At 46.2% G+C, this 280,057-nt stretch overlaps 20 protein-coding genes and 2 long non-coding RNA genes across 46 annotated transcripts in view; 11 read left to right on the top strand and 11 right to left on the bottom strand.

The window, feature by feature from the left end:
• NOP9 (NOP9 nucleolar protein) overlaps nt 1–3,952 on the top strand; it is a 30,595-nt gene extending 26,643 nt beyond the window's left edge. For both annotated transcript variants that reach the window (XM_083472537.1, XM_083472538.1), the window contains exons 10-11: nt 211–316; nt 3,544–3,952. In XM_083472537.1, the coding sequence (XP_083328663.1) occupies nt 211–316; nt 3,544–3,701 (264 nt within the window). In that variant the 3' untranslated portion in view covers nt 3,702–3,952. The remainder of the gene's footprint in view (nt 1–210; nt 317–3,543) is intronic.
• Nucleotides 3,953–5,541: 1,589 nt separating this feature from the next.
• On the bottom strand, nt 5,542–13,212 carry CIDEB (cell death inducing DFFA like effector b). The gene is made up of 5 exons (XM_083472881.1): nt 13,018–13,212; nt 8,598–8,742; nt 8,268–8,417; nt 7,183–7,373; nt 5,542–5,825 (listed from the first exon to the last, which is right to left on the bottom strand). The coding sequence occupies exons 1-5, from the start codon at nt 13,056–13,058 to the stop codon at nt 5,690–5,692; spliced, it is 663 nt and encodes a 220-aa protein (XP_083329007.1). The 5' UTR covers nt 13,059–13,212; the 3' UTR covers nt 5,542–5,689.
• Nucleotides 13,213–14,105: 893 nt separating this feature from the next.
• On the bottom strand, nt 14,106–40,433 carry LOC310692077 (immunoglobulin superfamily member 1-like). 7 transcript variants are annotated; one of them, XM_083472581.1, is made up of 14 exons: nt 39,934–40,433; nt 33,696–33,734; nt 32,700–33,008; nt 31,189–31,485; nt 30,262–30,558; nt 28,633–28,929; nt 25,179–25,475; nt 24,528–24,839; nt 23,765–23,866; nt 21,014–21,035; nt 19,710–19,754; nt 16,989–17,017; nt 15,733–15,890; nt 14,106–14,937 (listed from the first exon to the last, which is right to left on the bottom strand). In XM_083472581.1, the coding sequence occupies exons 2-14, from the start codon at nt 33,709–33,711 to the stop codon at nt 14,809–14,811; spliced, it is 2,310 nt and encodes a 769-aa protein (XP_083328707.1). In that variant the 5' UTR covers nt 33,712–33,734; nt 39,934–40,433; the 3' UTR covers nt 14,106–14,808. The 7 variants fall into 7 exon arrangements, 5 of the variants coding, with proteins under 5 accessions (XP_083328707.1, XP_083328706.1, XP_083328704.1 ...); XM_083472580.1 differs by lacking the exon at nt 39,934–40,433 and adding an exon at nt 36,657–38,083; XM_083472578.1 differs by lacking the exon at nt 39,934–40,433 and adding an exon at nt 34,389–34,939.
• Nucleotides 17,011–18,321, top strand: LOC310692275. The gene is made up of 2 exons (XR_014518705.1): nt 17,011–17,635; nt 18,087–18,321. It is a non-coding gene; the product is annotated as an uncharacterized lncRNA (long non-coding RNA).
• Nucleotides 40,434–41,981: 1,548 nt separating the features above from the next.
• On the bottom strand, nt 41,982–117,570 carry LOC310692132 (Fc receptor-like protein 5). Of its 2 annotated transcripts, XM_083472731.1 has the most exons (9): nt 117,367–117,570; nt 116,719–116,866; nt 116,592–116,630; nt 115,762–116,058; nt 113,863–114,189; nt 112,265–112,600; nt 111,558–111,665; nt 44,397–44,478; nt 41,982–42,463 (listed from the first exon to the last, which is right to left on the bottom strand). In XM_083472731.1, exons 2-9 carry the CDS (start codon nt 116,741–116,743, stop codon nt 42,286–42,288), a joined length of 1,392 nt encoding a protein of 463 aa, XP_083328857.1. In that variant the 5' UTR covers nt 116,744–116,866; nt 117,367–117,570; the 3' UTR covers nt 41,982–42,285. The 2 variants fall into 2 exon arrangements, with proteins under 2 accessions (XP_083328857.1, XP_083328856.1); XM_083472730.1 differs by lacking the exons at nt 41,982–42,463; nt 44,397–44,478; nt 117,367–117,570 and adding exons at nt 109,175–109,587; nt 110,805–110,886 and having other exon boundaries at nt 116,719–117,005.
• On the bottom strand, nt 54,118–72,672 carry LOC310692151 (uncharacterized protein; the record flags this gene model as incomplete). Of its 10 annotated transcripts, none has more annotated exons than XM_083472769.1 (9): nt 72,474–72,672; nt 69,620–69,827; nt 67,917–67,976; nt 63,437–63,475; nt 61,174–61,482; nt 58,914–59,213; nt 57,019–57,126; nt 56,342–56,436; nt 54,118–55,339 (listed from the first exon to the last, which is right to left on the bottom strand). In XM_083472769.1, the coding sequence occupies exons 2-9, from the start codon at nt 69,687–69,689 to the stop codon at nt 55,190–55,192; spliced, it is 1,131 nt and encodes a 376-aa protein (XP_083328895.1). In that variant the 5' UTR covers nt 69,690–69,827; nt 72,474–72,672. The 10 variants fall into 10 exon arrangements, with proteins under 10 accessions (XP_083328895.1, XP_083328899.1, XP_083328900.1 ...); XM_083472773.1 differs by lacking the exon at nt 72,474–72,672 and adding an exon at nt 67,638–67,767 and having other exon boundaries at nt 69,505–69,922; XM_083472774.1 differs by lacking the exon at nt 72,474–72,672 and adding an exon at nt 67,638–67,759 and having other exon boundaries at nt 69,505–69,922.
• LOC310692100 (alpha-1B-glycoprotein-like) lies at nt 74,895–105,903 on the top strand. 5 transcript variants are annotated; one of them, XM_083472631.1, is made up of 9 exons: nt 74,895–77,024; nt 77,449–77,487; nt 89,666–89,962; nt 91,482–91,778; nt 94,173–94,499; nt 96,510–96,806; nt 97,136–97,243; nt 103,197–103,294; nt 105,113–105,903. In XM_083472631.1, exons 1-9 carry the CDS (start codon nt 76,991–76,993, stop codon nt 105,308–105,310), a joined length of 1,695 nt encoding a protein of 564 aa, XP_083328757.1. In that variant the 5' UTR covers nt 74,895–76,990; the 3' UTR covers nt 105,311–105,903. The 5 variants fall into 5 exon arrangements, 4 of the variants coding, with proteins under 4 accessions (XP_083328757.1, XP_083328758.1, XP_083328759.1 ...); XM_083472632.1 differs by lacking the exons at nt 89,666–89,962; nt 91,482–91,778; nt 94,173–94,499; ... (2 more) ...; nt 103,197–103,294; nt 105,113–105,903 and adding exons at nt 78,194–78,502; nt 79,139–79,435; nt 79,756–80,067; ... (1 more) ...; nt 83,028–83,049; nt 87,395–88,283 and having other exon boundaries at nt 74,909–75,664; XM_083472633.1 differs by lacking the exons at nt 89,666–89,962; nt 91,482–91,778; nt 94,173–94,499; ... (2 more) ...; nt 103,197–103,294; nt 105,113–105,903 and adding exons at nt 78,194–78,502; nt 79,139–79,435; nt 79,756–80,067; ... (1 more) ...; nt 83,028–83,049; nt 86,162–86,955 and having other exon boundaries at nt 74,913–75,664.
• Nucleotides 117,571–124,028: 6,458 nt separating the features above from the next.
• KIF4A (kinesin family member 4A) lies at nt 124,029–226,589 on the top strand. Of its 3 annotated transcripts, XM_083472496.1 has the most exons (32): nt 191,737–192,066; nt 192,177–192,203; nt 194,409–194,545; nt 197,001–197,115; nt 198,463–198,653; nt 200,211–200,303; nt 201,066–201,232; nt 202,146–202,240; nt 203,020–203,139; nt 203,628–203,803; nt 203,995–204,056; nt 205,632–205,764; nt 206,956–207,014; nt 207,672–207,777; nt 208,054–208,110; nt 209,329–209,514; nt 209,712–209,815; nt 209,895–210,039; nt 211,131–211,241; nt 213,317–213,400; nt 214,752–214,865; nt 215,027–215,182; nt 215,750–215,835; nt 216,518–216,647; nt 217,228–217,398; nt 218,642–218,749; nt 219,863–219,940; nt 220,037–220,141; nt 221,847–221,996; nt 223,234–223,353; nt 224,751–224,873; nt 226,306–226,589. In XM_083472496.1, the coding sequence occupies exons 3-32, from the start codon at nt 194,423–194,425 to the stop codon at nt 226,471–226,473; spliced, it is 3,636 nt and encodes a 1,211-aa protein (XP_083328622.1). In that variant the 5' UTR covers nt 191,737–192,066; nt 192,177–192,203; nt 194,409–194,422; the 3' UTR covers nt 226,474–226,589. The 3 variants fall into 3 exon arrangements, with proteins under 3 accessions (XP_083328624.1, XP_083328623.1, XP_083328622.1); XM_083472498.1 differs by lacking the exons at nt 191,737–192,066; nt 192,177–192,203 and adding an exon at nt 124,029–124,042; XM_083472497.1 differs by lacking the exon at nt 192,177–192,203 and having other exon boundaries at nt 191,576–191,781.
• Nucleotides 133,032–145,488, bottom strand: LOC310692143 (uncharacterized protein). Its single transcript, XM_083472753.1, has 8 exons — nt 145,395–145,488; nt 142,961–143,219; nt 142,819–142,857; nt 139,072–139,368; nt 136,000–136,350; nt 135,037–135,141; nt 134,798–134,937; nt 133,032–134,105 (listed from the first exon to the last, which is right to left on the bottom strand). The coding sequence occupies exons 2-8, from the start codon at nt 143,136–143,138 to the stop codon at nt 133,968–133,970; spliced, it is 1,248 nt and encodes a 415-aa protein (XP_083328879.1). The 5' UTR covers nt 143,139–143,219; nt 145,395–145,488; the 3' UTR covers nt 133,032–133,967.
• Nucleotides 146,598–147,074, top strand: LOC310691288 (histone H2B 7-like). Its single transcript, XM_083471013.1, has one exon. It carries the CDS (start codon nt 146,615–146,617, stop codon nt 146,993–146,995), a length of 381 nt encoding a protein of 126 aa, XP_083327139.1. The 5' UTR covers nt 146,598–146,614; the 3' UTR covers nt 146,996–147,074.
• LOC310692461 (histone H4) lies at nt 148,857–149,652 on the top strand. The gene has a single exon (XM_083473405.1). The coding sequence runs from the start codon at nt 149,268–149,270 to the stop codon at nt 149,577–149,579; it is 312 nt and encodes a 103-aa protein (XP_083329531.1). The 5' UTR covers nt 148,857–149,267; the 3' UTR covers nt 149,580–149,652.
• On the top strand, nt 150,803–151,493 carry LOC310692457 (histone H2B 7-like). Its single transcript, XM_083473401.1, has one exon. It carries the CDS (start codon nt 151,036–151,038, stop codon nt 151,414–151,416), a length of 381 nt encoding a protein of 126 aa, XP_083329527.1. The 5' UTR covers nt 150,803–151,035; the 3' UTR covers nt 151,417–151,493.
• Nucleotides 152,232–153,009, bottom strand: LOC310691997 (histone H3.2). The gene has a single exon (XM_083472343.1). It carries the CDS (start codon nt 152,746–152,748, stop codon nt 152,338–152,340), a length of 411 nt encoding a protein of 136 aa, XP_083328469.1. The 5' UTR covers nt 152,749–153,009; the 3' UTR covers nt 152,232–152,337.
• LOC310691992 (histone H1.5-like) lies at nt 156,714–157,486 on the top strand. The gene has a single exon (XM_083472339.1). It carries the CDS (start codon nt 156,753–156,755, stop codon nt 157,353–157,355), a length of 603 nt encoding a protein of 200 aa, XP_083328465.1. The 5' UTR covers nt 156,714–156,752; the 3' UTR covers nt 157,356–157,486.
• Nucleotides 180,519–189,851, bottom strand: PDZD11 (PDZ domain containing 11). 2 transcript variants are annotated; one of them, XM_083472918.1, is made up of 7 exons: nt 189,635–189,851; nt 186,704–186,870; nt 185,191–185,274; nt 184,389–184,445; nt 183,367–183,465; nt 182,292–182,352; nt 180,519–181,311 (listed from the first exon to the last, which is right to left on the bottom strand). In XM_083472918.1, the coding sequence occupies exons 2-7, from the start codon at nt 186,806–186,808 to the stop codon at nt 181,277–181,279; spliced, it is 441 nt and encodes a 146-aa protein (XP_083329044.1). In that variant the 5' UTR covers nt 186,809–186,870; nt 189,635–189,851; the 3' UTR covers nt 180,519–181,276. The 2 variants fall into 2 exon arrangements, with proteins under 2 accessions (XP_083329044.1, XP_083329045.1); XM_083472919.1 differs by having other exon boundaries at nt 189,671–189,851.
• A 1,475-nt stretch (nt 226,590–228,064) lies between the features above and the next one.
• On the top strand, nt 228,065–229,585 carry LOC310692266. Its single transcript, XR_014518696.1, has 2 exons — nt 228,065–229,130; nt 229,393–229,585. It is a non-coding gene; the product is annotated as an uncharacterized lncRNA (long non-coding RNA).
• A 41-nt stretch (nt 229,586–229,626) lies between these two features.
• Nucleotides 229,627–243,368, bottom strand: LOC310692241 (transcription initiation factor TFIID subunit 9-like). The gene is made up of 7 exons (XM_083472943.1): nt 243,255–243,368; nt 242,991–243,072; nt 240,874–241,010; nt 238,580–238,714; nt 237,693–237,774; nt 236,196–236,309; nt 229,627–230,093 (listed from the first exon to the last, which is right to left on the bottom strand). The coding sequence occupies exons 1-7, from the start codon at nt 243,312–243,314 to the stop codon at nt 229,927–229,929; spliced, it is 777 nt and encodes a 258-aa protein (XP_083329069.1). The 5' UTR covers nt 243,315–243,368; the 3' UTR covers nt 229,627–229,926.
• A 30,364-nt stretch (nt 243,369–273,732) lies between these two features.
• Nucleotides 273,733–277,701, bottom strand: LOC310691538 (histone H4). Its single transcript, XM_083471400.1, has 2 exons — nt 277,636–277,701; nt 273,733–274,916 (listed from the first exon to the last, which is right to left on the bottom strand). The coding sequence occupies exon 2, from the start codon at nt 274,896–274,898 to the stop codon at nt 274,587–274,589; it is 312 nt and encodes a 103-aa protein (XP_083327526.1). The 5' UTR covers nt 274,899–274,916; nt 277,636–277,701; the 3' UTR covers nt 273,733–274,586.
• LOC310691536 (histone H2A-like) lies at nt 276,131–276,475 on the top strand (the record flags this gene model as incomplete). The annotated part of the gene is made up of 1 exon (XM_083471398.1): nt 276,131–276,475. One exon carries the CDS (start codon nt 276,131–276,133, stop codon nt 276,473–276,475), a length of 345 nt encoding a protein of 114 aa, XP_083327524.1.
• On the bottom strand, nt 277,213–277,524 carry LOC310691537 (histone H4; the record flags this gene model as incomplete). The annotated part of the gene is made up of 1 exon (XM_083471399.1): nt 277,213–277,524. The coding sequence occupies one exon, from the start codon at nt 277,522–277,524 to the stop codon at nt 277,213–277,215; it is 312 nt and encodes a 103-aa protein (XP_083327525.1).
• A 222-nt stretch (nt 277,702–277,923) lies between the features above and the next one.
• The window catches only part of LOC310691535 (histone H3.2), a 2,648-nt gene continuing 514 nt past the window's right edge, over nt 277,924–280,057 (top strand). Inside the window, exon 1 of the mRNA XM_083471397.1 lies at nt 277,924–280,057. This exon is cut by the window's right edge and continues 514 nt beyond it. Coding sequence (XP_083327523.1) covers nt 277,926–278,336 — 411 coding nt within the window. The 5' untranslated portion in view covers nt 277,924–277,925 and the 3' untranslated portion in view covers nt 278,337–280,057.
• LOC310691534 (histone H1.2-like) lies at nt 278,960–279,732 on the bottom strand (the record flags this gene model as incomplete). Its single annotated transcript, XM_083471396.1, has 1 exon — nt 278,960–279,732. One exon carries the CDS (start codon nt 279,730–279,732, stop codon nt 279,067–279,069), a length of 666 nt encoding a protein of 221 aa, XP_083327522.1. The 3' UTR covers nt 278,960–279,066.

Here is a 280,057-nt window from a genome sequence, read left to right as displayed (position 1 = left end):
ACCAACACACTAGACTTCCTGTCTATCCCATTGTATATTTTTGTTTTAAGGTTCTAGTCCTCAAGAGACAGAAGGGCGAGGCCTCGGTGACCTGGGACAAACCGGGGCAAATGGAATTGGGCAGAATCTGTAAATCTCTCTCTCTCTCTCTCTCTCTCTCTCTCTCTCTCTCTCTCTCTCTCTCTCCTCCCTCCCTCTTTATATCCCCAGGGCTGCTACATGTCTCTGGCTTGCAGCAAGCACGGGAGTCGTGTCCTGGACGCCATTTGGAACAGGGCCACCCTGCCAGCCAAGCGAGAGATGGCGCAGGAACTGGGTATGACTCTTGACTCCTCTCCCGCAAGAAAAACGTCTGAAATGCAACAGCTTTATTCATGAGCGGCTGTAAATTTTTGCAGTTTGCTCTGTGGGCGATTTCTCTCCCTCTCTCAAGCTGTCTCTGGTGGAAATGCCCCCCATTCTTCCCTGTTCCCTGCCTGCCCTGCCCCTGAAAGGGCTGCATCCTGGCCCAGAGACTCATAGTACAAAGGGTGCCAGTCTCTCCTTGCATTCACACCCACCCACCCTGGCAGAATTACTTTTTCGGACAGTGCAGGGAACAAGGGTGTACAGTCATACCTCGGGTTACAGCCGCTTCAGGTTGCGTTTTTTCGGGTTGCGGATCGCCGAAACCTGGAAGTACAGGTTACTTCTGGGTTTCGGCGGTTGCCCATGCGCAGAAGTGCTAAATCCTGCACGGATCACGTTCACAACCCGAGCATCCACTGTACAGTGGTACCTCGGGTTAAGAACTTAATTCATTCCGGAAGTCCGTTCTTAACCTGAAACTGTTCTTAACCTGAAGCACCACTTTAGTTAATGGGGCCTCCTGCTGCTGCCGCGCCGCCGGAGCACCATTTCTGTTCTCATCCTGATGCAAAGTTCTTAACCTGAAGCACTATTTCTGGGTTAGCGGAGCCTGTAACCTGAAGCGTCTGTAACCTGAGGTGCCACTGTACTTGGCGCCTGTTTTTCGGATATTTGAAGTGGCCCCTGGCCTTAGACAAAGTTCCTCCCCCAGTTGCCTTCTTGCCTAGGCTGTTGATCCTCCTGTGATTAGCTGTGATTGCAGAGGGTTGGGCTAGATGAACGCTGGGGTGTCCCTTCCAACTCTACATTTCTATGAATCTGTGATCGCTGCCAGTATTATCCTGGGGACCCCAGTGTGGCATCCATGTGCAACAAAGCATTCTCCGATACCCACCAGGGCACCCACCAAGGTCTCCTACCCGCCCTGGTTTTTTATTTGATCTTTCTTTTCAGAGAGGGGCCCTGAGTGTTGCCAGTTTTTCTTCTGCGAAATGGGCACCACTGATTTGCATTGACACCAGACCTCTGCGTAGCTTGGGGAGAAAAAAAACACACGGGGGGAATTGTTGCTTTGATGTGAATGGATTTTGGACTAGGGGGAAAGTTGGAAGTTTGGTTTATTTTTGTTCATTTGATCATTAACGGGTCTGATTATTGCTTTGTTTATTACTTGAGTATGCTCTTTTTAAATTAATATTATGTGTCAGGGCTGCCGCCCAGTCCCAGCTCACATAGGACCAAGTCAGCCAGCGTTCAGTTTCAAAGAGTCTTTATTGGATTACAGGTTCCATTTCCAAACTGCAACGTGCAGCCCTACTTCTTCTAGGTCAGAACGACGAAGACCCGTCTGAGTCTCCGCCTCTAGCACACCAGCTTAATACCCTAGCCTTGCTCCACCTCCTGCGCCTTTCCTTCCGTCTCTGGGTCCTCCTGCCCCCCTGGGTCTCTCCCTTCCTACTCTCTTCTGACGCGGACCCCCCTGACCCTTCCGCCTCCTTGCGGCGGGCTTTGGGACCCGGTTCACTCTCTGGGCTGCTGACTGCGCCAGCTTCCGTTACATTTGAACTTGGCGCGCGCGCCCAACTCTCCACTTTCCTCTTGATCGTTTCCTCGCTCCCCGAGGTGGGCGTGACTACTCCTGACTCATGCCCTCCCTCCTTCTGAAAGTCTCCGGAGCCCGATATCTGGTCCCCTTTCTCCCCGCTGCTCCCGGCTGGGAACGTGGGTCCCGATCTCCAACTGCTGCTTTCTGATCCCTCTCTGGACCCTTCTTCCTGGGGTGTCCCCCTGCTCTCCCCCCTTGCTCTGGCTGCTGGCGCTCCCTTCTGGGAATCCTCGGACTCGCTAGACAGGCTCGGTGATCTCGGGTCGTCATCCCCACTCATCCTTCCTTCGTATTCCTCCCCCTCGCTCTCTGTCTCCTCCCTTCTCTGCGTCTCTGCTCCTGAACCCCTGACATTATGTTATATGAAATATTCTCTCCCCCCAAGGTATTCTGTATTATACAGTGCTACCTCGGTTTTCGAACACCGGAAACCCGGAAGAATTTGCTTCCGTTTTCGAATGCTTTTCGGAGGTTGAATGGCTTCCGCTGGGTCCCCCCCCCCTTTTCCCCATTGAAAATGCAGGCTGCTCTTTGCGCCTCGGTTGTCATCAGAAAGCATTCCAGACCCTCCATCTCCCAGAACCTGGCGAGCCTTAAAAGTAGGAGAGCAAAGAGCTCAAAGGCAGAGGATATGATGACAAATGTGGAAGTGGGAGAGACGGGGGTGGAGATTCACAAGCGACACCACCATTCTCCATTATGCATTACTGTATTTTAATACAGTGGTACCTCGGGTTAAGTATTTAATTCGTTCCGGAGGTCTTTTCTTAAACCTGAAACTGTTCTTAACCTGAAGCACCACTTTAGCTAACGGCGCCTCCCACTGCCACCGTGTGATTTCTGTTCTCATCCTGAAGCAAAGTTCTTAACCCGAGGTAATATTTCTGGGTTAGCGGAGTATGTAACCTGAAGCGTCTGTAACCCGAGGTACCGCTGTATATTTTTCTTTGCTGTGAATCGCTTAGATACCTTTGGGTGACAAACGATTAACAAGCCTAATACACAAAATGAAATGAATTCCATACATTTCTCAACACAGAATACAATAGAATAGAATAGAATAGAATAGAATAGAATAGAATAGAATAGAATTTATTATTTATACCCCGCCCATCTGGCTGGGTTTCCCCAGCCACTCTGGGTGGCTTCCAACAGAGTATTAAAATACAGTGGTCTGTTAAACATTAAAAGCTTCCCTAAACAGGGCTGCCTTCAGATGTCTTCTAAGAGTCTGGTAGTCTTTGACATCTGGTGGGAGGGCGTTCCACAGGGCAGGTGCCACTACCGAGAAGGCCCTCTGCCTGCTTCCCTGTAACTTGGCTTCTCGCAATAAGGGAACTGCCAGAAGGCCCTCGGAGCTGGACCTCGGTGTCCTGTAAAAGCGATGGGGGTGGAGACGCTCCTTCAGGTCTACCGGACCGAAGCCATTTAGGCACCTCCCTGCCTCCCCCTAACTTCCAGGCAGATGTTCTTCAGGGTTTTAGGCTTTTCACGAAACCCTAACCCTGGAGATCCCCCCCCCCCCACTGTACTCTTTAGGTCTTAAAGACTGCTTCTTCTTCTCTCTCCCCCCCACCCCCAATTTCCAGCGGAGCATGAATCACGGCTGCAGAACGACCCCTTTGGGCACTTCGTGGTCCGCAACTTCTCCCTGACCCACTTCCTCAAGCGCCGCCAAGACTGGGAGCGCCACCACAAGGCGAAGAAGAAACGGCGGGAGCTGTTCTCCGAGATCCTGGAGGACTGAATCGGGAAGATGCCGTTGGCGGGTGGTTGGGGCTGAATGAAAACAGGAGGCTGGTGCCCTCTAGGGGGCGCTGTGAGCCTCTCCCAAACCACAGAGAACCCGGAGGATTGTTCAGAGCAGGGGAAATGCCGCCACTCTGCACTTTCCTCCTCTTGTCTGCTCCCAAATGGATCTTTGGTTGTTATGCATTTTGTTGTTTTTAAACATTTGTGGGGACAATTCAATAAAGTTTACTCTATTTTCTTGCTTAATAGATATATTAAGAGAATCATTTCTTTCTTGGCACTGCTGTGCCCTTCCCTTTTGAGCGTCAATGAAAGGCCAGCCTTGCAATGCAAGATAAGGTTCGTGGGTTTGAGCCCCATGTTGGGCAAAAGGGGGTTGGACTAGATGACCCTTGTTTTTTCTTACAACTTCCAATTCTATGATTTCTAAGGTCTCTTTTCAGCCTCTCTAAGACCTTTTATTTGTGTAAATGCATTTTTTAAAAAGAGATTTTCATTCATTTGTTTGCTGCAATCAGTTCCAGCGCTCACGTTGTGAGTCGCTTTGGGTCGGTTTTGCGAGGGAAGCACTGGAGAAATAATAACAATAACCAGCAATGGGTAAACCAGGAGTCTTCCGGATTCTGAACTCTCCAGACGGTGCTCAGGGATGATGGGAATTGTAGTCCTGCAACATCTAGCAGGCAACAGATTTTCTTATCCCTGCTTCATGTTGCATCTCTGTTAAGCTAGCAGAACCTGCCACACGGCGGCTATTCGCCACCTCCCCAACCATCTCCTCTGTGCCGAAAGGAAGGTCTGGTTCAAGGTTTCCTGTGTGTTTGGTTATTAAATACAGTGGTACCTTGGTTCTCAAACGCCTTGGTTCCCAAACGCCAGAAACCCGGAAGTAAGTGTTCTGGTTTTTGAACGTTTTTTGGAAGCCGAACGTCTGATTCTGCTGTTGTCTATTGTTTCTGGGGCGCCTACACCAATCAGAAGCTGCACCTTGGTTTCCAAACATTTCAGAAGTCAAACAGACTTCCGGAACGGATTAAGTTTGGCGCTTTTGTTTTTGCTATTTATTTTGCGTTTTTGTTTCTGAGGCTTTTTCGGTTCGTTTGTTTTTGTGACTGCGTGGAACCCAGTTCAGCTACTGATTGATTGATTGTGTGACTGCGGAAATGGATAAAAGCTGACTATCAACAGTGCAGGTAAGAAGGAAAAAAACAATTTAAATTTTTATCACCTACAATACTATTATTTATTTTATAGTACAGTACATTGATTCTGATGGGACGCGGGTGGCGCTGTAGGTAAAACCTCAGTGCCTAGGACTTGCCGATCGTATGGTCGGCGGTTCGAATCCCCGCGGCGGGGTGAGCTCCCGTCTTTCGGTCCCAGCTCCTGCCCACCTAGCAGTTCGAAAGCACCTCCGGGTGCAAGTAGATAAATAGGTACCGCTTTATAGCGGGAAGGTAAACGGCGTTTCCATGTGCTGCGCTGGTGCTGGCTCGCCAGAGCAGCTTCGTCACGCTGGCCACGTGACCCGGAAGTGTCTCCGGACAGCAGTGGCCCCCGGCCTCTTAAGTTAGATGGGCGCACAACCCTAGAGTCGGACACGACTGGCCCATACGGGCAGGGGTACCTTTACCTTTTACCTTTTACATTGATTCTTGCTTTCGTTTTATGGACCAGAGGTCTCGTTAGACAGTAAAATTCATGTTATATTGTTGTTTTAGGGGTTGTTTTTAAAAGTCTGGAATGGATGAATCCGTTTTTCATTACTTTCTATGGGAAAAGCGTGCCTTGGTTTTGGAACGCGCTTTGGTTTTGGAACGGACTTCCGGAACGGATTAAGTTTGAGAACCAAGGTACCACTGTACCCTTTTTAATTAACATCCCCAACCGAAACAGAGATCTGGGATTTCTTTGGAGCCGAAAGAGCAGGTGCTGGGAAGGAATCTTGTCTCAGGAGAGGGAGGAAGAGGAGGGTGGCAGCTTTCAGCGTTCGTAGCTCACGCGGGCATGCGAGTGCCAGTTCTCGCCTCCGTCCAGGATCCGGCGGATGTAGTGGGATGCCCCAAGAAGAATGTGCCCGATGCCATGCATGACGGTGGATGCCACACGCAAGATCTCCCTTGGGAGGAAAGGAGAACAAATTATATTAGTGCTGGGTTGTTGTTGTTTTGCATTATTATAAATTATTAAATTTGTATGTCGCACCTCATCCGTAGATCTCAGAGCAGCTCAGAAGACAAAATTAATTTAATTTTATTATTTTATTTATGGAATTTACCGTATTTTTTGCTCCATAAGATGCACTTTTTTCCTCCTAAAAAGTAAGGGGAAATGTCTGTGCGTCTTATGGAGCGAATGTGTGGTCGATCGCTGGCTCCCTTTCCGGCCCCTTACCCCCTTGCCCAGGCCTCCATTGTTGAATGTTCTGCAGATGGAGGCTGTTTGTTCCCCCAGCAACATGTGATGGCTGATTAGATTATCTGTCTGGAAACTGTAGAAATGGCTCCCTTTCCTTTCCTAAAGAAGCTGCAGAACTGTGAGTTGAACCCCATAAAAGCAGGATTTTTACCCTTTGCAAAGTAAGCTCAACAACTTTGAGCTGATCCTCAAAAAACAACAACAACGGGGGCGTTTCCCCTTTGCAAAAGAAGCTGCACAACTGTGAGCTAATCCCCTCCCAAAAATGGAGGCAGTGAGAGATTTTACTTTCTTGGGCTCCATGATCACTGCAGATGGTGACAGCAGCCACTAAATTAAAAGACGCCTGCTTCTTGCGAGAAAAGCAATGACAAACCTTAAAAAGCAGAGACATCACCTTGCGGACAAAGGTCTGTATAGTTAAAGCTATGGTTTTCCCCGTAGTGATGTATGGAAGTGAGAGCTGGACCATAAAGAAGGCTGATTGCCTTAGAATGGATGCTTTTGAATTCTGGTGCTGGAGGAGACTCTTGAGAGTCCTATGGACTGCAAGAAGATCAAACCTCTCCATTCTGAAGGAAATCAGCCCTGAGTGCTCACTGGAAGGACAGATCCTGAAGCTGAGGCTCCAAGACTTTGGCCACCTCATGAGAAGAGAAGACTCCCTGGAAAAGACCCTGATGTTGGGAAAGATGGAGGGCACAAGGAGAAGGGACGACAGAGGACGAGATGGTGGGACAGTGTTCTCGAAGCCACAAATATGAGTTTGACCAAACTGTGGGAGGCAGTGGAAGATAGGAGTGCCCGGTGTGCTCTGGTCCAGGGGGTCATGAAGAGTCGGACACGACTAAATAACTAATGTTTCCTCCTGCTCTGGTGGGTAAGACCTGAATCCATGGTTTCAAGCTTACAAGGAGGGAGATTCTGAATAAACACCAGGAAGAACTTTCTGACAATGGAGGTGAGGTGGTGGACTCTCCTTCCTCGGAGGGTTTTAAGCAGAGATTGGATGGCCGTCTGTCAGGGGAGATGTGGGGGAAGCTGGTTCCCAGACCCACCTTAGCACCTTCTTGGGCCCCAGACACTTGAAGTCGCAGCTCATGGAGTAGAGTCCGTAGAAAGTGGCCGAGATGTTCAGGCTGCCAAAGAGGTCGCGGGGGTTGAGCTTGTAGACGTCAAAGGTGATGCGGGCAATGTCACGGCTGTTCCTCGGTTTCTCCCCGCTGAGCGCATAGGACCGGCTGCTGCCCTGTACAACACAGACAGAATCATAGAATCGTTGGACTCACCGCTGTCCATGGAGGCGCAGGTCAATTCTGTGTCCAGGGCAGCTGTCTACCAGCTCCATCTGGTACGCCGGCTGAGAGAGTCTCGCCAGAGTGCCGCATGCTCTGGTTATCTCCCGCTTGGACTACTGCCATGCGCTCTACGTGGGGCTACCTTTGAAGGTGACCCAGAAACTGCAACTAATCCAGAATGCGGCAGCTAGACTGGTGACTGGGAGTGGCTGCCAAGACCATATTACAGCAGTCCTGAAAGACCTACATTGGCTCCCAGTATGTTTCCGAGCACAATTCAAAGTGTTGGTGCTGACCTTGAAAGCCCTAAACGGCCCTGTATACCTGAAGGAGCATCTCCACCCCCATCGTTCAGCCCGGACACTGAGGTCCAGCTCTGAGGGCCTTCTGGCGGTTCCCTCCCTGCGAGAAGCGAGGTTGCAGGGAACCAGGCAGAGGGCCTTCTCAGTGGCGCCCGCCCTGTGGAACGCCCTCCCATCAGATGTCAAGGCGATAAACAACTATCTGACTTTTAGAAGACATCTGAAGGCAGTCCTGTTTAGGGAAGTTTTTAACGTTTGATGTTTCATCATGCTTTTAATATTCTGTTGGGAGCCGCCCAGAGTGGCTGGGGAAACTCAGCCAGATGGGAGGGGAATGAATGAATGAATGAATAAAATTATTATTAAGAGTCAAAGTGGCTTCAGGATTGCTCTCCTGTACTCTTTCTGACATGCAGTACTTACCTATATGTATTTATCTTGTGAACTTAGGAACATTCATTTTATTTATGAAGCCTTAGAATTCTTATGGAAATGAAGCCTGTCATTTTCCGCTGGCCTTCCATTCAACACCCTTTTGCTTACCCTGGCGTGGCTCCATTTCTGCCCTTTCTCCAGCGCCATCAAGGCCGTGTTATCATCTAGGACGTCAAAGAATTCCTCTGTTTCCACAACGGTGCCATCTTCTTCCAGCACCAAGGAAACGATGCTGGAGATCAGCAGGGTCTCCCTTGCCTGGCGAAACAAGAAAACACACAAGCAGAGACCTTCATGTCAAGCAAAGCACGGCCACTGCTTCCATTTCGCAGATGATAAAAGGGAGGGTGAAGAGGAGTAGCTTTACCCAAGGGCTTGCCAGCCAAGTGTGGAGCCAAGTGGAGGCTGGAAAATTGGCGGGAGGGAAGGGGTGCTCACCTTCATCAACAGCTCCTGCAAGGTCCCTGCAGTCAGACCTTTGCGGACGTTGCGCTTGTGGTCACAAACCCGGAATGGCCTCTGGGTTGGGGGACTCGGAGCCCAAACACGGCGGGTGAGTTCTGAACTCGCACTCGACACTGACCTGTGAGAAAGAGAGAGAGAGAGAGAGAGGTTGCTCAGAAGGTCCCGACCTGGCTGTCATAGCGTGCCTCTGAGCATGTGCAAAGTGTCCAGGGGGAACATCAGCACCCTAACAGAGAAACTGAACTTTTGGTAATGATCTGGGTTCGTCCAGGTGCCCTTTCGGTTGTGATGATTTGCACTCATGATGTTATCAGGACAGTTATACACAACCCAATGCTGTTTCTGCCTGCAAATGCTGTTTCTGCTAGTTTTCTTTACTTTTTTTGGTGTGTGTACAGTGGTACCTCGCGTTACAAACACCTTTGGATTACAGACTCCGTTAACCCGGAAGTAGTACTTCGGGTTAAGAACTTTGCTTCAGGATGAGAACAGAAATCGTGCGTCGGCGGCACAGCGGCAGTGGGAGGCCCCATTAGCTAAAGTGGTACCTCAAGTTAAGAACAGTTTCAGGTTAAGAACGGACCTCCAGAACAAATTAAGTTCTTAACCAGAGGTACCACTGTATAATTTTTATTAAATTTTCTGTTTTACAATTTAGAATATTCATTTAAAGAACCTTAAAATGCCAATGACTTCCCTTCTTCTCTTTCCATGGTCCATTTTACATATCATAAATCCCTGCATATTTTACATAAACGAAACCATTCAGTAATCCATTATTACATCCATCAAAACTTCTTTACACTGTTGAATTTATCTTAATGCTGCCAACTTTTTCAAGTGTGCACAATTCCCCCCCCCCCCATATATTCAATAAGCATTTTCCAGTCTTCTTTAAATGTATGTTCTTCTTGTTCTCTTATTCTACAGGGTGAATACAGAGTACACATGTTCCACTGGGCCTCTTTTAAAAGACTCACCCTATATATGTTAGGTCTGCAAGCTGCGTATATACCATCAGTTGAAGTTGCCATTCTTCTTTAGTTGGGACCTCGCTCGTTTTCCATTTTGGGGCTAACAAAACATGGGCTGCAATAGTGGCATACATAGAATCATAGAATCAAAGAATCCTAGAGTTGGAAGAGACCACAAGGGCCATCGAGTCCAACCCCCTGCCAAGCAGGAAGCACCATCAGAGCACTCCTAACATATGGTTGTCAAGCCTCTGCTTGAAGACCTCCAAAGGAGGAGACTCCACCACACTCCTTGGCAGCAAATTCCACTGTCGAACAGCTCTTACTGTCAGGAAGTTCTTCCTAATGTTTAGGTGGAATCTTCTTTCTTGTAGTTTGGATCCATTGCTCCGTGTCCGCTTCTCTGGAGCAGCAGAAAACAACCTTTCTCCCTCCTCTATGTGACATCCTTTTCTATATTTGAATCATATCACCCCTTAACCTCCTCTTCTCCAGGCTAAACATGCCCAGCTCCTTTAGCCGTTCCTCATAAGGCATCGTTTCCAGGCCTTTGACCATTTTGGTTTTCCTCCTCTGGACGCGTTCCAGTTTGTCAGTGTCCTTCTTGAACTGTGGTGCCCATAAACAACCTTTCTTGACACCTGGGCATTTCCATCTGACTTATCCCCAACAGAAAGGACTCTGTTTTTTGGGGATTTTTTTTAACTTTGGGGAATCAGCCTGGAACTGAAGAGATAGCTCGGATGGTGGAGCATGAGACTCTTCGTCTAAGGGCTGTGGGTTTCGAGCCCCACATCGGGCAAAAGATTCCTGCATTGCTGGGGTTGAGCTAGATGACCCTCAGGGTCCCTTCCAACTCTATGATTCTGTGAAATGAAACTCGTAAAGTGGACTGATCCAGGAGAAATGCCGCGCTTATGCACTATGATTGCATCAATGACACTGGTATGGAGGGCCCTCTGTATCCTGCCTCTATCTACTGCATTCAAATTCCTTAATCCATAGGGTTATAGAACTGTAGGATTGTTTTACCAACTGCACTGGCTCCCGGTGGAGTACAGGGTCAGGTTTAAGGTGCTGGTTTTGCCCTTTAAAGCCCTATGCGGCCTAGGACCCACGTACCTATGGGACCACCTCTCCTGGTATGCCCCGCGGAGAGGTCCACAAATTACAACATTTTGGGGGTCCCAGGCCGCAAGGTGGTTAGACTGGTCTCCACTAGGGCCAGGGCCTTTTCAGTACTGGCCCCGACTTGGTGGAACGCTCTGTCCCAAGAGACCAGGGCCCTGCGGGACTTGACATCTTTCCGCAGGGCCTGCAAGACAGAGCTGTTCCGCCTGGCCTTTGGTTTGGACGCAGTCTGACCCTTATGTTTCCCTCCCCTTATGCTTTTGATCTATGGGCTACTTTTAAAATGAGGCGGCATTTTAAATTGCATTTTAACCTGTATTTTAAACTGGTCCCCCTCCTATTATGTTTTTACTGTGATTTTATTGGGTGTTAGCCGCCCTGAGCCTGACTCTGGCCCGGGAGGGCGGGGTATAAATAAAATTTATTCTTCTTCTTCTTATTATTATTAAAGTTGGAAGGGACCCTGCGAATCATCTTGCAGGAATATGCAGCTGCCCCAAACAGAGGGATCAAACCTATAACCTTGGCATTATCAGCACCACGCTCTAATCAGCTGAGCTATCTAGCTGTTATTGGCCCCTTATGCAGCTTGCAACCAGAGTACACGAAAAGACGCAATTTATTAGGTCTACGTGGAAATGCTTATCACGGTCACTTCTGGTCCCTGGAATTTTGATGCCAAAGTCCAAATTCCAGGAGGAGGAAGAAGCGAAGGAGGTGCTAGCGGATTTGGGCTCTGAGGCCAGCCCACAGGACAGCTAGCTCTTTAAATAAAGCAAAACCCCTTATTTCTTGGGCAGAACGTCAGATAAAAGACCGGGAATCAGGGAATTTTGCTCATTCGTGTTCTGTGGACAACGCCGTTGTTTGCTTGGGTTTAATGGGAGACCTGCAGCAAAATGTTGCAGCATGGCATGGTCTTATTCATTTCCTCCCTCTCTCTCCCTCACCTCTAATTTTCTGCTCCTCTCAGTCAGGGTTTGGGGGCCACTGAGCCTGCTGAGTCCTCAGTGACCGGCATTTTTCATAAAATTGTAGAGTTGGAAGCGAGTCCAAGAGTCATTTAGTCCAACCCCCGGCAACGGACTGTCGTCATCTTAGGTCCCCGCTAAGCACCGAGCCTCTTGGGCTTGCTGATCATAAGGTCGGCGGTTTGAATCCCCACAACGGGGTGATCTCCCGTTGCTCTGTCCCAGCTCCTGTCAACCTAGCAGTTCAAAAGCATACCAGCGCAAGTAGATAAGTAGGGACCTCTGTGGCAGGAAAATAAATTGTGTTTTCATGTGCTCTAGTTTCTGTCATGGTGTCCCGTTGCGCCAGAAGCCGTTTAGTCCTGCTGGCCCGGAAAGCTGTCTGTGGACAAACGCCGGCTCCCTCAGCCTGAAGCGAAATGAGCGGCACAACCCCATAGTCAAATTCGACTGGACTTAACCATCCAGGGGTCCTTTACCTTTACCGTAGGTCCCTCCAAAGATGTTTTGTACTCGTACAAAGCTTGGGGTTCCCCCAAGCATTCCAATCACCCCCCACATGTTTCCCATTGGCTCCATATTGGCTATATCTGCTCTCACAAGCTGAGCTTGCTGTTAGAAGGCGGAAGATCCTTCAGACCTCAGCAGACGGGTTTGGCTAAAGGATTGTAAGGAAAGGGGTAAAGGGTGGTAGGAAGTACTGCATGCCCGAGGTATAAACCCACAAACCTCCATCCAGCCCCCCCCCAATGCATCCTTTCCAAGTGTCCCTATTTTCTAGGGGCAATCTCAGATTTACAGAAGCCGCCCTGGTTTTTTATTTGATCCCGGAATGCCCCGCTTTTTCTTAGGACATCCCTATTTTCATGGGAGAAATGCTGGAGGGTCTGGAGTTATGCGACCCCCATGCCAAGGAGATAAGTAACCATACAACCTTTAGAAGACATCTGAAGGCAGCCCCGTATAGGGAAGGTTGTTTTTTTTTAAAAAAAAAAGTTTAATGTTTTATTACTTATTTATATATGTTGGAAATGGCCCAGTATGGCTGGGGCAACCCATTCAGATGGGTGGGGGTATAAATAATACAATTATTATTATTATTATTATTATTGAATTGGACAACCATATTTTCATCAGAGAAATGTTGGTGGGTATGCCAATGGCCTGTGGCGGTTAAGAGTCTTGGACTCTCAGACTAACTTACATCACAGGGTCGTTTTCGCTGGGATTACATGAGGAGGGAGGGAACCATGTACACCCCCCCCCCCGAGGTCCTTGGAGAAGGAAGGTAGGATAGATAAATAAATCTGTACTCACTTTAACAATGTCGATGGCACCAGGGCGTTTATGTACTCCATTTTGTCCAAGGAGGGCGTTGTGTGGATCTGTAGTGAATAGTGGCCCTCTTGCCAGTAGCTCAGCTGTGAAGGGGGAATCCGAGTTGTTTTTGTCTGCCTGGACTCTGGACTATGTGGCTCATGTGCTGTGAGTTGTCGGCCGGCGGGAGCAAACTCCAAGTGAGCGATTGGAGGCACAGCCAGGGAGCGCCAGTGAATAACTTCAAGGGTTGTCGCAGGTGAACTGTGCTGCTCGTAGCTGATTTGATTTTGCGAAGGGACAGCAGGAGGGCTGAAGAAGCTTACAGAAGACCTTTTGTTTTATTGACGACGGTGTTCATTAATTCACAAGCTGGCTTTTCTACGGAAAAAGATTGCCCAAACAGGTACAGTCGTACCTTGGATATCAAACGCCTTGGTTCCCGAACAAAGCGGCTCCCGAACGATCGAAACCCGGGAGTGAGTGTTCCGGTTTTTGAACGGTTTTCGGAAGCTGAACGTCCGACGGGACCTCCTCAGCTTCCAATTGGCCGCAGGAGCTTCTTGCAGCCAATCGGAAGCCGCGCTTTGGTTTCTGAACGTTTTGGAAGTCGAATGGACTTCCTGAATGGATTCTGTTTGACTTCCGAGGTACGACTGTATTGGGAGGGGGAGGGGTGGGGGGAAGGAAGAAGGCTGACAACACATTTTAAGCATCACATGAGAAATGATAACAGGAGAAGGGTCAGTTTTTATACATCCCATTCCTTCCGTATGTGCAGATTTAATAATTGCAATGGGGGGGGGGACACACTCCCAGATTCATTCAGAAGTGGAACATGTAAGAAAAACAGTTCACATATTTTAGTTTTATGGGCTTATGTGTCATAGACTACCTACAGAGCATATGGAAGGCATAAATACCAGCACACTGTCGGACTAGATACCCAAGTCCTGACAATGTTCCTCGTTCCCTAATCTGATCCCATCTGGACCCATAATCCAAGGTATTTTGGTTTTGAGGCAGAATAATTAAAAGAGAGCACCGTCCACCATGCAAGCCCCATAGACATGAACAGGTGCTGGTAATAATAATATAATAATAAATTTATTATTTATACCCCACCCATCTGGCTGGGTTGCCACAGCCACTCTGGGCGGCTTCCAAAAGACATAAAAATAATAATAAAACATCAAAAAATTAATAGTAACATACAGATCCTATATAAAAAGCCACAATAGCTTTAAAATAAACAACGTATATCAAATAAAGCAATACTCAACAATCCATTAGGATCCAACACTAAACAGTAAAATTAAACATCAGCAAATAATCTAGCAGTTCACACTTATCAATTACAATAAGGAATTACTAATCTATAAACAATAAAATAACGGCAGATCACAATGCACAAATACCACAAAACGTACAAAATCATGTAAAAGGGTCAAGCTGAGCAACAAGGACACACAACTTATAAATTTATTTTTAAAAATGAACGAAAGTCAAGAGCTCTTTATCTGTAAGATGGGGATTCTCCTAACTGAGGTCCAGTAACTTGATATAGCAACCCAGCTGGAATTTCCTTTACCTGGTTGAACTGTGTGTGCCCCACACCCACTCATTTCAATGGAGGAGAAAAACATTTGTGGGCTGGGCTGCAAGGCTCCCCATTCATTTCAATGGAACTTGTGAAAGAGGCTTTTCGTCAGTGGATCAGGCCTTCGTGGTTCACAACTCCACTGGGGAACTCTCCTGTCCTTTTGGGCTTCTAAAAATGGCCACCTTGTTTCATTTCACAGTGAAGGTTTGGGTTTTCAGAATCTGGGATGCGTCTGGCTCCTCCGAGGGTCTGTCGTTTTCTTCCAGGAAGAATGTGGAGCAGGGGAAGCTGAGAAGCGAGTACGTTGCATCAATTTCCTGGAAATAAACAACAACAACAGTAAACCGCCGATCTGATCAGGTTGCGCCAGCCACTCTGGAAATGCAAGGAAAGAGCTATAAGGGAGAAGGATGAAAAGCCCATGGAGACAGAGTGTGGATTTGAACTTCTTGGATCATTCTTTGTCTAGCTCCTTCCCTTTGACCTTACCGCCTTGGGTGACCCTGCTGGGAGTATGAGATTCCCGATGGCTTCGCTCACAAGGGTCATAGGAATGTGCAAGCCCACTCACCACAATAAGGTGACGATCCAGCGAGTGAGTGTTGAAGCAATGATTCTTCAACATCAACTTCGCTGGACTGGTCATGTTGTGCGGATGCCTGATTATCGTCTTCCAAAGCAACTACTCTATTCCAAACTTAAAAATGGAAGGCGTAATGCTGGTGGTCAACAAAAGAGGTTTAAAGACTCTCTCAAGGAAAATATTTAGGCAAATAAAAAAAAAATGTAATATAAACACCGACAACTGGAAAACACTGGCCTGCGAGCGCTCCAGTTGGAGAACAGCCTTTACCAAAGATGTCATGGACTTTGAAGACACTCGAACTCAGGACGCAAGGGAGAAACGTGCTAAGAGGAAGGCACACTTGGCAAATCCACACTGTAATCAACTCCCGCCCAGGAACCAATGTCCCCACTGTGGAATGACGTGTGGGTCCAGAATTGGCCTCCACAATCACTTATGGACTCATTGTTAAAACCGTGTTTATGGAAGACAATCTTACTCTGCTACGAGTGATTGCCAGAGAAGAAGAAGTGGGTTTGAAACTTACGGGGAATTCAAAATTGGCTCCAGAATTGGTGTCTTCATCTGCCTTCTTCATTTCTAATGGATGCCTGGCTTTTGGCATGGGGCTTTTGGCTTTTGGCAGGATCCCCCAGTCTTCGCTTGCTGGCTGCATCCAGCCAGGCACATTCCTTTCTTCGAGATCTAAGCATTAAAACCAAGGTGGTTAACACCTACATCCTCCCATCTTTAACCCAACACAACTTCCTTTTACCTGCAAGTCCTTGGTTGGCCTGTAGGCAGAGCTCCTTTTCGCAAAGTGAAGGTGATTTTTTTCAGCAGTTTTTTGCTTCACCCACGTTTTGAGGCACGTGTCCGAGTGCTTCCCCCCTTTTTTTGCTCCTTTCCCAGGGAAAACCCTCTCTTCCACTCTAAATCAGAGCAAACGTCAATCCAGAGAAAACCTGAATTGCTGTTTGCGCCAATTAAGCACTAAAGAGCAGTTTTCCCTGGTGGCGGTGGGGAGCAGCAGGACAATAGAAGGTGTGGATAAGCTCTCCTCAGCAGTAAACAACGGATTTTCCTCATTTTAAAAAATAAATGTTATTAAGGTTTATAGAGAAAAATAAAAAACTTAATATCGTTCCCCTTTTTTAAACCAAATCAAAACTTTTATCTAGATACAGTGGTACCTCGGGTTACATACGCTTCAGGTTACAGACGCTTCAGGTTACAGACGCCGCTAACCCAGAAATAGTGCTTCAGGTTAAGAACTTTGCTTCAGGATGAGAACAGAAATCGTGCTCCGGCAGCGCGGCAGCAGCAGGAGGCCCCATTAGCTAAAGTGGTGCTTCAGGTTAAGAACAGTTTCAGGTTAAGTACGGACCTCCGGAACGAATTAAGTACTTAACCTGAGGTACCACTGTACAATGGAAACACAGAAAAGCGAGGGGAGGGGAAGAACTAAATAAATAGAGAAAGAAAAAGAAAGAAATAACAAAAGAATATTAAGAAGTCCCAGATGCTGCAACTGTTCCTCATTGGGGAGTTGCAATTCACCTGGTGCATCCTGGGCCACAGGTATAGTGGCAGGAGTGCCACCTTTTCCTTCAATAGCTGGAAGACAGGCAGAAATTCAACAGGTGTGTTTCCTCCCAACATGGAAGAGTTGCAGGAAATGCTTCACTGCTTTAATGTCTGCCTGTCCCATGGCTCTTAAAGACACAGGGGACCTGTCAGAAAAAAAGCCTTGATCCTTCTCTGGAACCCTAATAAGGATAGAAAGTTTAATGTCTTACTTACTTGTAGAGACTCCAATGGGGTCTTTGCATCTGCAAGACAGAACAAAGGTTTTAGCAGGGGGTAGAAGCTGCAGGAAATCCCAAAGAGGTGGGAGCTACTGGGACCGCCAACCTTAAAAACTGGCCCTGCTCCTCTGCCTTCAGGAGCAGGAGGAGGTTAAGCAAACTGAAGGACGTTGTCCTCTTTCTATGCTTTTCCTGATGGAAACATGCAGGTGGGGACAGATATACCCCTGGTTTAAGTCATTCACATACTGTCTTCTGTTTTATATTATTTACTACAAAGCCTGATGACTAAACTCTTTAGTGATGAAATGTCGGATTACCGGAATAACGTCTGAGCACTGAACCACTTGTGGTATATCACAAGTGGACTCTTTATTACTGCGTTTGCAATAGTTCAATATAAAATCTACTTTGGGAAGAGAAGAAATGAGCACTGAACCACTGATATATTGCAAGTGAACTCCTTATTTACGGTGTTTGCTGTTGTTTAAGATAACATCTATCTGGGAAAGAAACTACTTTTTGCCATTTTTAGGGACGTTTATTGTTTGTTTACAGACAGTTGCCTTTTTGGTTTCAGGAGCGGCCTGGCATGCAAAGTTTAGCAACGGAAACTTTGTCCTGGGTTACCCCACTGTGGAGGTATGTTATTGGAAAACTTGCTTAAGTTCTCTATGCTGCACTGCTGCTCAAAGCACGGGAGCAGCGCTAGTGCAAAAGTGGCGACCTATTTGTTGTGGGACGTAATCCATTGGAGTAGTCAAGTACAACATTCCTTGTTTTCCTAGAGTGGACACAGACAGGAGGACGTTACTCCAGCCAGGAAGACTTCCTGTCACACCTGGTCTGGAGCATCCTTCCTTTGCGTGTGACCAGGTGGATGGGCGTGGCCCTAGGAGACCCTGTAAAAGGGCCAGCCACGCAGCCATCTTCCTCTTTTGATGCCATTTCTTCTCTTGGACTGCACTGCTGGCTCTCTGCCACACTGTATCTGTTACTGCAAGCTAAAGCTTTCCTTCAGGGATCATACTGTGAACTGAATGTGAGTCAACTTTTCATTACTTATAAGACTCTTGTGTCTTCATTCTTTTAGGAAGGAATCAAAGGGGTTTTACCAGGAACATACTCCAATCTGGGCATGCCAGATTGGATTGCTTAAGCAAAGAGATTCAAATGATAACAGTGTGGAATGAAAAGGGGGCCTCTGAGGGGGACTGCGCGGAAAACAAGAGACGAATGACAACAGGAAGAATAAAATTTCTCTTGCATGTTAACATACATATGGATTTGTTAAATACGATTGAAAGTTTCATACCAGTGACTGAGATGACAAGATAACAGATTAAGATCGGAATTATGATATTGGGAACAAACAAGAGGGGAGAAAGTGGGAACAAGAAATAAAAAATTTCTCCTGACCAGTCAGAACATGGGAGGTCTCTTTAAATTATTTAATTCGGAATGTATAATTGGCTTTATTATTTGTGTTATGATGTGGCAAGATTTGATATGTTATTAATTGGAATGCTATTAATGAATAATAAAAACTGTTTTTTAAAAAGAGAGATTCAAATGAATCTGCAACTAGCTTCTTGCTGTATAGAAGGGGAATGAGCTCTGCTATATATATAAAACTCACTAGCCTGAATTAGGAAGGATAATGCCGTATTTAATCAATAGATCCTCTCTGACTCCCCACAACCTTCCCACATTTGTAACAAGCACAAAGGAATTTGCTGGATTGAGCCAAAGACTCATCCTGTCTGGCATTCTGTTCTCACAGTGGCCAACAGCCATGCTCTCCCCACTGCCTCTGACACAGCTGTTGCGTCTGAAGCCATTGGCAGCATGTTCCCCATAATTTTTTCTGAACATCTTTCAAAGCCTTCTGTGCTTGTGACATTACTGTATCTTGTGGGAACAAGTTTGTTTATATAGCTATGTGGGTCTGAATGAAGCACATTTAGGAGAACGTGCCTGTATCTCTTTTAAGCAGAGGTCTACTATTACATTTTGAAGTCCATCATGACATCTGCCACAACTGCACCCACAGAGGAGTCCAGAAATGTTGGCAACTTTCTTACCCCATTAGTGTGTGTGTGTGTGTGTGTGTGTGTGTGTGTGTGTGTGTGTGTGTCTCGCATACAGAACAACAACACACAGATTTTTAAAAGGATTACTATATAGTTCTGTGTGTAGTTTTAGCTTATAAAACAGACTGAGCTGAAATGCAGCCTTTGAATTAAAACTACCTTGCAAAGAAGTGTTACCATATTCAAACTCCTGGCTTTGAATGACAAACACCGTCAAAGAAAAGGAAAGAATCATCCTCTTTAATCAAATATTCTGGCACTCCAGCAAATGATTTAATTGTTCCTGCTTGGGGGGGGGGAGGCTTGAAACTGTGCCCTCCCTCCACTGATGTTGAGCTTTGCTGAATGTTTTGGGATTAGAGATGCCAAGGCCTGGAAACAAACAAACAAATAACCCCCCCCCCTCTATTTGTTTCCCAAACATTAAAATCCAAAAAACAATCAGGGGAAAAAGCTGGGTGTCCCTGCAGTTTATCCAGTCCCCCCACCAAGTCTACCCAAGTCTAGTTGAGATTTTGGTCTGCCGTCCAGGTTAGCTGTGCCTACCCTCTCTGTCCTCCCCCCTGCAAGATGATGGAAGATAAGAGAGGCACGCTAGAGGGGAACGCTCTGCTCCTTCCTACCGTCTTTTCAGGGACTGCCGAATGTCCAGTGTTTGCCAGTAGCTGCTGGAAAGGAATGGGGAGAGGAACTAAACACACAAAAAGCAGCTGAAAATGAAGAGGATGCTGGGGGCGGGGAGGACTAATAGGGTAATATACTGTCTTATCTCAAAGCAAATCCATTTGGAGACAGACCATGGCTTAGTGACAGAGCACGTGCCTTGCACAGCAAAGGTCCCAGGTTCTAGTCCCGGCATCTCCCGGTAAAAAGATCCAGGACACAGGACTGGAGAAGAGAGAAAGGCCCCTGAGAGCCTGCGGTCAGTCAAAACAGGTAACGGTAGAACAGGTGGCTTTCTTTATCTTTACTGGGAATTTGCTTGGAATTTGAACACGTGAAGCTTGATAAGGAACAAGAATTTCTGTCCTGTTAAAAGCCCACCAGGAAAGAAAAGCGTCAGCTCTCGTGGGATGGCCAGGCGAGACACTGGACAAGGCTTTTGTAGTTGCGGAGAAGAGGGCAGACTAAAGGAACAGCTTCTCTACTTAGCACATCGACTGACTTGCGGGTCTTGCTGTCACAGGATGTGGGGCTGCTGCTTATACAAAATCACAGGAGAGGTGAATCAGCGGCTGTTAAGGATCATGGCAGCAAATGGAAACCTCCAAGGTCAGAGGCAGTATGGATAGCTCAGTTGGTTAGAGCGTGGTGCTGATGATGCCAAGGTTGCAGGTTCGATCTCCGTATGGGGCAGCTGCATATTCCTGCATTGCAGGGGGTTGGACTACATCAGGCACCCCCAAACTCGGCCCTCCAGATGTTTTGGGACTACAATTCCCACCATCCCTGACCACTGGTCCTGCTAGCTAGGGATGATGGGAGTTGTAGTCCAAAAACATCAGGAGGGCCGAGTTTGGGGATACCTGAACTAGATGATCCTCAGGGTCGCTTCCAACTCTAGAATTCTATGATTCTACCTCTGAAAACCAGGGGAACAGGAATTAGGAATGGCCTTCTGGTGGGCTTCCCAGAGGCATCTGGCTGGCTACAGTTGGAAAATGGAGGCTGGGCCAAATGGATCCCCTTTGCCTTGTGCTAAAAAGCTCTTTTTATCTTCTTGCAAAAAGGTGGCTTTTTTTAGCAGCCACACCCTTGCAGCCTCTTGTCACTCCTGACTGCATGTCCCTGCTTCTGTTTTTAAACACACAGCAGCCCCGACTCCTCCGATGACCGGGGGGGGGGGGCACACAAACTGCAGCGTCATGTCCAACAGCTTGGAGGAAGCTGCTTCTGACAGCTGCCCCAAGTTTTCGTACTCACTCACCTTGCTGTGATCGCTCTCTTATCTGGGAAAAGAAAAAAAAGTTTGTGAATGTGTGTGACTCTTAAGCGAAGGAGACACAAAGACAGGGCAGTAGAGTTCCCACATTTAGAGCATGTGAGGCGCAATATCCTCTAGAATGCTGCACTTTACATTGCTTGGCTGGGGAACAGTGCTGCAACACTCAGAGAAGTGGGTGAAATTTCAAGGATGGCTGTTGTTTAGGGCTCTGAAGGCCAAGAGGCCACCATTTTGAATCGGAAACAATCTGAGAGTCTGCAAAGGTCTTACAAAGGCTGACAGGATGTGCTCTTTATAAGCCACTGTCTTTTAAAACCACAGAAGGTTTGAACCGTTTTCAATGGCAGCCCCATGAAGAGGGCATTGCAAACAATTTCAGATCTCTGTCCTGGACAAATAGATGGGGCTGCTCCCTTTTATAACCCTGCTTCTGTGCTTCTAACTGCAACCTGACACACAGAAACGGAACAGGCGAGGTTTCTCCTGATAAAAAATACTGATGGAAATAGCTTCTCCTGCAAATGCAGGTTTTGGTGTGTCTGGCTGTTGTTGAAGAGATGAGGACAAACATGAAGAAGGCAGAAGCAAAGAACAAATAAGAGGAGTTCTAACAGGAAGTAAAATAACTTGGTTTAACTGTATACAACTGGAGCGACGCACAAAGAAGGGGTTAAGGGAAAACAAGAACTGCAAAGAATATACAAAAAAATGGGGGGGGGTTATAAAAAGGAGAGATAGAGAAGAAAATACAGTTATAAAAAGGGGAACCAGTGAAATTTATAAAATATTAGTAGAAATGGAGGATGAAGAAGTGAGGCATCTGATCAAGACCTGCATGTTAAAATGAGCTTAAAAAAATATTTGCAAATGTTTGTATGTTTTATGCCAGGCATAAAGCAGCTGGCTGGGTGCTTTGGCAGATGTTTATCTTCCTAAACAGGGCCCCTCTGATCTATAGCAGTACTTCAGGGTTGTAAAAGGAAATTACAGGCTGGGAGCAAAAGGTCACACTGACCATACAAATTACAGAATACAATCAAGCTGCAAAACAAACAAACAAAAAAAACCACACTAATTAAGAGTTGGTAAATAGTGAAATTTATTGTTTATACCATGTGCCTCCCATTAGATTTGAGCCACATCTTCCTAAAGTTAAAGGGCAAGAGCTAATAGAAACAGCAGCTGGCTAGGAAAAGGAGTTGTAAACTAAAGAGGCTGCTTTCGAAACTGTTTTTATTAAAGTTCCTTTTTTACTTTGAAAAGGCCTTTCCTTCTAAAAATCTATCTATGTTATGTATGAAATATATTGGCTTAAATGTAATTATGCAAAGGATTTAGAAAGTAAGAAATGTTAGATTCTTATGTTAGATTCTTATTTCATTGATGGTGTGTGAGAAGGTGAACCCAAGATCTCTGTTTAAGATAAAAATTAAAACCATTAGCCATCTGTTCTGGAGTGAAAGGGCAATAGGGCAAAGATGATCTGATAATTAAGGTGCCTGGTCGAGGCAAATGTAAGATATATGGCTACTTGGTCTGCCATTTATGGATAGAAGGAAATATAGCTCTTTGTCTCCCATAAAAGGTAATAGGAAATGGGTGTATCTTTTATGATTGGTTCTAGCAAACAGCCAATAGGAATTTCAACCAGGCTGATTGGACAGAGGCAGCCAAAGGAGGAGCAAGGGGGCTGGGCTGAGGGAATATAAGTGCTGGCCATCAGGGCTGGAGTGGGCAGAGCTTTGGTATCCATATAGCACTGTGTCTCTCATTTATTTGTCTGACAATTAAATTATTACTTTAATTTCTCTATTGCTGCGTTGAATATTTCATTCCAGCTAAGCGTTAACCACAAGCAGGGTGCTACAGAAGATCAATTAAAAGAGGTGTGGGAAAAGGAGACAGCATGGCAGATAGTCACAGCTGGGGGGCGTATGGGAGAAACATTGAAAATGTTGTCATAAGAATAAAAGAAAATTATTATAAATTAGTTTGGAGATGGTATTTAGCATCAGTCAAATTAAATCAAATAAACAAGGAATATTCGGTGCTATGTTGGAGGGGATGCCAGGAAACCGGGAATTATGTTCACGTGTGGTGGGGATGTAAATATGTACAATTTTTCTGGCAAAGGGCATTTAAGGAGATAACAGAAATCACTGGGTTAAAGCTGACTGAAAGTCCAGACGTAGCATTATTATCAATTTACGATGGGCTGGAAGGTTCGCAGGCTAGGAAGAACTTGCTCACAAATTTATTGACAGCTACACAAATTATTATAGCTAGGAAATGCAAGGGGAAAGCAGAATATAAAATGGAAGAATGGGATAAAGAGGTGTGGGATATAGTTATGAATGATAAATTAACATGTGTCATTAAGGTAAGACGGGGAATATGCAGGAGAAATTATTTTGAGGAGATATGGAGGGTGTTTGTAGAATTTGTACTGTTAAAACGGAAAGGGGTCAAACCATCGCAAGAGGTGTTGAAATTTTGGAAGGTTGGATAGTTGCAATGGAATTATCTCGGTGGTGGGGTGCACATTTCCATTGTTATTTATTTATGATTATTACTTTGTCAAAATAAAAAAAAATGAAGAAGGCATGCTCTGCATAAGCAGTTAGTGATATTTCTGGCTGTGACAATTCCACCAGGTGTTATTTCCCCCCACATCTGCATTCCTCCTGGGATGTCCACCTCCCCAGGCTCAGCTTCCCCTGCCTTGCCAAATACCTTTGTGCTTCCTCCTATAAATACAGACAACAAACACCAGGAGGAGGAGACATCCGCCGGTGCCACATCCAATGGCCAGTGGGAGAAGAAAAGGATATGAACCTGCAAGAGAATTGCTGTTGATCAGAACGGGTTATTGATCAGAGAACTAGTCAATTGTTACAAAACGAAGACTTGGCTAGTATCTATGAACTTTGCTGCTCCACATATTCCCCTCCTTGGCCATTCTATCTTCCACCCTTCCTCTTCCCTCCCTGGTCTCTGAAGGTCCATTGATTGTCCCTTTCTAAATATTATTCTTTCCAACCATCCATATTCTGTAGTTATAGGCTGCCTTTCAGGTCGGCCCTCTCAAGCGGAAGCATGGCAACATCATAAAATTCCTATTTTATCACCTAAAACACAGCCACGCATGATAAAATAACAGTACAGTACCATAAGATTAAAAGCAATACCACCAGACAAAAAAAATAATGGTACAAAAGCAAACAAATCAGGCAGCAGTAGCACTGCTTCCATTTATTTTTGTAGGGTAAAAATAATATTCCGCACTGAGCTGAATCAGGTGGGTTATTTACAGTGCAACCCTTATTTGTTTATTTATTTGGATATTTTGCTTCCTTCTAGTGCAACTGCAGCACTCAGGGTGGCTTATAACAAATATAAAACAATGAAAGAGGAAGGAAGGAAGGAAGGAAGGAAGGAAGGAAGGAAGGAAGGAAGGCCCTTTCTTAAAAATAACAGTCTCATGAGAGGGGCGTACCTTTTTCTGAATCGTCCTTCTTTTGGTCTGTGGTTGATTTGGGATCACAGCAGGAGGGGGATTTCCTGCTCTCCTGAGCATAGGTGCTGCTGGTTGAGGTTCTATAATGCAGACTCATCTGCGAAGAGCTGGACCAGGAGGTGCTTGATGCAAGGAGCTTTGTGTGTGTTGAGGGTGTTCTTGTGATGTAGCGAGAAGAGCTGGTTGATGAAGTTGCCAGTGTTGACTTTCTAGGTGGCCTGGTTGTGGCGGCAAAACTCAGAACAGCCTGGTCAGGGGTGGAATAGGTAGGCATTGTGGAAAATGGTTCATCTGCAGAGAGAATCAAAGAGAATCCCAAGGTCAGAAGGGGTCCCCATGCGACAACATCCCTTGTATGCTCCTTGGGGCAGGCACCCTGCCTTTGTTTCCTCCAATGTTGTTCTGGCAATGCATTTCAAAGGCAGACTAGAAACAAGCAAGCTGATAAATAATAGAAGAAAAGAGGAGTTTGGAAGGACTATGAAATTATGGGTGATCTTCGAATTCTGTACATATTCTACTAACAAAATTATTCCCCCTATTCCTCGCCTGTCTAACCTCTCCCAAACTCAGCCCACCTTCCCATTTCCCCCTCCAAGAGACCCATATTGCAAAGAAAGGCCTCCTCACCCAATACCAAAATCCTGATGGAGTTGCTCTCTCTGGATGGGAACTCTCGCCCTGATACCACAATGTGGTACTTGCAGGAGTAATCGCCACCATCTTGAGGAAGAAGCAGTTGTATATGTGTGAAGGTGTTCAGAGAGGAGGGGACATTGATGAGTTGCAGTTGTCTCTTGTCCTTGAAAAACTGGATCTTTGATACATCACGGCTTTCATAAGCTGAACATCTAAGCTTTATGGACTCTTCTCTTCTGTAGCTATCCTTTTCTGGCGAAACAGTTAAGACTGGGGGACGAGGGTGTTCTGAGAAGGAAGTAGAAGGAGCACAGAGAAAGGAAGAACAATCTTTGTTAAACACCTCTGTTCCAGGAATTTGGAGCATAACCATCCTACAGTTTAATTATTTTAACAAAACAGTGGTACCTTTGTTTAAGAACTTAATTTTTTCTGGAGATCCATTCTTAACCTGAAACTGTTCTTCTTCTTTTTTTGATAAATTTTTTATTGGTTTTTCACATTTTATAAAGACATAACACACACATAAAAGACAAAGACAAAAACATGTATAATTTCAAAGATCTTACTTTCTTAACTTTGGTCCTTGACCTCCCCCCACCCCCCTTCATACATCCCAATTCCCATAATTGTGTCAGCAAGTTATTATTTTCCCTTCTTATCATGTTAGTATTACATCTTTTATAAAAAATTAAATTCTTTTCCTAAGTTGGACTCAGATTCCCTTCCATCGATTTCCCAATTTTTATGAAATATAAACATATTGACTGAACCCAAAAGACATAAGTGGTTTTTTTTGTTTTTTGTTTTAAAGTTCTGTTTCCCCCCCCCCTCCCATCCCCGGTTTCCGTCCCTTCCAACTATATGTCCAAAAATAACAGTTCTTAGCCTGGATTCCTCACATCCGAGGCCTTCAAGTCTCTTTCAGTCCCTCTCCACCGGTTTTGTTGGTAGTCCTTCATGTTGGTCTTCAGATCTCGAAGGAGTTCTGTCCCAATCAAGCCAAATTTTCTTCCCACAAGAAAACTTAAAGACAACTGCTGCAAAAGTTCCACCAATCCTTCATATTCGAAGTCAGAATGGAGGCCCCAATCATATTTCTTCTTTCTTTTAAGTTCTTGAATTCCAAGTATTCCAGGGGCCTCCTCCTTCATCTTTCACTTCTTTTGCAGATTTATAATCCATGTAATCCAAGGGTCTTCTTGTTTATAATCCACTTGTGTAGGCTTCTGGTTGGTACTTTCCATCTGTGCTCTCTCCTTTGCTTGTTTTGTCTCTTTCACTTCTTGCGATATCTCTTCCAGTTCGGCTGCAGGTTTTTTCTCATTCAATTCCTCAGTACATTCAGCAGAGCTGCTTATTCCAGAAGTCAAGGTCATAAGTTGTTTATTCATTGCAAGACTCTGCTCTTGTAAGATTCCCACAAGGTAAAATGTTCTTTCTATCTCAGCTAGTAAATTTCCATCCGCAGCCATTGTAATGTCTCAGAGTTCCCCCTAGGGGGAATCTAGTTACTTAGTAGTCTTTTCCCAACAGTCCTTTACCTCGTTTTTTGTTTCTTTGTTTCCAACCACTTAAGTTCAATTGTATCACATTTAGTCCAGAGAGGTCTTAAATAACAAGCTTTTTCACTTTAAGTTGTCCGTTTGACAGCTTTTGGCAGCTGTCAAACTCCTTTCCTTTTCAACAGGCTCGAAGACAGGGCGCTCCCGGGCGCGCGCGGGGGGGGGGGGTTGCATGCAACGAAAGAGAAACTTCTGAAAATCCACTCTTACACTCCAGCTCAAAACTTCTTTTGTCAAATCGTGAAAGTTAATGTCTTTTTAACTCACCCCAAAAGGGTAGGCTCTCCAACTTAGTTCTCCTGCTATTGCTTCAGATCGTCTGCAGGAGGGGGGGTGCGGACTTCCCTTTAACACATCCCCCGGTCGTACCAAATTCGTAGAAATATATTTTAAAGTCCGAATTCCAATCTACTCACGGGTTGCTTCTTTTTCGGGTCCGAATTTAAGGAAGAAAGTCAGCGCTCTTCAGCCATGGCACACGGCTCCGCTCCGCTGGGATAGCGGTCTACTCTCAGCACCACGCCGCTCTCCGTACCCTCTCCATAGCCTTTAAAAAGGCTCTTCGTGGGTCGGAGGGGGCGCTTAAGGTGCCCACCGAGTCACCAGGTCCGCAGGCATCCGCGCCTGCGGTTTTTAAGGGTCTCCGCGTCGCCGTCGCGGCAAGACCCGTCCCCAGCGGAGCCGATTCCCTCCGGAGCTCGGAGGGAATCCGCCATTAGCTGTTCGCGCCAACCCGGAAGTCCTAACCTGAAACTGTTCTTAACCTGAGGTACCACTTTAGCTAATGGGGCCTCCTGCTGCTGCCATGCCGCAGCCGCGCGATTTGTGTTCCCATCTTGAGGTAAAGTTCTTAACCCAATGTACTACTTCCGGGTTAGTCTGTAACCTGAAGTGTCTGTAACCTGAGGTACCACTGTAGTCCCTCCAGTAAACCTTGGGATCTGTGGCTCTGGGTGGGGTCTTGGAATCTCTAACAGAGAATTCCTGTCAAGCTTCAGGGAATCAGCTTCCTCCCCCCCCCTGGCAGAAGATAAGCAGGACAAAGGGAAAGGAGTCTTCTTACCAGTTATAAGCTTTAATGATCACAGAGAGAGAACAAACAACACATCTCTCCTGGAAATGGAGGTGCTCCCAAATAAGGATCACACCCCCTTCCGTCACTCCTATGTCTTGTAATCTGAGCTTGTACCCTCTGTGCTTTCTGTTCTGACACTTTCTGAGCTCATCTTGACCTTGGGCTGAGCAGAGGAATGCTGTCCAGAGACTGTGAATCTGTTAACCCTCTCTCTCCCAGTGTTTCTTCTTCTAGCTGTTCCCCATCCAGTATTTCCCAGCTCCTGCCTTCTGAACTATGTCCCTCTGCAAACCATGCTTCCACATTTATGTCTTCCGAGTTCAGTTTGCACGTCAGGATGCGCAGAGGAAAAACCTCTTCCTTCTCTGAGTAACTACAGCTGCCCATTCCCCACTAATGAGATGAGAGCTTCCAAGTTCAATACAGTTTGAGATTTTAAGGCACTTCTTCTTATACAGTGGTACCTTGGTTCTTGAACTTAATCCGTTCCGGAAGTCCATTTGATTCCCAAAATCATTCGAAAAGCAAGATGTGGCTTCCTGCACTCAAGTGGAAGCTGCGTCAGATTTTTGGCTTTTGAAAAACGTTTGAAAACCGGAAGATTTATTCCGGGGTTTTCGGCATTCGGGAGCCGATTTGTTTGGGAGCCAAGCCGTTCGACAACCAGGGTACCACTGTAAATCATAAACACTTGATTGTCACCTTGGAAAATAACCAGGCTGACATTTCCCATGTTCCCCACACCCTGCTAGACACGGAGACCTTTTGGATCTCCTCCATCAGCATGCAGAAGAAACTCTCTCACCTGTCACGATTACAGAGACTGGGGAGCTCATTGGGGACTGGATCATCTGTCGTGAATTCTGCACCCAGTATAGGCACCTGTATACTCCAGCAGTATTTTTATTCACAGGGAACGCTGCATAGGGGCCGCTTCCTTGATCTGGCAACACCTTGTAGTTCTGATCGTGTTGTTTCTTGTAGAAGCTGAATCCTGCCACGTTCATTTCCTCAGGAGCTGAACAGGTCAAGGTAACCCGTTCTCCTGGACTGTAAACAGGTTCCTGTGGTTGCTGAAAAAGATCAGCAGGTGGGAAGGACGCTGGGTTCCACAGGAAGCAGAGGGAGAGAAGCATCCAAAGATTTAGGGAACAACGTAAAAGGGAAAGGTTTTCTGTTTTCTCACAATTTCCTTTCTAAGACTGACACATACTGTATGTTTCCTTCCACTTCATTAAAGGATTTCTACCCCGCTTTTCATTTGCAGAAAGTAGTCTACATAATAACAAATAATTGGAGAGAATAAATCTGTGAAAAATAATAAATAATCACAACGGCTAGTATAATATTAAGGTCAGAGAAGGCCGAAGGGGTAGGTATTCAGTTCACCCCACGGTTTCTGCCCGCCTGATCTCAGCAGGGAGAGCATTCGGTAGGTAGGAATGGAAAAGGATCTCTGCAGCCCCCAACCAGATGGAGCTTTGCAGGCAATATGGTTAAGAGGAGAATCACATCCTCAGAATGCAGAGACTTGGATGGTCTATAAATGGGAGAAGTCAGGCAGTCCGTCAGATTACCTGCTCCTGAGCTGCTGAGAGCTTTATAGGCCACAATTGTCCCAGGTGTCAGGTACCCCCCTGAGCATCCTTGCTGCTGCATTCTTCACTAGCTGCTGCTTCTGAACCAATGCCGAGGGCAGAACATTAGAGCAATCCACTTTTTAGGTTACCTGTGCATGGATCATAGTGAATAGGCTGTGAAAGAGCAGGTGGACCTGGTAATATTATTACCCTTGTCACTCAGATGACTGAGCCTCCAAAACCAGGCTTGAACCCAGACTAGAAATAGTATCTTCCAATCTTCCATGATTAAACACCTTTAATAGACATTAATTCTTTTAGGACTCTCATTAATGGAGTGGAACAGCGGGTCAAGTTCAGCAAAAACATTTTCTTTTGAAATCCTTCCTAGAGAGCTGGACATCCTAATGATATCACACAACCTTCAGGGGATTAAAAAACAACACACAGTTTAAATAGCATAGATCCTCCCTGAAGAACGCAGGGAATTTAAGTTTTGCGAGAATGCAGAGAAACATCTTTGGCAATCTCTATAATCTCCATAAAATCAATATTGCCAAGATTTCTTGTGAGAAAACAGTGGCAGCCAACTGGCTTAAGTTTAGAAACAGACAGAAACCCTTTCTCCTCATTAATATAAAAAACAGTTTTATCTGTGTTTTATTGTTAACTTTACTATCTACATTGCTTAGATTTTGTTGGGAATAAGTGGTATATGATTTCTTTCCACAAGTAAAAAGAAAAAGAAAAAGGTAGCAACCCACATAAATATGCCAGATTTTCTGGATTGCCCTTAGTAAGATGAAAACAACTTATTGAGTCTTCAGTTAATGAACCAGCAGAACTTTCCTCACCCGTGATAGAAAACTCAATGCGGTTACTCTGTGCAGACAGTTGTCCTGCACTGCTTTCTTCCATGTAGGCACAAACAAATGATTTCTTTGTTTCCTGAAATTCTGCAGTGATTTCCAGGGTATTATTGAAGTCTTCTTGGAGTTTAGTCCACCCACGTTCTGCCTTCATTTCATAAAATAAGAACTTGGCTGCCAGCTGCCCTTCCGGGTGGGAGCATTTCAACGTGATCTGTTGTCCCTGGAGAAAGGACTGTCTTGGAGGGATGATGGACAGCTCTGGAGCTGGTGGAGGCAGAACTGCATTGGGGAAAGGGAAGAAGTGCAAGGGGAAAATGCCATTCAGCCCCTTCCCTCTTGTAGACCCTCATCCACAATTTTTTTTAATGAGTTGTTGGTTCAAGGTATGCTTGTTTAGTGCCAAGAATGCCTTGGACCTTCTTAGTTCTGCATTAAACAAATGCTACACACAGATTTCCACAATCTACTTCCTTGGGGTCACTATCATAATCACCTGAACAGCATTCCAATAATTCTATTCCATTAACTGGTGGAACTTTTCAGCAAAACCAATCAATTTTTGACAAACATAATTTCTTGAGAAAAGCTCACCTAAACAAGCATGTTTGAACCATGGGTTGCCAGATGTTGTTGGACTGCAATACCCATCAAGCTGCTTGGTGGATGACTGATGGGAGTTGTAGACCAATAATCTCTCTCCCCCTCAATAAGCAAGCAGATTAGTGAGAAAAGGAAATAGGACTTTGGGAGGACTACAGAATTTCTGATGATATTTGAATTTTGTACATATTCAAATTCTATTAAGAAAATTCCCCTCCTGTTCCTTTGACCAGCCAAACTCCTCAGTTTCAATCCAGCTTCCCACTTCAACTTCCAAGAGATCTGTATTGCAAAGAAAGACCTCCTCACCCAAAATCCTGATGGAGTTGCTCTCTCTGGATGCGATCTCTCGCCCGGATTCCACAGTGTGGTACCTGCAGGAGTAATCTCCATCTTCTTGAATAGCAAGGCGCAGGGTGTGTGTGACGTTGCTCAGAGAGGAGGGGGAGGAGGGCTTGACTGAATGCAGATCCTGATGGTCTCTGAAAAACTGGGTCCTTGATACATGACGGGTTTCGGAAGATGAGCACTTGAGTTCCACAGATTCCCCTCTTGTATAGACATCCTTCTTCGGCGAAACAGAGAAAACTGGAGCACGAGGAAGGTCTGAAAGGGAAGTTGAAGTTGTCTTTGTTTGTGATATATGTTTATAAAAATTTGTGAAGCCCTAATAAAAATTTATATAAAAAAGAAAGAAAGGGAAGTTGAAGGAGCAGAGAGAAAGGAAGATAAGTTTTTGTGGCTAGCTTGTTAAGCACTTCTGTCTCCCTGGAATTCAGAGCATAGCAATGCTACAGGCTTACATGGAGTAAGACTAGTTCCTATTCTCAGCTAACAGTTGGGATTTGTGTTCTGGATGGGGTCTAGGAATTTTTGATAGAGAATTCACTATATATAAGATTAGGGCTACAATCTGAGACTGTGCGACTTCCAGACCAATCCCTCCAGCACCTCTCCTTAATATACAGCTATATTAGAAACATAAACCAATGTTATAACACCTGTGCTCTCTCGCCTCCCCTAAGGAACCAGGAGGATGTCGACTTTGTGACTGTATTCAGGGACCTTGCTTTGTGTTCCTTGCACCTGGCAAAAACAACAGAATGGCTTGGGCAGAATCACCCAGATGGTTTAGACTTTGTGTGTATCATTCATTCACAAAGAGAATGTTCCTCACCAGCGATCGACAGCACCAGCTTGGTGAAGACAAGAATATTCCTCAAGCGCTGTTTCCCGCCATGTAAGCAAAGCCTTACACAGTTCTTCAACACTGGGTCACCAGATGTTGTTGAACTACAGCTGCCATCAAGCAGGCAGGGGCAGTGGCGTAGCGTGGGTTGTCAGCACCCGGGACAAGGCAAGTAATTTGCGTCCTCTAACCCGTGGATTTGTGCCCCCTAACACATGGATTTGCGCCCCCTAACCCTAACCCCCAGATGTTGCGCCCGGTGCGGCCGGCCCCCCTTGCACCCCCCACGCTACACCACTGGGCAGGGGAAGATGGGAGTTGTAGAGCAGCAACAGAATCTGTGCCCCCCAAGACTGAAGAACTGCTTAAAATAACCCTGCCCCTTTGCTACATCACATTACAGCTCATTTTCACGACAGACTTGAATCTTCAGTATTGTACTCTGTGGGCTTCCCCTAGCAACTATGATGGTGGCAGTTTTGTGACTATGCTGAGAGATCTTGGCCAGAGCTCCTTTGTTCTCTCTCACAGTTACAACTACCAAAATGGCTTGGGCGGAGTAGTAGCTATGATCCCCAAGCTGGCTTAGCTTTCGTGCATGCAATTCTGTCACAAAGAGTACGTTTCTCACCAGTGATGGACAGCACAACCTCGTTACTCAGCGAAGACAGGGAGAGTCCTCCTGAGCTCTTTCCCCCCAGGTAAGCACAGAGAAATGTTTTGTTTGTTTCCAGGTATTCTGTGGAAACCTCCATGATATTTTCCGCCTGTCGTCCATACATGACTGGTTCACCTCCTCTCTTTTCATAGAAATAGAACCCCGTTGCCCTCTGTCCTTCTGGCAGGGAGCATATCAATGAAGCCAGTTCTCCTCGAGCAAAAGTGTTGTGTGGAGGTGAAAGAGACAGCCAAAGGCCTGATGGACGTGCAGTCACAGTATCTGTGGAAATAGAGGGAGATACAATAAAAATACAGTTTGGCCAGTCCCTTAGGATCTCCCCATTGCATTAGAAGATTCATGAATCCCTATAACCTTCCACGATACTTCAATTGCTGCTTCGGATTGACAGTCCCAACCCATCCCATTCCACCCTTTATTCTAATGCCTCTTAAACTCAAAATCAGATTTTGAAAATCTCTCTCCTCTCTTCTCCCCTCCAAAAAACCCCATTTGGACCTGGAAATCCCAGACCTGTGCTTAGAAAGCAGAGCATGAAGGGAAGTGTGGGGGATCCCTTTAACTCACCATTCACACCCTTCAGGTCTGGGACTTCAAGATAAGGGACAAGATACAGAACAAATAGCCACAACAATATATCCACATCTAAATTTTGTGATGTGTTCACACTGACAGTACAGTGGTACCTCGGGTTATATATGCTTCAGGTTACATACGCTTCAGGTTACAGACCCCGCTAACCCAGAAATAGTGCTTCAGGTTAAGAACTTTGCTTCAGGATGAGAAAAGAAATCGTGCTCCGGCAGCGTGGCGGCAGCAGGAGGCCCCATTAGCTAGAGTGGTGCTTCAGGTTAAGAACAGTTTCAGGTTAAGTACAGACCTCCGGAACGAATTAAGTACTTAACCTGAGGTACCACTGAGTACTTGAAGTTACATTAATTGGATTACCTGCAAGGGCCGTCATCCAGGAAAGAGCAAAAAATGAGGCTGAAAGAGAACAGAGGAGAAAAATGTGATGCTTAGAAATATATATATATATATATAACGTTTTTGGCATCATTTCAAGTTTCATAATCTGGACTCCTAAATAGCCTCATACACATTTTTTCTCTCCCAAAGCAATATCCCTTAATCTGATGCATTTCTGGGGGTTATGTTCACAAATATATGGATTTATAAGCACACTTTACCCCCAGAATATTCTTTATTTTAAAATAATAAAAGTATCGACAACAACAGCAGTAATGATGATGTAAAAAGAACTGTACAAACTGCTTTGATCCATGGTCATGGTGGAAATGAAAACCCCCATAAAAATTGTGAACCATGCAAGGGTTAAGATGTGTCAATCAGTCCTTCACAGATTGTGAACAAGCTACCAGCAACAGGTTTTTATTAGATTTTATTTTGGTATTTTTGCAGGAAAGGTAAAGGTTAAAAACAGCCAACTTTCCCATGCCAGTGACATTGTGTGGATGCTGTGAAAGATTTGCCTGAGACATGCTCATCCCTCCCTAAAGACCCACAGAGGCAGAAGATTTGAGTAAACACAGACAGTGGAAACTGGGAAGGGAAGTGTAGATAGGTGGCTCCAGAAGAAGGAAAAGTGTGGGGTTGGAGGGGAGAAGAAAAGAGTCTTACCCAGGAGGACAAAGAGACGGCTAATTTGCTCCATGCTTCAAAGATGGGGTTTAGAAGAAGCAGCTTCAGCAGCAACACTGAGCTGATGCATCTGCAACAGTAATCTTCTTTCCAAACACACTGAGAAGAAACACAGTGGCGCTGCTGAGTATTCTGGGTGCGCCACTGGTGTCAAACGGGGCTGACCACCAGGGTGGCCTCAAGAAGAGTTCCCAGCATGCCTTGCAGCACTGAGCTGCTCTGCAGAAGCTGTCATGGCCACTCTCAAATGCAGATGTGGAAGCTGAGAGAAATTGGGTAACTGATAAAATGCTGAGCATGTTAGCACCTACCATAGGGAACATAGGGAAGCTGGGGCTTTTTAAAGTCAATGGGGGATGACAAAAGATCTTTGAAAAACACAAACACTCATTTACAGTTATCAAGCACAATATACACAGCGTCACACCGGATGGAGGCGCAGCTATTTCGCACAGGATGAAACAGTCCTCATGCTGGCTTGTGGTCCTCGCTTTCTCTTTTGTGCTTATTTTTGGAAACTGGTTTTTTTGGGGCAGCTCTGTGCAGTGACGTGGAGGAGAAGCAGAGGAAGGGCTTGAAAAAAGTGTCCTTGAAGCCAATGCCTTTTACACGGGAAAAGAGGCAAGGTTGGCAATCTTTCTCCACTTCCTAATTTCACTTCTCATTTCATTCCTCTCTTCCCATTAACCATGGCTTGCATGTCCCCGACTGAGAAATCTCGGACAATCTGCCTCAAATTATCCCCTTCCCCTCTCACAGAGTCACAAACCTGAGGAAACCCTTAGCAAATTACAGCGCCCTGAATTCTTGGAAGGAAGGAATGTTCTTCAGATGTGATTTATAAGTTATTCCAGACTAAGTTCCTGGAATAAGAAAGCTTCAAACATTTGCCTCTGACAATGTGATTTTTTATCTATATATATATATATACACAAGTCTGTAAGCAAGTCCTCCACCCTCTTCACACCCCCAAATGTCAGCTTATTTGATGCAAAGCATGTTGTAAATGCTTGTGGTCTGGCCTGTGGCCAACAGCTCTTGACCACCGTCACATGTCTTGTCTTATTCATAGCCTTTCTCCCACTTCCTCTGGCTCTGGGGCTGTGAAAAGTAGATTTTATACATGCACCTCTGCTACACCCAGTCACCGAATGCTCAGCCTGTTTAGTGTGGCCCATAGAATCCAAATTTCTAGAATTTTCCACCCCAGTAGGGCAGAAGGTTCACGGGGCATGAAGGACTTGCTCACAAATTTACTGAGAAAATTATTCTAGCTAGGAAGTGGAAGGGGCAAGCAGGATATAAAATGGAAGAACGGTATAAAGAGGTGTGGACTATAGCTATGAATGATAAATTAACATGTGCTATTAAGGTAAGACAGGGAATATAAGAAATGATTTTGAGGCGGTATGGAGGGTGTTTGTAGAATTTGTATTGTTTAAATGGAAAGGGGTCAAACTATCGCAAGAAGTGTTGAATTTTTGGGAGGTTGGATAGTTACAGTGGAATGATCTCGGTGGTGGGGTTGCACATTTTTATTCTGATTTATTTATGATTATTACTTTGTCAAAAGAAGAATAAGAAAAGAATTCTAGAACTTGAGAGTTGGAAGGGACTCTGAGTCCAGCCCCCTGCAATATAGGACTTTTAACAAAAGGATCCATGACAGACACCCATCCAACCTCTGCTGAAAAACCTCAAGAATGGAAAGCAAAATACAAAAGAGATCTTTAAAGACTCTCTCAAGGCAAACATTTTTAAAATGTAGTATAAACACTGACAACTGGGAAACACTGGCCTGCGAGGGCTCCAGTTGGAGAACAGCCTTGACCAAAGGTGTCCTGGGCTTTGAAGACACTCGAACTCAGGACACAAAGGAGAAACGCGCTAAGAGGAAGGCACGCTTGGCAAATCCACACCATGATCAACTCCCGCCTGGAGACCTATGTCCCCACTGTGGAAGGACGTGTGGGTCCAGAATTGGCCTCCACAGTCACTTACGGACTCATTGTTAAGATCATGTTCATGGGAGACAATCTTACTATGAGGGATCAGCAAAGAAGAAGAGGATGACCCTCTGTCCTGGATGCTTTAGTTGAGATTCCAGCATTGCAGGGCCTTCCAACGCTACAGTTTTCTGGTTATATGAGATTGTACAGAAAATGGACAAAAAGAACGTATTCCTGTACGCAACAGCAGCGGCTAGAATAGTAGGGGCAAACAAAATTGGAAATCAGAAAAAAATACCTGAATTACTAGAATGGTGAGCTAAAAATTGTGAATTTGCGGAGATGGCAAAACTAGAGGCTGCTCTAATCAAAAAACTTACAAAGAATGGGAATGCATACAGGGATATATTGGTTTGGTTTCAGAGCTTAAATTTAACATGCAAGAGCCTGAAGGACGCAAGGATACAAGAGAACATTACAATACAAGCTGGAAAACGAATTTAATAGCTGTTAACACAACAGTATGCAGAGAAGACCGCACATGGGTGAAGGGAAGTAACGGGTATAGAGGGAGGAAAGTATAAGGCAATAATTGGAAAACTGTAGAGGACAAATACGCGATTTAGGAGGTCAAGAACAAGGAATTAAAAGAAGATTTAAGTCAATGAATAGTAAAATAAGGAAATTTGAGAAGAATTTAGTACAAATGAAAACATGAGAGTCGTGTTATTGCTTCGGTCTGGGTTTCTTTTGGTTGTAAAGTTTTCTGTTGTAAAGGTTTATTTTGGTTGTAAAGTCCTTTGTTGTAAAGACTGTACATTAAACAAATTACTAAACAAACAAGCAAGCAAAAAAGAAGAAGAGATTGTACAGAAAATTAAACTCTGCTGAGCGTATTTCAGGGGCTCCTTAGGCCAATGAATTGGGAAACTGAGGGGAAAGAGAGGCAAATGTGACTTCTTCCACGCTGAGGGAGAAGACCAGGAAAACCGGAAGAAGCCCCCGAATCTTCTGTTTGAGGCAGGAGGGGAACCCCAAGCCATCCTCTGGCCAGGGACTCCCCTAAAACCCCTCATGGGCGCCTGAGGGAATTACAGGAATTAATGGATTTCAGATTGTGGCTGCTTAGGAGGCCTCCGGATATGAGGACCAACCCTTCTTTTTCCAGACTGCTTCCTTCCACCCACACAATCAAGAGCCTATAAATTTTATGAAATAAATCAGTTGCCCCTGGGAAGAGGACAAGAAAGAACTTTTTGAATCCCCACGAAAGAAAGAAAAGGCTCATGAGGGAGCAAGCGATGGCCGCCTTCCCTGCCTTGCCAAGGCTCCCCTGAGGAGAGAGGGGGAGGGGCGGCTCTTCCAGCACTTTCTAGGGCCTCAACCTCGGCCCTCCAGATGTCTCGAGACTACAATTCCCATCATCCCTGACCACTGCTCCTGCTAGCTAGGGATCATGGGAGTTGTAGGCCTAAAACATCTGGAGGGCCACAGAGGCTGAGGAAGCCTGTTCTAGGGGGAGGAAAAAGGCGGGAAAAGGCCTCAGGCTTCTGCTCAGTTTCTTCATATCCCGGCCTGTTCTGAGGAGAAAAAGGGTCCCCTTTCTGAGGAAAGTGTCTCATTTCGGAGGAGAAAAAGCATCTCCTCAGGAACAACCCATTTATTTTATTCATTTATATCTATACTCCTCTTGTTTGAAAAAAAAGAAGATGCCTCAAAGCAGTTTACAAAGGAGAAAGCAGTAAAACTGAGAAAGATTCGCAGGTGTACTTTGAAACATACAAAAGTTGGAATGCTCAAATAGATTAAGATTTCCTCAGCTTTCCGTCATTGCGTTCCTTAGGTTTACTCTTACTCCATTGTTTTGTTTTTGTTTTTTTAAAAATAATATTTATTGATAGTTTCAGAATAATAGAAAAAAGAGAAAAAATAAAAAACACTAAAATACACTACATAAAGAAGAAGAAAAACACACAAAACTGCTCAGTTTCTTCATATCCCGGCCTGTTCTGAGGAGAAAAAGGGTCCCCTTTCTGAGGAAAGTGTCTCATTTCGGAGGAGAAAAAGCATCTCCTCAGGAACAACCCATTTATTTTATTCATTTATATCTATACTCCTCTTGTTTGCAAAAAAAGAAGAAGCCTCAAAGCAGTTTACAAAGGAGAAAGCAGTAAAACTGAGAAAGATTCGCAGGTGTACTTTGAAACATACAAAAGCTAGAATGCTGAAATAGATTAAGATTTCCTCAGCTTTCCGTCACGGCGCTCCTTAGGTTTACTCTTATTCCATTGTTTTGAGGATGGGTTATAATAATGGACAGAAGCCATAACATAAATTGGTAATTGTGCAGGCGATGGGCAGTGAGAAGGGATGAGTGAATTTTGAAACCAAAGTTGGAAAAGTTATTGTACTGAGAGCAGCGAAGGAGGGAGGAAAAAAAAGGAACGTCTGAGGGGTGGGAAGTCAGCTTTTAAATCAGTATTAAATTATTATTATTATTATTATTATTATTATTATTATTATTATTATTTGTGCCACGCCCACCTGACTAGGTTTCCCCAGCCACTCTGGGCAGCTTCCAGCATATATAAAAACACAGTAAAGTTTTAAACCTTAAAAAGCTTCCCTATACAGGGCTGCTTTCAGATGTTTTCCAAATGTTATATAATTGCTCATCTCCTTAACATCTGATGGAAGGGTTCACAGGGAATGAAGGACTTGCTCACAAATTTTAATGACAGCTGCACAAAGTATTATAGCTAGGAAGTGCAAGGGGCAAGCAGAATATAAAATGGAAGAATGGGATAAAGAGGAGTGGGATATAGCTATGAATGATAAATTAACATGTGCTATTAAGGTAAGGCAGGGAATATGCAGGAGAAATGATTTTGAGGAGATATGGAAGGTGTTTGCGGAATTTGTACTGCTTAAACGGAAAGGGGTCAAAGCATCACAAGAGGTGTTGAAATTTTGGGAGTCTGGATAGTTGCAATGGAATGATCTTGGTGGTGGGGTGCACATTTTTATTCTGATTTATTTATGATTATTACTTTGCCCCCAAAAAGAAAAGAATTTTAGAACTGAGTCCAGCCCCCGGAAATACAGGAATCTTAGCTAAAGCATCCATGACAGACGGCCATCCAACCTCTACTTAAAAACTGTTGTGTATTGAGTTAAAGGATTTTATATCTGTATTATTATTGTCTGTATTTGCATTAGGGTAAAGTAACTGCCTTTTGGTTCCAGAGGGTACAGCTACTATTGGTTCATTTAAGCTGCTGTATTTGGATCCTCTGTCTTATTGGTTTCCTCCAAAAGGCAGGACTGTGATTGCCTGATATTGTTCCCTCCAAAATGTATCCTTTCTAGCTAGTTCCCTGTCCTTATAAATGTAGCTTTCCCCTCCTCAGTCTTGAGTCTTGTTTGCTTTAATAAAGAAGTGTTACTAGAGAACTGTCTCCAGCATATTATGTCAAGAGAGCTGAAATCAAACCCCATGTCACAACAAAAACCACCAGTGAAGGAGAATCCACCACCGCCCAAGGGTGTCCATTCTACTGTCAAACAGCTCTTACCCTCAAAAAGTTATTCCTGATGTTGAGTCAGAATCTCCTTTCTTGTAACTTGAAGCAGTTGCTTTGGGTCCTACCCTCCAGAGCAGGAGAAAACAAGCTTGCTCCATCTCCCAGCACTTTAGATATTTGAAGATCATCTCCCTTCTCAGTCTCCTCTTTTCCAGCCTAAACATACCCAATTCCCTCAAAATGATTTCTCCTAAGCCTTGGTTCCCAGACCCTTGATCATCTTGGTTGCCCTCCTTTGCCCACTTTCCAGCTTCTTGATATCCTTCTTAAATTGTGGTGCCCAGAACTGGACACAATACTTCAGGTGGAGTTTGACCCGGGCAGAAGAGGGTGATACTATGAGCTCCCTTGATATGGACACTGTACTTCTGTTGATGCAGCCTAGAATAGCATTGAGGGATGTGGGTGGCGCTGTGAGTTAAACCACAGAGCCTAGGACGTGCTGATCAGAAGGTCGGCGGTTCGAATCCCTGCGACGGGGTGAGCTCCCGTTGCTCGGTCCCTGCTTCTGCCAACCTAGCAGTTTGAAAGAACGTCAAAGTGCAAGTAGATAAATAGGTACCACTTCCGTGCGCTGCTCTGGTTCGCCAGAAGTGGCTTAGTCATGCTGCCCACATGACCCGGAAGCTGTATGCCGGCTCCCTCGGCCAATAAAGCGAGATGAGCGCCGCAACCCCAGAGTTGGTCACGACTGGACCTAATGGTCAGGGGTCCCTTTACCTTTTTTTTAGAATAGCATTAGCTTTTCTTCTTTTTCTTTTTCTGCCGTATGAGCCCGTTAACTCATGTTATGCCTGTGGTCTACTAAGACCCCTAGATCCTTTTCACATGTACCCCCGGCAAGCCAGATTCCCCCAGCTTATACAGTGGTACCTCGGGTTACATACGTTTCAGGTTACATACACTTCAGGTTAGACTCCGCTAACCCAGAAATAGTGCTTCAGGTTAAGAATTTGCTTCAGGATGAGAACAGAAATCGTGCTCCGGCGGTGCGGCAGCAGCAGGAGGCCCCACTAGCTAAAGTGGTGCTTCAGGTTAAGAACAGTTTCAGGTTAAGAACGGACCTCCGGAACGAATTAAGTACGGTACTTAACCCGAGGTACCACTGTACTGATGCAGCTGCCCAAGTCAGAACTTGACATTTGTCCTTATTCAAATTCTAGCAGAGCACACAGCCACACCCACAACCAAACTCACAAATAAGGCTCTAAACAGCTCAGAGAAGCAACCAGCCTTAATCCAAAAGACACAGGCTCACTCTCTTCAGTCTCCTCCGCCAATCCCTCGCAAATGCCCTTGTTTAAAAGTCCTCCATGCTGCTTAGGTTTCTGACTAGCTGATGCTTCAGACACCAGAAGGATCTATTGGAGACGCTTTTGCTTTCACCTGCTGGTTGGCTGAGGTATTGAGAGTCTATTTTAAATTTGTCGCTGCTGCCACCTGTTGCAGAGTTTATGTTGCAACACTCTCACAATTTGGCATCTATGTTGGAACAGGCAATCTCTCAGATTGTATCCTTGGATTAACCTTGAGCAAGGCCAGAGGACATAAGCTTCCAATGGCACATCTAGCTATTGCAATTCCTTTTCTAATAAAATAATAATAATAATAATAATAATAATAATAATAATAATAATAATAATAATTTTATTATTTATATCCCGCCCATCTGGGCAGTTTACAGCATATCTAAAAACATCGTCTTTAAAACTTTCCTAAACAGGGCTGCCTTCAGATGTCCTCCAAAAGTCAGATAGGTGTTTATTTCCTTGACATCTGAAGGGAGGGCATTCCACAGGGAGGGTGCCACTACCAAGAAGGCCCTCTGTCCTCTACCTAGAACAAGGCTGGGGGAACCTGTAGCCTTCCAGTTGTTGTTGGACCAAAATGTATCTGTCCAAGCCACCATGGTCAATGGTCAGGGGATGATTGGGTGGGCTGTACTTGGATATGTCAGTAGATTAAAATGAGAATGGAAAAGGCCCAATTGCCTTCTAAATCCGGCCTGCGGACGGTCCGGAATTCTGTGTGTTTTTACATGAGTAGAATGTGTGCTTTTATTTAAAATGCATCTCTGGGTTATTTGTGGGGCATAGGAATTCGTTCATAATTTTTCCTTCAACATATAGTCTGGCCCCTCACAAGGTCTGAGGGACAGTGGACCGGCCCCCTGCTGAAAGAGTGTGCTGACCCCTGCTCTTGAGGAAAGTGCTGCAGAAAGTGAGCCAAGCCGTATGCTGGAATAGGCAGGGGAAGGCATAACACTGCCCTCTTCCCTGACCCCTTTCACCCCATCTCCCTGGTCGTAAATCCCCATCTGAATATTTTAATCTCCCCGATGGCTCATTCGTCCTCAGAATCTCTGTATCGTTCTGCTCTCTTCTTGCCCTGAAGGGGAATGTTGTTGTAGAGACCTTCCTCCTGGTCTTCGGCCAGTTTGGCTCCACTCTCCATCCATGATTGCGATATAGGGGGCTGAGGCAGAGCAGGGGGTGGCAAGGCAGTAAAAGGCGTCTGAGTCCTGAAAAGGAGAAGGAAATTGAGGGACATGTTCAAAGAATGATGATCCCCCCCAAGGCTTTGGGGAGCAAATTGAAGGTTCGCATCATCCAGTTTTGACAGCAACCAGCTGGACACTCCTGGGCAACTCACAAACAGGCCACCATCCTCTTTTCCTTATCTCCAGTGCACAGCAATTCAGAGGTAGACTGCTTCTGCACAATGAAGATCTACTTAGCTGTCATGACTAAAATGTTTTGGCAGAATATTCTTCACGAATGTACCTCTTTTCAAAAGGCATCTAAACCACATCCTGTAGCAGCCAATTCCATAGCTCAGTTTCTATTTCTTTAAATAGAAATTGGGGGGGGGGAGGCAGTTATTGTATTGTCAAAGGTTTCATGGAGGAAGTGATGGTTTCAATATGAAAGACAGGAAGAATCTCCCAATCCCAGCCATGAATGGAGGGGGAAATAACCTCGCTAAACTATTTTATTTTATTTTTAAATGTTTCCACAGTTTCCGTCCCAGTTCTTACACAGAGAATACACACAGCAGCTCACGGCAAAGGTGAACGGCCAAGTAACTCAAGGAATCCCCCTCTTGTGAGAAGTCCAAACAGCCATCAAAGCATCTGTCTGAGGACAGAACCATGTAGCAGGAGCTGCCTGCCCTCCTGGGTCCAGAATAGACATTAGAATCATAGAATCAAAGAATTAAAGGGAACCCCCAAGGGTCATCTAGCCCAGCCTCCGGCAACCTGGAATCCTGCTCTGCTCCCTTCGCCACTTCTGCCCCCAACTTTCCCTGTCCACTGGCTCTGTCCCTGTCCCAGCCACCCCATCCCTTACAGACATCTTTCCTTCTCTCCAATATGCCAGTCATTTCCCCCTCCTGAATCAGGTAGGTAGCGGTGTTGGTCTGACGCAGTAGAAATATATATATATATATTTAAAAATTGTCCAGTAGCACCTTGGAGACCAACTAAGTTTGTTCTTGGTATGAGCTTTCGTGAGCATGCACACTTCTTCAGATACACTGAAACAGAAGTCACCAGACCCTTATATGTAGTGAGACAGGGAGGGGTATTACTCAGAAGGGTGGTGGGAATGAGTGATTGGCTGATAGTGGTAAACAGTCAGTTTACCACACCTATCAGCCAATCACCAATTCCCACCACCCTTCTAAGTAATATCCCTCCCCACCCTCTTACTATATATAAAGGTTTGGTGACTTCTGTTTCAGTGTATCTGAAGAAGTGTGCATGCACACGAAAGCTCATACCAAGAACAAACTTAGTTGGTCTCTAAGGTGCTACTGGACAATTTTTAAAAAAAAGTTTTTAAAATGTATTTTCCCCTCCTTATCTGTCACTTGTCCTATCAGTCCTTCTTCCTGGATAGCTCAGTTGGCTAGAGCGTGGCGCTGATTATGCCAAAGTTGCAGGTTTGATCCCCAAAAGGGGCAGCTGCATTTCCCTGCATTGCAGGGGGGTTTGACTAGATGATCCACTGGGTCCCTTCCAATTCTACAATTCTATGATTCTTCCTGTGGGGTCTCTTTGCTCCTTTTTCTGCCTGGGACACCCCCCGCTGCCTGTTCCTCCAGTCACCTTTCATCCTTTTATCTCCCAGCCAACAGGACGTTGTCCCTCTCTTGACTGATAAGTCTCTCCTGCATTTCCAGGTTGCCAGGCTCTGGGTTCAAGTTTTCCTCCCCTCTGGAAACTCCTTGCATAGTTTGTGGGTGCTCTTCGCCTCCAACTATGTTCAAAACTTTAAGAACTGAACTGCTGCCTGAGCTGGCTCTTTCGCTCCTCCCTTCTTGTTTGCCACCACCATTGTTATTTTGGTTGGCCAGTCTAGGAACACTTTTTGGAAGAAATGCTTTAAATAAATAAGAAATTATGAAGACACACATCACATCAGTATTATACCAGCATTAGTTGCCGTTACCTCTGAGGCTTCCTAGTGGCGCTGAACATTTCAAGGTACTCAGAATTTGCCTCTTCCCTGTTTTCCTGTTCGGATTTCAACGCTTCCAAAATGGAAATGGAGAGAGAAAAGAGAAGAAAGATGGTGAGACAGGGCTGGTCCTGAAAATAAACCTCTTGTGGCTGGGAGTTCCACAGGACAGACACAGGCAAGGCTCCCTCCCACACCCTAACCACATCCAATATGAAGGAAGACAAAATAAATGCTTGGTTTTAACCAACACTGCTTCCATGACCACCACTCTCGTGACGCAGAGAAGAGCACCAACCCCTAATAGGAAATGACAGGAGAGGGCCACAGTTCTCAGCATCACCTACCTCTATTCCTTCTCGTGCAGTAAAAAGCAAGAGGGACCATCAGGATCGCCAGTGGAATTGCCAGACATGCATATAGCAGGGGTGGAGAAGAGGAATTTGGTGCCCAAACTGCAGAAAGGGAAGAAGGGGATTCAGCTGTTAGTATGAATAATTGGGGGGGGGGGACTCCATTGTAGCCATTGCTGTTGAAGACACAATAACAGTAATTCACTGAAGTTAAAAACACAGTGATCATACAAGCTAATATCACCATCTGTTTATAATGCCTGTTTTGATATAAAATAGGATTTGTTTTGCAAATTAAAGTGCATGTGAAGACAGGCTCCAAATAGTGGGTCCGACAGTCAAGAAGGCGGTTTCTGCATATTATTATTATTATTATTATTATTAGTAGTAGTAGTAGTAGTAGTAGTATTGAAATTATATGCCACCCTATACCCAGAGGTCTGAGGGTGGTTCACAGAAAAGATCACAACATACATAATCAGAATTAACACCCCCCCCCCCCCAGAAAAGAGCTACATCTTAAAGGGTATGGGATGTCAAACAGATCAACCAAAGGTCTGGTTAAAAAGGAACGTTTTTGCCTGGTGCCAAAAGGTGTATAATGAAGGCACCAGGCGAACTTACCTGGGGAGAGCATTCCACAGATGGGAACCACTGCGCATGCTGTAGAGAGAAGTGAGGGGAAGGTGGGGCTTGGGAAGGGGACTCCGACCCTCAACCTTCATTGCCTTGCGGGATATCTTGGGGAGAAGAAAAGGCTCAAGAGGAAACCCTAAAAAGTCCCTAAGGCGGTTGGACGGGGCCTTGTACTCCTTCTGGCAACTCCTGCAGCCAAGCTGGTGCCAAACGTCTTGCTTTGCTTTCCTTTGGACCCCATCAGCTGTGGGAATGTTCAGGTGGCAGGAGAGGATATATTGTTTATTAATATCCTTCCTAACTTATGCTAGCAAGTTCCTTTACTTAGCAGAGTTACATTCCCCCTTTTTACATGCACAGCAGATAGCTGGTTGCAGGCTCGTGCGAGCCTCTCGCTATTATACAATTCGTTCTGTCTTCGGATTGAATTATACGTTCCTGGTAAATTCCCTTGAATCCCTCTTAAAAGAATAAAGACGCCACAATCTTCTTCAAAGTCAATAAAAGAAGTTTACTCACATCAGTTCACAGCTGGATTCCTGAAGGCAGACTTAGTTACAAATATGTACATGTGGAATCTACCCCATAAGGAGGAATAATCCCAGTGCTTCTGCTAGCAGAGCAGTCTTAGCTACAAGCTGGTCAAAAGAGGAAGGAAGTCCAAAAAGGGAAAGGTTGCTGCGTGACTTGTCCTTTTGTTACCTGGACAGGTTAGGTCACACCCACCTTCTATCACATGTGAAAGGAAGGATGCTCCAGCCACAAGGAACAGGAAGTTTCGACTGGCTGGAGCAAACATCCCCTCGCATGTCTTCTCTAGCATTTCAATGAATGTTGTACTTGACTACCTTTCATGGATCACATCCCACAAAGGCTATGGGGGGCTTTGAACTCAAACATCAAAGGGGGGAGGGTCCCAAAGCTAAAGCAGACCCTAACCCCCAACTATTGCCACCAGTTGGAAACCACTCACCTGTGAGGTACACTTTCTGACTCCACGGAGAGACGATCCACCCCTTGCTCGTTTTTTCCTCATACCTGCAGGCAAATTCCCCGGTGTGGTTGAGCTTAGCCTTCAGGATGTTGACAGACACACCTGCGGAGGCACCCCCATGTTCTCTGGAGAACCGCAGGGACCCACCGCTGTCGGAGATCATCTCAACACCATCCCTGAAGAAATGGAATCTTTTCTCCACGCCGCCCCCTTTGGCCAAGCAAGTGAGGAGCAAGGGGTCTCCTTCGTTCACCACTCTGGACGGAGGGTCCGTTTTCAGTACTGGAGGAGGAAGAGGATCTGGAGGAGCCAGCCACAAAGGAGAGGGGGTTAGGAGGGACCACAAGATGAGGAAAAGCTGTGGCTCAGTGGCAGATCATCTATCTGCTTGTCCTAGATTCAATCCCTCGCATTTCCAGGTAGGGCTGGGAATTCCCCTCAGCCAGCACCATGTGGGATGAGTTCCCATATGGGACGAACTCAAACCCTCATCTGTAACTCTTAAGCTAAATCCTGCCTTCAGGGACCCAATTGTGAACTGAATGTGAGTAAACTTCTCGTTGCTTTAAAAAGAAGACTGTTGTGTTTTTATTCTATTAGGAGGGAATCCAAGGGGTCTTACCAGGAATAATAGAACTTAAGAGATTCTAACGAATCTGCAAGTCGCTTCCTGTTCTGTAAAGAGGGGGATGCACTCTGCTATATGAATAAACTAACCAGCATGAGTTAGGAAGGATAATATTTAATCAAAAAAATCCTTTCCTGCTACCCACAACATTCCCACATGATTCAGTATAAGGGAACTTCCTGTCTTCCTGAATCAAAATGATTGAGGCCAAGGTCCACATAGATGGACTGGGGCAGTCCAGTATTTTGCCCAAGTTGAGGGACAGAGTTTGTGGGTTTGGGGCCAGTACGAATCATTATTGCATGGAATGATGGGGGCTGAACTGGAGGAGATGGGGAACATGGAAGTACTGACACGAAAGCTTCCAGGAAGATGTAGAGAAGCCTCACCCCTCCGCTGATGCAACGGAAAGGTCTTACAGTAGGAAGGCTGAGAACATCACACCTCGGGAGTAGGAAATGAGAAGGGACCTCTTTCACAGGTCATGAACTGTTGTGTCCTTACATCCCTCTAAAAGAGTGTTTCTCAACCTGTGGATCCCCAGGTATAGTTGGACTACAACTCCCATCATTCCTAGCCAGCATGACCAGTGGTCAGGGATGATGGGAGTTGTAGTCCAACAACATCTGGGGCCCCACAGGTTGAGATCCACTGCTCTAAAACATCTCCCTGAATTCCTACTCATGAGTAATTTTTTAACTTCCCTTCCTCTCCCTTTGTTATTTCTCTCACACCCATGGGGGCAGGGACATGTTTTACCAATATTATATATTTGATGTTAGCCGCCCTGAGCCTGACTTCGGCTAGGAAGGGCAGGATATAAATAAAAGTTTATTCTTCTTCTTCTTCTTCTTCTTCTTCTTCTTCTTCTTCTTCTTCTTATTATTACATATACTGATGGTGTTGCAGAAACAAAACACTGAAGAAAAGAGGGGTGTTTTCTTCATATAAAAAGATCGAATGGGAAAGATGTACCCCAAAAAAGGAGGCCTCACCCATCACTGCAATATGGATGGAGTTGCTTCCCTGCGATTGCTCTCTCGATTGTATAACACTGTAGGTACAGGAATACTCGCTGCTGTCTTGGGGAGACAGGCGCAGGGCATGTGTGAACGCCCCCCCAGAGGGCGGAGGCTTCTGGAAATACAGTATCCATTGGTGACTGAAAAAGGTGACTCCGGATATGTTACGGTGGTCAGGAGCGGCGCACGTGAAGTTTATCAGTTCGCCAGTTCTGTAGATGTCTTGTTTGGGGGACACAGAGAATCTGGGGGGAGGAGGGTAGCCTGAGAACAAAGGGGAGGAACACAGAGAAAGTTGGAGGAATGGATCAGGAAATACACAAAGGAAACTGTCAGGCCTAAGGATAGACGGATTTGTCAGATTCAGTTTTACTTTCTTTCTCATTATTCTAGTTTTCTACATTTCTACAGGAATTCACAGTGCGGTTTTTAAGAAACGTCATGAAAATCCATCAGCATTTATGTATGCCACTACTGGAGCCCGTGTTTTGTTAGCCCCAAAATGGAAAACGAGCGAGGTCCCAACCAAAGAAAAATGGTAACTTCGGTTGACAGAATACAGTGGTACCTTGGTTCTCAAACACCTTGGTACTCAAACAACTTGGAACCCAAGCACTGCAAACCTGGAAGTAAGTGTTCCGGTTTGCGAACTTTTCTCGGAAGCCAAACGTGCTCCGTTTTGAGTGTTACGCTGAGGTCTGTCTGTTTTTGCTATTTCTTTTGCCTTTTTTGTTTTTGTGGCTCTTTTTGTTTTGTTTTTGAGACTGTGTGGAACCCAGTTCAGCTACTGATTGATTGATTGATTGATTGATTGTGTGACTGCAGTACATTGTTTATTGCTTTCATTTTATGGATCGGTGGTCTTGTTAGATAGTGAAATTCATGTTAAATTGCTGTCTTAGGGGTTGTTTATAAAGGCTGGAATGGATTAATCCATTTTGTAATACTTTCTATGGCAAAGCGCACCTTGGTTTTGGAACACTTTGGTTTTGGAACAGATTTTTGGAAGGCATTAAGTTTGAGAACCAAGGTACCACTGTATGCACAACTTGCAGACTTCACATATAGAATAAGAGAACAAGAAGAGCATACGCTTAAAGAAGACTGGAAAATGTTTATTTAATATATGGGAAATAACTGTGTACACCTGAAAACATTAGCAGCATTAAGATAAATTCAACAGTGTAATTAAGTTTTGATGGATGCAATAATGGAAGACTGAATGGCATAGTTTTTGTAAAATATGCAGGGATTTGTGATATGTAAAATGAACCATGGTAAGAGAAGAAGGGAAGTCGTTGATATCTTAAGGATGCAAAATGAGTATTTTAAATTGTAAAACAGAAATTTTAATAAAATTATATAAAAACATAGAAAATTCATCTTCGTGCAATTTTCTCCCCAAAAAACACATTTTTGTATGCCGTTTGGACTAAAATACCAATTTTGGCAAGCAATTTCTGCTAACGTTAGGCACTTTTGTATCAAGGCCACAGCCTGCCCAATCTGCAATCACTCAGCCAGCGATCAAACGGTAACCCATACTGTGAACAGCACAAACACTCTTACTTGCAGCCAGGTATTCCAAAGGTCAAACAAACTGTTGCAGCACAAAGCACACACACCTGCCAGCTGGGAGGGCAGAACAGGCAAGGACCAGGATGGTGCCAAGCCAGCCCCTCCCTGTTTCTCTGTGGGTCTGAATTAGGGAACCTCTCGTTAAAATCCAAGTGAAATGGAGTTTCTCCCTGGTTAGGCCATTGGTCCACCTTGATCAGTGTTGTCTACATGAACTGGGTGTGACTCTCTAAGATTTCAGGCAGGGGCCTTCTCCATCCCTACCTAAAGGTGTCACTGCACCCATGAGTCAAAATGTTCCCATAAGTCAGACCCTGGGTTGAGGCTTACAGTCGAATAGAAAAGGGAACACAAGGAAACCGACTTTACCAGCTGAACTATTAAGAGACTCCATCGCTCAGGAGCCACACCAGCCACACTCTTCAAACCAGACCAACACTATTGTGGTGTGTGTGGTTTCTACAATCACCCAAAACGTAGCCTCAACCTATTGCCGTGCTTCTGTTCTTTCTATTGTTATAAGAATTCGAAGGTCTCAGATATAAACAAACGTTCACAAATGTACAAGGCAAACACATATAACCCACGTGTCTGAAATAATATGGGGGAGCAATCCTGAAGCCATTTTACTCTCCCAATGACTTCAGATGTTCCTCTGCCGTAAGGGAGGCAAATGGGGAAAGCCTTCCAATTCTCTTTTCGCTTACAAATCCTGTCTTAAAAGGCTCATAGGGTGAGCCTGTGACCTGGATTCAGGAATTAAAGCATTAAACGCCACGAAAGAATGGCCAGGCTGCCCAGGTAATGCAATCAGTGACCAGTAACAGATATCCTGGCAAACAGGATTTCTGCTGTAGACAGCCTCCTTCTGTGATGTATGCATGGTATTTTGGGAGTGGTCTCTGGCTACAGGGTGGGCAGTTTCAAAAGTCTATATAAGGGCTTGCATACCATTGTTCTGGGTCCCTTCTGCATGTGGTGAGTGGGGACACTATTGCAACAGTTTTAATAAAGATCAGTCTTACTAGCCGCTTTGTTTCTCAATATACTCTGGTTGGCCTCTGTAATTTTCTCCTACCAAGAGGGAACCCACGTAAGGACTCTATACGGGCTCTTGGATACCCCATAAGGGAAAAGGAGCAGTTTCCCCCCTTATAACACTATCTTTGAACAATGCCTAGAGAGAACTAGACAGGGGGAATGTGTCCCTGTTGGTTCTGCTGGACTTCTTGGGGGCTTTTGATACCATCAACCATGGTACCCTCCTGGGCTGCCTTGCTGGGGTGGGACTGGAGGCCCTGTTTTACAGCTGCTCTGTTCCTTCCTTCCTTCATGTCCTCCATGCTATTTAACATTTACATGAAACTGCTGGAAGAGGTTGTCCAGAGTTTGAGGGTTCGGTGTCACCAGTATGCTGATGACACCCGGTATATATATTATGAAAACAGCATACAAAAATGCATTATATCGGAGAAGATTCATCTGCAGAAATGTGTATGTTAGGCAAAATTGTATAAGAATGGGTATATCATGAGAAATTCGCACTTTAAAGCTGATGAATTTTCACGAGGACTTAAAAACATCAGAAGCCGGATGTGAAAACATGGGGGATTTGAGATTGGTAAAATGAAAAAAACAGCTGAAAATGGCAGATTGCCTGTCTCTCATACAACTTTAGGAGACATTTGGAAATGAAATTAGATGTTTATGCTAATTATTTACTCCAATCGTTAAAAAAGACTAACCCAACCTTGGGCAGTTGGGTTTCTCCACCACCATATATAATTTCTGTAATGGGCCAGTTTTATCGAGTTTATGCATCAAAACAAAATTCCACTACCAGCCTTTCAAATAAAGGCCTCTTTGTGTGAAAAAGACTTTTCCATTCACCTCCCCAACCCATTTTTCAGTTTTACTTCATTCCCACCCACACCCTCATTTCCACCTCCCAGATTCTGGGTTTAAATGTTCTTTTTGGTGTGGCAAGTTGAAAATTGTCATTTTGCAAGCAATTTTGGATTTAGTTATTTCACATTCAATTTCTGGATTATTCTTCCCCTTCTATTTATAGACTTCTTACACAAGGATTTAAGAGTAGGGGGCTACTTATGAACAACTGTTAGTTAAAGAAGGGGGGAAGTGGAAAATGAAACCGTATGATCAGGTCAAAGGGAAGGTCTATGATTGGCTACACTATCTCCAAATAAATGAAATGTTTAGGAAAGACATCAAAGATAAAGGGTACGCTGATAAGGACTCCAGATTTCAGACTGAGATAATAAATAACAATCAGAAAACTCTATCTAAAATGTATAGCCAGTTGTTAGAGTGGAACCTAATAGATGAGGAAGTAAAGTCGGTGATGACACATTGGGCTAGGGATATCGGTCATAACATATATTTCAAAGAGTGGGAAAAACTCTGGAAAAAGCACCTTAAATTTACAGCTTGTATAACGCTAAAGGAGAACCTAATGAAGATGTTTTATCGATGGTATATGACTCCTGCAAAATTGGCAAAAATGTATAAAACTTGTAATAAATGCTGGAAATGCAAGGAAAGGGAGGGGTCCTTCTACCACATGTGGTGGGAATGCCAAAAAGTAAAAGGTTTTTGGGAGAATATATACAATGAAATGAAGAAAATCTTAAGATACACTTTTGTAAAAAAACCTGAGGCTTTTTTGTTAGGACTAGTAGGAAGGGAGATAAAGAAGAAAGACCATAAATTGTTCCAGTATGCAACAACGGCAGCAAGAGTCTTACTAGCTCAAAATTGGAAACAGGGGGGTCTGCCGACAATTGAGGAATGGAGATCCAAATTGTTAGACTACGCGGAGTTGGATAGGATGACAGGGAAAATTAGATATTTAAAAGACCAGAGGTTCATTGATGACTGGGGGAGATTTACGGATTACCTGGAAAATCTAAGTGAAGGACAGATAACGCTAGTGGGTTTTAAAGGAGCTCTGTGAAAAGAAAGGAGTATTGTCTAAAGAGAAATGGAAGAATTGAGGTAATTAATGGCAATACAAAATAGGAAATGCGTAATCTTATAAAAGATGGTTACGGATGATTTGTGGAGAGGCTGAAGGAAGTCAAACTTAAAAATCTGTGAAAATAAGATGTTGAATTTTTGTATTCTGTTCCTATATAAATTAATAAAAAATTATGCATGAAAAAAAAAGGATTTAAGAGTAGAGAGTGGGTGCAATTAGTGCATTACTTGCCTTAATTATACAGCAATAGAAATGAGCTTTTTAATCAGCCATTGGAATGGGAAAAAATCAGAGATAACATCCCCCATCTACCCCATGATTCATTCCATCCTATTTAAACTCATTCCACCATTCTCCAAGTTGACATTGCTAAGTACAGGATCTGTTTCGTTATTTTATTTTTCCTTTTCTTTACACACAAGGCGAGTACCTTATCAAATTAAGATAGAGTGTACAAGTTTTTAAATCTCAATTCAGCTGTCTCAAAGAACTTGTAATCTCTATTATATTTGCAGAAAAGCAATGGGGAAATGCAAATATGAAACTCCGCCTTCTGACACCTTTTTCATACAGAATAAAGAAAGCTGGTTCTGATTTATGGTATAATAATTTATGGTATAATGATAACCATAAATTATATGCCAGTAACTTCTTTCTTTTGAATTATGGTGCTGGAGGAGACTTGAGAGTCCCATGGAGTGCAAGAAGATCAAACTCTCCGTTCTGAAGGAAATCAGCCCTGAGTGCTCACTGGAAGGACAGATCCTGAAGCTGAGGCTCCAAGACTTTGGCCACCTCATGAGAAGAGAAGACTCCCTGGAAAAGACCCTGATTTTGGGAAAGATGGAGGGCCCAAGGAGAAGGGGACGACAGAGCACGAGATGGTGGGACAGTGTTCTTGAAGCTACCAGCATGAGTTTGACCAAACTGCGGGAGGCAGTGGAAGACAGGAGTGCCGGGCGTGCTCTGGTCCAGGGGGTCATGAAGAGTCGGACACGACTAAACAACTAAACAACAACAACAACTTCTTTTAGTTTGCTCTGTGTTAATTTGAGTTAATGGGTTGTCTCCAATCTTAGTCACACGTCGAGAAGACCCACTGAAGGCAGTGGCTTGCAGCCTTGAATTTGCTGCCGCTATCGAGAGTCCCACCTTATTCCTGCAAAGTTCCTTTCTCTGCTTTTAGCAACTGATGAACAGGCAGAAATCCAAAAGGGGAAGATAGGCTAATCAACATGCTCTGGAAAGCTCCACCTGTTGATTTCTACCTGTTTCAGAGCTGCTAAATGAGCAAGAGTTATCTCCAATCGTTTAAAGTGTGATTCCTAACTGCACCACCTATCCAAGACGGGCTGAAATTGTCATAGCAGGAACCAGAAGTCAACATTACCTGCACAGGCCGATCCCCAGAGGTGGGTCAGGAGAGAGACTGGCAGGAAAGAAGAGAAGAGAAAAGACATGAGGAACTGGAGAGGGGAGATATCGACAGGTGGGGAGTTTTCCATCTGAGAGAGAGAAGGGAGGTCTCAAACCTGTCACCAATGTCACAGATGCCATGCTCGTTCAGTGTTTCTTGAAAGCTGGTTCCTCAGCTGATTGCTGTCTTCTGCCCCAAAAGAGGTTACAAACTAGACATACCCGATTCTATTATTTCCCAACCCAAAAGACCAAGCCAGGAAATGTATGGGCAGGTACACACCCACACGGCGCTACCGGCCCCTGCGCAGAACTCAGCTCGGGGGCCTTGGAGACAGCCTAGATGTTGTTTAACACTGTCAACAGCAGCTAACCACATCCAAGCCTCTTGTGGCTTCACCTCCCTCACCCACAAAAGCTTCTTCAGAATTGACAGCAGCGTGGGCCTGGAAGTAAGGAAGAAACTGCATGCAGCTGACTTGAAAAATTGAAAACCAACTTTTCACCTCGCATCATGCCGAGACATTGTGTGTGGGGTGTGTGTGTGGGGTGTCTTGTACTAGGCCTTGTTAACAGAGACATAGAAAAAATAGGGGTGGTTGGCTTTTGCTGCCCAACTCCCCCAAGGGACTGAGTCCCCTAAGTCCCTGATCAGTCAGAGGTGAATGGATGGAGGCAGGAGGCAGTGAAAGCAAGGTAGATCTTTATCTTTTGGTTGCAACAGAGTTCCTTCCCCTCCTTGCAAGGCAAGAGAGACCCCGAACCAGGAAGAAACATCTCTTTTAAGAGTTTTACCAAACTGCGGGAGGCAGTGGAAGACAGGAGTGCCTGGGGTGCTCGGGTTCATGGGGTCACAAAGAGTCGGACATGACTAAACGACTAAACAACAACAAAAATTTTGGTGTGAAGGAGGACATCCGCTCTACAAACAGTCAGAAATTATTATATCACACCTAAGGTGGGGTTACTGTGGCTCAGGCAGGCCAAGGTGTAATATTCCTGAGAATTTAGCAAGTTTTGCATAGTTCCAGACACAGTTTACACAAAACATTCGCATTTGATATGACAATCAAGATGCCTGTCAGACATCCCTCAGTGCAATCCACCAATTGGCTAGCAATGTAGGACCCAACTTGACCAGAAATCTCCACAATTGTCTTCAATTTCTTCTTCTGTTGTTAGGTGGAAAGACAATCTCACTGTACAACAGCCCCTCCTCTTCAACCGGCTGGAGCTCATTCTCCATCACTGGTCCTGAGGAAGTTGCAGCAGAACAAAAGGGGAGGAGAGCATAGGTGGCACCTGAGCCCTGTGAAAACAGAAGAAACTCAAATCTGCCGTTGCTCACCAATTAAACCAAAAAGGGCCCGTTGAAAATGAAGCTTTTCTCCCACTTTTTTGAGCTTGTTTACAAATGCAAAGGGATTCCGTCTTAAAGATATAAATGTGAATAAAAGGTAATGTTTACATGGTTCTTGGCCTATGTTAAGGACTTAAAGAAGACAGGAACACATTGCTAGTTTGTTTAGAGCAATGCGTTACTTTGTATTTGTTGACATTTTATTTTGTAACTAGTTTAAGACAGTTCTGCAGTAAAACATTCTTGTGGTAAAGCTTATTTGTTTCTACTCTGCATAAGGTTCAGATCAGGAAATTTCACTCAGATAGCAAACATTCAGCTCTCAGGAAATGTCTTCAAGGAACCCAGGGAATTGGCGGGCCAAACAATGGCCAGCACCTTTTGATAATCAATAACTGCCCTGCTAAGTCAGCTCAAGGGCTGATCTAGCTCAGTTTTGTGTATTTTGCTTAACACCAGGTCACAATCTATATTCATATCCAATTACTCATAACCTTGGATGAGCAGTGAGTGTGCACTGGCAAATATCCCCTTACAACAGGAATAGGCAAACTCAGCCCTCCAGATGTTTTGGGACTACAACTCCCGTCATCCCTAGCTAACAGGACTAGTGGTCAGGGATGATGGGAATTGTAGTCCCATAACATCTGGAGGGCCAGGTTTGCCTATGCCTACCTTACAAACATGCACCATTTAACACCAGGTAGTCAAATGCCCCCTGGGACGCTCACAAGCAGCTCTGAAGAGGACAAACTTATATCTTGGATTGGACACAGAACTGCCAGCTGGTTCCCAATGTTAATAACTATTCATGGACATCTCTGTCCATGAAATCGGCTAATATTCTGTCCATAATAATTGCCACTATCATATCCTGTGGCGGCAGCATGTTCCACAAAGGTTGTTGTGCCGTTTTCTAAGGATGGAATGGTTATTAATCTCACCTCTTACCTGACTGGGTGTTGTCTGGGGCTCCAGTGTTCCAAGATCACCTGGTCCCTCCTCCTCCTGTTCTTCTAGCTCAGATTTCCCCCAACATTTCACTGCTTCCAAAGAAACAGAGCAAAAGAGTAAAAATGTATAATATTGTCACCCCTGCTGGCCGTTGCCTTGAAAACTCACATCCATCCAGAACAGAGGACCAGACAGCCTCTGCAAATCTCTCTCTCTCTCTCTCTCTCTCTCTCTCTCTCTCTCTCTCTCTCTCCCCCCCCCCTCTCTCTCCCTCTCTCTCCCTCTCTCTCCCTCTCTCTCCCTCTCTCCCCCCATCAAAACAAGATTATCCACATTTACTGTCCAGGAACAGGTCCACGCTTAAAATCTCTGTGTCCAGGTTTGTGTGTTTTTGTTCCAGAGCTTTCCCTGTGAAAACTTGCTCTTTAGCACTCAATTGGAACAAACATCCGTTTGAGTTTTCTGCAGATAGCCATTTGCTCTGATTGAGATTTAAAGAGCAGATTTCTGCAGGGAAAGCTCTGGGGCAAAGGGGGAAAAAGGGCTTAGACATAGATCTTTTAAGCACAGACCAGTGTCCAGAAAGAGCAGGACAGAGAGTGGGGAAGTGTGGAAAAGCCCCCAATTTCAGGCTATGAAATGCAAAGAGATAACCTCCAACCCCCATCACTTACCACCAGTCTTTTTCCATCTGCAGTAAAAAGCGAGCGAAATCATCAGGATCACAAATGGGACAGCCAAACATGCATAGAGCAGTAATGGACCTGGTGATGGAGAGGAATCTGAGAAAAGAAAATCAGAAAGGATAAGGGTTTATTTGAAAAAGCATCAGTCTTGTTCTTGAAGGCCCAAGTCAGGTAGGAAATATCACTTCCAGAAAATCATTAAGTTCCATAGCTGTCAACTTACAGATTTGAAAATAAGGGACCAGCAGCCTTGAAAATAAGGGACCAGCAGCCAAAATAAGGGACCTGCAGCCTCACCTGTCCCAGGCACTCCAGTCTTCCTGTCCTCCCCATGGTCAAACTCATGCTGGTAGCTTCAAGAACACTGTCCACCCAGCTTTGTAACCAGAGGTTCAACTGAATAGAATCTGAATCACATGCACCACAAGGCCTATGCAGCTTCAACTTAAGATGGCTCCCCAGCCTGGCTTTGCACTGCAAAGTTTGCAGCAGCACGTGCAACAAAATGGCATCCAGCATTCAAAAACCCCATCAGCTTGCATTGACTAGCCACACACAAGGCATGCAAGCTCCACCCCCCAGTCGTTCTTAGACTCCTTATTGGCGAGCAGCGCAACCAAGCAACACAGTTGGAGCCTCCCTCCTCCCTGGCCAGCGGGGAGGGAGGGAGAGGAGCTGCTTTCTTTGAAATTTAAGGGACATAATTTAAGGGACATTTAAGGGACATCCATCAATAAGGGACAGCAGCGGGACATGGCGCTGGAATAAGGGACTGTCCCTTCAAATAAGGGACACTTGACAGCTTTGTTAAGTTCTGAAAAGTCCTTTAAAATATCCCTCGCGGGAAAACAGTATAAGCACACCCTCAGCTTCTCAATGCTTGACCAAATGAAAAGGGTCTCTTGGACAGTAACCGGGGTCAGTCTTTTCCACGCTGTCCCCCTATGAACTTTTCACAGTTCCTGTTGTCTGAGCGAGTAAAGTGCAGGAAATCTTCTGATAGACTCACCCACAAAGAAGTACAGAAGCTTAAAACAAATACAGTGGTACCTCAGGTTGCAGATGCTTCAGGTTACAGACGCTTCAGGTTACAGACTCCGTTAACCCAGAAATAGTACCTTGGGTTAAGGACTTTGCTTCAGGATGAGAACAGAAATCGTGCGGTGCTGGCACAGCAGCAGCAGGAGGCCCCATTAGCTAAAGTGGTGCTTCAGGTTAAGAACAGTTTCAGGTTAAGAAACGGAACTCCCGGAACGAATTAAGTTCTTAACCCGAGGCACCACTGTAATAGACTGTGGTCTACTTGGTTTTTAACAGGAAGTCATATAACTGGGTCAAACAGCTATATGAGAGTCATGGGTCTGAGATTAGTATCCTGATTTCTTGACTGCCAGTCCTGTGGTCAATTATGTTTCCTGAATTTTTTTTTAATGAATCTAGATTCAGCCAGAGAACAATCTTCCCCCTGTCCCCCAAAAAAACTGGAGCTTGAGACCCTACAATATTGGGGGTGATTCTCACATCCCCCCTGCAGTGACCATCTTTTGCTCACTCATTCATATATTTATGGAAAATCCAGATGGAGTTGTTGCTAAATTGTTATACAGTGGTACCTCAGGTTAAGTACTTAATTCGTTCCGGAGGTCCATTCTTAACTTGAAACTGTTCTTAACCTGAAGCACCACTTTAGCTAATGGGGCCTCCTACTGCCGCTGCGTGATTTCTGTTCTCATCCTGAAGCAAAGTTCTTAACCCAAGGTACTATTTCTGGGTTAGCAAAGTCTGTAACCTGAAGCGTATGTAACCTAAGGTACCATTGTATTGCAGTGATTAAAAAAAAAAAAGATTTTAAAAATAATGGGGAAAATACAGAACTTGCTCACCTTCCATTACTACAGAGATGATGTTGCTACGTGGAGACTGGATTTCCTTATTTTCTAATCTGATGGAATATGCACAGCTGTAGTTCCCGGCCGTATCTTCACCAACACGCAAAGCTTTATGGGGAATCATCAACTCATTACGGGGAAGCGCCTCAGATGCCTGACCTTGTAGCTCCTTGTAAAATGTGTATCCTGCCGCTTCCCGCCCATCAGGAACTGAGCAGAGCAGGGTAATCTGTTCTCCATGGGTGTAAACAGGATTCAGGGGGTTCAGGGAAAGGGTGGCAGGGAGTGGGAAATCTGGGATTGGAAGGAAGAGAAGAAACAAACCAGTCAGATGGGGGAATAAATGGATGAAATGCTGCTTCCATAACCTCCGTCATGGAGCTTCAATATGCTGATGACAACGTAGTGTGTGCACACTCAGAGGATGACCTCCAAACCATCCTAGATATCTTCACAGAAGCTTACGAAAAGCTTGGCCTATCGCTCACCATCCAAAAAACCAAAGTGCTGCACCAACAAGCACAAAACAACCCCTCTGCAGCACCACAAATCCAACTTAACGGTGTAACGTTGGAAAATGTCGATCACTTTTCTCACCTGGGTAGTTATAGTTCCACAAGGGCCGACACTGATGCTGAAATCCAGCTTTGCCTTAGCTCTGCAAGCACAGCTTTCTCCCGACTGAAGTGCAGAGTGTTTGAGGACTGGGACATTCGCAGGTAAACCAAAATGTTTGTTTACAAAGCTACTGTACTACCAACCTTGCTGTATGCTTGTGAAACATGGACCACTTATAAACTCCATCTCCAACTCCTCAAAAGATTCCATCAATGGTATTGCCGAAAAAATTTACATATCACTTGGGAAGACAGGCAAACTAATGTCAGTGTACTGGAAGAAGCAAAGATCACCCGTGTTGAAACAATGATTCTTCAATATCAACTTTGTTGGACTGGTCATGTTGTTCAAATGCCTGATTATCGTCTTCCAAAGCAACTACTCTATTCCGAACTTTAAAAGGGGAAGTGTAATGCTGGTGGTCAACAAAAGAGGTTTAAAGACTCTCTCAAGGAAAATCTTTAAAAATGTAGTATAAACACCAACAATTGGGAAACACTGGCCTGCGAGCGCTCCAATTGGAGAACAGCCTTTACCAAAGGTGTCTTGGGCTTTGAAGACACTCAAACTCAGGACAAAAGGGAGAAATGAGCTAAGAGGAAGGCATGTTTGGCAAACCCTCACCATGATCAACTCCCATCCAGAAACCAATGTCCTCACATCTGAATTCTGGTGCTGGTGGAGACTCTTGAGAGTCCCATGGACTGCAAGAAGATAAAACTTATCCATTCTTAAGGAAATCAGCCCGGAGTGCTCACTGGAAGGACAGATCCTGAAGCTGAGACTCCAATACATTGGCCACCTCATGAGAAGAGAAGACTCCCTGGAAAAGACCCTGATGTTGGGAAAGATGGAGGGCACAAGGAGAAGGGGACGTCAGAGGACAAGATGGTTGGACAGTGTTCTTGAAGCTACCAGCATGAGTTTGACCAAACTGCGGGAGGCAGTGGAAGACAGGAGTGCCTGGCGTGCTCTGGTCCATGAGGTCACGAAGAGTCGGACACGACTAAACGACTAAACGACTAAACAACAACAAATACAAATAATTTTGAAACTTTCTCCACTTTGAAATCTAAGTCTTATGGCCTGTGTTTTCTTACTGCTGTATGGAAAAGCACATGAACCTGACCTTCAAAGAGTTTGTAAGTAAACCATTTTTAACTAGCCAAGTCTGTGGCCTCTTTTTATGCTAAGCAAAATGGATAACTTTGGAAGCATCTTAGAAAGGGAGCCTATATTTTCAGGCTTTACTTTGCTACATATTTTGTGGTTTTAAATCTCTGCTGGGGCTCTCTCACCAAAGAGTGTTTGCCCTAAACCTGGATCTAGGCATCCAGGGAATTCTCCTTTTGTTTTAGCTAGTATTTTTTCCTTCAAACCAAATACAAAAAAACCAACACAAAGTTTACATTTATAATTGTTTACATGCCACAGAAACCCCACATTTCATAGAGGAGAACTTAACATGGCATCTGGGATGCCAAACTCCCAGCTTTCTCCAGGTGTGACTCCCTGAGCTGCTAGGAAGCTACAACATTCTGGTTTGTCTCCTTTCCACACTTTCATCACATCCAGATGGGGCTGGCCTTTGGCGCTGGGGAGAGAGTAATTCATTCACAAGAAGAAAGCTTCTTACCAGCAACAGAGAGCACAACCTGGTTGCTCTTTGCAGACTCCCTTCCTTCCCTGTTTTTCCTCCAGTAAGAACACACAAACCTTTCCCTTGACTCCAGATTCATTGTGGAGACATCCAAGATACTGCGGTTTATTATTCTATATTCGGACCACTGACCATGTCTGGTGGCCTTAAAGAAATAGAACCACTCTCCCTTATGCCCTTCTGGTCGGTGGCATATAAACTGGACTTTCTCTCCTCTGACAAAGGTGGTGTTTGCAGGAGAAGTGGTCAGCCTGGGCGCTGGTGGAGGTGGAACCGTCAGATAACCTGAGGAAGGAAAGGAGAGGCCAAATTACATCTTTCCCTTGGACCTCCTCCTCCAGCCAATTTTTCATTGACCTCTTTCCTGAACTCTAAACCCCAAATATTTGCAGCTGAGCACCAAACCTAGCTGTGTGCGGTTTTTAGTTCTGGTATCAGAGAGAAGCAGAGAAGTATTCTGGGTCAGAATGCAGCACAAGGCATTGTCAGTGATAGGATATTTGGAGCCTAGGTGGGAAAGTGGGTTTGGGAGAGATCCTTGATATGGGGATCTTCAGTCACATCCTGGTTTAATCTGTTGACCCTCATTTCCCCCTGTTGTCCATTGTTTGTATTCTCTCTCTGCAATAGATTTGTACGGAGCCTGGAAATACCTGCATTTTAGAAAGGACGAGTTAAGGTGCTTACAGTGTAACAGTGCCTTGCTTATATTTCATAGAGCATTTATATCTTCCCCCATCCCATAAATGCAGATCTTCCCCATCCTCTATCTGTCATGGTTTGCTTTTGGACACATTTTGCTCTCTAAAACATGTGCAGAGACAGAAGTTGCTTCTCCTCTCCTCCCCTCTCTGCAAGGAAGCAAGACTCATTCTTTGACGGGCAGTCATGCCATGAATTTAATTCTTTTGTGTAGTCTGATCACTACCCTTGGTCTTTGTAATAATCATCATCATAATTTATTATTTATACCCTGCCCATCTGGCTGGGTTTCCCCAGCCACTCTGAGCAGCTCCCAGCAGAATATTAAAAGCACGATAAAACACCAAACATTAAAAGCTTCCCTAAACAGGGCTGCCTTCAGATGTCTTCTAAAAGTCAGATAGTTGTTTATTTCCTTGGCTTCTGATGAGAGGGTGTTCCACAAGGTGGGCACCACTACCAAGAAGGCCCTCTGCCTGGTTCCCTGTAACCTCACATCTCGCAGGGAGGGAACTGCCAGAAGGCCCTCAGAGCTGGATCTCAGTGTCTGGGCTGAACGATGGAGGTGGAGACGCTCTTTCAGGTATACTGGGCCGAGGCCATTTAGGGCTTTCAAGGTCAGCACCAACTTTGAATTGTGCTCGGAAATGTACTGGGAGCCAATGTAGGTCTTTCAGGACTGGTGCTATGTGGTCTCGGCAGCAACTCCCAGTGACCAGTCTGACTGCCGCATTCTGGATTAGTTGTAGTTTCCGGGTCACCTTCAAAGGTAGCCCCACGTAGAGTGCATTGCAGTAGTCCAAGCGGGAGATAACCAGAGCATGCACCACTCTGGCCTGCTTCCCCGATGGAGCTGGTAGACAGCTGCCCTAGACACAGAATTGACCTGCGCCTCCATGGACAGCTGTGAGTCGAAAATGACTCCCAGGCTGCACACCTGGTCCTTCAGGGGCACAGTTACCCCATTCAGGACCAGGGAGTCCCCCACACCTGCCCGCCATCTGTCCCCCAAAACAGTAGGTTTCAACATACAGGTTAATTCTACTGAATCTGATTTTCACCTAGGGAAAGTCAGTGAGGGCGTGTGTTTTCTCAGTGTGGTGTAGTGGTTAAGAGCGGTAGTCTCGTAATCTGGGGAACCGGGTTCGCGTCTCCGCTCCTCCACATGCAGCTGCTGGGTGACCTTGGGCCAGTCACACTTCTTTGAAGTCTCTCAGCCCCACTCACCTCACAGAGTGTTTGTTGTGGGGGAGGAAGGGAAAGGAGAATAGTAGCCGCTTTGAGACTCCTTAAAGGGAGTGAAAGGCGGGATATCAAATCCAAACACCTCTTCTTCTTCTTCTTCTTCTTCTTCTTCTTCTTCTTCTTCTTCTTCTTCTTCTTCTTCTTCTGTCTTGAGGTGAGGGCATTTACGTTATAGGGAAAGAAGTAACCAGAAATGGTGGCAGCTACTGCACTCACAAGAATCCAAATGTGCCCATGGGGCTTTGAAAAGTTAGTGACGCCGGCTGCAAGGAGGAATTGATTTTCTTCTTACCTCCAGTGGGCACCATCCAGGAAAGAACCAAGAATGAGACTGAAATCGAAAAGGAAAGAGATTGAGGATGATGAGAATATATCCCAGATAAAAGCTCAGATGCCTGTAAAAGATGGTCAAAGCAGTTTCACCCACAGGCTGACAGACATGAAAATTAATGGAAAGGCCTTAAATGAATGAGACTAAACAGCAAAACACATGGAGGCAGAGAGAAAGACTGGATGAGCAAAGGAAAGTAATGAAGAATGAAGAAGATGCAATGAAGCAAGGAGAAGGGGAGCAGGGGGAGCAAATGCTGTGCACTGCCTTCTGGGTTCCTTAGCCTGCAGCCCCAATCTATTGCTGTGTTACTCCTGGTGCCTGCCAGGGTAGAAAAAAGCCCGATTGTTGTGTGCGCAGAAGGTGGAGAGTACAAGCCCCTAAGCCGCCAGTTAGCTGTGGGGCAGAGGATGAGCCTGTCCTAGGAAAAGGGCGCTTTGATTTACAAAAATGCTCCCCCAAAGAAAAACATGGCTTAGCAAATAGGTAAAGGGACCCCTGACCATTAGGTCCAGTCGTGGCCGACTCTGGGATTGCGGCGCTCATCTCGCTTTATTGGCTGAGGGAGCCAGCGTACAGCTTCCGGGTCATGTGGCCAGCATGACGAAGCTGCTTCTGGTGAACCAGAGCAGCGCACGGAAACGCTGTTTACCTTCCCGCCGGAGTGGTACCTATTTATCTACTTGCACTTTGATGTGCTTTCGAACTGCTAGGTTGGCAGGAGCAGGGACTGAACAACGGGAGCTCACCTTGTCGCGGGGATTCGAACCGCTGACCTTCTGATCAGCAAGTTCCTAGGCTCTGTGGTTTAACCCACAGCTCAACCCGCATCCCTGGCTTAGCAAATAACCTGCTATAAACCCACTTGAAGACAGAGCCTCTAGTGGCAGAGAGACAGATCAACAAAATACAGGGCTGGAAAACTGTAAAAGTCTCTCCACACCCATGTCAAAATCTCCTCTTTGCTGGAAACAGGGAGACAGGAACATAATTACATATGTGGTGGGACTGTCTCAATATTAAACCATTCTGGAGGGGAAAAAATATTTGGAGAAGCTGGTCAATAACATCCCAAGATATCCCAATGCAACCTCAGATTGTACTACTTTCCATTTTTAATTATGAATGTCATTATGAAGTTTATGAGGAACTACTTCTATTTATATTTATAACTGCGAGATTGGCTATTACAATGTTTTGGAAAACTTGTGCTGCTGCTATGTGTGAAATTTGGTAGCAACAGCTTTGGTTTCTAACACTAGTGGAAAGTTTGACTGCAAAGGAGAAAGAACACATCAACAACAGTGGGACCAACAACTTTGATGTGGAATGGAACATTTAAATTTTGTATACAGCTACAAAAGAACAAAGCTATCAACCGCCAGATGCACATCAAGCATTATGGCAAGATAGCTTGAGATAACTAAAATATTGAAAACTCAACCAGAGGCCTTTCTCCTGGGCATAGTCGGCCAATTGGTGCCAAAGAAGGATAGAACTTTCTTTATGTATGCAACAACAGCAGCAAGACTACTGATTGCAAAGTATTGGAAGACACCAAAGCTACCCACACTGGAAGAATGGCAGATGAAAGTGATGGACTACATGGAATTGGCAGAAATGACTGGCAGAATTCGTGACCAGGGAGAAGAGTCGGTGGAGGAAGACTGGAAGAAATTTAAAGACTACTTGCAGAAGTACTGTAAAATTGAGGAATGTTAAAACGATGTCTGATGGAAAATAAGTGGTATTGGTAAAAAGATTTCTAAGAAAATGTAAATAGGGATTGACAATTGGAAAATTGATATTTATAATAGGTTAATATCTTGAGTGAGGATAAATGCTAGAGGGTAAGGACTTGCTGAATTAAATATTTGAACTGGAATACAAAATGGGAGGTGCGAGGAGGTCAAGAAACTAGTGAATGAAGTATAAGATATGAAAATACTAATCTATTTTTTGTTTTGTTTTTTGGTTTTTCTTTTCTTTCCTTTTTTCCTTCCCTTCTTTTGTTAACTGTTTTCTATTGTGTATTTTTTATGTGTTTTGTTTTTGTATTTTTCCATTTTTGTAGTTTTTCTTATGTTTAAATTTTGAAACTTTTTATTGTTTGTGAAACTTTAATAAACATTATTTTAAAAAAATAAAATAAAATATTGAAAACTCTATGGCATATTATCACTAGAAATAGACTTTCCTTGAACAGACTTCACCCCCAATAGGGCTGGGAGTTCTTTGTTGTTCATTGTACCTTCTTTGCTGAAACCCTATTATTATTATTATTATTATTTCATTTCTATACCACTTTATATTTTTAAGAAAAATCTCAAAGTGGTTTACAGAATATTAAAACATCAATAAAACATCAATAAAACAATCTGAAGAAAAACAAATATAGAGTATACAGTCAAAGCAACATAATTAACAGAAAACTAAAATATTATCTTAAAGATTTCAAAATAAAACATTACAAAGAAGGTCAACTACAGGATACATATTTAACACAAAGTTAACAAAAAAAATCTTAAACATTTCAAAAAAAACCACCCCTACAACATTGCTAAGTGAAGTCAAATATAAAATGCACATTTAAAACAGCACAATTAACAAGAGAATAAAATATTATCATAAGCATGACACGGCAGTTTGGCAGGCACAAAAAGATGGGGCAAAAGAATCCAGTAGTTAAAGTTTGTTTTCAGGCATAACAACTACCCGATTTTAAGAACTAGCACTCTTAACAACTGCCACATAATGTTCATTCCACGCTGGCAAGGAATCAATCCTTTGGTGCAGCAGCAGCTAAACTCTGGAATTTACCTGACCATTGATGTTATGCAAGACTGTTTAGCTTCTTTTCAACACCTGCTAAACACCCTTTTGTTTAGGCAAGCCTACCCAGACATGTATTTTCACAACTAATTTCATTTGATTAGGTGATTTGCTTTTCAAACTACTGGCTATATTTGTATTTTGAAATTTTGATAAACAGAACCTTAAAGTTATACCCAAACATCCTTGTAACACTGTATTTGCTTTGCAACATTTAAATGCTGAGATTATCAGTATTTTTAATGTACATTTTATGCTGTTTTATGTAAACTGCTTAAGAGGCTTCGGTGGCTAAGCAGCATATAAATCCTGTTAAATAAATAAATATTAGGAGTACAGTGGTACCTCGGGTTAAGTACTTAATTCGTTCCGGAGGTCTGTTCTTAACCTGAAACTGTTCTTAACCTGAAGCACCACTTTAGCTAATGGGGCCTCCTCCTGCTGCTGCGCTGCCAGAGCACGATTTCTGTTCTTATCCTGAAGCAAAGTTCTTAACCTGAAGCCCTATTTCTGGGTTAGCGGAGTGTGTAACCAGAAGCGTATGTAACCTGAAGCATATGTAACCCGAGGTACCGCTGTAGTATTTAACAGGGCAAAAATGAAAAGGGAGTTTATGTGTTCTATGAAAGTGCAGTTACAATTTGGCACTTCATCTCCTCATGAGTAACTCAGCTAGAGGGATGAGGAGGGACAAAGGAACATGGGCAACATTTTAAGGGTTGGTCCCTGTCTTCATCTTCAGCAGCTGAAAAGCAAACCGAAACCGAGGAAGGGAAGGTTACTGAGCTGCAGAAAGATTCACCCTTCCCATTTTTGCCTCTTATCCAAGGGCTATTTGGGGAAGAGTTGCGGCAAATAATGCTTTTAAAAGCAACACCCTTTCTTGGTTGTACTCCAGAGGAGGCCGGTCCAAGCCACTTTGGCAAGGACAGAAGCCAAGCTGATTTTGCACAAACTGATTGTGGGAAAAAGCTCTGGAGAGAGACTAGAGGAAGAAGAAAAAATATACAGTGGTACCTCAGGTTAAGTGCTTAATTCATTCCGGAGGTCCGTACTTAACCTGAAACTGTTCTTAACCTGAAGCACCACTTTAGCTAATGGGGCCTCCTGCTGCTGCCGCACCGCCAGAGCACAATTTCTGTTCTCATCCTGAAACAAAGTTCTTAACCTGAAGCACTATTTCTGGGTTAGCGGAGTCTGTAACCTGAAGCGTATGTAACCTGAGGTTCCACTGTATAGGGAAGAAACGCAGTGACAAAGGAAGGACATGAGACAATACGGATGTTGGAATTCAGTTTTGAGGTGGGCAGAAAGAGAAGAGGTCCCAAACCTGTCACTAAAGCAGCAGACTCCATCCTCCGTCAGCTTCTCTTGAGTCCTCTGTTGAACTACTGTCCTGCCTCTTCCCCTCCAAACTAGGGTGAACTGCCCCTCACTGACTTCACCGCTTCTCTGTATGACTCAAAAGAGCAAAGTAGGAATGATGTCATTGTCACCACCTTCTCCCACCCCAAGCATTGCAGCCATACCCCCAGCCAGGCGTGCAGCTCAGCTCATAGGCCTTGGAAACACCAAAGGCTTTATTATAACGCTATATAGGGCAGCTTACCACATCCGTCCTGGCTGTGCTTTCGCCTGGCCTCTATTGCAAGCAAACAGCTTGAAGAACCTATAAAGGAGCAACACGGGGCTTAGAAGTGAGAAAGCGGAAGCAGGCAGCGGTTGCCAGCAGCAAACTCAAAAGAGAAAGCAGGGGCACGCGAATTAAAAAGAGTCCCGTTGGATCAGGCCGGGGAGTTCATCTCGTCCAGTGTCCTGCTCTTGTTGTGGCCAACCAGACACCCCTATGGGAATCCCAGAGGCTGACATTGTCACACACGGGGGTCTTATTCTCATTCAAAATGCCATGAGTAGAAGCCCCCTCTGGACTCAATAAGGAAGGAAGATGTTATGTACTGAAGTTCTCACCCTGGGCCAGCAGGGGGATACTGTAGATAGTTATGCAAATAAGGGATCGAAAGTGACGTTCAGTGATTGGATAGTCTTAGAAAGTTGCTACAGTTACGTTGTACTGGAGCTCTATATAAGCAGGCTGACTGAACCCTTCAGTTCAGTTCTGTCCTGGCCTGTGAATAAACAAGAGCTGTTTGAAGAATCGCTGCATCGTCTGATATGTTCACCCACAACCTAACAGAAAAGGCTGGTTGGGTGATGCAGCCTTGCAAAGGGATGTCTGGCAGCGAGCACTGGGCTGGCAGGCATGCCCTTGCTCCTGTTCCCTATTTTATTATTTATTAAATATATTTTATTGAAGCCTGTTCCCTATTTTAATCTGAAGTGTGTGTCTGCTAGGAGCAAAACCAAGCTTGCAAAAGGAGCAAAAGGCAGTGAGAAGGAGGGGGGGGAGGGAGCTCTTTTGTGACTGGCAGGTCTAACTTCTAATGAGATGGAGGGATATTGGTGGGACTCTCCAATCACGGCACCGGGGAGGAGGGATGTTGTATTCATGTGTCATATTCTGCTTCTCTGCTCTGTGCCGTGTACATGGATGGCACTGTAGAAATAAATAAGAGCAGTAATAATAATAATAATAATAATAATAATAATAATAATAATCACAGAATTAAGGCAGGACCTAAAAATACACACCTCAAGTGTCAAAAGCAAGGCAAAGAAGGTGTGTCTTTAGCATATACCGGAAGCTGCATATTAAAGGCCCCAGATGCACTTCCAGGGGAAGGGAGCTGCCACATGGCTATGTTTACTGTCCAGGATTTTGGGTAGTTGAAGAGTCTATCATTCTTCAGGACTAAGGTGTGTATATGTATGGAATGATTATTTGCTGCCCACGTAGTCATAACCTCAGTGTCTAAAGCAGTACCCATATAATCTTCCTCTTTCATTTCCATGTAATAAACCAATCTTTGTTCCACTTCCTGCTGCGACAAGTTATTAGAGACCTAAGGGTTAAGGGTATATATGCATTTTTTTAACAAAGGTTCTGTTCTTCTCAAGAGTGCACAATGGATCTACACAATGGTGTACACATGTGTGGGTTCAGGTGTACGTCTTGTAACTGTAGGAATTAACAAGGAGCCAACAGAGCCCACAGAACTACTTGTCTGAAGTTCTCCATTCTTCAGACAGGTAGGGAAGCTTTGCCCCCCCCCCAGGTGTTACTGAATTCTCATAATTACCACCCAGGAGAGTCATTGTCCAGCAATGATGGCCTTTGTGGTCCTTCAACATCTGGTAGGTCCAGCCTTGATAGAAGGGCTCAGTTCAAGCTAGGGATGTGTGGGGCAAAGTTGCCTGCTCCCTTGGCTCTGTCCAAGGTTCTGAAGTTCTTGTCTCTTACTGTTCTCCTTCTCTGCCTCACCATCTTAGCTTGGGATGTGGAACCGGAGTCTGTTCAATGAATAAATCAGCTCAAAACCACTTCCTGCACCAGCTTCCTCTCAACCTCTCCCTGCACTCCAAAGTTTAGCCACTTAAAAATCCTATTGCCATGCCTGATAAGCTAAAAGTAATTTTAAAAAAAGTATTATTTAACAGAGGTCTATACCATTTTTCGTTTAGAAAGAACCTACCAAAACTGTTCGCTTTGCAAGAACATAGTAAAGGTAAAGGGACCCCCGACCATTAGGTCCAGTTGTGGCCGACTCTGGGGTTTTGGCACTCATCTCACTTTACTGGCCGAGGAAGCCGATGTACAGCTTCCGGGTCATGTGGCCAGCATGACTAAGCCACTTCTGGAGAACCAGAGCAGCACATGGAAAAGCTGTTTACCTTCCTGCCAGAGTGCCTATTTATCTACTTGCACTTCGACGTGCTTTCAAACTGCTAGGTTGGCAGGAGCAGGGACTGAGCAATGGGAGCTCACCCCATTGCGGGGATTTGAACCGTCAACCTTCTAATCGGCAAGTCCTAGGCTCTGTGGTTTAACCCACAGCGCCACCCATGTCCCACTTTGCAAGAACATAGCAATACTGAATAAACGTTAACCAGCACCCACAAAAACTTCCACCATTATTATTATTATTTACTTAAAGAAAAGGAATTGCAATAGCTAGATGTAACACTGCAAGTTTATGTCCTCTGGCCTTGCTTGAGGTTAATCCAAGGATACAATCTGAGAAATTGTGTTTTCCAACATAGATGCCAAATTGTAAGAGTGTTGCAACATAAACTCTGCAACAGGTGGCAGCAGCGACAAATTTAAAATACGCTCTCAATACTTCAGCCAACCAGCAGGTGAAAGCAAAGCGTCTCCACTAGATCCTTCTGGTGTCTGAAGCATCAGCTAGTCAGAAACCCAAGCAGGATGGAGGACTTTTAAACAAGGGCATTTGCGAGGGATTGGCGGAGGAGACTGAAGAGAGTGAACTTGTGTCTTTTGGATTAAGGCTGGTTGCTTCTCTGAGCTGTTTGGAGCCTTATTTGTGAGTTTGGTTCTGGGTGTGGCTGTGTGCTCTGCTAGAATTTCAATAGGGACAAATGTCAGGTTCTGACTTGGGCAGAAGTAACCAGCTGCATCAGTATAAGATGGGGGGCACCTGGCTTGCCGGGGGAACATGTGAAAAGGATCTAGGGGTCTTAGTATACCACAGGCTTAACATGAGTCAACAGGGTCATACGGCAGAAAAAGAAGAAAAGCTGATGCTATTCTAGGCTGCATCAACAGAAGTACAGTGTCCATATCAAGGGAGCTCATAGTAGCACCCTCTTCTGCCTGGGTCAAACTCTACCTGAAGTTTCAAAATTCACTCATCCTCTCTCCCTGCACATCACCTGTACAATTACCAATTTATGCTGTGGCTTCTGTCCATTATTATAGCCCATCCTCAAAACAATGAAGTAAGAGAAGATGGATTTGATGAATGAGAAAATGGACTTGATGACTGTTGTGGTTAACAACTCTGGACAAATAGGGAACACTGATACAGAAACTATTCAGGGACCAACTCATGAACCTGTACTGACTGGGCAAGTGCAGAAAATAATGGAGGAGGATGCGGTTGCACCTCAAATAATACAAATAATACAAATGGAGAAACCCGAGGCCCTACAGGAGCATAAGCCGCTGCCATTGAAGATGGAAGTTGGATTGGACCAGGGGGAGTCTGGAGCTGAGGAGGCTCCTAATTTTCGAGAGACTTTGAAATATGTTTTTAAATGCTTTTTGGATTACACTGATGACTGTGGGGAGTGGGACTCTGGGGAATGGGTGGGTTTGATGAAAGGAGATGGAGACAATTTTGGGTTGGAACCCCCCAGAGACCTACTCCTCAATGAGAAAGGAAAGAAATTAAGAAAGAGACCAACAAATGACAAGGAAAAGGGCAAGTATAAACAACAAGAAGAAGATCTGCAGAAGGGACATGGAAGAGACTTAAGGGCCTCGGACATAAGACTTCCAGGTTGATGGACTAGATGGAATGGACAGTAAGGACTGACACGACCTGAGACCAGGAAGAAGAGACGTTGGATGAAGACTGGAAGAAAATCTATAAAGAAATTTTTTATTTGGGGAATTAGCCTAAAATAAATGAATATTAGGGAAAATGTTGGAATGAAACTATATGACTCTAGCAGAAATGATATCAGGAGCTATGTATATCTGAGCATTAAGATTCAAGCTTTAAGGTATTTTAGGGTAAGATAAGGTTAAATAAATCAAGGTAATTTAAATAACAAAATATGGGGAAAGATGGGAAGGATTTGTTGAGTTAACTATTAGGTTAAAATGTTAAGATAAATTATTTAACAAAAATTGAGAAAGATGGAAAGAATTTGCTGAAATAACTAATTAAACTAGAATACAAAAAGGGAGGTGCAAGGAGGTCAATGAAACAAGCAAATGGAAGTTAAAGATATGTAATTTGGGATTTGTGTTTTTTTCCTTTTTCTTTGTTTTTTTGTTGCATTGCTGTATTGGTTTTTATGTTTTGTGTTTTTTTCTTCTTCTTTATGTAGTGTATTGTAGTGGTTTTTTTTCTTTCTCTTTTTTCTATTATTCTGAAACTATCAATAAATATTATTTTAAAAAAACCAAAAACAAAACAAAACAATGGAGTAAGAGTAAACCTGAGGAGCGCAATGACGGAAAGCTGAGGAAATCTTAATCTATTTCAGCATTCCAACTTTTGTATGTTTCAAAGTACACCTGCGAATCTTTCTCAGTTTTACTGCTTTCTCCTTTGTAAACTGCTTTGAGGGTTTGGGGGGTTTTTTTGCAAGAGGAGTATAGATATAAATGAATAAAATAAATGGGTTGCTCCTGAGGAGATGCTTTTTCTCCTCCGAAATGAGACACTTCCCTCAGAAAGGGGACCCTTTTTCTCCTCAGAACAGGCCGGGATATGAAGAAGCCGAGGAGCAGGCCTCCCTCTGCCTGAGGCCTTTTCCTGCCTTTTTCCTCCCCTGAGAACAGGCTTCCTCAGCCTCGGCCCTCCAGATGTTTTAGGCCTACAACTCCCATGATCCCTAGCTAGCAGGAGCAGTGGTCAGGGATGATGGGAATTGTAGTCTCGAGACATCTGGAGGGCCGAGGTTGATGCCCTAGAAAGTGCTGGAAGAGCCGCCCCTCCCCCTCTCTCCTCAGGGGAGCCTTGGCAAGGCAGGGAAGGTGGCCATTGCTTGCTCCCTCATGTGCCTTTTCTTTCTTTCGTGGGGATTCAAAAAGTTCTTTCTTGTCCTCTTCCCAGGGGCAACTGATTTATTTCATAAAATTTATAGGCTCTTGAGCGTGAGGGTGGAGGGAAGCAGTCTGGAAAAAGAAGAGTTGGTCCTCATATCCGGAGGCCTCCTAAGCAGCCACAGTCTGAAATCCATTAATTCATGTAATTCCCTCAGGCGCCCATGAGGGGCTTTAGGGGGGTCCCTGGCCAGAGGATGGATTGGGGTTCCCCTCCTGCCTCAAGCAGAAGAGTCGGGGGCTTCTTCCGGTTTTCCTGGTCTTCTCCCTCAGCGTGGAAGAAGTCACATTTGCCTCTCTTTCCCCTCACTTTCCCAATTCATCGGCCTAAGGAGCCCCTGAAATACGCTCAGCAGAGTTTAATTTTCTGTACAATCTCTTCTTCTTTTTTGCTTGCTTGTTTGCTTTGTTTTTTTAGTCATTTGTTTTATTGGTTTTATGTACAATCTTTACAACAGAGGACTTTACAACCAAAATAAACCTTTACAACAGAAAACTTTACAACCAAAAGAAACCAATAACATGACTCTCATGTTTTCATTTGTACTAAACCCTTCTCAAATTTCCTTATTTTACTATTTATTAACTTAAATCTTCTTTTAATTCCTTTTTCTTGACCTCCTAAATCGCGTATTTGTCCTCTACAGTTTTCCAATTATTGCCTTATACTTTCCTCCCTCTATACCCGTTACTTCCCTTCACCCATGTGCGATCTTCTCTGCATACTGTTGTGTTAACAGCTATTAAATTCGTTTTCCAGTTTGTATTGTAATGTTCTCTTGTGTCCTTCAGGCTCTTGCATGTTAAATTTAAGCTGTGAAACCAAACCAATATATCCCTGTATGCATTCCCATTCTTTGTAAGTTTTTTGATTAGAGCAGCCTCTCGTTTTGCCATCTCCGCAAATTCACAATTTTTAGCTGGCCATTCTAGTAATTCAGGTATTTTTCTGATTTCATTTTTTTTTTTTGCCCCTACTATTCTAGCCACTGCTGTTGCGTACAGGAATATGTTCTTTTTGTCCATTTTCTGTACAATCTCATGCAACTAGAAAACTGTAGCGTTGGAAGGCCCTGCAATGCTGGAATCTCAACTAAAGCATCCAGGACAGAGGGTCATCCTCTTCTTCTTTGCTGATCCCTCATAGTAAGATTGTCTTCCATGAACACGGTCTTAACAATGAGTCCGTAAGTGACTGTGGAGGCCAATTCTGGACCCACACGTCCTTCCACAGTGGGGACATTGGTTTCCAGGCAGGAGTTGATCACGGTGTGGATTTGGCAAGTGTGCCTTCCTCTTAGCGCGTTTCTCCTTTGTGTCCTGAGTTTGAGTGTCTTCAAAGCCCAGGACACCTTTGGTCAAGGCTGTTCTCCAACTGGAGCACTCACAGGCCAGTGTTTCCCAGTTGTCAGTATTTATACTACATTTTAAAAATATTTGCCTTAAGAGAGTCTGTAAAGATCTCTTTTGTATTTTGCTTTCCATTCTTGAGTTGGGAATAGAGTAGTTGCTTTGAGAGGTTGTAGGCTCTCCTTCCTTGGAGGTTTTTCAGCAGAGGTTGGATGGCTGTCTGTCATGGATCCTTTTGTTAAAAGTCCTGTATTGCAGGGGGCTGGACTCAGAGTCCCTTCCAACTCTCAAGTTCTAGAATTCTTTTCTTCTTCTTTTGAGAAAGTAGTAATCATAAATAAATCAGAATGAAAGTGTGCACCCCCACCACCGAGATCATTCCACTGTAACTATCCAACCTCCCAAAAATTCAACACTTCCTGCAATGGTTTGACACCTTTCCATTTAAACAATACAAATTCTACAAACACCCTCCATACCGCCTCAAAATCATAGCCCACACCTCTTTATACCATTCTTTCATTTTATATCCTTTCACAGCCCCAGAGTCAGAGGAAGTGGGAGAAAAGCTATGAATAAGAGGTGACAGTTGTCAAGAGCTGTTGGCCACAGGCCAGATCACAAGTATTTACAACATGCTTTGCATCAAATAAGCTGACATTTGGGAGTGTGAAGAGGGTGGAGGATTTGCTTACAGACTTTTGTTGTATATAGAGAGATATAAAATCACATTGTCAGAGGCAAATTGAATTGAAATACTTTATTGTCACTTGTACAACTTGTATACAGTGAGATTACACGAGCACCCCCCACTCAGCTCTCTTAGTCTTAATTCCCCTCGTTTACTGACGCACACCCACCAAACCCGAAAGTCAGTTGCCCTGTTGTTATATTATCATTCAGCAGCCTAACAGCCCACGGATAGAAGCTGTTCTTTACCCTGTTGGTGCGACTAATCATGCTCCTATATCTTCTGCCTGAGGGCAGGAGATCAAGAAAGTGCCGGCCAGGGTGTGAATCATCCCTGAGAATTTTCCTCACTCTCCTGAGGCAACGTACTCCCACTATTTCATCCAGTGGATTCACGGGACAGCCCATAATATCTTGTGCTGTGTTCACCACCCTCTGTAGGCACTTCCTATCAGATGATGTCAAACCAGCATACCACACCGTGATGCAGTATGAAAGGACACCTTCTATTGTAGAAGGAGATAATCAGTTGTTGATTGACTTTGTTCTTCTGCAAGACTCTGAGGAGATGGAGTCTCTGTTGGGCTTTCTTAATCACCTGGGTTGTATTTATTTTCCAGGTAAGGTCTTCACTGAGATAAACTCCTAGGAATTTAAAGGAAGAGACTCTCTCCACACAGCCCGCCCCGATGTACAGCGGGGCTAGTTCTCCTCTCTTCCTCTGAAAGTCCAACACCATCTCCTTTGTCTTGCTGATATTAAGGTGCAAGTTGTTCCCTAGGCACCATGTAGATATTTTTTGGACCTCCCTTCTATATGTTGATTCGTCTCCACCTCTTATTAAACCCATTATGGTGGTGTCATCTGCAAACTTAATAATTGCAGTAGATGGGTCAGATGATACACAATCGTATGTATACAATGAATACAGGTAGGGACTTAGCACACATCCCTGTGGTATGCCAGTCCTGATTTTTAAGGAATTAGATGTTACACGTCCAATCCTCACTGTTTGTGTCCGATCTATCAGAAAGAATGTTTGAAGCTTTCTTTTTCCAGGAACTTAGGCTGGGTACAGACTTATACCTTCAAATCACATTTGAAGAACATTCCTTCCTTCCAAGAATTCAAGGCGCTGTAGTTTGCTAAGGGTTTCCTCAGGTTTGTGACTCTGTGAGAGGGGAAAGGAATAATTTGAGGCAGATTGTCTGGGATTTCTCAGTCAGGGACATGCAAGCCATGATTAATGGGAAGAGAGGAATTAAATGAGAAATGAAATTAGGAAGTGCAGAAAGATTGCCAGCCTTGCCTCTTTTCCCGTGTAAAAGGCATTGGCTTCAAGGACACTTTTTTCAAGCCCTCCCTCTGTTTCTCCTCCACCTCACCACTTCTTGCTCTTTACGTGTCACAGAGCTGCCCCCAAAAAACCAGTTTCCAAAAATAAGCACAAAAGAGAAAGCGAGGACCACAAGCCAGTATGAGGACTGTTTCATCCTGTGTGATGCTGTGAAAAATAGCTGCGCCTCCATCCGGTGTGATGCTGTGTGTATTGTGCTTGATAACTGTAAATGAGCATTTGTGTTTTTCAAAGATCTTTTGTCATCCCCCACTGACTTTAAAAAGCCCCAGCTTCCCTATGTTCCCTATGGTAGGTGCTAACGTGCTCAGCATTTTATCAGTTACCCAATTTCTCTCAGCTTCCCCATCTGCATTTGAGAGTGGCCATGACAGCTTCTGCAGAGCAGCTCCGTGCTGCAAGGCATGCTGGGAACTCTTCTTGAGGCCACCCTGGTGGTCAGCCCCGTTTGACACCAATGGTGCACCCAGAATGCTCAGCAATGCCACTGTGTTTCTTCTCAGTGTGTTTGGAAAGAAGATTACTTTTGCAGATGCATCAGCTCTGTGTTGCTGCTACAGTTGCTTCTTCTAAACTCAGACTTTGAAGCATGGAGCAAATTGGCCATCTCTTTGTCCTCCTGGGTAAGACCCTTTTCTTCTCCCCCTCCATCCCCACTCTTTTCCTTCTTCTGGAGCCTCCTATCTACACTTCCCTTCCCAGTTTCCACTGTCTGTCTTTACTCAAATCTCCTGCCTCTGTTCTCCGTTTCCAGGTGGGTCTTTAGGGAGGGATGAGCACGTTTCAGGCAAATCTTTCACAGCATCCACACAATGTCACTGGCTTGGGAATGTTGGCTGCTTTTAACCTTTACCTTTCCTGCAAAAAACCCAAAATAAAACCTCCAGAAATGCATCAGATTAAGGGATATTGTTTGGGAGGGGAAAAATGTGTATGAGGTTATTTAGGAGTCCAGATTATGAAACTTGATACAATGCCAAAAATGTTTTATCTCTCTCTCTCTCTCTCTCTCTCAGCATCACATTTTTCTCCTCTGTTCTTTTTCAGCCTCATTTTTGGCTCTTTCCTGGATGACGGCCCTTGCAGGTAATCCAGTTAATATAACTTCAAATACTGAGTGGTAGGCAGATACAGTGGTACCTCAGGTTAAGTACTTAATTCGTTCCGGAGGTCTGTACTTAACCTGAAACTGTTCTTAACCTGAAGCACCACTTTAGCTAATGGGGCCTCCTGCTGCCACCACGCTGCCGGAGCACGTTTTCTTTTCTCATCCTGAAGCAAAGTTCTTAACCTGAAGCACTATTTCTGGGTTAGCGGGGTCTGTAACCTGAAGCGTATGTAACCTGAAGCATATATAACCCGAGGTACCACTGTACTGTCAGTGTGAACACATCTTAAAATTTAGATGTGGATATATTGTTGTGGCTATTTGTTCCTTATTCTGTCCCTTATCTTGAAGTCCCAGACCTGAAGGGTGTGAATGGTGAGTCAAAGGGATCCCCCACACTTCCCTTCATACTCTGCTTTCTAAGCACAGGTCTGGGATTTCCAGGTCCAAATGGATTTTTTTTGGGGGGGGGGAGAAGAGAGGAGAGGAGAGAGAGATTTTCAAAACCTGATTGAGTTTAAGAGGCAATAAAGAGTGGAGTGGGATGGGTTGGGACTGTCAATCCGAAGCAGTAATTGAAGTATTGTGGAAGGTTATAGGGATTCATGAATCTTCTAATGCAATGGGGACATCCTAAGGGACTGGCCAAACTGTATTTTTATTGTATCCCCCTCTGTTTCTCAGATACTGTGACTGCACGTCCATCAGGCCTTTGGCTGTCTCTTTCACCTCCACACAACACTTTTGCCCGAGGAGAACTGGCTTCATTGATATGCTCCCTGCCAGAAGGACAGAGGGCAACGGGGTTCTATTTCTATGAAAAGAGAGGAGGTGAACCAGTCATGTATGGACGACAGGCGGAAAATATCTTGGAGGTTTCCACAGAATACCTGGAAACAAACAAAACATTTCTCTGTGCTTACCTGGGGGAAAAGAGTTCAGGAGGACTCTTCCTGTCTTCGCTGAGTAACGAGGTTGTGCTGTCCATCACTGGTGAGAAACGTACTCTTTGTGACAGAATTGCATGCACGAAAGCTAAGCCAGCTTGGGGATCATAGCTCCTACTCCGCCCAAGCCATTTTGGTAGTTGTAACTGTGAGAGAGATCAAAGGAGCTCTGGCCAAGATCTCTCAGCATAGTCACAAAACTGCCACCATCATAGTTGCTAGGGGAAGCCCACAGAGTACAATACTGAAGATTCAAGTCTGTCGTGAAGATGAGCTTTAATGTGATGTAGCAAAGGGGCAGGGTTATTTTAAGCAGTTCTTCAGTCTTGGGGGGCACAGATATTGTTGCTGCTCTACAACTCCCATCATCCCCTGCCTGCTTGATGGCAGCTGTAGTTCAACAACATCTGGTGACCCAGGGTTGAAGAATCGTGAAAGCCTTTGCTTACGTGGAGGGAAACCAATATTCACAGGAAGAAGCCAATCTCCTAAGCCTGACATGAATGGTTTGTTAGAGATTCCAGGATGCCTCCAGAGCCACAGATTTCAAGGTTTACTGGAGGGATTATTGTTAAAATAATTTAACCTGTAATATGGGTATGCACCAAATTCCTGGAACAGAGGTGTTTAACAAACAAAGATTGTTCTTCCTTTCTCTGTGCTCCTTCTACTTCCTTCTCAGAGCACCCTCGTCCCCCAGTCTTAACTGTTTTGCCCGAAAAGGATAGCTACAGAAGAGAGGAGTCCATAAAACTTAGATGTTCAGCTTATGAAAGCCGTGATGTATCAAAGATCCAGTTTTTCAAGGACAAGAGACAACTGCAACTCATCAATGTCCCCTCCTCTCTGAACACCTTCACACATATACAACTGCTTCTTCCTCAAGATGGTGGCGATTACTCCTGCAAGTACTACATTGTGGTATCAGGGCGAGAGTTCCCATCCAGAGAGAGCAACTCCATCAGAATTTTGGTATTGGGTGAGGAGGCCTTTCTTTGCAATATGGGTCTGTTGGAGGGGGAAATGGGAAGGTGGACTGAGTTTGGGGGAGGTTAGGCAGGCGAGGAATTGGGCCAATAATTTTGTTAGTAGAATATGTACAGAATTCAAAGATCACCTGTAATTTCATAGCCCTTCCAAACTCCTCTTTTCTTCTTGTCTGCCTTTGAAACGCATTGCCCCTTCCAGAACAACATCGTAGAAAACAAAGGCAGGGTGCCTGCCCCGAGGAGCATACAAGGGATGTTGTCACATGGGGATCCCTTCTGACCTTGGGATTCTCTTTGATTCTCTCTGCAGATGAACCACTTTCCACAATGCCTACCTTTTCCACCCCTGACCAGGCTGTTCTGAGTTTTGCCGCCACAACCAGGCCACCTAGAAAGTCAACACTGGCAACTTCATCAACCAGCTCTTCTCGCTACATCACAGGAACACCCTCAACACGTGCAAAGCTCCTTGCATCAAGCACCTCCTGGTCCAGCTCTTCGCAGATGAGTCTGCATTATAGCACCTCAACCAGCAGCACCAATGCTCAGGAGAGCAGGAAATCCTCCTCCTGCTGTGATCCCAAATCAACCACAGACCAAAAGAAGGACGATTCAGAAAAAGGTACGCCCCTCTCATGAGACTTATTTTTAAGAAAGGGACTTCCTTCCTTCCTTCCTTCCTTCCTTCCTTCCTTCCTTCCTTCCTTCCTTCCTTCCTTCCTTCCTTCCTTTCTCTTTCATTGTTTTATATTTGTATAAAATTTTGATTGTATAGGTTATAAGCCACCCTGAGTGCTGCAGTTGCAGTAGAAGGGAGCAAAATGTCCAAATAAAGAATTAAATAAATAAATAAATAAATAAATAAATAAATAAATAGGGGTTGCACTATAAATAACCCACCTGATTCAGCTCAGTGCGGAATATTATTTTCACCCTACGAAAATAAATGGAAGCAGTGCTACTGCTGCCCGATTTGTTTGCTTTTGTACCGTTATTATTTTTGTCTGGTGGTATTGTTTTTAACCAAACTGCGGGAGGCAGTGGAAGACAGGAGTGCCTGGCATGCTCTGGTCCATGGGGTCATGAAGAGTCGGACACGACTAAACGACTAAACAACAACAACAATTGTTTTTAATCTGATGGTACTGTACTGTTATTTTATCATGTGTGGCTGTGTTTTAGGTGATAAAATAGGAATTTTATGATGTTGCCATGCTTCTGTTTGAGATGGCCGACCTGAAAGGCAGCCTATAACTACAGAATATGGATGTTTGGAAAGAATAATATTTAGAAAGGGACAATCAATGGACCTTCAGAGACCAGGGAGGGAAGAGGAAGGGTGGAAGATAGAATGGCCAAAGAGGTGAATATGTGGAGCAGCAAAGTTCATAGATACTAGCCAAGTCTTTGTTTTGTAAAAATTGACTACCGTATTTTTCGCTCTATAAGACGCACCAGACCACAAGACGCACCTAGTTTTTGGAGGAGGAAAACAAGAAAAAAAATATTCTGAATCTCAGAAGCCAGAACAGCAAGAGGGGTCGCTGCGCAGTGAAACCAGCAATCCCTCTTGCTGTTCTGGCTTCTGGGATAGCTGCGCAGCCTGCATTCGCTCCATAAGACGCACACACATTTCCCCTTACTCTTTAGGAGGAAAAAAGTGAGTCTTATAGAGCAAAAAATACGGTAGTTCTCTGATCAATAACCCGTTCTGATCAACAGCAATTCTCTTGCAGGTTCATATCCTTTTCTTCTGGCCATTAGATGTGGCACTGGTGGATGTCTCCTCCTCCTGGTGTTTGTTGTCTGCATTTATAGGAGGAAGCGCAAAGGTATTTGGCAAGGCAGGGGAAGCTGGGCCTGGGGAGGTGGACATCCCAGGAAGAATGCAGATGTGGGTGGAAGTAACCCCTGGTGGATTCATCACAGCCAGAATTATCACTAACTGCTTATGCACAGCTTGTCTTCTTCATTTTTTTTATTTTGACAAAGTAATATTCATAAATAAATAAGAATGAAAATGTGCACCCCACCACCGAGATAATTCCATTGAAACTATCCAACCTTCCAAAATTTCAACACCTCTTGCGATGGTTTGAACCCTTTCCGTTTTAACAGTACAAATTCTACAAACACCCTCCATATCTCCTCAAAATCACTTCTCCTGCATATTCCCTGTCTTACCTTAATGGCACATGCTAATTTATCATTCATAACTATATCCCACACCTCTTTATCCCATTCTTCCATTTTATATTCTGCTTGCCCCTTCTATAGCTATAATAATTCTAGCTATAATAATTCGTGCAGAAAGCTCGCCTGTTCCATTTCTGTGTGTCAGGTTGCAGTTAGAACGACAGAAGCAGAGTAATAAAAGGTAGCAGCCCCATCTATTTGTCCAGGACAGAGATCTGAAATTCTTCGCAAGGCCCTCTCCATGGGGCTGCCATTGAAGACTGTTCAAACCTGCTGTGGTTTCAAAAGACAGCAACTTATAAAGAGCACATCCTGTCAGTCTTTATAAGACCTTTGCAGACTCTCTGTGTCAGATTCAAAATGATGGCCTCTTGGCCCTCAAAGCCCTAAACAACAACCATCCTTTAATTCCCCCCTTTATTTACCCATTAAGAATTACACATAATGAACTACATTGTTCTGTTGTAAAAGAAAAAATCTTCACACTAAGAGGCTAGAAAAGGAGAAAAAAGAAAAAGAAGAAAAGAAAAATAAAGAAAAAATTAAACGAAAAATCTTATGAAAAACGTACAAGAAATGCAAACCATCATCGACATTATTATAAACATATATTTCCAGTAAGAAATCCTTTTATCTTCAGCTTATCGATTTCTCCTTGCCATTCTTACTTTCTTATCTATACCTGATCTCTGGTTTTATTCCTTGATTTATTTGATGACTTCCTTCTACCACTATGCCTTTTCTAATTTCTCATATCTTAAAATTTGTGCATCCATTTTTACTCAGTGGAGAACTTATCTCTGTGGAACTTAGTCTACTCTCAGCCAAGTGTCATCACTGGAACCGTTTTGCATCATGTAATTTTTAAAAACATCCCATTCTTTTTTTAAATCCTATCTCCTGAATAGTTTCTTATGAATTCTGTTAATTTCGTTAATTCAAGATATTCACATATCTTTAGGTGCCATTCTTCTTTTGTCGGTATTACATTACTTTTCCAATACTTTGCTATAAGAATCCTGGCAGCCGTAGTAGCATAAAGAAAAACTCTTTTGGGATGTTTGTTGTAAAAATATCTAATAAAAATAATTCTGTTTTTTAAGGAAATGTATATTTTAACATTTTCTTCAATTCTTCATATATCGTGTCCCAAAATAATACGTTGGTGGTACAGAGGTGAGCATAGCTGCCTTCCATCCTTGAAATTTCACCCACTTCTCTGAGTGTTGCAGCACTGTTCCCCAGCCAAGCAATGTAAAGTGCAGCATTCTAGAGGATATTGTGCCTTACGTGCTCTAAATGTGGGAACCCCTGGTGCCCTGTCTTTGTGTCTCCTTCTTCGCTTAAGAGTCACACACATTCACAAACTTTTTTTTCTTTTCTCAGATAAGAGAGCGATCACAGCAAGGTGAGTGAGTACGAAAACTTGGGGCAGCTGTCAGAAGCAGCTTCCTCCAGGCTGTTGGACATGACGCTGCGTTTTGTGTGGCCTGATCATCGGAGGAGTCGGGGCTGCTTTGTGCTTAAAAACAGAAGCAGGGACATGCAGTCAGGAGTGACAAGAGGCTGCAAGGGTGTGGCTGCTAAAAAAGCCACCTTTTTGCAAGAAGATAAAAAGAACTTTTTAGCACAAGGCAAAGGGGAGTCATTTGGCCCATCCTCCATTTTCCAACTGTAGCCAGCCAGATGCCTCTGGGAAGCCCACCAGAAGGCCATTCCTAATTCCTACTCCCCTGGTTTTCAGAGATAGAATCAAAGAATTCTAGAGTTGGAAGGGACCCTGAAGATCATCTAGTTCAGGCACCCCCAAACTCGGCCCTCCCAATGTTTTGGGACTACAGCTCCCATCATCCCTAGCTAACAGGACCAGTGGTCAGGGATGGTGGGAATTGTAGTCCCAAAACATCTGGAGGGCTGAGTTTGGGGGTGCCTGATGTCGTCCAACCCCCTGCAACGCAGGAATATGCAGCTGCCCCATACGGAGATCAAACCTGCAACCTTGGCATCATCAGCACCACGCTCTAACCAACTGAGCTACCCAGGAAGAAGGACCAAAAGGACAAGTTTTGGGGTTGCAGATAAGGAGGGGAAATACATTTTAAAAATAATAAAAATTGTCCAGTAGCACCTTAGAGACCAACTAAGTTTGTTCTTGGTATGAGCTTTTGTGCGCACGCACACTTCTTCAGATACACTGAAACAGAAGTCACCAGACCCTTATATATAGTGTGAGGGTGGGGAGGGGTATTACTCAGAAGGGTGGTGGGAATGGGTGATTGGCTGATAGATGTGGTAAACCTGTTCACGACTGTTTACCACCATCAGCCAATCACCCATTCCCACCACTCTTCTGAGTAATAGCCCTCCCCACCCTCTGGTATGGTAACTTCTGTTTCAGTGTATCTGAAAAAGTGTGCATGCACACGAAAGCTCATACCAAGAACAAACTTAGTTGGTCTCCAAGGTGCTACTGGACAATTTTTTAATTTTTCTAAAATATATTTCTACTGTGTCAGACCAACACCACTACTTACCTGAATCAGGAGGCGGAAATGATTGGCATGTTGGAGAGAAGGAAAGATGTCTGTAAGGGATGGGGTGGCTGGGACAGGGACAGAGCCAGTGGACAGGGAAAGGTGGGGGCAGAAGGGGCGAAGGGAGCAGAGCAGGATTCCAGGTTGCCGGAGGCTGGGCTAGATGACCCTTGGGGTTTCCCTTTAATTCTTTGATTCTATGATTCTAATGTCTATTCTGGACCCAGGAGGGCAGGCAGCTCCTGCTACATGGTTCTGTCCTCAGACAGATGCTTTGATGGCAGTTTGGACTTCTCACAAGGGGGGGATTAATCATTGAGTTACTTGGCCCTTCACCTTTGCTGTGAGATGCTATGTGTTTTCTCTGTGTAAGAAACTGGGACGGAAACTGTGGAAACATTTAAAAATAGAATAAAATAGTTTAGCGAGGTTATTTCCCCCTCCATTCATTGCTGGGATTGGGAGATTCTTCCTGTCTTTCATATTGAAACCATCACTTCCTCCATGAAACCTTTGACAATACAATAACTGCCCCCCCCCCCAGTTTCTATTTAAGGAAATAGAAACTGAGCTATGGGATTGGCTGCTACAGGATGTGGTTTAGATGCCTTTTGAAAAGAGGTACATTTGTGAAGAATATTCTGCCAAAACATTTTAGTCATGACAGCTAAGTAGATCTTCATTGTGCAGAAGCAGTCTACCTCTGAATTGCTGTGCACTGGAGATAAGCAAAAGAGGAGGGTGGCCTGTTTGTGAGTTGCGCAGGAGTGTCCAGCTGGCTGCTGTCAAAACTGGATGATGCGAACCCTCAATTTGCTCCCAACAGGCTTGGGGGGATCATCATTCTTTGAACATGTCCCTCAATTTCCTTCTCCTTTTCAGGACTCAGACGCCTTTTACTGCCTTGCCACCCCCTGCTCTGCCTCAGCCCCCACTATCGCAATCATGGATGGAGAGTGGAGCCAAACTGGCCGAAGACCAGGAGGAAGGTCTCTACAACAACATTCCCCTTCAGGGTAAGAAGAGAGCAGAACGATACAGAGATTCTGAAGAAGAATGAGCCATCAGGGAGATTAAAATATTCAGATGGGGATTTACAACCAGGGAGATGGGGTGGAAGGGGTTAGGGAAGAGGGCAGTGTTCTGCCTTCCCCTGCCTATTCCAGCATACGACTGGGCTCACTTTCTGCAGCACTTTCCTCAAGAGCAGGGGTCAGCAAACTTTTTCAGCAGGGGGCCGGTCCACTGTCCCTCAGACCATAGCTATCAAGCGTCCCTTATTTGGCGGGACAGTCCCTTATCCCAGCGCCATGTCCCGCTGCTGTCCCTTATTGACGATGTCCCTTAAATAAGCTACTGAAGGTAATGGGGCCCTTTCTATGTCCAGCTGTCCTTTGTCAACAACAAATTGTTGCTGTTTTTTTGTGTTGAATATATGCTATATGGTAATTTATGGACCTAATAGGTATCTAAAGCCATTTGCATGCAACAAAATATGTATTTTATCAAAGTAATTGTTGATCCCTTATTTTGGCTGCTGATCCCTTATTTTTGAGGCTGCTAGTCCCTTATTTTCAAATCCTTATTTTCAACCCTAACCTGACTATATTTTGAAGGAAAAAATATGAACGAATTCCTATGTCCCACAAATAACCCAGAGATGCATTTTAAACAAAAGCACACATTCTACTCATGTAAAAACACGCTGATTCCCGGATTGTCCACGGGCCAGGTTTAGAAGGTAATTGGGCCGGATCTGGCCCCCGGGCCTTAGTTTGCCTACCCATGCTCAAGAGTTAGTCTGTCTAAAATACTTTGCCCCGTTGTCCAGTCTCAATATTTTGATCTTGGATTGTTTTGTGTTGTATGTTTATATTTTTAAAAATCAAATAAAAAATTTATATAATGTAACCTGTTTGGGTATTCTTTGTAATTAAAGAAATCTTTCAAATAAATAAGTAAATCAATTTTGTTTGTTTGTTTCAGTCTCATTTTCTCTTCTTTCCTGTATGGTGTCCTTTGGAGGTAAGATGAAAACGGATGCATCCCTGAAGCCAAGCTTTTCCCCTGAAAGTAATCCCTCAAGAGACAGAAAGACAGCATGCACACATGGGCGTAGCCAGGATTTTTGTTAGGAGCGGGGAGGGACTATGTTGGGGGGGCAACATAGTTCAGTATTTCTATTGTTTTACTTGATCGAGTGTCAAACAGTTCATTAAATAGCTCTGCATCACCCAGCTTTGTCTTGATCCATTCAGAAGATCATGCAAGATCTTAATGCAAAACTAAGTTCCATTCAGGACCGGTCCTTTACACAGTGAACAGTATTGTTCACTCGATAAAAATAAAAGTTAAAGTAAAAGGCAGTAAGGACTTGCAAACTGAAAAGGAAAGCATAATGATAAAAGGAAAAACTGATAATGAATGCCCCCCACCCAAACCCTCCAATTGACAATTGTAGGCAATGAATCATTGCTTTGTGAACTGAAATCATCACAAGCAGTACACTCTCAATTACAGTCCCAGAAACCCTTTAAACCATGGGTAGGCTAACTAAGGCCCGGGGGCCTGATCCAGCCCAATCGCCTTCTAAACCCGGCCCGTGGACGGTCCGGTAATCAGCGTGTTTTTACATGAGTAGAATGTGTGCTTTAATTTAAAATGCACCCCTGGGTTATTTGTGGGGCATAGGAATTCGTTCATATTTTTTCCTTCAAAATATAGTCAGGTTAGGTAATTCTGTCTCTATAATTCCCAAAAGAAAAGCCTCTGTTTTTTTTTTAACAAAGGTTATTTTAAACACCCTGTTCATGTCATTATATATCATTTTCCTTTTCTATGTACTAGAATGGGAAAATCCCAATTTCTCTGTCTGTCTGTCTGTCTGTCTGTCTGTCTGTCTGTCTCCTTTCTTCTTTCCTTCCAATCTCCCTATCATCTTTTGGCTATCCCTCTATGCAGGTAAAGTTGACTTCTGCTCTTCCCTTCTCCCATCCTGCTGCACATTGTCCCATTTGGGTTGCTTCAAGAAGTTTGACCGCAGAGAAAAACAGGTGATGGCACAGCAAGATCAGATGTGGTTAGCAGTTCCCAGATGGAGCTGGATAAAGCTTGTGGTTATGGCTAAAGCCTATAGGCCGAGTTCCACACACAGCTCAGGGTGTGTGTCTACACAATGTTCAGGAGTCGAGGGTGTGATGTTGTGCTTCCTGTCTTTAGTCTTTGCTTTGAGAAGACAGACTTTGGCAAGGCCGGTTCATTGTCTCTCTTGGGACAGAAACCAGAGAGAAGGTGGATTTGGGGCTCCAGCCGTGGTTGTTCTTCCAGGGATACTGGCTGAGCATGAAGTCTGCTGCTTTGGTGACAGGTTGGTGACCTCTCTGCTCAACTCAGATTGGAAATTTGCCATCTATCTCACATTCACACTGCATCTCTCCTTTGCTCTTCACTTCCAGCCTGTCTCCAGATCCTTCTCGGGAGATCAGTCCATGCAGGTAAAGCAGATTTCCATTCTTCTTTCAACTTTTGTGATAGGAGACAGAAGCTCTATGGGATGTAGGAGTGTCAGATTTTGCATGATTGGGTGGATGGCAGCTAGCAGATTGAGGCCGAATCCTGACAAGACAGAAATACTGTTTTGGGGGACAGAGGGCAGGCAGATGTGGAGGACTCCCTGGTCCTGAATGGGGTAACTGTGCCCCTGAAGGACCAGGTGTCCAGCCTGGGAGTCATTTTGGACTCACTGCTGTCCATGGAGGCTCAGGTCAATTCTGTGTCCAGGGCAGCTGTCTACCAGCTCCATCTGGTATGCAGGATGAGACCCTCCCTGCCCACAGACTGTCTGGCCAGAGTGATCCATGCTCTGGTTATCTCCCAATTAGACTTCACTGCACTTTACGTGGGGCTACCTTTGAAGGTGACCTGGAAACTAAAACTAATCCAGAATGTGGCAGCCAGACTGGTCACTGGGAGTGGCCACTGAGACCATGTAACACTGGTCCCAAAAGACCTACATTGGCTCCCAGTACATTTCCGAGCACAATTCAAAGTATTGGTGCTGACCTTCAAAGCCCTAAAGGGCCTCTGTCCAGTATACCTGAAGGAGCGTCTCCACCCCCACCATTCAGCCTAGACACTGGGTCCAGTTCTGAGGGCCTTCTGGCAGTTCCCTCCCTGCGAGAAGTGAGGTTACAGGGAACCAGGCAGAGGGCCTTCTCGGTAGTGACCCCCGCCCTGTGGAACGCCCTCCCATCAGATGTCAAGAAAATAAACAACTATCTGACTTTTAGAAGACATCTGAAGGCAGCCCTGTTTAGGGAATTTTTTAATGCTGTGACATCACATTGGTGGGGAAGGGGAGAAGGGAGGAGAGAGAGATTTTCAAAATCTGATTTTGAGTTTAAGAGGCATTGAAGTAAAGGATGGAATGGGCTAGTCAATCCCAAGCAGTAATCAAAGTTGAGCCATTTTGGTAGCTGTAACTGTGAGAGAGATCAAAGGAGCTCTGGCCAAGATCTCTCAGCATAGTCATAAAACTGCCACATCATAGTTCCTAGGGGAAGCCAACAGAGTACAATACTGAAGATTTAAGTCTGTCGTGAAGATGAGCTTTAATGTGATGTAGCAAAGGGGCAGGGTTATTTTAAGCAGTTCTTCAGTCTTGGGGGGCACAGATTCTGTTGCTGCTCTACAACTCCTATCTTCCCCTGCCTGCTTGATGGCAGCTGTAGTTCAACAACATCTGGTGACCCAGGGTTGAAGAACTGTGTAAGCCTTTGCTTACGTGGCTGGAAACATTGTGGAATCTGGGCGAGAGATCGCATCCAGAGAGAGCAACTCCATCAGGATTTCGCTATTGGGTGAGGAGGCCTTTCTTTGCAGTACGGATCTATTGGAAGTTGAATTGGGAAGCTGGATTGAGCCTGAGCTGTTTGGCTGGTCAAAGGAACAGGAGGGGAATTTTATTAATAGAATTAGAATATGTACAAAATTCAAATATCATCAGAAATTCTGTAGTCCTCCCAAAGTCCTATTTCCTTTTCTCATTAATCTGCTTGCTTATTGAGGGGGAGAGAGATTATAGGTCTACAACTCCCATCAGTCATCCACCAAGCAGCTTGATGGGTGTCGCAGTTCAACAACATCTGGCAACCCATGGTTCAAACATGCTTGTTTAGGTGAGCTTTTCTCAAGAAATTATGTTTGTCAAAAATCAAAAGGTTTTGTTGAAATGTTCCTCCAGCTAATGACATGGAATTATTAGAATGCTGTTTTGATAGTGACCCCAAGTAAGTAGATTGTGGAAATCTGTGTGTAGCATTTGTTTAATGCAGGACTAAGAAGGACCAAGACATTCTTGGCACTAAACAAGCATACCTTGAACCAACAACTCATTTAAAGAATTTGTGGATGAGGGACTACAGGAGAATAGCTTAAGGAAGAGGCTGAATGGCATTTCCCCCCTGCACTTCTTCCCTTTCCCCAATGCAGTTCTGCCTCCACCAGCTCCAGAGCTGTCCATCATCCCTCCAAGACAGTCCTTTCTCCAGGGACAACGGATCACGTTGAAATGCTCCCACCCAGGAGGGCAGCTGGAAGCCAAGTTCTTATTTTATGAAATTAAAGCAGATGGTAATTACACTAGACCCCAAGAACAGTTCAATAATACCCTGGAAATCACTGCAGGATTTCAGGAAACAAAGAAATCATTTGTCTGTGCCTACATGGAAGAAAGCAGTGCAGGACAACTGTCTGAACGGAGTAACCTCATTGAGGTTTCCATTATAGGTGAGTTAAGTTTGGCTAGTTCATATCATCAGAAGGCAGAGGGCCTTCTTGGTAGTGGCACCTACTAGGAAATAAACAACTACCTGACTTCTAGAAGACACCTGAAGGCGCCTTCCTTAAGAATTTTTTTAATATTTGATGTCTTATCATATTTATAATATTATATTGTGAGCCGCCCAGAGTGGCTGGGGAGACCCAGCCAGATGGGTGGGGTATAGATGATAATTAACTACAGGAGTATAACTCAAGGAAGGGGCTGAATGGCATTTCCCCCTTGCACTTCTTCCCTTTCCCCAATGCAGTTCTGCCTCCACCAGCTCCAGAGCTGTCCATCATCCCTCCAAGACAGACCTTTCTCCAGGGACAACCGATCACGTTGAAATGCTCTCACCCAGGAGGGCAGCTGGCAGCCAAGTTCTTATTTTATGAAATGAAGGCAGAACATGGGTGGACTAAACTCCAAGAAGACTTCAATAATACCCTGGAAATCACTGCAGGATTTCAGGAAATAAATAAATCATTTGTCTGTGCCTACATGGAAGAAAGCAATGCAGGACAACTGTCTGAACGGAGTAACCGCATTGAAGTTTCCATTAGAAGTGAGTTAAGTTTGGCTAGTTCATATCATCAAAAGGCAGAGGGCCTTCTTGGTAGTGGCTCCCGCCCTGTGGAATGCCCTCCCATCAGATGTCTAGGAAATAAACAACTACCTGACTTTTAAAAGACACCTGAAGGCCGCCCTGCTTAGGAAAGTTTTTAATATTTGATGTCTTATCATGTTTATAATATTATATTGTGAACTGCCCAGAGTGGCTGGGGAAACCTAGCCAGATGGGCAGGGTACATAATAATAATAATAATAATAATAATAATAATAATAATAATAATATCCCTTAACTGTGGCAAAGAGTACAGGAGAACCCCCTGGGAGAAAGAGGCACTGGCATGAACTATGGGGATGCTTTGGGCTGGATTAAGAGGACAATTTCAGACCCACATTACGGTCCTTGGAGAGACCTCCTATAGGCATTGTAGCAGCAGTAACACTGGTGAGCTGCAGTTTCGGGAGAAAAATAAATCAATCCATATCTCATGTATACTGTTCCAAAGCTTCTCCTGCAGGGGAGGTGAATTTATTTTGAAATCACCCCTTGAAATGAACCTGGAGCTGTTTCAGAGGGGTCCCTGAACACATGGGGCCCTGAACACACCACTAGGCTGGCTGCCCCTTGTCTCCTAGCACTATAGGAGAAGGAGAAGGTCGGGGGGACATTTTATCCTTTCCCCCACCCTGAAACTCCCCCCTTCTCTACAAATCCTGAACAGGACGAGGAGGCTCCTGTTGCAAGAACAACACAGCTATTAACTGCTAGACATACACTGCAACATTTTTCGCAGGCCACCCTGGTCTCCTGCCCTGCCAAACTTGGGCGGTCTTACATTTTGCAGTTTGAAGGGAAATAGGGCATCGCCAAACAAGGCTCGCTTCTTATTCTTTATCTGTTTATTTGCTTCTCAGGCCATCTTCATCCTCCGTTCTTCTCTGTGTCCCCGAAGCTTGACACCTACAGCAGTGGGGAGATTGTGAACCTCACATGCTCTGCTCCTGAAAACCTTCTCATGTCAAGGGTTCTCTTTAAGAAGGACCAATGGCTGTTGTTTGACTACAGGCCCCCTTCTCCTCTGGCCTCCTATACATACACGAGGCGCTTGTCTCCTCAAGACAGCGGGGAGCATCTTTGCACGTACCGAGCTGCAGAATCGAGCCGGAACATCTCATCCCCAGAAAGCAGAAGGATCAGGATTTCAGTGATGGGTGAGGCCTTAAAAAACGCATAATTCCCTTGGAAGATGAAGGGGGAAGGCTGCCCTAGAATGTCCCAGGTTCAATCCCCGTTGTCTCCTGGTAGGTCTGGGAAACTCTCCTGCCTGAGGACCTAGAGAGAGATGCTGCCAGTCAGTGTATACAATGCTAGCAGGACCACTGGTCTGGCGTGGTTATAAGGCAGCGGGTGACGTTCTTAGATGCCAGGGTGACCTCGGAAATGAGAACCTTCTTGATATCAGCTCAGACTGCAATGTGGGTCTGTCTTTGTTTCTTGGACGATAGCGCTATAACCCTTAGTCAAGCATTATTACTACTCATGAGTAAGAAACCATGCAAGGGGCCTGGGGGCAAGCTGGAAAGCTCTGACACATCCCCCTCATACCATTTACTTTTTCATAATAATTTTTATTGGTTTTACAATTTGGTTTTACATTCACAGAAAAAATCCAATAAAAAAATACAGAATTCTCGGACTTCCACCCTCCCTTTTGTGGAGTCCACAAATAACCCTTTTCATTGCAAATCATATTATCCTCCATTTATCCACAAAACTCTATTTTCTCTTGTAGTCCTTTTCACATTGCAAGTGTTACTTCAATCTTGATAATGTTTTTAACCGTTTACAGGGTTCTGTCAGATATATTACAAATGTTTCCCAGTCCTTATTTAAAAAATTATCACCCAGAAAAAATATGGAATGCTTCACAAATTTGCGTATTATCCTTGTGCAGGGGCCATGCTAATTTTCCCTGTATCATTCCAATTTTAGTACATGTGCTGCCGAAGGGATCACCACCCTCATACCATTGACAGATTGTGAAGGTCTGAAGTGGGGAGACCCCTATATTGTACCAGTGGAGACTCCTAGGGCAATTTAGGGGATGTGATGGCTTACACATGACATGAGTAGTAAGGTAAAGGTAAAGGGACCCCTGACCATTAGGTCCAGTCGTGACTGACTCTGGGGTTGCGGCGCTCATCTCGCTTTATTGGCCGAGGGAGCCGGCGTACAGCTTCTGGGTCATGTGGCCAGCATGACTAAGCTGCTTCTGGCGAACCAGAGCAGTGCACGGAAACGCCGTTGACCTTCCCGCTGGAGTGGTACCTATTTATCTACTTGCACTTTGACGTGCTTTCGAACTGCTAGGTTGGCAGGATCAGGGACCGAGCAACGGGAGCTCACCCCGTCATGGGGATTCGAACCTCCGACCTTCTGACCGGCAAGTCCTAGGCTCTGTGGTTTAACCCACAGCGCCACCCACGTCCCTTGACACGAGGGGTACAGGTCCCCAAATGGGGATTAAGAGTTTAGCCAGCTAACATTTACCTTCCCGGACACTGCACATTTCCCCTGAATATTGTACAACACATGCTCCTGATCTTCTCTCCTCTCCCCTCCTGAAGTCCAAGTGGGGAATTCATGAACCCACGACTCTCTGATGACAAACCTGCCTGGATGAACCTGATGTAGTTGGGTGTCAAGGTCCCCAAGGCACCCCCCCCCAAAAAAAATAAAACACAATTGACCCTTGATTTTAGTTTAAGGTTTTGGCATAATTTTGACCACAACTTTATTAAAATACAAGAAATGTGAGTGGCTGCTTAGGCATTGGTTGCGACTATCTGACCCCGCACGGGGACAGACTGACATTCGCATGCCCGGGAAGTCAGTAAGGGAAAACATTTGGGAGAGAGACAGAGCTGGGTACCATGCCCTCACCTCTCCCCAGAATGCTCCCAGGGGTTCTTGCATGGCCCTAGCCCTTTGACAGGGGTTCGGACAAAAGCATGGCAAGCCCCTGGATTCCTTTAATGGAATACCCTTGCAGCAGCAGCATTTGGAGGGGCAGGCACAGCCAATCCATACCCCTCCACCAACCAATTCATAAAACCAATGCCTAACTGCAACCTTACAAGTTGTGATGATTTGCTACGCAGTAGGCAGAAACCAAACGGCACCAGCCACCAGCCAAATGGACAAAATTCCTACCTGGCCCTTGTCCCAAAAGCAGACGACCCCATGACAGCCATAGCAAGGTCAAGTGAACAACTCTGAAAATAGGGAGGGTGGGCGAGTGATCCGATGCGCGCAGCGAAAAGAGGAAGCTCAACGCTGCATGCAGGGTATTTAAAGGCTATGGCTGCCAATCACAAAATGGCAACGTATGAATCTCCCCAGAAACAAGAAGAGCTGAATGATAATGGTGGCCAACTTCTTTTCCCACCCAGCAACAGTGGGGTGCCTTGTTAGCCCCCAACACAACACGTGCTCTCCATGAAGAAGAACACGCTTTGTGGCTTGCTGCTTAAAACCTCCGTGAGCCACAGACTCCTAATCATTTAGCCATTGTACTCATTTTCCTTTATGAACTGCTCCTGTAGCTCCTCCTCCTGCCCCGGTGCTGACAGTGGACCCTCCATCTGGAGTGGTGAAGGAAGGGGGATTCCTGCGCCTCACCTGCTTGGCCATTGGCAGCAACACAGAGCAAAGGTTCCATTTCTACCAGGATGGGGTCAAGATTTCCTCCAGCAGTGAAGAGTCTCTGGTGGACTCCGGAGAACCCAGGAATGCCTTATCGAACGCCTCTGCAAAGATCCTGGTCCAAGTCACAGCCAGCAACCACACTGGGGGATTTGCTTGCAGGTATGAGCAGAAACTGAGCAGCCGATGGATCATGTCTCCCTGGAGCCAAAGGGTGAATGTCACAGGTGAGCCATGCGCCACTGGGAACACAGAGCCCACATTAGAAGTGGGACAGTCCTCTTGTGGGTTTTGTGATTGAACTCCAAGACTCAAGGATGGAGGGAAAAGAACAAGGGGTGGGAACAATGCCGTTCTTTGCTGCGACTTCCAGCCTCCTCCTTCCTTCCTTCCTTCCTTCCTTCCTTCCTTCCTTCCTTCCTTCCTTCCTTAGATTTTGACACAGTAATAATCATAGATAAATAAGAACAAAAATGTGCACCCCTCCACTGTGACCATTCCATTGCAACTATCAAATCTCCCAAAATTTCAGTGCCACTTGTGATGGTTTGACCCCTTTCCGTTTTACCAGTACAAATTCTACAAACACCCTCCATAGCTCCTCAAAATCATTTCTCCTGCATATTCCCCGTCTTACCTTAATAGCACATGTTAATTTATCATTCATAGCTATATCCCACACCTCTTTATCCCATTCTTCCATTTTATATTCTTCTTGCCCCTTCCACTTCCTAGCTATAATAATTCATGCAGCTATCAATAAATTTGTGAGCAAGTTCTTCCTAGCCTGTGAACCTTCCACCCCACCATAAATTGATAATAATGCTACCTCTGGAATTTTGGTCAGCTTTAACCCAGTGATTTCTGTTATCTCCTTAAACACCCTTTGCCGTTTTTAAAAACATATTTCATTATTGGAAATATGTGAAATATTACATATTGGACTACTGCAATGTGCTCTACATGGGGCTAACTTTGAAGGTGACCTGGAAACTGCAACTAATCCAGAATGCGGCAGCTAGACTGGTGACTGGGAGCGGCCACGAAAACCATATAACACTGGTCTTGAAAGACCTACATTGGCTCCCAGTACGTTTCCGCGCATAGTTCAAAGTGTTGGTGTTGACCTTGAAAGCCCTAAACGGCCTCGGTCCAGTATACCTGAAGGAGCGTCTCCACCTCCATCGTTCAGCCCGGACACAGAGGTCCAGGTCTGAGGGCCTTCTGGCAGTTCCCTCCCTGTGAGGAGTGAGGTTACAGGGAACCAGGCAGAGGGCCTTCTCAGTGGTGGCGCCCGCCCTGTGGAACGCCCTCCCATCAGATGTCAAGGAAATAAACAACTATCTGACTTTTAGAAGACATCTGAAGGCAACCCTGTTTAGGGAATTTTTTAGTGCTGTGACATCACATTGGTGGGGAAGGGGTGAAGGGAGGAGAGAGAGATTTCCAAAATCTGATTCTGAGTTTAAGAGGCATTGAAGTAAAGGATGGAATGGGCTAGTCAATCCCAAGCAGTAATCGAAGTTGAGCCATTTTGGTAGTTGTAACTGTGATAGAGATCAAAGGAGCTCTGGCCAAGATCTCTCAGCATAGTCACAAAACTGCCACCCTCATAGTTCCTAGGGGAAGCCAACAGAGTACAATACTGAAGATTCAAGTCTGTCGTGAAGATGAGCTTTAATGTGATGTAGCAAAGGGGCAGGGTTATTTTAAGAAGTTCTTCAGTCTTGGGGGGCACAGATATTGTTGCTGCTCTACAACTCCCATCATCCCCTGCCAACTTAGCAGAAGTTGTAGTTCAACAACATCTGGGGGCCCAAGGTTGAAGAACTGTGTAAGCCTTTGCTTACGTAGCTGGAAACAGAGCTTGAGGAATATTCTGGTCTTCACCAAGGTGAGGAACATTCTCTTTGTGAATGAATGATACACACAAAGTCTAAACCATCTGGGTGATTCTGCCCAAACCATTCTGTTGTTTTTGCCAGGTCCAAGGAAGACAAAGCAAGGTCCCTGAATATTGTCACAAAGTCAACATCCTCCTGGTCCCTTAGGGGAGGCGAGAGAGCACTATTGCTATAACATTGCTTCATGTTTTCAATATAGCTGAATGTTAAGGAGAGGTGCTGGGGGGATTGGTCTGGAAGTTGCACGGTCTCATATTGTAGCCCTAATCTCATATATGGGGAATTCTCTGAATGGCATTTCCCCCTTGCACTTCTTCCCTTTCCCCAATGCAGTTCTGCCTCCACCAGCTCCAGAGCTGTCCATCATCCCTCCAAGACAGTCCTTTCTCCAGGGACAACGGATCAAGTTGAAATGTTCCCCTCCGGAAGGGCAGCCAGCAGCCAAGTTCTTCTTTTATGAAATTAAAGCAGGTGGTAATTACACTAGACCCCAAGAACAGTTCGATAATACCCTGGAAATCACTGCAGGATTTCAGGAAATAAAGAAAACATTTGTCTGTGCCTACTTGGAAGAAAGCAGTGCAGGACAACTGTCTGAACGGAGTAACAGCATTGAGGTTTCCATTATAGGTGAGTTAAGTTTGGCTAGTTCATATCATCAAAAGGCAGAGGGCCTTCTTGGTAGTGGCACCCACTAGGAAATAAACAACTACCTGACTTTTAGAAGACACCTGAAGGCGCCCTGCTTAGGAATTTTTTTAATATTTGATGTCTTATCATGTTTATAATATAATATTGCGAGCTGCCCAGTGTGTGTGTGTGTATGTATGTATAAATAATTTATTTCTTTAAAGACTTGCTTTCAACATTGTGTTATGTACTTGTCTTGAATTTTCAAGAGGAAGCCTGTTAGTGTGTTTCTAAGCACATCCCCGCTCCTTTATTTTTTATCTTCACAGCTCAGTTGCCAGATTCCTCTGCTCCATCAATGGGGCATGCATGGTGGGCTAGTCTACTTCTGATCCCGGCAGTCGTGTTCGCTTACTATTGTTGGAGAAAGAAAGGCAGTAAGTGATGGGAACTTGGGACCATCCAGCTCAAACCCCAGAAGAAGAGCCTGCCTCCCTTTGGGCCTAGTTCCATAGATTAACTATGCACTGCTATTATATAATCCCATAATAACACAATCTGTAAGTGGAAACCAGCCCACTTTGTTAAGTTAATGACTTGGGCTGGCTAGTTAAGTACCACAATTTAGCATAACGAAAAAAAGATGCTCTGTGCCATAGAATAGATGGGTTGGCCTTTCTTCCAGCTCCTCACCTACCTACATAGGAGAACAATAGGCAGAGTTGTGTGAAAGGCCTGGGGGGGGGGAGCAGAAAAATGGGGGGGGACAGGTTTCTTTCCAGTTTTTCTGGGTTTTTTCCAGGCCTTCCAATCTCTAAGAGAGAGACATGTTTGCTCTGGGTTTGGGGGCTGTCCTGGAAAGCTAATGGGGAAGCAAGATCTATGGGGATGTCAGTGCTATGATACCTTCCATCCTATGCTCTGGTTGTTTATGTGTGTAAATAAAACCATATACCCTAGAGCAGGGGTGTCAAACTCAAATTCATCGGGGGCCGCATCAGCAGTTTGGTCACCCTCAAAGGGCCGGTTGTAAACGGAAGTGGTTTCCTGAATGCATGTAAAGTGGAGGTTTCCTGTGTAGAACGGCCGGCACCTCTCTGGCTTGTAGGCTGCCGCGCATGCGCTGAAGAGGCGGCTGTTATGTAGTGTAGTTTCACCCTGGGCCAACAGGGGGATACTGTATATAGTTTTCACTCAGGTCTGTAGATAGTTTTCACTCAGGTCCGCGTCTGTTATTTTAGGCGGGAACTCTGGGCTGTGGTGGTTACAATGTTGACAGCCGGCTGCCTATAAATACAGGCCGGCTGAGCTGTTCGCGGGCAGTTCTATTCCAGTTTACCTTAATAAAGAGCTACTTGAAGAAATCGCTGTGCCGGCTGCTATGTCAACCCACGACTTAACACTGGCGACGAGGATGGGATCGATGGACATCAGAGCACAGCCAGATGCGGCCAGCCTCTGAACTGAGCTGAATCACTGAGCTGAATCACAGAGCGAAATCACTGAGCGAAATCACTGGGCAGAACCAATTCAGAGCTGACTGTTCTGGCTAGAGCACTGTGTTCCATCCCTCGCCCTTCACGCCGGCATCGGAATCATGGCTTCACTTGTGCCTCTACCGCCTTTTGCGCCAGCCTCTGAATCATGGGACTCCTACCTCGCTCGGTTCGACTGCTACCTCCAAGCCAACGAGCTGACAGAAGTATCACAGGATCGGAAGCGGGGCCTATTCCTCAGCCTCTGTGGGCCTGAGGTGTTTGAGACGGCCCGAGCATTGGTTGCGCCTGAAGCAGTCCAGGCAACACCATGGGACACGATCCAAGAGAAGCTCCGCAACCACTACGCACCAAAGCCGTCCAAGATTGCTGCCCGCCATGCGTTCTACCACCGGAACCAGGCAGAGGGGGAGTCAATCAACAACTACACCACCGCCCTGCGACAGGCTGCAATGCACTGTGAGTTCCGAGACTTAGACGATGCCCTGATGGATCGAATCGTCTGCGGGGTCCGGGACATCCATCTGCAACGGCGTCTCCTAGCCAAGCCAGACCTCACGCTACAGAAAGCCATTGAGGAGGCTGTGGCCTCAGAAGCTGCTGAACGCTCCGCCCAGGAGATCCGCAAGTCCAGCAGCCCGCGTCTTGCTAGGGAGCCAGTTCCGGTGCATCATGAAGAGGCCAGCAGTGAGGAGGCATCCTCCAGTGAAGACGATGACGTGCACCAGACAAAGCGGGAGCGCAGGAAGTTCCAACAGAAGTCCAAGGGCCAACCGGAATGTGCTGGCTGCGGAGGCAACCATTCCCGTGCCAAGTGTCGATTCAGAGACGCCATCTGTAGGAAGTGTTCCAGAAGGGGCCACATCGCTAAGGTCTGCCGATCGGCTCCGTCTGACACCCCCCCTTCATCGACTCGCAAGTCCAAGTCTTCACTCCAGTCTGCCAAGGAAAGTTGTTTCGCTCTCACCAACTGCCGCTGCCCGTCTGGAACCACGATTGGCCAAACCGACTCGCCTACGCGACGCAAGCTGAACGTCACGGTGCTCATTGAAGGAGCTCCATGTGACATGGAGATCGACACCGGGTCTGCCCTGTCCATCGTGTCATGGAGCACCATCAAAAGACTGGTACCCAGAGTGTCCAAAAGGCAACTCGACTCTCACCGCGTACACCTGAGAGACTACCAGGGAAACGACATTCCCGTGGTAGGCGTTGGCCGGTTCCGGATCGCCTTCAAGGATTTTTCGGGCCTGCTCCGGTTGGTGGTGGTCGAAGGTCAGCGGCCAAGCCTCCTAGGGCTAGACTGGTTTGATGCCCTCGGCCTGGAAGTCACCGGCATCAACTGCATCTCTAACGCAGAGACTGAGGGTCTGGTCAAAGACTTTGCCGAGGTTTTTGACGGCACCTTGGGCCAATATACAGGTACGCCCATCTCCTTTAGCCTTGATCCACAAGTCGCCCCCATCAAGCTAAAGCCACGCCGGGTTCCCTTTGCTCTCAAGGCTAAGGTGGACGAACAACTGGACAAACTGATCGCCCAAGGAGTTTTGGAGCCGGTTGACCACGCAAAGTGGGAAACCCCCATCGTCACGCCTGTCAAGCCAGATGGGTCGGTGAGAATCTGCGCTGACTACAAGTGCACGATCAACAAGGCACTTCAGCAGCACGCTTATCCGGTTCCTGTTGTCCAACACCTGCTGCATTCCCTGGGTGAGGGTAAGGTCTTCGCTAAGCTGGACCTTGCCCAAGCCTATCAACAACTGCCAGTCGATGATGCCACTGCTGAAGCCCAGACGATCGTCACCCACCGGGGGGCTTTCCGTTGCCGCCGGTTGCAGTTCGGGGTGAGTGTGGCTCCTGGCATCTTCCAAAGCCTTATGGAGCGTCTCCTGCAAGGGCTTCCGGGCGTGGTACCATATTTTGATGACGTCTTGGTGTCTGCAGACTCACACCAGCAGCTGTTCGAGCGCCTCCGTGCCGTGCTGACCAGGTTCCAGGAGGCCGGGCTCAAGGTAAAGAGGGACAAGTGCCAGATCGCCGTTCCACAGGTAGAGTTCCTGGGCTATCTTATCGATGCCTCCGGTCTTCATCCAACCACATCCAAGACTCGCGCTATCCAGCAGGCCCCCACCCCAAAGAACAAAACGGAGTTGCAGGCATTCCTGGGGCTGCTGAACTTTTATAACATGTTCCTGCCCCACAAAGCCACAGTGGCTGAGCCTCTTCACCGACTCCTTAGCACTAAGACGCCTTGGGCCTGGGGTCATCGGGAGACGGCGGCCTTCAACGCGGTCAAGGCTCTCCTTTCTTCAGACAGTGTGCTGGTACAGTACAGTGAATCCAGGCCGCTGGTCCTTGCCTGCGACGCCTCACCTTTTGGCATCGGTGCTGTCCTTAGTCACCGTTTTCCAGATGGAAGAGAAGCACCGCTCGCCTACTTTTCCAGGACACTATCTCCGACGGAACGGAATTACAGCCAGCTCGACAAGGAGGCATTGGCACTTGTGGCTGGAGTGAAGAGGTTCCATGAATACCTCTATGGCAGGACTTTTGACCTCATCACTGACCACAAGCCACTCCTGGGCCTCCTCGCCGGTGATCGTCCAACTCCACCGGTCCTCTCACCACGCATGCTGCGATGGACTGTTTTCCTGGCTGCCTACCACTACCGGCTCATCCATCGCCCGGGGAAATCGATGGGCCATGCCGACGCCCTCAGCCGTTGCCCTCTTCCAGCATTTGTGGAAGACCCGGCTCCAGCTTCATCGCTCCTTCTGATTGAGGATCTTCCGGCAGCGCCTGTATCGGCTGCCACTGTGGCCTCCGCATCTGCCCAGGATCGCACCATCAGCCGGGTGCTCAACTGGGTGTGGAGGGGGTGGCCACAAGGGCCTTTTGCATCGGAGTTTCAGCCCTTCGCAACCAGACAACATGAACTCTCAGCTCATCGCGGCTGCCTGCTGTGGGGAGACCGCGTCGTGATTCCCCAGGGACTCCGTCAGCGCGTCCTGGAGGCTCTGCACGTTGGCCACCCGGGAATTGTCAAAATGAAGGCGTTGGCTCGGTGTTACGTCTGGTGGCCTAAGATGGACGATGCCATCACTGCCTGGGTGTCCGCCTGTCAAGCGTGCCAGGAGTCGAGGCCTGCACCACCGGCAGCTAAGGGACACACCTGGGAGACGCCAAAGACACCCTGGTCGAGGGTGCACATCGATCTGGCTGGCCCCTTTCACGGCCGGACCTTTATGGTAGTGGTGGACGCCTATTCCAAATGGCTAGAGGTCGCCCTGATGCCCTCCACCACTACCGAAGCTGTCATCCGGGTGCTGCGAGGCCTGTTTGCAACGCATGGGTGTCCTGATGTCCTTGTCTCTGACAACGGACCGCAGTTCACGTCAGGCACGTTTGAGCGGTATCTTTTGGGACTGGGCATCCGCCATGCCCTAACGGCACCCTTTCATCCATCCAGCAACGGGCAAGCGGAAAGAATGGTGCGCTCAACAAAAGAGGCACTGGCGCGCCTGGACCGGGGAGACTGGCATGAGCGGGTCGCCGAATACTTGTTCGTGCAACACATCACCCCTCATGCGGCCACAGGGAGGAGTCCTGCTGAACTGCTTATGGGCCGCCGCCTCAGGTCACCGCTCGACCGGCTACACCCAGACTTTGCCGTGGCTGAACCCCCAGGCTGTGCCAACGCACCACGGTCATTTGTCCCAGGAAACCAGGTCTTTGCCCGGAACTATGTGGGGGACATCCCTTGGGTGCCAGCCACAGTAGTGGGAGTCACTGGACCTCGCTCGTACCAGGTGGCACTCGAAGACGGACGCTTGTGGCGACGGCACATAGACCAGCTTAGGCGCAGGGTTGAGGACTTGGACACTACCGAGGTGCCCCCAACTGCGCTTGCGGCTCCAGAAGAGACACGTACAGATGGCGAGGCCCCACCTACACCTCCCTCGCAAACTGCCAGCGTGGAGCCGAACCAAGCCGTTTCAGAACAGACTCAGACCACTCCACTTGCGGAGGCTCCACCCACAGCAGCGGATCCAGGGGAGTTGGTTCCAACGCCACCTAGGGTCGCACCACAGCCTCAGCGAGAACTGTGTGGCCCTCCGGACTTGGCTACCAGTCCCCGGCGGTCTGGCAGAGTTTCCAAGCGCCCAACTTATTTAAAGGACTATGTTGTTGGACAGGTATCACTGTTGGTCTAAGTATGGGAAATGTAACCGATATGCTTTTGTGCTTAATTGAACCATTACGCGTAGTGCTGTATATAAGGAAACCATTACGATTGTAACTAACGCCTTATCTCGGTGGGGAGGGGTGTTATGTAGTGTAGTTTCACCCTGGGCCAACAGGGGGATACTGTATATAGTTTTCACTCAGGTCTGTAGATAGTTTTCACTCAGGTCCGCGTCTGTTATTTTAGGCGGGAACTCTGGGCTGTGGTGGTTACAATGTTGACAGCCGGCTGCCTATAAATACAGGCCGGCTGAGCTGTTCGCGGGCAGTTCTATTCCAGTTTACCTTAATAAAGAGCTACTTGAAGAAATCGCTGTGCCGGCTGCTATGTCAACCCACGACTTAACAGCGGCTTTCTTGTGTCAAAAAAAAAAAAAGCGAGAATAAAAGGTGAAGGCTGGCGGCCGGTGGCGGCTACACGGGCCACATGACGAGGTCTGGCGGCCCGGATTCGGCCTGCAGGCCTTGTGTTTGACACCCGTGCCCTAGAGAAACCACAGTCTCTGCTGACCTTCGTTCCAAGGAAACTGACTCCTTGATCAGTGCAGGAATTTGTGGAGTCTCTCACAGATCAGAGAATAGAATGGTGCATAACCTTACTTTTCACTTTTCACTCCCTTTCTCTCTCTTTTTGCCCGGGGCACATCAGAATATCAGCTAGCATCTGAGACAAAGGAAAGCAAGGAGGAAACAAGTCAATACATGTTTGGATTGTCGGTACCCCAAATGACAGACTTTCAGGTCAAAGTAAGTAGAAAGGTTTAGGTTCGCATTTTGCTTCCATCTGAGCTCGGGAAATGAGTCCACCCTCTTATTGAAACCAGTTTTATGGGTCAGGATTGCTTTCAAAGATGCTTAGGAATTGTAATGATTGGTCTTCCGTCCAGGTGACAGAGACAAGTAAACAAGTGTGTAGCTGTCCTTACAGAATTGGCTATCGCCAGGAATGGGGATGGCCACCTGAATGGAAACCAAAACCAAAAAAAGAACTCATGAACCTCTTGTGGCTATAACTGCTAAATTGGCCATCCACGGACAAAGGAACACAAGAAGCTCCTTTATACTGAGTCAGGCGATTGGTCAGCCTAGCTTAGTATTACAGTGGTACCCCGCAAGACGAACGCCTCGCGAGACGAAAAACTCGCAAAACGAAAGGTTTTTTCGTTTTCGAGTTGCCTCGCAAGACGAATTTCCCTATGGGCTTGCTTCGCAAAACGAAGCTTGCCCCGGGGACAGCGGATCTTCTCTTTGAAGCAAGGGGCCGCGGGGAGATAGCGATCTCCCCGCAGCCCCTTGCAGCAAAAGATGTCGGGGGAAGCGGGAAGCGAAGCGCTTCGCTTCCCGCTTCCCCCGCACCTCTTCTAAAGCAAGGGGCTGGGGGGAGATAGCGATCTCCCCGCAGCCCCTTGCAGCGAAAGATGTCGGGGGAAGCGGGAAGCGAAGCGCTTCGCTTCCCGCTTCCCCCGCACCTCTTCTAAAGCAAGGGGCTGGGGGGAGATAGCGATCTCCCCCCAGCCCCTTGCAGCGAAAGATGTCGGGGGAAGCGGGAAGCGAAGCGCTTCGCTTCCCGCTTCCCCCGCACCTCTTCTAAAGCAAGGGGCTGGGGGGAGATAGCGATCTCCCCCCAGCCCCTTGCAGCGAAAGATGTCGGGGGAAGCGGGAAGCGAAGCGCTTCGCTTCCCGCTTCCCCCGCACCTCTTCTAAAGCAAGGGGCTGGGGGGAGATAGCGATCTCCCCCCAGCCCCTTGCAGCGAAAGATGTCGGGGGAAGCGGGAAGCGAAGCGCTTCGCTTCGCCGCTTCCCCCGACGTCTTTTGCTGCAAGGGGCTGGGGGGAGATCGCTATCTCCCCCCAGCCCCTTGCTTTAGAAGAGGTGCGGGGGAAGCGGGAAGCGAAGCGCTTCGCTTCCCGCTTCCCCCGACGTCTTTTGCTGCAAGGGGCTGGGGGGAGATCGCTATCTCCCCCCAGCCCCTTGCTTTAGAAGAGGTGCGGGGGAAGCGGGAAGCGAAGCGCTTCGCTTCGCCGCTTCCCCCGACGTCTTTTGCTGCAAGGGGCTGGGGGGAGATCGCTTCTCCCGGTGCTCCGAAGCCGGGCGGGGGGCATGGGACACCTCCCGCCGCAGCGGGGACACCTTTTGAAGGCAGGCGGGGGGGGGGGGCAAAGACTTTGGCCCCCCGCCCGCCTTCAGAAGAGGTCCAGTCGGTTTCCCTAGGAACGCATTAATTGATTTTCAATGCATTCCTATGGGAAACCGTGCATCGCAAGACGAAAAAACCGCAAGACGAAGAGAATTGCGGAACGAATTAATTTCGTCTTGCGAGGCACCACTGTATCTGCATTGACTGGTAGTGGCTCTTGAGGGTTCCAGACTAGAGTCTACCTGAAGATACCACCAGGGATCAAACCTGGGAGCTGTTGCATGCAGTGCAGATACCTTGCCACTCAGCTATAGCCCTTATCCCCCACCCCACAAACTAAGGTAAGGGGGGGGGAAGGTAAAGGACCCCTGGACGGTTATGTCCAGTCAAAGCCGTGGGTCACCCTCGGTTTCCCTCTCTGTCCTCAGAGCTCAGACGTCACCTACGCCACCATTGCCTCCCCACCGACTGTGACTCCCTCCGAACCAACGCTGAAGGACAATCCCATCTCGGCAAAAGACGAAGAGGTCCTCTACAGCGATCTTCTCTTCCATCCTCAACAACGCCACCACGAGGCTGTGCAGGAAAGAGATGGTCCAGAAGTGGAGAAGGCAGGTCCTGTGTGAAGCAATGGATGGATTTGTCCCTTTCAATCTCTCCTTTTCCCATTCTCAGTTCTCCACACTGACACATCAGTTTGTGATTTATTTATTTTTTAATTCTCATAAAAACTCCGCAGCATCTTAGAGGGAATATCTCCTAGCAGACATACTTGCCTGTGCAATTTTGCTTTTTCTGCACATCCTTTCAAAGCAATTTCCCCTGATTGTAACGTGTCCCTGCATGCTATTTTCACCAATATATGCACACTTTACCCTAAGTGTGCATTTTTGCACACGTTGCTCAGCTGGAGAACTGCAAAATTAGTGTGAATCTCTAAGGCTGTCACTTTCTCTTTTCTTTTTTGTATATCATTTTTATCACGTTTTCTGTTTTACAATTTAAAATGCTCATTTTACATCCTTAAGATATCAGTGACTTCCCTTCTTCTCTTTCCACCGTTCATTTTACATATCATAAATCCCTGCAAATTTTGCAAAAATTATGCCATTCAGAATTCCATTATTGCATCCATCAAAACTTGTTTGCACTGTTGAATTTATCTTAATGCTGCCAGCGTTTTCAGCTGTACATAATTATTTCCTATACTGTACATTCAATAAACATTTTCCAGTCTTCTCTAAACATATGTTCTTCTCGTTCTCTCATTTTATATGCTAAGTCTGCAAGTTGTGCATATTCTGTCAACTTAAGTTGCCATTCTTCTTTAGCTGGGACCTTGCTTGTTTTCTATTTTGGGGCTAACAAAACATGGGCTGCAGTAGTGGCATACATAAATAACCTTTTTTGAAACCTGGGAATTTTCGTCTGAATTATCCTCAACAGAAAGAATTCTGGTTTTTGGGGGGAAGTAATTTTAATTTTAATTTTTTTCAATTCATTATGGATCATTTCCCAATACTCTTTTACAAGTCCATCACATATGAAAGAACGTTCCCTCCACCTCTTTGCATCTTCAGCCCTTACCCGATTCTGTCTTATACATCTTAGCAACCCTACTCAGAGTTAAATGCCACCCGTGAATCGTTTTCAGGTAGTTCTCCTTCAAAGAAGAACATGTTGTGAAATTCAAATCACTTTTCCAGAGTTTTCCCCAGAGGTTAAAATCTATATTGTGACCTAGTATCTACTGCCAGTGCGTCATTGAGGCTTTAACAAGTTCGTCTTTTTCCCCAGTCTAATAACAAATTATACATTTTAGACAAAAGATTCTCTTTGTTTTGTAGAAGTTATTTTTTGAATTGTGAGCTTTGGTCCGTAAAAGCAATTTTTCTATCTAATTTAAACATTTCATGTAACTGATGGTATTGTAACCAGTTCGTAACGTGGCTCCTTACATTTTCCATTGAGTTCAGTTTGCCCCCTCCCCCAAGTACAGCAATTCCCTGTAGGTTGCCCACTGTCTATCCATATTAACTCTCTTAATAGTAATAGCCTCAATAGGAGATAGCCATAAAGGTATTTTCCTTTCCAGCAGATTTCTATGTAACTCCCAAACTCTATATAGATTCTTCCTAAGAATATCTAAAGTATATAATTCGGTATTTGAACGATTGGTGTTAATAATTGTATTATAAATTGGGTGTTGCTATAATGAGGCTATTATTGGATTGTAATTGTAAACGAATAAAAATTACTATATATACCGTATTTTTTGCTCTATAAGACTCACTATTTCCCTCCTAAAAAGTAAGGGGAAATGTGTGTGCGTCTTATGGAGCGAATACAGGCTGCGCAGCTATCCCAGAAGCCAGAACAGCAAGGGGGATCGCTGCTTTTGCTGCGCAGCAATCCCTCTTGCTGTTCTGGCTTCTGAGATTCAGAATCCCCCCCCCTTGTTTTACTCCTTCAAAAACTATGTGCGTCTTGTGGTCTGGTGCGTCTTATAGAGCGAAAAATACAGTGTATATATATATATATATATATGACAGGAATTCCTTTGAATGATGACGTGTCAGGGAAGTACAGTGGTACCTTGGGCTAAGAACTTAATTTGTTCCAGAGGTCTGTTCTTAACCTGAAACTGTTCTTAACCTGAAGCACCACTTTAGCTAATGGGGCCTCCTGCTGCCGCTGCGCCGCCGCTGCACGATTTCTGTTCTCATCCTGAAGGAAAGTTCTTAACCCAAGGCACTATTTCTGGGTTAGCGGATTCTGTAACCTGAAGCGTATGTAACCTGAAGCGTCTGTAACCCGAGGTACCACTGTACTGTGTATATTGGGTGTCACTGTCGAGCATAGCTGTCAACCGTCCCTTATTTGGCGGGAAACTCCCTAATCCCAGCGCCATGTCCCGCTGCTGTCCCTTTTTGATGATGTCCCTTAAATTTCCCGGGTTTCAAAGGAAGCAGCTCCTTTCCCTCCCTCGCTGCCAGCCAGGGAGGAGGGAGGCTCCAACTGTGTTGCTTGGCTGCGTTGCTCACCCAATAAGGAGTCTAAGAACGACTGGGGGGTGGAGCTTGCATTCCTTGTGCCGATCAAATCGGCTGCGTTGCCTGGGGACTCGCCTTTGCTCAGCGCTTCCCAGCAGAGAGGCGACGGTGGTTTCCCTTGCTGCATCCGCTTTGCCGGGTTGCTGCGCTGTGGGAACCACCGCTTGAGGCTTCGTTTGGCTGCTGGCTGGGCTTTCTGCCTTTGGCTCGGAGGGGCTCAGAAGTTGAACATAGCTGTGCTTGGAAAATCCCTTATTTTGGCTGCTGATCCCTTATTTTCGAGGCTGCTGGTCCCTTATTTTCAAATCTGTAAGTGGACAGCTATGCTGCCAAGGCAGGCTGCCCAGAAGCAGCCTTTTCTCCATAGCTGATGGGCAAAACCCCAATCGTCCCTTTGAAATATGATGCAAGAGGCAGGGCGGGCAGCAGACTAATATTACTAGCGGGGAGCTGTGGTTTTGTTTTGTTCTTCTGAGAAGAGAGGAATCTGGGGACGTGGCCAGTGTGGTCTACCGAGAGAGGAAGTGCTGTTTTTATTCTGCACAGCCACACAGGTTCAAGACCTGCCATTCTCTCCAGTTTAAACCAAACCTCACACACAGCGAGGGGAGAATCTGTCCGTGTTGACGGACTTTGGGAGAAGTGATGTGCGTTGGGCATGCTTTATTTTTTTCTATTTTTTATTGGAAATTTTATTTACAACATAACATAAACCCCCACCCCCCAATACAGAAATCCACCCTCATTAAACTTGAACATAACATACAATAAGCATAACATACAACAATACAAATAAAAGACTTCCTTTATCCTGTATCTGGCCTCCTTATTTACTTCTTATAAGCTGTTTCCTTTATGAATAATTATTAAGATTTTTCTAATTGTAACTTAAATATCCACAAAGTCTCCTGCAGACATTAATCCAAACAAGTCCAGGCATGTCTTTTAGGGCACTATTTTGTGAAGTATTCTCTGCATTTTCCCCATGCTTTTTGAAACTGTGATCTCTAATTGCCTCTGTTAATCTAGCCTGTTCAATATACTCTAACAGTTTGTCTTGCCATTCCCTGTAATCGGACTCTGGTGCAACCAGACCAGGACTGAGGCAATATGTTCAAACCCTCTTGTTCCAGTGAGCAACCTGGCCACTGAATTCTGCACCAGCTGAAGTTTCCAAACCGTCTTCAAAGGCAGCCCTACATATAACGCATTGCAGTAATCTAACCTTGAGGATACAAGAGCATAGACAACAACTTCAACCATTCCTATCACAGATAGGTAGCCGTGTTGGTCTGCCATAGTCAAAATAAAAAAATTCCTTCCAGTAGCACCTTAAAGACCAACTAAGTTGGTCTTTAAGGTGCTACTCGAAGGATTTTTTTTATTTTAACCATTCCCATCATCCCTCAAGCACAGACCATGTTGGCTGGGCCTGATCTAGGGAGAGGAACAGCAGCTAACTGGGCAAATCCTGCTGCTTAGAGGCACCCTTGGGCAACAGGGCAAAGTATTTTAGACAGACAAACTCTTGAGGAAAGTGCTGCAGAAAGTGAGCCAAGCCGTATGCTGGACTAGGCAGGGGAAGGCAGAACACTGCCCTCTTCCCTGACCCCTTCCACCCCATCTCCCTGGTTGTAAATCCCCATCTGAATATTTTAATCTCCCCGATGGCTCATTCTTCTTCAGAATCTCTGTATTGTTCTGCTCTCTTCTTGCCCTGAAGGGGAATGTAGTTGTAGAGACCTTCCTCCTGGTCTTCCTCCGGTTTGGCTCCACTCTCCATCCATGATTGCGATATTGGGGGCTGAGGCAGAGCAGGGGGTGGCAAGGCAGTAAAAGGCGTTTGAGTCCTGAAAAGGAGAAGGAAATTGAGGGACATGTTCAAAGAATGATGATCCCCCCCAAGCCTGTTGGGAGCAAATTGAGGGTTTGCATCATCCACTTTTGAGAGCAACCAGTTGGACACTCCTGGGCAACTCACAAACAGGCCACCATCCTCTTTTGCTTATCTCCAGTGCACAGCAATTCAGAGGTAGACTGCTTCTGCACAATGAAGATCTACTTAGCTGTCATGACTAAAATGTTTTGGCAGAATATTCTTCACGAATGAACCTCTTTTCAAAACGCATCTAAACCACATCCTGTAGCAGCCAACTCCATAGCTCAGTTTCTATTTCCTTAAATAGAGATTGTGGGGGGGAGGGAGCCAGTTATTGTATTACCAAAGGTTCGTTTTTAAATGGTTTCACAATTTCTGTCCCAGTTTTTTTACACAGAGAATACACACAGCAGTTCATGGCAAAGGTGAATGGTCAAGCAACTCAACGAATCTGCTCCCTTCTCCCCTTCTGCCTCCACCTTTCCCTGCCCCATCGTTCTATCCCTGTCCCAGCCACCCCATCTCTTTCAGACATCTTCCCTTCTCTCCAACATGCCAATCATTTCCCCCTCCTTATCTGCCATCCCCAAACATGTCCTATTGGTCCTTCTTCCTGAATAGCTGAGTTGGCTATAGCGTGGCGCTGATTATGCCAAGGTTGCAGGTTTGATCCCCGCAAGGGGCAGCTGCATTTCCCTGCATTGCAGGGGGGTTGGACTAGACTAGATATTCCACCGGGTCCCTTCCAATTCTACAATTCTATGATTCTTCCTGTGGGGTCTCTTTGCTCCTTTTTCTGCCTGGGACACCCCCCGCTGCCTGTTCCTCCAGTCGCCTTTTATCCTTTTATCTCCCAGCCAACAAGACACTGCCCCTCTCTTGACTGATAAGTCTCTCCTGCATTTGCAAGTTGCCAGGCTCTGGGTTCAAGTTTTCCTCCCCTCTGGAAACTCCTTGCATAGTTTGTGGGTGCTCTTCGCCTCCAACTATGTTCAAAACTTTAAGAACTGAACTGCTGCCTGAGCTGGCTCTTTCGCTCCTCCCTTCTTGTGTGCCACGACCATTGTTATTTTGGTCGGCCAGTCTAGGAACACTTTTTGGAAGAAATGCTTTAAATAAATAAGAAATCATGAAGATAACACACACATCACATCACATCAGTGTTATACCAGCATTAGTTGCCGTTACCTCTGAGGCTTCCAAGTGGCGCTGAACATTTCAACATACTCAGAATTTGCTTCTTCCTTGTTTTCCTGCTCAGATTTCAACGCTTCCAAAGTGGAAATGAAAAGAGAAAAGAGGAGAAATATGGTGAGACAGGGCTGGTCCTGAAAACAAACCTCTTGTGGCTGGGAGTTCCACAGGACAGACACAGGCAAGGCTCCCTCCGACATCCTAACCACATCCAATACGAAGGAAGACAAAACAAATGCTTGGTTTTGTTGCTTTTAACCAACACTGCTCTCACGGCCACCACTCTCACGACACAGAGAGGAGCATCATCCCCTAAAGATCTTAAGCAGGCTTCTACATACATAGGTAGTAGTAGTAGTAGTAGTAGTAGTAGTAGTAATAATTTATTTATACCCTGCCCACCTTTTGGGTTACCCAGCTACTCTGGGCGGCTCCCAACAGAATATTAAAAACATGATCAAACATCAACAACTTCCCTAAACAGGACTGCCTTCAGATGCCTTCTAAAATTCAGATAGTAGTTTATTTCCTTGACATCTGATGGGAGGATGTTCCACAGGGAGAGTGCCACCACCGAGAAGGCCCTCTGTCTGGTTCCCTGTAACCTCACTTTTCGCAGGGAGGGAACCGCCAGAAGGCCCTCAGAGCTGGACCTCAGTGTCCGGGCAGAACGATGGGGGTGGAGATGCTCCTTCAGGTATACTGGGCCAATGATATGAGAGGCCCACAGTCTCCAGCATCACCTACCTCTCTTCCTTCTCGTGCAGTAAAAAGCAAGAGGGACCATCAGGATCACCAGTGGAATTGCCCAGCCTGCATATAGCAGGGGTGACGAAGAGCAATTTGGTGCCCAAGCTGCAGAGAGGAAAGAAGGGGATTTGGCTGTTGGTATGAATAAGGAGAGGGGGGACTCCATTGCAGCCGTTGTTGTTGAAGACACAGTAACAGTAATTCAGTGAAGTTAAAAACATATCAGTATATCGGTATACCGATATACCAAAGGAACAGAAAAGACATTATATGTATGCGACAAGAGCCACATGGATGCTGCTAGCTTAGAGATGGAAAGAAAATTATGTCCCTACCAGAGAAGAAAGGCAAATAAAACTGTTGGACTATGCTGAAATGGCAAAACTGACTGGAAGACTCAGGAACCAAGGAGACCTAAACTTCAATAAAGAAAGGGGAAAATTTATAATTTATCTAGGTGATCACTGTAAACAGGTGAAAACCCTAGCAGGATTGTAATAACACTTGCAATGTAACTAATATTATGGACAAGATGGGAAGATATAAAATACAGATTGTGGAAAAATATGCAGTTAAGAGGGTGTACAATAGGACCCACGGAGGGGAAGATGGAAAATCCAGAGATTTGGAGAAGTCTCTAATTATGGGTATGTAATTTGGTTTGTTATGAATTAATATTTGTAAAATATTAGGGCATGGCTCACCTGTGAGATTCACCGTTTGGCTCCAGGGAGACATGATCCATCGGCTGCTCAGTTTCTGCTCATACCTGCAAGCAAATCCCCCAGTGTGGATGCCGGCTGTGACTTGGACCAGGATGTCTGCAGAGGCGTTCGAGAAGGCATTCCTGGGTTCTCTGGAGTCCGCCAGAGACTCTTCACCGCTGCAGGAAATCTTGACCCCATCGCGGTAGAAATGGAACCTTTGCTCTGTGTTGCTGCCAATGGCCAAGCAAGTGAGGCGCAGGAATCCCCCTTCCTTCACCACTCCAGACGGAGGGTCCACTGTCAGCACCGGGGCAGGAGGAGGAGCTACAGGAGCTGTCCGTAAAGGGAAATGAGTACAATGGCTAAGTGATTAGGAGTCTGTGGCTCATGGAGGTTTAAGGGGCAAGCCATAACTAAATCGGGTTCATCCAGGCAGGGTTGTCAGCAGAGAGTCACAGGTTCATGAATTCCCCACTTGGACTTCAGGAGGGGAGAGGAGAGGAGAAGATCAGGAGCATGTGTTGCACAGCATTCAGGGGAAATGTGCAGTGTCCGGGAAGGTAAATGTTAGCTGGCTAAACTCTTGATCACAGTTTGGGGATCTGTACTACTCATGTCATGTGTAAGCCATCACATCCCCTAAATTGCCCTAAGAGTCTCCACTGGTACCATAGAGGGGTCTCCCCACTTCAGACCTTCACCATCTGTCAATGGTATGAGGGTGGTGACCCCTTCGGCAGCACATGTACTAAAATTGGAATGATACAGGAAAGATTAGCATCGCCCCAGCTCAAGGATGACATGTAAATTCGTGAAGAGTTCCATATTTTTTCAGGGCTATATTTTTTTTAATAAGGATTCGGGGAAAATTGTAATATATTTGACAGAACACTGTAAAATGTTAAAAACATTACCAAGATTGAAAAAACACTTGCAATGTGAAAAGAAATATAGGAGAAAATAGAGTTTTATGGAGGATAATATGATTTGCAGTAAAAAAGGGTTATATGTGGACCCCACAAAAGGGAGGGTGGAAGTCTGAGAATTCTGTATTTTTATTGGATTTTTTCTGTGAATGTAAAACCAAATTGTAAAACCAATAAAAATAGTTATAAAAGAAGTACCAACTGGTATGAGGGTGATGTGTCAGTACTTTCCAGCATGCCCCAGGCCCCTTGCATGGTTTCCTACTCATGAGTAGTATTAATGCTTGACTATGTGTGGGTTAAACCACAGAGCCTAGGGCTTGCCGATCAGAAGGTCGGCGGTTTGAATCCCCACGACGGGGTGAGCTCCTGTTGCTCAGTCCCTGCTCCTGCCAACCTAGCAGTTCAAAAGCATATCAAAGTGCAAGTAGATAAATAGGTACCGCTCTGGCGGGAAGGTAAACGGCGTTTCTGTGCGCTGCTCTGGTTCGCCAGAAGCGGCTCAGTCATGCTGGCCACATGACCCGGAAGCTGTACGCCGGCTCCCTCGGCCAATAAAGCAAGATGAGCACCGCAACCCCAGAGTCGGCCATGACTGGACCTAATGGTCAGGGGTCCCATTTGGATTGTTATGAATTAATATTTGTAAAATATTAGGGCATGGCTCACCTGTGAGATTCACCGTTTGGCTCCAGGGAGACATGATCCATCGGCTGCTCAGTTTCTGCTCATACCTGCAAGCAAATCCCCCAGTGTGGATGCCGGCTGTGACTTGGACCAGGATGTCTGCAGAGGCGTTCGAGAAGGCATTCCTGGGTTCTCCGGAGTCCGCCAGAGACTCTTCACTGCTGGAGGAAATCTTGACCCCATCGCGGTAGAAATGGAACCTTTGCTCTGTGTTGCTGCCAATGGCCAAGCAAGTGAGGCGCAGGAATCCCCCTTCCTTCACCACTCCAGACGGAGGGTCCACTGTCAGCACCGGGGCAGGAGGAGCTGCTACAGGAGCCGTCCGTAAAGGAAAATGAGTACAATGGCTAAGTGATTAGGAGTCTGTGGCTCATGGAGGTTTAAGGGGCAAGCCATAACTAAATTGGGTTCATCCAGGCAGGGTTGTCATCAGAGAGTTGTGGGTTCATGAGTTCCCCACTTGGACTTCAGGAGGGGAGAGGAGAGGAGAAGATCAGGAGCATGTGTTGCACAACATTCAGGGGAAATGTGCAGTGTCCGGGAAGGTAAACGGTAGCTGGCTAAACTCTTAATCCCCATTTGGGGATCTGTACTACTCATGTCAAGGGACGCGGGTGGCGCTGTGGGTTAAACCACAGAGCCTAGGACTTGCTGATGAGAAGGTCGGCAGTTCGAATCCCCGCAACGGAGTGAGCTCCCGTTGCTCGGTCCATGCTCCTGCCAACCTAGCAGTTCGAAAGCACGTCAAAGTGCAAGTAGATAAATGGGTACGGCTCCAGTGGGAAGGTAAACGGCGTTTCCGTGCACTGCTCTGGTTCGCCAGAAGCGGCTTAGTCCTGCTGGCCACATGACCCGGAAGCTGTACGCCGGCTCCCTCGGCCAATAAAGCGAGATGAGCGCCGCAACCCCAGAGTCGGTCACGCCTGGACCTAAGGGTCAGGGGTCCCTTTACCTTTACCTTACTACTCATGTCATGTGTAAGCCATCACATCCCCTAAATTGCCCTAAGAGTCTCCACTGGTACCATAGAGGGGTCTACCCACTTCAGACCTTCTCCATATGTCAATGGTATGAGGGTGGTGATCCCTTCGGAAGCACATGTACTAAAATTGGAATGATACAGGGAAAATTAGCATGGCCCCTGCACAAGGATGACACGCAAATTCGTGAAGCGTTCCATATTTTTTCAGTGCTATATATTTTTTAATAAGGACTGGGGGGGGAGATTGTAATATATTTGACAGAACACTGTAAACGGTTAAAAACATTACCAAGATTGAAATAACACTTGCAATGTGAAAAGAACTATAGGAGAAAATAGAGTTTTTTGGAGGATAATATTTACAGATTTACAGTGAAAAGGGTTATTTGTGGACTCCACAAAAGGGAGGGTGGCAGTCCGAGAATTCTGTATTTTTTATTGGATTTTTTCTGTGAATTTAAAACCAGATTGTAAAACCAACAAAAATTATTATAAAAGAAGTAACTGGTATGAGGGGGATGTGTCGGAGCTTTCCAGCTTGCCCCCAGGCCCCTTGCCTGGTTTCTTACTCATGAGTAGTATTCATGTTTGACTAAGGGTTACAGCGCTATCGTCCAAGAAAAAAAGACCCACATTGCAGTCTGAGCAGATATCAAGAAGGTTCTCATTTCCGAGGTAACCCTGGCATCTAAGAACATCACCCACTGCCTTATAACCACGCCAGACCAGTGGTCCTGCTAGCATTGTATACACTGACTGGCAGCATCTCTCTCCCGGTCTTCAGGCAGGAGAGTTTCCCAGACCTACCAGGAGACAACGGGGATTGAACCTGGGACATTCTAGGGCAGCCTTCCCCTTCATCTTCCAAGGGAATTATGCGTGTTTTTTTAAGGCCTCACCCATCACTGAAATCCTGATCCTTCTGCTTTTGGGGGATGAGATGTTCCAGCTCGATTCCGCAGCTTGGTACGTGCAAAAATGATCCCCGCTGTGTCGAGGAAACAAGCGCTTCATGTGCGTTAAGGAGGCCAGAGGAGAAGGGGGCCTGTAGCCATACAACAGCAATCGGTCCTTCCGAAAGAGAACCCTTGACATGAGAAGGTTTTCAGGAGCAGAGCATGTGAAGTTCACAATCTCCCCACTGCTATAGGTGTCAAGCTTCGGGGACACAGAGAAGAACGGAGGACGAAGGGGGTCTGAGAAGCAAATAAACAGATAAGGAATAAGAAGCAAGCCTTGTTTGGCGATGCCCCATTTCCCTTCAAAATGCAAAACGTAAGACCGCCCAAGTGTGGCAGGGCAGGAGACCAGGGTGGCCTGCAACAAAATGTTGCCATGTATGTCAAGTGGGAGATAACCAGAGCATGCCCCACTCTGGTGAGACAGTCCGCAGGCAGGGAGGGTCTCATCCTGCATACCAGATGGAGCTGGTAGACAGCTGCCCTGGACACAGAATTGACCTGCGCCTCCATGGACAGCAGTGAGTCCAAAATGACTCCCAGGCTGGACACCTGGTCCTTCAGGGGCACAGTTGCCCCATTCAGGACCAGGGAGTCCTCCACATCTGCCCGCCCTCTGTCCCCCAAAACAGTACTTCGGTCTTGTCAGGATTCGGCCTCAATCTGCTAGCCGCCATCCACCCAATCATGCAAAATGTGACACTCCTACATCCCATAGAGCTTCTGTCTCCTATCACAAAAGTTGAAAGAAGAACGGAAATCCGCTTTACCTGCATGGACTGATCTCCCGAGAAGGATCTGGAGACAGACTGGAAGTGAAGAGCAAAGGAGAGATGCAGTGTGAATGTGAGATAGACGGCAAATTTCCAATCTGAGTTGGGCAGAGAGGTCACCAACCTGTCACCAAAGCAGCAGACTTCATGCTCAGTCAGTATCCCTGGAAGAACAACCACGGCTGGAGCCCCAAATCCACCTTCTCTCTGGTTTCTGTCCCAAGAGAGACAATGAACCGGCCTTGCCGGAGTCTGTCTTCTCAAAGCAAAGACTAAAGACAGGAAGCACAACATCACACCCTTGATTCCTGTGCATTGTGGACACACACACACACCCTGAGCTGTGTGCGGAACGCGGCCTATAGGCTTTAGCCATAACCACAAGCTTTATCCAGCTCCATCTAGGAACTGCTAACTGTTGTGTATTGAGTCAAAAGATTTTATATCTGTATTATTATTGTCTGTATTTGCGGTTCCCGAGGGTACAGCTACTATTGGTTCATTTAAGCTGCTGTATTTGGATCCTCTGTCTTATTGGTTTCCTCCAAAAGGCAGGACTGTGATTGCCTGATATTGTTCCCTCCAAAATATATCCTTTCTAGCTAGTCCCCTGTCCCTATAAATGTAGCTTTCCTCTCCCCAGTCTTTAGTCTTGTTGCTTTAATAAAGAAGTGTTACTAGAGAACTGTCTCCAGCATATTATGTCAAGAGAGCTGAAATCACAAACCCCACGTCACAACACTAACCACATCTGATCTTGCTGTGCCATCACCTGTTATTCTCTGTGGTCAAACTTCTTGAAGCATCCCAAATGGAACAATGTGCAGCAGGATGGGAGAAGGGAAGAGCAGAAGTCAACTTTACCTGTGTAGACAGATCGCCAAAGGAAGATCGGGAGATTGGAAGGAAAGCTCCTGCTCTGGGAAACTGGTATTAGTTGCTTCCAGCCTGCCAAACTCCTTTGAGAAGCTTCTGCCCCCTCTTTCCCAAGTTCAGTTAAAGAAGTCACGTTAGAATTCAACTTGGAAATGTGAAAACACACGCATTGAGAAGCGGATTTCAGTGCAACATGCTGAGTACCTCAGCTGAAACATAAATGTATTTACAATATAAATACATTCAAGTACAGTGGTGCCTCGCAAGACGAAAAGAATCCGTTCTGTGATTCTCTTCGTCTAGCGGTTTTTTCGTCTTGCGAAGCAAGCCCATTGACAGATTAGCGGATTAGCGCTATTAGCGGCTTTTAGCGGCTTATCTGCTGATCGGATCAGCTGATAAGTGGTTTAGCGGCTTAGAAAAAAGGGGGGAGGAAAAAAACCCCGCAGGAACTCGCAAGGCATTGTCGTCTTGCGAAGCAAGCCCATAGGAGATTCGTTTTGCGAAGCACCTCCAAAACGGAAAACCCTTTCGTCTAGCGGGTTTTCCGTCTTGCGAGGCATTCGTCTTGCAGGGCACCACTGTAAAAAAAAAGGCGAAAGATTTATACGATCTGAAGAGAAACCAGAGTATAACGTTTGAAACCAGAGATAACGTTTGCAAGTTTTAAGGAAGTTTTGTGATAATATCGATCAGAAATATTGTTAAAAAATAAGGTTAACAGCAAAATAATACTGTAGTGTAATATTAATTTAAGAAATGTGAAAGAAGTGAGTAAAATGAAGGATTATCAGACAAGCTGAGGGAAGTCAAAAAGGAGAAATTTGTGATAAAATGAAACGATGTTTGGATTGTATAATTTTTGTATTGGAAAATGAATAAAAAATATTTACATATTAAAAAAAGAAACTTAAATGTATTTACAGTGGTACCTCAGGTTAAGTACTTAATTCGTTCCGGAGGTCCGTTAACCTGAAACTGTTCTTAACCTGAAGCACCACTCTAGGTAATGGGGCCTCCCACTGCTACCGTGCCACCGGAGCACGATTTCTGTTCTCATCCTGAAGCAAAGTTCTTAACCTAAAGCACTATTTCTGGGTTAGCGGAGTCTGTAACCTGAAGCGTATGTAATCTGAGGTACCACTGTATTTGCATTTAGATCCCACCCCTTTCTTCTGTTGGCAAACATATATTTCTTCGGTTAGTTAAGAAAATTTCTCTAGTGCTGGACTGCAGTAAAAGCTTGACTGTAGCTTAAAGGAAATATCAAAATTATCAACAATGAGTACAGTGGTGCCCCACAAGATGAATGCCTCGCAAGACGGAAAACTCGCTAGACGAAAGAGTTTTCCGTTTTGGAGGTGCTTCGCAAAACGAATCTCCTATGGGCTTGCTTCGCAAGACGAAAATGTCTTGCGAGTTCCTGCGGGGTTTTTTTCCTCCCCCCCCCCTTTTTCCAAGCCGCTAAGCCACTTATCAGCTGATCTGATCAGCAGATAAGCCGCTAAAAGCCGCTAATAGCGCTAATCCGCTAATCCTTCAATGGGCTTGCTTCGCAAGACGAAAAAACCGCTAGACGAAGAGAATCACAGAACGGATTCCTTTCGTCTTGCGAGGCACCACTGTACGTAGTTAAGAACAATGTGAAACATTAATTGTAGTTCCCTGGCAGCCACACAGCCAGGCATTGACCAGATCCAAAGATGTATAGCTTCAGCAAGGTGGTAGTTTTATTTGCCTTCAGGCCAAACCCTGATGGGAACCAAGCCGCCAACAGAGTTGCCATGTAGGGCCCAGGGCCAGATTTGGGTTTGATGAGGCCCTCAGCTACTGAAGGTAATGGGGCCCTTTAGATGTCCAGCTGTCCTTTGTCAACAGCAATTTGTCACTGTTTTTGTGTGAATATATGCTATATGGTAATTTATGAACCTAATAGGTATTAGCCGCTCTGAGCCTGGCTTCAGCTGGGGAGGGTGGGATATAAATAAATTATTATTATTATTATTATTATTATTATTATTATTATTATTATTATTACTATTGCTATTGCTATTATTATTATTGCCATTTGCACATAATATGTATTTTATCAAAATAATTGTTGAACTGAAATACAATTAAGAAGAAGTATATTAATAGTGAAATACCTCACTTACGTGAAAAGTTTGCGGACTGGCTGGAACAGGAGCACATCCTAAAGGAAGCCCAGGCTGGTTTCAGGGCACATAGATCAACTCTAGACCAAGGATTGGTATTGCAACATCTAGTGGAGAAATACACCTCAAAGAAAGGAGGCTCTCTCTATGTAGCCTTTATAGATTTCAAATCAGCCTTCGACTCGATACCCCGGCACAGACTTTGGGAAAAACTAAATGTCACAAACATCGATAGACGTCTTTTGCTTCTTATCCGTAGACTACATGAAAATACTCGGATCCGTGTTAGATGCGACCGTTATGGGAACCTATCAAAGGAAATCCAAAGTTCCCATGGTGTCAAGCAAGGCTGTGTTCTTGCCCCTATTCTTTTTAACTTCTATATAAACTCCTTAGTCGGAAAGATGGAGGAAGCAAGCACTCATTCCCCAAATCTAAATAATACACCAATCCCGGTCCTTTTGTACGCGGATGATGCGGCACTTATTTCCTTCTCTTGTGTGGGTCTAAGAAAACTTTTACGAGCTCTTACAGAGTATTGCGAAGCTGAACACCTAATAATAAATTACACTAAATCAAAAATTATGGTGTTCTCCAAGAGAAAACTCCGACATAAATGGAAAATTAATAACCAACCTATTGAGCAAGTAACATCTTTTAGATATCTTGGAATAATTTTTGATGAGAAGGGATCTTGGTGCCATCAGATTAAGAATTCCATTGTAAATGCGCAAAGATCTTCCAGAGCTATCATAAGATTCTTTTACAGAAAAGGAGGTCAATATGTTCCTGCTGCCTCCCAGGTCTTTCTTGCAAAAATACTTCCACAATTGACGTATGGCACCCAGATATTTAATTGTCAAAAACTCAAGTCCCTGGAATCTGTACAAACTAAATTTTATCGTTCCCTACTAGGGTTACCTACCTGTGTCTCTAACACTGCCATTAGGCTGGAGGTTGGCCAACTCCCTATTAATGCCAGGATATGGATCTTGAAGATTCACTTCTGGCTGAAACTCATATTTTTCCCAGTGGGAGTGGCTCCATTGACTCTACTAGACCCGTTCCAGTCTAAATGGAGATTGTCGCTTTATGAAAAATTGAGGGGCCTGGGGCTTTCCTCACAAGAACTCATAGCCTTAGGCTTTGAGAAGGCTAAAATGATGGTGAGCCAGCGAATTGGAGATGTAGAGCTTCAGGACCATATGAGTAAGATAGATAAATATCCAGCTATCCAAGATTATGGAAAAGGGTTTAATCTAACCCCATATTTGCTGGACCTACAAATCGCAAAATATAGGCGGGCGTTTACCCTTACCAGATTTGATGTATTGCCATCTGCCTTACTGAGGGCAGATACGAGGGCACACCCTATGCTGAACGAGTTTGCCCATGTGGTCTGAAGGAGGTGGAAACGGCTTCACATGTGCTGTTACACTGCGACCTTTATGGGGATATCAGGTTACTGTTTATCTCCCCTATTGTTCAGAAATTTCCAGGTCGATCTGAATCTCAGCGGCTGAAAATCCTACTAGGAGATAAAAACCCAGAAGTAACACTGAAAGTGGCCAAGTTTTCTGCGGCCGCGATCAAGCGGAGGGCATTAGCTGTAAAAAAGTAAAAGATCTGACCCCTGGATAAGCCCCCCCCCTTTTTAAGCCCATACATATACTGTAGTGTATATATGAGTATGTATATGTGTGTGTGGGTGTGTGTGTGTGTATATGTGTATTGTCTTTATGTATAATTTTACAACTTTTAATTGACACCATCATTCCCTTGTAAACTATCGCTGCCTTTTATGTTTTTTTCTTTTCTTCTGGTCTATGACCGTAATAAATTCATTCATTCATTCATAGTGAAATACAATTAAGAAGAGGTGTATCAATAGTGAAATATTAATTAAGCTCTAACTTAAAATGATTTTTTATTCATAACAAAATTAATAATGCAATCACATTGGCATTTGGCAATAACAAAAGTTCCTTTAGAAACACCATTTACAAAGACTCATAATCTAGGTTTTAATGTTATATTTTTGAAACGTACATCCAGTTTTTTCCCTTTAATTTTTTTTGGGGGGCCCAAGAGAGCGGGGCCCTAAACTATAGCTTGTTTAGCTTATACGTAAATCCGGCACTGGTAGAGTCCTACCCTGTCCAGAAACCTACACAGTTTCGTTTGTTTAAGACTGAAACAAAAGAAGTTTTGCTTTACTTATTTATTTGAAAGAGTCCTTTAATGACAAAGAAAAAACCCAGACAGGTCATATTGTAAATGCAAAGCTCCATGAAAACCAAGCAATCGTTTTCTGAGGGCAGGAGACCCCATGCCCTGACCCCCCCATTGCAGCCACCAGAATGGAGAAGGCCTTCTTCTGGAACACTCCCCCCCCCAATGATAGACAGGGCTGACATAGACTTTGGGCCCATCCTGGAAACTGTCCCCGCTGCATGTCGGAAACCGTCTTCCAGGTCATGCACAGAACGGAAGGGGACACCTGAAAGCCCCAACGTTATCTATCGCTCCTCTTTCTCCTTCAACAGAAAGCGAGCGGGACCATGAGGATCAGGAGCGTAGGAGCCAAGCGCAAATATCCCAGTGACAGGGATGGATTTGGTGTGGGTGATGGTGGTGCCGACGAATGTGGCCCTTGACCTGAAAGGAATAAAGAGGAATCCGTTATTTGTTCGTTGTGTTTCGCTTGGGTCTTTCGTCCTGAAGGCGTGATGTCATTTGAAAAAGGTCCCAAGAATTCTGAATGTTGATTTTTATCTCTTTAATGACGGCACAGTGGTACCTCTGGTTGCGGACGGGATCCGTTCCAGAAACCCGTTCACAACATGAGCAGAACGTAATAATAATAATAATAATAATAATAATAATAATAATAATAATAATAATAATAATAATAATTTATACCTCGCCCATCTGGCTGGGTTTCCCCAGCCACTCTGGGTGGCTCCCAATCAATTGTTAAAAACAATACAGTGGTACCTCGGGTTAAGTACTTAATTTGTTCCGGAGGTCCGTTCTTAACCTGAAACTGTTCTTAACCTGAAGCACCACTTTAGCTAATGGGGCCTCCTGCTGCCGTCGGGCCGCCGGAGCACGATTTCTGTTCTCACCCTGAAGCAAGGTTCTTAACGTGAGGTAATTTTTCTGGGTTAGTGGAGTCTGTAACCTGAAGTGTCTGTAACTTGAAGCGTGTGTAACCCAAGGTACCACTGTACAGCATTAAATATTAAAAACTTCTCTAAACATAGGATAAAATGTGAGCAGACCTCTCCATCTCCATCCCTCCCCCTCCATTCCCCCCAAGCATGAAGGTTGAGACGCAGCGTATGAAATAAAGAAGGTGACATTCATTGTGTCTCTTGCGGAAGACCAGACATATGGATAGCCTCATTTCACACAACACATTAAAATGGATTGTGCTACTGCTAAAGATGGCTCTCACTTCCCCAAAATGACTCACCTGGGACATTCACCACGACCTTCCCTGTCTTGCTCCATGGAGACATAACCCATCGGCCACCAATCACTTCCTCATAACTGCAAGCAAATTCTCCACTGTGGTTGACCGTAGCTTGTAAGATGCTCACAGAGGCGTTTGGTGAGGTATTCGCAGGTTCTCTGGATCCTTCATGACTGGTGTCCATCTCAGCACCATCCTTGAAGAAATGGAATCTCTTCTCAGTCATGGTCCCATGGGCCAAGCAAGTGAGGCGCAGGGAGCTCCCTTCGTTCACCACTCCAGATGGAGGATCCACTTTGAGCACCGGAAAAGGAGGGGGATCTGCAGGAATCATCCACAAAGGAGAAGTTATGAGCAGGTGACCTAGACATGGCTTAGTAGTTAAGAGCCTGTGGTCCACTTGGCCTGTTAGCCACCATCCATCCTCCAACTGCCTCCAGACACACACAGGACCTTCACCGCCTTCACTGGTTCTGATTTAAAAGAGAGGTAGAGCTGGGTATCATCCACATACTGATGAACACCCAGTCCAATCATAGAATTGTTGAGTTGGAAGGGATCCCAAGAGTCATAGAGTCCATACAATGCAGGAATCCTGTCCACAACTGCCCCTGGGTGGGCGTGAACCACCAGCCTTCTGGATAATAGCTAGATGCACTGACCCACTTTGTCTACTCCTCAAAAGATTCCATCTTGTCTCTGAAAAATTGTACACATCACTTGGGAACACAGGCGAACTAATGGCCATGTACTTGAAGAAGAAAAGATCACCAGCGTTGAAGCAATGATACTTCAGCATAAATTTTGTTGGACTGGTCATGTTGTGCGAATGCCTGATTATCATCTTCCAAAGCAACTACTCTATTCCCAACTTAAAAATGGAAAGCGTAATGCTGGTGGTCAACATTTGAAGACTGAGATTTGAAGACTGTCTCAAGGCAAATTTAAAAAACTGTAGTATAAACAATGACAACTGGGAAACACTGGCTTGCAAATGCTCCAGTTGGAGAACAGCCTTTATCAAAGGTGTCCTGGGCTTTGAAGACACTCGAACTCAGGACACAAAGGAGAAACGTGCTAAGAGAAAGGCACGCTTGGCAAATCCACACCGTGATCAACTCCCGCCCGGAAACCAATGTCCCCACTGTGGAAGGACGTGTGGATCCAGAATTGGCCTCCACAGTCACTTATGGACTCATTGTTAAAACCGTGTTTATGGAAGACAATCTTACTTGGCTACGAGGGATCGCCAAAGAAGAAGAAAGAAGAAGCACTGACCCGTTGTGCCATGTGCAAATTTGGCAAGGAAGACTCTTCACCCAGATTACACCACTGCCACTCTCCCAAAAAAATCTGTACCTTGAGACCTGAGAATAGGTTGCTGGCCAGTAAGTCCTACTCAGCAGACTCAGTGAAATTAATGGGCTTAAGTTAGAGCCACCTGACATTTAATAACTCAACAAGGAACATTCATACATGCAAGTTCCTACACTATGATTACTCTGAAGGAAGTTTCATTCAGTAAATCAACGCTGATCCTTTCCTTATCACTGCCCGCTCACCTTATAAACCTTCCAGGCAGTCTGAAATCCTTCTTTCAGGGCACCTTTAATCATATGTGGTGGAAATGCAAGATAGTAAAAGAATTTTGGGAAATGATATACAATGAGTTGAAAAAAATGTTTAAAATAACCTTTTCTTTAAACCCCCCCCCCCCTGAAGCCTTCCTTTTAGGAATTCTAGGTGCCAAAATCTGAAGGGAGCAGAAAATACTATTTATGTATGCGACCATGACAGCACAGATGTTATTGGCCCTGAGATGGAAAGAAGATAAAGTCCCCAACAGAGAAAAATGGCAGATCAAGTTGATGGATTACTCTGAAATGGCTAAAATGACCGGAACAATCAGAAATCAGGAAGACCAACATTTTAATAAGAAATGGGGAAAAATTATAATTTATCTTAAAAACCATTGTAAACAGTTAAAATCGTTAGTAGGCTTGGAATAACACTTTAGTTTAATGGCAAATTTTGGACACAATGGAGAGGTAAAAGATTTGGATTATCATAAAAGATGCAGGAGGAAATGATCAACAATAGGATTAACAAAAGACCGACCTGGAACCATTTTGATTCCCAAACTGACCAAATGTTTTCTCTGCAAGGTCAAGTGGGAAACCTCCCCATTGTCTTTTCCCTGTCTTAAGGGTATGTCTCTGTTTGAATAGGGTGTGAGCCTGTGACCTGGCCCATGAACTAAGTATTTATCTTTTTTTTTATTAAAAAAAATAATCTTTATTAAAGTTTCAAAAGGTTACAGAAAACAAAACAGAAAACAAAAGAAAACACAAAAAGCAACAAAAAAGATTCCACCTTTTAGATCTCATTTTCAATAACTTCTTTTCATGACTTCCCCACGCCTCCCCTTATTGTATTCCAACTCCAGTTGTTTGTTCAAACAAGTTTTTGTCCTTAATGTCCTAATCATAAATTGTTAATTTACTTAACCCTAATTTGTTAATATGATTCTGCAATAAGTTTATGCCTTATCATTATTATCCTTATCCTTAGTTTAGTTTATTCAACAATTTTTTAAAATATATACCTTAATCATATATGAAAGAAAAAACAAGAAATATAAAAACAGGAAAAAAGATACCTTTCCTAAGATTGTCCTTAATTCCCATCCACGGATTCCCCATTCTTATAATAATAAAAAACATAAATTTTACACTGCAAAGTGAGAATCAGGCCGCCTTTGGACTTCCAAACCCCCACCCTTCTCTCCCCGGTTTCAGTCCCAAACCAAAGTCCAGTTAGTCCATCTTTTTAGCCTGGTGACCTTATGTCTGAGGCTCTCAAATCTCTCTCAGTCCCTTTCAGCCGGCTTCTTCGAAAGTTTCTCATGCTAAACATCCAGGGTCGAAAAGGTACCTTCTCAGTGTTGACCATGCTTCTTCCAGCCATGCCTACTTGTTTAAAGATGGAGCTCCAACTCTGCTTCTTGAATTTGTAAATCCCAAATGGTCTAACTTTCACCTTGGTCGAGTTAGAGTTCATCTTAGCAGGTCTCCGGCTCTCTTTTATCTTTTGTGGCGTTTCAGCCACCCCTTCTTTCTGTTCCTTCTGTTCAGCAGGTGTCTTTTCCTCCTCTTCAATTTTTGGTTCCTTTTCTTGACCAGCTGCCTGTGTTTTGAGCATCAAGTCCCTTTCCAACTCAATAGGTGTATTTTCTGTAGACTTCGGTTTTGTGGGGCTTGTAGACAAAACGTGGCCTCGCTCGCTCGTCTCTCGCAGCTTTCCCACGAGAAAAATAAGCTCTTGCAAGTCAGCTCGTATTTCCCGACCTAGTTCCATTCTTGTAATGTCCAAGAATCCCCTCTAGAGGGATTCTGGTTACTTTGTGTTCTTTTCCCTTCCGATCCAAAAGTCAGATTTATTTGTATCAATCTTTCTTTACTTTCAATATTTTGTAACAATATAACCGGTTAAAATTTAAGCTTTCAGTTTTTCCCAACTTTGACAGCTAGTTTGACAGCTGTCAAAAGTTTTCTGTAAATCCTCAGCAGGCTCTTTTCACGGGTTACTCCCGGGCTTGAGAAAGGTGGTACTTGATCCAAACAAATAAACTCTTTTCCTCCAGCACACTAGCTTAGTCCTTTAAATCCGAAGAAATTATTTTTTATCCAATCACAACAATTCTTCTCGCAACCTTAGATGACAGATCCTTGCTTTAAGCTGTTTACAATAGGGGGGAGACGGACTTCCTTTTTTCCCCACCTCCCCCGCTCGTGCCAAATCCAAAACCGAATAATTTATAGTCCAATTTCCAAGTTACTCACGGGTTGTTGCTCTTGATTTTAAGTCCAAATTTTAGCAGGAAGAAGTCAGCACTCTCCGACAAATGGCATGTGGCTACGCTCGGCAGGGGAAGCAGAAGACTCACAGCACCACGCCTCTCCCCGGCACCTGTTCCGTAGCCTTTAAAAAGGCTCCTTCACGAGTCGGGAGGGCGCTAACGGTGCCAGCCGAGTCACCATGTCCATGGGCTCCGTGCCCGTGGTTTTTTAGGGTCCCCGTGTCGCCGGCACGGCAAGACCCAGCCCCCTGTCAAGCCGATTCCCTCCGGAGCTCGGAGGGAATCCGCCATTAGTTGATCGCGCTAACCCGGAAGTCCGCGCTAACCCGGAAGTCCTAAGTATTTATCACTACAAAAGACTGGCCATGCTCCCCAGGCAATCCAATCAAGTAACCTGCCAGACAGGAGATAAACAACATTCAAATTTCTGTCTTAAGACTGCCTTTTCTGTGATGTAGGTGTGATGTATCTGAGGGGTGGTCTTAGATTACACCCCTTCCGTGATGTATGTATGATGTTTCTGGGGGTGGCCTTGATCTACAGGGTGGCAATTTCAAAAGTCTTTATAAGGCCTTGCACGCCATTTTTCTGGGTCCCTCCTCCCTCCTGTGGGTGAGGGGAGCACCCTGTTGCAACAGATCAATAAAGATCAGGCTTACTAGCTGCTTTGCTTCTCAATATTCTCTGGTTGGCCTCTGTTATTCTCTCCTACCGATAAGGAACCTATGTAAGGACTCTATATGGGCTCTTGGATACCCCATAAGGGGAAAGGGCAATTTTTGTTTACAACAACCTGAGCTGTGAATTTAATCATATACAAAATTGACACCCCGGCCATCCCTTGCAACTGCTTTCTAAAATCAGTAACAATTAAACAAAAATGTAAACCAACTTTACCTGCATGGACTGATCTCCAAAGGAGGATCCGCAGACAGGCTAGAAGTGAAGAGCAAAGGAAAGATGTCATGAGTGAAAAATGGAGAGATCCCCTTGTGTGGAGATCTGAAGACCTAAGGATTACAAATTTGATGGTGGAGGTTGGAGCCATGGGTATAAACGGACTTGAAAGGAATATGAAACAAGATTTGGAACACCCCCTAGGCTTCACCTTTTGGACGGAAGAAATATGGATCGTGTTGGGCCGGAGCTTCTCTGAGATTTGGTGTTTAACATTATGGACTATCAAAAAAACCGGCAGAGAGGAAGTGAGAGAGAATTAAGAGCCTCGGACGTTAGATCTCCAGGCTGACTGTATATTGAGATTGATAGACATTTGTTGGGGACTGAAACCGGGAAGGGGGTATGGGTGGAATAGAAATTGGGAATTTAAAGTGTATATAATTATAATTTGTTTTCTTTTTTTTGCATTATTATTTGTATGAAAATTGGGAAATTCGTGGAAGGGAATTATGGTCGACCTTAGAAAATGTTTTAAGAATAAGTATCGATGAACAAGTTTGGATGAGAGCTAAGATTAGATAAAGTAAAATTGGTTTCTAAGGTGAATTAAATCAGGTGAGGACTTGCTGAGCTAATAATTTGAATTGGAATACAGAGAGGGGAGATGTGAGGAGGTCTGAGAAATAAGTTAATAGAAAAGTAAGTAATGGAAATTCTATGGTTTTTTTTAATTCATTTTAAGTTTTGTATTTTTGTATTTTTGTCATTTTTGTTTTGTTTTTGTTTTTGTACTTTGTATTATTTTGGAAATGCTAATAAATATTCATTAAAAAAAAGGAAAGATGTCATGACAAATGGTGTGGTTTGTGAGATAGAGGGTGAGTTTCTATAAACTCATCCTCTATCTCACAATCACACCATTATTAAATTTTCTGTTTTACAATTGAAAATACTCATTAAAATACCAGTGACTTCCCTTCTTCCCTTTCCATATATGATATCTTTATTGTCATTGTCCCATGCAGAACAATGAAATTGAACTACATAAAACATTCAAAACCCCCTAAAAACTCTGAAACCCCATTTTAAAATACAATATACTATAGAGACTCCTTATGCTGCGTTTAGAACCAGAATTGCATTTGCATGGAAACTGTTTCTCAGGCAGCTAGTCCTAGTCTTTATATCCCTGTCCCTTCTTCCAGAAGGCAGAAGCTGAAAGAGATCATTTCCGGGGTGCGCACTATCCTGCGCTATCTCTGCAGCTTTCTTATGGCACCTGACAGCATAGATTTGTTCCAAGGTGGGAAGAGTGCACCCAATTATTCTCTCTGCAGTCTTTACAACCCTGGACAGTATTGTTTTTTCCCTGACCGTGCAGCTCCCAAACCACACACATAGACCATAAGTTAATATACTCTCCAAAGTGCAATGGTAAAATGCCATCAACAGGTCCTTTGAGAGATTGTTTTTCCGGAGGATTCTCAGAAAATATAACCTCTGCTTTGCTCTCTTCACCAGGTCTTTGCTGTTTTCTCCCCAGGTTAGGTCGTCTCTCAACTCCATTCCCAGAAATCGAAACACCGAGACCTGTTCCACGCACTTCCCCTCAATAATAAGTGGCTGAATATTCAATTTACATTTCCTAAAGTCCACAATGATCTCTTTGGTTTTCTTTAAGTTAAGGAGTAAGTTGTTTTTCCTGAACCACTCCCCCAACTGCTCAACTTCCTTCCTATAGGCCGCCTCCCCCTCTCCAGCCGTGATTAAACCAACCACCCTTGTATCATCTGCGAACTTTCTGTGGTTCATTTTGCATATCATAAATCCCGGCATATTTTACAAAAACTGAACCATTCAGCATTCCGTTATTGCATCTGTCAAAACCTATTTACACTGTTGAATTTATCTCAATGCTGCCAATGTTTTCAGCTACGAGTGATCGCCAAAGGAAAAGAATATCAAGACTGCCTAGTGGTTAGGGCAGACTTGTGGCAGCTGACCCGGAAATCAGAAAAGTGGGTAGAGCTCAGATTCCTCGGTGTCAGATTGACAGGAACGAGCACCCAGGGGTGGATTTCCCCTTGCTTTTGACGTCTTACTTCAGGGTGGCTGGAATCCGTGGCCCTCTCAGGCTTGGTCTCCTTGCTCTTGGCCTTTGCCAATGTGGCTGAGTCCAAGCCTGTCAGTTGTAAGATGCAGATGATGATAATAATAATAATTATTATTTATTTATACCCCGCGCATCTGGCTGGGTTTCCCCAGCCACTCTGGGCAGCTTCCAACAAAATATTAAAATACAATAACCTATTAAACATAAGGTAAAGGTAAAGGGACCCCTGACCAATATGTCCAGTCGTGGCTGACTCTGGGGTTGCGGTGCTCATCTCGCTTTATTGACCGAGGGAGCCGGCGTACAGCTTCCGGGTCATGTGGCCAGCATCACTAAGCTGCTTCTGGCGAACCAGAGCAGCGCACGGAAACGCCGTTTACCTTCCCGCCGGTGCGGTACCTCTTTATCTACTTGCACTCTGACGTGCTTTTGAACTGCTAGGTTGGCAGGAGCAGGGACTGAGCAACGGGAGGTCACCCCGTTGTGGAGATTCAAACTGCCAACCTTCTGATCAGCAAGTCCTAGGCTCTGTGGTTTAATCCACAGCGCCACCCGCATCCCACTATTAAACATTAACAGCTTCCCTAAACAGGGCTACCTTCAGATGTGTTCTAAAAGTCTGGTAGCTGTTTTTCTCTTTGACATCTGGTGGGAGGGCGTTCCACAGGGTGGGTGCCACCACCGAGAAGGCCCTCTGCCTGGTTCCCTGTAACTTGGCTTCTCACAGGGAGGGAACCACCAGAAGGATAAGGAGTGAGTTTTTGGTTACCGAGGTGTTGCCTCCATCCATTCATCTATGACCAATCATGGGCTTAGGCGACCTTGGCAAGTAGGGCAGCAAAAGCCAACCCCCCTATTTTGTCTATAACAAGAGAGAGGCCCCAAACCTGTTATCAAAGCAGCAAATTTCATGCTCGGCCGGCGTCCCTCGAAGGCCAATGGCTGTGTCCTCTGCTTCACCACTGTCTCTCTGCTTTCAAAGAGAGGATGGGCTGTCTCTCCCTGACTCAACCAGACTGTCAGACGCAAAGACAAGAGCAGGAACTGAACAGTCATCGCCTCCTTTCCTCCCAGCCACCACAAAGCATTGCACCTGCGCCCCCAGTGCAGCTCATAGGCCTTGAGGACACCAAAAGCTGCTGGGTGGAACAACCGATGTTCCAACCAGCTCACCACATCTCTCCTTGCAGCGCCTATGCCCAGCCTCCTTTGTAACCAAAACGCTTGAGAAGGCGGTAGAACGAGGCTAGAAATGAGAAAGCGGAAGGACGCAGCAATCACAGGTGGCCGACTCAAAAAGGGGCCTCAAGAAGAAGATCAAATCTATCCATTCTGAAGGAAATCAGCCCTGAGTGCTCACTGGAAGGACAGATCCTGAAGCTGAGGCTCCAAGACTTTGGCCACCTCATGAGAAGAGAAGACTCCCTGGAAAAGACCCTGATGTTGGGAAAGATGGAGGGCACAAGGAGAAGGGGACGACAGAGGACGAGATGGGTGGATAGTGTTCTCGAAGCTACCAGCATGAGTTTGACCAAACTGCGGGAGGCAGTGGAAGACAGGAGGGCCTGGCGTGCTCTGCTTCATGGGGGTCTCGAAGAGTCGGACACGACTAAATGACTAAACAACAACAACAAAATCTTAGAAGAGTCCTGGTAATCTGGCCAAAGTGGCTTCTAGTCCAGCATCTTCTTCTGACAGTGGCCAACTAGGCACCCCTTTTGGGGAAAGAAGAGACCAGGATCAGCAGAATGGGAACTCCAGCACCAGGGAGCAGGAATAAGATCCTCAACGACCGCCTCTCCCTACATGAAGGGATCCAGACCCTGCGATCATCACCCAAGGCCCTTCTTTGTGTCCCTCCTCCACAAGAGGTCTGGAGGGTGTCAGCACGAGAACGGGCCTTTTCTGTTAGGCGTAATGGTTTGATTCACACAGAAATGAAAAAGGTACACGTATTAAAGAAGGTTTAAAATGGAACATGGCTAAATGTGTATTGGTAACACTGAAGTTTCCCCCAATGCTGTTTTCTAAAGCTGTAATTAGTTTTCTGAGCTGCAATTAGCTAATGATGACCTGCTGTTTGTTTCTCTACTCTGTACTGAGAGTGAACCTTTGATCATGTGATGAAGGTATTGAGTTGCAAATCTGCCGTTTTGAACAGAGCTGCCTTTGAGTCTTTGCCTTCCAAACCCAATAGAGTGAAGATGCAAATGGAGTCTTTCTCTGAACGCAAGAGAACAATCCATGTGATAATGGTTTGGCAAGAGTTGGAAAGCTAGTAGGAGAGAGAGAGAGAGAGAGAGAGAGAGAGAGAGAGAGAGAGAGAGCACTCTGCTTATAGGTCTATTTTGACTATTTCGTACAGCGGTACCTTGGGTTACATACGCTTCAGGTTACATACGTTTCAGGTTACAGACTCTGCTAACCCAGAAATAGTCCCTGGGGTTAAGAACTTTGCTTCAGGATGAAATTGTGCTCTGGCGGCGCGGTGGTAGCAGGAGGCCCCATTAGCTAAAGTGGTGCTTCAAGTTAAGAACAGTTTCAGGTTAAGAACAGACCTCTGGAATGAATTAAGTACTTAACCCAAGATACCACTGTATTTTGTAAGATGCTGAGCCTATGCTGGTCAACACAATATATTGTATGGGTGTTTTAATTATTTTGAATAAAGTTCTGCCAGGAAAAGTTTAAGCAATATTTTCATGGGTCTGGACAAAGTTTCATTTCCAAAGGAGTCAGTTCTTAAGCTACCACTTGCTTCAAAGAGCACAAAATTTTATATCTGCAACATTTTCTGCAGTGGCTCCCCAATTGTGGGACGCTCTCCCCACAGAGGCTCCTTCTGGTGCCTTCATTATACATTTTTAGGTGCCAGGCAATTATTTAAATGTGTTTTTGGGAAGGGGGTTATTGTTTTGCTTTGTTCTTGTTCTTATTATGACCTTTGCGGTTTTATTCTGTGAACCACGCTGAGAACTTCGGTTGAGGGGTAGCATACAAATTAAATTAAATTAAAAAATAAATATTCATGAGAACCATATTACTATGCAGGAAGCACAACAATTATAATAATTTTATTATTCGTACCCCGCCCATCTGACTGGCTTGCCCCAGCCACTCTGGGCGGCTTCCAACAACTATAAAAGCATAATGAAACATCAAACATTAAAAACTTCCCTGAACAGGGCTGCCTTCAGATATCTTCTAAGAGTAATATAGTTCTTTATTTTCTCAACATCTGAAAAGAGGACGTTCCATAGGGTGGGTGCCACTACCGAGAAGGCCCTCTGCCTGGTTCCCTGTAACTTGGCTTCTCGCAGGGAGGGAACCGCCAGAAGGCCCTCGGCGCTGGACCTCAGTGTCTGTGTTGGACGACGGGGGGGTGGAGACGCTCCTTCAGGTCTACTGGGCCTTTGAGGCCATTTAGGGATTTCAAGGTCAGCACCAACACTTTGAATTCTGCCCAGAAACGTACTGGGAGCCAATGCAGGTCTTTCAGGTTTTATATGGTCTTGGTGGCCACTCCCAATCACCAGTCTGGCAGCTGCATTCTGGATTAGTTGTCATTTTGAGATGTTTCTGCCCTCTTCTCTTTCCCAACCATGTTTGTAAATGACACTGTAAATCTTTAATCACATCAGAATTCAACTTGTAAGAATCGAATTGTCTTTATTGAATAGAAGCTGCGTTGATTTCTGTGGAACGTGAGGAGGACCTCAACCAACACGTATTTGTCTGTTTTCTTTTCTTAAATTTACATCCCATCCTTTCTTCCATCACTGGACACCATCATAGCAGCACATCTGTGGTTTCCAGCTAGTCACCCACCCAGACACTGACCAGACCCGGACCTGCTTAGCTTCCGCAAGATGGGCACCTCCCGTGCCTTCAGCCATGCCCTGGCTGAGAGCAATAAACCAACTGGCAGGCGATGTAGAATCCTTTGGCAGCCACTCAGAACTCCACAATCTCTTTCCTTTCCACAATCTCTTCACTTTCTTCCTCTGTTAATAGGTGGAAATAGAACCTCGCTGTACATCACCTTCTCCTCTTCCACCAGTCGGAGCCCATTTCCTAAGCAAGACTTAGCAGAGCAGAATTTGATGGTGGCGTAGGTGATGGTTGAGCCCTGTGGGAACAGAAGGAATGTGAGGGTGCCATTGGTCAGCACTGAAAGCAGGAGGGGCCTGGCAAATAACCTCCCTGGGTACCTTATCTGGTATTGTGGACACTGGTTGGCAGCAGCTTTCTAAGTCCTTCACAGCCTTACCTGAAGAGGCCGGTGGGATTGATCCTCAGACCTTCTACATGCAGAGCATATGTCCTACTGTTGGCCTACAACCCTACATAGCCGGAGCTCAGAGAAGGAAGCTTTTTCCCCACTTCCTAGTGCTTGATCATAGGCTCCCAGTATGTTTCCGAGCACAATTCAAAGTGTTGGTGCTGACCTTGAAATCCCTAAATGGCCTCAAAGGCCCAGTAGGCCTGAAGGAGCGCCTCCACTCCCATCGTTCAGTCTGGACACTGAGGTCCCGCTCCGAGGGCCTTCTGGTGGTTCCCTACCTGCGAGAAGCAAAGTTACAGGGAACCAGGTAGAGGGCCTTCTCTGTGGTGGCGCCCGCCCAGCAGATGTCAAGGAAATAAACAACTATCTGACTTTTAGAAGGTATCTAAAGGCAGTACACAATAGAGATCTCTGTCCACGAGCTTGGTCATTTGTAGGCTATCATTGCATCTTGCAGTAGCACCACATTCCATAAAGGTACTTAGGCAGTTTTTCCATGGATGTAACTAATATTACACATGAATCTCTGTGCTTACTTGGTCGTGTTCCTGCAAAACTGCTGTTTGGGGCTCCCCTGTTTCAAGATCACCCCGTTCCTTCTCCTCCTCCTCCTCCTCCTCCTCCTCCTCCTCCGCCTGCTGTTCTTCTGGCTCAGAATCCTGCTGGCATTTCCCTGCTTCCAAAAAGGAGAGAAAGAGAGACAAAGGCGGAAAAGGTACACACAATATTATTCACATAAGCATCACAGTATCCTCAAAACCCATCACATAACTACCAGTCTTTTTCTGTCCAAAGTAGAGAACGAGGAGAATCATCAGAATCACAAACGGGACTGCCAGATATGCAAATGCCAGCGATGGACCTGTTGATGATGAAGGATCTGAGAAAAGAAAGGAAAAATGGTTAGGTTATTGCATTTTTAATAAGGCTTCCTTGTCCTTGGATGCGAGACAGGCAGCAAATGTCATGCAAAATAAATATTCAAGTTCTGAACTTTCAGGACAAGTAACTAGTGCCAGACTTTTCTAGACAAGTTGAAGAGGGAAAATGTTTGAGCCCTGCAAATAACACTTCTCTCTCTACCTCTCTCTCTCTCTCCTTTCAATCCTTTCAAATATGAACTGCTCACTCTTACTCAACAATAAGGCTGAGGTGATGTATGGAAGTGAGAGCTGGACCATAAAGAAGGCTGATCGCCGAAGAATGGATGCTTTTGAATTCTGGTGCTGGAGGAGATTCTTGAGAGTCCTATGGACTGCAAGAAGATTAAACCTCTCCATTCTGAAGGAAATCAGCCCTGAGTGCTCACTGGAAGGACAGATCCTGAAGCTGAGGCTCCAAGACTTTGGCCACCTCAGAAGAAGAGAAGACTCCCTGGAAAAGACCCTGGTGTTGGGAAAGATGGAGGGCACAAGGAGAAGGGGACAATGGAGGACAAGATGGTGGGACAGTGTTCTCGAAGCTCCCAGCATGAGTTTGACCAAACTGCGGGAGGCAGTGGAAGACAGGAGTGCCTGGCGTGCTCTGGTCCATGGGGTCACGAAGAGTCAGACATGACTAAACGACTAAACAACAACAAAAGGCATAGGAAATAAAATAGATGACATTTACAGGTTACAGGGAATGACAGACATTTTGCTCAATCTCCCCCCTTTTTCTGGCCCATCCAGTGGCGCCCCCTTAATACTTCAATCAACACAGAAAAATGGAATATCCTTCTGCTAAATTGAGCTCTAACTTTCCCCAAATGACTCGCCTGGGACTTTCACCATGATTTTCACCGTCTGGCTCCAGGAAGAGGTCACCCACCGGCCACCAACCTCTTCCTCATAGCTGCAAGCAAATTCTCCACTATGGTTGAGCTTGGCTTTCAAGATGCTAACAGAGGCATTTGAGAAGTTAGTTCCAGGTTCTCTGAAGCTCCACACAGATCCTTCATCGCTGAAGGTTATCGCAAGTCCATCCCTGTAGAAAGCGAATCTTTTCTCAGTCTCTCCCTCGTTGGCCAGGCAAGTGAGGTTTAGGGAGTCCCCTTCGTTCACCGCTCCAGGTGGAGGATTCACTTTCAGCGTTGGAGAGGCAGGGTGATCTGGAGTGATCGTTCACAAAGGAGAAGCAATCAGCTGAGGACAAGGCTCAATGGTTAAGAGACTGTGATCCACTTGGCTTTTAAAGAGAAGGCATGTATTTTGGTTGGACAGCTCTATGAAAAGTCATGGCTCTGACGCTGGCATTCTGCTTCGTCAATTGCCAGCTCTGTGGCTGCAAGATTGTCACAGGAGCGCCTGGACTAAAATTGCCCATCAAAACCTTCACTCTTGTGGTTTATCACCACAACAGCTAATCACTTTGGGTTTTAGTAAAGCAAGCGGTCTAATTTGTCAGCGCCTGAATGAGACTGACACGGGACGTGTGTGGCGCTGTGGGTTAAACCACAGAGCCTAGGACTTGCCGATCAGAAGGTTGGCGGTTCGAATCCCTGTGACGGGGTGAGCTCCCGTTGCTCGGTCCCTGCTCCTGCCAACCTAGCAGTTCGAAAGCACGTCAAAGTGCAAGTAGATAAATAGGTACCACTCCAGTGGGAAGGTTAACGGTGTTCCCGTGCACTGCTCTGGTTCCCCAGAAGTGGCTTAGTCATGCTGGCCACATGACCCGGAAGCTGTATGCCGGCTCCCTCGGCCAATAAAGCGAGATGAGCACCGCAACCCCAGAGTCAGTCACGACTGGACCTAATGGTCAGGGGTCCCTTTACCTTTACCTTAAATGAGACCTAGCGCCAGAACAACTTGGCCACAATAAGAAACTTTTGCCAATGGTATGACTACTTTCTACCTTCCCATTTCAACTCTCTGGCACCCTATCTGCATAACCTAGCAATTCTAAAATATAGACGTGCTTTTAATCTCGCGAGATTGAATGTACTGCCCTCGGCTGTACTTGAGGGACGATTCCAACAGATTCCACATGAAAAACACTTATGTCCCTGCGGAGATGGCAGTACTGAATCAGCGGCACACGCCCTTCTGGCTTGCACTCTTTATAAAGACTTGAGGAATGAGATTATCACCCCTTTTTATTGTCCATTCTGGGTCGCCCAGCCACTGCCACAGCGTCCTTTCTCTTGGCAGATCAAGATGAGCAGGGGACAGCAAAGGTTGCAAGGTTTTTAGCTGGGGCAATCAGAACTAGATCCACTATTTGACTCTTGATTCAAAACCCGAAAATGTATTTTATATAATTGACTTTTTATTTCTATTCTTTGTATATCATATTGTTGTTTTATTGCTATGGCGGATGGTTGACGCAAATAAAGATTCATTTATTCAGCTCTGTGGACAACTATGACACCCAAAGAAGTTTGTGTTACGAATCTGGGGTTCAGCAGGGAACAATTTCCCCAGAAATTTCAACCCCCCCTTGGAAAAAACATTCAGACCTGATGATGTGTTGCAACCAGATAAGTCCTACTCAGAGGAGACCCATTGAAATTAATGGCCTTCAGTTAGCCGTGCCCCATTACCTTCAATGCATCTACTCTGAGTAGGACTAGCTTTGAATATAATCTAATCTCACCTAAGGCGTTGCTCCTTTGCAATATATACGCCATCAGTAGGAAATGAAATTACCTAGTAGACAGATTCTCATGGCATTTAATAACTCAACAATAAACATTCCCACATGCTAGCACCCACAGTATGTTTACTCTGAAGGAAGTTGCATGCAGTAAATTAAAGCAGTCCCTCCAAGTATCCCAATTTTCCAGGGACAGTCCCTGGATTGACAGAAGCCATCTCACCTTCTGATTTGATCCCGGAATGTCCTGCTTTTCCTTAGGATGTCCCTATTTTCATCAGGGAAATGTTGGAGGGGATGTGAATGCTGCTCCTTTCATTATTAGTACAGTGGTACCTCAGGTTAAGTACTTACCGTATTTTTCGCACCATAGGGCGCACCGGACCATAGGGCGCACCCAGTTTTTTGGGGGGGAAATAAAGGGGAAAAAATTATTTCCCCCCCAGGCGCGGGGCTGGGGTGGGGGAAGCTCGAGCTTCCCCAGCCCCCAAACAGGCAGCTCTCTGCAAGCCGTGGGAGCGCTCCCGCTGCTTGCGGAGAGGTCCACGAAGCCTGGAGAGCGAGAGGGGTCGGTGCGCACCGACCCCTCTCACTCTCCAGGCTTCAGTGAAAGCCTGCATTCACACCATAGGACGCACACACATTTCCCCTTCATTTTTGGAGGGGAAAAAGTGCGTCCTATGGTGCGAAAAATACGGTAATTCGTTCCAGAGGTCCGTTCTTAACCTGAAGCACCACTTTAGCTAATGGGGCCTCCTGCTGCCGCCGTACCTCCAGAGCGCGATTTCTGTTCTCATCCTGAAGCAAAGTTCTTAACCTGAGGTACTATTTCTGGGTTAGTGGAGTTTGTAACCTGAAGCGTCTGTAACCCGAAGTACCACTGTACAGTGGTACCTTGGTTCTCGAACGGCTTAGTCGACGAACAAATCAGCTCCTGAGCGCTGCAAATCCAGTAAGTGTTCCAGTTTTTGAACGTTTTTCGGAAGCCGAACATCCGACGCAGATTCAGATTGAGTGCAGGATGCTCCCGCAGCCAATCAGAAGCCATGCCTTGGGTTTAAAACGGTTTCGGTAGTCGAACGGACTTCTGGAACGGATTAAGTTTGAGTACCAAGGTTCCACTGTACCTTATTACCTTCAAGGCAGTCTGAAATCCTTTCGGAACACAGTGCTCCTCTCCCTCTTGTGTTGCAAATTAACAAGATAATGTCAAGCAGTAAAATTCAAAGATGCTCACCTGCCATGGCTACAAAGACAAGGTTGCTCTGTGGGGACCATATTTGCTGTCTTGAGGGCATGATAAAGTACAAACAGCTGTAATTCCCAACAGTATCTTCGTTGACACGGAAAATCTCATAAGGCCCCATTCCACTATTGGGCAACTCCTTGAAGGTCCGATCTTGCTGTTCTTTGAGGAATGTGTATCCTGCCACCTCCAAACCATCAGGAGCCGAACAAGTGAGAATCACCTTTTCACCTTTGATGTAGACGGGGTGCTGGGGATCCAAGGAAAGAATTGCTGCAGGTGGGATCTCTGGAGAAGGAGAGGAAACCCAGCCAGTCAGGAAACAAACAAATGAAAACCAGAGGACGAAGACACTCTGAGAAGGAAACTGAAGGCACACACTATGAAAAGCGCTTCCTATGTACTACTTGTCTCTAATTTTAAAAAGCAGAGACATCACCTTGCCAACAAAGGTCCATATAGTAAAAGCTCTGGTTTTCCCAGCAGTGATGTATGGAAGTGAGAGCTGGACCATAAAGAAGGCTGATCGCCGAAGAATGGATGCTTTTGAATTCTGGTGCTGGAGGAGACTCTGGAGAGTCCCATGGGCTGCAAGAAGATCAAACCTCTCCATTCTGAAGGAAATCAGCCCTGAGTGCTCACTGGAAGGACAGATCCTGAAGCTGAGGCTCCAAGACTTTGGCCACCTCATGAGAAGAGAAGACTCCCTGGAAAAGACCCTGATGTTGGGAAAGATGGAGGGCCCAAGGAGAAGGGGACGACAGAGGACGAGATGGTTGGACAGTGTTCTCGAAGCTACCAGCATGAGTTTGACCAAACTGCAGGAGGCAGTGGAAGACAGGAGTGCCTGGCGTGCTCTGGTCCAGGGGGTCACAAAGAGTCGGACATGACTAAACAACTCAACATCATCAACAACAACATGTATTACTTGTGGGATCTGGAAAGAGAAGCTGCTGAATTGCAACTCATTACCAAACTTAAAACCATGGAGAGACCTGGTCTCAACAGAGACATTGGATTCTTATCTCATGATACACGACTAAGCCATTTCTCACCTTCTCACCCCTTGCCTTTTCCTGTAAGACCTATTACAGTCGTTAAGAGTCGTCAACAGGCTCATCTCAGCTATCTGCCAATCTCCCATTCCCACCACCCTTCTAAGTAATACCCCTCCCCACCTTCTCACTATATAGAAGGATCTGGCAACTTCTGTTTCAGTGTATCTGAAGAAGTGTGCATGCACACGATAGCTCATACCTAGAACTAACTTAGTTGGTCTTTAAGGTGCTACTGGAAGGAATTTTTTTATTTTTACTTGTGGGATGTGAGACATAAGTAGCAGTCAAGTACCGGAGTGTCTCTGGCGCCATCTGGTGGCCAAACGGGAAAAGGTAAACCGTGGAAAATAGAAAGGAACATAGAAAGGAGAAGAAATATAAGGATGAATAATAAAATTCACGGAGTAACAGTGGGCCAGCAAAATTACAAAATAAAAGCGTTCACGGATGACATTGTATTAACCTTAGAGCAACCAAGAGTGAGCATACCAGGCGTGACAAAAGAGATAAATAGATCTGGAAAATTGGTTGGCTTTAAATTAAAGAAAGGGGAAACCAAGATGCTGGTAAAAAATATGGATAATCAAACAAAAAAAGACATTGAATCAGAATGTGGGTGGAAAATAGAGGATGTACATCTCCAAAACAAAAAACAAAAAACGAATAAAATAAAACCTACATACAGCAACAGTGTTTTGTGTCGCGTAGGCTCCTATTTGTTATGTGTAAAAGACATTAGATACCTATGAGGTCCATAAATTATCATATAGCATATATTCAACAAAAACAACTTGTTGTTGGCAAAGGACAGCTGGACATCTAAAGGGCCCCATTACCTTCAGTAGCTGAGGGCCACATCAAACCTAAATGCGGCCCTGAATCTGCGACTTGAGGAAGTTCTCTCAAAATTGTGCATGGATGGTATTTAACACTGAGGTGCCTCCCTTAAAACCCAATAGCCCTCTGTTATGTTGCAGAGGGTGCAAATTATACGCACATACCAACATATGTGGTAGGAATGTCCACAAATAGAACTACTTTGGAAAGAAGTTTTTAAAGAGATCTCTCAGACAACCCCAGCGACCACTTAATTTATATACTTCAGATATGGACCAATGAAGAAGGAATTGATAACACATTTATTAACGGCAGCTAGAATGGTAATAGCAAGTACTTAGAGAAACTTGCAATTAATGAATATTGATCACTGGTGTAACACAGTCAGACAAACAGCTGTAATGAAGAAGCTGTCACAAAAACGGAAAAGGAGGGAAACAAACAGTATAATTTTTACACTTCATGGTGTGATTTTATTAAGTATACATATGAGACAACACATGGATGAGAAATACAACATATATTGCAGTATGGTGCAGATAAGCAAGCACAACTCATTAGCTAGCTCCTCCAACTCAAGTTGATTTGCTGAAGAATTCATTATACTAGTTTACTGTAACCACCAGATTATTGTGTACTGAAAAATAATGTGTTTAGTATTTTACCCATTCTTTGTCAGCCATGTACGGTAAGTCTAACTATTTAATTTTGTAACAAGGGGTGTGTGTGACATTTTTTAAATAAAAAAGTAACACCCTTACATCCCTTGGAACTGTGGCAAGTTCTTAAAGAAATGGGAGTGCCTGATCTCCTCATCCGTTTCCTGAGAAATCTCTATGTGGGACAAGAAGCTACAGTTAGAACTGGATATGGAACACCTGACTGGTTCAAAATTGGGAAAGGAGTACGGCAAGGCTGCATATTGTCTCCCTGCTTATTTAACTTATATGCAGAATTCATCATGCGAAAGGCTGGGCTAGATGAATCCCTAGCCGGAATTAAGATTGCCGGAAGAAATATCAACAACCTCAGATATGCAGATAACACAACCTTGATGGCAGAAAGTGAGGAGGAATTAAAGAACTTTTTAATGAGGGTGAAAGAGGAGAGCGCAAAATATGGTCTGAAGCTCAACATCAAAAAAACGAAGATCATGGCCACTGGGCCCATCACCTCCTGGCAAATAGATGGGGAAGAAATGGAGGCAGTGAGAGATTTTACTTTCTTGGGCTCCATGATCAGTGCAGATGGTGACAGCAGTCACGAAATTAAAAGACGCCTGCTCCTTGGGAGAAAGGCGATGGCAAACCTAGACAACATCTTAAAAAGCAGAGACGTCACCTTGCCAACAAAGGTCCGTATAGTTAAAGCTCTGGTTTTCCCAGTAGTGATGTATGGAAGTGAGAGCTGGACCATAAAGAAGGCTGATCGCCGAAGAATTGATGCTTTTGAATTATGGTGCTGGAGGAGACTCTTGAGAGTCCCATGGACTGCAAGAAGATCAAACCTCTCCATTCTTAAGGAAATCAGCCCTGAGTGCTCACTGGAAGGACAGATCCTGAAGCTGAGGCTCCAATACTTTGGCCACCTCATGAGAAGAGAAGAAGACTCCCTGGAAAAGACCCTGATGTTGGGAAAGATGGAGGGCACAAGGAGAAGGGGATGACAGAGGACGAGATGGCTGGATAGTGTTCTCGAAGCTACCAGCATGAGATTGACCAAACTGCGGGAGGCAGTGGAAGACAGGAGTGCCTGGTGTGCTCTGGTCCAGGGGGTCACAAAGAGTCGGACACGACTAAACGACTAAACAACAACAACAAACAAGAATGGAAGTCAACTTTACCTGGGTGGGTTGATTTCACAAGAAGGATCTGGAGACAGGCTGGAAGTGCAGAACAAAGGAGAGATGCAATAAAAATGGCGTGAATGTGAATGTGATAGAAAGCAAATTTCCCCCATCTGAGGAGGGCAGAGAGGTCACCAACCTGTCACAAAAGCGGCAGACTTCATGCTCTGTCCGTATCCTTCAAAGATCACCCACGGCTGGGGGACCCAACTCCCTCCTTGCCCTGCTCTCTCTCTCAAGACAGACAAGAAGCTGGTGCTGCTGAAACAAACCCCTGAGACAGGAACTGCAACACCACACCTTTCCCTCCAGCACATTGCCAGTTAGCATTTCTTGATCTGATGTGTAGAAATCTTTCCTATTCTGCTTAATTCGAGAGGGTTACTGGGAGCTTTTCTCTGTGTGAAAGAAACAAGCAGAAGGTTCATGATGTTTGAGTTGTTCCTTCAGAGAAGCTGAATACAGCTGACTTAAACTGATTCCCTTATTTCAGGGGTGGCCAACTCCCAAGAGACCGCGATCTACTCACACAGTTAAAAACTGGCAGTGATCTACCCCTGGTGATCTATCACAGACGTCCAGTGATCTGCCGGCAGATCACAATCTACCTGTTCAACATGCCTGCCTTATTTCTTCTGTCAAAGTCATGCTGACTACGGATAATAATACGGCTGAGAGGAGCCTAGGTTTCACTTTATCTTTCTGTCTCTCTTCCTTCTGGTGTGGTGTTCTATATATAGCGTTTTAGTCTTATTATAAGTTATTGTAAGTTTAAGTTAAGACTGCTGCAACTGGATTTCCTATGGACGGTGCCAATCCTGAATGTATTGGATCTGTGACCATTATGCTCATTTGCCTTCAGTAAAGCTCTCTGCTGGATGAAATATCAATTTGCCTTTATAATATTTAAATAAATCATTATTGTTACCTTAACTCTTTGCTCATATGAGCTAATTGACTTCCCTCCCTCCCGCCTCATGGTTTTCATAATTCACTTCTATATCCTAGCATTTGTACCTCTTCCAATTTACATTTCACTTGTTCCAATTATCACAAATTTTGAGTAAATATAAAAAGGCAGTAATCATCGTTACAGGTCTTTTCATAACAACCCTGCTAGTGTTGTTAATTGTTTACAATTATCCTTCAAATATTGTACAAATTTACTCCAGTCTTTTTGGAAAGCTCTATCACACTGGTTTTTGATTCTCCCAATCAGCTCCGCCAATTCTGTATATAGTGTTAAGGTTTAGTCTTATTATAAGTTATTGTAAGTTTAAGTTAAGTCTGTTGTAACTGGATTTCTTATGGACGGTGCCAATCCTGAATACATTGGATTTGTGACCATTATGCTCATTAGCCTTCAGTAAAGCTCTCTGCTGGATGAAATATCAATTGCCTTTGGTCTACTTTTTGGGAATCCTGCAATGTGTTTAAGTTTTTGCTCTGCTAACGATACGCTGGAGTTCTCCTCTGGATCAATACTGAGCAGAATTTCAATGACATGAACCCTGAGCTCGGTGCAGAACTGAGCCTATAGGCCATAAGCTTTACTCAGCCCCATCAAAGGGCTGCTAACCACATCTGATCTAGCTGTGACAACGCCATCACTTGTTTTTATCTGTGTTCAAATAGATAGTGCAGATAGATAGCGTTCAGTTCAGCCTCGGTTGGTTAGACTAGAGCATGGGACTGATAATGCCAAGTTTGCAAGTTCGATTCCCATATGGGACAGCTGCATATCCCTGCATTGCAAGGAGTTGGACTAGGGCAGGGGTCTGCAACCCGCGGCTCCGGAGCCGCATGTGGCTCTTTTACACCTTTGCTGTGGCTCCGGGGCGGATACTAGCAAGGGGAGGAGGCGCATTGTGCGCCCCGACACTCCCCACTGTGGCGGGCGCTGTACTGGCTGTGACGTCGCATGGGGGCGGTGCGTGTGTCACACACCGTCCCGACGTCACCTTCCCGCCCGCTGTCGGATCGCGGCTCCGGAGATATATTTGTTTTAAATGCCGCAATGGTTTTGCGGCTCCCAGGTTGTTTTCCTTCGGAAACGGGTCCAAGTGGCTCTTTTTGTCTTAAAGGTTGCAGACCCCTGGACTAGGGTTATAACCAGTGGCGTAGCGTGGGTTGTCAGCACCCGGGGCAAGGCAAGTAATTTGCACCCCCTAACCCGTGGATTTGCGCCCCCTAACCCTAACCCCCAGATGTTGCGCCCGGTGCGGCCGGCCCCCCCTGCACCCCCCACGCTACGCCACTGGTTATAACTCTACAATTATGTGATTTTCAAAGTAGCCAGAATGCAACAATGTGGAGAGGGGGGGGCATGAGAAAGCACCCGTCCCCACCCCTGCAAATTCAAGAGCACAGTGCATGGCTTCTTGGTGTGTACACCATCAAAACAAATATGCAACATAAAGGCCAGGAAACTGTAATAGAAAAGCAGATAAAAACCTGGATTATTGAATTAGAATGTAATAAGAACAGTTCCTTGCCAGGGACCTAGGTGCCGGCCTGCCTCAACATTCTGCCTGTCCCCAAAGCTGACCACAGGAGTAAAGAGCAGAGCTCACCACATCCGTCCTTGCTGTGCTTTTGCCTGTTAACCAAAGCGCTTGAGAAAAAGACAGAGCAGCAGAGTGGGGCTGGAGGTGAGAAAGAGGAAGGATGCTGCCGGCTCAGAAAGGGGTCATGCAAACTTGAGAAGTTGATTGGGCCAAAGTGGCCTCTCTTAGCTCAGCATCCTCTTCTTAGAGTGGGCAAGGAGATGCCCCTCGTGGGAAGCAGCAGTAGAGCAGAAACTGAAACCCCAAGGAGCAGGGTGAGACACTTTGTTAGGATCGTTGTCAGAACATCCTCCTCCATTGCAGATGCCACAATGATAAACATCAAGCTAAGCCGGGTCCTGCTTTGGAAATCGCCTTATACCGAGTCAGAACACTGGCCCATTTAGCTCACAGATGAACGTGGGGTAAAACCTCCTCTTCCCCCAAAAAGTTGCCCACTTTCCGAGCCAGCCAGGAGTCGAACCTAGAATCTTCTGATCCGTAGTCAGACGCGTTATCCATTGCGCCACTGGCCCTTGGGCACGTGTTACTCTGGCTGGTTTGGCTGAAGACAGAGCTGACTTAACATACATTCAGCATCCTGACTTCCCTCAGCTGGGAGAACTAGGAGACAAAGAGGGGCAGGGCAGCCTCCCGATGTGTTTATCTTTCCCCTTTCCCAACCTATAAAGGCAAATAGCAGGAGGGGCTTGATTATTTTCCTGATCATCATGATCAAATGCAGCAGCGTATAGCAAACGGCAGGCTCCAGAGAGCTCATTGTCTGGTTTGCATGCATCTAATCCGAAAAGGAAGCAAAGCAGGGATACTGGTCGGTCCTCTGAGATCCCTTCCATTATCCTAAAAACTCATCGCTGTCAAACGACGCCCAATGAGAATCCCATAAGCCGCGAGCAAAACTTCAAAATTCCCGCGCGGCTTCTCATTTGCCTAGTTCGTTTCTCGGATTGTAAACGAGCACTTCTGATTGGATGGCGGGGGAAACTGAACCAATGAGAGCGAACTCTCGATTTAACCAATAGGAAATGGACTCCCTTTGGCGCTAAAGTGAAGGAGCCTTGGCTATCCAATGATAAACAAACGCTTCCATGCTATTTGCATACTACATTGCCGACCAATAGAAATTTGAGGGTTTGAAGTGCTAATTTGCATGAGACTCGTATAAATACAAGCGGCGGCGAAGAGCACTTCATTTCTCTCTCGGCGGTTGCTGGAATCGTTTCGAGATGCCTGAGCCTGCGAAGTCGGTTCCCGTGCCTAAGAAAGGGTCGAAGAAGGCCATTACTAAGACCCAGAAGAAGGGCGACAAGAAGCGCAAGAAGAGCAGGAAGGAGAGCTACTCCATCTATGTCTACAAGGTGCTCAAGCAGGTCCACCCGGACACGGGCATCTCCTCCAAGGCCATGAGCATCATGAACTCCTTCGTCAGTGACATCTTCGAGCGCATCGCGGCCGAGTCTTCCCGCCTGGCCCATTACAACAAGCGATCCACTATCACTTCCCGGGAGATCCAGACTGCTGTGCGCCTGCTGCTGCCCGGGGAGTTGGCCAAGCACGCTGTGTCTGAGGGCACCAAGGCCGTCACCAAGTACACCAGCTCCAAGTAAACTTGGGGGGGAAACTCCTCCACTTAAACCAAAAGGCTCTTTTAAGAGCCACACAAATTATTTTAAAAGATGAAATCACTACTGAGTTATTTCTTAGGGCTTCCAACTTGTACCCAAAATATCTACTACAATCTGGCCACCACTTTCAAAAGTAATAGTTTAAAACTTATTAAATTGGTTCAACAGTTACTAGCATTTAAGCTGGGGGTTTCATTGGTGTAATAAGCATTAAGAACTTTACCAATCCAGTACAGGAAAAGGCAAGTTACTGTTTTCTGGGAGACAACATTGTTCTGTTGTAATAACTGGTAACATATCAACCTACCACTAATCCTTTGCATAAGCACACACATTGAATAGCTAAATACACATTTTCTAATTGGTAATTAACCATTTTCTTTTGTGCAGCTTTGGGATCTGATAATATAGTTAGTTTTATGTGGTTCTATGGTGTAATGTTTAGCACTTTGAACTCTGATTCCAGCGTTTTTAAGTTCAAATCTCAATAGAACCTACAACTTACATTGAGCAAACGTTCATCAAGAATTACGAAGTCCTATCACTTCCCCAACTTTATACTTCTCTCAAAAATGTTGCCTGGTCACTTCCTCCCCCCCACTCTGCACTTTGTACCATATATTAATTCTGATTTCAGATCTGTGAAACTAGAAACTGAATCCATTTCTTTATTGTATTAAATCTGAATAGTAAAATATTGGTATGTAGTTGTGTTCCTCTACAACCTTTTCAATAAAATAAATATTGGACGCAGGAAAAGCAGTTTTGAGTTTCATCCAGTCTTTTCCCAGGGACTATTTAGTGACTTTTTTAGTGTCTAATCAAGGCAAGAATACCTGTGAGATCTGAAAACTCATGTTTTGAAGGAATTCGACCCTCCCCAAACTTATTTTCTCCCTATCTGGGGTTCAAACTACTTTTCCGCTTGAGGTTCTCCCAATTCTCTCCCGCAACAGCCTCCAAATATATTATCGGTCAATGTGTTCTGGTAGCATGAAGATAGGTGACAGCTGCAGTTCTGATTCCTATTACCTAGGAGTCATTGTCTTCGTGTTTGGCAATCACTCGTCGCCAAGTTAGATTGTCTTCCACGAACACGGTCTTAACAGTGAGTCTGTAAGTGACTGTGGAGGCCAATTCTGGATCCACACATCCTTCCACAGTAGGGACATAGGTTTCCAGGTGGGAGTTGATCATGGTGAGGGTTTGCCAAGCGTGCCTTCCTCTTAGCGCGTTTCTCCCTTGCATCCTGAGTTTTAGTGTCTTCAAATCCCATGATACCTTTGGTAAAGGCTGTTCTCCAATTGGAGCACTCGCAGGCCAGCGTTTCACAATTGTTGGTGTTTATACTACATTTTTCCAGATTTGCCTTGAGAGTCTTTAAACCTCTTTTGCTGACCACCAGCATTACGCTTTCCATTTTTAAGTATCGAATACAGTAGTTCCTTTGGAAGACGATAATCAGGCGTCCGCACAACATGACCAGTCAAGCTGATGTTGAAGAATCATTTCTTCGACAGTGGTGATCTTTGCTTCTTCCAGTACGCTGGCATTAGTTTGGCCTTCAAAACAAGGTTCTTCCTGCTGCAGCTTGTACACTTTACAGAGGTTTTTTTTTTAATTAGTTCTAGAACACTTATCAGTTTTAGGATCTAAACCTTTGGCTAATTAAGCAATCTGTGTTGTGGCCTTTTAAAGTGTGTGTGAGGGGTTATTATTATTTTCGCTATGTATTTTTGTATTGTAAACCGCCCTGTAATCCTGATGAAACGTACAGTAGTATAGAAACTTAATAATAAAATATTCAGTTTTTACCAAGGGGCGCTAAAGCTAAATTAACTCTGGTCTCTTCTCCATTCCCTTAGTTCACAGTTAAAATTAGCGGATAGATTTAAGTGAAGTGGAATTTCTGTCTCGTGCCGTGCTTTTCCCAGCCCAGCCATTTATTTGTCAAAAAAACAACAACAAATCACCAGCAATTCGATTTCCAAGAATCTAGGACGGGTGTTATCAAAAGCGCCGAAGTTGTAATTCATGTACGCTGACAGAACAGTTTATCTTCACTAGGAAAAACGTCATTCGGCAGGTTGAATTGTATGAAGACCCGCGGCATATTTTTACTGGTTGAGAGGCGTGGGTGGAGCAAACGTTGAAGTTTTCCCTCTGGTCGGATCCGATACTATAAAAGAACAACTGCAGAGGCTTACGCTACATTGGTTTCTCGTGAGACTGTAACCGATTGTGATTTAGCAAGATGTCTGGCCGTGGCAAAGGTGGCAAGGGCTTGGGCAAAGGGGGTGCCAAAAGGCACAGGAAGGTTCTTCGTGATAACATCCAGGGAATCACTAAGCCCGCTATTCGCCGGCTGGCTCGCCGCGGAGGAGTGAAGCGTATTTCTGGGCTGATCTACGAGGAGACTCGAGGTGTCCTAAAGGTGTTCCTGGAGAACGTGATCCGCGATGCCGTAACTTACACCGAGCACGCGAAAAGGAAGACCGTGACAGCTATGGATGTGGTGTACGCCTTGAAGCGCCAGGGTCGTACTCTGTATGGATTTGGCGGCTAAATTCTTGATTTCGTATTCGCAACTCAAACGGCCCTTTTAAGGGCCACCACTTGCCCGTAAGAGAGCTGTTAAATGCGCTAAAATAGTTCTGTTTTTTAAAAGGCTTTCTGCATCTGCATTAGTGAATTGGGAATTCTCGAGAGTTCGGCTTGACTTCATAGTAGAGCTGACTGAAGGGACGGAAGGCTTGAAGTAAAAAGTTTTATCGTTCCTGTTGGGGGTTTTTTTCAAGGTTACAAGCACCTAATGTAGCCTTGAACGAGCATGGGCAGTTTAGATACGGGTTTTCTTTGGTTGCACAATAACTATGCCTTTTCAATATATATTTCCAGAGCGTTCATGGCGGGCGGGGATGTAGCTCAGTGGTAGAGCGCATGCTTTGCATGTATGAGGCCCCGGGTTCGATCCCCGGCATCTCCATTAAACGTTTTGCACACGAAATTTTACGTTTTAATTTTTTAAAATAGGATTGATTTCCTGATTAGATATCGTCCTAGCCTACAGAAGATACCCACACCTGAAGATTTTATTAATGCCTTCGATACATGTTGAAAAAGGGGCATAACGAGTCCCCATAGGGCAATTGCCAAAACTACGCAATGCACGTGATTGCTCGAAGCCGTTTAATCCGATTATCAATGGCGCCCCCCCCCCGGGGATTTAAGGGAATCGATTATCATGAGAACACGTTGGAATCTGATTTGGGAAAGCTTCATATCAAAAAGGGAGGTGGCGTTTTTTTAGAAGCGCAACCGTGCTTGAAAAATTGGTCGACACTTCCGTCCCTGAACCTTGAGAAAGAGAACGGAAGGGAAGGTTTGGGGAGATTATCGGGGGTTTGGGGGTTGGGAGGGAAACTACGGGGGAAATCAAAATAGTGCAGTAATCAAACGGTTTCCTACAGGAACTTGCAAGCCTCCGTTTTGAATGCTAAAGAGTAAAAGACAAAGCAACAGGGCTTTCTTTAAAAAATAATTCGGCGAAGAAGTTGGCAATCATGAGAGTGCTCAGCAATTTTATTGCGAATTTACAGTACTATATTCCGTTTCTCAAAAGGAAATTTGGTGTTTGTCTGATTTTTAATGGGAACAGATAGTCTGACTCTAAAATTAACCCTTTTTGATCTAATAATTGTATTATCTTTTTTAAAAGGATTTGCCCGAAACGTTTTGCTCAATTTGGCCTGTGGCTTCGAATCGCATTTTTGATTGGATAGCAATGCAAGCTTTCCAGTCAGCGACCAATACCATATTGAGCTTGTAATTCAAACTCTAGGGAGCGTTGTTCTTGAACCAATGGGAAACACGTATTTTCTGCCTATAGAAACGCAGTATTTGAAACAGTCTCCCGACCAGCCAATCAGAAAACGAGTGCTTCAAGCCCTTCATTTGCATGAAGCTGGCATAAAAGGCGTTAGTTTCTCCCTGCGCTACAGAAGTAGCGGCCGATTTTGAAAATGCCTGAGCCTGCGAAGTCGGTTCCCGTGCCTAAGAAGGGGTCGAAGAAGGCCATCACTAAGACCCAGAAGAAGGGCGACAAGAAGCGCAAGAAGAGCAGGAAGGAGAGCTACTCTATCTATGTCTACAAGGTGCTCAAACAGGTCCACCCGGACACGGGCATCTCCTCCAAGGCCATGAGCATCATGAACTCCTTCGTCAACGACATCTTCGAGCGCATCGCGGCCGAGTCTTCCCGCCTGGCCCATTACAACAAGCGATCCACTATCACATCCCGGGAGATCCAGACTGCTGTGCGCCTGCTGCTGCCTGGGGAGTTGGCCAAGCACGCTGTGTCTGAGGGCACCAAGGCCGTAACCAAGTACACCAGCTCCAAGTAAACTAAAACCCAACACTCCACTTAAACCCAAAGGCTCTTTTAAGAGCCCTCCACCTTTTCTTTAGAAGAGCTGTACTTGCTTTTCACTTAGGGAAAAAAAAGTGCTAGATGCTTGCAGCAGATTCAAACGTAAAATTAACCCAAGCAATTTAAGGTTGGCGTATTGGATAACCACCACATGTGCTTCAATTTGCTATTAAATCAAGAACTAAACCAAGCTATTGCAGTTTCCTACCTAGTTGTAGCTGATAGTACAGTGTTTCACAAAGACGCAGCATTCTTTCCAGTATGCTGTTGAAATCCAAAGTTGTGAACTGTATACCAGGTGTCTTAAGCATGAAACAGCAAAGCTGGATTTTTAAACTGCAGGTTAGATCAGCTGCAATATATATATATTAGCGGCATGAATCAAATGTGTAGGACCCTTTTGATACTAGTAGAAAGTTCTAGGTTAAGGGAAGCAATTAGAATGAGGCAGGGAACTGTTCCTTTACGGAAATGGCTGTAAAAATTTCTCATAGATAGGCCAAGCTTTCTACCCTGTTGGTCCTATACATAGACCCACTGAAAGTGTATGAAGATCAAATATGGGCCTACTGTAGGTATTTATTTTAAGCAGCGTCTCAAGGTTGAAAAGACTCCTAAAGCAGCGAAGTGGTCAAAAATATTTGCATTTTTCCACACTATCATGAAGGACATATGCATCCTGTAAAAGGGATCTACCACCACCCCGACCTAAGAGCGCTTAATATTTATATCTGAAGAAGTTATATGCAGAAAATGTTAACAGCATTTTCGGGCGCAGCTTTCGCATTTTGCCCTACCGAAGGGGACACCGAAAGCAAGAGCAATTTCCAGCCATTTTGAGAGTATGTAGTGGCTCTTAAAAGAGCCTTTTGTTCTTTGAGCGAGAGGTGCCGATTTAAGCCCTTTCTCCGCGGATGCGGCGAGCCAGCTGGATGTCTTTGGGCATGATGGTGACCCGCTTGGCGTGGATGGCGCACAGGTTGGTATCTTCGAAAAGACCCACCAGGTAAGCCTCGCTCGCCTCCTGAAGGGCCATCACCGCAGAGCTCTGGAAGCGCAGGTCGGTCTTGAAATCCTGCGCGATCTCTCGCACCAGACGCTGGAAGGGCAGCTTGCGAATCAGCAGCTCCGTCGACTTCTGGTAGCGACGGATCTCTCGCAGGGCGACAGTCCCAGGGCGGTAGCGGTGAGGCTTCTTCACGCCCCCGGTGGCCGGGGCGCTCTTCCGGGCGGCTTTGGTCGCCAGCTGCTTCCGAGGCGCCTTCCCGCCGGTGGACTTGCGAGCGGTCTGCTTAGTACGAGCCATTAGAGAGCTACAAGGCGAAAAGAATAGAAAATTAGCACCTTCTCTCACGGCTGACACCAACGATATGTTGAAAGCGGCTTTTGGCGGGCTATTTATACTGTAATTCCTCTGCTTGGATTGGCTAACAGCGTTGACCAATCACTTGCCGGATTTGAATCTCCCGCGCTTTGCAGGGATTGGACGTGATTTGAAGCCGCAACGTCTCCCTCCTTTTCTCTTTTTACCTTCCCTAGCTTGCCTCGCTCACAATATATTTGTTGTTTCCAGGATTCTTTTAATAAAATGAAGGCGAGGACACAACATATGTGGACTTAATTTCATGAAGAACATACATTTCTGGGCTGTGCTCCCTCAATCTGAGTTTCAATTTCTTAGGGATTACCCGGTAGCGAGCGAAAACTAAATATTTTTATTTAAATATCCCGCGCGGCGACACGAATGGACAAAAACGGAAGTTAGCCATTGACCAATCAGAACGAAGCAAATGGTAGCGCAGCGTGAGACTTAAATACTGCTGGAATTGTACAGAGAATTGCAGAAAGTGCCGGTTTACATGCTTGCAGCTGATTAGACGAGTAGACAGAACACAAAAGAACAAAAGAAAATTTAGTCTTGCAAACTAAAATGAGAGAGAAAAAGAACTCCTTTCGTAAGGTAGCGTGGCCGAGCGGTCTAAGGCGCTGGATTAAGGCTCCAGTCTCTTCGGGGGCGTGGGTTCGAATCCCACCGCTGCCAGTATCTATTTTCCTGTTAACTGAATGCTGACCACATGGAAGATTGTTTTTTTCTGCTACTGTCTGAGTTTTGGAACCCGCAAGCGATTTTATGTTCCCTTTCATACGACTGAGATTGTATCGTATATTAAATATTAGTATTGTGTTCAGTGCTGATCAGTGGAGTATAGCATTCTTAATCTAACACTTTAAACTGTTAATGGGTATTAATAATATAGAATAATAGTAAGAATACATATACAGCTATTGTTTTTGCGATCACCATTTCCGCGCCTCCCCGGCAAAATGTGCGCTTCTCCCCGTCGGGGAATCGAACCCCGGTCTCCCGCGTGACAGGCGGGGATACTTACCACTATACTAACGAGGACTTCGCTGATCCGCAGTTTTCCTGATTTGATGTTATCCTAATAGTATTCGAGTCTGCCTAAGGGCTGAGACCTCCCAAAAAGCAGGTGTGACTAATTATGTACGAGGATGCTGCAGCCCTGGTTTTCTTTTTTAATGCAATGTTTCTCACATTTACCTGGGACGAAGGCCCATTGCATATAATGAGGCTTCCTTTCGGATAAACACGCATAGGTTTGCACTGTTAAGCAGCTTAGAAAGTGATTTCTGACCTTTCCTTGATTTTTTTGAAGTGATTCATTTTCATAAGAGTTTCCTAAGAATTTTCACTGATGAAGGAGAAAAGATATTGTGCCATTGTGCCACTGTATGTCACTGGGTTGATGGGTTTTTGTGTGTGCTGGGGAAAGAAATTGCTGAATTAACTAATTGAATTGGAATACAAAAAAGGGAGGTATGAGGAGGTCAGGGAAACAAGGATATGAATGTAAGGCATGGAAAGATTGATTCATTTTTTTCTTTTTTCTTTTCCTTTGTAAGTGTTTTTATTTTTTTATTTTGTATTTTATATTTTTCTTGTATTTTTATTTTTGTTTTTTATTTTTGCATTTCTTGTTTTTATGTAATTCTTTTCTCTGAAATCTTAATAAATATCATTTTGTGTGTGCTGTTTCCACGATATTGTCTGTTACTATGACATTCCATTGAATTGTTGTAGCCACTGCTGTGTGGCATTATCTGTTTCTATTAATTTCTTTAAATATCTATCAAACATTTTGTATATTCAGTTCAAGGGGTCCAGAAGCAGTGTTGTATCAATTTCAGTTTTATACATTTCACCTTTTTCAGAGAAGCAGGAACAATTTATCTTCGCCTGATTTTCTACCTCACAACAAGCTTGTGAAGTTGGCAAGACTGAGAGGGAGTGACTGGCTTCAGATCACCTAATGAGTGACTTTTAGGTCATTTTATCACGAGTAGACAATTTAACTGCCAGTCTTCCCGGGTCTGATGTAGCACTCACCAGTCATAGATGTCAGCCAATGGATCCCAGAGACTACATTGCCACCATAGCCAGGGATAAAAGGATAAAATTTCAGGGTGTTACAATATAGTTAGGTGACTCATTACTGACAGTGAAGTCTTAATAATAATAAAAACAATAATAATAATAACAATAATTTATTATTTATACTCTGCCCATCTGGCTGGGTTTCCCCAGCCACTCTGGGCAGCTTCCAACAGAATATTAAAATACAAAAATCTATTAAACATAAAAAACTTCCCTAAACACAGCTGCCTTCAGAAACTCAGATAGCTGCTTATTTCCTTGACATCTGGTGGGAGGGCGTTCCACAGAGCGGGTGCCACCACCGAGAAGGCCCTCTGCCTGGTTCCCTGTAAATTTGCTTCTTGCAGTGAGGGAACCGCCAGAAGGCCCTCGGAGCTGGACCTCAGTGTCCGGGCTGAACGATGGGGGTGGAGACGCTCCTTCAGCTAAACTGAGCAGTTTAGGGCTTTCAAGGTCAGCACCAACACTTTGAATTGAGCTTGGAAACATACTGGGGGCCAATGTAGGTCTTTCAGGACCGGTGTTATATGGTCTCGGCAGCCGCTCCCAGTCACCAGTCTGGCTGCCGCATTCTGGATTAGTTGTAGTTTCTAGGTCACCTTCAAAGGCAGCCCCACGTAGAGCACATTGCAGTAGTCCAAGCAGGAAATAACTAGAGCATGCACCACTCTGACGAGACAGTCTGCGGGCAGGAAGGGTCTCAGCCTACGTACCAGATGGAGCTGGTAAACAGCTGCCCTGGACACAGAATTGACCTGCGCCTCCATGGACAGCAGTGAGTCCAAAATGACTCCCAGGCTGTGCACCTGGTCCTTCAGGGGCACAGTTACCCCATTCAGGACCAGAGAATCCCCCACACCCACCCACCTCCTGTCCCCCCAAAATAGCACTTCTGTCTTGTCAGGATTCAACCTCAGTCTATTAGCCGCCATCCATCCTCCAACCGCCTTCAGACACTCACTTTCAGACACTTGCAAAAACCAAAGGCACCCAGATCCTGTCTGCTGTGGGACATCCACAAGGATCTATTCTTTGTAAACTTCAGTTTGGAGTGGAGTAGGAGAAACTGTCAGTTTCCTAAGGCAGAAAGTCTGCATCTGTTGTTATTGTTGTTGCAGACTCCCTTTATATCCGTGATATATCTATTCTCAGGCGACACAGCGGACAAACCTTCTTAACCATTATTTCAGGGGAAAGCCGATCAGTTTCTGTGCAGCAGTGGTTTAGACTTTCAATAAATTCCCACGGATATCTTGGAAGCTTGGTTCAAAAACAACTATACGATACCACTTTCCTTTCACTGAAGTCCAGAAAACAGCACCTCATAAGACAAGCCTGATGTGCTACTTGGCTCAATTAAATAAGCAATAGTCTTGAAATAATCCGCCGAAACACGTTCCTTTCTTGGTTACTGAAAAGGAAACCCTCTAAAGTATCCTATTAAATACTTTCCACAAGTGTCCGTCCAAAGAAACATTTGCTATTTTGACTTAAAAGCAAATGTTTACATATTTGAAGGCTTAAGAACTAGCCAAGGGTTGAGTTCCCCTCTGTTTTCCAGGCTTGCCTTGCATCCCCCGAACGCGAAAACCAGATCCTTAAAATCGCACATATCCTCCCCATCGATCCCTCCCGGAACCGAAATTATCCGTGCAGCTAATTTCGATTAATTGACATTTTAAGCGGATAAAGAAGCACAATGCGGCAAAGGCCCCGAGCCAGGTATTGGCATGCACGCGCCGTCCCCGAAACGCACCAATCAGAGCGCGGCTCATCCCCTATAAATACGGAGCTCCGAGCCGCTGCTCGCGCTCAGATTTCGGAGTGGAGGAAGAAGAAGGTTCACTGCGATAATGGCTGAAGTTGCTCCTGTCGCCGCTGCTGCTGCGGCCCCCAAAGGCACCACGAAGAAGGCGGCCTCGAAGCCCCGCAAGGCCTCGGGCCCCAGCGTGACGGAGCTGCTGACCCAGGCGGTGACGGCGTCCAAGGAGCGCGGCGGCATCTCCCTGGCCGCGCTGAAGAAGTCGCTGGCGGCCGCCGGCTACGACGTGGAGAAGAACAACAGCCGCATCAAGCTGGGCCTGAAGAGCCTGGTGACCCGGGGGATCCTGCTGCAGACCAAGGGCACGGGCGCCTCTGGGTCCTTCAAGCTCAATAAGAAGCAGGCGGACAACAAGGACAAGGGGCCCAAGAAGCCGGCGGCAGCGGTGAAGAGCAAGAAGCCTGCCGCGGCCAAGGTGAAGAAGGCTGTAGGAGGTGCTGGGGCCAAGAAAACCGTCAAGAAAGTGGCCAAGAAACCGGGGGCAGGAGGTGCCAAGAAGGCAGCCAAGAGCCCTAAGAAGTCCAAAGTCACCAAGCCCAAGAAGACAACGAAGAGCCCCGCCAAAGCTCTGAAGCCGAAGGCTAAAGCCAAGCCGAAGGCATCCAAGCCCAAACTCGCCCCTAAGAAAAAGTGAATTGACATTCCACTGGGGGGCGTCATTTAACACAAACGGCTCTTTTAAGAGCCACCCACAATTTCTGTGAAAGACTGAAATCACTGCCCTGATCGGCTTCTCTCCCAAGTTGTCGAAATCGATTGCTTTTATGATTAAACGAATTGTGGCAGCGTGAGCGAGCGGTCGTAAAACGCTGCATTAAGAGGAAAAAGGTAAAATGCGGATCTACACGGATCCTCGTGAATTCATATGATTTTTTCATTCAAATTAAATAAAACCACCATGATATTGTAGACCATGTCTTACTCTGTAGAAAGCATAAAAAAAATCACGCACCCACTGTTTCGGGGGGGGCGCAGGGGCGCAAAAACATGGTTAAAAAACACGGATCCTCATGGATCCTCATGATTTTTCCACTAGATCAGCCCAAAGTCACCATCAGATCCAACATCATGGCCATGGGCACAGCATCCACCACAAAAATCACAGATCCACGACTTCCTGGCGAAACCGTGGCCCAAAAAAGTGGTTTTGAAGCACGGATCCTCATGGATCCTCACGCTTTTTGCATCGGGCCACCCCAAACTCACCATCAAATCACACATCATGTCCAGGGGCACTGCCTGCACCACAAAAATCACGGATCCACGGCTTCCTGACCATACCGTGGACCAAAAACGTGGTTTTGAAGCACGGATCCTCATGGATCCTCACGCTTTTTGCATCGGGCCACCCCAAACTCACCATCAAATCACACATCATGTCCAGGGGCACTGCTTGCACCACAAAAAACTCGGACCCACGGCTTCCTGGCCACTCCATGGCCCAAAAACGTGGTTTTGATGCACGGATCCTCATGGATCCTCACGCTTTTTGCATTGGGCCACCCCAAACTCACCGTCAAATCACACATCATGTCCAGGAGCACTGCCTGCACCACAAAAAACTCGGATCCACGGCTTCCTGGCCACTCCATGGCCCAAAAACTTGGTTCCGAAGCACGGATCCTCATGGATCCTCACGCTTTTTGCACTAGATCAGCCCAAACTCACCGTCAAATCACACATCATGTCCAGAGGCACAGCCTGCACCACAAAAATCACGGATCCACGGCTTCCTGACCATACCGTGGCCCAAAAACGTGGTTTTGAAGCACGGATCCTCATGGATCCACACGCTTTTTGCATCGGGCCACCCCAAACTCACCATCAAATCACACATCATGTCCAGGGGCACAGCCTGCACCACAAAAATCACGGATCCACGGCTTCCTGACCATACCTTGGACCAAAAACGTGGTTTTGAAGCACGGATCCTCATGGATCCTCACACTTTTTGCATTGGGCCACCCCAAACCTACCGTCAAATCACACATCATGTCCAGGGGCACTGCCTGCACCACAAAAAACTCGGATCCACGGCTTCCTGGCCACTCCATGGCCCAAAAACTTGGTTCCGAAGCACGGATCCTCATGGATCCTCACGCTTTTTGCACTAGATCAGCCCAAACTCACTGTCAAATCACACATCATGTCCAGAGGCACAGCCTGCACCACAAAAATCACGGATCCACGGCTTCCTGACCATACCGTGGCCCAAAAACGTGGTTTTGAAGCACGGATCCTCATGGATCCACACGCTTTTTGCATCGGGCCACCCCAAACTCACCGTCAAATCACACATCATGTCCAGAGGCACTGCCTGCACCACAAAAATCACGGATCCACGGCTTCCTGACCATACCGTGGCCCAAAAACGTGGTTTTGAAGCACGGATCCTCATGGATCCTCACGCTTTTTGCATCGGGCCACCCCAAACTCACCATCCAATCACACATCATGTCCAGGGGCACTGCTTGCACCACAAAAAACTCGGACCCACGGCTTCCTGGCCACTCCATGGCCCAAAAACGTGGTTTTGATGCACGGATCCTCATGGATCCTCACGCTTTTTGCATTGGGCCACCCCAAACTCACCGTCAAATCACACATCATGTCCAGGAGCACTGCCTGCACCACAAAAAACTCGGATCCATGGCTTCCTGGCCACTCCATGGCCCAAAAACTTGGTTCCGAAGCACGGATCCTCATGGATCCTCACGCTTTTTGCACTAGATCAGCCCAAACTCACCGTCAAATCACACATCATGTCCAGAGGCACAGCCTGCACCACAAAAATCACGGATCCACGGCTTCCTGACCATACCGTGGCCCAAAAACGTGGTTTTGAAGCACGGATCCTCATGGATCCACACGCTTTTTGCATCGGGCCACCCCAAACTCACCATCAAATCACACATCATGTCCAGGGGCACAGCCTGCACCACAAAAAACTCGGATCCACGGCTTCCTGACCATACCTTGGACCAAAAACGTGGTTTTGAAGCACGGATCCTCATGGATCCTCACACTTTTTGCATTGGGCCACCCCAAACCTACCGTCAAATCACACATCATGTCCAGGGGCACTGCCTGCACCACAAAAAACTCGGATCCACGGCTTCCTGGCCACTCCATGGCCCAAAAACGTGGTTCCGAAGCACAGATCCTCATGGATCCTCACGCTTTTTGCATTGGGCCAACCCAAACTCCCTGTCAAATCACATATCATGGCCAGGGGCACAACATCCACCACAAAAAACTCGGATGCATGCCTGCCTGGCCATACCGTGGCCCAAAAACGTGGTTTTGAAGCATGGATTCCCATGGATCTTCGTGATTTTTGCACAAGATCAGCCCAAAGTCATCATCAGATCAAACTTCATGGCCAGGGGCACAGCATCCACCACAAAAATCACGGATCCACGGCTTCCTGGCCACTCCATGGCCCAAAAACGTGGTTCCAAACCACGGATCCTCATGCATCTTCACGCTTTTTGCATTGGGCCACCCCAAACTCACTGTCAAATCACACGTCATAGCCAGGAGCAGAGCCTGCACCATAAAAATTATGGATCCACGGCTTCCTGGCAACGCCATGGCCCAAAAAGGTAGTTTTGAAGCACAGATCCTCAAGGATCCTCACTCTTTTCGCATTGGGGCTCCCCAAACTCACCATCAAATCACACATCATAGCCACGGGCACAACTCACAAATCATGAGTTGCACTACAAAAATCACAAAAATCCCCTTACCTGCACTGTCAATGTCACCACTGCAATATTATTATTAGAGCCGATAGGAGAATATATGACTACCGTATTTTTCGCTCTATAGGACACACTTTTTACCCTCCAAAAATCAAGGGGAAATGTGTGTGCGTCCTATGGAGTGAATGCAGGCTCCTTGGCTTCAGCGATAGCAACACGAAGCCTCCGATGCGCAGAGGGAGCGCTCCCTCCACGCTCCAGAGGCTACGCGTTGCTTTCGCTGAAGCCTGGAGAGCGAGAGGGGTCGGTGCTCACGGACCCCTCTCGCTGTCCAGACTTCAGGGATAGCCGCCTGAAGCCTTTGGAGCACAGCGCAAGTTCCTGCTGATCTCCGAAGGCTTGTGGTAAGCCGCCTGAAGCCTGGAGAACGAGAGGGATCGGTGCACACCGATCCCTCTTGCTCTCCAGGCTTTGCTTCGCTGGAGAGGCACTGCACAATGTTTCCTCTCTGCGCAGCGCCCCTTCAGTGAAGCAGGAGGAGAAATGGAAGGGGCTCCGTTTCTCATCCCGCTTCGCTGAAGGGGCGCTGAGCGGAGAGGGGGAGAATTTTTTTCTCCTTGTTCTCCCCCTCCTTTGGTTCGGTGCGTCCTATGGTTCGGTGCGTCCTATAGAGTGAAAAATACGGTATATATTGTACCAAGATATGGTTCATCTTCAAGAACAGATCAAATACATGCCAAAGTATTAAAGAGGAGAAAAAATATGAAACTGCTTACATACTGTCAACTAATATCCAGATTCAAGAAAGACTGTATGGCAAACATTTAAATCAGTGAAAAGATAGAATCTGAGTCCATCATAACAGAGTTCTACCTTCTGAGTAAAATTTATAAACTATTACTCAAATATGACACCAAGCCCGAACAAGCAAAACCTTATATGACAAAATGGATGCAAAAATTTTAAGAGCAGTTCACAGTAGAACAGTGAGAACAATTATGAATAAAGGAATAAAATTTACTGCAAATTAAGCCCTAAAACAAAATTGGTACAGTGGAACCTCGGGTTGCAGACATAACCCGTGACTGAGGCACGTCCGCAACCCACAGCATTCGCATCCTGAAGCGCCACGTCTGCACAGGCACTGGTGCAATTTGGCGCTTCTGCGCATATGAAAGACCCAGTTCTCTGAGTGCATGTTCTGGAAGCTGGGCAATAGGGGCAGTACAGGATTCCTTTTGGTGTACTGACCTCCCCGCTGCACCAAGGATTCCCTGCCCGAGCTGCTTCAGGTCATCGCGGATGTTCTCCTGGAGATACCTAGTTTGGTTGTCCTAGGGGATTTTAACATCCATGCCAACATGACCTTACAAGGGGCTGCTTGGGACTTCGTGGAAAGCATGGCCTCCATGGAGCTGTCCCTGAATAGGTTTGGCCCAACTCATAGTCACGGACATGCCTTAGACCTAGTGCTCACCAATAGTGACATGGGTGATATGACACTAGGTAAAAGTGAAACAAAAGAAGTGCCATGGTCAGATCACTTCCTGGTGCAACTGGACTTCTCCGTGACCCTTCTCCTCTGCAGGGAGGTGGGACCAATGCGGATGGTCTGCCCCCGCCACTTAATGAATCCAAACGGTTTCCAGAGAGTGGTAGGGCATGCTTTATCCCATGTTGATGGCCTTTCAGCTGATTCCCTGGTGGCCCGCTGGAATGTGGAGTTGACCAGGGCTACCGACTGTCTGGCTCCGAAGCGCCCTCTCCGACTGCATGGAGCCCTGACAGCCCCGTGGTTTTCTTTGGAGCTGCGGGTGAGGAAACAATCGCTGAGACGGCTCGAGTGCCAGTGGCAGAAAACTCATTCTGAATTGGACCGGACACAGGTTAGAGCTCAATGTCGAGCCTACCAAGTGGCGATAGCAATGGCGAAGAAGACTTTCTTCACCGCCTCTATAGCATCTACAGAAAATAGTAGCAGGAGACTCTTTCAGGTGGTTTGCAATTTAACGGAACAACCTTTACCACCGGGGCCTTGTAAAGACCCCAAGACCTCCTGCAACGATTTTTCAAATTTTTATGCAGATAAAGTTGCTCATATTCGGAAGGAGGTAGACACCACCGTGGGAGCAGGGTCGGGGCGAGAGAGTGCTAGAGCCCAGTCTGGTCAAGTTGCATGGAATCAATTTCAATCTGTTACCCCCGAGAATGTGGACAGGCTGCTTGGATGCGTGAAACCAACCACCTGTCTCCTTGATCCTTGACCATCCTGGCTAATAAAAGCAAGCCGGGAAGGGCTGGGCAATGGGCTCTGAGGGGTGGTAAATGCTTCCCTCTGTGAGGGGGCATTCCCAGACCAGCTGAAAGAGGCGGTCATTAAACCGCTTCTTAAAAAAAACATCTTCAGACCCGGCCAGTATGGCCAACTATCGCCCAGCCTCAAATCTTCCATTCTTGGGCAAGGTGATTGAGCGGGTGGTTGCTGAACAACTCCAGGCACGCCTGGAGGATGCAGACCATTTGGATCCCTTCCAATTGGGATTCAGGTCTCCTCATGGGACTGAAACTGCCTTGGTCGCAACAATCGATCATAACATCCTTCTGGACCGTCTAGAGGAGCTGGGAGCTGAGGGCACTGTTATACAGTGGTTCTGCTCCTTCCTCCTGGGCTGTGTCCAGAAAGTTGTGGTGGGGGATGAGTGTTCAGACTTACTTGTGGGGTGCCTCGGGGTTCCGTCCTCCCCTCCATGCTTTTTAACATCTACAGGAAGCTGCTGGGAGAGATCATCAGGGGGTTTGGGCTTGGTGTCCATCAATATGCGGATGATACCCAGCTCTACCTCTCTTTCAACTCAGAACCAGTGAAGGTGGTGAAGGTCCTGTGTGAGTGCTTGGAGGCGGTTGGAGGATGGATGGCAGCTAGTGGATTGAGGTTGAATCCTGACAATAATGAAGTTCTGTTCTTGGGGGACAGGGGGTGGGCTGGTGTGAAGGACTCCCTGGTCCAGAATGGGGTAACTGTGCTCCTGAAGGACCAGGTGCACAGCCTGGGAGTCATTTTGGACTCACAGCTGTCCATGGACGCACAGGTCAATTCTGTATCCAGGGCAGCTGTCTACCAGCTCCATCTGGTATGCAGGCTGAGACCCTACCTGCCCGGAGACTGCCTCACTAGAGTGGTGCATGCTCTTGTTATCTTCTGCTTGGACTACTGCAATGTCCTCTACGTGGGGCTACCTTTGAAGGTGACCCAGAAACTACAACTAATCCAGAACGCAGCAGCTAGTCTGGTGACTGGGAGTGGCCACCAAGACCATATAACACATGTCCTGAAAGACTTACATTGGCTCCCAGTACATTTCTGAGCACAATTCAAAGTGTTGGTGCTGACCTTTAAAGCCCTAAATGGCCTCAATGCAGTATACCTGAAGGAGCATCTCCACGCCCATCATTCTGCCCAGACACTGATGTCCAGCACCAAGGGCCTTCTGGTGGTTCCCTCACTGTGAGAAGCAAAGTGACAAGGAACCAGGCAGAGGACCTTCTTGCTTGTGGCGCCCGCCCTGTGGAATGTCCTCCCATTAGATGTCAAAGAGATAAACAACTACCTGACATTTAGAAGACATCTGACGACAGCCCTGTTTAGGGACGTTTTTAATGTGTGACTTTTTAATGTATTTTTATTTCATTTTTTGGGAAGCCACCCAGAGTGGCTGGGGAAACCCAGCCAGATGGGCAGGGTACAAATATATTTGTTGTTGTTGTAGTAGTAGTAGTAGTAGTAGTAGTAGTAGTACTTTGTAGGATTTGATAATCTTTATAGGTCTTTTAAATTTCTAATCTATCTATCTATCTATCTATCTATCTATCTATCTATCTATCCCCTCCCCCGTTTCCCTTTCTGTACTTCCTTATCCTTATAAAATTGAATATATATATTTTAAAAATATATATATATATTCAATTTTTATATATATATACAAAATATATATACAGTTTTCTGGGTAGCCCCATATTCATTACCCAACCACCTATACTGCTCATGGCCAGATCACTTTGGGGCACTGCCATGCTGTAAAAAGATTCTCATGAAGCACAGATCCCCATGGATCCTTAGGTTTTTTTATGTTTGGTCACCCTGAAATCACTATCAAATCACACATGATGTATATGACCACAGAATGAACCACAAAAACCACAGAGCACAGCCAAGGAACAAACACTATATTAAATACTTTAATCCTCATGGATCGGCATGATTGTTAAATGGACTCCACCAAATTATATTGTAAGATCACACCAATGTCCATGGAATGACCAAAATACAAACGCTATCTGAAATGGTTCTGCATTAGCAAGAACATTGAAATAAAATGACATTCATATTCATAGCTTCCACTGTGAAGAACTGCACCTGGAAATTTTTGACACTGCTAAACCTCAAGAATGTCCAAGGCAGAGATTGTGATGATCTTACCTGTGAATGTAAATTATCAAACCAACTAGATGGAGACCACCAAAGTAACCATTAAAATCAATCACCTGTCTTGCGTCAATTCAGCTACAAATGGTTTTGGGACAAAAGTTGGTTGCTTTGCAGGGGTAGTAATTATAAATGGAGGTTTAACTGCAAGTTTTTTTGAGAACAGATTTTGTCAGTGCAAACTTTGAAATAGGGGGTTTCCAACGTGGTGCCCATGGGAATCATGTTGCCTGCTGAGAGCTTTCCTGGAGTCCACCACGTGTTTTTAGAAAAAGAACAGGATTAGTGGTGAATTGTGCCCAGCATGACTTCAGATTGTTCATAGTACATTTGATTGACTACAGGGGCATATGAAGGGGCAGCGGGGTGATGGTGCCCCAGGGTGCCATGCTGGGGGGAGAGTGACAGTAAAGTTGCTGTACTGGCTGCCGCTCTTGCGGCAACTGTACAGGCAGCCCCTCTCGCAGCGACCGTATGGGCCATACGGGCAGCTGCTCTCGCGGCGACTGTACAGGTTGCTGCTCGCGTAGCGTCCGTACAGGCAGCTTCTCTCACGGTGGCCGTACAGGCTGTATGGGCAGCCACTCTCCTGGCGACCATACGGGCAGCCATGCATGCACAGTCCGTACAGGACATCATCCAGGACTTGTTACCATATTATAGCTGCCACAAAATCTATCGGCATGCCACCAGAACCAGGGAGGCCTTGCCAGTTGCAGCTCACACAGTTGAAGTGAAATAAAAGACAGAAGAGTAGATCGGGAAGAAAGTTCCCCAGACTGCAGGAAAAGATAACAGTAGCTCCAGCATCTGATTCAGTGCAGGCTGCTGAGGGGTTTGACTCCTTAAGATCACCAACTGACTATGAGACACCTGGAAAGCACTCAGCCTCAGATGACCTCCACTCCAAAAGGTGGGAAAGAGGTTTTTATAGTGACCAATATGGTAGGATACACTAACCTATTGCTCAGATATCCTTGTTTGAAGACTGCTGGTCACTATGTTTCTTGAAGGAAGGGTGCAGGAGGCCCAGTGGTGACCTAACTATGGCTTACTGTGAAGGAAACTGCAAGGACTGGTACCACTGCTTTCGCATAGGCATTGATTCAAAAGATCTTCCAGAGGTTTTTGTGTGTCCAGACTGTCAATCCACTGTGGCCAAATAGATTTTGAAACTGCAGACTGTCATATTCCACAGGTTGGTATAATACAGCAAAATCCAAACATATAGTTTTCATCATCATGGCAGGGATGGTCCTTTTCCATAGATTTCTTATTTATGGAGTTAGTTTTTATATCCTGCTTTTCTCTACTTGAAGGAGTCTCAAAGTGGCTAAAAATCTTCTTTCCCTTCCACCCCCACAACAGACACCTTGTGAGGTAGGTGGGGCTGAGAGAGTTCAGAGAGAAGTGTGACTGGCCCAAGGTCACCCAGCAGCTGCATGTGGAGGAGCGGGGAAGCGAACCCAGCTCACCAGATTAGAGTCCACCGCTCTTAACCACTACACCACAGAAATGTATCTCTTAAAACTTTGGAGCAAGCTGTTCAGTTCAGCCTCATAGTGATACTGATTTGTGGAGGGAAGGTTGGTGATGAGCAAGATCTGTTCCCATTTCCCAACACAGAGACCATAGAGCAGTTTCTTTTGGGGGCTGAACCTGCAGAGTGTTTCTGTTCAGAATTTCCGTGGCAGAAATTGGCTAAGTGCCTTTATAAACATTCAGCTTCTCAAATCGAACCCCATCATGAAACTTTCAGGTGTAGCTGTTGGAGGTGGAGGGCAGAGAAGGTGCTAGTCCTTACCTCCCTCCTCCCAGCCTATCATTGCCCAATGGGCTGAATTTCAGGGCTTTTGCATGTAGAGGGCAAGCTTGTTCTTTACTTGTTTAGACTCTTTAAACTTGGAAACAGATATTTGGCTCCATGACCAAAATGACCAAAAGGGTCAGCTTCTAGAGGACTGGAAAGATCATAATTGTACTTCCCCTACCCTCAGCCCTAACTCCGTTGAGTATTTTTTGTTATGAGACTGAGTGTTTGGGGCTGATGCTGTAGCATTCTTGTCTGGGGGCTTGATGGAAAAACAGAAAAGTGACCCTCACCTAACTCTCCAATGCCCTTCAACAAGAATGCTGTAGGAAATATTGCTAAGCCCAAAGGGAGGCAAGAATTTGCTTCAGCTCACCTTGTTAATGGCAGAGCAAAAGCTATGCGTGTGTCATTCTCAATCAGTCTACTTTCAGGACTGATTTTAGAACCCTCTTATATCAGGCCACATGGTCACTGGAGGTGGCCCCATCATGCAAACATGACTATCCACACAGGGACCATCTATTTTTGTTTTTTCCCCTGATACTGGATTTTAAGTTACAGTTACATCTTTTAAAACAGCTGTCAGTATATCACACTGTATTCCACTTGCCTTCCAAAGGAACACGTGGCTCTCCCCACATAGCAGGTTAGGTTGAGACTGCTGATCCAAAGTGATCAGTAATTTTTACGGTAATTACAATCCTGCTTTCCCTTGTACCAGCTTACCTTGACTTCAGTAAGGCCTTTGAAAAGGTCCCCCATGATATTATTGCAAAACAACTAGTAAAATGTGGGCTAGACAAAGCTACTGTTAGGTGGATTTGTAATTGGTTGATGGGCTGAACCCAAAGAGTGCTCATCAGTGGCTCACCTTCATCCTGGAAAAAAATGACTACTGAGGTTCCACAAGGTTCTGTCCTGGGCCTGGTGCTATTCAATATTTTTATAAATGATTTGGATGATGGAATAGAGGGTGTGCTAATCAAATTTGCAAATGACTGCAAACTGGGAGGGGTTGCTAATACACCAGAGGACAGGGTCAGAATTCAAAATGACCTGAATAGCCTAGAGAGCTGGGCCAAAACCAACAATATGGAGTTCGATAGGGAGAAATGTAAGGTACTGCACCTGGATAGAAAAAATGAAATGCACAGGTGGGGGACACTTGGCTTGACAACAGTACCTGTGAAAGGGATTTGGGAGTCTTAGTCGACCACAAGCTGAATATGTGTCAACAGTGTGATGTGGCAGCTAAGAATGCCAATGCAATTCTGGGCTGCATCAATAGGAGTACAGTGTCTAGATCAAGTGAAGGAATGCTACCACACTATTCTGGTTGGTTGGTCAGACCACACCTGAAATACTGTGTCCAGTTGAAGAAGGATATTGTCAAGTTGGAGCATGTCCAGAGGAGGGTGACCAAAATGTAAAAGGTCTGGAATTCAAGCCCTATGAGGAGAGACTTAGGGAGCTGGATTTGTTTAATTTAGAGAAGAGAAGATTAAGGAGTGACATGATAGCCATGTTTAAATATTTGAAGGGATGTCATGTTGAAGAGGGAGCAAGCTTGTTTTCTGCTGTTCTAGAGACTAGGATGCAGAATAATGGATTCAAACTATGGGAAAAGAGATTCCACCTGGGCGTGGTAATCCAGTCAGGGAAAAAGGGAGGCATTCTATGTTTAGGGCACCGTTTCCAGCCCCTTCCCCTTTTCGGGGTGAGCATAGTGGATCCTAAAAAGGGCTGCTCAGTCATGGATACAGCTGCTGAGCTGCTCAACGGCCTCATTCCTTGAGTCAGAATGACTGACCGCCCATGTGTCGGTTCATGACTAGGGGCTTCACATTCCTGCCACAGTAGCCATTTAGTGATGGCCATGGGGGGAGGGTTTGGGGAGGTTGGGTTTGGTTTTTGGAAGACACCTGTGCGTGAATTTGTTTTATGTGTGTAGATTAGTGCACGCTGACCAACGCACAGTATTCGCAGTAGGGCTCTGTTCTGATGGCATGAGTAGTCACGACAAACTGGTGGATCCTATCTGCTGCAGCCTTCATCCGCCTTCAGAGCCGTTGTAACACACTGCTTGTTATCACCCCCCTGTTCTGCCGTTGAGGACTTCTTGGATCATTCTTTGTCTAACTCCTTCCCTGTTATGTACTAAGCTTGGATCCTAGAACAATAGGCAAGTAGGATCCTAGAATGCAAGAACTGATTGGCTTGCAGGAAAAGACCAATCAGGCTCCAGGAGGGAAGCAGAATCAGCTAGTCAGACGGGACTCATTGTGTAAATAATGTATATAAAAGCCTGAGGTTTGGGGGGAAATTCAATCACTGTTTTACAAGCTGCAATAAAGAGCATGAAATCACTACAGGACTCTGAGCATATTTAATTTTCTTTGACCTTACCACCTTGGGTGACCCTGCTGGGAGTACGAGATTCCCAATGGCTTCACTCACAAGGGTCATAGGAATGTGCAAGCCCACTCACCATGACAAGTGAGAGAACTGAGATAGATTGCACTGAGCCCTGGTTCTCATTAGACAAAGCGTTCCACCAAAAAGGCTCTGGCTGAGGACAGCTGGATATGTTTTGGGCCAGGGACCACCAGTAGGTTGCCGTCAGATGAGCGTCACACTCATGGGGGGTGTATTGGAAGATAATTCCCACAGATAAGAAAGGTCATAGACTGTTTAGGGCTTTAAAGATTAGCATCAAAACATTGAACCTGATTTGATACTCCACCTGGAGCCAATCCAGCTGATGAACAACCAACTGAATGTGGGCTCTCCACAAAGTCCAAGTAAGAACTCATGCATCTGATCTGCATTTTAGACCATTTGGAGTTTCTGGAGCAGTCTCAAGGGTAGCCCTGCATATCTCTCTCTCTCTCTCTCTCTCTCTCTCTCTCTCTCTCTCTCTCTCTCTCTCTCACACACACACACACACACACACACACACACACATTTATACCCTGCACTCCCCGGCTCAGGTGTACAGCAAGTTAAAGTAGTCTAGTCTGCAGCTGACTACTGCATGGATCACCATGGCTAGGTTGGGAAGGGACAGGTACGGTACCGATCTCCTAACCTGACATAGATTCAAAAATTCCAGTTTGGCTCCATTTGTGGCCAATGCCTCCATAGAGACAGAAGCATCCCGGATCACACTCCTGATAGCGGCTACAGGTGACTATTGCGCCCCATTAAGAGCTGGGAGCTGGCAAACCGAACTGAAATTATTCTGGCCCAGCCATTGGACGCCCATCTTTAATGGATTGAGATTCAGCCGACTCAGTTTCCTCCATCCCAGCACACCCACCTAAAAATTGGCCAATATATCCAGGGTAGCATCTGGCAGTAGATCCATGATGTTTGTGGTCAGATCTGTGGTTATGTACAAGATATTTGAACAAAGGGTGAATTTGGGGTTCCCCAATGCAAAAAGTGTGATGATCCATGAGGACCCGTGCTTCAAAACCACGTTATTGGGCCACGGTATGGCCAGGAACCCGTGGATCCAAGTTTTTTGTGCTGCAAACTGTGTCCCATGGCATGAAGTGTGATTTGACAGTGATTTAGGGGTGGCCCAGTGCAAAAAGTGTGAGGATCCACGAGGATCCGTGCTTCAAAACTACATTTTTGGGCTACAGTGTCGCCAGGAAGCCATGGATCCGTGATTTTTGTGGTGCAAGCAGTGCCCCTGGACATGATGTGTGATTTGATGGTGAGTTTGGGCTGATCTAGTGCAAAAAGCGTGAGGATCCATGAGGATCCGTGCTTCAAAACCACATTTTTGGGCCACAGTATGACGAGGAAGCCATGGATCCATGATTTTTGTGGTGCAGGCTGTGCCTCTGGACATGATGTGTGATTTGACGGTGCGTTTGGGGTGGCCCAATGCAAAAAGCGTGAGGATCCACGAGGATCCGTGCTTCAAAACCACGTTTTTGGGCCATGGAGTGGCCAGGAAGCCGTGGATCCGTGATTTATGTGGTGCAGGCTGTGCCTCTGGACATGATGTGTGATTTGACAGTGAGTTTGGGGTGGCCCAATGCAAAAAGCGTGAGGATCCATGAGGATCCGTGCTTCGGAACCACGTTTTTGGGCCATGGTGTGGCCAGGAAGCCGTGGATCCTAGTTTTTTGTGGTGCAGGCTGTGCCCCTGGACATGATGTGTGATTTGACGGTGAGTTTGGGCTGATCTAGTGCAAAAAGCGTGAGGATCCATGAGGATCCGTGCTTTAAAACCACGTTTTTGGGCCATGGAGCGGCCAGGAAGCTGTGGATCCGAGTTTTTTGTGGTGCAGGCTTCGCCCCTGGGAATGATGTGTGATTTGACGGTGAGTTTGGGCTGATCTAGTGCAAAAAGCGTGAGGATCCATGAGGATCCGTGCTTTAAAACCACGTTTTTGGGCCATGGAGTGGCCAGGAAGCTGTGGATCCGAGTTTTTTGTGGTGCAGGCAGTGCTCCTGGACATGATGTGTGATTTGACGGTGAGTTTGGGGTGGCCCGATGCAAAAAGCGTGAGGATCCATGAGGATCCGTGCTTCGGAACCACGTTTTTGGGCCATGGAGTGGGCAGGAAGCCGTGGATCCGAGTTTTTTGTGGTGCAGGCAGTGCCCCTGGACATGATGTGTGATTTGACGGTGAGTTTGGGCTGATCTAGTGCAAAAAGCGTGAGGATCCATGAGGATCCGTGCTTTAAAACCACGTTTTTGGGCCATGGAGTGGCCAGGAAGCTGTGGATCCGAGTTTTTTGTGGTGCAGGCTTCGCCCCTGGGAATGATGTGTGATTTGACGGTGAGTTTGGGCTGATCTAGTGCAAAAAGCGTGAGGATCCATGAGGATCCGTGCTTTAAAACCACGTTTTTGGGCCATGGAGTGGCCAGGAAGCTGTGGATCCGAGTTTTTTGTGGTGCAGGCAGTGCTCCTGGACATGATGTGTGATTTGACGGTGAGTTTGGGGTGGCCCGATGCAAAAAGCGTGAGGATCCATGAGGATCCGTGCTTCGGAACCACGTTTTTGGGCCATGGAGTGGGCAGGAAGCCGTGGATCCGAGTTTTTTGTGGTGCAGGCAGTGCCCCTGGACATGATGTGTGATTTGACGGTGAGTTTGGGCTGATCTAGTGCAAAAAGCGTGAGGATCCATGAGGATCCGTGCTTTAAAACCACGTTTTTGGGCCATGGAGTGGCCAGGAAGCTGTGGATCCGAGTTTTTTGTGGTGCAGGCTTCGCCCCTGGGAATGATGTGTGATTTGACGGTGAGTTTGGGCTGATCTAGTGCAAAAAGCGTGAGGATCCATGAGGATCCGTGCTTCAGAACCAAGTTTTTGGGCCATGGAGTGGCCAGGAAGCCGTGGATCCGAGTTTTTTGTGGTGCAAGCAGTGCCCCTGGACATGATGTGTGATTTGATGGTGAGTTTGGGGTGGCCCGATGCAAAAAGCGTGAGGATCCATGAGGATCCGTGCTTCAAAACCACGTTTTTGGGCCACGGTATGGTCAGGAAGCCGTGGATCCGTGATTTTTGTGGTGCAGGCAGTGCCCCTGGACATGATGTGTGATTTGACGGTGAGTTTGGGGTGGCCCGATGCAAAAAGCGTGAGGATCCATGAGGATCCGTGCTTCGGAACCACGTTTTTGGGCCATGGAGTGGCCAGGAAGCCGTGGATCCGAGTTTTTTGTGGTGCAGGCAGTGCTCCTGGACATGATGTGTGATTTGACGGTGAGTTTGGGGTGGCCCAATGCAAAAAGCGTGAGGATCCATGAGGATCCGTGCATCAAAACCACGTTTTTGGGCCATGGAGTGGCCAGGAAGCCGTGGGTCCGAGTTTTTTGTGGTGCAAGCAGTGCCCCTGGACATGATGTGTGATTTGATGGTGAGTTTGGGGTGGCCCGATGCAAAAAGCGTGAGGATCCATGAGGATCCGTGCTTCAAAACCACGTTTTTGGGCCACGGTATGGTCAGGAAGCCGTGGATCCGTGATTTTTGTGGTGCAGGCAGTGCCCCTGGACATGATGTGTGATTTGACGGTGAGTTTGGGGTGGCCCGATGCAAAAAGCGTGAGGATCCATGAGGATCCGTGCTTCGGAACCACGTTTTTGGGCCATGGAGTGGGCAGGAAGCCGTGGATCCGAGTTTTTTGTGGTGCAGGCAGTGCCCCTGGACATGATGTGTGATTTGATGGTGAGTTTGGGGTGGCCCGATGCAAAAAGCGCATGGATCCATGAAGATCCGTGCTTCAAAACCACGTTTTTGGGCCACGGTATGGTCAGGAAGCCATGGATCCGTGATTTTTGTGGTGCAGGCTGTGCCTCTGGACATGATGTGTGATTTGACGGTGAGTTTGGGCTGATCTAGTGCAAAAAGCGTGAGGATCCATGAGGATCCGTGCTTCGGAACCAAGTTTTTGGGCCATGGAGTGGCCAGGAAGCCGTGGATCCGAGTTTTTTTGTGGTGCAGGCAGTGCTCCTGGACATGATGTGTGATTTGACGGTGAGTTTGGGGTGGCCCAATGCAAAAAGCGTGAGGATCCATGAGGATCTGTGCATCAAAACCACGTTTTTGGGCCATGGAGTGGCCAGGAAGCCGTGGATCCGAGTTTTTTGTGGTGCAAGCAGTGCCCCTGGACATGATGTGTGATTTGATGGTGAGTTTGGGGTGGCCCGATGCAAAAAGCGTGAGGATCCATGAGGATCCGTGCTTCAAAACCACTTTTTTGGGCCACGGTTTCGCCAGGAAGTCGTGGATCTGTGATTTTTGTGGTGGATGCTGTGCCCATGGCCATGATGTTGGATCTGATGGTGACTTTGGGCTGATCTAGTGCAAAAATCATGAGGATTCATGAGGATCCGTGCTTCGGAACCACGTTTTTGGGCCAGGGCGTGGCCAGGCAGGCGTGGATCTGAGTTTTTTGTGGTGTAGGCTGTGCCCCTGGCTATGATGTGTGATTTGACGGTGAGTTTGGGTTGCAATGCAAAAAGTGTGAGGATCCATGAGGATCTTTTCTTGAAAACCACGTTTTTGGGCCATGGTATGGCCAGGAAGCCATGGATCCGTGATTTCTGTGGTGGATGTTGTGCCCCTGGACATGATGTGTAATTTGAAAGTGAATTTGGGCTGATCTAGTGCAAAAATCATGCGGATTCATGAGGATCCGTGTTTTTTAACCATGTTTTTGCGCCATTGCGGCACCACGAAACAGTGGATGCGTGATTTTTTTGGTTCCTCCTACAGACTAAGATGTGGTCTACAGTAGCATGGTGTTTTTATTTTGTTTCAATATAAAAATCATATGAATTCATGAGGATCCGTGCCTCGGATCCATGTTTTTATGGTGCTGCGGCGCGGCAAAGTGTTGGATCCACGTTTTTTATAGTCCAGTTTGTAGGCGTGCCTTCTAGGTGTGATTTGACACTGCATTTGTTGGAGTTATTTTTAAAAAAGTGGAGGATCCATGAGGATCCGTGTAGATCCGCCTTTTATGCAGACCCCATTAAGACTCCAGTCTTTAAGGGGGGTGGGTTCGGATCCCGCTGCCAGTTATTTATATTTGCTTCCTTATTTACATTTGTGCTCACAACAAAGGGGATGCGGTTTATTTTTTTCTTACCATAGGGTCTACTGCTAATTCAATTTAATTCCAAATTGCAATTTAATGGAAGGATATAGTTTTAGGAGAAAACGGCAGGTGCGGTTCGCGAGATCAGCAGCGTATTTAGAACACTGCTTTGGTCATAAGTGGCACGTATTTTTACATTTCTGATTCATGGTCGGTTCGCACTGCAGGTTTGATGCTTAGGCTGCGTACTGCTATTTTAAAAAAAGACACCCTAACTGCCAACATGCACCGACGAGGATGGGATTCGAACCCACGCGTGCAGAGCACAATGGATTAGCAGTCCATCGCCTTAACCACTCGGCCACCTCGTCGTGGCTGTTGCTCGTGATCGGGCTGTTATCCTGGCCAGGTTCACCTGTTCTTATTCACCTCTCAGTTTTACCTATATCATTTTCATTAGGTTTAAGGGGAAACGGGGGTGACTTGGAAGACTTCATATCCACTGTGTTAACACTGGTTCATTTGCTCCTGATACTTGACTCTCTTTCGCAGTGCTGGTCCACAGATGCTTGTTCAAAAATGGGTATTCAGACGTGCAACGAATTGCTATTTCTTGCCTTTTCCCTTGTCGTCCCCCAGCCCATTTCTTTTCTCTTTATTTGCAAATGAAAAGTGCTCTTCCGTCTTCTTTCAGCAAGTGCTCAGTAAATAACTTAAATACTACTTGTAATGGCATGGCAACAATTCATTTCTTTTTATCTTCATGTCCTCTTGTTCTTTCTTGAAGTTGCATAGTAGCTCTTTTTAAAAAATGAAATAAAGTGTCCACACAAAACGAAGCGTGTTTGAATGTTCACAGCGGAGAAACTTACTGTTAAGGACTGCATTTTCACTACTGACTCTTATTACTTAGAGGCCGAAGAACAAAAACGTAGACTGCCAATGCCGAAACCCGGGATCGAACCAGGGACCTTTAGATCTTCAGTCTAACGCTCTCCCAACTGAGCTATTTCGGCCAGTGATAATAACTACCTTGATGTAATGTGCAATCTCAGCAGTTCTTAATACTGCTTTATTCAAAAGTCTATAAAAGTTTGCCTTTTGATATTCCCGAAGAGAGAGGAAATGTTATTGTGCGATAATATAATTAACTGAAGAAACATATGCAGAAATCTTAAAAGTAGATTAAAATGTGCGTTGCATTGGCCGGGAATCGAACCCGGGCCTCCCGCGTGGCAGGCGAGAATTCTACCACTGAACCACCAATGCATCCACTCTTGTGTTTTCCCCGTCACTGTATATGTAGACGCTTTACAAGGTGTGAGCGGCATTTTGAAAACTTTGGACGTGTTAGCCTATTGTTGGCATGGTTTCATTTTGCAGCTGAGCGGTCCTGCTTTCCGAAAATGAATCTCGGGCCCCAGCAATCAAAACGCAGCCTGTTCTCCCCCACTTGGGCGATGCCTCCTTCTGAGATTTCAACTTTTTCTTCAGTCTGCGCTGTGTTGAGTGAGCTGCGATCTCCTATTTTAGGCACACGCGAAGGAAGGAAATCACCCCGCCCGTACGGAAGGCACTCTGCACATGTTTAAATGGGCTGGTTTCTTTAAGATTGCATAACGCCTTCCAGATGATTACCCCGCCCCCTTTATTCCCCCCCCCCTCTAAAGCTTTTACTGCTTAAGTTTAAGGAACTCAGACTGAAGTTTTCGTTTCTGGATTAAAGCTTTCCCTACTTTGGAGACACGAACACTAATTTTTAACACTTCTGTAAACTCCACTAGAAATCCACGCACACACTTTCTGCTTTTAAATTCCTCTTGAGAGTGAACGAGACAGGCTGCGACCAAATCTCTCCACTGGAGACGCAACCCTCTAAATTCAACCCAGGGTTTGTGGCTAACGCGCATTTTGAAAATCGAGGGGGGTTAGGGGATGGGAGAAGCCCCCACTCACAAACAAAATGAGGTTCCACCGAGATTTGAACTCGGATCGCTGGATTCAAAGTCCAGAGTGCTAACCATTACACCATGGAACCAAGCATACCAACTGTCTCCTGTCCCGTGACTTTGTTCCCATTTAATTGCACACTAAGATAATAACAGCTGCCAAACACCACTCTATGTTTACATTATGGAGGAATATAGAAGAAAGGGTATAATCAGATACTCTTTGAGTCTTGAAATATTGTCTTTTTAAAAAAGAAATACAGTACTGGAAACTGTTCCACCAGGAGCGTTCCCATTTCACTGGAAGTGTGAAGCAGGCAGGCGAAGAGGACTAGTATCATGGAACAGCAAAAAATATAAATATTCTTGACTTTTCAGGATGGCCTCTCATCAGCACCCATTCCCATGTTGCCATCTGCGTATATGGACACAAAAAACAGGTTTGGGAGGACCCAGACCACAGAGGCTTGCAATCTAAAAATAGACTCAAAGGGAGCTAAATGGAAGGAACATACAATTACCCACACTATGGCTTAATTACAATAGGAATTTTAGTCTAGGGAGTTGTTCATGGGCGTGGGCAGGGTGGGGGCAGCTGCCCCCACTCAATAAAAATCAATTAAATTCCTTGCAAGCTGTTAGGCCTGCCCGCCTAACAAAAAGTCTGCCCCCACCAAAAATCCTGGCTTTGCCCATGAAATTGTTGCAGCATAAATTCATCACAGCACTTTGAAAGCGGGTTCAAAACAAGTAGGATATTTGCAATGTAATTGGCTGGCAAAGAGGCGTTGATTCTGTGCCCCATTTGAATTTGATGACACTTCGAAACTAATTCTCAAATCACTTTGAAATGTGGCATTACATTTTGATGCGGTTTCTTTCGTTTCTGTCCTGTGTTTTATTTTGATACCAATGTCAGCTGCTCTGGAAAACGGTCTGCTATGGAAACCTGCATGCTTTAAACTTAAGATTCAAACGCCGGGGGGACGGGACCTGAATGGGACAGAAAAATCATTCTCCTAGTTTGCAGAGTCTTCCCCCAAACGCATAGACTTCTCTGGCTTTATTTCCTTGGTTTGTAAAATTTATACACTTCTGGATTGAAAACAAAACAAAACAAAACCATCAAAGTGGACACAAAGTACCACATTTTTTGCTCTATAAGACTTTTTCCCTCCTAAAAAGTAAAGGGAAATGTGTGTGCGTCTTATGGAGCAAATGCAGGCTGCACAGCTATCCCAGAAGCCAGAACAGAAAGAGGGATTGCTGCTTTTACAGTGCAGCAATCCCTCTTGCTGTTCTGGCTTCTGAGATTCAGAATATTTTTTTCCTTGTTTTTCTCCTCCCAAAACTAGGTGCATCTTGTGGTCTGGTGCGTCTTATTGAGCGAAAATACGGTAGATTTGCTTTTTTGGATCAGACCAATTACTCTTCTCCTGTCCAGTAGTCAAGACTGCAGCTTGCCAGCTGCTTCTGCAAAGTTTACAGGGAAGTAAAGGTTATGGTATTCCTCTTGTTTGGGTCAAGCACCCACTGCTATTACAACCACCTAGAAAGCTTCCCTTTGGGGGACATAGCAACAGGGTGCCATCAATTTCTGGGCGGGACACTTTTTTCTTTCTGACATGGTGAAGATAGCAGCTACATAGGCAAGTATTTATAAGGAATAAGAGAGACATGGTACAGTGGTGCCCCGCAAGACGAATGCCTCGCAAGATGGAAAACCCGCTAGACGAAAGGGCTTTCCATTTTTGAGCTGCTTCGCAAGACAAATTTCCCTATGGGCTTGCTTCGCAAGACGAAAACGTCTTGCGAGTGTTGCGATTTTTTTTCACTCCCCCCCCTTTTTCTAAGCCGCTAAGCTGCTAATAGCCTTTTAGCTGCTAAGCCGCTAATCCGCTAATAGCGCTAATCCGCTAATAGGATTGCTTCGCAAGACAAAAAAACCGCTAGACGAAGAGACTCGCGGAACGGATTAATTTCGTCTTGCGAGGCACCACTGTACTAGTTTTGTCAGGAAATGTGCAACCTGACTCCAACAACCTGTAACTGAGACAATCTAGCCTTCAGTAGTGAGGGGTAAAGGGACCCCTGACTGTTAGGTCCAGTTGTGAATGACTCTGGGGTTGCGGTGCTCATCTTGCTTTACTGGCCGAGGGAGCCGGTGTACAGCTTCCGGGTCATGTGGCCAGCATGACTAAGCCACTTCTGGCGAACCAGAGCAGCGCATGGAAACACCATTTACCTTCCCGCCGGAGTGGTACCTATTTATCTACTTGCACTTTGACGTGCTTTCCAACTGCTAGATCGGCAGAAGCTGGGACCGAGTAACGGGAGATCACCCCGCCACGGGGATTCGAACCGCCGACCTTCCGATCGGCAAGTCCTAGGCTCTGTGGTTTAGACAGAAGTAGTAAAATGGGAAATCTTGTGAAATTTAGGCTCTCAGTATGGAGTCCACAGCAACCCCAAGCAGGGTGAATAATACACCAGTCTCAGATAGTAACATTTTACTGAAGCTTCCCCTCCCCAAAAACCCCTCTGATAGAATCCAGAAATGACAAGAAAAGGTTGCTGTCTCTGTTGTGAAAAAATAAGTCTCAAAGAGAACACATTACAGAACATCAAGAGAGTTATATAAATATTTTGACAGTGTTGTGAGTGGGACAATTAGCAAGCTTCCCTTCCTTCATATGGAGCCACACCCAAACTTAATGAAGCAGGAGGTAGAGTTTTGATGAGCAAGCATTCTTTGGCGGTGAGGAATGTGTGTGTTTTAACTCCCTAGCCTTGCTTCCTCTACGGGGCTGAAGCTCAAGTTAATCAAATTCCCTTGCTTTTTTTTTTTAATGATCCCTTTGTGCAGCACAGCCAAGCAGAAACAGCTAGAGGCAGGGAAGACATCCTGCCATCAGAAACCTGAAAATGTTTCTTAGGTGAGGTTCATGTGGTAAGGCTCACCTAACAAAATCTAAGCAGGTTTCACTGCTGTGACGGCCTCGCCCCACACAGAACCAAGCAGGCCGTAGTTTGGGGAGAGGATTTGAAGACTTCTACCCATATAGACCAGTGTTTCCGTGCGCTGCTCTGGTTCGCCAGAAGTGGCTTCATCGTGCTGGCCACATGACCCAGAAGCTGTACGCCGGCTCCCTCAGCCAGTAAAGCGAGATGAGTGCCGCAACCCCAGAGTCGGCCACGACTGGACCTAATGGTCAGGGGTCCCTTTACCTTTTCCCACATCAAAAAAGGCAAAAGCAAATCTGCAGCTGCCGGGGCAGATTAGGACTGCAAAGAATGGGTGTGATCACACCGAGAAGAAAAGGGTAGCACCCATTTGCCCAGAAATCTGAAAAAGTTCAGCTTTGTTCCTTTATAAAAAAGTTTCTGACTCATGAATTAGGTGTGTGCACAGTACATTATTTACTGATTTATCATTGCCTGTGTCTGGTCACATTCACAGCACAATTGTGAAGCACTATGATGCCACAGTAATTCTGGGAGTTGTAGTTTCTTAAGCGTGTTGAAAGTTGTCAGGAGGCCCCTATTCCTCTCCCTGAACTACCATTCCCAGAGTTCCATGTGAAGAGGGATTGGTGGTTAAACCACACTGAGATATTGTAGCTCTAGGACAGGCATGGCCAAAGTTGGCCCTCCAAATGTGTTGGGACTACAATTCCCATCATCCCTGACCACTGGTCCTGTGAGCTAGGGGTGATGGGAGTCATAGTCACAAAACATCTGGAGGGCCAACTTTGGCCATGCTTGCTCTCCTAACAACTCTTGGCAGCCTTAACAAAATACAACTCCCAGGATTCTTTGGGGAAGCCATGGCTGTTTAAAGCAGTATAGTGGTACCTCGGGTTACATACACTTCAGGTTACAGACGCTTCAGGTTACAGACTCTGCTAACCCAGAAATACTACCTTGGGTTAAGAACTTTGCTTCAGGATGAGAACACAAATCGTGTTCCGGCAGCGCGGCGGCAGCAGGAGGCCCCATTACCTAAAGTGGTGCTTCAGGTTAAGAACAGTTTCAGGTTAAGTACGGATCTTTGGAACGAATTAAGTACTTAGCCCGAGGTGCCACTATATTATAGTGCTTTAAATGTGGCCTAGGACGGCCTGAGTGTTCATTAAGGGTATTCTAAATAAAAAGCAGAACTGATGAAACACAGGTAACAAGAGAGATTTGGGGAAAGGGAAGGCATCTCTGCTTTGCAGATACCCCACCATCACATGCAAGATTCCCCTGGTATTACTGTTTCCAGAAAAGAAGAATCCACTCCTTGTGCATGAAAACCAGGAGCCTGCTTTGTATATAAAGCAAACTCCTTCCAGCATTTAATGAGAACTATTAATGATCCTACTAAAGCCATATCCCATGGCATGCAAACCAACATAGGTTCTTAAGCCCCTGAGCCTTCATATAGAAGAGGCAGACATATATCAAAAGCCCCAGCCCTTGCACCAGCTTTAGTACAATGACGAAATAAATCCCCTTCATTTCAGCATGCTTTCGTGCAGATATTTACAGTGGATTACGCCCCAAATCACCACCGCAGCCCCGTCTCTTATTCAAAAAGGAGGCCAGCTTAGAAGCATTCCGTTTGCTCCTCTGGAACCCGATGCTTTCTGTTCCTCCTCTTTCAGAGAGCTATGAAGGTAACAAATTATTGGAACAGAATGTCCTTCTGGGCCTGGGGATGAATGAAACCAGGTAACAGCTTTATCTGCAAACCGACATCCATTTTTTCCTGGGACCAGGAAACCGGCTGAAGCCCTGCATCCGGCTCCTACTGCTTCTTGCTTCACAGCACAAAGCGGAAGAAAACTTTAAAGACATCCTTCTCAGGAGGTACTTGGATCTATGGAATCCAGCCAAAAGGGGGAGTTTCTGCGCCACAAATGACGCCCCCTCGGCACCCCCAAGGAGGCATTTGCCGAAGGAAAAGGCTTTGGAGCGGGAGTAAACACGAAAAGAAGAATCTGGCTGGAGGGTGGTGAACTCTCTGCAAAGAGAAGGCTGCCAGCTGGTAAGGGATTTCTAGTGAACCGTTCGCTCCTTCTGCCTCTGGTAGTCTGGAAGGGAAACGGGAGAGAAAGAATGAGTGGTAGAACATAAAGACTTCATTCCTAGATCATGACATTAGCCAGGGGTCTGCAACCTTTAAGACAAAAAAAGCCACTTGGACCCGTTTCCGAAGAAAAAAAACTGGGAGCCGCAAAACTCGTCATTATAAAAATAATTTTTTTGTCACTTTTTGTTATTATTTCTTTGTTTGACCCCTCAGAATTACTCCTCCTCATAGAAATAAACATTAAATTAACAAGTTACCTTTTTTTGTGTGTGTGTTCTTCACTCCCCTTCAAAACAGTGACCAGCGTACATGCCCCCTTTCAATGCCGTGACCAGCGTACAGGCCCCTTACAATGTATCGGGCGGGAAGGTGACGTCGGGACGGTGCATGACTAACGCACGCACTGCCCCCATGCGACGTCACAGCCAGTACAGCGCCCACCACAGTGGGGAGTGTCGGGGCGCACAATGCGCCTCCTCCCCTCACTAGTATCCGCCCTGGAGCCGCAGCAAAGGTGTAAAAGAGCCACATGCGGCTCCGGAGCCGTGGGTTGCAGACCCCTGACATTAGCCCTTCAATTTCTGATCCTGTTTCTCATGCCCACAATGTTGGCATGAAGGTAACAGCTCTCCTCCCACCGCTGTCCCCCAGGAACTGGTGTTCAAAAGCTAGACTAGCCCTGAAGCTGGAGGTTTCATTTAGCCATCACTGCCACTGACAGACCTCTCCTCCAGGAATTTGTCTAATAAATACCCCTTTTAAGCCATCTATAATGATGTTACGAAACTCTACACTATTTTAAAATACATATGTGTGTGTGTGTGTTTCATATTTTGGATTTGTATAAAGGAGGAGAACATTATTTTTCCTCTCCTCTTTCATGGATGTAGTGGGTCCCAGTTCACCTGACAAACAGTCTCTTTCAAACAGGTCAAAGATTTTGCAAAGAGCAGTAGCAGTGGCAGCGGCAACAGCACTTACTATATGGGAAGAATCGGACTCTCATAATGATCTCCCGAGCAGTTTTCAAGATCTCCACAGCCTGTAGGGGCAGGGGAAAAACAACAGATGAACATCTAAACAAAGAAGGGCATCACACTGGGTTGAATCATTGATTTATTAATAATAATAATAATTTATTATTTATACCCCACCCATCTGGCTGGGTTTCCCCAGCCACTCTGGGCGGCTTCCAACTGAATACTAAAAACAATACAACATCAGACATAAAAAACTTCCCTAAACAGGGCCACCTTCATTTGTTTTTTAAAAGTAAAATAGTTGTTTATTGCCTTGACATCTGGTGGAAGGGTGTTCCACAGGGCAGGCGCCACTACTGAGAAGGCCCTCTACCTGGTTCCCTGTAACCTCACTTCTTGCAGCGAAGAAAGCCCTCAGCACTGGACCTCAGTGTCCGGGCTGGATGATGGGGGTGGAGATGCTCCTTCAGGCCTTCAGGTATACAGGACCGAGGCTGTTTAGAGCTTTAAAGGTCAGCACCAACACTTTGAATTGTGCTCGGAAACGTACTGGGAGTCAATGAAGATCTTTCATGACCGGTGTTCTATGGTCTCGACGGCCACTCCCAGTCACCAGTCTAGCTACCGCATTCTGGATTAATTGCAGTTTCCGAGGCACCTTCAAAGGTAGCCCCACGTAGAGCGCATGGCAGTAGTCCAAGCGGGAGATAACCAGAGCATGCACCACTCTGGCGAGACAGTCTGCGGGCAGGTAGGGTCTTAGCCTGCGTACCAGGTGGAGCTGGTAGACAGCTGCCCTGGACACAGAATTTACCTGAGCCTCCATGGACAGCTGTGAGTCCAAAATGACTCCCAGGCTGCGCACCTGGTCCTTCAGGGGCACAGTTACCCTATTCAGGATCTGCCCTTCCTTCCCAGTGTAGAAGGCATCCCACATAAAGGATTTCAAGGCCGTCTCCCTTCCAGGCACCTCCCTAAACCAGCTTTGCTTCAGCAAGGCTTACAACATGAGCCTTCAGACCACATCCTGTGGCTGCTCCATGCAGGCCTCTGGTTCATCATTTCTCCCCTCTCACCTTGCTGTGCTCGATATCCTGGAAGTCGACGTCATTAACTGCCAGCACTTGGTCTCCTTCCTGCAATCCGGCTCGATGGGCATCTGAATCCGGGATCACCTGGGATCAGGAGAGGCAAGACCGGCTTTCAGACAGAGGCCAGGAGCTGCCAATGCGCCCTTGGCATCTTGGGGAAGCTGGCCCCATCCTGTCACACTACCCAACTGCCCTGCGCTCTGCCACTTCCAAACCTTTCAATCCCCAAATGGTGCGGCGATAAAACTGCTGGCATATTTGTGAGGCTGCTGGGAGGGGCAGGCAGGATTCCTCCCTTCATTTTTATTTTGAAAACCTGCAAATCATGCTCATAGCAGCTAGACTGAAATAAATGGTTCTGTTTTTAAAATCCAACCATTCCTCTTTTATCTAAGTCATGTGATAAGGTAGGGTTATTTTAGATTTATTTTTTAACCAAGATCGGTACGGAACGCCTAAGTCATTTACCAGAAATAATCATTTAAAGCTGAAACCTCAGCCTGTTTGTTTGGTAATAAGCAAGTATGTGGCATACGCTTCCAAGGAAACAGGCATAATAACTGATAGATATTCTTCATAGAGAAAGTAAATCTCATCAAGTAATTTGGCAAATGAATAGACATATTTTATGCTTTATTGAAATTAATTCTAATCAGATTAGAAGGGGTGTTTTTCTATAATTTTATATGCTAACTTAAACAAAAATACTCATAGGATGAAACTGCAGGTCATTTGACAAGTGCAACATATAATAAGAACTGGTGAATGAGTTTTACTTTTTCCTCTGCCGTCTTGAACCCCTTTCCCTTTTGCGCCATGCCTTTTATATTGCAAATCTGTGGGCAGGGACTCCCTTGTTTTGTGATCTTACATAAAATGCTCTGGGAGCCTTCTCAGCTGAAGATCATAGTAAAAATGCTTTTTTTAAAAAATGACCAAGAAACACAATTAATTTGCATGTCAACATAACTAGGCAGCCATGAGGTCAGGACTAAAGATCAACACACCTTAGAGATGAAGATTCCCAGTTGTGATGCTTTTCCTCCTCGAATATTGAAGCCCAGCTAGAAAGGAAACAGAATTGAGTTGGAGATTTGGCAGTTCAACATATAGATTGTTCCTGAATACAGTGGTACCTCGGGTTACATACGCTTCAGGTTAGACTCCGCTAACCCAGAAATAGTGCTTCAGGTTAAGAACTATGCTTCAGGATAAGAACAGAAATCGTGCTCTGGCGGCATGGTGGCAGCAGCAGGAGGCCCCATTAGCTAAAGTGGTGCTTCAGGTTAAGAACCGTTTCAGGTTAAGTACGGACCTCCGGAACGAATTAAGTACTTAACCCGAGGTACCACTGTACTGTCTTCTTCCAGACTGTTATTTCTGCTGCAGACCTTTGGGTGAGAGGTCTACGTCATCATTGCATTTTTACTGCAACCCACAATGACCCCATGAAAGAGAGGAACTGTTATTAATAGCCAGATAGATAAAATAAATTTTGTAAAAGCACAGGGCAGGTTACAAATGCAGAGAATCCCCTCCAGGGATAGCTAACTTTTCAGTAGAGCATGGGTGAGGAACCTGGTATCCTCCAGATGTTTCAGACTACAACTCCCATCATTCCTGACCATTGCCCATGCTGACTGGGGCTGATGGGAGATGGAGTCCAAAAAACGTCCACAGGCCCTCATGTTTTCCAAGCCTGGTGTGGAGGGCCTCAGTTGAGAAGCCTACAATCCCAGCTGAGAAAACCTCTCACACCCTTGTAATCCCCATTTCCTGCAAGTCCCCTGAGAGTGGGCCAAGACTCACCTGTGCCCCTGGAGGTTTTTTCAACACAATGGTACGAGGCAGGAATTGGGTCAGCTCATTGTTATAATCCGAATGGTAAATTCTCTAGGGGGGGAAAGCAAGATACAAAATAAAAAAATGGCAAGGTGAATTTCATTGTGGAAATCAGAAACTTCTTGGGGTTCATCATAGCATACCATTGCCTAGTTCTGCTCCAAGAAGAATAAGAAGAATGGCTGAAGAAAAACATTTTAAGCAACTTGGATTTCTTTTAAAACCTTACAACCAGACATCAGCGCTGTAGAAGAGGGTTAGCCAACGCCCAACTCTAATCAGCTTCTACCAGTATGGATTATATAATATACAAAAGTGATTTAACAATATGAACAGCAACAATAAAAAACATAAATACAGTGGTGCCTCGCAAGACGAAAAGAATCCGTTCTGTGATTCTCTTCGTCTAGCGGTTTTCTCGTCTTGCTCAGCAAGCCCATTGACAGATTAGCGGATTAGCGCTATTAGCGGCTTTTAGCGGCTTATCTGCTGATCGGATCAGCTTAGCGACTTAGAAAAAAGGGGGGGGGGAGGAAAAAAACCCTGCAGGAACTCGCAAGGCATTGTCGTCTTGCAAAGCAAACCCATAGGAAATTCGTTTTGCGAAGCACCTCCAAAACGGAAAACCCTTTCGTCTAGCGGGTTTTCCGTCTTGCGAGGCATTAATCTTGCGGGGCACCACTGTAAATGATTTCATATATAAAAATGCTTTGGAATCCAGTAGATACAGTCGGCGGGGGGGGGGGGGAATCTCCATTGAGCCATCTTGTTGAAAGAGGAAGGTGGTAGTAATAATTATTATTATTATTTGTTGTTGTTGTTGTTATATCCCCACCAATCTGGCTGGATTTCTCCAGGTTTCCTGATGAGATTATCTGCAAGAGTCCCTCTGCTGCAGAGAGCAGTGATCAGTTTGGGGGTATATGGGGTGAAATGATATTTTAAACTTCCGTGGTACCTCGGGTTAAGTACTTAATTCATTCCAGAGATCTGTTCTTAACCTGAAACTGTTCTTAACCTGAAGCACCACTTTAGCTAATGGGGCCTCCTGTTGCCGCCGCACCGCCGGAGCACGATTTCTGTTCTCATCCTGAAGCAAAGTTCTTAACCCGAGGTACTATTTCTGGGTTAGCGGAGTCTGTAACCTGAAGCGTATATAACCTGAAGCGTATGTAACCCGAGGTACCACTGTATTCTCGTCCCAAGATGTATAGCGCTTTGTACACCAGTTCCAACATCTTTAAAATATCCTGGTAGCTAACTGGCACCTAGGGGAATTAATTCAAAAGCAGTGTAACATGATGGAGATAGTCTGATCGGGTGAGCAGTTAAGCTGCTGGAGTTTGCACTAGCTTCCAGGACAATGCCCGAAGCAGTTCCCACAAGAAGTGCACTGCAGTAGTCTATCCTGGGGGTTACCAGCGCATGGACAACAGCGGCCAGGCTTTCTTAATGACCCAGGGATCTTTTATATACACACCTCATGAGGAGGGATCCAGGTGGGAGGGCTCTCGTAGGGAGGCAGAAACACCACGGGATAGTCATCGTATGGGATGCGGCCACAGCCACCACCTCCGATATCCATTTTGGAGTCAGTACAGAGCTGCGAAACCCCCAGGCAATCTTTCCGAAGATGGGATGTCAATTCTGGGGAGAAAACAGTATACGTGGTCTGTCAACTTTCCTTCTTAAAGCCAAATACCGTATCTTTTGCTCAACAGACCACAAGACGCACCTGGTTTTTGGAGGAAGAAAACAAGGGAAAAAATATTCTGAATCTCAGAAGCCAGAACAGCAAGAGGGATTGCTGCACAGTGAAAGCAGCAATCCCTCTTGCTGTTCTGGCTTCTGGGATAGCTGCGCAGCCTGCATTCGCTCCATAAGACGGAGACACATTTCCCCTTACTTTTTAGGAGCGAAAAAGTTGAGTCTTATAGAGCAAAAAATACGGTATGCTTCAAGGCAGGGAGAAATTAATGGAAAACACCCACACGCACACACACCCAAAAAGCTAGTGATTGCACAAGAGATTTGATGTCATCTATTTCCCACCAGCTGTGGTATAAATAAGAGTCTTTTTTGTTAACTGTAATTTTGTTCTAAAGTCGTCGTCTCTTCCTCCTCTCCAAAAAGCTTTCGTGCTTTAAACTTTTGCATGAGTGCTTTTAAAAATCAAGTGCAGTTTTCTCCCAGTTCAGAGATGTGACAGTGGCAATAGCTATGCTTGGTGAATCCTATATCTGTCAGAACACTATTAAAATCTGGTCTCTTTTAAACTAGCTTTGAACACATCTCTTTTTAGAACATCCTTTGGAGTTTAAATTGTCACGCAGGATAATGACGTTCATTTGCCCAGGGCTGGGTTTAATAATGTTTTGCTGTTTAAATGAAACAGGTTTTCATTTCATTCCTCCACCCCTAGAAGGAGGAGAGCTGGAGGGGGGAGATATTTTCATGCTATTTGAAAACAGATATATAAATGGTGAATACGTTTTACGTCTACCGTATTTTTCGCCCCATAGGACGCACTTTTTCCCCTCCAAAAATGAAGGGGAAATCTGGGTGCATCCTATGGGGCGAATACAAGCCTCGCGCGCCCGGCAGGAGGTCCCGCCCGGTGCGCGAGGCTTGGGGCAGCAGCCCGTCGCCCGAGGAGCCCTCCGGAGGGCTCCCCCTGCTTCGGGCGAGTGTCTGCAAGCCTCCCGCGCCCGGCAGGAGGTCCCACCGGGCGCACGAGGCTTGGGGCGGCAGCCTGTCACCCCGAAGCACGGGGAGCCCTCCGGAGGGCTTCCCCTGCTTCGGGCAGGTGAGCGCAAGGCTTGGGGCGGCAGCCAGGGCTGGGGGGGGGGGAATAATTTTTTTTAATTCATTTCCCCCCCCAAAAATGAGGTGCGTCCTATGGGCCGGTGCGCCTTATAGGACGAAAAATACGGTACTTGTTTTTTTAGCTTTATTTTATGCATATACAGATCTTGGAAGCCAAACAAAAATAAATAAAATATATATCTGCTCCCATTTGTACACGTACACAGTACAATGAATGCATATGCCAAAGCCTCATATAGCCTATACCAGCCTTCATTCCTCACTCCTTAACTACTGTCGTGAAGTAGTGATTCTGCGAGCAAGTATCGATGGGTGGGGCCCCTCAGGCAGGTGGTTAACAATTACAGTGGTACCTCGGGTTACATATGCTTCAGGTTACAGATGCTTCAGGTTATAGACTCCACTAACCCAGAAATAGTACCTCGGGTTAAGAACTTTGATTCAGGATGAGAACAGAAATCGTGCTCCGGCGGCACGGCAGCAGTGAGAGGCCCCATTAGCTAAAGTGGTGCTTCAGGTTAAGAACAGACCTCCGGAACGAATTAAGTACTTAACCTGAGGAACCACTGTACCGTCTTTCCCCGAAAGTAAGACATCCCCCCCAAAATAAGACCTAGCGCATCTTTGGGAGCAAAAATTAATATAAGACACTGTCTTATTTTCGGGGAAACAGGGTATAAATCTTCGAGTTCACCTGCCGAGGGGAGGAGAGAACATGCCGTAGATCAGACTGCCGTTTGATGTCTTTACCTGGTGCCAGAGAATATGCCAATAAAGCCTGACACCCATTAGGTGCCTACGTGTGAGTTATTTGAAGCTCGGGGGGAGGACTCGGGAAAGGGACCTCTTCCTTGGCATGATGGCATAGCGGCGGATTCGAACAGGAGTTTTGGAGCTTCAGCACCCTGAGTGTGAATGGCAAGTTTAGATGGCAGAAAGTGTTCATCCATTCCAAAGAAAGATCCGTACTTTCTCCCTGGAATTGAAGAGGAGGAGGGGGAAGGAAACGCCCTAAGGTGTGCTATCCCTTAGCCAATAACAGCAAAGGCACTCTCAAAACTACCACTTGATCAGGCATAGGCAAACTCCGGCCATCCAGATATTTGGGACTACAAATCCCATCATCATTTTAGTGTTTTGTTGGAAGCCGCCCAGAGTGGCTGGGAAAACCCAGCCAGATGGGCGGGGTATAAATAATAAATTATTATTATAAATTACAGTGGTATCTCAGGTTAGGTTCTTAATTCGTTCCGGAGGTCTGTGCTTAACCTGAAGCACCACTTTAGGTAATGGGGCCTCCTGCTGCTGCCGCGCCACAGGAGCATGATTTCTGTTCTCATCCTGAAGCAAAGTTCTTAACCTGAGGTACTATTTCTGGGTTAGCGGAGTCTGTAACCTGAAGCGTATGTAACCTGAAGCGTATGTAACCCGAGGTACCACTGTATTATCATCACAGCGCTTTCAATGCATGGTGCGGATGGGGCCCTACAGTGCAAAGCTAGGGAGGTCTACTCAAGAGGTGAGCCCTGCGAAGTTTCCATAGGGCCTGCTCCCAGAGGATTCTCCCCACCCCATGCCCACTTACCTGGGAGTAACCCCCAGGGAAATCCATGGGACTTACTTCCGAGTAGACACCCAGAGGGCTGCGAAATCAGGAGCTTCCTTTGGATCCACTCCCACAGAGCTCAGCGGGGCCTACTCCAGAGTAAAGGGGCACAGAGGCGTCCAATCCGCTCCCTGGAAGAACCGGCCTTCCTCCTGCTGCTGATCAGCTGAGCTCCAAGGGACAAACACCAGCCTCCTCCTCCTCCTCCAATCAAAGGAGGCTCCTCCCCTGCCAGCCACCCAATCAAAACAGAAGGGTATCACTACTCTACTCCTACTAGCTAGGCTCACTGTCAGTTAGCGAAGGAAGCCTGACGGTTGGTTGGGTTTCTCAGGAGGCGGGGGAAAATAAGGCACTCCAGCCTCTGAGGGAATTATGGGAGGAGTTGGGCCTGTTTTTAAAACCCAACATTTTAATGGCTGCGACGCTGAATGTGCTGGAAGGCCAGAGCATACACATTTCAAATTGGGTGTGTGTGTGAGGAAACGGTATTTGTTTTTCAAGCCTTCTCTTAATTGCCACCAGCTTCTCGCCCCCCACAGAAAGGGTTTGGGCGTGAAACTACTCCAGTGGTTACCATGGCAACGGTTGCTAGGCGCGCAGTCACTAAGGCGCGGCACGTGACCCAACGGTCACTTCTGTGAGGTAAAGGAAGAGAGAGGCCTACTCCGCTTCGTTCCCTCAGGCTGGCTCTCGCCATTTAAAAAATACATTAAAAAATTGATGTAAACCATCCTGGAGGGTTAACAAGGAAGGGCAGTGTACAAACATTAACCCATAAACGAATGAGAGAGTTCTCTCACACGCATCTTTTAAGGAAAGAAGGGCTGACAATATATAGTCTTGATTTCCCAGCTCTTGCCTCACGAAAGAGACGCCATTTTGATCCCGGAGCTTGGAAGAACTACAATTCCCATCAGCCCCTGCAACGATGACGGGATGGGGGTTGTCATTCCTCAGAGTCAGAGCCAATGGCGGCTTTCCGTTTTCACTTGAAGTTTAGCAGTAGGCGGGATTTGTCTTCCCCAGTCTCACCCGCTTCACAGGATCACAGATCTATGGCCACGTTGCTCCATTAAACCAAAAATGAATCTATATTTGGGTTTCAGAAAACAAATTAAACTGTGATCGTGCTTTCGAGCTGCGCAGATACTTGGGTGATGAGACCTCGGTCAACTGCATTCAAATGATTTAGCAAGAGTTTTCTTCCTTTCTCTCTCGGAAGAAGTGGACAATAACAGAAGTTGTTTTCAAGATGACTCGCAAACTCTGTAAAGTCTCGGCCAAGAGATTTTATTCCCTGACCGGGTACAAGCATTACAGTAGCAAAGATATTTTTCTTTTTTTTCTTTTTATTAATTCTTTTTATTAATTTTTTTATTAAATTTTCTCAATAAAGAAGTTCAAAAAGAATACAAAAACAGAAGAAAAAAGTACAAAAACAGAAAAATACAAAGTCAAAATACAAAAATACAAACATTAAACACAAAAAAGAAAAATGAAACACACATAAAAAAAGAAAAAAAACTCCCTCTTTTTTAACTCCTCTTTAGTTAACTTATTTTTGTTGATGACGTTGAAATGAATTCAAGGGGTTCTAGCAACAAGGCAAAATGTAAGATGGGATTGATAATAGATAAACTAAATTGATTATGAATGTGCTGAACCAACTTTAAAAAAGGGATACAAAAAAGGGAGGCGTGAGGAAGTAGCAAGGATATTTTTCAACTGTTAAAATCTTCGTCTTTTCTTCGGCGATCACTTGTAGCCCAGTATTATTGTCTTCCGTAAACATCAAACCCAAACCCATTCAGTTCTACCATTCGCTAACAGACTCCCGACACCTCGGATCTAAGAGAACCCGAAAACTCTTCGCAACAGGTACACCTCTTCACTCTGGCATACGTCTATGGCGCCGACGGGGGTGGTGCTGACGTCACCGCGCACGCTGCCTCGGCGCGTCCGTCTGCATTATTTCCCCCCCTCCCTCCCTTGAGGTGCCCGGATTGGCGCGGCGGATTTGAACGTTGTAAACTGAGGGGAAGGAGCGGCGGAGGCGGTGTCTCCGCGAGACGAGGCCGTGGACGGGGAAGGAGAAGGCCGCGCGCGCGAGAGAGGAGAAGAGGGTAACGGTCGCTTGCGGGGGGGGGGGGGGCGGCGGGTAGGTCCTAGGACAATGCAAAGCCCCCCCCCGCCCCGCTTTTAACCCTTTCGGTCCCCTTCCCCGCCTTTTTCCTTCCCCAAAGCGCGTCTTCGGGTGACGGTTGCATTTAAATTTTCCCCTCTTTATTCCGCCTCTTTATTCTTATTCTTCCCCTGGAGCGACGTTCTCCTTCCTCTTGCCTCCCTCCCCCCCCCTCCGCCGGCCCTGTTCGCATCCTCTCAACAACAACCCTGTGAGGGAGGCTCAGGCCGAGGGGGGGCCACCCCTCCCCGCTTCTCCTCCCCACCCCCCATCTTCGCAAGGTGCAAGGGGGTTGGGCACTTCTGCTGTCACAACAACCCTGGGAGGGAGGCTCAGGCCAAGAGGTTGAAAGACTGTCTTAAGGTAAATCTAAAAATATATATAATAATAATAATAATAATAATAATAATAATAATAATTTATTATTTATACCCCACCCATCTGGCTGGGTTTCCCCAGCCACTCTGGGCGGCCTCCAGCTGAATATTAAAAACAATACAGCATCAGACATTAAAAACTTCCCTAAAGAGGGCTGCCTTCAGTTGTCTTTTAAAAGTAAAATAGTTGTTTATCGCCTTGACATCTGGTGGGAGGGCTTTCCACAGGGCAGGCGCCACCACCGAGAAGGCCCTCTGCCTGGTTCCCTGTAATCTTACTTCTCGCAATGAGGGAACCGCCAGAAGGCCCTTGGCGCTGGATCTCAGTGTCCGGGCTGAAAGATGGGGATGGATTCGCTCCTTCAGGTATAAAGGACCAGAGGCCTGTATAGTGGTACCTTGGGTTACATACACTTCAGGTTACAGACTCTGCTTACCCAGAAAGAGTGCTTCAGGTTAAGAACTTGGCTTCGGGATGAGAACAGAAATTGCGCGGTGGCGGCGGCTGGAGGCCCCGTTAGCTAAAGTGGTGCTTCAGGTTAAGAACAGTTTCAGGTTAAGAACGGACCTCCGGAACGAATTAAGTATACAACCAGAGGTACCACTGTAGTATAAACACCGACAATTGAGAAACACTTGACTGTGAGCGCTCCAATGGGAGAACAGCCTCTACCAAAGGTGTCCTGGGCTTTAAAGACACTCGAACTCAGGACGCAAGGGAGAAATGTACCAAGAGGAAGGCATGCGTGGCAAACTCTCACCATGATCGACTCCCATCCGGAAACCAATGTCCCCACTGTGGAAGGACGTGTGGATCCAGAATTGGCCTCCACAGTCACTTACGGATTCATTGTTAAAACTGTGTTTATGGAAGACAATCTTACTCGGCTAATCGCCAAAGAGAGAAAAGACCCCTCCCCGCTTCTCCTCCTCGCCCCCCACCTTCGCACTAAGCGAGTGGCGGTTGGGCACTTCTGTGGCACAACAACCCTGCGAGGGAGGCTTTGGGGGCTGTCATGCTCTCCTCCCCCTGTGATGTCCTCTAAGTGAGCTTCAGGGCTGGATTGTGTATGGTGGGGGGGGGCGGTTGGAGTTGAGCACTTCTACTGACTCTCCTTCTTTTAAGCAGAGGTTGGATGGCCACCTGCTGCGGATGCTTTACTTGAGATTCCTGCATTGCAGGAGGCTGAGCTAGATGACCCTCGGGGGTCCCTTCCAAACCTACCATTGTTCAGCCTGGACACTGAGGTCCAGCTCCGAGGGCCTTCTGGCGGTTCCCTCCCTGCGAGAAGGGAAGTTACAGGGAACCAGGCAGAGGGCCTTCTCGGTGGTGGCGCCTGCTCTGTGGAACACCCTCCCATCAGATGTCAAAGAATTAAACAACTATCTGACTTTTCGAAGGCATCTGAAGGCAGCCCTGTTTAGGGAAGCTTTTAATATTTGATGAATTAGTGTAGTTTAATATTTTGTTGGAAGCCGCCCAGAGTGGCTGCGGAAACCCAGCCAGATGGGCAGGGTTTAAATAATAAATTATTGTTGTTGTTATTATACTACAGTGATACCTTGGTTTACGAACTTAATCTGTTCCGGAAGTCCATTATCGAACCGAAACCATTCTTAAACCAAGGCACGCTTTCTCTGATGAGGCCTCCCGCCGCTGGTGCCCTTCCACCATTCGGATTCCGTTCTTGGACCGACGTAAAGTTCTCAAATCAAGATGCTATTTCCAGTTTTGCAGAGTTTGTAAACCAAATCATTTTTAAACCGAGGTACTGCTGTACTACCATTCAATAATTCTATAACAGCCCTGCGAGGGAGCTCAGGCTGGGAGGTGGCAACCAGCTGCCAAGGTCCCCAAAAACTTTTCAAACATGAGTGGAGACTTCTTGAACCAGGGTTGTATTGGTTGTACTACTCAATATTTTTGAGTATTTTGGTGTGTTGCCCCCCCCCGCTTTTTGCATTTCTATTTATTGTCTATATGTGTGCACATTGTGTTTAAATGTATGTGTTAGAGATTTCACCCTTATTGGAAACCATTTTGAGAAGTTTCATATATAAGTGGACTTTAAATGATTAACCCTAAGTTAAAATAATATATTACATTGGGTTCAGAAGCAGTTTGCCGCAAATCAAAACTGGTGGTATTTCCCAGTGAGCTAATGCTTTTTAACTTTCTAATTTCTTTTAGGAAGATAACATAAAATGTCAAGGGAAGATGCCCGGGTCATCCCTGTGCGGGTGGCACTAAGGTGCCGCCCCCTTGTTCCTAAGGAACTTTCCGAGGGTTGTCAGATGTGTTTGTCTTTTGTCCCTGGAGAACAGCAGGTGAGGAAAGATTTGTAGAGTTTCTGTGTGTGTTTGTGTTTCATCTGCTCTAAAATGATGCGAGGGTCGTTCATTAAAGATTTCCCCTGACCCACTTCCGGTAATTGGAAGGTAAAGGTAAAGGGACCCCTGACCATTAGGTCCAGTCGTGACCGACTCTGGGGTTGGGTGCTCATCTCACTTTATCGGCCAAGGGAGCTGGCGTACAGCTTCCGGGTCATGTGGCCAGCATGACTAAGCCGCTTCTGGCGAACCAGAGCAGCACACGGAAACGGTGTTTACCTTCCCACCGGAGTGGTACCTATTTATCTACTTGCACTTTGACGTGCTTTCGAACTGCTAGGTTGGCAGGAGCAGGGACCGAGCAACGGGAGCTCACCCCATCACGGGGATTCGAACTGCCGACCTTCTGATCAGCAAACCCTAGGCTCTGTGGTTTAACCCACAGCGCCACCCGCGTCCCATTCCGGTTATTGTAGGAGGATGAAATTGCACGTTTATAATGATACATCTCTCCATTGGTAACATGGTACTTTGTCGCTCTGAACTCCTAACAGTTTCTCTGTTACTGGTGCTAACGTGGAGTAACGTCTGATAATGGAACCAATTGAATGTAGAGCAGTCATCAGGTTCCTTTACTTGAAAGGGCGCGCACCACGAGCGATGTTTGATGAGATGAAAGGGACTTATGGGGAGGATGCCCCATTGTATGATGTAGTCAAGCACTGGCATTGTCAATTCAAGTGTGGTCGGACTTCGGTGGAATGGCTCCCATTCCTGGGCAGCCACAGTCTGCCATTAAAGAAGAGACCATCCAACAAGTGGAGGCCGCCATTTTGGAGGATAGCCGCATAATGGTTCGCCAACTAGCTTCAGATGTCAGGATCAGTGTGGGCTCTGTAGAAAAAAAGAATCCATGATCATTTGCACATGGGAAAGGAGTCTGCACGGTGGGTTCCCCGGCTGCTGATGCCTTTCCAGAAACAGGAACGAGTCACATGCTCACTGGCTCTTTTGGCCAGGTGTCACAAAAACCATGATGAGTTCTTCACCAGACTAATTACTCAGGACGAAACACGGGTCCATCATTATGACCCAGAGACTAAATCCCAGTCCAAACAATGGAAGCACTCTGCCTCACCCACCTCCAAAGAAGGCACGTTTCCAACTGTCAGCAGGCAAGGTCATGCTCACGGTCTTTTGGGACCACAGCGGAGTAGTACTGATGGATTTCCTGTCAAAGTGTACCACAATTACCAGGACATATGACGCTTCACTGCTGCAAAAATTGCAGAAGGCCATCAAAATCGAGAGGCGTAGTACACTGACCAAGGGTGTCCGCCTCCTGCAGGATAATGCCCCGGTTCACAACTCGCATGTTGCTCAGACAGAAGCACGGTCCTGTGGCTATGAAATCCTTCCTCACCCCCCTTATTCTCCCAACCTCGCACCATTGGACTTCCACCTCTTTCCAACCATGAAGTTACAGTGGTACCTCGCAAGACGAAAAAGGCGCAAGACGAAAGAGTTTTCCGTTTTTTCAGTCGTTCCGCAAGATGAATTTCCCTATGGGCTTGCTTCGCAAGATGAAACGTCTTGCGAGTTTGCTTCCTTTTTCTTAAAGCCGCTAAGCCGTTAATAGCTGCTAAGCCGTGCTTCGCAAGATGAAAAAACTGCAAGACGAAGAGACTCGCGGAACGGATTAATTTCGTCTTGCGAGGCACCACTGTATTTTTGAAGGGCAAGCTTTTTCCAGACGATGAAATACTGATTTCTGAGGTCAGGTTGTAGCTTCTGATGCAACCTGCCGACTTCTACAGACGAGGTCTCCACAGCTGCATAATGGGATAAGTGTTTGACTCTTGCTGGTAGCTATGTAAAGGTAAAGGGACTCCTGACCATTAGGTCCAGTCGTGACCGACTCTGGGGTTGCAGTGCTCATCTCGCTCTATAGGCCAAGGGAGCCGGCATACAGCTTCCAGGTCATGTGGCCAGCAGGACTAAGCCGCTTCTGGCGAACCAGAGCAGCGCACGGAAACGCCGTTTACCTTCCCGCTGGAGCGGTCCCTATTTATCTACTTGCACTTTGACGTGCTTTCGAACTGCTAGGTTGGAAGGAGCAGGAACCGAGCAACGGGAGCTCACCCCGTCGCGGGGATTCGAACTGCCGACCTTCTGATTGGCAAGTCCTAGGCTCTGTGGTTTAACACACAGTGCCACCTGCGTCCCTGGTAGCTATGTAGAGAAGGACTAATAACTGCCCAGTTTTGTTTGTCTCAGTCCATGGGAAGTATGTCAGGGGAAATCTTTAATGAACGCCCCTCTTATAACTAGCCTAGGAGAGACGGGTGGAGACTCACTCCGCTATAAATGGGACCAGTTCTCAAATCCTCAAGAGCTGATTTTGCTAAGAGGCAAAACCATAGCCCTCACTACTTCTCTTCCTTCCTCACAGGTGGTTCTAGGTAATGACAAAGCATTCACGTATGATTATGTCTTCGACCCGTCCACTGAGCAAGAGGAGGTGTTCAACGCCTGTATTTCTCCCCTTTTAATGGGCATCTTCAAAGGTGAGAGCTGTTAAGGTGGAACGTGTTGGGAACATCTTCAGTAGGAAGTGGCCTGGTGACCTGGAGGAAAGGTGGTGATTAAGTTCTTTGGCCACAAAAAGCTGGCTCGGTTTTAAAAAGTCCTGCATGCCATGCTGGCTGGACAGTAACTTGATACTTGGAAGTGGCATCTTGCTTTACTGGAATGTATTGCGTGGAGCATGTGAGACTGCCGGCACTACAAGGTCAAATCGGGGGGGGAGCTTCTGTCCCACAAGCCTAATTTGCCCACATCAGCCAAGCCTCACTGAGTTGCCCAACTTGAGGTAGCACCCATAGGGTCTTCTTGGTCAGGATCCCATTCAGGCACTGAGCCAAACCAACTTAGTATCTGCAGTGAGGCTGCTCAAACTGTCTTCAGCCCCTGGGACCCGTGAAGATCACAATTTAGTTTTATTTTTGTGTGTGTGTATGTGTGTGTGTTTGTGTAACAGAGTATGAAAAATAAAGAGACTTTCTTCCCTACAAGTTGTAAGAAAGATCATAAAATTGTAAATTAGCTGAGCAGCAGCTGAAAAATGAGCTGGTACTGGAGTTTCAGTAATATGCAGGTCAGGGTGGATTTTATTTAAATCAAATTGATTTAAATCACTAGTCAGTAAGACTTGATTTAAATCATTTTTTTACAGAAAGACTCATTCTTGCTAGTATCATCTTAATATTTATAACCAGAGGAAGGGTTTTATTTCTGGAATAATGAATTTTCAGAGTAGTTTTTATAGTTATATCAAAAATTACTGATTTGGTTATACTATTAGAAATAATTAAGAAATTATTCTGAGGTTTAATAAGTTAACTTTATATTTGGACAACTTTTCTGCTGTACTTTATTGGAAGGGGAAAAAATCATTTCCTTAATAACACTTTAAACAATTTATTTAACTGAAGTAATAACATTATAGCATATGTATCCATGTTTAACTGATGTGGTTAAACGTTTTGTTGTTTTTAAACAGACTGAGTTTTAGCAAACATGAAAAACTTAAAACAAATCCTTATTTCCTGATGAATAGCCTTTGGAACATAATGTAACGTAAATAAAAAAAAATTTTTCCTCCAAAAGCATTTTATTTTAAAAACCCAATTTAAATAAAACAAGCTGATATTTATTTATTTATTTATTTATTTTAATCATTGATTTTTATCCACCCTGATGCAGGCTGATTAGGCTGCCTAGGGATTGAGATATATTCAACTTGCTCCAGTCTGATTCTTGTCCTTGCTGTTGTCAACACGCGAAATACTATTAAGGGGCAGTTGTCGTCCTGGAAATGACCCTCACTTCTTTTTGCGTTCTTAATTCCACAGGATATAATGCCACGGTTTTAGCCTATGGACAGACGGGATCCGGAAAAACCTACTCCATGGGAGGTGCCTACACAGCCGACAAAGAGAACGATCCCACTGTCGGAATCATCCCTCGGGCAATAAAGCTTCTCTTCCAAGAAATGAAAGAGAGGGTGGGGTGGCAGTTCTTCCTGAAAGTCTCTTATTTGGAGGTAAGAGCCATCTATGCTGTCAATATTTTTGTACTTTTAAGAGCAGTTGTAGTGTAGGGCCAAAAATATGCTTCTCCCTCACCTTGAAATCCAAGCCTCAGGGCCAAAATTACTTAAGAATTTTGTTGAGGTTGGGATCAGATGCCTCTGGGCAGGGATGGGCATTTTTTGACCAGTCAAAAAAGATTTGATTGGACAGGCATTTTCTAAAGCATTAGCTTTATTGAAAACAACAACAAAAGACAATCTTTTCATCACCAACAGGCTTGATATCTGCGAATTACTAAAGCAAACTAGTTTAAACTGTTAAATCCATTGATTTCAGTGGGTCTACTCTGCGTGATGGCCGACTAAGTCATGCCCAATGAAGTGAACAGCTTTTTTTAATAAAAAAATTGAAATATTATCAATGTTACGTAAGATTTGTTACCTAAGTGGTTCCACGAACAGCTTTTCTGTTTGGCTTTTATCTTCTAATGCCCGGGTCAGCCTGCACTTCAAAACTGACTTAGAATTTATAATATTATTTGTTGTTGTTCTGTTATAGTACAACTGTTTTTAGAGGTAGAAACAGGCTGATTGTGATCATAAGGCCAAAGGCCTGTCCAGTTCAACATCCCTGACCAGACGCCTTTGGGAAGTCCATAAACTGGAGTAGAGGGCAGTGGCCTTTTTCTGCTGTTTCCCCCCAGTGTCTGGTATTCTGAGACTCAGTGCCTTTGATATGCTGAAGCAGCATGTAGACAGAATCATAGAATGGTTGAGTTGGAAGGGAGCCTGGTGGTCATCTATTCCACCCCCTTTGCAATGCAGGAATATGCAGCTGTTGCATAATAGTAGCTATTATCCTCTATGACTTAAAGTAGTATCAGATGTTTAAGTGTCAGTTGACCCTACCTTTAGATGGCCTTTTTAAAGAAAGTTTAATTTTTTTCTGTCTGTTTCAGCATACTGTGTTGCTGAAAATGTGCTTGTGGCTCCATAAACTGGCTCGGGTTGCTGTGCTGAACCTTTGCTATGAATCTTTGCTATAGATTGTAGTTGAGCTTAACACTCCCATTAATAATAACAATAATAGTTTATTATTCATACCCCGCCCATCGGGCTGGGTTTCCCCAGCCACTCTGGGCGGCTTCCAACAAAACACTAAAATACAATAACCTATTAAAAATTAAGAGCTTCCCTGAACAGGGCTGCCTTCAGATGTCTTCTAAAAGTTTGGTAGTTATTTTTCTCTTTGACATCTGGTGGGAGGGCGTTCCACAGGGCGGGTGCCACTACCGAGAAGGCCCTCTGCCTGGTTCCCTGTAACTTGGCTTCTCGCAATGAGGGAACCGCCAGAAGGCACTCAGCGCTGAGCCTCAGTGTCCGAGCAGAACGATGGAGGTGGGGACGCTCCTTCAGGTATACTGGACCGAGGCCCTTCCCGGTTCCCTTGCAAAGCTGTGACTTCCAAGGGGTTTAGGGCAGGAATACAAAAGCTGTGGCAATTCTATTCTGTTTGGCTTTTGAGATGTGTCAAACCTCTCTTCCAATCTGCTATCTTTTCTTCCTCAGATCTATAATGAAGACATCCTAGACCTCTTGGCACCAGCCAAAGAGCGGACAGCTCAAATCAGCATCCGTGAAGACCCCAAGGAAGGCATAAAGGTGGAGTCCCTGCCAGGATTTGATATTTTTATAGAACAGGGTATAGCATGTCATAGAGGCAAGGCTGGTAGTGTCAAATAGATCCTGCCTTGTTCTGTGGCAGACACATGAAAGCTTTTTTGTTGGGGGGGGGAGAAATCTGATTGAAATAACCATTCAATTTAACTTTTAGCTTTACTGTGTGTCAGCTAAGCAGTCTCAACAACCCTCTGGCTCATGAGGAGACCCTCTCCAGAGCCTGAAGAGGTCGTCTTCGGGCTCTGTGGAGGGTCTCCTCCTGAGCAAGGAGGACTCTCCAGGATGTTCCCCATTTTATGTGATTTCATGTTTGCACGCAGTGGGGAGTCACCTGTACACTCACTAGTCAGGGCCTCAAACAGGGCCTTTCCAGTCCTATCTGGAGATGGAGGAGACGGAACCTTCCTTTTCAAGTCAGGCCAATGACCTGCCTTGTTCTTTTTCCCAAAGAGAAGGGATCTGTCCTCCTACTCCATACACTGCCGGGCATGCCAAACAGCTAATTTAGCCTATGAATTCCCATAACAGACTCCTTTATCCAGAGGATGGCTAGGGTGAAGCTTCACTTCTGGGAGCTTGAACACAGGCTAGCAGTGGTCTGATTGCTCCAGATGGTCCCGATTACGTCTGGACACAGAAAACACCCGTAACAAAAGCTTGGTAGGATTTTTTAAGAAAGATGCTGTTGATGAAGCGAAGGGAGGCGGAAAAAACATTTCCTCCCCATTTTCTCTCTTGATACAGATTGTGGGGCTCACTGAGCACGTGGTGCATTCTGCTCAAGAGACCACCCTGTGCCTGGAGCAGGGGAACAACTCCCGAACGGTGGCTGCCACGGCTATGAACACCCAGTCATCACGCTCTCACGCCATCTTCACCATGACCATTGAACAGAAAAGCAAGGGTGACGCGTAAGCAAAAGTGTTCAGACTGTTAGGATATAGTTCCATTCCACCTTAAAAGGGTACAGGCATGACGTTTGTGTATCACGTGCCTGTTTACTTCCAGCTCTCGCTGGGAACCTCCGTTGTATATTGCTTTTGCTATGCAGCTGTTTATCCGGAGACGAAGGGATGCAGACACATTTTCTTTTGTCGCTAAACTATGCAGAATAAAAGCTGTATATAAAGCCTACATCTGCCTGTTCTCTTAAAAGCAAGGTCCATTGAAGGAAGGTTTGGGTTTTGCTGCCCGTGAGTGTGTGTTTTAGCACCTTGAGACTGTGCTTAAGGGAGGGTGCCTTGCTTCAAGACGGATGAGGGCAGAAGAAGTGGAAGTCAATAAATGTTTAAGGAGAGCTCTTGGCGTATTCGAAATGGTGCCTATCGAACAACTATATCACGGGAGGATGGAGCAAACTTGTTTTCTCTTCCTGGAGGATAAAACCTCCAGGAATGGCTTCAGATTACAAAAAAGGAGATTCAGACTAAACATCAGGAAGAACTTTCTGACAGTAAGAGCTGTCTGACAGTGGAACAGGCTCTTGCTAGAGGTGGTGGACTCTCCTTCCTTGGAGGTTTTTAAGCAGAGGTTGCATGGTGATCTGTCATGTGTGAGCTAGCTGAGATTCCCGCATGGCAAGGGGGTTGGACTAGATTACTCGTGGGGGTCCCTTCAGACTCTACAGTTCTATGATTCTCTGATTCCCCAGCCTAGTGCCTACCAGATGCTTTGGACTGCAGCAGCTGTGCTGGCTGGGGCTGATGGGAGCTTTAGCCCCAAACATCTGGAGGGCAGCAGGTTGGGGAAAGCTGGATTCTTGTTACAGCCTCAGGGGTTTTTATTCATTGCTCTGTGAGTGAAATGCTCCTACCTCTGACTTAGGAACACCAGTTTTTGTTCCAAGCTGCACCTCGTAGACCTTGCTGGTTCAGAAAGGCAAAAGAAGACCAAAGCAGAAGGAGATCGACTTCGGGAAGGTGAGTAGTAAAAATTTCTGATGGCATGTTAAGTTTGTCCCCGTGGTGGATTGTGATCTGTTCTGTGTTAGAAATCCTCGCTTCAAAGGGACCTTGTTTTTAGAAATAGCTGTTCAGGCCTGCCTAATTTAAGACCAATGGTTTATATGGCCCCCTCCTCCTCCTCCTTCACTCTCTAAGCTACCATCTCAAGGCAATTTACACATAAGATAATTAAAACAGCTAAGAACACAAAAACAATACATTTAAAGCAAGATGAAAACTCTAATTAGTCGTCAGTAATGGTAAATTTATCCAGCTGGGTAAATCTGTGAACAAAAATATAGTATATGCATAAAATTTGTCATCCTCGTCTATTAATTGGTTTAGAGTCAGTATACCCACATCCATACAATTGCCCCATACAACCATTTTTCCATGGTTGTTAGAGTAGGATTTCCACACAGAGTCAGTTTAACGTGGAAGAATTGGTCAAATATTTTTTTATTATCCAATACGTTCCATAACTTTCTAACTGACAAGATTGATTCAAGAGAATCCTGGGTTTTAATATATTTTGATCCTAATGCTGTCCATTCAGATAAAGGAGCTATATATGTATAGTCTAGGATTGCTGAATTTGGAAAATTATCCCTAATTTTGGGTTTTCAGTGTCAAGTATTTGACAGTAAATAAGCTTCACAATATGGTTCCGGAACGGTTCCTTTGAACTCTACAATTCTAAAAGTGTTGATCTCAGCTCTCCATCTCTTCCCCCTTTTGCGTGTTTGCATGTTTAGGTATCAACATCAACAAAGGACTTCTCTGCCTGGGGAATGTCATCAGTGCTCTTGGAGAGGAAAGCAAGAAGGGCAATTTTGTCCCTTATAGGGACTCTAAGTTAACACGCCTTTTGCAAGGTAAGTGTGGGAGCCAAAAAGTCCAGGGAATCATCTTGTGCCTCTGGAAACCTTTCATCTCCCAAAAGTGGTGGGTTTTTTTTAACCTAAAGTAAAGGTAAAGGAACCCCTGACCATTAGGTCCAGTCGTGACCGACTCTGGGGTTGCGGCGCTCATCTCGCTCTATTGGCCGAGGGAGCCGGCGTACAGCTTCCTGTGGCCAGCATGTGGCCAGCATGACTAAGCCGCTTCTGGCGAACCAGAGCAGCACACAGAAACGCTGTTTACTTTCCCGCCAGAGCGGTACCTATTTATCTACTTGCACTTTGACATGCTTTCGAACTGCCAGGTTGGCAGGAGCAGGGACCGAACAACGGGAGCTCACCCCGTCGCGGGGATTCGAACCGCCAACCTTCTGATTGGCAAGTCCTAGGCTCTGTGGTTTAACCCACAGCACCACCCACGTCCCCTTTTTACCTAAACAGTCGCCCTATTTTTCTCCCTTCAGATTCCTTGGGAGGCAATAGCCACACCTTGATGGTGGCCTGTGTGAGCCCAGCAGATTCGAACCTCGAGGAGACTTTGAATACCCTTCGATATGCTGACAGGGCCAGAAAAATTAAGAACAAGCCGGTAGTGAATATTGACCCTCAGGCAGCAGAGATCGGCCGGCTAAAGCTGCAGGTGTGTCTGTGGGCTACTAGATTTGGAGGGGCGGCAGAGGAGTTGGCTGCAGAGATGTGGGTGGTGGTGGGGTTGTGAGCCGAAGATGCAGGCCAGTATTGATGCTTACTTGAAAGAGCTGCCACAGAACCACAGGCTGAATTTTCTGATGGGTGAGAAACAGTTAAAAGTAGCCATTTTCTCTCCTTCAGGTTCAACAGCTGCAGGTCTTACTGCTGCAGGCTCATGGAGGGACGCTTCCTGTGTCTATTGGGTGAGGACTGCTGGCCAACAACACATGTGACACTCACTCTTCAGCGCTAAAGGCAGCCTGTACTTTTTCATAAACGTTCATTACTGCAGACCTAACCAATGAAGGCACTGGTGCAGAGATCTCCGCAAACATAATTGGCAAAGCTTTGTCTGGCCTCGAGGCTTGAATTGATGAGATGCACTTGGAAAACTGCTGCCCTATTTAAGAGAGCGTTGAAAGTTAATACGTTGCCAAGACTAAACATCCAAACGCTGCCTGACTTTGAATTTTTTGACTGCAGGATGTGTCACTCCTTCTTTAGCATATAAATCTAATTAACAGAATTCTGGATACAAATCCAGGTCTGGTGCTGCTGCCTTTTCTGTCTTTCTCAGGCTCCTCTTATTCTTCCTCTTGCTTCAAGCCTGCTTAGCATCTGGCTTTCTGTCAAAACCCCATTCTCTAAAAACATGCCTGAAAACCTGCTCTTCCTGAGCCACTGCAAGCCTTCCCTCTTCTGTGGCTCCTTGTAAGTTGGCCCATACTTTTTTCTTTTTCTTCTTTGTTTTATTTGCCTGCACTTATTGCTGTCCCATTGGGGTGATTTGAGTGGTCCATTTTCCATGCAAGGCTCCCTCTCTTTCATAGAAAACACACAATGCTGTACCCACAAGAACTACATGAAAAGGACTGTCTTAGCTAGCCAACACAAATTTGCACGCTTGTCTAACATCCTGCCCGTCTGAGCAGGTAGGATTAGGCAGGGTGTGTGTGTTTCGTTCCTCTGACGTCATTGTGCCATTTAGAGGCATCAGAAATGCTTTCAAGTCCCAGTGCAAATCTGGGGACAAGAATCTCAGCTCCCTTCCAGTTTGGGGCTGGGAACAAGGGGATTGCCTTTTGTTTGTTTTCTATAGAAAAATACATCTATGCTGCAATTTCATTAAAAAAATTCAAAGCATCTTACACCTTATATATGTGTGTGTGCGTGCAATAAAAGCGACACAAGATTTAAAAATGAACACCACAAGCTAACAGTTACAGAAAGTGTTTTTCTTAATGTTCTGCGTAAGCCTGAAGGCATAGAAAAGTTTAAAGCAAACAGTTAATATAGAAAATGCCTGCAGCTGCGCTGCTTTGATTTGGAAATGCATGGAAAGCAGAGAGATGATTATTTCCAAGTGTGTCTAAAGCCTGGGCAGAGCCCACTCTGAAGATATTGTGGCAAGGTGGCAATTTCTGAACCCCCACGTCAATCCTGTTTATGCACTGCCCGGAAGGGGGTTATTCTGCAGTTTTGAGAATAATGGAGGAGAAAACTTCTAGTGTGTTCTTCTGTGGCATGAAATAATCTTTAACTCATATTTAAGATACTTTTTCTAGCAGTGTAGCCCTGTCCTTCCTTGGATTTACTTTTAACTCACCCTTCCAGGAATCTGGGCTCTTTTTTTTCTTCTTGAATGAGATAAATCTTCCTTAGTGTGCCGGATGCAGGCAGATGACTAGCCAATAAACCACCTAGAGGCTTTATTACAACTGAGCGGTATATGAATTTCGTTAAATAAATAAATGAATGCTTCCTGCTTAAACTTCCAGTGGTGAGCCCTCGGAAAACCTGCAATCTCTGATGGAGAAAAATCACTCCCTCACGGAGGAAAATGAAAAACTAAGCCGCGGCCTCAGTGAAGCAGCTGGCCAGCTTGCCCAGATGCTGGAAAGAATCATTGTGGTAAGGCCTCAGATATTTGGGGGGTGGGGTGGCTGGTGGCGGTGAGACCTTTTTGTGGCATAGGCATGACTTCCCATCAGTGAGTTCAGAAAGAGGGCTATTCTGTTGCCAAAAATGCAATCTTGTGACTTCATTTAAGAGTTTAGGAATTATTTTTTAAATGCAGTGGTGTGAGTGATTATTGAAATTCCTGGCTGGTTTTTATGTACAGTGGTACCTTGGGTTACGTACGCTTCAGGTTACAGACTCCGCTAACCCAGAAGTAGTACCTTGGGTTAAAAATGTTGCTTCAGGATGAGAACAGAAATCGTGCTCCGCCGGCACGGTGGCAGCAGGAGGCCCCATTAGCTAAAGTGGTGCTTCAGGTTAAGAACTGACCTCCGGAACGAATTAAGTACTTAACTCGAAGGACCACTGTACAGGTGACAACCATTTTGTGTGGGGGTCCCGTTCCTGGCCCCCGTTCTTCCCTCTTCGGGTGCATTTGCACATGCCTAAAATGGTCGCTGTCTGTACTCATTGGAACATATTGTAACGTGAGATCTACTCAGAGTTAGACCCATACTTATTACTGCTTAAATCAGTGTGGTGTAGTGGTTGGAGCAGGCTTCCTCAAACTCGGCCCTCCAAATGTTTTTGAGACTACAATTCCCATCATCCCTGCCCACTGGTCCTGTGAGCTGGGGATCATGGGAGTTGTAGGCCAAAACCACCTGTAGGCCAAGTTTGAGAAAGCAAACTTAGAGTGTCAGATTAGGACCTGGGAGACCAAAGTTCAAATCCTTACTCAGCCATGAAGTTCAATGGGTGACCTTGGGGGCCAGCCACTGCCTCTCAGCCAAATCTACTTCACAGGCCTGTTTGGGGGATTAAATGAGGGCAGAACCACGTATGCCACCTTGAGCTTGGAGGAAAAAATGGGATACCAATGCAACAAACTAAACAAGAATAGATTTAGTTGACTGAGCCCAACTCTGAACTGCAACCACCTGGAGCCAAATACGCCACCTGGCCACCACCTCCTAAGCCAGCTGTTTTCAACCTGGTGCCCTCCAGAGGTTTCTCAACTCCCATCTCCCATCATGCCCTGCCAGCATTGCTAGTGGTTGAGGACGATGGAGTTGTAGTCACATCCTTTGGTTTAATTCAAAACTATCCCATGACGCACAACCGGCTTCCCACTTTCTGCAGACGGAGCAGCAGAACGAAAAGATCAGCACAAAGGTGGAAGAGCTCCAGAAACATGATGCGTAAGTAGTTGTTCTCTGTGCACGCTCTTAGCTGTTCAAAATGCAGACCGATTGCTCATGGGGCTGGCTACGTCTAAAATACAGGAAGTGAGACTGGTGGGCTGCTTTGAAAGGGCACTTTTGGGCATGAGTATGGGACGTGGGTGGCGCTGTGGGTTAAACCACAGAGCCTAGGACTTGCCGATCAGAAGGTTGGGGGTTCGAATCCCCGCGACGGGGTGAGCTCCCGTTGCTCGGTCCCTGCTCCTGCCAACCTAGCAGTTCGAAAGCACATCAAAGTGCAAGTAGATAAATAGGTACCGCTCCGGCGGGAAGGTAAATGGCGTTTCTGTGCGCTGCTCTGGTTCGCCAGAAGCGGCTTAGTCATGCTGGCCTCACGACCTGGAAGCTGTATGCCGGCTCCCTCGGCCAATAAAGCGAGATGAGCGCCGCAACACCAGAGTCGGTCACGACTGGGCCTAATGGTCAGGGGTCCCTTTACCTTTACCTTTATGGGCAGCAAAAGTAAAAACAGGTGTTGCATTATGAGGTAGGAGGAATAAATAAATAATCCACGTGTAGGTCAGTTAGAGCAGGATGAGTCTATTCAATCAAGCATCTGCATGGCATAAAACTAACACCAACTCGTGAGTAAGTTCTTCTGTGACTGGATTTCAGGCTGAAACTCGACCTGCAGAAGCTGCTGGAGGCTCTGGAGGATCAAGAACTGAAAGAGCACGTGGAACTAATTCGCCACCTGCAGCAAGTAATCGCCCAGTTTCTGGTAAGGATCCCTTTGGGGACACGAGGACGTTTCATTGTTGATGGAACCCGCTGCTTCTGCTGCCTTTCCCAAATTTGGGGAATAAGCAAGAAGCATTCAAGACATTCTGTGTTGGTGGCTTCCAGAGAAGTTCAAAAGTAGACCAAGCAGCTCCTTTTTGTTTGGGGTGAGATCTTGCTGGTGTTTGCAGCATGTAACATTTCAAACTGCACAGAGCATTTGGCAGACCTTAGGACTGTCTTGTGGCGCCAGGCAAACCTTGTGTGTTCTCCGCAGAGTGAAACCCCTGCTGGCGTTACGGACATGGACACATCTGATCAAGACTCCAGCGCTGTAAGTAAGAGGCCTCCTGACTTGATGCGAATCCTGTGTGTACTTTTCAATGCATAGCTAGAGGTTTCTTGGCAACAGGACCCCAGCTACAATAAGGGACTGATGGAAGCAACACCTTTATTTAGAAGATTTTGTTGTTGTTTAGTTGTTTAGTCGTGTCCGACTCTTCGTGACCCCCTGGACCAGAGCACGCCAGGCACTCCTGTCTTCCACTGCCTCCCGCAGTTTGGTCAAACTCATGCTGGTAGCTTCGAGAACACTGTCAAACCATCTTGTCCTCTGTCGTCCCCTTCTCCTTGTGCCCTCCATCTTTCCCAACATCAGGGTCTTTTCCAGGGAGTCTTCTTCTCTTCTCACGAGGGGGCCAAAGTCTTGGAGCCTCAGCTTCAGGATCTGTCCTTCCAGTGAGCACTCAGGGCTGATTTCCTTCAGAATGGAGAGGTTGGATCTTCTTGCAGTCCATGGGACTCTCAAGAGTCTCCTCCAACACCATAATTCAAAAACATCAATTCTTTGGTGATCAGCCTTCTTTATGGTCCAGCTCTCACTTCCATATATCTCTACTGGGAAAACCATAGCTTGAACTATACGGACCTTTGTCGGCAAGGTGATGTCTCTGCTTTTTAAGATGCTGTCTAGGTTTGTCATTGCTTTTCTTCCAAGAAGCAGGCGTCTTTTAATTTTGTGGCTACTGTCACCATCTGCGGTGATCAGGGAGCCCAAGAAAGTAAAATCTCTCACTGCCTCCATTTCTTCCCCTTCTATTTGCCAGGAGGTGATGGGACCAGTGGCCATGATCCTGGTTTTTTTGATGTTGAGCTTCAGACCATATTTTGTGCTCTCCTCTTTCACCCTCATTAAAAGGTTCTTTAATTCCTCCTCACTTTCTGCCATCAAGATTGTGTCATCTGCATATCTGAGGTTGTTGATATTTCTTCCGGCAATCTTAATTCTGGCTTGGGATTCATCCAGCCCAGCCTTTCGCACGATGAATTCTGCATATAAGTTAAATAAGCAGGGAGACAATATACAGCCTTGTCGTACTCCTTTCCCAATTTTGAACCAATCAGTTGTTCCATATTTAGAAGATTTTAGGGACCACTTAATCAAATAGCTCTCTAATTGGTATGCACATAAGATTGTAGAAAAGCAAAGCACATAAAACATTTTTTTAAAAAATCCAGATGTTAGTTAAACCTTTGCCTCTCTCCCCCCTAGGTGTCAGAAGGTGACCTGGATGCTCAAGGGTCCTCTGATGAGTACGCCACTCGGCACGCTCTCCACCAAGCTCAGATGTCCAAAGAGTTGCTGGAGCTCAACAAAGCCCTGGCTCTGAAGGAGGCCTTGGCAAGGAAGATGTCTCAGAACGACAGCCAGCTGGAGCCCATACAATGCCAATACCAGGTAACAGCAGCTGACCAGGAAGGAGTGAGCATCTGTACACACAGTGGGCTGCTTGACTGGGTGCCTAGCAAGCCACAGGAGGGCAGCCTCTCCTTTTTTAAGTGGAGATGTGGCCTGTTGGAAAGAAACAGCTGTAGCTGGAGGGGCTGCTGTTGGTGGCGTGCTGAAAAAATGAATGTATGTGTGTTTAAATCAAGACCAGCATCAAGGACCTGGAAATGGAGGTGGCCAAACTGCAGAAGGAAAAAGAAGACCTGGTCCTTGGCATTCATATGACGAAGAAGGATGTCAGCCAAGCAAAGTAAGAGGCACCTAATTGGGAGGTTTGAGAGGGGAAGGTTGTTGACTTCACGACTACAGGGCTGCGGTGTTCATTTCAGACTCAGCGAACGGCGCAGGAAGCGGCTTCAGGAGCTGGAAGGGGAAATGGCAGATCTGAAGAAGAAGCTGAAGGAGCAGTCGAAGCTCCTGAAGATGAAAGAATCCAGTGAGCAGACAGTGTGCAAACTGAACCAGGAGATCCGGGTATGTAGTAGTAGTAGTAGTAATAATAAAAATAAATAAATAAATAAATAAATAAATTGTTATTTATACCCTGCTCATCTGGCTGGGTTTCCCCGGCCACACTGGATGGCTCCCAACAGAATATTATTAATAATAAAAAAGTGACAAAACACCAAACATTAAAAACTTCCCTAAACAGGGCTGCCTTCAGATGTCTTCTAAAAGTCAGAGTTGCTTATTTCCTTGACATCTGATGGGAGGGCTTTCCACAGGGTGGGTGTCACCACCGAGAAGGCCCTTTGCCTGGTTCCCTGTAAACCTCAATTCTCGCAGGGAGGGAACCGCCAGAAGAACCTCGGAGCTGGACCTCAGTGTCCGGGTTGAATGATGGGGGTGAAGATGCTCCTTGAGGTATACTGGGCCGAAGCCATTTAGGGCTTTAAAGGTCAGCACCAACACTTTGAATTGTGCTGGGAAACGTAACACCCAGAGGGTACAATAAGAAAGATAATGGGGTTTGTGGTGTGGATAGCCGACAAGGTTGGCATTTTATTGGTTCATGTTTGATGGACACTGTAACTGTATAACTGGCACTTTAGATGTGTGTATTTTTTATAATCTTGGGAAAGCAGTTCATTCTTACCCTGACTGCCATTATGTTTCTCAGCTACTGTTTAAAAGCAACAGCAACTTGTTTAAGTTTGAATGCTTGCTTTTTCAGTCATGAGAGCTAGAAAAGCCAAGAAATTTTGAATGGGATTCTTGGGAAGTTATCAAGGCTGGGCGAAAGAAACTAAGGATTTGGAGAATTTAAACTCCCCAGTCCGTGCCAAAAGCTTTTATCAATCGAGCTGATTTCCTGAAGTCCTCCAAGCTGCATGCTCCAAAAAATTTCAAGGTTTCTAAGAATCTGGGCATCTCAGTGTTTGTTTCAGCGATAGGCAATGCGGTTCCCTCAAGACGTCAAACTTCCTCTCCCGTCATCCCTGACCTTTGACTGTGCTGAGGCCAATGGGAGTTGGGAGCCCTCCAGCATCTGGCTACACCTGCTAGGCAGATTCTCACCCAAGGCCTTTCCTCCTCCTCCTCCTCCTCCTTTGTTCCCCCTTCAGGCGATGAAGAGTCAACGTGTTCAGCTGATACGTCAAATGAAAGAGGACTCTGAGAAGTTTAAGCAGTGGAGGCAACAGAAAGACAAGGAAGTCATCCAGCTGAAGGCACGGGTGAGTCGAGCGTCAGCACTGAACTGTACCAGAAAAGCCCGGCAACCGCTGGGTGTTCTCACCCAGTGGCCAGCCAGATGTTCCATGGGGAAGCCCACAAGGAGAAGCTGAATGCAATGGTACTCTCCCAGCTTGTGATTGTAGGCAGACAGCCTCTGACCCTGGAGCTGGAATCTAACCACCATGGGACTCAGTCTGACTCTGATAAAAGTCTGACTTGGATAAAATAGCCAAAAGCAGCTTCCATAATTGAAGGACAGGCAAGCAAGAAATCCCTTCTGCTCTCAAAGGGAAGGCAAACTGGACTCCAAAAGCCACAGAACAGACAGAACTCTATTAGCAAAACTTGTGGCTAAATAAGAATAAGCAAAGACCTGGTAGGCGCTGGCACCAAGATACTGTCTCTCTTTGATCCCTCCAAATTCTCCTGTCTCCTGATACACTCCTTTCTCCCTAAGATTTAGTTGTTTGACTTCAGGAGCAAACTCCTGTAAAAGAGTTGTTTTATTTTTCGTTAATTGCTTTGGAGGAAGGACATATTTGTGAACCTTATCTGTACCAGCAGCCTCATGAAGGTCAGTTGGAGTCACTAACGAGCGGCCTTCATCCTGCTGCATGATCTCAACTTGACTAAAGTCTTGCCAAGCCTTCTGTTTCTCATGATTCAGCAGGGTCCAGCCAGCCAAACATTTCTGCCATTAAAGCAGACCTTTGATCTTGCCCTAAATCGTTAGCCAGTTCTCTTGGACAAGTTTGCTACCATTCCACTCCAGTTTCCATACATGCACATCCACTCCATTCCATACATGCAAATCTCTCCCCCCCCCCCCACAAAATCACCTATATAACTTCCAGTATAATAATAATAATAATAATAATAATAATAATAATAATAATAATAAAAAATTTATTTATTATTTATACCCCGCCCATCTGGCTGAGTTTCCCCAGCCACTCTGGGCGGCTCCCAATCAGTGTTAAAAACAGTACAGCATTACATATTAAAAACTTCCCTGAACAGGGCTGCCTTAAGATGTCTTCTGAATGTCAGGTAATTATTTATCTCTTTGACATCTGATGGGAGGGCGTTCCACAGGGCGGGCACCACTACCGAGAAGGCCCTCTGTCTGGTTCCCTGTAGCCTCACTTCTCGCAATGAGGGAACCGCCAGAAGGCCCTCGGCGCTGGATCTCAGTGTCCGGGCTGAACGATGGGGGTGGAGACGCTCCTTCAGGTATACAGGACTGAGGCCGTTTAGGGCTTTAAAGGTCAGCACCAACACTTTAAATCGTGCTCGGAAACGTACTGGGAGCCAATGCAGATCTCTCAGGACCGGTGTTATGTGGTCCCGGCGGCCACTCCCAGTCACCAGTCTAGCTGCCGCATTCTGGATTAATTGCAGTTTCTGGGTCACCTTCAAAGGTAGCCCCACGTAGAGCGCGTTGCAGTAGTCCAGGCGTGAGATAAATAGAGCATGCACCACTCTGGCGAGACAGTTCGCGGGCAGGTAGGGTCTTAGCCTGCGTACCAGGTGGAGCTGGTAGACAGCTGCCTAGACACAGAGTTAACCTGCGCCTCCATGGACAGCTGTGAGTCCAAAATGACTCCCAGGCTGCGCACCTGGTCCTTCAGGGGCACAGTTACCCCATTCAAGACCAGGGAATCACCCACACCAACCCGCTCCCTGTCCCCCAAAAACAGTACTTCTGTCTTGTCAGGATTCAACCTCAATCTGTTAGCCGCCATCCATCCTCCAACCACCTCCAGGCACTCACATCGCTTAAGCTGCTGCTTTCTGTGTTCCTTATAATAAGTAATACCATTGGCCTAGTTCAGTGTAATCTAAACTGTTTGGCTGTGGCTCTCTAGTCTTCCTTGAGACACCAGGAATTTGGATTGTCCCGGGTTCTGTTTTCCAAGCATTTCAAATTACTTGATGAGGTCTCTAGAATACAGGTGGGTTTAATGCCTCTATAAAAGTGGGTCACAAGACTTGCTAAGTTTGAGTGCAGACCACAAATCACTGTCCTGCTGGGTTGTTGAAAGGTCAGCCATTTTGACTCTTTGTCTTTCAGGATCGCAAGAGGCAGTATGAACTTGTCAAACTAGAGCAAGACTTCCAAAAGCAAGCCACCGTCCTCCGGCGAAAAGCAGAGGAGGTGAGTGGCCTTGGGCAGCAATATCTTCCGCCTGGTGAAGCACCACTGTTTTTAAAATAATCTACAGAGATTAGACAGGCTGAGACTTTGAATGCTTTGTGTAGAGAGACAAGGAACAGGCCCCAAGGTTAGAATTCCCTGATTCAGTAAATCAGAAGTGGGGGAATAGTGTACAAAGCTCTTCCCTCCCTCTGATTGTGTAGAGATTCTAGAATATGTGGTGTTAAATGGAGTATGCTTGACTTAATTCTGCCTCTAGGATTCATAGTTTAAACCAGGGCTGGAGAACCGGTGGCCTTCCACACATGGTCAGCCTCTGACTCCCAACAGCCAGTCTGGCCAATGGTCAGGGGGTAATGAGGGTTGTATTCAACAAGAGCTGGAGGGCCACAGGTGGTTCTCCTGTCCGGGTTTAAGACACTAACTTTGCTGGAAAGCCTAGCATAGATCGGAGGTCAATGGCATAGTAACTAGAGGAAAGGTAACAGCTTTCTTGTAATCTTCAATGAGTTAACCTCAGTCCTACATTGCAGGGGCTTGGACTAGTTGGCCCTCGAGATCCCTTCCAACTCTACAATTCTATGATTCCTGCTTACACATTTTTGATTCTCCATTTGTCCTCGTCAGCCATGCTGGCTGAGGCTCTTTATTTTAAAGCAAAGAGTTCTTAGAATACCGACTTCAAAGCCTGTGAAAATCCTCATTTTTGAGTAGGAGAACATCAAATCTCTTCTCAGAGCACATTGATGGTTACATTTTTATCCCACCCTTCTGAGGCAGAGGTAGGAAACCTCTGGCTGTGGGTCGCAGGGCCGATTCCCCCAAACCGCACCCACCTGCCTCACACCTGAAGTCATAAGTGACGTCGGGCGAGGCAGGCAAAGAAGGAACAATCGGGAGCTTAAATTGTGCTCCCAGTTGCTCCTTGGCTAGCTGGGTTTGCTGACAGTGAGCCCTTTTCGAAGACGCTACAGGCATGGTTTGGATGCAAGCTGCCCTTGCAGAAGGACATCTTCCCCGCTTTTGCAATCAGCTTTGGATCTGCAAATTGACAAGTTCAAAGGGACTCTTTGTTAGCACCGGTCAACTAATAAGTGCCGATAGGGAGCCCCTTTGAATTTGTTCCATCCCTGTTGAAAATGGCCTGTGGAGGTTTGGCCAGCTCTTGATCTGACCCTTCGGCTATAGAAGGCCCCCCACCTCCACCTCTTCATCCTCCTAAAATCCCAGGGGGAGGCTAGCTTTCGAGAGTGGCTATCCTAAGGTCACCCAGTGAGTTTCATTGCCAAGCAAGGGATTTTGAAAGTTTGGGTCCTGTTTCAACACACCAGCCTCCACCCCTCTCTCACAGGCCGCTGCTGCCAACAAGCGCTTAAAGGATGCTCTCCAGAAACAGCAAGAGGCTACCAATAAGCGAAAAGAGAACGTCAACCGCGGGATCGAGGGAGTTGCTGCTCGGGTGAAGGTAGGGGCCATAGCTCTCCTTGTTTCTGCTTCGGGCAGATTCACAGTGGCTCAAGTGGCTTATTCCAGGGGAGAGGCAAAGTTGGCTTGCAGGCACCATGGGGTGGGTTCTGGCCACCTTTCCGCCGACCCTCTGTCGTAACCAGCTTCCATCTTGTGCAGAGCTGGCTCGCGAACGAAGTGGAGGTCCTTGTTAGCATCGAAGAGGCTCAGCGCCACCTCAACGACCTCCTGGAGGACCGGAAGACCTTGGCGAAGGAGATTGCCTCGCTTAAAGAGAAGCGAGATGCTGGGGAGAACCTCCCGTCAAAGTACAAGGTGGGCAGTGATGCAGGCTGCAGCGGAGAGGGGGAAGGAAGGGACCGTGTGTTCTATCTAATCCACTTTCTCTTTGGCGTTGGGGTCTTCTGATGCAGGTATAGGCCACTTTCCAAAGGCCGCATGCCTGTAGTGGGCAGGGCCACAGACAAAAGTGGGTGGAGCAACGAGTGTGAATTCTGCCATCCAGGCATTTTCAGTGCTCACACAGACATTTTACCTAGGTATAACACTCCAGGAGGTGCAAAGGGGGTAGGGGAGAAGGAGACCTCCGATGGGCAGATAGAAAGGCTTGGGGGCTGCATTTGCCCCCCAGATTCCCTACCCCTGCTGTAAAGGGTGAGTTCTCTCATTCTGCACTGGAGGCAGGAGATCTTCCAGAAGCTGGTTCTGCTTCCCCACCATGGCAGATCCCCTTCCAGAGGGGAAAATCAAAGTCCTGCCCTGCTGGAAATAGCTACTGCTGCTTCTCTTAGAGTTAAACTGCCACGTCTTCTGAACTGAGTCCCACCTCCTCTCCCTGTGCTCTGCTTATTTTCTGATTCCGTTCCCATCCTCCTTTTCCAGAGGCGCACGTTTTCCCATAAAGCTGCGGAAATGGAGCATTCCATCGCCAAGCAAATAGAGAGCCTTGAAACAGAGATGGAGCTCAGGTATGGGGTGTTTTCAAGTCTCAGAAGAAGCAAAGCCACAACAAAGAGTGTAAGAAAAACTCCTCTAGCTCAAGCTGGAGGCTAATCTAGCCTGGTGTAGGAATTTAGAGGCATATGGACTCCAATATATAACCTTAATTGACTAGTACCTATTCGCTCTTGTAGTCCATTGATTTTCTAACCCCCTTTTAAGGCTGTCTGAGCTCTAGTGTTCATCATCTCGTGGTTGCAAATCCATAGTTCTAACTATGCATTGCAGGGGGGTGGACTAGATGACGCTTGGGGTCCCTTCCAACTCTACAGTTCTACGATTCTTCAATCTTCTGTTGCTGTGTAACATTCATCTTCTTGTTCTGAAAACATCTGGGAAAGCTTATTGTAGCTGTTTCCTGTGGAAAGGGGGTAAGAGGTGGCAGATTCAGGAGGTGCTGAAGTTTCCCTCTCAGTCCTCCAGTCATCTATCTGCTGCTCTGCTGCACCATCTCTGGACCACAGCAGGTCTCTTAGGAAATTAAACCCAGCCTGGCAGCCTAAGCAACTGCGTATTCACCCAGGGCTGCTGCTGCTGCTCAAGTCACAGTTCATCCAACACAAGCAGGGGCCAAATTGCCCAAGTTCCCCAAATGATCTGCTCTCTTGCCAAATCCCATGCGAACTCATGCAGTGGCTTCTTCTTCCAAAGGAGTGCCCAGATTGCTGACCTGCAGCAGAAACTGCTGGACGCAGACGCCGGCGACCGCACCAAGCAGCGCTGGGAGAGCATCACCAACCTTGCGGAAGCCAAGTGTGCCATCAAATACCTGATTGGCGAAGTAAGCTTGAGTGGCAGCAGAGGAGGCGGGCGGGAACAAAGAGGCAGGCGGCTCTGGAATGGAACCAGGGATTTGAGTCTCTAGAACAAATAAGAGGACTGGGGGGTGGAAGGGGCAGTGACACAGTGGCAGTGACCCCTCGTGGGCTAAAGGGGGCAGCCCTCCTAGCTTCTGTTGCTTGACAGCTCAACTCTTTCTCAAAGATACTTCTGTACCTTTCCTGTACTGAATGAGCACAATGATGCCAGTTGGCAAGATAATATTTTTATTATTTGTACCCTGCCCACCTGACTGGGTTGCCCTAGCCACTCTGGGCAGCTCCCAACAAATATAGAAGCACAATCAAACATTAAAAACTTCCATATACGGGGCTGCCTTGTATTTATAGTAGTTATTTATCTCCTTGACATGTAACGGGAGGGTATTCCACCGAGAAGTCTCTCTGCAACTTGACTTTTTGCAGTGAGGGAACTGCCAGAAGCCCTTGGTCCTAGATGCAAATTCTTCAGCATTACACCTTTTAATATTGTGTTCTCTCTCTTTCTCCACCTCCTACCCCCCGTGCGTGTACATTTCAAAGCTGGTCTCCTCAAAAGTGGAGAATGGGAAACTGGAGAACCGTTTGCAGCAGACCAAAACCACATGTGCCGACATGCATAAAATGCTTCTCGAAGAGCGAAAGGTTGTGGCGGAAATGGAAGCGGAGCACGAGAGTCAGCTGGTCCAGAAGGAGCAGCAGCATCAAGAAAAGGTATCACCTCCCACCCCCACCCCCCAAAACCACCTAATTCTGCAGCAGCTACAAAAACTACACCCATCCCAAAATCCCATTCTGAGCAGTTGATCAGTAGTCCTAACTAGGCTTTGCTGCTGGTACATTTAACCTGATTTCCAGGTTAAGGACCCTCTATCCACACCTATGAATTTGGCTTAGTCCAACCTCATGTTAGCGGAGAGGTGGCTGTGAATGGGATCCCTGGAAGTGCCCTTATGGAGAACTGCAGTGCCAGTGGTCAATAGCAGCAGAGAAAGGGCAATTCGGTTGCTGCCTTCTCAGTAAAGTTTGCAGGCTTGGGGTGCTCCAAGTTCTTTCAGTGTTTAGAACTCTGTGTTGTGCAGTGGCTAGAAAATGTGGGTGATCTGGTGGTAAATTTTGAGATTGAGCGCTGGTCCATGAACTACCATCAGACAACCCCATCCTGCCCGCCTGCCTGCCTTAACTTACAACCCTGTTTGCCTGCCAGCTTCTTCTTCGTTCTCAGTGTTGCCCCTTGTAGAACTCAGTATTGAGGTGGATGGGAAGAGAATTAGAACTAATTAGCTTGGCACCACCCACTAGAATGCCCCCAAGATCCAGGTTTGGGTCAAGTATTCTTTGATGAGAGAACCCCCCAGCAGAGATTTAAAATCACAAAACATACAGCAAAATGTGTGGAAATAGAGGAGGTTAGACCTTTAAAATATGCCCTTGTGGGTTTCTTCTAAAGCTCCCCTCTTCCCCTAGCATAGAGAAAGACCACACATTTGGTAAGTTAAAAATTAGTTTACTTACAAACTCTTCAAAGGTCAGGTTCATGTGGTTTTCCATACAGCAGTCAGAAAACACAGGCGGCAAAACTTGGCTTAGTTACAGTGGTGAAAGTTCCTAAATTATTACTATAGGAACTCGAGAGTGGCTTGTAAGAGCCATGAGGTCTGAGCTGCAGTAACCAGCTCAGGCGTCATACATTGAGCTTCTTTGGTAGACTGGGAGAGAGAACAAAGGCTTAATTACCTAATCCCTCCCAAGGTGAGCTAAGCTTAACCCCTTCATGCGTTAGTTAGACTTAATCATGTTGGTTATATGAGGCTGGTTATGCCACACGTTTGTGGTTTAGCCAACTCAAGACTTTGGCTGCCATAATGCGAGCTATACGGAAAGTATAGCCTCCCTTCAGACTGTGCCGCCTCTGACCCAAGGTCTCTACCCACCCACATCTCTCTTTCACCCCCAGGTACTCTATCTACTCAGCCAGATACAGCACAAAGAAGAAGCCGAGAAGAAGCTGGAGACTTCCATTTCAGAACGGGAGCAGCAGCAACTCGAGCGCATCAAGTTCCAGGTAAAAGCTGCTGTGTCTCTTAGGCATGGTTGCTCCTGCCCCCTCAAAGACAGCCGTGTTTGCCATCCAACCATTCCAGCTGTTCCCTTTGCTGGTGGGAAGGAATCCCATCTATAAGCTACAAGGCTTGTGGTGCTGGCATTGTGTCACTGAATGAGGCTGCCTGATTTTGGCTCAGACCACTACTCTTGATGCTGCTCTTGTCGATCTCTACTTTATCATCCACTGGCTTTGTAACCAAAGTGTCTTCTCTGCTCCCCCTCATTTTTGAAGGCTATGCTAATACGGTAGTTGTTCTTCCACATTTTTCTGTTTCTCAAAACATGCAGAACAATGTTAGCTCTGGTCATTTAAGTAAGTTTTGAAGGGGCTGTGTGTGTGAATGGATGGAGTGTGGTGTTGCTGGGAGGGAGGGAGAAAATGTGGTGTGTGTGTGTGGGGGGGGAGTCTCTAAATCAACCAGTGTATCCTGTAGGCCAGAAGTTGGAACTTCAAGTGATGGCACTCAAGGCTCTATCCCTGTTGTTGTTTAGTCGTGTCCGACTCTTCGTGGCCCCCTGGACCAGAGCACGCCAGGCACTCCTGTCTTCCACTGCCTCCCACAGTTTGGTCAAACTCATGCTGGTAGCTTCGAGAACACTGTCCCACCACCTCGTCCTCTGTCATCCCCTTCTCCTTGTGCCCTCCATCTTTCCCAACATCAGGGTCTTTTCCAGGGAGTCTTCTCTTCTCATGAGGGGGCCAAAGTCTTGGAGCCTCAGCTTCAGGATCTGTCCTTCCAGTGAGCACTCAGGGCTGATTTCCTTCAGAATGGAGAGGTTGGATCTTCTTGCAGTCCATGGGGCTCTCAAGAGTCTCCTCCAACACCATAATTCAAATCATCCATTCTTCGGCGATCAGCCTTTTTTATGATATAATTTTTTTAAAATAATAATTTTTAAAAATCAGAGCTGGGGGAAATATCAAGCATTCTTTCATTCTTAGTAGCCCTCTTCAAATCTTTAGAAGGCAGGGATTGCACAAATCCTAGGTGTGCAAACACCCCAAAGCGTGGGTTCCTTTGCAGCTGAAGATGAGACCTTAAGAGCCTTTTGCCTTCTTTACTCTGGACAGGAAGAAGAGCTGGCCAAGATGAGGGAGGTTTTTGAAAAGAACCAGGAACACCAAGAAGAGATTGAAACTCTTAGACAGGTAGGTCCGGGAGTGACAGCAGCGGCTGCTATTAGAGGAGCTGACTTTGCTCCTGCCACTCAGTGAACCTCACACTCCTCCCTTTCTTCCCAACAGAAACTGAGAGTTTTTCAAGCTGTCAGTGGCCAGAGGATCTGCAATGGCCAGCCGGGCCCTGCAGCAGGCACCCCGGAGTCCCCCTTTGAATACATTCCACCCAAGGTGTGTGTCCTTCCGGTGGGGTGGGGCGGAGAAGCAAAGCAGGGTGTCTGCGTGCAACAGAGCTTGTTTGTATGGCTGGTCCATCCTGTCACCTGAAAGATAAAGCTGGGTACAGTGGGTACCGTATTTTTCGCTCTATAAGACGCACCAGACCACAAGACGCACCTAGTTTTTGGAGGAGGAAAACAAGAAAAAAAATGTTCTGAATCTCAGAAGCCAGAACAGCAAGAGGGATCGCTGTGCAGTGAAAGCAGCAATCCCTCTTGCTGTTCTGGCTTCTGGGATAGCTGCGCAGCCTGCATTCGCTCCATAAGACACACACACATTTCCCCTTACTTTTTAGGAGGGAAAAAATGAGTCTTATAGAGCAAAAAATATGGCACTTAATTTGTTCCGGAGGTTTGTACTTAACCTGAAACTGTTCTTAACCTGAAGCACCACTTTAGCTAATGGGGCCTCCTGCTGCTACCGCACCGCTGGAGCAGGATTTCTGTTCTCATCTGGAAGCAAAGTTGTTAACCTGAAGCACTGTTTCTGGGTTAGCGGAGTCTGTAACCTGAAGCGTATGTAACCTGAGGTACCACTGTATGGATTAGAAGCACAAGTCAAAATACATTACAGCTCTTAGTGACTGCCTTAATGTTCATGGCAGTGTGGTGTAATGGTTAGGGTATCAGACTAGGACCTGGGAGACCAGGGTTCAAATTCCCACTCAGCCATGAAGCTCACGGGTGTCCTTGAATATCAGTCCCTGGCTCTCAGCCTGAACTACCTTGCAGGGTTGTTGTGGGGATTAAATGAGGAGGGGGCAGGACCATGTACAGCTGCTTGGAGGAAAGATTGAGATAGGAATGCGGCAAATAATAAAAAGGCTCGCCTCTGATCCCCTAAATGGCGCCTCAAATTACATTGCTTGAGAAAATCGCTAACCTCAACCAGGTGGGCTTTGGGTTCCAACTTCCATCAGCTGCAGCCAACCTGGCCTGATCATTTTTTGTGCGGCTGCCTTTGTTCCATAACTTGAGTGAGGCAGAAATGGTGAGCTTGTCTTCTTCTGACTGACCCAGAAACTCCAGCGGATGCAGAATGCCGTGGCGAGACTCCTTACGGGGTCCTCACTGCAAGATCACATTCACCCGGTGCTATACCAGCTGTACTGGCTCCCAGTGGAGTACAGGATCAGGTTTAAGGTGCTGGTTTTAACCTTCAAAGCCATATACGGCCTAGGACCCTTGTGCCTCTCCTGGTATGTCCCACAGAGGAACTTACGGTCTTCAAACAAAAACATCTTGGAGGTCCCAGGCCACAGAGAGGTTAGGCTGGCCTCAACCAGAGCCAGGGCTTTTTCGGCTGTGGCTCCAATCTGGTGGAACACTCTGTCCCAAGAGACTAGGGCCCTGCGGGACTTGACATCTTTTCGCAGGGCCTGCAAGACAGAGCTGTTCCACCAGGCCTTTGGCCAAGGCACAGCCTGACTCCCTCCTTTGGCAATCTTCACAGAATTTTAGCCCAGTGGTTGCCATCAATTTGATTTGAATTAATTTTATAATGAAATGATTTTAGAATGTTGTATTTTATTGTTGTTGGCCCCCCTGAGCCCGGCTTCGGCTGGGGAGGGCGGGATATAAATAAAAAGTTATTATTATTATTATTATTATTATTATTATTATTATTATTATTATATTCGGTTCCCCCCCCCCTTCAGCCAAAGTCTCGCAAGCGAATGACCTCCCTGCCTCCAGCCGACATGGATGAGGAAGACTCATCTCCTGACTCGGATGAGGCCAAAGGAATGGAAGATGCAGAGTGGGTGCCGTACAAGCTTTCCAGAGGAGCCAGGCAGAGCATTCTGGGGGTAGGATCATCGAGCAGGACGGATGACTTTTAGGAAGTTGCCTCCTGAAATCTGGCCAGGAGGAGCAATGCAAGAATTGGCTCTGGTAGACCAGCCCCAAGTGCACATCAGGTTCAGCTGTCTTGCTTCCAACACTGCCCTGTGGGGACACAAAGGCATCATCCCTCTTCTGATATCCATCCCAGTAATGAAAATACTCAGAGATATACAGTGGTACCTCGGGTTAAGTACTTAATTCGTTCCAGAGGTCCGTTCTTAACCTGAAACTGTTCTTAACCTGAAGAAGCACCACTTTAGCTAATGGGGCCTCCTGCTAACGCCGTGCCACCGGAGCACAATTTCTGTTCTCATCCTGAAGCAAAGTTCTTAACCTGAAGCACTGTGTCTGGGTTAGCAGAGTCTGTAACCTAAAACGTATGTAACCTGAAGCGTATGTAACCCGAGGTACCACTGTATTGTCACTGAGCATGGAGGCTCCATTCATCCAGCTTAATGACTAACCGATGATAGAGCTCCTTGTCCTCCACAAATTTGTCTAAACGTCTTGTTTATTAATTAAAGCCACCTCAGTGATCATTGCTAGGTTCTACGTTGATGGATTCCCACAATGTGCACATTGAATACTGTTCAGTCAAATGTGTCTAAATATCATAAGGAGTTTCTGGTGCAAATCCTCCACCTTTTGTGGAACGGTTGACGTCTTTAAATTGAAAAATTATAATTCTGTGACAGCTGAGCTGAGTGTGCCTTGCAGTCTTGGGGCAAAGGAGTGTCAGGATGCTCCACCAAACCTTTTCAGGACCTGTGCATGCATTTGCAAACTGGAGAGGCTGTTGTTGCCCCCCCCCCAAAAAAAAACACAACAACAAAAAACGCACACACACACTAAGCTCACACTGTGACCCTAGCCTATTGATTGCAACGGATGGGTATTTCAAGCTTAATTTCAGTGGCGGTTGGTGATCCTGGGGGAAAGCCTCTATGGGCATATATGTGCCCACGGGCACCACCTTGGCAACCTGCATCATGCATGCTGGCTCTGACAGCTAGGAAGAACCTTTGTGGGTCAAACATGTCCCATTCTTATTTCAGAGCCCCAAACCTGAAAGGAGTTGAGTCCCAGAAACAGATACAGCAGAAGAGGCCTTGCGGGGCCACCATGGCAATGGCGGCACATGCCACTTGTGGGCTGTTCCACGTGTGTTTTCTGCTCTCTCACTGTGCTCTCCCTTTGCAGTGCACCTGCCGAGGCCGCTGTGGAAACAAGAAGTGCGGCTGCCGTAAGCAAAAGATGGCCTGCTCCGAGGACTGTCGCTGCGAGTACGGGAGGTGTCGGAACCGCGAGCACTATGATTTGGTGAGCAACCCATGGCAAGACCTCCTTTTCTCTTTGAGGGAGCAGGACAGCCCTGGAGTTGCCTGCTCCACCTCCCAGCAGGCAGGGCGTGTTAAAGTTGAGGGCAGATCATGCGCAGCTCTTGTCCTGGCTTCCCAGCTTGCTGCAGCAGGCTGGGAAGTGAGATGAGAAAGTTGGTGAGAATTGATCGGGCTGGAACTCCAGTATGCAGGGCCAAAGGGAAAACTTCTGCCTCTTGGCAGGAAGGAGTTGTTCAAATCTGAGCTGGTGACTCTCTTTGCATGGGGCTCAAAGGGTTTTATATGCCTTTTTTCAAGATGCCACACATAAATAGCCCAGAAGGTAACCTCTAAGAGGTGTGTTATCCTGCAGTTGGGGAGGAGTCTTCCCCTGCCCTTGCAGTGGACGAGGGGATTCATGGGTGGCAAATTCTCACAAGCAGAGGGGGAGCAACACAGCCATCCTCGGATCCCCTCCACTCCCTGCAGAAAATGCACATATTTTGGTAAGCCCAATCAATGCTTATGGGTCACCTTTATAAGCCTGCCTCCTGAGAGGGAGTTAACCCCTTCATGCATGCTCTGCTGCCTGCTAAGCATAAGGACACTTTGCACTGAGGCCAGCTTTCCATTCTCCCATCCTGTAATTCATAAGTGGGGAAACAGGTTGTTGGACTCCAACTCACACCAGCTCTTGCAACATGGCCAATAGTCAGGGATGATGGGAGTTGTAGTCCAGCAACATCTGGAGGTGCGGGGGTTCCCTCCCCACTCCTCCTGTTTAGGCTGCAATTGCCCTGGTAGAGAGACAGGGTACTAATAATAACAAAAAACTAAAAATACACTAAAATGTCACACATTAAAAACTTCCCTGAACAGGGCTGCCTTCAGATGTCTTCTGAATGTTAGGTAGTTGTTTATCCCTTTGACATCTGATGGGAGGGCGTTCCACAGGGCGGGCGCCACTACCGAGAAGGCCCTCTGCCTGGTTCCCTGTAACTTGGCCTCTCGCAGGGAGGGAACCGCCAGAAGGCCCTCGGAGCTGGACCTCAGCGTCCGGGCAGAACGATGGGGGTGGAGATGCTCCTTCAGGTCTACTGGTGGCTTTTTTTTGTCTGATTCTACTTTAAGATTTAATCCCATTCAAAAACTGACATGCTTAATCCCTGACTCCTGTCCCCTCAATGCTAAGACCAGCTCAGGGAGTTTGTGTGATGGTTAGCAAGGCATTGATGGAAGGGTGTTTTGGCACTGCTTGGGGTAGCCCCTGAGCATGCTGAGCTCTTCCCTCCGTGGGGATCGGGTCCCTGTAGCTTTATGGGTTGGAGCAGATGCCAAGCGTTGGACTGTATCAAGTGCAGTCCAGGCTAGCGTGCGCCCTGCCTTTTCCCCCCTTAGGAAGGGGTGCTTGCTGATGAGCAAGCGGGAGATTCAAAGGACAGCTTCGACCCGGAAGATCCTACTCTGGCAACCGGAGGAGACACCTTCTTTGAGCCGCCAGCTGTTGCACCTACCAGAAAGGTATGAGGATTGCAGAGATGCAGGTGGCCTTGAACACGGCTCTGGTTTCGCTTTGGGGCTAGGAAAGGGCACTTGTGGGGTTGTTGCAGAGCTGTGAGTTCCCCATAGTCTGGCACACGCTTGAAGGGGTAACGAAATGACTGCATAGTGACATCCAATTACCCCGTGGTCACTGACTGGCCATGGTGTATGTGTCTGTAAAAGCACTGGTAAGCCTAGTCCAACTGGTTATGTCTTTTTTAAACAGATTATATACTTGAAATAATATTAATGGGGAGAAGAGAGGATAGCCCAACTTGGGTTGTCCGTCCTTGGTCACCTCCAGGTTAGATGACCGTGTTGCATGTGGGGCTGCCTTTGAAGGCTCTTTGGAAACTGCAGTTGGTGAAGAATTCAGCAGCCAGATTGCTGACCAGGGCAAGGTAGTCCAAGCAGAGAACGCCAATCTTGGCACGACTGTTCTGGCTGCTGACTACTTTCCAGGCTCAATTCAAAGAGCTGGTTTTGATCTGTAAAGCCTTATGTGTCAGGATCCCAACACTTCAGGGACTGCCTCTCCCCATACGAACCAATCTGGACCCTGCTTTAGTCATCTGAGGTCCTTATCCACCTCTCCTCCAGTGGAATGCTCTCCCCGGCTACCTTTAGGTGCCTGGCAAAAATATTTCTGTTCCCCCAGGCTTTCAGCCCTTAATTTAGAGGGTACTTAGATATGTTTGTGGCCTCTTTCTCTGCTTGTCTTTAGTGGAATGGGTTGCATTTGTCTGCCATTTTCTTTGTATTATATTTTATTATGGATGGGCATTTTAGGTTCTTGTTTTATTGTTTTTGTACTTGGTTTTAACGTGTGTGTGTGTGGTTTGAGTTGTAAATGATTTTGAGCTTCTCCCATGAAAAAAATGTATAGTATTGAAGTTGGGTTCATTGATGCCTGGGCGCAAAATGTCTGTTTTCCTCATGTGTCGGCTTAGCAACCAGTTATGTGCCTACCCTGGTAAGCTGCCACTCAGTAAACACTTGTCTGCATCTGCCCAGTGCCTGAAAATAACATGGGAATAAAATGCCCCCTTCCCCCCTCATCTGTACTTCCCTGTTCACGCCACAAACAGCTTGTCTGATGTAGCCTTCGCTGCTGAACTCCTTAATCTTGCCTGTTGTGTGGGCACAGGGTGTATCTCTCCAGCCTTGAATTCTTGGAAGGGCAGGAGTGTTTTCCTTTTTGCTGTGGACAACCATCCTGAGGCAGGCACAATTTAATTTTCTTTTCCAGGAAGCTGCCCTTCCTGATGTCCCGTTCATCCGTGCACATAATTCCGTCTGCTTCACTGAACCCAAATGTGCCTGTTTGGAAACCCTCCCCCCTCCCCTTGCGAAATGAAATTGCAGCTCAGGCTGTAACTGCAGTCTCTTTTCTCTCTCTCCCTGCTCCCAGGTCCTGGAGGAGAAAAATGAGATTCTGCCTGCCACTTCCTTATTTGCACTGGGAGACGATTCCAGCAAGATCTCACCACCAGCAGCCATGAAGAAGGGGAGGAAGAGGCTTCACAGCACCAGAAGCAACTACTTCTTAGGCTGCACACCAATTAAGGAAGATGGTTGAGGGCCGGAGCAGGCTTGGAAAGGAAAGCTTGGGCCTGCAGGCAACGGATATTTTTATAGTGTATAGTGTTGTTTTTAGAGCTTATACGTTTTTTGAATAAAGGAAATCCAAGTATATCAGAGTGTCTTGTTCTCACTTATTAGCTCCTTCAGCAAGGGGTGGGGAAACATTTTCAGACTTGAGAGTCGTCTATTCCCTTGTGGGAGGGTATACCAGTGACTGGGGAGCCCAGGACCAAGAGCAGGAGGTTGAATGGGTGCAACTGTGGCTATGGAAATGTCATGAGGCGTCTGCCCCCTGCACTGGTCCAGATACCTCAAAGTCTCCTTCCATGCAGAAACATCTGAGTGCAGAGCAGGACAGGTGTGAGGGCATGGCTTGACAAGAGTCTGTCTAAACAGGCTTAGGTCTAGGGGCCAAGTGGCCTTTATGTGAACATAAGGTAACGGGACCCCTGACCGTTAGGTCCAGTCGTGACCAACTCGGGTTGCGGCGCTCATCTCGCTTTATTGGCCGAGGGAGCCGGCGTACAGCTTCCGGGTCATGTGGCCAGCATGACTAAGCCGCTTCTGGCGAACCAGAGCAGTGCACAGAAACGCCGTTTACCTTCCCGCTGGAGCGGTACCGATTTATCTACTTGCACTTTGACGTGCTTTCGAATTGCTAGGTTGCCAGGAGCAGGGACCGAGCAACGGGAGCTCACCCCGTCGTGGGGATTCAAACTGCCCACCTTCCGATTGGCAAGTCCTAGGCTCTGTGGTTTAACCCGCAGCAACACACAATCAAATCTTTTTTACTGAAAGAGAGTTGGGAAGAACAGAATGCAGCTCTCTTGAGTTTTGTAAAGGAGGTCAGAGATAACCACTCCTTAAGAAGCCGGATTGTGAAAAACATTAGAAGCAAAGGCTAAGGCTTGGGCCTCCTGGAAGTTTTCCACAAGCCCCAGAGCAGATCCATGCTCAGAGCACATGACTTCCCTCAAAGAATGCAGGAAGTAATGTGTTGAAGGTGCTTTAAATTACAGCCCGGATCTGCCCCAGAAGGATGGCACCTTTTCACTATTGAGAGCGTACCATATCAGGCAAGACTAGTGCCCACATGTGTCTAGCAAGCAAAGATCACCAGGGTCGAAGCAGTGATTCTTCAACATCAACTTCGTTAGACTGGTCATGTTGTGCGGATGCCTGATTATCGTCTTCCAAAGCAACTACTCTATTCCAAACTTAAAAATGCTGGTGGTCAACAAAAGGTTTAAAGACTCAAGGCAGATCTTTTAAAATGTAGTATAAACACTGACAACTGGGAAACACTGGCCTGTGAGTGCTCCAGTTGGAGAACAGCCTTGACCAAAGGTATCCTGGGCTTTGAAGACACTCGAACTCAGGACGCAAGGGAGAAACGCGCTAAGAGGAAGGCACACTTGGCAAACCCTCACCATGATCAACCCCCATCCAGAAACCTATGTCCCCACTGTGGAAGGATGTGTGGATCCAGAACTGGCCTCCACAGTCACTTACGGACCCACTGCTAAAACCGTGTTTATGGAAGACAATATTACTTGGCTATGAGTGATTGCCAAAGAAGAGCAAGCATTAAATTAATTTGCTATTGTTAACTGCTACATTAGATCCTATTAGCCCAACTGCAAAACAGGGCTATGACCTTGAATCGACCGAGTCCTTTTTAACCCAGCTGCGTAAAAACAGAACGGATTAATCCATTCTGAAAAAAAGCTTTGTTTACTAGAACAGGTATTACATGGCGATGAAGTTTTCAAGAATAACGAGGCTGGGAAAGTAACAATCACACACAAAAATGGAGAGGGAAATTGCTTTCCCCCCCATTTCCCACATGTATATTAACTATATATTATATTGAACTCATCACACACACAGCTCTCCAAAGCAAAGGGTGTAATGATGTTGTTATTCCACTCAGTATTTCTAAAGGGGGGGGCAGCTTGAGACGCAGGTGTTTTCCCATCACACACTCCCTGGCAACGTGAAACCAGACTGCCTCCAGAACCAGCTTTGTCAAAACAGCACTGTCACTGCTTGCGGTTCGCTTAAAGAAAATGTTATGAAAATGATGTATAGATGGCACCCAACACCAGTGAAATTAGCAAAAACGCATAGAACAATTTATGTTGGAAATGTAAAGAAAAAGATGGAACCTTTTACCGTATGTGGTGGTCTTGTAAGGAGGTGAAAGCTTTCTGGGAAATGTATTATAATGAACTTTTAAAAATGTTGAAATATACTTAAAAAAACAAACAAACCCAGAAGCTTTCCTATTAGGTATAGTAAGTAGAGAAACACGTAAGCAGGATAAAACATGGTTTTTATATGCGACAACAGCGGCAAGAATGTTATTAGCCCAAAGATGGAAGCAAGAAGATGTAACAACGAAAGAAAAGTGGCAGATGAAATTAATGGACTGCAGAATTGGTGAAACTGACGGGGGAAAATCCGGAACCAACAGGACAAGGCTTTCCAGAAAGACTGGAACAAATTCATGTTATATATGAAGGACAACTGTAAACAATTAACATCGCTAGTAAGGTTACAGGAAGCTTTGTAAGGATAAGTTTATTACTTATTGTAGTTAAGTAAGGAATTATGTAAGGGTAAGATTTAGCAAGAATAAGAAATACAGTGGTGCACCGCAAGACGAATGCTTCGCAAGACGAAAACGTCTTGCGAGTCTTGCGATTTTTTTTTGCCCCCCCTTTTTCTAAGCCGCTAAGCTGCTAATAGCCTTTTAGCCGCTAAGCCTTTAATAGCCGCTAGGCCTTTAATAGCCGCTAAACCGCTAATAGGGCTAATCCGCTAATAGGGTTGCTTTGCAAGACGAAAAAACCGCTAGACGAAGAGACTCGCGGAACGGATTATTTTCGTCTTGCGAGGCACCACTGTAGAGGAAAATGCAAGGTATAGAGTTTAAGTTTGAAAACCACTAGTCAGGGAGGAGGGAAAGTTACTGGCTCATGGAGCCAAATGTTTTATTTTTTTGGGAAAGGCTGTTATGATGTTACGCAAAGCAAATAGATGTAAAAACCAATAAAAGTTATTTGAAAGAAGAAGAAAAAACTGCACTCTTCCCCCCGCAACCCCCATCCAAGAAAGACATGTAGGAAAACAAGAGTACCACCAGAACAGATGCTGCTTCTTTTAATTCCAAGAGAGATCGGAGGAATGGGCTATGCCAGGAGGAGAATCAACTTTTTCCAAAGCTCCTGTGCTAAGCCTTCCACCATCTAAGGGCTTCCACGTGTTTTCCATCTAAGCTCCCATCAGTCCCAGTTTGGGTCCACTGCAGCTAGACTGTAGCCAATTGGGAGAGTGGAGCCATTGCTTGTCTTCTGTCCCTCCGTCCCCTCCATTCTTGAAGGCTTCTGGAGAGGGAGAGGTGGAAGCGCCACAACTAAGGCAAAAAAAAGGTGAGCGTTCCCTTTCACAAGTTATCGTAGTCGTCGTCTTCCTCGTGCTTCCTCTTCAAAGTGTTCGCCTCGCCACAGCTGCCCTGCGACGACACCATGTTGGTGGTGATGAGGATGTTTTTGGACCCGATCAGGGAGGGGTTGATCAGCACATTCTGGACTGTGGGGGTAGTTGGAGTCGCTGAGGAGGAGAAAGGGAAGGGTATTTGTTAGATAGTTATACTGCCTGTCTGTATGTCAAAAATCAAGAATGATAGATAGATGGATACATGGAGGGATAGATAGATACCGTATTTTGCGCCCCATAGGACGCTCCGGCCCATAGGACGCACCTAGTTTTTTGGGGGGAAATAAAGAAAAAAAATTTATTTCCCCCCCAGGTGCGGGGCTGGAAGAACCAGGTCGGGGAACAGTGGGAAGGCACGCTCTGCCTCCCCGCTGTCCCCCGAGCTTGTGGGGCTGGCGATGGGGAGAAGTGCGCTGATCCCGGGACTGCAGGCAGCTCTGCGCCGCCATCCGGAGCGGGGCGGGACTTAGCGCCCCGCTCCCGGTGGCCGCGCAGAGCTGCGCTGATCCCGGGACTGCAGGCAGCTCTGCGCGGCCATCCGGAGAGGGACGGGACTTAGCGCCCCGCTCCCGATGGCCGCGCAGAGCTGCGCTGATCCCGGGACTGCAGGCAGCTCTGCGCGGCCATCCGGAGAGGGACGGGACTTAGCGCCCCGCTCCCGATGGCCGCGCAGAGCTGCGCTGATCCCGGGACTGCAGGCAGCTCTGCACAACCCTCGGAGCCGGTCTCCCGAGGGTTGCGCAGAGCTTCCTGAAGCCTGGAGAGTGAGAGGGGTCGGTGCGCACCGACCCCTCTTGCTCTCCAGGCTTCAGCGAAAGCCTGCATTCGCCCCATAGGACGCACACACATTTCCCCTTCATTTTTGGAGGGGAAAAAGTGCGTCCTATAGGGCAAAAAATACGGTAGATAGATTAGATAGATAGATAGTCAAAGCTGGGGGGAAATATGGGAGAAATGTACATTGATAATGTTGTCTATAAGAATAAAAAAATTATTGTAAATTAGTTTGGAGATGGTATTTAACACCAGTCAGATTAAATCAAATAAACAAGGAATATTCGGTGCTATGTTGGAGGGAATGCCAGGAAACAGGGAATTACGTTCACATGTGGGGGTGTACACATGTACAGTTTTTTTGGCAAAGGGTGTTTAAGGAGATAACAGAAACCACTGGGTTAAAGCTGATCAAAAGTCCAGAGGTATAATGATTATCGATTTACGATGGGGTGGAAGGTTCGCAGGCTATGAAGGACTTGCTCACAAATTTATTGGCAGCTGCACGAATTATTATAGCTAGGAAGTGGAAGGGGCAAGCAGGATTCCCCCCCAAAATAGACGAAAGGCAATTAGCATTTCATCCAGCAGAGCTTTACAGCTACTGAAAGCAAATGAGCATAATAGTCACAAATCCAATACATTCAGGATTGGCACTGTCCATAAGAAATCCGGTTGCAGCAGACTTACTTTGCTGCTTCGCTTTTTATCTGTTTCCAGGCCTCGTAAGAACGTTAAGAGTCTGGCTTCTGGATCAGGCCATTGGAGCATCTAGTCAAGGATCCTGTTCTCAAAGTGGCCAACTGGTTTCCTATGGCAAACCAGCAAGAACCTGGGTAGAATTGCCCCCTCTGCAGCTAGCATTCAGGAAGAGACACAAGCACAGCCCTCTCCTCCCTGAATTTGCCTAACCCTCTTTCAAAGCCATCTAGGTTGTTGGTCATCACCGCCACATGCGGAAACAAGTGTCAGTTTGCATTTCTTGGCACAGAAAATATTGATATTCCAGGCAATCAAAGGAAAGTATTCCTCTGTGCAACAGCAGCTGCCAGGATGCTCATGGCAAAAAGCTGGGGGGACGGGACCTCATCAATAAAAGAATGGCAAATTAAACTTCGTGACTATATAAATTTCACAAGATTTACAGCATTCTTAAGGGGACAATTGGACCAAAAATCAGCAGAAGAATGGGATTGTGTCAAAGACTGCATGAAATAAACATTGTTCTGGAGTAAATATGTAATGAATGAAGCTTTGCAGGGTTAAAGAAATTGAAAAAACGGTGCAAATGGTGTAAAGATAGAGGTAATTTACATTAGACACAACAATTCAGAAAGATTAAAAATTCTGAAGTCTCAAAACAGAGGAAGGAAGTCAATGTGTATGTGTATATGTACATAAAGTTTGTTATAATGGTATGGTTTTCTTTGTAGGTTTGTTTTTTGTTCTTTTTGTTTTGTTTTTCCTTTTCCTTTTTGGATTTTATGTTTGTAATTTTTGTTGTAATTTCACATTGAAAGTAAAGGAAAAGAAAAGAAAAGAAAATATTGATCTGATGTGTAGAGATCTTTCCTATTCTAATTAATTCAAGAGGGTTCGGAGAGCTTTTCTCTGTGTGAAAGAAACAAGCTGAAGGTTTGTGATGTTTTCAGTTATTCCTTCAAAGAAGCAGAGTACAGCTGGCTGAAACTGGTCCTGTTATCTCTTTCTGCCAAGGTCTTGCTGACTATAATAACAAGGCCAGAAGGAGATTGGGTTTCACACTTTCTCTTTCTATCTCTCTTCTTTCTGGTGTGGTGTTTTGTATACAGTGGGGTTTTTTTTAAAAAAAAATTAATTACATTCCCATTTTATAATACAGTGGTGCCTCGCTAGACGAAATTAATCCGTTCCGTGAGTCTCTTCGTCTTGCGGTTTTTTCGTCTTGCGAAGCACGGCTATTAGCGGCTTATCGGCTATTAGCGGCTTAGCGGCTATTAGCGGCTTAGCGGCTATTACGGCTTAGAGGCTTTAAGAAAAAGGAAACAAACTCGCAAGAACTCGCAAGACATTTTGTCTTGCGAAGCAAGCCCATAGGGAAATTCGTCTTGCGGAACGACTCAAAAAACGCAAAACCCTTTTGTCTAGCGAGTTTTTCGTCTTGCGAGGCATTTGTCTTGCGGGGCACCACTGTATTTAAATACATCCTTATTGTTACCTTAACTCTTTGCTCATATGAGCTAATCGACTTCCCTCCCTCCCGCCTCATGTTTCTCATAATTCATTTCTATATCCTAGCATTTGTACCTCTTCCAATTTACAGTTCACTTATTCCAATTATCACAAATTTTGAGGAAATATAAAAAGGCAGAAATCATTCTTACAGGTCTTTTCATAACAACCCTGGTAGCATTGTTAATTGTTCTTCAATTATCCTTCAAATATTGTACAAATTTACTCCAGTCTTTTTGGAAAGCTCCATCACGCTGTTTTTTTATTCTCCCAATCAGCTCTGCCAATTCTGTATATAGTGTTAAGGTTTAGTCTTATTATAAGTTATTGTAAGTTTAAGTTAAGTCTGCTGCAACTGGATTTCTTATGGACGGTGCCAATCCTGAATGTATTGGATCTGTGACCATTATGCTCATTTGCCTTCAGTAGCAATAAAGCTCTGCTAGTTGAAATATTAATTTCCTTTGGTCTATTTTTTGGGGGAATCCTGCAACGTGTTTTAAGTTTTTGCTCTGCTAACTGTACGTCGGAGTTCCGCTCTGGATCGATATTGAGTAGAATTAATGACAGAAAGTGCCACAGTTACAGCTGCGTGCTTCGCGAAGAAGTACTTTGTTCCTAATCTGACCTGAATCTTCCAACCTTCAGCTTCAGTGTAAGGAGACCAGCTGGCTCCCTCTATCCAGACTGAGTTAAGGATGCGCCGGAAATGTTTTTTTTGCAGAAGAAACAGCCTTGAGGCAGCCGGGTGAAGAGTAAACACCCTGTTTTTCGCACAGAGGAATGCAGCTCTGATAAGATAGGCATGCTTTTGCTCTGTGAAGGTGACTAAATTTCTAAGCATATGTGAAGTTAAGGCGAGGGAATGCCTCTATAGAAAACCTGTGTACTTTGCAGGCCTGCGGAACCCATGAAAGTGGCTTCTGCAACAGCCATTATTCTCAGCCAATAAACTTGCACCAACCTTTTTCATTGAGCATTTCTCAGGACGCGCAAAGCTGCACTTTTTATTATTATTACAGTCAAACCTCCATTTTTGAACATTTTGGCTCCCGAACGCTGAAAACCAGGGAGTAACCGCTCTGGTTTTCAAACAATTTTCGGAAGCCAAACGTGTCTCGCAGCTTCCGTTTTGCGTTTCCCTATTGCAGGCACGTACAACAGGTAGATCGTGATCTACCGGTAGATCACTGGCTCCCCCCTAAAAAGCTCAACAAGTTTGGCTCCCCTAAAAAAAAAGCTCAAAACTTTTGCCCTGCACCCCCCTCAAAATGGGGCTTTACTCCTCCCTAAAAAAACCTCAGCAACTTTGACCTGAACCCCAAAGAAACAGGCCTTTCTCCTTCCTCAAAAAAGCTTGACAACTTTGATCTGAACCCCCCAAAAGGGGGTAGATCACTGCCAGTCTTTAACTCCATGAATAGATCGCAGTCTCTCGGAAGCAGGCCACCCCTGCCCTACTGTATTGAGGCTTCCACTTTCAGTTTTCGGTCATCTGACGTTTCGGAAGTCCAACGGTCTTCCGGAACAGATTACGTTCGACAACCGAGGTTTGACTGTATTATTTATTGAATTTATATACCGCCCTATACCCAGGGGACTTAGGGCGGTCCACAAAATAAAATCAAGATATAGTGGACGCTCAGGTTGAGAAAGTGATCCGTGCGGGATACATATTCGCAACCTGCAGCGTTCGCAACCCGCGTATGCGCAAAGCGCGATTTAGCGCTTCTGCGCATGTGTGAGCGCCGAAACCCGCAAGTAACCCATTCCGGTACTTCTGGGTTTCGGCGGTCCACAACCCGAAAAAACGCAACCTGAAGCAGCTGTAACCCGAGGTATGACTGTATAAAACCACAAAATACCTAATAAAAATACGAACAACAACCCAATAGCCCACCCCCCAAGAAGGTGGCACAGGTATTGGGTTTCGTCCTCTAGCTAGAAAGGGATGTCAGCCTTCGCAACAGCTCCTCTGCCTTGGGTTCAAGGGAAGCGAATGGTCTGGCCAGCCTTATTCTCAGCAGCGGCTAGTGCCCACTGGGGCTGGCAAGGCAAGAAGCACAGAGACCAGCAGTAGGATGAATCAGAGCCAATGATAAGAAGAACCATCATTTGATTCAGGCATAGGCAAACTCGGCCCTCCAGATGTTTTCAGACTACAACTCCCATCATCCCTGACCGCTGGTCCTGTTAACTAGGGATGATGGGAGTTGTAGTCCCAAAACACCTGGAGGGCCGAGTTTGCCTATGCCTGCTCTGACTAGTTGCAAGAACGAAGACGGGTAGGTGGGGCTAGCTGAAAGCTGGCGGATTGCCTGGTCAGTGAGCTACTTGCCTAATAATAATAATAATAATAAATTTTATTTCTACCCCGCCCTCCCCGGCCAGAGCCGGGCTCAGGGCGGCTAACACCAGTAAAAGTTACAGTAAAAACATAATAGGGAAAAATGAAAAATAAAACAATTTAAAATACAGGTTAAAATGCAATTTAAAATGCAGCCTCATTTTAAAAGTAACCCATAGATCACATAAAGGGAGGGAAACGTAAGGGTCAGACTGAGTCCAAACCAAAGGCCAGGCAGAACAGCTCTGTCTTGCAGGCCCTGCGGAAAGAAATCAGATCCTAACAGAACAGCCCCTACCCCTCTTTCTTCTCCAGGAGTTTGCCACATAACGGTGCGAGCTAGAACACGCACAAACAGCCCCCCTCCAAACCTTGCAAATAAAGAGAAGGCACACTTGAGATCAAGGGACGCGGGTGGCGCTGTCGTCTAAACCACAGAGCCTAGGGCTTGCTGATCCGAAGGTCGGCGGTTCGAATCCCCGCGACGGGGTGAGCTCCCGTTGCTCGGTCCCTGCTCCTGCCAACCTAGCAGTTCGAAAGCACCTCAAAGTGCAAGTAGATTAATAGGTACCGCTCCGGTGGGAAGGTAAACAGCGTTTCTGTGCGCTGTTCTGGTTTGCCAGAAGCGGATTAGTCATGCTGGCCACATGACCCGGAAGCTGTACGCCGGCTCCCTCGGCCAATAAAGTGAGATGAGCGCCGCAACCCCAGAGTCAGTCACGACTGGACCTAACGGTCAGGGGTCCCTTTACCTTTACCTTACACTTGAGCTCACACTTTTCCCACCCGGCAAAAGGTTCAGCTTTTGTACCTCAGAGTCCTGGTTCCCCCATTCGAGGAAAAGCTTTGCAGCTGTAACACCTGGTGGCGTGGCTTGCTCTCACCTGATTTTACGGAGGTCTGGGAGGTTGGGATCTGCACCGTGAATCTTTGACCGGTGAGAGGCATGGGAGTGCCAACTTTCGTTGAAACCGACACCGTCTGCGCCGAAGGTGTACCTGAAATTCACACAACCAGGATTCAGTTTTGAAGCAGCACCCCATTGTTTTTAAATTCAAGGTGACATACGGAGGGGGCCAGGCAAAACATGAAGATTAAGGCTCCATCTCCAGTACGCATTTAAAGCAGATTATCGCTTAACAGTCATGGCTTCCCCCAGGAGCTGCTGTTTACCTCTCCCCCCTCTTCTCTTGCTATCTGTGTTTTATCAGTCGTCTTCTTATTTTGACTATCATCAAACAGCCATAGGACACACTGAAAATATACATTTAGAGCACAATGGTGCCACGTTAAATTAATGGCTTCTTCCCCAAAGGATTCTGGGAGCTGTGGTTTGTTAAGGGTGATGGGAATTGTTTGTTGTTGTTTAGTCGTGTCCGACTCCTAATCCCCTCACAGAACTACAATTCCCAGAGTGGTTTAACCTCTTCTTAGGAAGCTCTGGGAATCACCGTATTTTTCGCTCCATAAGACGCACCAGACCATAAGACGCAACTAGTTTTTGGAGGAGGAAAACAAGGAAAAAAATATTCTGAATCTCAGAAGCCAGAACAGCAAGAGGGATCGCTGTGCAGCGAAAGAAGCAATCCCTCTTGCTGTTCTGGCTTCTGGGATAGCTGCGCAGCCTGCATTCGCTCCATAAGACGCACACACATTACTTTTTAGGAGGGAAAAAGTGAGTCTTATAGAGCAAAAAATACAGTATATTGCCGTGAAGGAAATAAGGGCTACCAAACAACTCTCAGCAACAAACTACGCTTCCCAGGATTCTCTGGGGGAAGCCATGGCTGTTTAAAATGGAATAAGAGCGCTTTAAATGTATAATAATTTATTATTTATACCCCACCCTTTTGAATTCTGGTGCTGGAGGAGACTCTTGAGAGTCCCATGGACTGCAAGAAGATCAAACCTCTCCATTCTGAAGGAAATCAGCCCTGAGTGCTCACTGGAAGGACAGATCCTGAAGCTGAGGCTCCAAGACTTTGGCCACCTCATGAGAAGAGAAGACTCCCTGGAAAAGATCCTGATGTTGGGAAAGATGGAGGGCACAAGCAGAAGGGGACGACGGAGGACGAGATGGTTGGACAGTGTTCTCGAAGCTACCAGCATGAGTTTGACCAAACTGCGGGAGGCAGTGGAAGACAGGAGCGCCTGGCGTGCTCTGGTCCAGGGGGTCACGAAGAGTCGGACACGACTAAACAACAACAACATCCCCACCCACCTGGCTGGGTTTCCCCCAGCCAGCCATTCTGTGCTGCTCCCAACAGAATATTAAAAACACAACAAAACATCAAACATTAAACACTTCCCTAAACAGGGCTGCCTTCAGACGTCTTCTAAAAGTCAGGTAGCCTTCGATAGAATCAGAAGCTGAAACTTGCCTAACGTCGGCGTGCTGGGCCTGCTGGTGACGGCGCCGGCGCTCAGTCGTGGCACCGTGATCCGTGCCGCAGAGGAAGTCAGCTGGAACGAAGCAGCACCCAATTAATAGGTCATTCAGGGTCACTGGCTCAGAAAACGGCCTGTTTTAAAAGGGAAGGCCTCAGTAATACTGTGTCATAGGCTGGTTGGATGCGGAGGGATGGTGGAAGGAAACCCCAGGGGGAAAAGGATCAGAGACCGGGAACGGTGGTGAGATGACGATGAGCAGACAGAGGAAGAAGACAATAACGGACTGGCATAACAAACGACAAGAATTTGCTGAAATGGCGCAGTTGACAAACAGCCCGAGAGGCAACTCAAAACAAAAAATTATGGGATAGATATAAGACAAATGTTAAGAAATATAGTAAAGGTTCGCTATCTATGCTAGCATTCGAGTGACGTTGGAGAGCAATTGAGTTGAGAAATAAGATTAAGGGTACATATTGATATAGGAATGCATTAGATAAAATGTAAAGAAATATATAATAATAAGTGTACATTCATTTGTAAAAAAGGAATATACAACGGGATACACAGGAAGTCCAAAGTGTTGGTACATATATGATTTTGGAACAGCTTTGTCTGTTTTTTCTTTCTTTAGGTACACAAATTTGGTATATAAATTTTGTATACACGTTGAAAATTATATTATAATATGCCCTGTAATGTAATATGATAATGTATACATATGTGACATAAGAACATTAATTAAAAGGGGGGGGGGAGAAAGACAGAGGAAGAAGACTGGGAGGAGGAGATGTCGGAGGCTGGAGAGGCTACAGGGTTCAGTGAGTGGGGAGACTGTGTGGCAGACAGACTCTTCCATTTTGGGTAGGCTCCTTACCTTCTTCTGAAAAGACTTCAGCCTGTAATTTGGCGCTGTGAGGCAGTATCTATCCGGCGGCAACCTCGGGCCCGAGTACGGCTTTATCAGAGGCAATGGCGTTTGGTTCTTCTGTCTCGCAATATCTAGCAAAAACTTTTTCCAAGAAAGAAGAAGAAAAAAAGAAGTAATAAGAATCAGGAAGGTACCTTGAATACCAAGTCAGCCCATTGGTCCAGCAAGCTCAGTATTGGGCTCTCTGATTGGAAGCAGCAGCTCTCTAGGGCTGGCATAGGCAAACTGGGCCTTCCAGATGTTTTGGGACTACATCTCCCATCATCCCTGACCACTGGTCCTGTTAGCTAGGGATGATGGGAGTTGTAGTCCCAAAACATCTGGCGGGCTGAGTTTGCCTATGCTTGCTGTAGGGTTTCAGGCCAGAGTCTCAGCCAGCCTGACCTGGAAGAGATGCCAAAGATGACGTTTAAGACCTTCTGCATGCAAAACAGGAGCTCTACAGCTAAGCTCCTCTCAAATTCCTCCTCAGCACCGATCATACTGGTGAAGGGGGAAATCACAAAGTGCTGGTCCACATCTAGGCCACACTGACAGCGTACAGTGATACCTCAGGTTAAGTACTTAATTCGTTCCGGAGGTCCGTACTTAACCTGAAACTGTTCTTAACCTGAAGCACCACTTTAGCTAATGGGGCCTCCCGCTGCCGCCGTGCCGCCGGAGCACGATTTCTGTTCTCATCCTGAAGCAAAGTTCTTGACCTGAAGCACTATTTCTGGGTTAGCGGAGTCTGTAACCTGAAGCGTATGTACCCTGAGGTACCACTGTACGTTTAAAGCACATCAAACAGCCACGAATTCCGCCAAAGAATTCTGGGAGCTGAAGTTTGTTAAGTACGTAAGAATCATAGAACTGCAGAGTTGGATCCAGGAACCCACAGATCATCTAGTCCAAATCCCCTTGCAGGACTAGGAAGGTGGCCCCTACAGGAATCGAACCCGTGACCTTGGTGTTACCAGCACCACGTTATAACCAACTGAGCTAACTCTTGACCTTGAGGATGCTGAGAGTTGTTAAGATGCCCCTATTCCCCTCACAGAGCTATTATTTGAAAACTGTATCTCTTGAAAATTGAGAGGGGGAAAACAACTCAGCGTTCTTAACAAACTGCACCTCCCAGAATTCTTTGAGGGGGAAGTCAACACTGTTTAAAGTGCTATCGCATTGCGTTAAATGCAAGTTGTGGATGGGGCCTTAGCCTCTCTTATCCTTAGCCTCTCCCTGCTACCTTTTATTTGCTTGGTTAGATATTGTTTACCTGCCACCTTCCTTCCATAATAGGACCCAGAATTATATATATGTGGCTCCCAAGTGATCTACCCAGGCACTTCCAACCGGCTTAGCCTGAGCAAGGCGATGGCCTCGCTTGCCTTCCAAACACACCCCAGCGCCCTGTCTACCCTGCTCACGTTAATTTTGCACAGAGCTATGCTCGTGTATAGGGGACGTGGGTGACGCTGTGGGTTAAACCACAGAGCCCAGGACTTTCCGATCAGAAGGTCGGCGGTTCGAATCCCCGCGATGGGGTGAGCTCCCGTTGCTCGGTCCCTGCTCCTGCCAACCTAGCAGTTCGAAAGCACCTCGAAGTGGAAGTAGATAAATAGGTACCGCTCCGGTAGGAAGGTAAACGCCGTTTCCGTGCGCTGCTCTGGTTTGCCAGAAGCGGCTTAGTCATGCTGGCCACATGACCCGGAAGCTGTACGCCGGCTCCCTCGGCCAATATAGCGAGATGAGTGTCGCAACCCCAGAGTCGGCCACGACTGGACCTAATGGTCAGGGGTCCCTTTACCTTTACCTTTTATGCTCATGTATGGCTATAATAAGAATCCTTCCCTTTCCCCAATACAGTGGTACCTCGGGTTAACATACGCTTCAGGTTACAGACTTCGATAACCCAGAAATAGGACCTCGGGTTAAGAACTTTGCTTCAGGGTAAGAACAGAAATTGTGATCCGGCGGCGTGGCAGCAGCAGGAGGCCCCATTAGCTAAAGTGGTGCTTCAGATTTAGAACAGTTTCAGGTTAAGAACGGACCTCCGGAACAAATTAAGTACTTAACCCAAGGTACCACTGTCTCACATGATGATTTAGAAAGTTCCAGAGCCATTGATGTACTAAACCATGACTGATGTATTAATCGCCTTTCAAACTGCCATCTCAAGGCCCTTTACACATAAGGTAATAATAATAATAATAACAACAACAACAGTTAAAGGATAATTAAAAAGAGTTAAAACATACATCTCTGGGTGGTGGGGAAGTGAATGACTGGTCTGTCCTGCACTGGATAGCCAGCCTCACATCATCTGCGTCGACGCTCGACTTCTTTGCGTGACTGGAATAAATTTTGGCATCTTCCAAGATGGTTGTCACATATCCTGTCAGGAAGTAAAAGCCAGAATGCAAGAACATTAAGAGCGGCCTGCAGGATCAAGCCAAAGGCTCATTTAGCCCAGTATCCTGTTCACACAGCGGCCAACCAGGCGCCTCTTCTGGGAAACCCATACCTGAGGACAATTCCCCACTTGCAATTCCCAGCAAATCTGTGTTCAGAACAGTGATAGAAACTCAGATATATAAGCTGGGCGCCAAATGGCTCCTTAAACAAGGGCTACAGGTGCCAAAACAGAATGTCTAGTTGCCATTTTCGGGGCCCGATGGCTCAAAAACCATATTTTTCAATATGATTTTTTGGTTCCTGAAACTCACTTCTGATTGTTTAGATAATATATAATGGGTAGAATTCCACTGCAATGTGCTCTACGTGGGGCTACCTTTGAAGGTGACCTGGAAACTACAACTAATCCAGAATGCGCCAGCCAGACTGGGATCTGGAAGCGGCCACTGAGACAACATAACATTGGTCCTGAAAGACCTACCGGTACATCGGCTCCCAGTACGTTTCCGGGCACAATTCAAAGTGTTGGTGCTGACTTTTAAAGTCCTAAATGGCCCTGTATACCTGAAGGAGCATCTCCACCCCCATCGTCCGGCACAAAGGGCCTTCTGGCGATTCCCTCCCTACGAGAAGCCAAGTTACAGGGAACCAGGCAGAAGGCCTTCTCGGTAGTGGCGCCCACCCTGTGGAACGCCCTCCCATCAGATGTCAAAGAGATAAACAACTACCTGACATTCAGAAGACCTCTGAAGGCAGACCTGTTCAGGGAAGTTTTTAATGTGTGACATTTTAATGTATTTTTAATCTTTGTTGGCCCAGAGTGGCTGGGGAAACCCAGCCAGACGGGTGGGGTACAAATGATAAATTATTATTATTATTATCATTACAGGATAGGGGATTAGTGTGCGAAAACAGTTGCGATCCACGGATCCCCAGGCATGCACCTCCAGATGGTGGAGACATCAGGCACCATTCTGGCGCCCAGGCATCTTCACTTGGTCGAAAGTGGCAGATAGCCAGGTGCAAAATGTGCCTAGCACCTGGCCCATTCCTAACTGTCAGGGACTGGGCAGAGGAGGAATGGTGGAGATTGCCTCCCCATCCTCACCTTTCCAGGGAGGAGGAGAAAAAAGAACACAGTATAGATTTACAACAGGGGTTTGAGGGAGGTCGCAGCTCAGAGACAGATGAGGGGGAAAGTTGGGAGATCATAGGAGAGCCAGAGCAACACCTAGCTGACACGTTGGCATTAGAAAGCATCCCAGACCCTCCATCTCCCAGAACCCGGCAGGCCTTAAAAGTTGGGGCTACCTTTGAAGGTGATCCGGAAACTGCAATTAATCCAGACTGCGGCAGCCAGACTGGTGACTGGGAGCGGCCGCCGGGACCACATAACACCGGTTCTGAGAGATCTGCATTGGCTCCCAGTACATTTCCGAGCACAATTCAAAGTGTTGGTGCTGACCTTTAAAGCCCTAAACGGCCTCGGCCCTGTATACCTGAAGGAGCGCCTCCACCCCCATTGTTCAGCCTGGACACTGAGGTCCAGCGCCGAGGGCCTTCTGGAGGTTCCCTCACTGCGAGAAGTGAGGTTACAGGGAACCAGACAGAGGGCCTTCTCTGGAGTGGCGCCCGCCCTGTGGAACACCCTCCCTTCAGATGTGAAGGAAATAAGCAGCTATCCTATCTTTAAAAGACATTTGAAGGCAGCCCTGTTCAGGGAAGTTTTCAATATTTAATGCTGTATTGTTTTTAACATTTGATTGGGAGCCGCCCAGAGTGGCTGGGGAAACTCAGCCAGATGTGCAGGGTATAAATAAATTATTATTATTATTATTATTATTATTATTATTATTACTCCTACCTGGCGGGGGCAAATTGACCCAAACCTTTGACATGGAGGCAACATTTTGTTTAATTTAAAAAAAACAATAACCCACACAGCATGGAGACAACTTACTATATGCAAACTCCAGCATCTGATTTATAACCCGTGGCTCATATTCCGTGATCCCCATGTCTTTCAGGATCTGGGCCATCACCTGTGCAAGCCAAGAGAGCAGAAGGGCGCGTGAGAGGCGGGATCCCCGTTACGGGCTGCAAACTGGGCTGCAAGCAGGAAATGCAACCGTTTTCCTTGCAGCTGCAGCCCCTGCAAGCCCAGGGGGTGGGGGTCCCCGGCAGCCCCTCTCCGCTCTCCCCGCCTCCCCTCCCAACCCCACACCTGAGCGTCTTTAGGCGCGCTCTTGGGCGACGCCATCTTCACCGCCTCCATCGCCGCCATCGCTCCCAGGCAGTGTGGGGGGGGGGGAGAGCAGCTGCAGCTCACTGGGCATGCGCCCCCCCATGCGCGCATGCGCAGTAGAGGAAGCGAAGCAAGGGCCTGGCAGTTTCTCCCTCTTACGATTGCCCGATTGGCTCGTTGACTATAGATGGGTTGCTGGGATTTTTTTTCAAAGACCAGCGCCTCCTCCGTCCGGAGGCGGCACTTCCGGGTTTCCTTTGACAATGTCATTTTAACTGTAGCCGCGAAAGAATCACTCGCGTTGATTAAGGAGTAATTGAAGAAATTCTAGATTGCGGCTGCGATTTCACTTAAGCGGCAGCAACAACACTCTGCTTCCTTCCTTCCTTCCTTGGAGATTTCTATGTTTTAGCTGACATTCCTGCCATTGCAGGGGGCTGGACTAGAGGACCCTGAGGGTTCTTTTCCATCCCTGCAATTCTGAAAAAATGCGTTGAAAATAAGCTCAGGAGTCCACGTTTATTTTCTGCCTCGGGTTTTAATTCTTTTCTTTTTTTTAACAAAAAAAAATGGTTTTCACAAAATTATAAACAAACAAACACATAAAACAAACCAACATAACTCATAACCTTATTAAAAATTACACTTATTAACATTGTTAAGTGACTTCCTCGCTTCCCCTTGGTTGAATTTCATTGCATGTCCTTTTAACGGTTTTCCCAATCACAGTTCTTATAAAGTTTAACTTGAACATTAACATCCTTAGATCTTTTCATTATGAAATTAAACATAATAATTCATCACTTAACTTAAATAAAATCCTAAGTATCTGCAAACTGTTTTCAGTTAATTTAACTTAACATATTTAACTAAATAATCATTAAATTTAATCCAATCTTCCTGATACTCCTCCTCCTTCTGGTCACGGACTCTTCCGGTTAGGTCGGCTAGCTCCGAAAAATCCATCATCTTCATCTGCCATTCTTCCACCGTTGGTAGATCTTGCATTTTCCACTTTTTGGCTAGTAAAATTCGAGCAGCAGTTGTAGCATACAAAAATAATTTAACATCTTTCTTGGGCAATTCCAAGCCTGTTATTCCAAGAAGAAAGGCTTCTGGTTTCTTTATAAATGTATATTTCAACATTATTTTTTCAATTCATTATAAATCTTTTCCCAGAAGTCTTTCACCTTGGGACAGGTCCACCACATATGATAAAAGGTTCCTTCCTTTTCTTTACATTTCCAACATAGATTGTCACAGTTATGATATATCTTTGCTACTTTTACAGGAGTCTCGGGAGTTTGGGTTTGTGTGTGTGTTCACGTGTGCTTCTCAGCATTCAGATGTCACCCTGCCCAGGTCAACGTAACCCCTAGCTAGGTCCGTATAGTAAAAGCTCTGGTTTTCCCAGCAGTGATGTATGGAAGTGAGAGCTGGACCATAAAGAAGGCTGATCGCCGAAGAATTGATGCTTTTGAATTATGCTGCTGGAGGAGACTCTTGAGAGTCTCATGGACTGCAAGAAGATCCAACCTCTCCATTCTGAAGGAAATCAGCCCTGAGTGCTCACTGGAAGGACAGATCCTGAAGCTGAGGCTCCAAGACTTTGGCCACCTCATGAGAAGAGAAGACTCCCTGGTAAAGACCCTGATGTTGGGAAAGATGGAGGGAACAAGGAGAAGGGGACGACAGAGGACGAGATGGTGGGACAGTGTTCTCGAAGCCACAAACATGAGTTTGACCAAACTGCGGGAGGCAGTGGAAGACAGGAGGGCCTGGCATGCTCTGGTCCAGGGGGTCACGAAGAGTCGGACACGACTAAACGACTAAACAACAACAGCTAGGTGATGGTTAGAGTCTTAGACTAGGACCTTGGGTAGAAGAAGAGACTTTGGATCCCTCATTGGCTGTGGAGCTCACTGTCTTCCCCTGGGGACCAGTCCTTGCTTCTCAGCCTAGCCCATCTCACAGGGTTGTTGTGAGAACGACGTGGGGAGGAGGAGGGCAACCGTGTACCCCACCATCCTGTGCCCCTCAGAAGACAAAAGAGACAGGGCCTTACGACAACCCTGCAATGCAGCCCATTATTCCCATATCGTAGACCAGGCATCCCCAAACTCCTTTTTTTTAATTAATATTTTATTAAGTTTTATCAGTGAAAAAATTCAGAAAAAAATACAAAAACAGAGAAATACAAAGTCAAGATACAAAATCACAAACATTAAACACCAAAAAGGGGAGGAAAGAAAGAAAAAACACATAAAGAAAAAACAAAGCTCCCTCTTTTTCAGTTTCTCATCTTTAGTTAACTTATTTTCCTGACTTCCTCACGCCTCCCTTTTTTGTATCCCTTTTTTAAAATTGGTTCAGCAAATTCATATCCAATTTAGTTTCTCTATTATCAATCCCATCTTACATTTTACCTTGTTGCTAAAACCCCTTCAATTCATTTCAATGTCATCAGCGTTCAAAAATTTTGCAGAGTTTCTGTAAATAAGTTTTAAATTTCCTCCAATCTTCTTCCACCAACTCTTCTCCCTGGTCTCAGATTCTGCCAGTCTAGGCATCCCCAAACTCAGCCCTCCAGATGTTTTGGGACTACAATTCCCATCATCCCTGACCACTGGTCCTGTTAGCTAGGGGTGATGGGAGTTGTAGTCTGAAAACATCTTGAGGGCCGAGTTTGGTGATGCCTGTCGTAGACGAAAGGTAGGCGAGAGCCAAGAGGTGTGCTTACAACCCTGCAGTGCAGTCCATGTGTCCCGTCCCCCCTGCTTGGAGCAGGGCTGGGGAACCTGCAGGGCTTAGACTCCCAGCTACCACCAGTCCCAGCTGGTTGAACGGCCAGTGGCCTGGAGGTGGTGGGGTTTGCCTCCCAAGAGAAACCCTGCAGGTCAGCCTTTTGAAAATGCTGAGCTGGGAATCGCACCATCCGACTCCTTGCAGAAGATAATAATAATAATAATAATAATAATAATAATAATAATAATAATAATATCTTCTGCAAAGAGTTAGATGATGCGTCGTCAGAACGCGGCCTGAAACCTATTGGTGTGATTTCCAGCGCAGCATTTAATAATAATAATAATAATAATAATAATAATAATAATACCAGTATCTTCTGCAAAGAGTTGGATGATGCGTCGTCTGAACGCGGCCTGAAACCTATCAGTGTGATTCCCAGCGCAGCATTTTTTAATAATAATAATAATAATAATAATACTGTAATGCAAAAGTGGTGGGTGCCAAACAGCAAAAACTTGGCTCTTTGGAAACCAGCGTGCAGGAGCGGGGTTTGCAGCAACCGGAGACTGGGAGGGCTTCGAACAGGGCGAGAGCTTGACCTCCGGGGTCTTGCAGGCGGAGGGGAAGGAAGAAGAGAAGCGTTGCAAAGCCCGGCTCGCCGAGAAGCAAAAGGGAGGCGGGCTGCAGCTGCCGTTCTCTCTGCCTCGCGACGCTTTAACGTGGGGATGTGAACTCCAGTCGAACGCAGTGGGGCTTCCGAGTCTAAAAAAACACGCGCGATCGCGGTTGCAATTCCTCGAAAGGAGAGGGAGAAGGACTCGGGGGGTGGGATCCTGTTAACTGTTGGAACTCCAAATTGCGGGCTTGGGTTTATTTATTATTATTATGATTAGTATTTTTTACAAAGCAACATTTTACTTTTGTGGTGGTAAAAAAAAAAGTCACATTTTACGGATAAAATGCAGAACCCCGAAATACTGACACATTCTCTTATCCTGCACAATGCTGAGGTTAAATTTAAAACTGCAATTAAAAATATACAAAAAAAAAAATCAAACCCACAAAGCTTCTAAAAAAGGAACCTGCAGGCACTTCCTTTTGTGGAATGTTTAAAAAGTTTGCCTAACTAAAGAAAACAGTCGACTTCTTGTGAAAGTTTTGAAGAAATATGGATCAGTTGGGAATTCAAGCGGGCGTGGGTTTATGTCAGTGCTTCGGCCAGCAAAGACAGTCTCTTTCCGAGCAGCCCAAGGGAACGCAGCACTTAGATGAAATCGGGGTCAATCGATCCATAATTTAAAATAGAATCAAAACAAAAAACACACTGCTGCATTGGCCGGGAATCGAACCCGGGCCTCCCGCGTGGCAGGCGAGAATTCTACCACTGAACCACCAATGCAGGTACGAGCTGAAGTTTTTTGCAGGCATGCATGTGCACATCGTGCCGCACGCTTCTGGTTGTGACTACGCAAGAGCATCCTTGCTAATTGCAGTAATTAAAAAGAGTTGCTGCATAAAAGTTGTGCATGCAAATGCATTGGTGGTTCAGTGGTAGAATTCTCGCCTGCCACGCGGGAGGCCCGGGTTCGATTCCCGGCCAATGCAAGAAGCTTCTTTTTTGCTGCACCCCCAACCCCCCCCCCCCACCTAGGAAAGGTGTCCAATGTTCCGCAGTTGCAAAAGCAAATACTACTCTCCTGGCATAAGCTTTCTGTGCACCACCAGCAATTTCAAGAGGTGCATGCAGACTGCTGGCTTGTGCTGTGGTGCACAAATGATTTTGCTCCAACAAGTGTTAGTTGCATTTGCAATGACTGGATTCTCTTGCATGGGGTGGGGGAGAAGGAATTTGCATTGGTGGGGAATCGAACCCACGGTCTCCCATGTGGCGGGTGAAAATTCTACCACTGAATTATCAATGCAAGCAAACCCAACATCTGCTGACATTGCTTTAAGTCCGGGAAAATAATTTTCAATGTATATGTTATGCATCCTTTGTTTTGTAAGCACTCAAAGTTTCTTCAACTTTATGCACCATTGGACATAATAATAATCCCCAAAGCGTGATGTAAGAGTATGTGTGGTTTGTGTGTGTGTGATCAGCAGTACACAACTTATATCACACCTTGTTCTCCTTTTATATTTTTACTTACTCAAGGAGGCCACATCACCCAAAAAGTGTTTTGTTGCAGTTTCAACTAAAATGAATTAGCGCTTTAGATGTCTTAATTGACTTACCAGTGCCAGAATTTGTGTGCTATCAACAACTGTTTTGCAAATTACCACCAATATTAAGGAAGCTTTCTCTTTCTATACTTTCCTGCCTTTCCCTTCCCTCTGACCTAACTTTCCAGTTTCCCTTGCACCATTCATAACAACCTTTTATAACATGTACATACAGGGATGTGCATAACAGGTACATAACATGTATCTAATCGATTGGACTGTAGTCTGCGAAACAAATTTATTAAGCCATTAAGGCGTCACGAGACTCTGTTGTTTTGTCTGCAAGAGATTAAATACTGCCACCCTTCTGGAAAGTTTTGATTTTGGGAGATGTGGGGGGGAGGGAGTCCAGCCGAGCTATCCACAACATGATGCCTTCTATTTTGAAGAAGTTACAGATAGGTAGCCGTGTTGGTCTGCCATAGTCAAAATAAAAAAATTCCTTCCAGTAGCACCTTAAAGACCAACTAAGTTAGTTCTTGGTATGAGCTTTCGTGTGCATGCACACTTCTTCAGATACACTGAAACAGAAGTTGCCAGATCCTTCTATATAGTGAGAAGGTGGGGAGGGGTATTACTCAGAAGGGTGGTGGGAATGGGTGATTGGCTGATAGCTGAGATGCGCCTGTTGACGACTCTTAACAACTGTACATGACTAAGCCATTTCTCACCTTCTCACCCCTTGCCTTTTCCTGTAAGACCTATTACATTCGTTAAGAGTCGTCAACAGGCTCATGCACACGAAAGCTCATACCAAGAACTAACTTAGTTGGTCTTTAAGGTGCTACTGGAAGGAATTTTTTTATTTTGAAGAAGGTTCTTCTAACCCAGTCTCTGATAAGCCCTCTTCTCTCTCTGCCACAGCTAGCAGGCCTTGTAAATGGATTGCCAAATTTATTACATGGTGTCTGCTTTGTGTGGGGCTCACCCTATGAACGGTAATCCCCAGATTTCATGAGGGGTTTTTTTACAAAAAAAATATGAATATATAAACAGTCACTTTCCAGCATTTGTAGAACCTGAGATATGAGGCCAAAATTGCCCTGTTGGAACAAGCAGGATTCAAGCACAAAAACCTTCTGACCTTCAGAAGGTTGGTGGTTCTAGCCCACCCAGGGACAGCTGTGAGAAGGAATTCTGCATGGACTAGGATCAGGGTCCTTCCAACTTTACAGTTCTATGATGCTATAATTCCCCTGTAGATTCCAGCACCTGGTAAATATACAGATCCTGTCTGTCTCATTTATGTTCAGGAAAATTCAGACTGCTCCTATTGCTTTCTGTATTTCACTTTGCCCCCACCCACCCCAGAAAAAAATCATGTTGTTATAAGAATTCTAAGGTCCCAAATATATACCCTATAAGGGAAAGGTAAAGGGACCCCTGACCATTAGGTCCAGTCACTGTTTACCTTCCCACCGGAGTGGTACCTATTTATCTACTTGCACTTTGATGTGCTTTCGAACTGCTAGGTTGGCAGGAGCAGGGACCGAGCAACAGGAGCTCACCCCGTCGCGGGGATTCAAACCGCCGACCTTCTGATCGGCAAGTCCTAGGCTCTGTGGTTTAACCCACAGCGCCACCCGCGTCCCCCCATAAGGGAATACAGTACCCCATAAGGGAAAGGGAGCAGTTCCCCCCCCAACACCGTGGATGAGGTATTTCGACTCCTTGAAATCTGGGTCTGGAGACTCCCTTGCGATGGCAGAGTTAAAAGCAAAGGCTTCAGAATAATTTGGAAAATGCAGCTGGGAGTGAGGGATGGTCTCGGGCCTTGGCCTTCACATCATCTTATCTCAGTTCCGCCTTTCAGGCTTCCTGCTGATAATAATAAATCTCAAGCTTCGGACATGAATTCTGTTGCTGCTGTGAAAAGGGCTGCCTTAGAATTCACAGGGTTTTTGTCTGTTGGGTTCTATGTATAGCCCAGAAACCTAAGGAAGGATTCATCTAGGCAAGCCATCTTCAACCTGGTGCCCTCCAGATTTTCTTGGACTCCCGACAGAGCTGCCATATTTTGGGGAAACGAAACTCAAAAGTTGTTGTTGAGCTTTGTGGGGGAAACTCATAGAAATTCCGGGCACATGGCAACCCATTTACCAACAAAGTGGGCAAAATAAATAGTATATTAAAACTATAATTTGAATTATAATAATGAAATAGGTAAAGGTAAAGGGACCCCTGACTCTGGGGTGGTGGCACTAATCTCGGTGGTGCATGCTCTAGTTATCTCCCGCTTGGACTACTGCAATGTGCTCTACGTGGGGCTACCTTTGAAGGGGACCTGGAAACTACAACTAATCCAGAATGCGGCAAAAAGACTGGGGACTGAAAGCGGCTGCCGAGACCATATAACACCGGTCTTGAAAGACCTACATTGGCTCCCAGTAGGTTTCTGGGAACAATTCAAAGTGTTGGTGTTGACCTTTAAAGCCCTAAACGGCCTTGGTCCAGTATATCTGAAGGAGCGTCTCCACCCGCATCGTTCTGCCCGGACACTGAGGTCCAGCGCCAAGGGCCTTCTGGCGGTTCCCTCACTGCAAGAAGTCAATTTATAGGGAACCAGGCAGAGGGCCTTCTCGGTGGTGGCGCCTGCCCTGTGGAACGCCCTCCCACCAAATGTCAAAGAGATAAACAACTACCTGACATTTAGAAGACATCTGAAGTCAGCCCTGTTCAGGGAATTGTGTGACATTTAATGTATTTAATGAAGTCAGCCCTGTTCAGGGAAGTGTGTGACATTTAATGTATTTTTAATCTTTGTTGGAAGCCGCCCAGAGTGGCTGGGGAAACCCAGCCAGATGAGCGAGGTACAAATAATAAATTATTATTATTATTATTATTATTATTATTATTATTATTATTATTATCTCGCTTTACTGGCCAAGGGAGCTGACGTTTGTCCGCAGACCATTTTCCCGGGTTATGTGGCAAGCCCTAGGCTCAGTGGTTTAGGCCACAGCGCCATCCGTGTCCCACAAAATAGGACGTCCCTATTCTCAGCGGAGAAATATTGGACGGTATGAACGTGCTGTTTCTTCTCTCTGTGCTCCTTCCAGCGGTCATTCCTCCTCTGACTTCTGTGGTGGATAAAAGGCTTGGCTGGCTGCCCCAGGCACTGCGATTCCCACACATTGACGGGGTTGATATCGCCAACATTCATGCCACATTTTCAGATGCCCTTTTTTGTTGCCCCCCCCCCCGATATTTATATTTTATTAAGGTGATTTCTTGGGCTCCATGATCACTGCAGATGGTGACAGCAGTCACAAAATTAAAAGACGCCTGCTTCTTGGGAGAAAAGCAATGAGAAACCTAGACAGCATCTTAAAAAGCAGAGACATCCCCTTGCCAACAAAGGTCCGTATAGTTAAAGCCATGATTTTCCCAGTAGTGATGAATGGAAGTGAGAGCTGGACCATAAAGAAGGCTGATATCTGAAGAATGGATCCTTTTGAATTCTGGTGCTGGAGGAGACTCTTGAGAGTCCCATGGACTGCAAGAAGATCAAACGTATCCATTCTTAAGGAAATCAGCCCTGAGTGCTCACTGGAAGGGCAGATCCTGAAGCTGAGGCTCCAAGACTTTGGCCACCTCATGAGAAGAGAAGACTCCCTGGAAAAGACCCTGATGTTGGGAAAGATGGAGGGCGCAAGGAGAAGGGGACGACAGAGGACGAAATGGTTGGACAGTGTTCTCAAAGAGACCAGCATGAGTCTGACCAAACTGCAGGAGGCAGTGGAAGACAGGAGGGCCTGGCGTGCTCTGGTCCATGGGGTCACAAAGTGTCGGACACGACTAAACGACTAAACAACAACAACAACAAAAGCTGATTTCAGTGAAAAGAAATAAAGTGATACAGGGGGAAAAAAGAAGGAAAAGTGAGAGGAATAAAAACAATAACAACAAAGATACATATAAAAGCGAAAGTATGCAAAAAAAACCCCAAACCCGCAAAAAACAATATACAATACAGTATTTGCAGGTGCCCTTGTGACGCAGAGTTGGTCGGCCCGTGGGCCCGGTGCCCGAAGCCAGCTCCTCGTAGAGCCATATCCTTTGGTGGGATCCTGCCCTGGACCAAACCTTTAAGGTACAGTGGTACCTCGGGTTAAGAACTTAATTCGTTCTGGAGGTCCGTTCTTAACCTGAAACTGTTCTTAACCTGAAGCACCACTTTAGCGAATGGGGCCTCCTGCTGCTGCCGGAGCACGATTTCTGTTCTCATCCTGAAGCAAAGTTCTTAACCTGAAGCACTATTTCTGGGTTAGCGGAGTCTGTAACCTGAAGCGTATGTAACCTGAAGCATATGTAACCCGAGGTACCACTGTACATGACTTCCCCCCAAAGGATTCTGGGAACTCTCCTTTACCCCTTCCCCAAAACTACAATTCCCAACGCCATTGGCATATCGCCATTCCCAGGATTCTTGGGCAGGAAAACACTGGGCTTTAAACATGTGGCGGCATAAGAAAAGAGCAGAATCATATTTATTAGGAATTCTGAATGGAGACATCCCGAATGACAAAATTAATATTTTCTTGTACGTGACAACAGCAGCGAGAATGTTGATAGCCAATAATTGGAAAGGAAATTATGTTCCAACCAAAGAAGAATGGTTGAATAAATAATACTTGGAATGAGCAAAGTTGACTGATTTGATAAGACGAAAACCAAAAAATATAATCCAGAAACAATGGAAATGTTTAAATGATTATTTATGTAGACAAGGATTAAATGCAAGGTATTGGTTGTGCTCAGAATAGATTTATGAAAGATTTAGAAAGCTTATTGATTAGAATAGTTGTGTGAGATTGCATGGGGAAGCTACGGAATAACAGAAACAATCTTGCTTGAAATGTATGTAGGAAGTGCGGCGTAAGCGATGGAAGTCAAATCAGTGAAATTTCATTATTATTTTCATATTGAGATATTTGTAGAATAAACTCGGAAGAAATTCTTCCAACTTTTCTTCTTCTTTTTTCTTTTCTTCTTTTGTTCCTTTTTTCATATATATGTGCTTGTTTGAAATATATACGTACGTAAGTATTTGCAATATTTTGCTTATATTTTGTAACAATCATGTTAAATAAATAAATAAATAAATAAATAAATAAATAAATAAGCATGGCAGCAAAAAAAAAAAAAAAAAAAAAGACCCTCTTAGCTGCTCTTGGTCTAATTTTGTTTAGTTTCTCGGTTGCTGGCTTTTTACACACACCCCCACCCACCCCCAGCAGTACCATCTCAGTTGCCTCCTCCTGCTGTTTCACATCTTGCCCAAACACCCCGGCTGCCGCCTCTTTCGTTCGGCTTACGGCAAAGCGGCCACAGTGACGTCTGTCGCACCCTGTCTGGTTTCCTTTCTTTAAAAATAAAAATAAGAGCGTCGGCATCCTATGCGCGGCAAGGGGTGATGGAGCCACGTGAGACTGTTCAGGGCATTTTCTGTGCAAAAGGGTTAGGAGGAGAATGACTCATATGCTCCATCAAGAAAATTGGCACTTTTGTCAGAGTCAGGCCACGCAACTTTTGCATGCTGTGGGGGTGGGGGAAGTTTGCTCAGGCAACCTTTGAACACTGGCAAATGGTACACAAGTTGGAGAGAAAAACCCGAAAGGAGGGGGCTTTGTATTCAATTTATTCTTCTTATTAATGCACGCCACCCCAATATCCGAGCAAGGAGAGAATCCAGGGGTTGCCGTTTCCCATCTCCATCAGCGGAGACGGTGGTGTCATTTAGGACGTAGGTAAAGGTAAAAATCAAGGCTTTATTTACACATGCATACAACCTGAGCGTAAAATGGATGGGCTCACAACATTGGTAAAGGTAAAGGGACCCCTGACCATTAGGTCCAGTCGTGACCAACTCTGGGGTTGCGGCGCTCATCTTGCTTTACTGGCCGAGGGAGCCGGCGTCCAGCTTCCGGGTCCTGTGGCCAGCATGACTAAGCCGCTTCTGGCGAACCAGAGCAGCGCACGGAAATGCTATTTACCTTCCCGCCGGAGCGGTACCTATTTATCTACTTGCACTTTGATGTGCTTTCGAACTGCTAGGTTGGCAGGAGCAGGGACCGAGTGACGGGAGCTCACCCCGTCGCGGGGATTCGAACCGCCGACCTTCTGATCGGCAAGTCCTAGGCTCTGTGGTTTGACCCACTGACCCACAGTGTTCTCGAAGCTACCAGCATGAGTTTGACCAAACTGAGGGAGGCAGTGGAAGACAGGAGGGCCTGGCGTGCTATGGTCCAGGGGGTCACGAAGAGTCGGACACGACTAAACAACTAAACAACAACATGAGCCAGACCTCAAGGCATGTTTAGGGAAGCTTTTAATATATGAAGGACTATTGTATTATAATATTTTGTTGGAACCCGCCCAGAGTGGCTGGGGAAACTCAGCCAGATGGGTGGGGTATAAAGAAATTATTATTATTATTATTATTATTATTATTATTATTATTATTATTAATCTTTCACAAATCTATGTATGGTGTTCATGGCTTCAGGACAGATATTCTTCAGTATTTTGTAGAGGAATCAAACTTCCAACGCCTTCCTTGGTCAGGGGCACAGTTACCTGGTTCAGACATCCTCAAAGGGCCAACAAGATCTTTATTTAAATTTATTTTTATTTAAATTTGTACACCGCCCTTCCTCCAAAGATGCGAGGGTGGTTCACAGTATAAAAATACAAAATAGAAACACACGATACATAATAAAAACAAGGTAAAAAAACCCCCAAACCCTTAACCCCCCCTCCCACAAACACATTTCACCGGCCAAATAATGTTGATCAGACATTAGAAATGATTAGAAATGCTTAAGATTGTGGTTTGTTTGTTAGTTTGTTTCATTTCTACCTCACCTTTTTCTGCTAAGTGTTCCAGGTGTGGTATACGTGGTTTCCCCTATTCTTGTTTAATCACCACAACAACCTTGTGAGGTCGGGCTAGGCTGAGAGAGGCAGGGACCGATGTCAAAGGTCAAATCCAGGGAGCTTCATGAATGAGTGGGAGATTCGAACCCTGATCTCTGGTCCAGTGCTCTAACCACTGCACCACCACTGCCTGCACTAACACAAACAGCCACAAAACACACATTCAGATGACAGAAATGTCAGGTAGAGAATATATGACGTGCAGAGTGCGAAACAAGCCAGCGCTTTTGTGAGATATATATATGTTAGCAGTGGCTGAATTAAGTCAGCTTTGCCACGGGTGCCATGATTTTTCAGCAGCGAACATCCTGCCGTTTAACCCGAAAGGGTTTTTGGGAGGCGGCAAAAAGTTATCATTCAGAGAAGATGGACCAAACTGGCAACACAGCCTGAAGCAGCTGTTGCAAGCGGCAGGCTGGCTGAGAGGGGGTGAAATTCCTGCCAATCTAAAAAACCCTAAGGAAATAAAGAATTGTTGCGCCAAAGACTTCATTCCATGTCATGACATGACTCTCTTTCCAGATTGGTCGTTGAGCCCCGTCAATATATACATGTCATTCTAGTTAAACTGTGGAACTCGATGCCTAGATGACTTTTGATTTTTATGTGTGTGTTTTTACTCATCTCCCAAAAATAACATTAAAATAAAATAAAATAAAATAAAATAAAATAAAATAACAATGCATAAAAACAACAACAATGTATATATATTAAAAAACCATGAACACATTTTTAAACCACAATTTTAGTTGACTTCCCTCCACTGCCCCTCTTGGTTTCATCATTTAGTACTTATTCATGCATGTCCATAAAACCTTATATTCTTTTAAAGGTTATACCAATGTAGAAATCTATACGCAAAGCTTCAAAAAAATGCATTCAATAATTGTCCTCTTTTTTTTTAGGTTTCAAGTTATCTAATATGTCCTGCATAGTTCATTTATTTGTTTTGCCAGTCTTCTTTAATCTTCTTTGGCGATGGCTTCTTGCTTCTATAGAGATGGGCGGAACCTGGCCTGGGATTCATTCTCAAATACTGGAATTAAGTCTTTCTCTTGATAAGTCCATCAAATCCTGTACATCTCAGTATCTTAACTTCAGGGGTTTTTTTGAACAACAGCCATTTCCCACATTTTCTTCAAATCTTTATATGTCTTTCCCCAGGCCTTTTTTAACTATTTTACATTGCCACCACATATGGTAGCCTCTTTGCCCTCCCTTCCTGCTAACCGAGATGGCTTTAAAATAAGACTGGACAAATTATAGAGACTATTGATGGCTCCTAGCCGTAATATCTATGCTCAGTTGCTGAAAAACACAGGCATTAGGATCCTGGGGCTTGGATCCTGCCTGCAGGTTTCTTAGAGGTCAGCCATAGCCAACGCTGTGGTCTCCAGAAATGGTTGGAGTACAACTCCCATCGTGCCTGATCATTGACTGTGCTGGCCAGTGGCGTAGCGTGGGGGGGTCAGGGGGGGGCCGGCCGCACCGGGCGCAACATCTGGGGGGGGGCGCGCGCTCGCACTCGCAGCTCTCTGCCCCTACCTGGCTCACTCACTCTCTCTCACTGCAGTGCTGGCTGTGCGAATCCGAGCCGCCGGGTCGCCGCCCACTGTGGAGGGGGGGGGCGTGCCAGGCGTGCGGTGCGGAGAGAGAGCGAGGGACTATCTGGGGGAGGGACAGTGCAGCGGCCACCCAGCGCAGCGCTGAGCGCGGAAGAGAACCACACCAGACCAGACCAGGCAGCAGCAAGAAGAAGCTGGCAGCGGCGGCAGGTTAGGGGTCAGGGGGCGCAAATTACTTGCCTTGCCCCGGGTGCTGACAACCCACGCTACGCCACTGGTGCTGGCTCAGAATGATGGGAGCTGGGAGTCTAACAACACTTGGAGCTACTAACCCACAGGACAGCTCTCCTTAAATCCTTCGAAGACAGAGGTCCTTTGGCTGGGTCGGGACACTATGGGATTGGGGGGGCCAACTCCCGTCTCTTTCGGGGGCGCAATTAGTGCCAGCGCCGTCCATTAAGAGTTTGGGTGTAATCTCCGACACCTCCCTTTCTATGGAGGCGCAGGTTGCAGCCGTAACAGAGGCTGGGACGTCTTTTCCATTGGGCTTATGGGAGCGTTGCGCCAGGGCGCCGGCCTCTCAGGGTCGCCCCCAGCAAGTGGGGGAGCGGAGCGGCTTTGCCGATGGCCTCCCTTTTCCCTGGAGGCCCGCCAGCTGCGCCCCGTCAAACATATGGCTGGTGGGATTGCAGCTTCCTTCCCAAGCCTTCACAGGAGAAGAACAATCCCTGCAGAGGTTTGGGGAAAGGTCGACAGCGCTGGGAAAGGGGGGTTCTTTGCACCATGGCGCCGGATATGCTTAAGATGAACAATGGCGGCATTTTTTCACATCCGCCAAGCTAAGCAGTTGGCTCCTTACCTCTCTCGCCCTGACCTAGCCACTGTGATCCACGAAACGGTCACCTCCAGACTGGATTACTGTAACTCGCTCTACGTGGGGCTGCCCTTGAGACTGAGCCAGAAACTCCAGCGGGTGCAGAATGCCACGGCGAGACTCCTTATGGGGTCTTCGCTGCGAGATCACATTTATCCGGTACTATACCAGCTGCACTGGCTCCCGGTGGAGTACAGGATCCGGTTTAAGGTGCTGGTTTTAACCTTTAAAGCCCTATATGGCCTAGGACCCTCGTACCTACGGGACCGCCTCTCCTGGTATGTCCCACGGACGACCTTATGGTCTTCAAATAAAAACATCTTGGAGATCCCGGGCCACAGGGAGGTTAGGCTGGCCTCAACCAGAGCCAGGGCTTTTTTGGCCGTGGCCCTGATCTGGTGGAACGCTCTGTCACAAGAGACTAGGGCCCTGCGGGACTTGACATCTTTCCGCAGGGCCTGCAAGACAGAGATGTTCCACCAGGCCTTTGGCCAAGGCACAGTCTGACCCCCTGTCTCCTTCTGTAATCCTCATAGAACTCTAGCTCAATGGTTGCCATTAATTTGATTCTGAATTGATTTTAAAATGCATTTTAGTTAATTGACTGTGCGATTTTATGTACACTGTGCTATTTTTACTTGTTGTTAGCCGCTCTGAGCCCAGCTTTGGCCGGAGAGGTCAGGATATAAATAAAAATTTATTATCATCATCATTATTATTATTCCACGGCGGCTAAATTTAGTTGGCCACAAGGGACTTTGTCAGAAACATTTTGGAACATGAAGTATATACACAGTATCCACCAGATCCATCGTTATCAGCATGCCTATTAGCACTCCCATTAAAAAAAAAAATCCAGAAGTTTGGCGAGACAAGATTCCCCTTTATAGAATCCTTCCTCAGCAAGAGTTGCTCTTTTATATGCTTAATCCCTGTGGGCTTTATTCAATTTAGCTTTTTCTGCAAGGAGACCCAATGAAACCAATGGACCAAAGTTAGACGTGGCCATTGATTTCAATGGGTCCGAGTCAAAATGAATGGAATGCAGCCCTTTTACTCCCCCACCCCAACCCTTTCCACCAATTCACTCCTGGGACCGCAATTGTCCAGTTCCCACGCACCCACCCACAGTTACAGACCAGGAGAAGCACGCAGACACTTGCATGGACAGAGAACATTGGGTGGAAACTGACTGAAAGTCAATTGTTCTCCAGGTCTGAGCTCTGGTGAGGTCGAGAGAATTCGTCTACAGAGTGTCTGAGGTTAAGAGTCCGGCGTCAGCTTGCAAGAGAACGGCAGGGGCTTTGGCCTTGTGCCTGAGCCACACGAGGCCTAATTCCACCCAGGGTAGCTTGGGTAGCTCTTGCAGATGAGGTCCTTCAGAATACCTTCCAGGTTGCTCCTATTCTCAGCTGAGAACTGCTGCCTCATGCCATCTATCTGTATTTGAACGCCAATCACATGCCTTTCATTGCAGAACCACTGGAGCTGAATGGATCTGTTGAGGTGCCAAGTGGCATGGGCAGCCTGGTGCCAGGGGCTGACGCCTCCGCCAAGCCTCAAATGGCCTCTGGAGGACCTGTTGAGATAGCGGGCCAGCGCTTTGCCAGAGGGACTTGCACGCAAGTTCTGCTCCTCCGCAACAGTGTTGGCAAAGGAGCCTTGCGCCACCGATCTCATGGTGGGGTCCGGGTTGGTCAGCAGAAGGAAGACGTGGGTGATCGCTGCAACATCAGCCAGGTGTCCCATTTCCAGAATCCCATGTCCTCCACACTGCCTGGGGGCCCGGAGGGTGTTATGGGCCACCCCGAGCCACCTGTTCGCCATGTTGACGATGACGGCGTCAGCTTCCTCAAGGCATTTCCTCGCGGCCGGTGGTCCTTTCAGGAAGGACGAGAATTTGGGCAGCAGGACAGTCTTGAGAGCATCCATCTTTTGCCCGGGGGTCAACAGCGAACCGTCGATCTCTCCCAGTTCTTCAAGCCACTCTTTGTAGAAGGTTTTGGAGGACGGCTGTTCGGGGAAGCTCAGGAGAACCCCCAAGTACTTGAACGTTTCTCCTCTCTGAAGGCAGCTCATCGCTTCTCCCTGGATGGTGAACTCCGTTGGCAGGACCTGGCATTGTCGGACGTGGAGAGATGCACACTTGGCGGTGTTGAAGCGCAAACCCACGCGGCGGGTGGCCTCAGTGGCAGCGTCCAACGCGTCCTGCAACCCTTTCCTGCTGCTGGCCACAAGCACCAGATCATCAACGTAAGCCAGGATGTCGATCTTCCGGCCGTGCAGAACGAATCCAGTGGATCGAGCGGCGATGTATCGGACAACCGGCTCCATTGCCAGCTTGAACATGGTGTAGCTCAGAGGGCACCCTTGCTTCAGCCCCTTCTGGATTGGGATATCCGGGCAACCCAGCCTGGACAGGGTGGTGGTGCACCCATTATACAGATCGCGGACCACGCTGAGGAAGCCTTCGGGCATGCCCAGCTCCGACAGCACGTTGAAGACGTGCTGGTGAGGGACGGAGCTGAAGGAACTGGAGAGGTCCAACTTGGCGAGGGCAAACTCCTGCCCCGAACGCCGGCACTCGTCCAACAAAGCCTGCAAGATGAAGACGCACCCCGTGCTGTATTTCTGTTGCGGGCAGATGGCGCCACCCTCCATGACCCAGGTGTTGATGCGGCGGTTCAGACACCGGGCGTACATCTTGTAAAGGGTGTCGCACAGGGCGATGGGCCTCCAGCTCTTCAGCTCCTTGGCGTCGCCGCCTTTGAAGATGAGGATGGTCTCTGATCTCTTCCACTCGGAGGGGATGCGACGCAGCCGCTTGCACTGGTTGAAAACGGCGGTCAGCACTAGGCACCCGGGGTCTTGCTGGCTCAGAAAGGCGGGCGTCAGCTTATCCTTCCCCACGTTCTTCTTCTTGATGTGGTGGAGCATCTCCTTAACCTCTCTGGGGGCAAAGTCTCTCTCCAGGCCGGCGGAGCCTCTCATGGCGGGAAGGCGAGGCCAGCCATACGGACGCGGGAAAAGGCCCCAGCCCTCGCTAGCGAACGCTTCGGAGAAGTGTTTGTGGATCTCCGTCGCGGGGATCTCGCAAGGAGGAGGGGGAGGCTCAAGGATCTTTCTCAGAGCTTCGGCCTTGTTGACGTCGTACAAGTACTGGATGTTCCTTGTGGCCGTGGCGCTGTGGTACTGCAGGGGGCCTCTCCATCTGCCCTGGGCGGCCCTCCTGCCTCTTGCGGAGAGGTCCTTTGTGAGCTCCTGGATGGCTTCCTCAAAATCAGAGGCCCGCTGGAGCTCAGCAAGCCATTTTTCTTGCCACTGAGTGGTCAGCCTCGGGTATGATACCATCTCCAGCTGAGATCTCAGGTGCCAAGGTTGATGTCAATGTGTTCCTTTCTCTCTCTCTCCCTGCCGCCCCCTTCTTGGCCTGGGCTTCCTTGAAGGCGACGTTGGCCGGTCTTCAAGTCAGTCTGATGTGGGGTGAGGAGGAGGGCTTCTGGGTCAAGGTCACCTCTTGAAATGAGTCCTGCTGGTCTCTCTCTTTCTTGTGCAGAAAGCTCTTCAGCAGTAGAAATCCCCACACGCAGCCCTCACTCTGTGCCGAGATCGGCGGAAGTGGAGGCAGGCCACAAAGGCAGGCAGCCCCGTCTGGCCCGGCCCCCTTGGTTTCTGAGGAAGTGGGTTTTCTTCTCTCTTCCAAGAATCCTCGTCTCCTGCAGAAGATCAGAAAAGCAGGCAGGCCGTTAAACCTTCTAACCAAAGCAGCTGGGAGTTCCGCAGAGCCCTCACACAAAATCATAACAAGAATTAAACAAAGGTTTCCATAGAAAGAAAGAAAAAGTTCAGCTGAACACAGTTGCAGCCGAGACCAGCCTCCAGGAGACAGAGGGATTTTAATAATAATAATAATAATAATAATAATAATAATAATAATAATAATAATAATAATAATTTATTATTTATACCCCGCCCATCTGCCTGGGTCCCCCCAGCCACTCTGGGCGGCTTCCAACAAAACACTAAAATACAATAACCTATTAAACATTAAAAGCTTCCCTAAACAGGGCTGCCTTTAGATGTCTTCTAAAAGTTTGGTAGTTATTTTTCTCTTTGACATCTGGTGGGAGGGAGTTCCACAGGGCGGGTGCCACCACCGAGAAGGCCCTCTGCCTAGTTCCCTGTAATTTCACTTCTCGCAGTGAGGGAACCACCAGAAGGCCCTCGGTGCTGGACCTCAGTGTCCGGGCAGAATGATGGAGGTGGAGACGCTCCTTCAGGTATACTGGACCGAGGCCGATTTGAACGATTGGTATCAATAATTGCATTATAAATTGGCGTTGTTATCATGAGGCTATTACTGGATTTTAATTGAAAACTAATAAAAAATATTATCTAAAAGAAAGAAGACAAAGGGATGAACCTTCACAATGGGAGGATGTTCCAAAGAATCGGAGGGGCAGAATCCCGCTGGAAAGGTAGAAAGGCGGTGAGGAGCAGTGGTTAGAGCATTGGTTTCCCAAATTTTGTGGGGGTTTCCTAGAGGGTGCTAAGAGGCAAGTGGGTGGTGGTGGTGTGTGTGTGTGTGTGCGTGTGTGTGTGTGCGCTAGAGGGGCACTTGGTTTTTAGACTTTGGAAAGCTGGTATTTTTTAAAATCAAGTTCACCAGTTTGTCGAATGGGTTCAACTTAATGGTTTCAACTGAATTTTGAATAAAATGTGCAGTCAGTTGCTATTCTTTTTTTTAAATTTTACTGTGCTATTATCTTCCTTAGTGGGTTGTGCAAATTTGAATCGTGCTTCTAATGGGGTCGGGTCAGGGGGATGAGTTTATGGAGCTGGTAAAAGGGGTGGGCTAGGCTGAAAAGGTTTGGAAACTGCTGGTTTAAGAGTGTGGGGGGGGGGCAATAGTCCCTTGCCTGAAATCGAAAGTGGAATTTTACAGTTGCAATCAGAAGAATTGAGAACAAAGAGAGAGCCGTCTCCAGGGTAACTTCAAGCCGTAAGCCACACAGGGATCAGGAATAACTAATATGGGCATAATATTTGATAAAGAATTAAAGGAATAAATTAAAACCTCACACAGGAAGAAGAAAGGAAAACTTCGCTTGCGAATTTGCAAATTATTATATGCGTTAACGCGAAGTGAAGTTAATTACTGTAGCTGCGGTATAAGGGATTTTATCAAGAGTGGATTGTATTTAGTTTGAGCAAAAGTCTGGAGGCAGAACTGAAGGGAATCGGGCCTTGGAAGTACAGCACGTGGGAGGCCAAACAAAATTTATAATTGCCTATGCAATTGATTTGTATTTGAATTGGTATTGCTGTTTGGTGTTAATAGAATATGGCGCGTATTGCATTTTTGTAACTGAAAATTAATAAGAATTATTCAACCACAAAAAAGAAAGTTTGGGGCAAAGCCTGGCAGAGACCAAGGTTGAAATCCCCTCCCCGAGTCAGTTGTTTTTTTATTTGTTTGTTTTATTTATTTCGTAACAGATATACACTGCTTGGTTGTATGATTGTGAAAAAACAAACAAACCTAAGAGGCTTACAAAATAATAAAAATAATAAAATGGGGGCGGGGTTTATAATACGTTAAAGCATACCAAAAAGCCAGAAAGATCCCACAGAAAGATCCCTCAGGGGCTCCCAGCCCTAACATACTGCACAGAAATGGAGAGAAGGGAGGGGAAGTATGTACACTGAGGGGGGGGGAAAGTATTTGATCCCCTGCTAAATTTGCCCCGTTTGCCCTCTGACAAAGAAATGACCAGTCCATAATTTTCATAGTAGGTTTACTGTAGCCTTGAGAGACGGAATAACAACAGGAAAACCCCCGGAAACCACCTTGACGATCGAATCCTAGGGACCCCGAGGGTCATCCAGCCCACCCCATGGAATGCCGGAATCTTTTGCCCAATGTCGGGCTGGAACCCACAACCCTGAGATTATATAATAATAATAATAATAATAATTTATTATTTGTACCCCGCCCATCTGGCTGGGTTTCCCCAGCCACTCTGGGCGGCTTCCAACAAAGATGAAAAACACACTAAGATGTCACACATTAAAAACTTCCCTGAACAGGGCTGCCTTCAGATGTCTTCTGAATGTCAGGTAGTTGTTTATCGCTTTGACATCTGATGAGAGGGCGTTCCAGAGGGAGGGCGCCACCACCGAGAAGGCCCTCTGCCTGGTTCCCTGTAACTTGGCCTCTCGCAGTGAGGGAACCGCCAGAAGGCCCCACGGAGCTGGACCTCAGCGTCTGGGCAGAACGATGGGGGTGGAGACGCTCCTTCAGGTATACTGGGCCTTTGAGGCCATTTAGGGCTTTCAAGGTCAGCACCAACACTTTGAATTGTGCTCGGAAACGTACTGGGAGCCAATGTAGGTCTTTCAAGATTAAGAGTCTCATGATCTACTGACTGAGCTATTCCGCAAGAGCTTTGATTTCCTTGGCAGAGAAAGTGGCCTAGAAATGCAATTAAATAGATATATAACCTTAAGAGGTGGAGCCTCCCTGAACCTCGTGCTCTCCAGAGATTTTTGGACCTGGGCTGCAGTCAGAAACATTTGGGGAGGGCAGGAGGTTGGGGCAGCAGGCTGCCTCGGGGCATAGAAAGCTTTTCCGCACTAAAGTCCTGATTCCAGTGGGCACCGTATTTTTCGCTCTATAAGACGCACCAGACCACAAGACACACCTAGTTTTTGGAGGAGGAAAACATGAAAAAAAATAATTCTGAATCTCAGAAGCCAGAACAGCAAGAGGGATCGCTGCGCAGTGAAAGCAGCGATCCCTCTTGCTGTTCTGGCTTCTGGGATAGCTGCGCAGCCTGCATTCACTCCATAAGACGCACACACATTCCCCCTTACTTTTTAGGAGGGAAAAAGTGAGTCATAGAGCAAAAAATACGGTATTTTTTTTCTCCCCTGCTCCCCACCCGCACCTATCAACGGGGACGGGGGCCGCAAAAGTGGGATCTGCCCATAGAAAAGGCAGGAGGGAGCCAGGATTTTAGCATAATTATGGCTTGGAAGCACCAGCGCCCTTATACCCAAGCACAAAAAGGTGTTGGCAAACAAAAATGCGGGCAGCATTAAGACAAATTCAGCCGTGTAAATAAGTTTTGACGGATGCAGCAATGAAATACAGAATGGTATAGTTTTTGTATAGTTTTACTTTCTTGGGCTCCCTGGTCACTGCAGATGGTGACAGCAGTCACGAAATTAAAAGACACCTGCTTCTTGGGAGGAAAGCAATGACAAACCTAGACAGCATCTTAAAAAGCAGAGACATCACCTTGCCAACAAAGGTCCGTATAGTTAAAGCTATGGTTTTCCCAGTCGTGATGTATGGAAGCAGTGGCGTAGCGTGGGTTCTTAGCACCCGGGGCAAGGCAAGTAATTTGCGCCCCCTAACCCGTGGATTGTAGCACTCGAGTCTCTTCCGCCCCCCCCAGATGTTGCGCTAGGTGCGGCAGGCCCCCCCTGCACCCCCCACGCTACGCCACTGCTCCCACCACTAGTCTTCAGGACAGCCATCCGAAGGCTGGCGCGGGGAGAAGGTCTCTCCGCCCCACCGCCAGGCTTCGGAGCAGCCTTCCGAAGCCTGGCGGCGGGTGGAGGTCTCTCCGCCCCACCGCCAGGCTTCGGAGGAGCCTTCCGAAGGCTGGCGGTGGGGCGGAGAGACCTCCTCCCGCCGCCAGGCTTCGGAGCATCCTTCCCCGCTGTCCCGGAGATTTCCCTATGGACTTTTGTCTTGCGAAGGGCCGGCCAAACGCGCCCCCCTCAATGTTGCGCCCGGTGCGGCCGGCACCCCTGGCACCCCCCACGCTACGCCACTGTATGGTAGTGAGAGCTGGACCATAAAGAAGGCTGATCACCGAAAAATGGATGCTTTTGAATTCTGGTGGTCCAGGAATCAGCGTGCTTTTACATAAGTAGAATGAGTCCTTGTATTTAAAATGCATCTCTGGGTTATTTGTGGGGCATAGGAATTCGTTCATTATAATTTTTTCAAAATACAGTCCGGCCCCCCACAAGGTTTTAGGGACAGTGGACCGGCCCCCTGCTGAAAAAGTTTGCTGACCCCTGCTTTAAGGAATTTGAGTCACTGGACAAAACTCTAGCTGCTTTGGCTAACTTCGGAGATGGCCTGCAGAAACGAAAATGAAAACAGCTACAGAGAGTCTAACAGGAACTCAAACGGAATTGGCTGGAGGTGACGGGACTCAAAAAGAGTTTAAAAACCCATGTCTGAGATCAGACAGGCAGAAACCGTAGGGTGAATTGAATACCTACCCCTTCAGCCTTCGCTGACCTTAATATTATACTGGCCATTGTGATGATTTTATTCAAGGTTGGATTTAGGTTTGCTGAGGCCCTAAGCTACTGAAGGTAATGGGGCCTTTTATCTTTCCAGCTGTCCTTTGTCAACAACAATTTGTCGCTGCTTTTTGTGTTGAATATATGCTATGTGGTAATTTATGGACCTAACAAGTATCTAAAGCCATTTGCACATAACAAAATACTTATTTTATCAAAGTAATTGTCAAACTGAAACACAATGAAGAAGAAGTATATTAACAGTGAAATAAATATTAAGCTCTAACTTAAAATGATTTTTTTATTCCTAACAAACTTAATCATGCAAACACATTGGCATTTGGCAATAACAAAAGTTCCTTTAGAAACACATTTTACAAAGATTTATAATCTAGTCTCTAGAAACTTGCTATAACATGAAATAATAATAGCAAACCAGTGATGTTTTAGGGAGCAGGCTAGCAAGCGGGGCCCATGACTTACATCACAGGAGCGTACACAACACAAAACACTGTTGCTGAATGTCAGTTTTATTTTATTTATTTTTTTATCTTAGATTTTGGAAATGTACATCCAGGGGTTTTTTTCCCTTTAATTTTTGGGGGGTCCCCAAGAGAGTGGGGCCCTGAGCCATAGCTTATTTAGTTTATACGTAAATCCAGCATTGGGTAAAACTCAGGGGAAAAGAGATGCGAGGCAATGGCCGAGAGCAAAATGCCCATATTGACAGCGGGATGCTATGGATTTTGGCGACACAGAGATCCTGGGGGGGGGGGGGGGCATGATAACTGAGGAGGAAGAGAGCATCCCCTCCCCAAGAAAGAAGGACCGGGCTGGGCGGAAAAACAACAACAGGGGAAGAAGCTTTTTGCCAGCACCTTGGATTGAGAAAGAGTTTAATACAGCAAACTTTTTCAGCAGGGGCCGGTCCACTGTCCCTCAGACCTTGTGGGGGGCCGGACTGTATTTTTTTTTGGGGGTGAACGAATTCCTATGCCCCACAAATAACCCAGAGATGCATTTTAAATAAAAGGACACATTCTGCTCATGTAAAAACACCAGGCAGGCCCCGCAAATAACCCAGAGATGCATTTTAAATAAAAGCACACATTCTACTCATGTAAAAACACGCTGATTCCTGGACCATCCGCAGGCAGGATTTAGAAGGCAGTTAGGCCAGATCCGGCCTTAGTTTGCCAACCCATGGCTTAATACCTTTCCTTTCTTGGGGGTTTGCTGGGCTGGAGACATGGGGGCCTTTTCAGCAACAATGGGGATAGGGAGTCCAAGATACGGGGTGGGGGGGGGGCGAAATCAGCATGCAAGTCCCTGGGCAGAGAAGGGAATTTCTTGGACATCTAAAGTAAGCTAAGCTAAGGTAGAGCTTGAAAATTCACCGCCAAAGAACAAAGACTTGCAAAACCTGCCTTCCCTGGCTGCGGATGAGCGCTGAAAGTTTTTAGTGCCAGCCAGGAAGAGTTTATGTCTACAGAACAGCTTCTAAGAAATCCATCTTATTTGAGCTAGACTTATATTTTGGGGAGACTCCAAACCACCGGAATGTGGTGAGTCATTGTGAACAGGAGAGACGGTTGGTTCCCTTTGGGTCAGGTCCTTCGGATTTCTTCTGGGAGAGGAGTCACCAAGATTTACGCATCAATATATCAAGTCCCAGTAGCCCACTTGATTGCCGAAGGAAGAGACACAGAATCATCAACACATATCAGAATAAAATAAGACCGTAGCTACATCTGACAGCAAACATTCATCTTTTTTTGACATTATGGGAAGAGACCCAAGACAAGCTACAGACCCAAACTTTCGAGACCCAAGCAATATTCAACCTCAGCAACTTTTCAATTTTCTGACTTAGATTTAATGCCACGCAAAGGGAGTCTGCCTTTCATTCCGGCTCCGAAACATCGCTCCTTTCGCACCATAGCAACCCGAATAGCAAAATCAGGAAAACTAGATTGAAAATTTGATTTACCTGAAAAGGCAGGTCTCGGGTGGAAATCCGCTCTTAATCCCTCTTCCAGCAACCCATCAATGAGGGGGCTTACAGGATCAACTCACCCAAGGAGACGCGGCAACTGTACAATGATAAGCCACGCCTGTTTGCCTTAACTTGAACCTCTGAGGGAAATTTGACCTTGCAGAAGCTGAAAAATAGGGAGGATGTTCTCAACAAGCCATCAGATAAAGGGGAACTGCTTAGTTCTCAGGGAGAGGAAGGGATGGGTTCAGGAAGCATCTAGACAACAAGGCCAGGTGGCCTGCAGTGTATTCCTTGCGAAAATATCCCCAGCTGTACAGTTTATAAAGACGTAGCGTGTTTAATGGGCGAAGCATTTGTCCAGGGGCGTATCTCAAAACCCAAATCTGAAGGGCTCTTTTTCGTAAAAACTGACACGGAAGAGAGAATTCTCTGGTTTTAGTTACTTAGAGTCAACTTGGAAGGGACCCCCCAAGATCATCCAGTCCCCACCTTCTGCAATGAAGGAATCTCGGCAAAAGATGGCCAGCACCAATAAGGTTCATTTTGTTGTTGTTTAGTTGTTTAGTCGTGTCCGACTCTTTGTAACCCCCTGGACCAGAGCACGCCAGACAATCCTGTCTTCCACTGCCTGCCGCAATTTGGTCAAACTCATGTTAGGTAAAGGTAAAAGTAAAGGGGCCCCTGACCATTAGGTCCAGTTGTGGCCGACTCTGGGGTTGCGGCGCTCATCTCGCTTTACTGGCCGAGGGAGCCGACGTACAGCTTCCGGGTCATGTGGCCAGCATGACTAAGCCGCTTCTGGCGAACCAGAGCAGCGCACGGAAACGCCGTTTACCTTCCCGCCAGAGTGGTACCTATTTATCTACTTGCACTTTGACGTGCTTTCGAAGTGCTAGGTTGGCAGGAGCAGGGACCGAGCAATGGGAGCTCGCCCCGTCGTGAGGATTCGAACCGCCAACCTTCTGATCGGCAAGTCCTAAACTCTGTGGTTTAACCCACAGCGCCACAACTTGGATTACTGACATGTTAAAAGGTCTGCCTTGGATTCGTATCGAGATCATTCTATCATATTTGAGATTACATCCCAGTACAGCTTTCGCCACTCTTTTGTTGACTATGAGGGCTACTCCATTTCTTCTATGGGATTCTTGCCCACAGTAGTAGATATGATGGTCATCCGAACTGAATTCGCCCATTCCCGTCCATTTTAGTTCACTGATGCCCAGGATGTCAATATTTATTCTTGCCATCTCATTTTTGACCACATCCAACTTACCAAGGTTCATGGTTCTTACATTCCAGGTTCCTATGCAATATTTTTCTTTACAGCATCAGACTTTCCTTTCGCTTCCAGGCATATCCGCAACTGAGCGTCCTTTCGACATTGGCCCAGCCGCTTCATCAGCTCTGAATCTACTTGTACTCGTCCTCTGCTCTTTTCAGTAGCATGTTGGACGCCTTCCGACCTGAGGGGCTCATCTTCCAGCGTCATAACTTTTATATGCCTGTTGTCTTTGTCCATGGAGTTTTCTTGGCAGGGATACTGGAGTGGCTTGCCGGTTCCTGCTCCAGGTGGATCACGTTTGGTCAAAACTCTCCACTATGACCTGTCCATCTTGGGTAGCCCTGCACGGCATGGCTCATAACTTCTCTGAGTTAATCAAGCCCCTTCGCCACAAAAAGACAGTGATCTATGAAAGAGTCAACTAATATCCGGCTTTTAACTTAAAAGCCAACATTCTGTGCGATGACGGAGGATATTTTAACCAAAATGAAAGCATTACACACGCCAGCTTCATTTGTGCTTTAGCTGAACTAGCACTAAAGAAATGAGCAAACTCAGTTTCAGGAAAGATTGTTATTGCAAATTTCTGATAAAGTCACAGGCTGCAGATTTGCATTTAACTTAGACTATCTTTATATAGGTAAATTTGAATGAACATTCCTATTGAATGGAAAAGAAATTGCATGGGGTGGTATATTGCTACAGAATAAATGTCTGGACGATCTATTTATTATATGCCTGGGGACTGAGGACAGACTCCCAAGAATTAGGAAGATTTGTTAACAATGTACATCCCAGTAATAAATTTGTTCTGATGTATCACAAACAACAGGTTCATGTTCTGTGTATGTTGTTGTTGTTTAGTCGTTTAGTCGTGTCTGACTCTTCGTGACCCCCTGGACCAGAGCACGCCAGGCACTCCTGTCTTCCACTGCCTCCCACAGTTTGGTCAAACTCATGCTGGTAGCTTCGAGAACACTGTCCCACCATCTCATCCTCTGTCATCCCCTTCTCCTTGTGCCCTCCATCTTTCCCAACATCAGGGTCTTTTCCAGGGAGTCTTCTCTTCTCCTGAGGTGGCCAAAGTCTTGGAGCCTCAGCTTCAGGATCTGTCCTTCCAGTGAGCACTCAGGGCTGATTTCCTTCAGAATGGAGAAGTTTGATCTTCTTGTAGTCCAGGGGACTCTCAAGAGTTCTGTGTATATAATATTTTTTTTTTTTTTAAGGAATCTGAAGGCTGCTCCCTACAGAAAACTTGCTGATGTGTCGTTATTGTTGTTTTGGTACAATATGACAGTTATCATGCTGGGTATTTAAGAAGAAACTATACATGCAAACAAACGCTCAGAAATGGTGTTAACAGTCTGTGTCACCAACCCACTGGTGTGTGCAAGCACTCATGAGCATTCATACACACGCCACTAAGAAGTTTTTTATACTTTACTGGAGTTAAGACATGCACTTTTTATGAATATGTGTGTTTAGCCTTAACCTTTGTCCACAATAAGTTCTCACATCAAAGGAATAAAGAAAGATGGGCTTCTTGTATGAAACAAAAGTAACAGGGGGAAAATCACAGAAGCAAAATCCCAATTATCAGACAGCAAAATCATACAAAGCAAGCAGACAGCAACCCACTCAATATGTACACATCTTGATCTAAGGCATGGGTAGGCAAACTAAGGCCCGGGGGCTGGATCTGGCCCAATCGCCTTCTCAACCCGGCCCGCAGACGGTCCAGGAATCAGTGTGTTTTTCCATGAGTAGAATGTGTCCTTTTATTGAAAATGCATCTCTACGTTATTTGTGGGGCATAGGAATTCGTTCATTTTTCCCCCCAAAATATATTCCGGCCCCCCACAAGGTCTGAGGGACAGTGGACGGGCCCCCTGCTGGAAAAGTTTGCTGACTCCTGATCTAAGAAGTAAAAGAAATACCTGGCCATTTTCAAACTGGGAGCTTGGCCATTTTGCCACAAAAACCCACACTAAACAGCAAGGCGGAAATGGAAAAGGAAGAATATACCTTTCCTTGAGAGAGCTAGAGAAGTTCTGTTGAGGCATCTGCCTGCTGGGAATCTGGGTTTTCTAAATAAATATTTAGCTAATGCCTCCTAATAGGGAAAGGAGGGACTTTGAAACAAGCAAGTCTCAAGAGAATTTCTCACTTTGCCCATCCTAGTGAGGAAATGCACTAAAATCTGGCCACCCTGAGAGTGTTCTCAATGTTTTGGGCCACCACAGCCATAAGATTTTGTGTAAATAGACTTATTACAAAGCTAATTGAATCTTCTTGCTCTTGTCTTTTTAAATTTTACATTGTTGCTTAATTAGTCGGGGATTATTTCTCCCTCTTTTAGTTTGAGACATGTAGGTAATCATAATATATTTGGCTGAGCACTTATCGAAGGAGTCTGGTGCTTTTTGCCTTTGCTTTCAATTTAAAAAGAAGGAATGTCAGACGTTTACAGTGGGAGGGAGACAGTAAATATTCTAGGTGCTGTTGGAACAGCTCCTTGGAAAAATATTCTCCTGGCTTCACTGCAGTCTCTAGCGGCCTCTAGAGGCCAAAAGCAAACCTACCTTCTCAGCTAATGTAGCAAAATCTGGATTTTCTTGTGTCTCTTAACTGTGCATATCTGTTTTAAACTTAAGGTAGACGACATTGTTGGGCTGTTGCAGTCGCTTCTGTTTCAGCCAAACCTTCCACAATATTTTGCGGTGGGAGTGGGGGTGTTGTGGCTAAAACACAGGGAGGCTACAACAGCTGCTACTTTTCCTGAACAAGGGACAGACTTCTTTCGAATTACACCTAATTTAAATACAGGATTCATGCAACGCCTGCAGCTCAGACAGGGGTGGAAGGAAGAAGAAGTCCCGACAATAACAGTTTGGCATAACAAGCTACAAGAATTTGCTGAAATGGTGCAGTTGACAAATAGCCTGAGAAGCAATTCGAAACAAAAAATTATGGAAAAATGGGATAGATATGAGATATATGTTCAAAAATACAGTAAAGGTTCGCTATCTATGCTAGCATTCGATTGACGTTGGAGAGAGACTGAGTTGAGAAATATGACCAAGAGTACATATTGGCATAGGAATGTATTAGATAAAATGGAAAGAAATATACAATAATAAGAGTACATTCATTTGTTAAAAAAGGAATATACAATGGGATAGACAGGAAGTCCAAAGTGTTGGTACATACAGTGGTACCTCGGGTTACATACGCTTCAGGTTACAGACTCCACTAACCCAGAAATAGTGCTTCAGGTTAAGAACTTTGCTTCAGGATGAGAACAGAAATTGTGCTCCAGTGGCGTGGCAGCAGCAGGAGGCCCCATTAGCTAGAGTGGTGCTTCAGGTTAAGAACAGTTTCAGGTTAAGTACGGACCTCCGGAACGAATTAAGTACTTAACCTGAGGTACCACTGTATATGATTTTGAAATAGATTTTTGTCCTTGTTTCTTTTCTTTAGGTATATAAAGGTAAAGGTGAAGGTACCCCTGACCATCAGGTCCAGTTGTGACCGACTCTGGGGTTGCGCGCTCATCTCGCTCTATAGGCCGGGAACTGGCGCTTGTCCACAGACAGCTTCTGGGTCATGTGGCCAGCAGGACTAAGCTGCTTCTGGTGAACCAGAGCAGCACATGGAAACGCCGTTTACCTTCCCGCTGGAGTGGTACCTATTTATCTACTTGTACTTTGACGTGCTTTCGAACTGCTAGGTTGGCAGGAGCAGGGACCGAGCAACGGGAGCTCACCCCGTCGTGGGGATTCGAACCACGAACCTTCTGATCAGCAAGTCCTTGGCTCTGTGGTTTAACCCTTAATGACATTTGAGGGAGAGGAGTCCTGATGCAGTTGGCCTGTCGCTGCAGAGCCATTCAAGTGAGCTCTGCTCCTCCGTTTCCCCAGTGCTGGAATGGCAGCCTTCATTATTCCGTTTCCAGGAGCTAAGCTAGCCGTTTCACAGAATCACAGAATTGTAGATTTGGAAGAAATAATAATAATAATAATAATAATAATAATAATAATAATAATAATAATAATAATTTATTATTTATACCCCGCCAATCTGGCTGGGTTTCCCCGGCTGCTCTGGGCGGCTTCCAACAGAATATTAAAATTCAATAATCTATTAAACATTAAAACTTCCCTAAACAGGGCTGCCTTCAGATGTCTTCTAAAAGTCTGGTAGTTGTTTTTCTCTTTGACATCTGGAACCCCCGAGGGTCATCTAGTCTGACCCCCTGCAATGCTGGAATCTCAGCTAGATCATTCATGACATATGGTCATCCAACCTCTGCTTAAAAACCTCCATAGAGGTTTTTTTAGGGGGAACCTTATTGGTTATTTCCGGAATCAGCATTCTGATTGGCTAGGGCGATAAAGCCACGTCTTCATTGGCGAGCGAGTTCCATTCTCATCCAATCAGCGCCGGCTCTCGGAAGCTAAAGGAGAGTACAGTATATAGAAAGCAAGGTTTTCCTTTGAGCAGCGAAACCCCCCCCCGCCCCTCCGCAGGCTCTTTTATGAATCACCAATTTCCCGAAGGAGTTTGCTGCGCTTCCAAGGCTGCCTTTAAGAAATGCACGTTCTTGCACCCGAAACGTGTAGTAAGGCAAGGGGTTTCTTTTCACCAGCAACGTTGCGGAGTAAAGCTCTGGAAACAGGAGCTGGCTGCCGCAGTGCAGCTTTGGAGCGGGGTGGGGTGTTAATAGCAGAGGAAGATAAACCCCGGGCAATAAATTGCATGGAGATTGCTCACCCCAAAAAGCTGATCCCGGAATAGTGGAGCCGGCAGTTACGTAGGTCGGAAAGTGTAGAAATCACCTGTTTCCCCATCCTTCAACCCTAGCAACACTTTGTATCTTTTAGACACGCTATAGGCTTCTAAGGTTTGGGGAAAGATACTGAAAGTTGTTAATATCAACATGAAGGCAACGAAGTCAGTCTTGTAGTCTCGGTATTTTTGCTGCCCTCCTAGCCCGTTTTTGGGTTAGTGCTCTCTCAGATCACCATTTTTCTACGTTTCCAACGTCTACCGATCAGTATTGCTGCTATTAATGACAATTATCCTTCATTGCCTCCACTGCATATACCAAAATGAGTTTTTTACACGACTTCCCAGCATTGATTTAAATCGCCTCACTGGGCAAGTCTGGCACAATCCCACGCATTTACTGCGCTTTCCAAAGTGGTTCATATAAAATTCCGATAACCAAGGTTACCTAAGCAAAAAACGCTTTTAGCAACCCAAACTGTCAGCTCTTTTCATGAAAAGGTGGGTGGCCCTTAAAAGGGCCTTTGAGCTCGTTTGTAATATAGTTTTGGTATCCCGATTAGCCACCGAAGCCGTACAGAGTGCGGCCCTGGCGCTTCAGAGCGTACACGACATCCATGGCGGTCACAGTCTTCCTCTTGGCATGCTCGGTGTAAGTCACGGCATCTCGGATGACATTCTCCAGAAAGACCTTCAGGACGCCGCGGGTCTCCTCGTAGATCAAGCCCGAGATACGCTTGACTCCGCCACGGCGAGCCAGGCGGCGGATTGCAGGCTTCGTGATGCCCTGGATGTTGTCACGAAGCACCTTGCGATGCCTCTTGGCGCCTCCCTTGCCCAAACCTTTCCCGCCTTTTCCACGACCAGACATGGTAACAAAGACAACACTCTGCGCTCTTCAAGAAAGAAGTAAGCGAAAAGTAGCGCAGCTGCTTCTTTTATACAGCAATATCCGACCAGAGGGAAGACTGTGAGCCTTTGACTGAGCCACGCCCTCTTTCCAAACTCCATAACGCTATAGGCTATACTTTCACCAATCAGCTTCTGGTCATTTTAAAATCTCCAATCAAAAGCGAACTATCTCCTCAAACAGATATGTGCCTTTGATTTGGGGAGGATAGTGCAGCCAGGAGAGTTATAGACACGTTTCATAATTTACAAAATTATGATTCTGTCCGGTGATACTAAGTACTGGTACAGTACTGTAATCTGGAAATGGTGCAGAACAGAATGGAAAAACAAAATAGTAGCGTAGAGGCGGGGAAAAGAGTAAAACAGAACCTGAAAACTCTTATCCTAACATTTGCAAAATTGTGAGGAGCAGGAAATAGAAAAGCATACTGTAAATTTCAGAGGTTTATGTCGCATTATAATTATAAAATTGTAGAGTTGGAAGGGACCCCAATGGTCATCTAATCCATCTAGCGTCTTTCATTGCATGGTTCTTGTAAACCACTCCCTTAGCCCACAATTAAATGAGGATAACGATCAGCCTGAGTCTATACATTTAAAAAATAATAATATGGCATTGGGTGCTGCCTCGATGAAGGACGTTCTGGTCTCCTTTTACGCTACTAGCTTTCGCTTCCGTGGCAGAAGTACAAGAACACATGCCTTTCGCAATACATTATTTACACGCGTGCAGAGACAAAAGAGAATGTAGTTTGCTTGTTTGACTTTAATTTTATATTGTGCTCTGAATGTAAGTACTGGTCATAGTTTGTCACGTTAAGAAAAAACACCAATCAAAGGTATTCCTTTTCGTTTTTTAACACGATCTAATATGGTCACCATCGTTTATTTCTCAGACGAAAGAGCAATGACGTAACACCCCTTTTTTTTTAAAGCAGAACATGCAAATATAAGCTAGCCCCATGTGACATTTCTATTGGCTCGCGCAAGCAATACGTAATTTAAATGTAACTTTCTGGTTGGTTGCAAGAAGACAAATTCTCATTGGGTGCCAAGCACGTACTATGTCTCTTCCATCCAATCAGATTTGACAGAAAGAATCCACCGGGAGTAAATAAATAGGCGGCTTGCAAAATTGTGTTTCTCATTCTGCTCTTCGTCGTTGTAGTTCCTGGTGGATTTAGCTGTACGATGTCTGACCGTGGAAAGCAGAGCGGCAAAGCCAAGGGCAAGGCGAAGTCTCGCTCGTCCAGGGCGGGCTTGCAGTTCCCTGTGGGTCGAGTGCACCGCCTGCTTCGCAAAGGGCACTACGCGAAGCGCGTGGGAGCCGGAGCCCCTGTCTACACGGCGGCGGTGCTGGAGTACCTGACCGCCGAGATCCTGGAGCTGGCCGGCAACGCGGCGCGGGACAACATGAAGGCGCGCATCATCCCTCGGCACCTGCAGCTGGCCATCCGCAACGACCAGGAGCTGAACAAGCTGCTGGCCAAAGGCACCGTCCCCCAGGGCGGCGTCCTGCCCAAGATCACAAAGTGAAGGCCCAGTAAAAATCAGACCGCGGCGTCTGGACTTCACAAAGGCTCTTTTCAGAGCCGTCCACTCTGTCATAAGAGAGCTGGGTTTATAATGCTGAAAGTTTCAGACTGGATTTCTGAGAACGCTATATTGTGAATTTATAAGCACTGCACTCGCTGCTGCTATCTTAAAAGCCTGCACGCCCCCCAAACAATTCTGGCTAAGCCCATGCGCTCGGTATGCCTTTCTTTCTGTTCCCATAATTCATTCTACTGAGGATCTCAAGGTTGGCGTCTCCACCCCTCGCCCAAATAACACATGTACGTGCCTATGTTTAAATACAGACGCTTTTTTAAGGCAGTGGTTCTCAAAGGGTGTTACTAGTATGGCAAGAGGATGGGAACGTAGCGGGAAGATCGGAGAAACGAACCTTTAAACATTTCAGCATAGGATAAAGGTAAAGGTACCCCTGCCCGAACGGGCCAGTCTTGACAGACTCGACAGCATAGGATAGTATACTACAAATAATATTTCTGGAATATGTAGACGTCCTACCAAAGTACTTCTTGTTATACAAATAGTAAATATTCTGCAACTGCGGCCCAGATTACTGGTAGTTTCAAAAACCACTGTCTAAAGTTTTGGATTAAGTATACCCATGAAAAAAGAAAATAAGCGAAAGTATATCTCTTTTCATGAAAAGGTGGGCGGCCCTTAAAAGGGCCTTTGACTTTAAGATGCAGCCTTGATATTTAGAATTAGCCACCAAAGCCGTACAGAGTACGACCCTGGCGCTTCAGAGCGTACACAACATCCATGGCGGTCACAGTCTTCCTCTTTGCATGCTCGGTGTAAGTCACAGCGTCGCGGATGACATTTTCCAGAAAGACCTTCAAGACGCCACGGGTCTCCTCGTAGATCAAGCCCGAGATACGCTTGACTCCGCCACGGCGAGCCAGGCGGCGGATTGCAGGCTTCGTGATGCCCTGGATGTTGTCACGAAGCACCTTGCGATGCCTCTTGGCGCCTCCCTTGCCCAAACCTTTCCCGCCTTTTCCACGACCAGACATACTTGCCGAGCAAACTTCAAACAACGACAGAAAAAACAAAATGCAGCGTAAGGGAAGGCTCCCTCTCCTTATATAGTGAAAAATCCGACCAGAATGAAAACCTAGGCATACTTTTGTGCGTTGCAGAACTCTGTCTCAATTTCGTCCAATCAAATGCACTCCTTTTGCAGCTGCTCAATGAGAGTCCTGGCGGGGAAAAAAAACCAGGCTGTGGCCCCGCCCCACTTAGTCCTCTTGCGTGATCTTGTCTAGCCAATTGCTGTTCAGCCCAGGAAATTCAAACTTTCCAACTGACAATGCTCAGTCTTCAGCCAATCAAGACTGCGAGAGCGGTCTATAAATAACCAGCAACCGGGCTTTTTTGTCTCATTTGCTGAAGACAGTCCTTTGCTCTGTTTGTCATGGCTCGTACTAAGCAGACCGCTCGCAAGTCCACCGGCGGGAAGGCGCCTCGGAAGCAGCTGGCGACCAAAGCCGCCCGGAAGAGCGCCCCGGCCACCGGGGGCGTGAAGAAGCCTCACCGCTACCGCCCTGGGACTGTCGCCCTGCGAGAGATCCGTCGCTACCAGAAGTCGACGGAGCTGCTGATTCGCAAGCTGCCCTTCCAGCGTCTGGTGCGAGAGATCGCGCAGGATTTCAAGACTGACCTGCGCTTCCAGAGCTCTGCGGTGATGGCCCTTCAGGAGGCGAGCGAGGCTTACCTGGTGGGTCTTTTCGAAGATACCAACCTGTGCGCCATCCACGCCAAGCGGGTCACCATCATGCCCAAAGACATCCAGCTGGCTCGCCGTATCCGCGGAGAAAGGGCTTAAGATACTCTTTGTCAAAGTAGGGGCCTCCTACGTTCAAAAACCCAAAGGCTCTTTTAAGAGCCACCACATAATCTAAAAAAGCTGTTAATTACTGCAATATTATGTTCAATTGCCAGTTAGGTATTGTTCATTAAGCACCAGTTGCTGGGAATGTTTAAGTGGACACGGCGGCGTGGTACTTATGTGCAGTTTACAGGCGTCTCACATGGATCTTGCCCCTTCGATTTGTATCCTTCAGCGACTTCCCCGTTTTAGCAGGCCCTGGGGTAGCTAGCATTCAATAAGGGAAAGCAAATCCATTTTTACCCTCCCGTCTAAAAACAGTATCATGGAAGCAACCACTTGCTTTCTCCCCGCCCACCCCATTGCCACGTGTCTTCCTCCCCCCCCCCCCGTAAAACAAAGTTGCAGGGCACGGATAAAAAAGCCGGCGGGGGAAAATGAGCAACAGGATACCCGATTAAAAGCCTAGAATTGCAGCAATAACCTTACTACTAGCACAATTGCTCAGCGGGGTCTGGTATGGTTTCGAATTAGGAGGGGAGGGACTGTGCAAGGGATTGGACCCACTACGATTCTACCAACTGCGGCACTTGCATCACATGATCGAAACACCTCACATGGCAAAGGAAATTCAGCACTTTCTTTGAATTTGTGGGTGGCTCTTAAAAGAGCCTTTGGGGTTAACGAGGAGCGCTGCTGCCTCTCGCGCAAGCCGAGCGGGTCCTTCCTACTTCTTTTTCGGCGCCGCCTTCTTGGGCTTGGCGACTTTCGCCTTGGGGGTCTTGGGCTTCGCTTTGGGCTTGGCTGCCTTCGCCTTGGCGGGGCTCTTGGCGGCCTTCTTGCTTTTGGCCGCCGCCGCCTTGGGCTTCTTGGGGCTCTTGGCGGCCTTCCTGGCGCCTGCCGCGGGCTTCTTGGCCGGCTTCTTGACGGCCTTCTTGGTGGCGGCTGCCTTCTTCACCTTCTTGGCGGCGCTGGCGGGCTTCTTGGCCGCGGGCTTTTTACTTTTCGCGGCGGCCGCCGCCGGCTTCTTCTTGGGCGCCTTGTCCTTGTTGTCCGCTTGCTTCTTGTTGAGCTTGAAGGAGCCCGAGGCGCCCGTGCCCTTGGTCTGCAGCAGGATCCCCCGGGTCACCAGGCTCTTCAGGCCCAGCTTGATGCGGCTGTTGTTCCGCTCCACGTCGTAGCCGGCGGCCGCCAGCGACTTCTTCAGCGCGGCCAGGGAGACGCCGCCGCGCTCCTTGGACGCCGTCACCGCCTGGGTCAGCAGCTCCGTCACGCTGGGGCCCGAGGCCTTGCGGGACTTCGGGGCGGCGGCCGCCGCCTTCTTGGCCTTCTTCGCGGGAGCCTTGACAGCCGGCAGCGCGGCGACGGGCGCGGCGGGAACCTCTTCAGTCATCCTGATCCGAAACTATACCGCCCCCCGAGCACACCGTCGAGTCACCAAAGCAGAAGCTGAATGGACGCGGCGGCGGCGCTGCCTCGTATTTATAGGGGAGGAGCTGCGCGCTGATTGGTGCGTTCCGAGCACGGCTCTTTGACAGCCAGACCTGGGCTCCTGGTCCGGGCAACTTTTGTGTTTCTTAACCCGCACAAAAGAGTCGATTACTCCGAGTCCCGTCCGCGGATCCCTCCCGTTCCAGGCTGGATCGATGGAGAGGATGCGGGCTTTCGATCACCTGGTTTTCACGCTCCGGGGTGGCAGGGCTCCTCCGGAAAAGAGC

This window comes from Podarcis liolepis, assembly GCF_965112155.1.
Source record: "Podarcis liolepis genome assembly, chromosome: 13".
In the NCBI taxonomy this organism is placed as follows: domain Eukaryota; kingdom Metazoa; phylum Chordata; class Lepidosauria; order Squamata; family Lacertidae; genus Podarcis; species Podarcis liolepis.
The sequence above is the reverse complement of the archived record's forward strand: the minus strand, read 5'-3'. Positions and strand labels throughout refer to the sequence as shown.

What these genes read in the sequence shown, in the direction of transcription:
- CIDEB (XM_083472881.1), bottom strand. Translation starts at nt 13,058, where the DNA reads ATGGAGTACATAAACGCCCTGGTGCCATCGACATTGTTAAA. An exon ending in AGAAATGGAGCCACGCCAGG is followed by an intron (nt 7,374 to 8,267) that starts GTAAGCAAAAGG and finishes TGTGTTGTACAG; the next exon opens with GGCAGCAGCCGGTCCTATGC. An exon ending in GGGCCCAAGAAGGTGCTAAG is followed by an intron (nt 5,826 to 7,182) that starts GTGGGTCTGGGA and finishes TTTCCTCCCAAG; the next exon opens with GGAGATCTTGCGTGTGGCAT.
- LOC310692077 (XM_083472578.1), bottom strand. Translation starts at nt 34,422, where the DNA reads ATGGAGCAAATTAGCCGTCTCTTTGTCCTCCTGG. An exon ending in CCGTCTCTTTGTCCTCCTGG is followed by an intron (nt 33,735 to 34,388) that starts GTAAGACTCTTT and finishes GTTCTCTTTCAG; the next exon opens with CCTCATTTTTTGCTCTTTCC. An exon ending in AAGAGAGCGATCACAGCAAG is followed by an intron (nt 19,755 to 21,013) that starts GTGAGTGAGTAC and finishes ATTCCTTTCCAG; the next exon opens with CAGCTACTGGCAAACACTGG.
- LOC310692100 (XM_083472631.1), top strand. Translation starts at nt 76,991, where the DNA reads ATGGAGCAAATTGGCCATCTCTTTGTCCTCCTGG. An exon ending in CATTGAGGTTTCCATTATAG is followed by an intron (nt 89,963 to 91,481) that starts GTGAGTTAAGTT and finishes TTTGCTTCTCAG; the next exon opens with GCCATCTTCATCCTCCGTTC. An exon ending in TGACAGACTTTCAGGTCAAA is followed by an intron (nt 103,295 to 105,112) that starts GTAAGTAGAAAG and finishes CTCTGTCCTCAG; the next exon opens with AGCTCAGACGTCACCTACGC.
- LOC310692132 (XM_083472731.1), bottom strand. Translation starts at nt 116,743, where the DNA reads ATGAAGTCTGCTGCTTTGGTGACAG. An exon ending in CCAAACGGTGAATCTCACAG is followed by an intron (nt 111,666 to 112,264) that starts GTGAGCCATGCC and finishes TCCTCTCTGCAG; the next exon opens with CTTGGGCACCAAATTGCTCT. An exon ending in GCCACTAGGAAGCCTCAGAG is followed by an intron (nt 42,464 to 44,396) that starts GTAACGGCAACT and finishes TCTCCTTTTCAG; the next exon opens with GACTCAGACGCCTTTTACTG.
- LOC310692143 (XM_083472753.1), bottom strand. Translation starts at nt 143,138, where the DNA reads ATGTGCTGGAGGGAAAGGTGTGGTGTTGCAGTTCCTGTCTCAGGGGTT. An exon ending in TGTGAAATCAACCCACCCAG is followed by an intron (nt 139,369 to 142,818) that starts GTAAAGTTGACT and finishes CTCCTTCTCCAG; the next exon opens with AGATCCCACCTGCAGCAATT. An exon ending in CTTTGGACAGAAAAAGACTG is followed by an intron (nt 134,938 to 135,036) that starts GTAGTTATGTGA and finishes CCTTTTTGGAAG; the next exon opens with CAGGGAAATGCCAGCAGGAT.
- LOC310691288 (XM_083471013.1), top strand. Translation starts at nt 146,615, where the DNA reads ATGCCTGAGCCTGCGAAGTCGGTTCCCGTGCCTAAGAAAGGGTCGAAG.
- LOC310692461 (XM_083473405.1), top strand. Translation starts at nt 149,268, where the DNA reads ATGTCTGGCCGTGGCAAAGGTGGCAAGGGCTTGGGCAAAGGGGGTGCC.
- LOC310692457 (XM_083473401.1), top strand. Translation starts at nt 151,036, where the DNA reads ATGCCTGAGCCTGCGAAGTCGGTTCCCGTGCCTAAGAAGGGGTCGAAG.
- LOC310691997 (XM_083472343.1), bottom strand. Translation starts at nt 152,748, where the DNA reads ATGGCTCGTACTAAGCAGACCGCTCGCAAGTCCACCGGCGGGAAGGCG.
- LOC310691992 (XM_083472339.1), top strand. Translation starts at nt 156,753, where the DNA reads ATGGCTGAAGTTGCTCCTGTCGCCGCTGCTGCTGCGGCCCCCAAAGGC.
- PDZD11 (XM_083472918.1), bottom strand. Translation starts at nt 186,808, where the DNA reads ATGGATATCGGAGGTGGTGGCTGTGGCCGCATCCCATACGATGACTAT. An exon ending in AAAAACCTCCAGGGGCACAG is followed by an intron (nt 184,446 to 185,190) that starts GTGAGTCTTGGC and finishes TTTCCTTTCTAG; the next exon opens with CTGGGCTTCAATATTCGAGG. An exon ending in AGGATATCGAGCACAGCAAG is followed by an intron (nt 182,353 to 183,366) that starts GTGAGAGGGGAG and finishes CTGCCCCTACAG; the next exon opens with GCTGTGGAGATCTTGAAAAC.
- KIF4A (XM_083472498.1), top strand. Translation starts at nt 194,423, where the DNA reads ATGTCAAGGGAAGATGCCCGGGTCATCCCTGTGCGGGTGGCACTAAGG. An exon ending in TGCTGGAAAGAATCATTGTG is followed by an intron (nt 205,765 to 206,955) that starts GTAAGGCCTCAG and finishes CACTTTCTGCAG; the next exon opens with ACGGAGCAGCAGAACGAAAA. An exon ending in GAGTTGCTGCTCGGGTGAAG is followed by an intron (nt 214,866 to 215,026) that starts GTAGGGGCCATA and finishes CATCTTGTGCAG; the next exon opens with AGCTGGCTCGCGAACGAAGT.
- LOC310692241 (XM_083472943.1), bottom strand. Translation starts at nt 243,314, where the DNA reads ATGGCGGCGATGGAGGCGGTGAAGATGGCGTCGCCCAAGAGCGCGCCT. An exon ending in GCGCGCCTAAAGACGCTCAG is followed by an intron (nt 243,073 to 243,254) that starts GTGTGGGGTTGG and finishes TGGCTTGCACAG; the next exon opens with GTGATGGCCCAGATCCTGAA. An exon ending in CTTCCCCACCACCCAGAGAT is followed by an intron (nt 238,715 to 240,873) that starts GTATGTTTTAAC and finishes TCTTGGAAAAAG; the next exon opens with TTTTTGCTAGATATTGCGAG.
- LOC310691538 (XM_083471400.1), bottom strand. Translation starts at nt 274,898, where the DNA reads ATGTCTGGTCGTGGAAAAGGCGGGAAAGGTTTGGGCAAGGGAGGCGCC.